At 45.8% G+C, this 288358-nt stretch overlaps 3 protein-coding genes across 9 annotated transcripts in view; 1 reads left to right on the top strand and 2 right to left on the bottom strand.

Annotated features, from left to right (window-relative positions):
* Pparg (peroxisome proliferator activated receptor gamma) overlaps positions 1-86383 on the bottom strand; it is a 102051-nt gene extending 15668 nt beyond the window's left edge. Inside the window, exons 1-6 of one of the 5 annotated variants that reach the window (XM_090323999.1) lie at positions 86297-86383; positions 66988-67075; positions 18518-18787; positions 17180-17349; positions 13631-13769; positions 6702-6901 (exon numbers count right to left, since the gene is read on the bottom strand). In XM_090323999.1, the coding sequence (XP_090180125.1) occupies positions 6702-6901; positions 13631-13769; positions 17180-17349; positions 18518-18779 (771 nt within the window). In that variant the 5' untranslated portion in view covers positions 18780-18787; positions 66988-67075; positions 86297-86383. Of the gene's footprint in view, positions 1-6701; positions 6902-13630; positions 13770-17179; positions 17350-18517; positions 18788-36718; positions 36923-66987; positions 67076-86175; positions 86257-86296 lie in introns of those variants that run through there. The other 4 variants (XM_090324000.1, XM_090324001.1, XM_090324002.1 and 1 more) reach the window with 4 other exon arrangements.
* A 66237-nt stretch (positions 86384-152620) lies between these two features.
* On the bottom strand, positions 152621-251585 carry Syn2 (synapsin II). 2 transcript variants are annotated; one of them, XM_090323933.1, is made up of 13 exons: positions 251088-251585; positions 195324-195381; positions 193395-193486; positions 190511-190667; positions 186238-186327; positions 177230-177292; positions 176749-176891; positions 171555-171629; positions 171062-171164; positions 169999-170148; positions 159288-159348; positions 155298-155559; positions 152621-153427 (listed from the first exon to the last, which is right to left on the bottom strand). In XM_090323933.1, exons 1-13 carry the CDS (start codon positions 251459-251461, stop codon positions 153292-153294), a joined length of 1764 nt encoding a protein of 587 aa, XP_090180059.1. In that variant the 5' UTR covers positions 251462-251585; the 3' UTR covers positions 152621-153291. The 2 variants fall into 2 exon arrangements, with proteins under 2 accessions (XP_090180059.1, XP_090180060.1); XM_090323934.1 differs by lacking the exon at positions 251088-251585 and adding an exon at positions 235202-235305.
* Timp4 (TIMP metallopeptidase inhibitor 4) lies at positions 179245-184439 on the top strand. Of its 2 annotated transcripts, none has more exons than XM_090323936.1 (5): positions 179245-179840; positions 180918-181015; positions 181437-181551; positions 182777-182901; positions 183762-183948. In XM_090323936.1, exons 1-5 carry the CDS (start codon positions 179702-179704, stop codon positions 183858-183860), a joined length of 576 nt encoding a protein of 191 aa, XP_090180062.1. In that variant the 5' UTR covers positions 179245-179701; the 3' UTR covers positions 183861-183948. The 2 variants fall into 2 exon arrangements, with proteins under 2 accessions (XP_090180062.1, XP_090180061.1); XM_090323935.1 differs by having other exon boundaries at positions 179253-179840; positions 183743-184439.
* Positions 251586-288358: the final 36773 nt, after the last annotated feature.

Below are 288358 nucleotides of genomic sequence, written 5' to 3'. Positions count from 1 at the left end.
TATGGATGATGAAACTTAGTTATAAATCTGTGGCATTCCTTCTGTATGCAACAGATAGATGATGGGGGAATGGGCTTAGTGGTAAATGAGGGAGAGCAAGAAAAGCTCTCCCTCTCTCCCTCCCTCACTTCTCTATTGAAGGTACCACTGTTGCACCCATGGCTTTCTGAAAGTTAACCACATCTTTTACCACTGACCTCTAGGAATCCAATTTTAATATCTTCATTACAGGAAGAATTAGGTCATCTAGGCACGGTGGCTCATTCCTGTCCTCCTAGCTACTCAGGAGGCTGAGATATGAGGATCGAGAGCCAGCCAGGGCACTAAAGTCCATGAGACTCTTTTTTTTTTTTTGCCAGCCCTGGGCTTGGGGCTCAGGGCCGGAGCACTGTCCTTGGACTTTCTCAAGGCTAGAGCTCTACCACTTGAGCCTTAGCACCACTTCTGGCTTCTTTTCTATGTATGTGGTACCGAGGAATTGAACCCGGGTCTTCGTGCATGCTAGGCAAGCACTCTACCACTAGGCCAAACTCCCGGCCCCTCCATGAGACTCTTATTTCCAATTAATCACCAGAAAACTGGAAGTGGCGCTGTGGCTCAAGGGGTGGGGCGGTAACTTTGAGTTGAAGAGCTCAGGGCTAGCACCCAGGCCGAGTTCAAGTCCCATAATCAACCAAAAAAAAAAAAAAAAGAATTAGGTCAAAGATTTTTAGGTTTAAAGCTCCTTTTGAATAGTAAACTATAGGAGCTGAATGAGGAAGCTCAGCTAAAGAAGCCCAGGTTACTCTGGCTGATTTCTCAGTGGAGGCTGGTATATACGCATTGCCTGCACCCTTTTAAGAGCCCACCTGGAAACTTGTCAGAGCCAAAGCTAGCCAGGAGGGGGAGTTCCTGGCGGCGGGGCTGGCCAGGTAGTCAGGTTTCTCCAGGAAGAAAGGGATTCGCGCTCAGGGCCCATCCCTCTGCTTCCTTCTTCCTTTTTAAACTTCCGGCGGGCCTTTCCTCATGGTGGACATACTCAGTCCTCTTCCTTACCTTAATGCTAAGCGGCCTGGTTTGGTTCCCTCAGCTACTGTTCCACCCAAGTTGAGAGCTCTGGGATTGGTAGAAATCACACTTCGCCCCTGAGTTTGGATAAACTGAAGCCAGGAGTCGTTGCCAAAGCTTAAGAGCAAGCCTGACCTCGAACCAGCCCAGCTCCCATCCTCACACTCGCCACACAGCGTCTCTACTTCTCTCCTTCCAAGAAAGCTCACTGTTCTGGAAGGCACTGGGGCTGGAGGGCAAAGCCCGCAGGGATGGGGGCTGAACTCGTGGACTTGCGTCTCCTAGCACAGCCCACCCAGTGCTTACGTTTGAAAGACTGTCAGATGCAATTGTTTCCCCACATAGATTTAGAGGTCTAAGACAAACGAATGAAAGCCTAACAAGAGTTATTCACACTGAAATGAACAAGCATATAAGCATCTTTAAAAAAAAAATCAGGGGCCGGGAGTTTGGCCTAGTGGTTAAAGTGCTTGCCTAGCATGCATGAAGACCCGGGTTCGATTCCTCAGTACCACATACATAGAAAAAAGCCGGAAGTGGTGCTGAGGCTCAAGTGGTAGAGCTCTAGCCTTGAAAAAGCCCAAGGACAGTGCTCAGGCCCTGAGCTCAAGCCCAGGACTGGCAAAAAAAAAAAAATCATCTTTGTCAGCCAGTAAGTCAGTGGAAAAAGGCATTGGCTTAGTTCAACCACAGGAAGGGGGGGGGGTGACCCCGTGTGCTTTCTTCCTGAACGGTATTATTATTATTATTATTATTATTATTATTATTTGCTAAGGATGAAATCCAGAGCCATACACATGTTGGACAAATGCTTTACTACTGAGCTCTCTCTCCTGCCCCAGAATATTCTGCTTATTCTTGAGAGAACTCTACTAGTTCAAGTACGTTATACCTATGCCATTCCTGATGATTTTAGCCATGAGAGAACTGATGGATGCTGACAGAACCATGGCTGTTCCCAGGAGTTGACCCTCTCCATCAGCCATGAACTACTTAGCACTCATGGGGCCCCTCTCCTCTAGGCTCCCCGCCATGGTCTTCTTCTCAGCAGATTCCACCTCACGTGGAGAGAGAGAGAGAACACCTTTTGCTTTGCTGTGTGGGGTTGAGAGACAGGCTTCTGCGATGGCTGCGTGCACAGGTGGCTTCCCTGCCCTGCCGTCTCTTGTTTCACACACCGTGGGGAATGACCACTTTCTTGAAGACCCCAGTGGGCTCTTGTCAGGGGAGGGGCAGCAACTCCACATGTCCCATCATAAACACAGTGATGCCTGGACTCTGGAGTCTAACAGACGCCAAAGAAAATGTTCTATTTCAGAGAGAGAGAGAGAGAGAGAGAGAGAGAGAGAGAGAGAGAGAGAGAGAGAGAGAGAGAGAGAGAGAGAGAGAGAGAGAGAGAGAGAGAGAGCGCGCGCGCGCAGCCAGGGCCCCACCATCGCTGAGATATGAGTGCAGAGTTGGCGAGCGCGACAAGGGTTTTTCTTTTTTCCCCTCCCTACTTCTACATATTGTTTCATGACAAACCACGGCAGTGAGAATGGTTTGTTATTTTTTTTTTAAATCATCCTGTTTATTTTCATCAGTAAGCATGGCATCACGTGCCACCCAGAGTGGTCACTGCACAGAATGGTTAGCAGAGTCGATTTAGTTATCACACTGCCTTCAGCTTCCAGGGCTGAGAAGGGGCTCTGGCAGGCAGGGGCTATGGCTGGAACAAGCCACTCCGGGGGTGGGGAAAGAAGGGGTGGGGACGGCTACTTCTACCCTGCCAGTGGTGAGAAGGTTCATTGTTCCTAACGGTGCTGAGTCCAGAATTCCCAGTTCTCATTCTGCTGGGCAGGCTGAAAATGGAGGGTGAGATGTGATGAGGTGGACAGGAGGCGCAGGGGCATTTTGTGTGCCTGTAGTGAACAGCTGCAAATGGCCCTAGGAAATGAGATACAGGAGAAGGAAGTGAAGCTGGGGACCCTAGCTCACTGGCCTAGAGGCACAGGCTGAGGAGGCAGCTGGCGTGTCCCGGGTCGGTTAAGGTGAAATGAACAGTGAGATAAAATTTAAGAATGGCCTCTTTAGTCCAGTCATTTCCTTATTCCAAGGTCCTGGGTAACTGGTCATTCCCTTTGCTGAGGGCCTAACCCCAGGCCTGGCCAAAGCAAAGCTAAGTTAGAGATGGGCCTCAACAGTGGGTTTTACGCTGTCTCACACACAGCCCCTAGTCAGGCTGCAGCTCTCATCCCCACCCTCTGGAGAAGCCAAGCCTTCAGCACAACTTCTCCTATCAACACAAATCTTAAGTCTCTAGGGCCTCAGCCAAGAGATAGCATAACAGCCCAGAGATAGATGCTATCAAATGAATAATATGACCGTGAAGATAAAGAACAAATCTCATTGGAAATAACATTTGGGGTTTCCCCCCTCACCCCCTCCCAGATCCCTCTCTGAGTTATTTCTTTCCACTGGTGCTTAATTTGATTTTGCAAGATAAGGAGAAAAGACAGCACCAAACAATCCGATCTCAGTTTTGTGTAATCAGCGAATGGATTATTTGAATTTGGCTCAGTGTCTGTTTCTTGTTCTAGACCCTAACCAGAGGCAAATCCGCCACTGTCTAGATCAGCCAAGGATGTCCTGTTTGGTGAGCAAATACTGACTTAGTGAGAAGTCCTCTGCTGAAAGTCCAGAAATTCAAAGGACATTGCCAACAGTTTTTAATTCAATTAAACAAATACAGTTTGAGTTCCTATGGGTGCCTGTGCGGGGTGGCCTGGCAAACACTTGGTCTCTGAACTCTGAGAAGCTTAAAATCAAGTTTTTTTTTTCTTTTTGGCCTTTTCTCTTAAAATAATTGAATAGCCATTTTTTTTTTTGCCAGAAAGAGCCTCCAATCTTATTTTTACTCACGGATTTAGAGCCAGCGACTCACCTGGGATGGGATTTGAAAGTGATTTGCAGTGACTTGTGTATTTCAGAACAAAGACGGAGGTGAGTTGGACATTTAACTTCTTGACTCTCGGCATTTCTTTGGTCCCTTGTCTTCCTCCTAGCATTTAGACACTATGAAATCTACAGGGCTTGCGGGCAGAATGGCAGCAGGTGTGTGCCAGAGGGGAGAGGTGAGGACTCAGTGCAGGGAAAAGTAGGCGGCTCAGGGCCCAGGGCTGCGAGCTACCATGGCCTCCTTCCGGTTCTCCCCACACTGCTCCAAGCAGCTGCTGCCATTTGCTCTAGGTGTTCACTTCCCTTCTCTATCTGGGGATGAAACAAATTACAGGTCCGCACTCCCATTTGACCCCTGGTCCTGTCTCCTCGGAAGGCAGCAGCTGTCTGGTCCCTGTGACTCATGACCACAACAACACGAGATAAAAAAGTGTCTGGACCATGAGTGTCTTGGGATGCCCAGGTGTCTGGAGCCACGGGGGTCTTATACATTCACAGAAGATAAGCACACCCAGACTTTCCACGTGCCCCGGCAGTGAATGTCACTGCTGGCCAAGGGAAAGCATCTGGGGACGGAGGTCCCGAGGGACTGCCGTGCTGAGAACATTCTGCGCCAGGTGTCAAAAGCCTGCACTGCGCCCTTGTCCTTCCACATGCCTGCCACAGGGTCTTAGGACAAAAGATCTCACCTCTCTAGACCTCAGCTTCCCTGCCTGTAAGAAGAAGATACCAATAAATAACAGGAGCTGCCGTGTGGAGATGGCCCTGTGGCTTGAATGTAAAGAATGCGCAGCAGAGCTGTTTTGCAATGGCCGGCACGGGAGGCAGGTGTGTCACGGGTATAGCACATTAACAATCTCTTTTGTGAGAAGGACGTTCGACTTTCCTACGTGGCTCTGGACCTCACTCTTACTAAATAGGTTAGTTAGAAGGAAAAAGAACTTGAAGGTAGCCAGCAAAATATTCCGAAAGGTAATGACGGTCCCTTAGGATGTAACCGAGTGTGTTGAAAGTCACACATGGCCTGGCTTGGGGGTGGGTCCCTGACAATCTGTGTGCAGGGCTTTCAGGACGCTCAGACCACCGACATCACCAACTGAGGTAGCAACCACCCTGCCAGAGGCCCCTGTCACCCTGCCAGCCCATGGCAGAATGGGGACCAGAACACAAGGACAGTTTGCCCCCCACCCCCCGCCTCCTTTTTCTCGTGGAGCTTGAACTCAGGGCCAGGGCTCTGTCCAGGAGCTCTTTTGCTCAAGGCTAAGGCTCTACCACTTTGAGCCACAGCACTGCTTCCAGTGTACTGGGAGTTAATTGGAGTGTCATGGACTTTCCTGCCCTGGCTAGCTCTGAACCATGGTCTTCAGATCTGAGCCTCCTGAGTAGGATTATAGGCATGAACCACTATCATCAGGCACGCTTGTTACCTTTTAATATGAGTGCAGGCTGTGTGCTTGGCCTTTGGCCCGATAAGAGCTCTGCTTCCTGGAAAACTTAAGAACCTTTACAACCCCTCTAAGTGTCGGAAGCTGCAGGCATGGTAAGGAGCCATCCGAAAGCTGGGGATGCAGCTGGCTTTAGTGCACAAGTTCAGCAGGCCTGGGGCCCCAATGCCGACACCACAACCTCCAGCACACACAGCTAGGGTAGGCACAGTGCCCGAGAACCCTGGGGAGACACTCTGGGCTCCCAGAAATAAAAACCACGCGTGACCAGGACAGAAAGGCTATACAGCAAAGTACTTCCCAATGTATGTGTGTGTTTGCCAGTCCTGGGCCTTGAGCTCAGGGCCTGAGCACTGTCCTTGGGCTTTCTCAAGGCTAGAGCTCTACCACTTGAGCCACAGCACCACTTCTGGCTCTTTTCTATGTATTTGGTACTGAGGAATTGAACCTGGGCCTTTGTGCATGCTAGGCAAGCACTCTACTACTAGGCCAAACTCTCAGCCCTTCCTAATGTGGTTTTACACCCAGGATAAACTCTGTAGGAGTGGGTTGCTATTTCTGACAGTTCAAAGCATGGGCATGCCTTTTCCACGCCTGGCTCAGGCTCCTTCCAGCTGCCTGAATGCTTGGCTGTGGTTGTGCTCAGTTATTTTCCTGCTTAGAAAAAAAAAAAATAAGGAGTAGATTCTGAGAGCAGGCAGTTGCATGACAGGGCTTCATGTTCACTCCTTAACATTCAGATGACCTGTGCATTCTCTCTTTTTTTTTTTTGCCAGTCCTGGGCTTGAGCTCAGGGCTTGAGCAATGTCCTTGGACTTTCTCAAGGCTACCACTTGAGCCTCAGCACCACTTCCGGCTTTTTGCTATGTATGTGAGGTACTGAGGAATCGAACCCGGGTCTTCATGCATGCTAGGCAAGCACTCTACCACTAGGCCAAACTCCCAGCCCCCTGTGCATTCTCTTATAGTTTTGTTGTCATTGTTTTAGTCGGTCATGGGGCTTGAACGCGGGGCCTGGGCACTGTCCCTGAGCTTTTCCCCTCAAGGCTAGCGCTGTGTCACTCAGCCACAGCGCTATGTCCTGTGCATTCTCCCATTAATCTCAAAGATTCCATGGCAACACAGAACACTTACTTTTCTCAAAACAATGTTAACTTATCCCATCTGAAGCCATTTCCTGCATTTCAGACCCAGCCTGCATGGCTGAAACACGGCGAATCCTCTGCCCCCCTCCCGCCTCCCCCACCCCCAAGACAGCAGAAGAGAACTAACTGATTTGTCCGTGGTCTTTCCTGTCAAGATGGCCCTCGCCTTGGCCTTGGTCAGCGGGAAGGACTTTATGTATGAGTCATACAGATGCTTGGCCAGGGCCCGGAGGTCGGCTGACTCTGGATTCAGCTGGTCCATATCACTGGAGATCTCAGCCAACAGCTTTTCCTTCTCGGCCTGCGGCATCCGCCCAAACCTGATGGCTGAGGAGGCGGAGAAAGGACAGGGTTGTCAGTGAATCACCATGGCTCCCAAAGCTCCAGCCCCAGCCCGGTTCCCACCCGCCCCTCCCCACCATCCCCTGCCACTCAAGGCCTGGTTTCTATCCACCACCTTCTTTCAGGGCGGTAGCACAGACAATAAGCCAAAGCTGAATTGTTCACTTCCTTACTTAAAAGTTGTAATGTCTGATCCTGCCAGGAAGGCCAAAGCATTTGTTTAGTGAAAGGAGGAAGATATGTTTATTTAAACATGCAACAATTGAGAGATACTCCTACTTATTCCTCAAGACTCAATTCCAATGTCACTTTCTTTAGGAGGCTTTCAAGTGCGGGTAATGACTTCTTGCTCTTAATACGCTACTTCAGGGACAACAATTTTCACATGGTGCTGTATTTACTTTGCATACCTACTCACCCTACCACTGAACCATGTCTGATGTATCTTGGAGTCTCGTGACACATGGCTGGACAGACGCACCAGAAGAAGAACCACCCCGTGTTTCAAGAGTTCAACAAGGCATGGTACGGGGCCTGGCTCTCCGGGTGTACCCGCTCTGCTCTGTCCTGGTTGTAGGGGCACAGGGGCAGTGTTTTATTTCACTTATTAGGCCAGACAACGTTTACATTCAGTGGAGAGAAGCCAGCTTTAGTCTCCTGACTCTTACCATGCAATAATGCCTAACCTTTGGCTTCCCTAGGGGGCAAGGAAGTGTGAAAGCAGAGGAAACTAAAAGGGACAAGAACGAAGAAGAGCCGAGAGTCAGGCAGAGGCTGGGAGGGAAAACATTTGTTATTTTAGTGGTACTGAGGAATTGAACCCAGGTCTTGCATGCTAGGCAAGTACTCTACCACAAAGCTATGCTCCCAGCACCTCTAACGAGGACTTTTGAATTAGGAGACATGAAACCAAAATCCTTCTGCTAGAGTCTGAATAAATGTTCCAAAAATTAAAGAATCACAATTTTGTGCAAATTTGTTCTCATTAAAAAATTACCTATAGCGTTAAGGGATTGTACTATTAATTTAGCATTCATTAACTGTTAATGCAACTAGTTACATAGGCGGGTTTAGCATTTTTACACCTCAGAGGGTCAGGAAAGTGATGAAAAAAATGCATCCTGTTTAGTGGGCTTTTACATTTGCAAACAACATAAACCTGCAGTCATAGAGGAAACAAACATTTTTATATACATTTGTGTGTGTGCATTGGTCCTGAGGATTGAACTCGAGGTCGAGTCTCTGTCCTTGAGCTCTTGTGCTCAAGGCTCAAGCTCTATCACTTGAATCTCATTCCACTTCTGACGTTTTGGTGGTTAACTAGAGATTGAGAGTCTCATGGACTTTTTTTTTTTTTTTTCTTGCCTGGGCTGGCTTTGAACTGTGATCCTCAGATCTTAGCCTTCCAAGTAGCTAGGATGACAGGTGTGAGCCACCAGTCTCTAGCTTGTATTTTTTCCCCTAGTCCTGGACTTGAGCTCAGGGTCTGAGCACTGTCCTTGGACTTTCTCAAGGCTAGAGCTCTACCACTTGAGCCACAGCACCACTTCTGGCTTTTTCTATGTATGTGGTACTGAGGAATCGAATCTGGGTTTTCGTGCATGCTAGGCAAGCACTCAACCACTAGGCCAAACTCCCAGCCCCAATGGCGTGTATTTTTTTTTTAAGGAGCAAAAGCCAACTGTGCCCCCGCTTTGGAACCCATGTCTGGCAAGGCGGTGAGACACCCCCCCCCCACAGGAGTGCACGCAGGCTGCTTGTGCTCTGCCTCCAAACACACAGATACAGCACAAACCTGAAGCCTGTCCTCCTCTCACTCTGCCTCTCCATCTGGGGTTCCGAATTCAGTGCTTTGTGTCAGTGCCTGGGATGGAACCAGCCCGTACCCAGCTGTTTCCTGCCTCTGGCTGCAGACTTGGAGCAAGGCAGGACGGGGTGGAGGCCATGTGGGTTCCAAGGAGTCTGAGGTTTGAGCTTGGAGGCAGAAGAGGTGGAGATGCCCATTTACCATGCGGCCATTTCCCACTGTGTGTGGCTAGTGCATCAGCTAGCAGACAATGTGACCCCGATCACAGAGTCACAGGGCAGGGACTCGTGGAAGGCAGTGGCCTGCCATCATCCTCCGTGGCTTGGTGACAAACCAGCTCTGTGGTTTCTAGAATGTTACCTAACGTCTCTGGTCCTCAGCATGAGCTAGAGCTTCCTTCTTTCAGCTCTAATTTTAGTTATAAAATTCTCCGAATGTCTGTAACACGCAGTACCTGGGAACATGCTCTGCTTTTCTTTTTTCTTTTTTTTTTTTTAAGCAAGCGCATCCTGTCTGTTGCACAGGGGTCTAGAACCTGTGACCCTCAGCATCTCCCAGAAGGCTGCCATTTGGTTTTTAGTGGATAATGAATCTCCTAGGGGTGGGCGTGGGGCTCACAGGGATGGAGCCTGTGCTGTATGTGCAATGCTACTCTGGAAATGTGAAAATCAATGAGTAAATAAAAGTAAAAACAAGTGGGGTGTGGTGGCTCACGCCTGTAATCCTAGCTACTCAGAAGACTGAGATCTGAGAATTGCAGTTCAAAGCCAGCCTGGGCACGAAAGACTGTGAGACTCTTATCTCCAATTAACCACTAGAAAACTGGAAGTGGCACTGTGGCTCAAGGGGTAGGGTGGTAGCCTTGAGCTGAAGAGCTCAGGGACAGTGCCCAGGCCCAGAGTTCAAACCCCACAACTCACACACACACACACACACACACACACACACACACACACACACACACACACACATAGAGAGTAAAAACATTCACAGAGAACTCCTGTATCTTGGTTAAAAAACAAACAAACCCACAAAACTGTGAAATGAATGGATAGGACTCCTTCAGGAAGAAGAGGTTTGATATAATCTCCAAATGCCTACTTGATACAATGTATAAACACACCACAAGATGCAACGCATAAAAGTACGCCATGCAAAACACTCATGCTAAGCTATGACAGATTCAGCGCTGCACACTGAGTAGATGTGTTGCTGAACCACGGACTGCAGGCACATGAAATCATTAAAAATGCTGCATATTGATTTGGGATCTGGGTATAACTCCAAGACACCATCTATACCTTACATGTACTGTAGGGACATAACAAATAAGTCACTGTCTACTTACGAAGACAGACGAAAGCAGACTTTCAAAATAATAAATCAACAGAAAATGAAAGAATGACCTCCGTTGTGTCTAAGTAGGGGACGGGTTTGCAATTGTGGGAAGCCAGGCCCAGCAGCAGGCATTCTCCACGTTAAGTTCACTGTCCAAGAATGAGACTGAGCCTGCCGGAAATGGTGTCTGCCTATCTTCCCCTCCTCCCCGCCTGCTGAGTCCTCCACCTCTGTTGGGCCCTCTTGGGCATTGAACAGAGGGCACTGTGCCCGCTGCCCAGTGCTCTCCCACCGAGCCACACCCGCCTCTTTTGAAGGAAACATACAAATAACACAAGGAAGCTTATGTACTTTGAGGCTCTGCAGGCCTCGAACATCTCACAACTCTCATTTTCTAGTTTCATTAAAGAGAAGGAGCAATCTTACCACCAAAGCTATTTTTATGTAAGAGTAACGTGTTCTTTCCTTTTTCAAATTACTGGTAGATGTTTCTAGAGCAGACAACATCACCAGGTCACCCTCCTAAATGCTGTTTGCATCTTGGTCTTGCCTGGGCCTTGATTCTCCTATGGATACTTCTGCATCCAGTGGGTTTTGTTGTTGTTGTTGTTAATAGGTGAAGATGGGTGTTTTGTCAACTTTCCTGATCTCAACCTCCTGAGTAGCTTGGATTACAGGGTCAGAAGGGGACCCTTCTGTGGGACCTCAGCTCCTCTCCTCTTCCTCTTTTGTGCCCATAGGGAGTGGTTTGGGTGCACCTTGTGCCACGATGGGCTGTGGAGATGTTGGTCCACACAGGTGATGAACGAGCCCAGCAGTCTTTCCCAGCTCTTAGGGTTCCTTGCGAGTTACTTTAGAATTTTTCAAAGGTGCAAGCGCATGGAGCGGTGGTCACGGATGCCTCCCGAGAGTGGAAGAAATGCAATTTTAAAGTTATGGCTACCTCCTAGAAGCCGTTCCACGGCCAAGTTTTGCTGCTAGGCTCGGAGTACCTGTGGATGGCGATTCTAGGCAACATAGACTCTGGGAAGAACCCTCGGAGCCCATAAAGTGCAGAGCCCCTTAAATGTCCGAGGCCAGGATGCATAATTCTTTTCTGGTCTTTGCAAGAACTGAGTCCTTGCTAAGCTTGTCCCCCATCTCCACAGAATTATTCAATTGTCAAAGTAGGTCAAAAGATGATGATCTCAAGTTTATGAGAGATATATTTTAGGCTTATAATTATATGCTTCCCGGTACACAACAGGAAATATATTTGATGCCAAGTATATTCTATGTGTGTAGTGTCTGTAAGTTCGAGGGATTATAGTTCACACGAACATGTGAAGTGACAATTTTTTTTGGTGTGGGGGGGTAGGTCATGGGCTTGAACTCTGCACCTAGGCGCTATCCTGAGCTCCTCAGCGCAAGGCTAACACTGTTCCACTTGAGTCACAGCACCACTTCCAGTTTTCTGTTGGTTAATTGGAGATAAGAGTCTCATGGTCTTTCATGCCCAGGCTGGCTTTGAACTCCTCAGATCTTAGCCTCCTAAGGCGTGAGCCACCAGTGCCTGGCTTGAAGTGACAATTTTTGACAGGCAAGAAATAAATAGCATTAAAAGCAGAGCTGGCATGGTTTCCCAGGATATCTCAATGATAATGACCTCAAAGTCAATGATTTCTTCATAAAGATGAAATAAATTTATTGCAACTGGATTGCATCACCTAAAATATAGCCCTTGGCTTGAAAACTTGCCCTGTTGTTTTATGAGGCTTGATATAAAAAGGAAATGGGTGGGATTAAACCAGCAAATTCTTTTGCAATCAAAGACTGCAGTTGTAGAGTGTGCTACAAAGCAGATGTAGTCAAACACTGAGGAAAGTTGGACCCTGTTCTCAGCCTGTCCGGCAGGCTGTTGATAGCTCTATTCAGAACACATTCTTGTCTTTAGAGGAACTGACCCATATTAACAACTCGAATTCTGTAAACTATTTTTAAAGGGTCACCAACTACTGACTGATTGCCAGATGTCTTGATGGTTTCCACCTATGCATGGTGGAACAAAAAAAGTATTTTTTCGGATACACTAGAGTCAATAGAGATGAAGCCTGACTTCTAGAACTATTCTTCTTACCAGATTAACTTGAAGAGAGTAAAGGAGAAGAAAGAAAGAATGAATCACAGTCAGCTGTCGTTCTGTTGTAGAGCCAGGTGTTTAGTGGCTCAAGAGACTGTGTTTAACATTAAGCATGAAAGAAAGGAAGGAAGAAGATAGAAAAAGAGAAAGGGAGGGGGAGGGTAATGGGTACCAAGACATGTGAAAGGGTATCAATGTATGTGAATTCATGCACCTCCTATCTGGCAAATATCATGTAACCCTTCTGTTAATTACAATAAAAAATATATGAAAAAAAGAAAAAAGAAAAAAAAAGAAAAAGAGAAAGGAGGAAAGGAAGGGAGAGGGGAATTAAATACCCAAGGAAATGAAATTCCGAATTAACTTGGTCCCTTGAGCCAAGATGATTTTTCAAAGAATTTACTAGTCCTTGATAAAAAAAAAATAACACTATCAAGTTACAGCTAAAATTTGTCTTGTGGGCTACTCAACCAATCAGATCAAATGATAATGAAGAATTAATTCTTTGAGTAAATGAATCTTCCATGATTTAATGATGCAGTTTATGAAAAAATGTGTCTCCTCAGATCTTTCCTGTTCTCTTTCTCTCCCTCTCTCCCCTCCCCTCTCTCCCTCCCACCCCCCCACTCTTGGTATGGGGCTTGAACTCTGGGTCTGGGTACTGTCCTTGAGCAATTCAGCTCAAGACTAGAGCTCTACCACTCTGAGCCACAGTGTCACACTTCTGGTTTTCTGGTGATTAATTGGAAATGAGTCTCATGGGCTTTCATACCTGGGCTGGATTTGAACCATAATCCTCTCATATCTCAGCATCCTGAGTAGCTAGGATTACAGGCATGAGCTATCAGGGCCCAACCTCATTAATTCTCTTAAATTGAGCATTACTGCGTGTGTGTGAGCGTGTGTATAGGTTGTGATGCTAGGCAAGTGCTCTCTCACTGAGCCACACACTGGTCCTAGATGCTTGAATGTAGATTCAGGTTTACATATATAGCACCAGGTTTGTATCACACAGATACTTCCTTTTTCCTTTCTCCAAATGTATATGTTTATGTCCGCAGTCCTGAGCAGTGCACATTTATGCATGTAAAAGCGCACAAATAGAAGTCCCACATGCCATGTAAGAACCCCATGCCCAGAAATAGCCAATGTTGTCTCAGAGTAGACAGAAACTGCCATCTAGCTATTAAAGCAACACTGCAAGCATCCCTGTTTTACTGGCTTATGAACACATTAGTTCCCTGTCATTTTCCATTTTCTTCCTCTCAGCATTGCACGTGCCGGGCTGCACCGAGGAATCTGTACTGAAAGCTTCAGATCCCTGATCTGAGTGTGGGCCGTTTGCACGCCGGCATTTCATGGAGCAAACACCCATTCCATTCTGGCCCTGGCCCTGGCCCGCTGACCCCGAGGGCAGCTAGGCTGGGCACGGGCTCCCATGGGCACTTACCATTGTGTGACATTCCCACAGCTAGGCACTTCTGGAAACGACAGTACTGACATTTATTTCTACTTTTTTTGTGGATCCGACAGTTGAGATCACACCTGTCATAAATAAGCTTCAACCGGATAGTCCTTCGAAAGAAACCCTGCAGAGAGATGCAGAAAAGCAAACTTGATGTCTTTGTGATGGCTACAACCATTATCCCTTTGCCACATGCTGGCCTGGGAAGGGGGGGGCGGTCAGGGGAGGTGGGGTTCTCTGAATCGTGTTCTCAGGGCAACAAGTCCCTCACCCTCTCCAACTCGGGTTTCTTTGCTACAAGCCAAAGCCCTGGGGGACCTCCAGGGTCCCTGTCCAGTGCTCAAACACCGACCATGTCCAACTGGTGCTGTTGAGTGTACCTTGGCACGCCGTTTGGTTTTCAGCATGCTCTAAGAAATGTTCTGGATTTAATGAAATGCAAATAAAACACCATGTAATCAGTTCAGTCTCTCTGCGAATTGTTCCAACAGCATGCCCTGGCCTTTATAATTGTGCTAAGCAGTTTGGCAAAGTTATAATCATTTCATTCTAAAATATGATCTGGGCCAATAAAAATCCATATGTGGATAATTTTTTAGAAAATTCTCTTGGTTGCATAATTTCCTGCAGAGTTTGTTTCATTTATTATTATTATTATTATTACTATTTGTAATGGAAAGAGGACCTCATCATCGAAGCCTGCAGACAGAGAGAGAGATAATAGGAAATAACATGAGAAGCAACGCAGAATTCCCCAGAAATTCTACTCTTGCAAGATGACAAACAAGGCTATTTGGGCCTGACAAGTCTGCTGAATTTCCTCTGGCTTTTGGATAGAACTGAAGCAGTCTTAGGTTTTTCTTGGTGTTGATGGTAGGGCTTGAGCTCTTTCACTCAAGGCTAGTGCTCTACCACTTTAAATCAAGTGCCATTTCTGGTTTTCTGGTGGTTAGTTGGGAGTCTTACAGACTTTCCTGCCCAGCTGGGCTTCAAACCTTGATCCTCAGATCTCAGTCTCCTGAGTAGCTAGGATTAGATAATAGACATGAGCCTCGAGCATCCAGCCTGAAACAGTTTTTGAATTAGAGACGTTTTCCTGCTCCAGTTTTTTTGGGTTCATAGTATTCCTATCCACTTCTATTGTAGTCATCTCTGTAAAACTTAGCTCTTCTTCATCCCTCCTTCCCTCCCTCCCTCCCTCCTCTTTCTTTCTTCTTTCCTTTCTTTCTCCCTTTCTTTCTCTTTTGTCTTGGAGCTTGAACTTAGGGCACTGTCCCTAAGCTAGCTAGCTAGCTAGCTTTCTTTCTTTCTTTCTTGTTTGCTTGCTTGCTTTCCAGTCCTGGGATTTGAACTCAGGGCCTGAGCACTGTTCTTGGGTTTTCTCCCTGAGCGTTTTCTTTCTCAAGGCTACTTCTCTAACACTCAAGCCACGACCTCTACTTCCAAAACTCAACCCTTCATCTATTCGACGTCTCTAGTCCTTTGTGGTACAACAAGCAATTGGTTCTGCTGTTGGTATGTAGTTTGACTTTCTCCAGAATTCCAAGGCTGTAGATATTAATCTGCTATGTTGTAGTTGTTGCAAATGCCCTCTCTACATGGCTTACTTCCCTTGAAGCATGGTTTTCATTGCTTTATAATGACCTGCAAATATGTTCATTTCATATTTGTGCTTGATTTTCTCTCAGTGCTCAGGATTCCATTGTCTTTGTGTTTCCATGGCTACGACTGAGCAGTGTCTTATCCCCTGCTTTGAGGGCAATCCTTCCTCAGGGCTTGCCTTCCTGTCTCCTTCTCTTCAGGATTTTGTAGTTCTACTGCAGTGTGCCCAAGCATGGATTTCTTTTCATTTATTTTCCAGTTATGTTTTCTGAATCTTAGCTTTACTTTTTTTAAAAATCAGTTCTGGGACTCAGATTAATACTGCATTTGAATTAGTATTAATTAGTATTAATAACCGTTATTACTTCAGAGCCAATAAAACTAGGTGCACTTTCAACTTATTTTTCTTTTTCTTTTTCCTTGACTGCTTACTCTTCATCAGCAGTCTGAGAGCTGGTGAGATGCCGGATGCCTCAGGCCCTGCTTCAAATGGCCTGTGCATCATTCCTCCGAAACTCTCTGTCTGTCTGATGAGGTGACTTCTGGCTTTGATTGTTTGTGTCGGTTTCACAATGTTTCACAACTCTTCCTTAAATTGTTTTATTTTAAACAAAATTTCATGTGCGATGAGGTCTCAGATCGGCATTTATCTTACTCGGGGATTAAAAGCCTTTTGCTGGGCTCACACCCAGCTTCTCCATGTGTGTGGTCTGTGGATGCTGAGTCTATAAACCACAGATAGCAGGAGGAAACATATTACAACCTATCTGACTGGGATAAGGGCCTGCAGCCATGGACAGAGCAGGCGATACTGACTACAGGACAGACCGCAGTTTCTTATGTGGGTCCTAAATAATCTTTCAGTCGAGGTTAAAAAATGTGATTGTTACAGTTTGATTGTGTCCCTGAAGGGGTGGTGTGTTAACAGTCAGTCCCCACTGACTGTGGGGTCTAAGAAGATGGAATTTAATCTGAATGTGGTGGTTAAAGGTGGGAGCGGATCAGATTAGCTAAGGCCTTTTAGGGTGGAGTCACCATGATTGAATCCTGATGAGGCCACAAGCATAGGGTGAGAGCCAGGGGACAGATGGACGGACAGATGGACAGACAGATGGACACATGGACACACACACATGTGTACAACCCCCCCCCTTCCTTTACTGTGTGAAGAAGCCCTGCATTTTCTGGCCATGCTGTATCAAGAAATCCACCAATCAGCCTAATACCAGCGGCTCACTTCTGCAGTCCTGGCTCCTTGGAAGCAAGAGGTTGCAGCTTGAGACCAGTGTGGGCAAAATGTTAGTATTCCCTTCACCCCCGGTCAACACCAGGGTCCAGCCCCTGCCTGTCCCATTAGCTGAGGTGGAAACGAGAAGGGTCATGGTTTCAAGCAGTCCAGCCAAAAAGTATAAACATCTCCATCTCAACAGAAGAAGTTGAGTCTGGGCTGAGTCTGGGCTTAGCTGTGTTTGGCAAGTTTATATTAAGGTTTCGTCTCCATCTCTGCATTCTAACCCAGTTTTCTTGTTTGTGTGTTTTGTTTGGCAGTGCTGGGGATAGAACTAGGGCCCTGCATATACCAGGCAAGTGCTCTACTATTGACAGAGCTGCACCCCGGTCCTTTACTTGCAGTTTCTACATTTGTAATACAGTCATAAAGAAGCCCATTAGTAAGGGTGAAATGAAACCAGGAAACCAACATCCTCACACATCCCTCACCGTCTTGCTATGACTCCTGGCACAAACCTTAAAAAAAAAAAAAAAAAAGCAGCGCTGCTCTTATCCATGTTTCTTAGGTTTTCACATATTGTATCCTTGGAAGAACGAGTCCTGAATGAGAAGAAAAAGAGTGCGACCCTCCGATCTCAGTTCCTTGGATGGAGAGTGAGCCAGACCCATGCTGGGGGGAATGTTTGGGTGAATTCTTTTTACCTTGCACCCCTCACAGGCATGGACTCCGTAGTGAAAGCCGGAAGCTTTATCTCCACACACGCGGCATTCAATGGCCATGAGGGAGCTGGAAGGTTCCTCGTGGGGCCGGTTGTAGAGCTGCGTCTTCTCAGAGTAGTAAGGAGGGGAGGCTGGTTCCACTTTGATGGCACCTGTGTTCGAGGGAAAACGCTACATGGTTACCTGGACAGTGAAGACCTGAGTGTGTGCGTCCCCAAATTCCTGTGGTGACCCTGGGAGCTCTGCCAGACTCCACCTGGGTTTGGAACAATGAAGAAGCCAATCTGGCTTCGAGATGGGCTGTGCTGAGCCTGGCATTGCACCGTTATAGTATACATTTCATTTAAATGTTGCCCCTTTTAAAGAAACATTTTGCAAGCTCTTTTGCAAGAGAGATGCAGAGGAGCCGGCCTGGCTGTAAAAGGTCACAGGGAACCCAACTTTTAGGTGACTGAGCAGCAGGACTCCAGGCTGGGTGGAAAGAGGTGGTGTGTAAGAATGATCTCTGGTAAGGAGCTGGAGAAACCTCCAGGAAGCTGGTACTACATTTACTGGTTAGGTTCAGGCTGATTACATTTCCGTATTAGGCTCGAGCTGGAAACCACACAGATAAATATGACCACGTATACGATTTATCTAAGAAAAAAAGAAGAAAGAACTAGAAATACAGAAAGTTCATGCTTATTATCAGATCATGGTTGACAGTGAGAGAGAGGTGGCTTGGAAAATCACTCATAACCAGATTTGAATCAAGGAAACAGTGTTATAGAAATTGTACTTTATCATGAAAAAAATGCAACCCTCGTTTTTCTTGAATTTGGTGTTTTGATGTTAGTGGCATGAAGATTTATCAAGAGGTTACAATGTAAATTTGTACCAGGAAAGTAGGTTTCAGCATAAGTTCCACAAACTAGAAGGAAGTGGGGGAGGGGAACTCCTACAGCAATAGTCATTTAGGGGTACTAAGTTACATAAGGTAACTTACAATGATTACTCATTCAATTATAAGGGGGGCAAAACAATCCAAAGTTCAGATGATGCGCTCTTGGACCCTTAAGAAGGAAGAAAGCATGGAGCTGGAGGCATGGCTTCTTTGGTACAGCACTAGCCAATGAGCTAAAGTGGATGTAGGTACCCAGGCCTGGGGGGGAAAAAGGGAAGCAAACAAGGAAGGAGGAGCGGGAAAAAGGAAGGCAGTCACGGGCTACCTTCTTTCTGAACTACCCAGATAATCATGGATGGATAACTGAAGGGCACAGGCCTTCTCTGCAGAGAGCATGCGTGAGAATGGGTGTGGGACATGCACGGAAGGGGGCCCACCTCCGGCCTCTGCAGTCTGAAGGGCGGACATAAACCTCATACTTTGGTATTCTTGCAGCTTCAGGTCGTACTTATAATCCGCCCCCATGGGGTCCGCTCTGGCGAAGGGGATGTCTTCGTAGTGTGGGGTGGAGACGCTGGAAAAGTCCACGGTGCTAAAGGGCTTGATGTCGAAGGCGTGGGGGTGCTCGTCCACCACCGAGAGATCCATGGAGCCCAGCCCGAAGCTGGTAGGCCAGAAGGGCATCTCGGTGTCAACCATGGCGGCTTCTGAAATGGAAGAAGACAATCGAGCCCGGTCAGGCGAGGGAGGACAGAACACTTGCTCGTGGGCACAAGACCGGAAGCCAAGTCTCTGACAAAGCAATCACTCTCTCCTCATTGTCATGAGGGCAGAGCACACGCCTTTCTAGCACTGCCCAGGAAGGGCTGTGAGAAGTCAGTGCGCCCTCTCTCTCTCCTCCCCCCCCCCCTCTCTCGGTGGACTATGTTCTTCTGTGTGTCCTGCCTACATCTCTGCCCCTGTGCTCTCTAAAGATAGGCCGAGTTAGTTGCTTTTATTTACTTGCAATTTCTTTCCAGAGTTCAAACCTAGCACTGCCAAACAAAACCAATTTTAACTTAGTACTAATTTCTCCCGGACCCCGTCCCCAAACACAACAAAACAAAATGAGATGGAAACAAGAAACAGCACAGAGGACAACGGGGGACACACATGCGTTCTGAAGCGCAGAATAGCTACTGCAGCGCATTTCTCTGAGTTGAATTTTGTCATCACAGTAAGCAAAATAAAACCTTGCCAGTTTGGGTGCCAAGTATTTACTGTGAGCTACAGGTAGAATGTGCGGTTGAAAGGTCTGTACCATCATTGTTCCCTCTCTGACTTGCTTTCCCTGAGAAGTTTACCAGTATTCACAGTGGCACCAAAGAAGCAGTCAGAGTATAATAAATATTCATTGTTTGCTCAAACACCTGAGTGCAGAGATGTGCGGAACCGGGTCTGCTAACACAGAAGAGAAAGAAGTGAAATTGACCACCAAAGTCCCAGCAGCTGGGGAGATCAAGTATCTTTTACCAAACAAAGAGCGGGAGGTTCAAACTCTGGACCAGTCCCGAAAGCCTGCTGTGCAGCAATCCTGTGCCAGACAGAGGCTGAGGAGTGAGGGCAACTTTTCCAGGCCCATCAGGGAATGCACCTCCCGCCTTTTCCCAGCAAGCCCAGCTCGAAGGAATTTGCTCTCCCAGTCTAATGCTTGCACATGAATACAGATTTCAGATGTGGTCTTCATAGGAAAAACCAAGTGCTTCTCCAATACCAAGAAGAAGTGGAGTTTGTGAACGTGCTTCCGTTTGTGACTCCGAGAGGGAGCCTCAGACCCGGTCGGGTGACCCTATGGGTATATCAGCGCTGTAAATTTGCTGTCACATTATCAGCACGTGCCACAAGCCTTCCCACGGTGGCAGGAATGTGAATGGAGATAGCCGAGAGGTTGCCCAGGGCTCAGCGGCCCCCAGAAAATGTCTGTGCAGGGCAGGGTGGGGGGGGAGGCACCAGGCTCTGTTCTCTGTCTCAAAATCCATCTACCCCAGTGCAGCCCAGGCCCCAAAATCTGTGCTGCCCTCTTGCCCTGTAGGCTTTGCCAGGACACCAGGCACACTGTCTCCACCACCCTCCAGCAGCCAGCCTCATGTCTGGATGACGAGCCTGGCCTCCAGGTGCTATTTTGTCATTTCTCCTGACACTAAGTAACTTCCAGCAAGTGGATAGGACCTGAGGAAATACAGGTTCCTGCTCCTTCTTTCCCTCCACCTTCCCCTTCCCTCCCCTCCCCGGTGAGGATGGAACCGAGTCTACACGTGCCAGGCAGGTCTCTGCCCTGGGACCGTGCCCCAGTCCCTGGGTTTCTGAGACAGGGGTACATAGCTCAGCTTGGCCTTCAACTACAATCCTTTTGCCTCAGTCTCCTGAATGCTGGGGTTAGAAGTGTGCCACCACTCGGGTTACTGCTTTTTTTGGTTTTTAAGAGCAATTTTAGGTTCACATAGAGTTGAACAGAAAAGAGAGTTCCTGTGAACCGTCTCCACAGCCGCCCCCCTAAAGGAAGCTCCATTATTATAAAATCTTGCTCGCTGCGGTACTGTACACTGGTCACAGCGGGTTAACCCACACTGCTGGGCTGTGCCCGATGTCCTAAGTCAGCACGGGATGTACACTCTGCGTGGCAGGGTGCCGGCCTGGCAGGTGCAAAGCCCTAGGTTCAAACACTACTATCATCAAAAACCAACAACAAACCAACACACACTTGAGGACGAGAGACTCTGCCTTGGCAGTCCAGGCCCTCGAGGACAGCCTGGCTCTGCCCTTTCCACTTCCACTGGTGACCCCAGGTCTCCTTTCTGGGATTGTCACAGATCTGTCAGGCTGCCAGGCTGTTTGCCCAGGGGAGCCAGCTCCTGCCTGCATTTCCAGGTCCTCTCCTCTCTGTTAGTCCATGTGTTTCAGAGCCCAGCCCTTCTCCGTGCAGCCTTCCGTGCGTCTCCCAGCACCTCTCACGTGTGCTGTCATGGACAGAGCCTCTACCGTTAGGTTTCCAGTCTGGATCAAGGAGATAGCATCTTTTCCTCTGTCTCCCCAGCTCTTCTGTACATTGTGCTTTACTAAGTGCTTGCTAGTCCAGTGATGATATATAAATATATATATATATATATATATATTTGCTAGTCCTGGGCTTGAGCTCAGGGCCTGAGCACTGTCCTTGGACTTTCTCAAGGCTAGAGCTCTACCACTTGAGCCTCAGCACCACTTCCGGCTTTTTTCTATGTATGTGGTACCGAGGAATCGAACCCGGGTCTTCATACATGCTAGGCAAGCACTTTAACCACTAGGCCAAACTCCCGGCCCAAGTGATGATATTTTATAGAGAAGAGTAACTTCTCATTTTTTTTTCTGATGAAAAATGAAGATACTTTCTCAACAGTTTAGTGTTACAAAGACTTAAGCTCCACAAAGGGTATTAATCCTCAGCATTGTAACTAAAATGCGTATGATCAGTGACCCTCCCTCCCAACAGTGAACACTCACTTTGTTCTCTCTTTAGTTGATTTCGGGGGGACTGTGAGGGGCCTGGACATCTCCCTCTGCTTTATCTTTTTGTGTGTGGGGCTGGAGATGGCACCCGAGCTTCATACATGCTAGGCAGACCTCCACCATGGAGCGATACCACTAGCACATATTTTCTTATTTTTTTTCTAAGTAGAAAGGACACAGAAAGAAAGAAAAGCTGCAGCTGGGCGCCACTGGCTCATGCCTGTAATCCTAGCACCTCAGGAGGCTGAGATCTGAGGATCATGGTTCAAAGCCAGCCCAGATATGAAAATCCGTGAGACTTATCAACAATGAACCACCAGAAACCGGAAGTGGTGCTGTGGCTCAAACTGGTAGAACTCAAGCCTTGAGCTGAAGAGCTCAGGGACAATGCCCAGACCCAAATCAAAAAGAGAAAGGAAGGAGGAAGGAAGGAAGGAAGGAGGGAAGGAAGGAAGGAAGGAAGGAAGGAAGGAAGGAAGGAAAAAAAAAGGAAGAAAGGGAGGGAGGGAGGGAGGGAGGAAGGAAGGATGGATGGATGGAAGGCAGGCAGGCTGCTTGCTTCTTCATCTCCACACATGGTGCTCAAATCCCCCTCCCATTCTCCCTTCCCTCCATGCTGAGCCACCCTGACCTCGGCAGCATGACGCCATGGGCTGTTATGGGGAGGGGCTGCGGCTCCCTGGACACTGCATTTTATTTGGACTTAGAGATAGGTCCAGGAAACCTGCTTTTCATTCTGTCTTGAGAAAACACAAGCTTCCGAGGCTGCCAAGCCATAAGTGGAGGAGGTGTTTTCTGTTACTCCGTGCAATTACCCATGAAAGAACGAACAAATGAACAAAATATTTGCATGAACAATAGTCCCTTCTCAGGAATAAGTGTCTTAACTTTCCAGCTGGGTGACACCAAGTTGTGTTGCCGCAGGGCAGATCCAGCAATTTCCCAACCCTCAGTGCATTTTAAGTGGGGGGGGGGTTGGGGGAGAGAAGGAAGGGGGGTCTGGAGCTGATCTTGTGAGTAAGGACAGGAATTTGTGTGCTTCAAAGTTGGCTTTAAACACTATTTGAATGAAACAAGCCCACTTTTCACAATACTCCAAGTATATAATGCCTCTCAAACAAAATGTAATTGATTTCATGCAAGAGTAAAGTAACTTCTCTAATCCAATAGGTATTACTATTTGGGGTATGGAAATGGGTCAGTAGAGACACTAAAATTGTAAACACTAGCCTCAGAACCAGAGGGTCTACCTTTGAGGTTTCCTGCTGTACCTTTAGAAAAGAAAAACCCCATTAGAATAGCTGGGAGTGTAGCTAGAGGAGAAAGGAGAGAGGAGAGAGGAGAGAGGAGAGAGGAGAGAGGAGAGAGGAGAGAGGAGAGAGGAGAGAGGAGAGAGAGAGAGAGAGAGAGAGAGAGAGAGAGAGAGAGAGAGAGAGAGAGAGAGAGAGAGAGAGAGAGAGAGAGCGCGCGAGGGGCAGGGAAAGACAGACAGAGCTCCCAAGATTAAACAGTAATGATTAACATATAATTTTTTGGGAGGAGAGAAGTACCAGGGTTTGAACTCAGGCCTCACTTGAGGCCCCCAGTCCTGATGTTAGAAAGCAGAAGGTGCCAGGGACCTTCCTCAGAAAAATAAAATGGAATTCAATGCAGAAGAAAGAAAGCTGCAACCAAATGTTGTGTCTGACAAAAATAAAATCAACTCTGGATAAATTGAAACATTTAAGAAACTTGAAAATAATAAGCTCTGGACTTCAGCAACTTTTCTTTAGCTCCTTTCTCTCTTTTTCTTTGCAGTCCTGAGCATAAAACCTCGGGCCTTGAGGTCACGGTAACCAGTGAGCTACATATACCTTCATGCTAGGAACAGTCTTAAATAGGCTAAGGAAGTAAGCATTGCATTGGTCTAGGTTTTTGCATAATAGATACATATATACCTATCCTATTGTTTTGCACGTTGCTGTTATGAATATTAATGGTCAAGAATGATGGAATGAGGATCATATCAATGTTCTGATCACTATTTTGTCATCACTCTATACCTAACTGTCCCCAAAGGTAAAGCAATCACTTTGCCTACCTCAGCAGTCGGTAAGCAGCTAGCACTGGTCCAGACCCTCAGTACGTTCTCAATAAACGCCGGTAGTAATTGTTTCAGGGTTCGGTTAAAAGCCAGCACACTGGATCATGACAAAAGGTGGGCTGGAGCCTCCTGCACCACCACTAGCGGACAGGAAGAGGAAGAGGCCTGCAGAGACCATTGTTCCAGCAGGACTACGCCTAAAACACATGTCCTGTTTTAAAGACCTCTGGAAGAGGAGAGAATAAGGCTTCTCTCCTCCATTCCAGGGCCTCACTGCTCTTTTGTAGCCAGCAAAGCCTGTGTGTTATCTGCTGTGGCTTCTACTGGGTTCTATGCACACAAACAACTCTGCTTTAAAAAAGAAAAGAAAATACCAGGTGGTCAGGAAGTATTTTCAACCTCACCTCACTCAGCTATAATGATGATTCACAGGGTACTGTGAGATCTGAGACCCCGAATGTTTGTTGGAACACAGATTGTGGGTTTCACACAGGTTCTATCCTGGGTCGGGGTTGGCCACTATTCGGTTTTCATCCATTTTCTACACACAGAGTTCCGATCCTCTGCACAATGCCTTTTTCTATGTGTTCTTGCAGGCAATCCTTTCACTTTCCTTTAACTTCAGAATGACCAAGGCTGGGGAGTTTTATTTGGGTAGATGACAAAGCCAGAAGAAGCAAAGATTTCTGAATACTCTAAATACTTTAGGATAGTTTCTTGAGAAACTATCCTAAAATTTCCAGTAAGGGAAAGACTCCATATACATGCTGATGAATCAGAATGACATCGAACTTCTCAGCGGTAACAACGGAAATCAATAGAACAACAGTACGGCAGGTTTTTTTTTAATCTTATACTGTGCATGTGATTTTATGCATATGACACAGAATATATCATTTACAGACACAATGATCCTGGAGGTTATATACAATAATTATCACTATCTACCAGAATTTTAAAAAGTTAGATAGAAAGAGTGAGTGATTTACCCGCTGTCATACCAAGTAAAGTAAATCAGTACTAGAGCAGCGTTGAATCCCGTGGTGTTTTTATTTGATGATATAGCTCCTTATTTTGGACAACCATGAATAAGACAAGATTTAGAAATCACCTCTTCAGCATGTCATTTGTGTCTTCCATTGAAGAAAAATCTGTTTTCATTCTTTTGCCTTCTAACACCACACCAGACACTAAGCCTGGAGGTTCTGATTTCCTGCTGACGGCTCTGGCTGCGTTGAAGCTCACCACAGGCCCTCTCTGTCTGTTCCTGGGTAACAAACCAGGAAGACTCTCGCAGGTGGTGGAGCCCTGATCGGCAGAGCCTCAGAGGAGCCTTGGCCTCAGAGGAAGGGGGCTCACTATGATCTGCAGCATCCCTCTTCTCCACAACTTGCTCATGGAAGCTGCCTGCAGCCAGGCCTGAGGTCTCAGGAAAAAGGGAAGCAGACTGGATCACATCCTCGCCCAGCCCCATCACTCCAGCATCCTCACCTAGGGATTCTCTTCTCCTCCCACAGCATTCACAGCAGCTCCAGCCCATGCTGTTGTAGTGCAGAGCAGCATTCGTTCATGAGGCCAGAGTGACACCATCTCACACTGCAGCGGTGGAGTGTGAGAGGGTCATGTGTGAGGCCCTGTGTAAAATCCTGAGTGTGCACATGCATTCACACCCCTACCCGTGAAGCTAATGAAAGAACATTACCAGTAATTCGGTGCCCACAAATTCAATAGCCGAGACAAAACAAACCTATTCCTCAAAAGACAAGCTGCCAAAGTGAGTGCGTGCGCGCACACACACACACACACACACACACACACACACACACACACACACAATCTGAACCAGTCTGCATCTATTAAAGAAACTGAATTAGTAATTAATAACCTTATTTTTATAGAAGGCACTAGGCAAAGATGTGCTGATGGGTCCATTATACCAAATAGTTAAAGGAAGAACTTTTTAATAATTCTCGACCATCTGTTCCAACATTATTCTAGCACCAAAACAAGACAGACATTATGGGGGGGGAGGGAGAGAGAACCTCTAACAAATACAGATACAAAATGCTCAGGGCTGGGAACCTAGTGGTAGAGTGCTTACCTAACATTCATGAAGCCCTGGGTTTGATTCCTTGTTTCCACATACACACAAAAAGCCAGAAATGGCATCGTGGTTCAAGTGGTAGAGCACTAGTCTTAAGAAAGCCCAAGGAGGGCCGGGAGTTTGGCCTAGTGGTTAAAGTGCTTGCCTAGCATGCATGAAGACCCGGGTTCGATTCCTTGGTACCACATACATAGAAAAAAGCTGGAAGTGGTGCTGAGGCTCAAGTGGTAGGGCTCTAGCCTTGAGAAAGTCCAAGGACAGTGCTCAGGCCCTGAGCTCAAGCCCAGGACTGGCAAAAAAAAGAAAGCCCAAGGACAGTGCCCAGACTCTGAGTACAAGTCCCAGGACTGGCAAAAAAATGCTCAATGATATATTAACAAATTAAAGACAGTAATACATAAAAATAATTGTACACCATGACCAAAAACCAGCCCCCTAGAATTTTCCTAGGTGTGCAGAGCTAGTTCAAGATCCCAAAGTCAATATAATCTACTACATCAATAGCTGAGGAAGAAAAATCACATAGTTTTAACAGTAATGCAGCAAAGGAATTAAAAAACAATCCCACACCCATTCATAATTTAGAATGCTCAGCCAGTTGGGGTGGGGCTTCACACTGTCATCCATGCTTGGAGGGAGAAGCCCGAGGACTGTGAGTTCAGGACTGGCCGGGCCTGTGTCATGAGACCTTGTCTCAAAGTCCCTTCTACAAACAACAAAACCACAGGAACCCCCACCCAAACCAAACCCAACCCATTCAGAACAGGAGAAGATTCGCAACCGCAGAGTTATCATCACACTTCATGATAAGAAATTCAAGTGTTCCTGCCAAGACCGGCAACTGGCAAGCATGCCCTGACCACCACTCTCCAGGAAGCTCCAGCTCGCGTAATGAGAAAAGAGAGCCCAGGCATGGGGACTAGGACGAATGAAACAAGAACTCTCTGCAAGCATCAGAAAGAATGAACAATGACCACCAAACAACAGCTTCTGAAGCAAGCAGTAAGCAACAGGGCGCCATCCACCACCTGGGCAGAGGACAGAGAGGGCTGGAAGGAGGACTGTAAGAAATCCTATGAGCTCAGAAACTGCTTTTAGAAATGAGGAGGGAGTGGCAAGGACAGGGGAGACAGCAGAGGAAGGGGAGGAAGGGGGCTGTTCAGAGGAGAAAAAGAAACTGGTTCAGCCTTGCCTGCACATCTGGGGTTGGCTTTGCAGCGATTGGGGAATGAAAATAGGGAGAAAAGGACAAGCAAAGGAATTATTCCCAGGGAATCTTTAATTTTCAGAAGGGAGGGAGCCAGCACCCCCATTCTTCCCTGCCCACCTCCACCCAGCTGCCAGCATCTACTCCTGGAGCTTCAGCAGCTCGCATTATGTGTGGGGGAAGCCACAGTCCCACACTTAGTCTGACACCAGGCTGTACGATCTGTACTCTTTTGAATTCTCTATGCCAGGAACCCTTCACAAGAAGACAATGGTGTCGGGCCAACCAAACAGAGAGCCCAAGTATCAAAACAGATGCAGCCCCTCCTCGAGTTGTTCTGGGGTGGATTTGCAGACTTTCACGCTATACTAGACATCACCTTGAACTATAAGTGACGAGTGTTTCATATTTTGTCTCCTTCTTGAGTATTATGAAACATTGTACATGAAATCTCTTGGTAAGAGTTCAACATTCATTTGTAATTTTTAAAGAATTCTTCACCAGGAAAGACAGGGGATTTTATTAGTCTAATAAAAGATTAGCCACTTGCAAACCAGCTGTGGTAACCTTGAAACCTCAAGATACTTGTGAGGCAGAAATTGGGGGGATTATGGTTTGAAGCTAGCAGAAGCAGAATGTTATTGAGACCCTGTCTCAATCAACAAGTGGGGCTTGTGACTGCATCTGTCATTCCGGCTGTACAAGAGACACAGGAAGAGGAGTCTGGCCTGAGGCTGGGATAAAAGTGTGTGTGTATGTGTGTATATGTTTAGACAGAGACCCTACCTAAAAACAAAACTAAACTAAAGCATGCCTCCAGTGGTAGAGTACTTGTTTAATAAGCTCAAAGCCCTGAGTTCAAACTATAGTACTGAGGAACAGTTGGGGGGGCGGCGCAAAAAAATCTGAAGAAAAAAGGAAAAGAACATCAACAAACAAACAAGAACCCCAGAGTGGTCATTAGGCTGCAGTTTTCCTTCTGAGGGTCAGCGGGGATGTGAGGACAATAACCAGCCATCAAAACTTCTCCCCAACCCCACACCGGAGCTCCGGTTCCATCGAACAGCGAGGGGAGCTTACACATAGGACTGGAAAGGAGAAATACAATTAACAGCACTCATGGATGGCATGGCATGAGTATGTTTCTGAAAAACATCTACAATGCTCCTCCCGCCCCATATGGTTATTAAGAGAACTCAATAGAGTTCTGGACACAAGCCTGCTGTCCTAGAACAAGCTCTATTCCTGCATGTCAGCAACACATAGAAAACACATTTAACATGCTTTTCATAATTGTATCAAAATTGCCAAATAACTAATGGAAAAAGCTAACAAAATATGTAGGAAACATTTATATCAAAAACTCAAAAATAAGAGCTCAGGGACAGCACCCAGGCCCTGAGTTCAAGCCCCATGACCAACACCCCCTCGCAAAAAAACAAACACAAAACACAAAAACCCTCAAAAATATAATAGAAAAAACTAAAAGAGTAGCTAACTAGAGAAAAGGTTAGCCCATATTCACAGAGACTGAGCAATTCAAGGCTATGGCCCCCTCTGTTTTTTCCATACAGAACAATTTTAGCCAGGTTCACACCTGTAATCCTAGCTACCTAATCTCAGCTGGGATAGCTGAGATGTGAGGATAGCAGTTCAAAGCCAAGCAGGGGAGGAAAGTCTGTGAGACTCTTATCTCTAGTTCATCATAGAAAAAGCCAAAAGTGGAGCTGTGGTGCAAGTGGTAGAGCATTAGCCTTGAGCAAAAATGAAGTGAAGGGACAGTGCCTAGGCTTGGAGTTCAAGCTCCAGGACCAGAAAAAAAAAATAGAAGAAGAAAGGAAGAAAGAACAATTCCTACCAAAACTCCCAGTACATCTGTGTGGAAACCCAGTACATCTGTGTGGAAATAGACATGCTGAGTCTACAACTTATATGAAAGATCCGAGTGCAGCCAGGGCAGAATTCAGAATACGCTGGAGGTCTCACACATCAGATATGGAAGCCAATCACAAAGCCGCAGTAATTCATACAATATGGTAACTGGTACAAAGATAGAAAGAGATCAGTGCAACAGAAAAGCAAGTGCAGAATGGACCCCACACATGCAAGGTTGCCTGCTTGGTGACAAGCCACGCAATAGCTGGGCAGTGGAGAGAGGGTGGTTCTTGAGTAAACAGAGTGGGGCCATTGGAGATTCCCAGGGGATAATGAACCTCTCCCTTCTAAGAGCACACACCCAAACCAGGCTCTCATGGGTTGCAAATCTAAACAGGAAATACGAGCCAGGAAACTTTTAAAGAAAAACAGACATCTTATCAACCTCAGATTGGCAAGGCATCTTCAACAGGAAATCTATCCATCCATCCATCCATCCATCCATCCATCCATCCATCCATCCATCCATCATCTGTCTATAGATAGATCTATAGAATGTATAGATACTGCTGGTGCAAGTATGAATTGACATAATCATATTCAAAACCATCTCCTAGAATACAACATTTCCTGTGGACCCCAAATGAAACGTGAATAGAAAAGCAACAGGCAGAGAGCTTGTAGAACCCTGGTGTTGGTTCTGCTTCTCTGGGTGCTAACTACACGTGAATGTTCTGTTGTTTGCAATAAGGAGGTTTGAACTCAGGGCCTAGTACTTGGCTAAGTAGGTGCACTATTTACATTTGTTATTTTTCAAATAGAATCTCAAATTTATGTCGGAACAAGCCTGGACCATGATTCTCCTAGCTATGTTTTCTGTGCAGCTTGAATGACAGCTGTTATCACCATGTCAGGTTTTCTTTGATTAGTTGAGATAGGGTCTCGGGAACATTCTGCCCAGGCTTGCCTGAATAGTGATCTTCCTGATTGCTGTCTCTTAAGTATCCAGGATTATAGGTGTGAGCCATAGCACCAAGCTTGCACAGGTATGTTTGTAAAAATTCTTTACACACGTTTCTTTATGTATGTTATAATTCAATAAAAAGGGTATATAAAAATGTTGCATAAGAGTTGGGTTGGGGGAATGATGGCATGAAACCTGCGGACCAACCAAGAAACCAGTGTCAGTATGTTAAGGAAGATTGCTCAAGAATTTTAGGACACTACTTTAAGAACTGCTCAATTAGAAGTTATAAAACAATCATGAAATTAGTCTTAACGTATAAATTCTTTTTCTTATTGGGTTCCCTGAACAATAAAGGTTAAATGCAAAGCCAACCAGGGTGCGCCGGCCAATACATAGGGGATAAAGATCCATCTTATCCTACAAGAGGAATAAGTAAAATTACCTTTGTGCTGAGAACTGATGTTCTTGGCTTTAAGGAAGACCACTTTTAAGAATACCATATTTTCAAACAAAGCAGGAAATTTTTCTCCCCCAAAACTAATGGAGTCCCATATTTACGAAATTAAAATGCCTAGATCAGTTGTTTTTTGAGATATTCCATTTAAAAGACAGTTGATGGGCTTAATCGATTCAAATGATCAAGTTTATGCTAATTATTTAATTTTTGTTTTATATCTTTATATAAACTTTTTTTTTTTTTTTTTTTGGCCAGCACTGGGGCTTGAACTCCAGGCTGGGGCACTGTCCTTGGGCTTTCTCAAGGCTAGAGCTCTACTGCTTGAACCACAGCACCACTTACAGCTCTTTTTTTTTTTTTTTGCCAGTCTGGGCTTGAGCTCAGGGCCTGAGCACTGTCCTTGGACTTTCTCAAGGCTAGAACTCTACCACTTGAGCCTCAGCACCACTTCTGGCTTTTTTCTATGTATGTGGTACCGAGGAATCGAACCCAGGTCTTCATGCATGCGAGGCAAGCACTTTAACCACTAGGCCAAACTCCCGGCCCCTTACAGCTCTTTTTATATGTATGTGGTACCAAGGAATCGAATCAGTGTCTTTATGCATGCTGGGCAAGCACCCATCACTAGGCCAAACTCTTGGCTTATCTTTTTTGTTTGTTTTTGCTTGAACTCTGGGCCTGGGTGCTGTCCCTGAACTCTTCGGCTCAAGACTATCGCCCTACTCTTGAGCCACAGCACCATTTCCAGTTTTTTGGTGGTTAAACTGGAGGCAAGAGACTCATGGACAGTGCCGGGGCAAGCTTTGAACCATGCTGCTAATATCTCAGCCTGCTGAGTAGCTAGGATCGCAGGCATGAGCCATCGGTGCCTGGCCTGGCCTATGTCTTTATATAAACATTTTAAGAAAGTTACTATTATATTTCACAACAGATTTGGTTTCCACAAAACCTTTCCGTGTTGTAGTTTTATTTGGCATTGTTCTTTCCCAATATCTTAAGCTCAGTTAAATGTTCAATTAGTAACATAAAACCCAAACCAGCTCAAGTCAAGATACTCAATTTTCTAACACCCCATGCAAGGTGCTTTCCAGGCTACCCAGAAGAAATAAATGACCTTGAGTGGCTTGTCAAGGTGAAAGATGCACAAGGTGGAGTGAAGAACTAGAAGCTAACTAATGATGGATGCAAGACTTCACTCTAGAACCTCGCAGAAGGGAGCTTTCACTACTGAAATAATCAGGAGTGACTTTCTGGTAACGATAGGATCTACTTTATGTGGAGCCAGAGGGGTGATTAAGATTGACGGCTGCTACTAATAGAATTCGAAGGGAAGCCAACACACACACACACACACACACACACACACACACACACACACACACACACACGCATGTGTGTGTACGCGCTGCTTCTCAGCCCTTTGGTAAAGATCACCTACCACTCAGTGTGCCCCTGCAGTACCAGACCTTGCCTAATAAACCGTAATGAAATGCACATCATCAAAAGTGCTTCTTGTCCTATCAGTTATTATACTGAAGAGTTAGACTGGGTTCCCTTAGGCCAGCTGCTTTTGTCTGGGGATAACTGTGGCTATGGTAATAGGTTTCTTTGGAAATGGCCAAGATGTTTTAAGTGCATCTGGCCTCCCCTGGAAAACTCACACTTTTAACATTTATTTGCATCATATTTTAATCTACTAAGAAAACTTACACAAGCCAGGTACGGTGGTGGTACACGTCTTAATCCCTGCAAGTGGGAGATTAAGGCAGGAGGATCAAGTATTTGAGGCTAGGTTGTGTTACCTAGCCAGATCCCAACTCAAACATACCAGGAAAGAAGCAAAGGAACCATGCTTGGGCAGACCACATAGACAGCAGGGCTGTGGGTTTACTTGCTCCCCACAGGGGAAGGTCGAGTTGCAGTGCGATTGTGTCTAGTCACCTCATGCCCAACATTTAATTGCCTAATGTGAAGGAAAAGAATGCAAGTGATAAAGCAACCAGATTTTGCTTTCTCCTGAAAAAAACAGCTGAATGAAACAAAGGGTTGCTTCGACACCTGTGTTGTTATTTAGGTTGCCTTTGGCCAGGACGAGGCACTGGGGTTTGGTTTCTTTCTTCTGGAGCTATGGTGAACAACATGCCTCAATCAGGGAATGCCTGCAATGGTGTGAAGTGTTCATGGAAAGGTTAGAATTGTTCCCTTGTGTTTTCTGGTGTGAGTAGATGGAATTACCAACCCCTAGGCATTAGTGCCTCGTCGAGAGTGATGAATGTCCAGGCATTAGTCACTTTACCAATCAAGAACCGACAGGGCATGGTAGAACTCGGACGGTGTTTCAGAGGGAGGAAAGAGAATCGATGGAGGTTACCAGGGTGGTTCTCAAGGGAATAGAAGATCAGAGCAAAGAATTGAAGAGGCCGAGGGAGAGGACCGAGAGAGGACGTGAGAGGAAGAGGGCTCCCCAAAGGAGCTTGCCAGCTGTGTGTGTGTGTGTGTGGAGGTCAAGGTGAGATGCAGAAAAGCCCAACAAGAGCCTGCAATTCATGCCCCAGGCAGAGGCTTGGTGCAGGGCAGTGGAAGCAAAGAAAATATGACAGATTCACGACACGTTATCCGACGAGCAGGGGCCAGAGCAATCTGCAAGAGGTGCTGCTGGGATGGTAGGGAGGAGCGGGGTGGTGGGAGGCTGGAGCGGTATCCTCGGGCAGCAGGAGGGCCTGTGGCTTGCTTGCTCTTGGGTAATGGGATGGGTCTGAGAAGGACCAGGCAGGTCAACTCCGGGGGTAGGGCAGGGAGCGAGGTGAAACACGTCTACATGGAACCAGTCCTGAGGAGCAGAAATGAGGGTGATGGTTGTCTGAAAACAGGTGTTCAGTGAATATCAGAAGATCGGTGTGGACAGACTGGGGGATTGAGTTCCTGTCAGTGTTTCCTGGATGGGAGAGAATTCAGGTCTTGAATGTCAGCTAAGAGGCCGGCCACATGGAAAATCTGGCCCAGATAAGGAAGGGCAGTTCATCTGTGGGTCTAACTGACAGCTGACAGTGTCCTCTGCCTTCCAATGCCACTCACCATGGTCTGGAATGTCAATTGTGTGCTGAAGATTTCTTACTCAAATAAGTTATGCAGGTCTAAAACACAGTGTATCAAATAACCATGAGACCTGAGTTCTGTAAGAGCTTTGCTGCCATAATTATCAGTGGCATGTGGCTTCTGTATCCCCAAATGAATTATATGGGAGAAACTGCATTTTTTTTTAAAAAAGCAACCTGGGACAAGTTGATAGAAACTAAGTTCTATCCAACTGAGGAGCCCAATTCATGAGGACACAGCCTAGCGGACAGAGCAGGAGGCGTTCCCGTGCGGGACAGGCTCCATGGTCTGTTCTGAATGTAAGGAAGGACAGCTAGACTAGCAGCATAACTGGTCCTGTTCAGTGGAGACAAGAAGAAACTTCCTCTGCACCAAGGAAAACAAAAATCCAAACAGAACAAAGGGCCAAGATGACTTTAGAACTTCCTAACCCAGGGGCCTATGGCCACCTTTATCCAGAAAAAATACATATGTACGATTGTACATACATATATATATATACATATATATATATATATATGGTATAGGACTAAAACTGCCCACCCAGTGTGCTTTAGATCTGTGCCCTCACAATCCATGGTGTGTGTGCTAATGCACAAGGTCACGGAGTACCGGTGAGGAATCACATGTGTACAAACTCCTGGGGCATGCTGGTGGGCAAGGCCGGCTTGGTTCTTAACTTCCTGGGCACTCCCTGGCTTGCTGAACACCAGGGTACAACCTTTGTGAACGTCCTGGAGGTTTCTGAACCCAGGGCTGCCTGCCATCCAAGGCCCCCAAGGACAGCGGTGAGCCCTCGATCACACGGATCATGCGGCTGTCAGGGCGTGGATGGCAGCCCTCTCGGTGTGCTTCTAAGGCACACCGTCATTGCTCAACAGACTCCAGAGGGCCAGCGTGTCATCATCTCCCTGTGTATGTGCTGAAGGAGTGAGACATTACAGAACATACACAGGATTGCGTCTGGCACTGGACGTGCAGGCCACCGGGCCTGGGTTGGGGATGTACCTTTCCATCTTGCCAGCTTGTATGGGGCTACTTGGGGTTCCTCACAGAGCTTTTGGTGGAAGAAAAGAAAAGCAAATGGGTGGCAGAAACAATGGGGCTGGGCAGGGGAGGTGGCTGGCCTCTCAGACCGGGCCAAGGATTAGACCCCTGGGGTGCTAACTCCAACCATGGCACCTTCTCCAGTGGCAAAGCCAGCTTCGTTGCCTGGCCTGGGGAAGAGTACTCGAACCTAGAAACCCCCACAGTAGACCCCCACAGTATTTCGTCTGTGTTGACCTTGGAGAGCTAGCGGTGATCATGAAAACATCACTTCATTTGTGTGCTTGGGCAGGGAGGGAAGAAGTAAAGTACTTAGAGTCATCTGTGAAGCACAAGAGAAATAAGAAACCCGGGTTCCTGGATGTTAGAAACTCAAAATCCTAACAAGAACAACACCCTCCACCCCCACCATTGAGGAGTAAGAGGGAGTCAGAGCCCACGTAAGAGTTAAATGACTGGTACAAAAACACTGCTCATCATCCATTTTTAAAGGACATACTCTCACCATGCTGCCCAGGCTGGCTCCAAACTTCTGGACTCAAGTGATCCCCTTATCTCAATCTCCCAAATATCGGGGATTAGAAGCACCTGCCACAATCCTCAGCAAAGAATCCTATTTTGTACTACACACGTGAAAGAAGAAGGTCGAGGCTATTCTCCTGGAGGGATTTGAGATGCAAAAATATTACACTGAAGCCAGGCGCGGTGGTTCACACCTATAGTTCTAGCTACTCAGGAGGCTGAGATCTGAGGATCAGGGTTCAAAACCAGCCGGCACTAAAGGACCTGAGACTCTTATCTCCAATTAACCTCTAGAAAATGGGAAGTGAGGCTTGGCTCAAGGGTAGGGCGGTAGCCTTGAGCTGAAAAGCTCAAGGACAACACCCAGGCCCAGGGGTAGGGTGGTAGCCTTGAGCTGAAGAGCTCAGGGACTGTGCCCAGTTCAAGCTTCAGGACCCATACAAAAAAAGAAATTACACTGAGAGGAATTTTTCTGCACAAAAGATCGGCATAGAATGAAAACTAAGTTGAGTCAGACAACCCACCCTGACCGTAAACTGCATCTGCCACCCAGTTAACGTAAAATATCTGCCATGTTGCATTCTAGGCATATTCTTTTTAAAGAGACAAAACTAATAAATTTTGACTCAAGAACTGTTTTTACAGTATAGCCAGGACATGTTTCCCTGAGGCCAGCTAAAAGTAATAGCTAAAGAAAGATGACAATCATTTTTATGGCTCAAAGGATGGACTAGAATGCAGTGAGCCTCCGGGTTGACAGGGCAGAGACTTGGAGACATACAATGACGGATGGCACAAACTCAAGCCCTGCACGCACACAAAATCACCCCAAATCAAAGTAGTGCTTCATGAAGCACGCCCCTATTCTTTTTGAAAAGAAAACTCAAAACTTCAGGCTGCCAGGAAAATGAGAAAGTCCGAAACCATTCATTTCAGCCACTAAATGACTTCATTTTACTGGGTTAACAAGAAGAGTATAAAACATACATTGCCTAAGTGAACATGAGCTACTTTTTTTTTTCCCTCATGCAATCTCTGAAAAGAGAGAGAAACAGAAAGACATGGTCATACAGGAACAAATATGAAGCGCACAAAGAAAAAGCTGTGCTGTAAAAATCCCCCCGTGGAAGGGGCTAAAGAGTAAAGAATTCAGGGCTCTGCAATGGCTCTGAAAAGTGGAGAATCGAGGTTCCTGCCTGCACTGCCAAACCTGAGCATGCGCACCACCTAGAAAGGACCCCATTTCCTCACGTGTAAGTGAGGTGCTCAGAATATGCATTCTCCAAGGCCTTCCTGGTGTGCTTTTCTTCAAGGCACTAGGGGCTGTGCTCATAGGAACCCTGAGTGATCTGAAAAAGGAACAGAACTTGCCCTTGCACACTGGGAGTGAGAGGAGCCCTGAGGATGCTTTAAGAGGAAGAAACAGACTGTGAGGGACAAAAACATCTAGGAGAGAGAAGCCTAAAAAATACGAGAGAAAAGGAAGAAACGCAATCCTTCAGGTATTTGAAAACACATGGTTGCTGGTGTGTGGGGAGTTATATAACCTCTGGGAAGCGTTTGGGGAGCCATGCTACCTCTGATGCTGAAAAGGAAGGAAAGATTCCATGCCCAGAGAGAAAATATGGATGAGGTTAAGGTCCCAAATGTGTGTCTAAGCATAGTAACCCAAGAAGGATTCAGATCCTGAAGTACACAGCAGAAGGCTCTGCCAGCAGCCCCTCCGCTCCCCCCCCCCCCAAGCACACAGAGCACCTGAGTGGACGAGAGTCACTTGAGAGGTGGCAACAGGCAGCGTGTCACCGAAGCGGTCACCCTCTGGGTCCAGAGTCTCACCCATCGCCGTACGGGACAAGATTTGCTCTCATTCACACTTGTTTGCTCTATTTCTTGGAAAAGATTAATCCCGTTAAAGGAAAAGAGCCTTTGTGAAGCCACCAGTGAGTCAAGACACCCGTTTCCAAATATTTGGGAGAAGTGGGAATAAACACAGAGAGGACCAGGCTGAAGTTGGCTGGCACCAACCTGAGGCTGAGCCAGCTGTGACAAAAATGGTATGTCACAACGTGGCTCACTGCTTTGGCAAGACTTGGTAGATTACAAGGGGACATTGCTTCACGTCTCGCCAGTGATCCGAGTTCGGTGTCTGGGAGGCGTGTTTGGACTCCAGAGTGAAGGCATAAAATACACAGCAGTTGCTTTTGGTCATGGGGCTAGGACCCCAGGGCCTGCTACTGTCCCTGAGCTCTGCAGCTCAAGGCTACCACCCTACCCCTGGAGCTACAGTGCCACTTCCAGTTTTCTAGTGGGTCATGGGAGATAAGAGTATCTCTCTTAGTGCCTGGGCAGGCTTTGAACTGTGATCCTCAGATCTCAGCCTTCTGCGTAGCTAGGGTGACAGGCGTGAGCCACTGCGCCTGGCTAAAAACTTTGAATTCTTGTGAAACACCACATAGCACTTATCTGGCCAAAGTTTTTCTTGGGTGTCTTTTTCTGGCTGAAGCTTACATTAACTGAAGAAAACTTTGGAATCAAATATGTTTTCACAAACCTGGGTGCTCCTGCCATATAGTCTATCTAGGATATTTTTTTACCCAAAAAGTTCATTCCTGTGGTAGAATTTAAGTAGCTGTCCAAGACGGCACGGAGGATGGGGAAATTTCTGTTTTCTACAGCCAACTTTATAAACTTGTTTATCCATCAATAGCAACTTCAACCCTGTTTTCCACACTTGGTTTTCAAAAGAAATGCTATTATTATCATAATGAAAAATGAAATAATAGAGTTCTATCTCAGAAGAACCACATTACTAGGAAGTAGGGGGGGGGGAGACCAACCCTGCTAGGCTGGCAAGGAATTGTGGTCAGTTTTGTAATCAGGAAGACCTGGCTTCTTACTCAAGGCCTTTGCCCTTTTTGGCACAGAGCAGCGTTAGCCGTGCTTAGCTGCCAATGCAAGAGCAGGTCTGGTTACACCGTGGCCCAGTGAGGCTGCAGGCCCGTGGGTTTTCAGAGACGTGGGGGTGGCGTGTCGGAGGGCAGCACGCATCTCTATGCTCTCAACTGGAATAGCTGCGAGTCTAGTTGTTCTGACACGGAGTAACTAACCATTCATTCCTCGAGGAGAGGCTGTCTGCTCGAGCTGGGAGCAGTGATGCAGAATAAAACAGAGATGGTGATGAAAACCTCCACCAAAGTGACACTAAGGTAATACCCGCATGAACGCTGCTCTGGAACATTCCGGGTCATGGAGGGAATTATCACAGCGTAGAATTCATGATATTGATACTGCAGTTCAAATGCTCCAGAAAAGCATTTCTCCTCTCCCCTCAGGGCTTGACCATCTCACCCAGCGTCCACAGTGATTCCCCACAACTTGGCTACAGAGAAGATCCAGCGTTCACGGATGTGCTGGAACCCAAGAATCCCTGTAGGACTCACAGGTCAAAATCAGTTTTTCATGGACTGGATCCAGCCTGCAATCCCACTCTGCCTGGTGCTATGCTTACCTGGGGCCCAGATGCCTGCATCAGTCTTCTTCGCCGGGGCGGCCTCCCAGTGAGAGGAAAAATCGGGCAGCACAATCAAGGTTTAAGGAATGGCTGTACAATCTCCCGCCCATGTGCAGAGGCCAGCGTGGGACTCGATTCTCGAGTCTAGACTCCAGTTCTGCACGGGGGACACACAGCATGCATGCAAGCACGTGCCTGGGCGCTGCCTATTCCGTTATTATTTCCTTCCATCTTTTTTTTTTCTTTTGGTGGAGGTATGCTTGCACCAGGATTTAAACTCAGAGCTTCCTGCTCTCAGCCACAGTGCTCTGCTATTTGAGCCACATCTCCAGTCCTCTCTTTTATTCCCTCTCCTCATTTTTCCCACAGTTGCCATTCAACTTGCACAATGGCTGTAGTAAAGGCCTCTACTAGTTCTGTGCTTCTGTGAAGTTCCTTTGAACTAAATTGTTCCACGAGCCTTATGTCCTGTTTCTATGACCACATCTGCCCTCTCCTGTCTTCTCTCCTTGGGTTGGACTGTTTTTGTTTGCTTTTTTTTTTTATTGGAAAGAAAGAAGATCTCTCCTGCTCCAGTATTTCATTTGTTTATTCAACAAATATTTGTTGGCAATGGAGTGGGAGGCGAGGAAGAAGCCAGGTGTGAGAGATGCGAGAGAGGTGATCCTGGGCCAGATGGAGGCGTCCTTATCTCACAGAGTTCAAAAGTAGTTGGTAAACAAGAGCTGCAGTTTTGGTAAACAGAATAGGGCAGGAAGCAGCTCAGACAACTCCCCAGCACACCAGTCACCAAGCGCCCCAGTTATGAAGAGCTTACAGTAACACAGTAAAGATGCTCTCTGCACACTTGATGACAGTGATAATCTTCTCTCCCATCACATTAGGTCATTAACAAATGACCTAGCAGCCAGGGGCTGGTGGCTTGTGCCTGCCTGTAACCCTAGCTATTTAGGAGAATGAGACCTAAGGATCATGGTTCAAAGCCAGCCAGGGCAGAAAGTCTGTAAAACTCTTTATCTCCAATTAAGCACACACACACACACACACACACACACGCCAAAAGTGGAGGTGTGGCTCAAGTGGTAGAGTGCTAGTCATGAACAAACGGCTCAGGGGCAGAGCTCAAGTCCTGAGTTCAAGGCTAGGATTGACACAAGAAAGGAGAGGAGAGAGAGAAACAAAGGGAGAAAAGAAATACTGCATTCATTGACACCAAGATGGGTGAAAATGTTCACAGCCAGCCTCATCTTTACTAATTATGCGTCTCCTTATCAATTTTATTTTACAACTGTGCATTCACCCACCCGTCACTGCCCAGTCTTTGAGCATCGCCAAGCACTCAGGATGACTGCAGGCGTGGAGGCGAATGTGTCTGGAAGTCACCACTGCTATTCTCAACGAGTGCACTGAACTCTGAAGGCCAGTGTACATGCCCTGATATCAGAAATAAAGTGTTAGAATTGTTCCATCAGAGACTGCACACACCACCAGAAAATCCCTGACTCATGACATGTACCTGAATGTTCTGATCTTCAGTCTTCACATTCCCCAATGTTGCACTGTGTGTGTGTGCGCGCGTGCGCGTGTGCCAGTCCTGGGGCTTGATCTCAGGGTGTAGATGCTGTCCCTGAGGTTTTGCGCTCAAGGCAGGTAGGTGCCCTACCACTCAGAGCCACAGACCCACTTCCAGCGTGGTTAGTGGTTAATGAGAAACAGGAGTCTCGTGCACTTTCCTGCCCCAGCAGACTTCAAGCCCAATCCTCACGCATCAGTCTCCTGGGAAGCCAGGGTTACAGGTGTGAGCCACCGGTGCCTGGCTTGTGTCCTGTCCTTTAGAGGAGACCTTAGGCCAGCCCCACAGTAGAGCACAGTGAACTGCCGTGTCACAGAAGGACTTGGCCAGGACCTTCTCGGCACCTGGAGCGAGCATTTTAAGCTCACTCCTAAATGTTCTGGAGCTCCGATGGGGGGCATCTGCCTTTCTGTACCCCCAGAACACTGAGACCCCCCCCCACCCCTGGCCCTCTGGCTGGCTGGCACTGAGATTGTGGGGATGGCTTTTGTTGACCACGGGGGTGATGAAAGAATAGTGGCTTGCTACATTTCCGTCACGCGTGTCACTCAGGGAGGAGCTCAGAGGCCTAGTGAGCTGGTGGTGGTACCCGTTTCCTCCCTTCCAACACAACCTCACGTTCCCAAGGAAACATCTCGGTGGTGGCCCCCGTCCTGGCTGGGCGTGGCTGGCCTGGCTGGGCGTGGCTGGCGGGGACCTCCGACCTCCCAGGCTGGTTGCATCAGCCTGGGGTTTCTTCACAGTCACAGGGGAAGCCAACAGGCACACGCCTCGGGGAACAGACACTCCCGTACCCCGCATTTGGGCATTCCCACAGAAGGAGACACCCGGGCTGCAGAAGGGGATGGGGCGGGAGGGAGGGGGAGGTCCTCTGAATGGCAGAGCCCAGTCACAGGAGCATTTAGTAAGTCATATTTTAAGATGCAATTAGGATGCCAGATAATTGCATTGTCTTGATTGAAAGTAAAATGACTCAAGGAAATAATGGATGACCTGAAGTCAGTGGCTCTGGCAGATGTGAATTTGATATTTTTAGCTGGGCATGGTAAGGTACACCTGTAATCCCAGTTACTTGGGAAGTAGAGGCAGGAGGGCAAAGACAGGGAAGACACTTGAATCCTGGCACAGAGGGTCTCATACATCAAGACAGAAGCCTGGCTGGACATGATCTTTTTCTTTTTTTTCTTTTTCCAGTCTTAGGCTTGAGCTCAGCACCTGAGCACTGACCTTGGGTTTTTTCTCAAGGCTAGAGCTCTACCACTTGAGCCTCAGCACCACTCCCAGCCTTTTTCTATGTATGTGGTACAGAGGAATTGAACCCGGGTCTTTGTGCATGCTAGACAAGGACTCTACCACTAGGCCAAACTCCTGGCCCTGGACATAATCTTTGAGGCCCTATAATCCATCTTTAGAAGGAAAAGGCCTCTCTCCAAAATACAATAATTCTATTTTTAAAAAGCTTTACTTAAATTTATTTTTCTTTTTAGAGACACAAATCACAACTTGTAAGAAACTTGTTAGGAAACACAGAAAAACAAGCAAATAATAATTTGCACATTGAAATGGTCCACAGCTACGTACCTAGAGCCAGAACTATTGTTGTTGACAGATCTTTCTAGTTTTCCCATAAAAATCAAACCCACGCACACTGGTCCTCTCCCCAGCATTTATTAAGTGCTGGTACTGAGGTTTGATTTTGTTTTTGAGAGGAGGCCTCAGCCTTCTGCCCCTCTCCCTGTGTTGCTCAGGCAAGGCTCAAATGGCTCAAAGGATCTTCGGAGCTCAGAAGAAGAATTCTGTGTGTGTGTGTGTGTGTGTGTGTGTGTGTGTGTGTGCAAACACAGGGTCTTCCCGGGCATCCTGAACTCATGATCCTGCTGCTTCAGTCTCTCAAATGATATTACAGGTGTGGGCTCCAAACGGTTCCATCTCAGAAAATCATTACTAAGATCCTTTTGGATTCCTATGGAAAGCTATTTAATAACAGGCCTGTAAGTGCTGTAAGGGTCAGTGGAAGTTATACACATTGCGTTATTCTTGCTCCACTTCCATGCTACTGTGCCTTTCCTATTGGAAAACCATGGCCAACAGCCTAAAACAAAAGCCATCAGAAGAAAAACCAACAGAAAGCTTCCTTTCCCTCACCCTCTTTCCTTCAAAAGTTAATTTTTGCAGTACCTGGAAAAGTCTAACCTGTCTATCTACTTTTTACTCTTTTCCAGGTGCTGTGCTTTTGAACCAGACACATCCTGAGCTATGCTAACTTGCCTCTGCATGCTCATCTCTGAGAAAGCCCAGGAATTGGGTTCTAGCATGAGAAAACACCACCACTGGCCACATTATCAGCACAGGTTTGTGTTGCAGGAAATCCTGAAGCTCCAATAGCACTGGTCTTCAGGTTTTATTTATTGCTTCTTATCAGTTACTTGTCGAGTTCTTAGGCTCATATGGATGAAATACTATATTTCAGCCAGCTCAGAACTGCAGGACTTGAGCAGGGGTTTAGCTCATGTAAAATAGGCAATTAGCACTGTTCCAGTGTGCTAAGGGAAAAATACTCACTACTAAAATCCCAACCGGGCATGGTGGCTCACGCCTATAACCCTAGCTACTCAGGAAGCTGAGATCTGAGGATCAAGGTTCAAAGCCAGCCCAGGCACAAAAGAACCTGAGACTCTTATCTCCAATTAACCTCTAGAAAATGGGAAGTGGGGCTTGGCTCAAGGGTAAGGGCAGTAGCCTTGAGCTGAAGAGCCCAGGCCCAGAGTTCAAGCCTCATGACCCACAAAACAAAACAAAACCAAACAACAAAAAGCAAACCACCAAAATCATAGAGTCATGTATAGTACAGGAGAAATCAACACACTGAACTCTTAACTCTGTGTGTGAGTGTGTGCCTGTGTGTGTGTGTTGGTTCTGGGGATTGAACTCAGGGCTTGAGAGCTGTCCCTGAGCTTTTATTGCTCTACCACTTGAGCTACAGCTCAATTCGAGCCTTTTGGTGATTGAGTGGAGATAAGCGTCTCATAGACATTCCTGCCTGAGCTGACTTTGAACTGTGATCCTCAGATCTCAGTCTCCTGAGTAGGTAGGGCCACAGGTATGAGCCACTGATATCTGGCTTGAACTCCTGACTTTTCATGTAAGGAAAACCAGCTTCAGAGGAAAGAAATGGTGTTCCTCAGGCAGTAGCAGAGTTTGAACAGCAAATCAAGCTTCGTGATTCCTAGTTCCACGTTCTAGCCTAGGCTCCATTTCATTAAAATAAGGCAATGTCTGAACCCAGGCCCAGGTCAACCATCGGCCATGTGATCACTCACGACATATGCTTATCAGCATGCGATTGCATTCATTGGTGCATGGTGAATCAGGCAGCTACCACAGTCCCAGAACAGTGTGGGTTGTCTGGTCTACCTAACAGTCACCATTATCTAAAACATAAAGATCATCAGGAGAAAATATCCACGTCCTGGTAGCCACGGAAGAACACAAACAAGGGCCCTGGAAGGGCACAGTGTTTCCTCCCTTTGCAGTTCAGAATTATCCGGGCAGCTCATGGCAGCAGAAGGGAGAATGACAGCCCAGATTGCACACAGCTTTGATGTGGAGCCCAGCGGCCGAGCTCAGGGGCAGAGCACCTGCCCTGTGCACGAGGCCTGGTTTCCACTTCCCCAGTGGGAAAACCCAAGGGCAGCACACCTTTGCTGGTGTCTCTGTGGTCAGAAGGGCTGAGCGTTGGGCCTGGGCTTGAATTCCGTCACCTACAAATGTTTCCTCATCGAAAAGAGGAATCATGAGGATTAGGCATGACAAAATGGACTCTCAAATTTATAGTACGAATTCTTATCATCGAACTGTAATCCTTTATGAGAATCCAACTAATAAAATTGTAAGAGTGGCTAGCAAGTAGCATTGTTCTCACTCTCCTCTTCAAAGGACCTGGAACTCACATTTTAGAAGGAAAGGGTGGGTGAGTTTTTCCATTATGTAAGCTAAGCACACACATGTACACACATATGCAACATTAGCTTGGCATTTGGTGTTTCCTAGCAGTACTTTGCTTTTTAAAGTCAATATTCTTTCTATCACATGCTTATTTCAACAACTCCCCATCCTCATTCACATTTCCTCAGCTGACCCCGAACAGGCTTTCTTTTTGGCAGTGCTGGGGTTTGAACCCGCTGCCTTGAGCTTGCTACCTAGGCAATCTACCACTTAAACATACCCCTAGGACCACCCCTTTTTCTTCTTTTTCTTATCATGCCCAAGTACCAGCACACAGAGGAGTAGAAACAAGGCCACACAAGAAAGTGGGTAGCCTGGTCTAGGCGAGTGGCAGGGCAGACCAGTGGGAAAGCCTACATCTCTTGTGGATGTGTCCAGCTTGAATCCTGGGTCCGCTGTGATATTGAGTGTACAGGAGACGTGGGATGGAGAACCAAGCCACATGACAACCCAGGAAAATCACTGACGCACTTAGCCCCTGTAGTCAGAGGCCTGAAAATGAAGGGGCCAGTGGGTTGTGGGAAGGACAATTATGCTAGGGTTTGAAAACATTTAAAAGATGCATAACCAAATACATGTTGTCTTCTTTGATTAGATTTAAGTGGAAACAGACTGAATACTGTGGACTGGGCACAGTGGCTGACACCTATAAATTCATTTACCTGGTAAGAAGAAATGGAGAGTATCATGTTTAAGGCGGGTGGCAGGGGTGGAGAGAAAAGGGGGATTGCGCAATCTTCCTCCCCAACCTCCCATTTCAGCAAATAAACTAGGTACGCTGGTTCGTTCCCGCAGTCTGGGACTAAGCATTCTGTTTTACTATCAATTCAACTAAAGGTTTTCATTACTAAACTTGATCCTGATTTTCCTGAATCAGTATTTCTGAGTTTATGAAATAACGTTTTTTTTACTTCTAGCATTCCTACATTTATTAGCTGGCATTTGTCAGAACTTCCTTTGAGACCTAAGGCTATGGGATTCCTACAGGGAAGAAAGATTAAATGTCTATTTCCATATCACACTTCCTCAGTGAGGTAGAACCTCTCTCCATTGGATGTTCCCATGATAAAACACATCTAACTTACCTTTCCCTCCAAATCCCCAGGTTATTTTATTTTTTGCTGGTCCTAGATCTTGAACTCAGGGCCTAGGAACTGTCCTTGGGCTTTCTCAAGGTTAGTGCTCTACTGCTTGAGCCACAGCACCACTCCCAGTCTTTTCTGTGTATGTGGTATCAAGGAATCAAACCCAGGCCTTTGTGCATGCTAGGCCAGCATTCTACCACTTAGCCACATTCTCAGTCCCTGTTTTCAGATTTTAACTAGTAGTTACTCTTGACAGATGGTTAGACCACATCACAAATGGAACTGGCTCTTTCCAAGCTATGGGAGATGCCAGTCTGGCTGTGAAAAGCGAGTCTCTGATTCTGGACAGACTAAATCACCTCTGCTTTGCGCTCACAGTTCTTTTCTGAGAATGTACTGAGATCTAGGAAGTAAGACTCGATGGACAAGAAATGAGGTTCTCAGGTCAAACACTGCCACACCCTCCCCCCACAATAAAGATAAAATTGGGTCTTAATCAGCCTTTCCCTGATTCTGTTTTCATTTGTTATCTGTTGCACACAGACAGAAGAGCAGCTCCAAAAGCCTCCAGCCACTCTGGGCAAACTGACAAAGATCCTACACACTGAACGGAGGGGAAAGGAGGCCGAATTGCTTCATTGTTTGTGACTTGGGAACCCGAAGAGGTAGAGGAGCCAGAATCTTCTTGGGGACTCAGAGAGCACAATTCCTTCCTCAGGCAGGAGAAAGAAACAATGGCCAAGCCCTGGCTCGTGCACTCCGAGGAGGTGCCATTGTCTGCGCCATTGTTCTGCCTGTGTACTGCCTGGGGGAAATGTGTTGCTATCCGTGGGAGGCCTCTCAAGAGGGCTAGGAAGCTTCCACACCAAGGCAGCAGGAGTTACCACTGACAACACCAGGCAGGAAGGCCAGGACGTGGTGGCCACTGTAGGTGAAGGGGACCCTGAGGAGGCGGGGGGGGGGGGGGAGGGGGGAGAACTGGGGTGAATGAGGAGAGAGCGGGGTGCACAGAAAATGGCAGTGTTAGGATAAGATCTTCATTTGTGCAAGAAATTCTCAAGAATACTATAACCTCCTCTCACTCCTTGTTTCTACCTGGGGAAACAAAGGCACAGAGGTTAAGTGGCTGCCACCGGGCCCTCTCTGAGCTGCTCTCGAAGCTGCTGTGTGACACATTACCATTACACTTCTCTGGTTCCACTACAACAATGGTTTTTCCTCCATCCATCAGGAGGCAAGCATGGAGTGCATATCCTTAGGAAATCAAGTAGCTTTCCCGGGGCCCCTAGTGGACAGTTCCACGAATTTTAGTGAACAGGGCTGAGCTCTGTGACCTTTGCAAGGCCTGGTGAGCCCTGCAGTCCTTGCATCCTGGCTGCGGCCCGCTCCTCTGCCCGCCAGTCACTGAGGCCTGTTGTTTCCTGACTGTCCCGCAGTTCACTTCTGTCCCCTGTCCCCCCCGCCCCCCGCCTCATGCACTGGGGAGACACAGAGACTTGACAAAGTCCCTAATTCTCTATTTCTGGCGTGGGTTTGGATCTGGCATGGTACCCCTGCTTTATGTCCTCAATTTTGCTTTCACACTGCTGACCTGATAGGACAGTTCGCTCTTGGCTCTAGGGAACAGTTTGGGTGCCACTGTGGATGTGCCGCCGTTCTGTGGGAAGGGGCTGCACGGGCCCAGAGGCAGAGCCAACGAGGAACAGGCATGAGCAGTGGTTTCCACGTCCACATTTCTGACATGCACAGTAAAGCTTTTATAATGCCTCTTCGTTCTGTCCATGTTTAGGAGCTGCCATCGTAACAACTGATTTACACCTAATTGGCACGCGCATTTAAGTCACATTATAATAGAAGTGATGTGCGTACTGAGAATTGTAAGAAAATCCTTTCTTGAAGGGTGCAGTTTAATCAAGGAACAGTGAGACAGAGCTATAGAAAAATTGCTAAAACTGGCTTGAAGGATGTGCTAACATCTCGTTCCATAAACACAGTAAGCGGTGGTGAGAAGGTGGCAGGGGGGGGGATGGGCCTGGAGCTGGATCTTCCATGGGGATGGAAGAGCAGGCTTGATGGTGTCTGACGTCTGCCACCCAGTGAATTGTCACTGTCATGGTTCATTATCATCGATGCTCTACCCTAAATAGAAGAAGCAGTCTATACTCTGTAGGCTTACTGTGATAACTGCACACACACACACACACACACACACACACACACACACAGAGGCCTAGCATGTGAAAGACCCTAGGTTCCACTCCCAGCACAATGAAGAAAGATTAAACAAGTAAATTCAGTGTGTGTGTGTGTGTGTGCGTGTGTGTGTGTGTGTGTGTGTGTGTGTGTGTGTGTGTGTGTGTGAAGAGCACCATACCACACTGGCTATTTCTGGGTAGTGGGGTTGTAACTAATCTTTCTTGCTCCAATTTGAAAATACTTCCCAACAATAGCTATTGGTCATATAATCACATAAAACTACTTTAATAAAAAGGGACACTGTACAACCATTAAGCATTTAAACCATCTCTGTCGGATCTGCCTGGAGGTGGCTGTGAGGGAAGCATGCCTGACACAGTGGCGCAGGTCACAGGAAACTTCCAGATGCTGACATAAATGGCGGGGGGGGGGGGGGGGGGGGTTAGGCGAGTTTTCCTTAGGGACGAGAGACATGGCCAAGTGCATACAGCTTTTCCATTGTTCTAGAGAACTCTGAGCTCCGGGCTTTCCCGGAGCTTACCATCCTGAGATACGGAGGGGGTTCCATTGAACATGTCAGTGTACAAACAGAACAGGGCTTGATCCTCCCTCTTCCCATCTCCCCCAGCCTACGCACTGTAAATGAATCTCATGGTTTCTCACCCCTGCTGTGCCAGAGGCTGCAGGCTCTGTCTCCTGAAGCTAGGACACTTTTAAAAGGTGAGACCAGGGGACAGAGGGTTGTGCTGGGACTGGCTCCACTCCCAGGCCCGGATCACAGGCAAAAGAGGTCACCTCTCCTTAGGATGAAGCAAGGTGAGGAGCTGGGCAGGCAGGCAGGTGGGCAGGCAGTGTAACCAGGTCTTTAGTCCTGGCAGCTGCAAACTAGGCCAAGGCACCTTGGTTGTTTGTTTGTGTTTGCACACTGCCTTACACTTTGGAGGGGGAGCTCATTAGTGCAGGAATTCCTCTTCACAACACCTGTGGTTTTTTTTTTTTTTTTCTTTAGAACTCTGTGGTGAGCAGTGCCGGGCTGAGATTTTTCTTTTCCCTTGCCTTCCTCTATTGTCTGGTGAGGGTTCGCTCAGGGCAGTGGTTTGGCAGAGGAGTGTGGGGATCGATTGCACAGGTCTTTGCCTGGGGCCCTCTTGCAGTAACTCTTACATCTGGCCACCTCCTAGCCACCAGATGCGATGAAGCAAGCCCTGCCCTTGCAAATGACAAATCTCATCTCAGTATCTTTCAACAGAAATAACAATAGTCAATTGGTGCACCTCAAGGTGTCAGAGGGTGGGAGACACATTCCCCACCCAGGGGCCTACTCTCCAAATGCTACACAAGATGATTATCCTAATCACAGCATTAAAAAAATGATCAACACAGCTCATTTCAATGCAGACAGTAAAACAAAGTTTGGTTTGATGACTACCATTCACTAAAATACCCCAATGAGCAAAAACCCAGGATAATTCAATTCAGTAAAAAAAAAAAAAAAAAGAAGAAAAAAAAATCTTAGTACCTGGAAAATTTGAACCATAAGCCTTTAGCTAGTGAGATGGTTCAATTTAGGGCCATGACCAAGTACAACACAAAAGATAAAACCAGCTCCCTGTCTGCTTTCTAATGACAAGCCCTTTATTCCAATCTGAAATGTCAAGTAAACAGATTCAATTACCTTGAAAGAAAACTAACAGTAATTCTACTCTAAGCATGTGTGTTGTCTCTTGAGTCCATCTATCTACACATCTTGGAATCCATCGGATTGGGCTGTTTCCATGGCAGCCTGCACCTTTTTCATCGGAGGTCATTCATAAAACTAAGATGCAGGAGTCTGGAGGTACACAATGCCTGCAACCGCAGCACCGGGGAGGTTGAAGTAGAATGATCAAGAATTTGAAGCCAGACTGGGGGACATAGCAAGATTCTATCTCAAAAAAATAAAAAGAGACAAATTCAATCTTCTGTGGTGAGGGGGAATGGAGAGGGACTAGACTTCAGAATAAATAAGCTGAGGAAGAAAATAACTTGAACTAAATTTAGAGCCAACAAAAACAGTCAACTGTGTTGAGCTGAATGGTGGGACCAGAGACAAAAGAAACTAAACAGTGGGAGCACAGGCGGGTTGACGGGAGCAATTTTGGGACAGGGCAATGGACCACCAAATTCTAACAGAATCAGAAAGAATTGATTTCCATTGACTGACAGCTCGTGGTCAAGGACACTGTGTAATCTAACCCAAATCAAATCAGCACACAGAAAAACTAACTTCAGTGGACAGGTATTTGTTGAATGGATGGTGGGGCGGGGCCAGCGCTGGCCACACCCATGCCCAGGAGCTGGAGTGGGAGAGCAGTTTGGGCAATGTGAGGGTGAGAATCCCGTCTAAAAAAAAAACCAAACCCAAACCCTGGGCTATTTACAAGACACTGTGGGAAGTGCAGGCTGCAGAAGGCTGCCCCGAAGGAATCTGAAATTTCACTGAAGAAACAAACTATACAAAGAGGCCAACGGTGAAGCAACAACTCTTGACTGCAAGAACCAGGCCAGTTCCAGTGGAGATGTCAAAAGGTGGCAGGTGGTAGGGTAGTCCAGGGCGGAGGGACGGGGTGGAGGGAGGGCTGCCCTGGGCTTCCCAAGTGTCAAGTGGGGTCTTGGGGGCAGGGGCTTGTGTGGAGAGCAGAGCCCAGGGGACCCTGGAGTGTGAAGCTGATGTGGGGGGGGGGGTGGAGGGGCTGAGAGGTGGCAGGAGAGCACACAGGTGAGGGCACACGTGAGGGAAGGGGTGGGGGGGTGAGAACACATTTGTGCCAAGCCATGGCACACACCAAGAAGACTCCCAGTCTCAGCTTCCAGAGATGGACAGAGACACAAGCACAAAAGAGGGGGGCTCCGAGACACCTCTATGCTTGAATCCCAGTGTCAGGCTGCAGTGTTGTGTGAGCTACGCAAACCTCAGTTTCCCCATCTGGAAAGAAGACTAATAGAAGCCATTTGGGGCTTGGGGTCTGGCTTGGTTAGTATCTGCAAAGCCCAGGGTTCAATATGCAGCATCACGCAGAAATAATGTAAGCAAAGCCCCACACATTCATTCACACACACACACACACACACACACACACACACACACACACACGAGTTTAAAAGTTCTTTTCTTCCCCAGACTGCTCATATCTGTAATCTTGTCTACACGGGAGGCTGAGATGTGAGGATCATGGTTTGAAGCCAGGCCTGGGCAGGAAAGTCTGTGAGACTCTTATTTCCAATTAGCCACGAGAAAACCCTAGAGGTAGAGCTGTGGTTCAAGGGTTAGAGAACTAACATTGAGCCAAAGAAGCTCAAGGACAGAACCTAGGGCCTGAGTTCAAGCATAGGAACCAGCAAAAAAAAAAAAAAAAAAAAGATTCACTTTGGTATTGTGACCATGGGCAATGCTGGTACAGCTGGTTCTTGACTCAGTCAGATCAAACCAGGTTTAGGCACCATGTTTCACATACCTCTTACCTCGCTGTGTCCTTCTGAATAGCTGTAACGCTAGTCATTTTGAAAGACTGCCATCCACATGAGGTCAGCCACCCAAAAACTCTGTCTCACGACGAAATCGGCCATTCAGAGGAACATGCCGACCGACCTGCCCCGCTGCCCCAGGGAATTCTACTTAAAATGTTTCTCACAGCAGGCTAGGTGCTGGTGGCTCACCGTGTAACCCTAGCTACTCAGGAGCCTGAGAGCTGGAGATCCGGGTTCAGTGTCAGCCCTGACAGAAGTCAGTGGTAGAGCACTAGCCTTGAGAAGAAGGAAAAGGAAGAGACAGTGCCAGGCCTGAGTTCAAGTCCCGGTATCCATGGGGAGGCGGGGAGGTGGGGGAGGGGAGACCCTCCTATCCCATGAAAACAAAAGTGATCCAACTTAGACGAACTGTTTTCAATGTTTTTTAAAGGGTTGATTCTGAAGATTGAACCTAAGAACTCCCTCAACAAAGGGGCTTCTTCCTGTCAGGTAGCCCCTGTGCCCTAGGTCATCACGGCGGCCGCTTCCACTGCTTGAATTGGAGGATTCTCTTGTGGCCCTCACCCTGGTGGAAACCATAACCCTTTCTTTGGGTGGGGGCAGTGCCTGGAACTCAGGATCTTGTTCTCTTACTAAGTGTGCTTGCTCATGGCTGGTGCTCTATCACCGGAGCCACAGCTCCAGCCAAGCTTTTGGGCTGGCTAGTTGGAGATGGAGTCTTTGGACTTTTCTATCCATGCTGGCCTCCGTCTATGATCCTCCAGGGCCCAGACTCCCAAATAGCTAGGACTGTACTGGTGCTGGGCCAGTGGCTGACCTAATGCCAGGCAGCCAAGACTCTTCCCTCAGAGTGTGCCAACACCCCAGGAGTCTCACGAAGAGCCACGAAGCTGGTGCACCTGCCAGGACTGCCAGTGGAGCCACAGCCCTTCTCCATCCACCCCCAACCCCCACGCTGCTCTGCTTCTTTATCCCCTAAGAACCCAAACCCTATCCTCAGGGAGGCGGCCTTGAGCCAGTGGGTAAAGAAACACTTTGCAAAACTTGGTGTTTCAGGAATTGGCATGTGGCATGGTGACCACAACAGCAGGTGTCTACCTTGAAAATACAAGGATCAATGGCAAAGAAGATGAGGGCAGTTGAAATGGTTTACCTGGGCCTGTAATCCCAGCACTTAGGAGGCTCCAGCAAGATCATGAGTTCAAGGCCCACCTCCCTACATAGCACTACCCAGTCCCCAAAAGCAAAGCAAATCAAATAAGAATAAGTGAAGGTAGCTTTCAAACAACAGCTTTTAAAGTGCTTCCCAAGGTAACAGCCAGAGCTTTCTAGAGCTATAGGAAAATGTAGATTCACTTCTCAGAAGACTCAGCCTGTTAAAAGGCCCTGATTCCTCAACCCAGGGCAATCTGAACTCAATTTATATTGTATTTCTCCATACCATTTTAAAGGACAACAACGACAAAAACAAAACAACACAACAGTATGTTGAGGAAAGACCGCACACAGCAGAAATGGAAAGGGCTCCCTGGCTGACCCTGTAACTAGCAGCTTACTTTTATTCTGAACAGGGCCTAGGTATGGCTTAGTCTGGCGTGAAGCCCTGAGTTCTATCCCCAGCACCTGGCCCCACACAAGCAAAGGGCAGAGCAGCCCGGCTGCCCATGAACAGATGGAAGGGTGCACGAGATACCCTACCGGCCAGGTACACAGAGTGGATGTTATTCATTCATACAAAGGAGCAACATTCTGACCCTCAGCACAATGTGGGTGGACTTTGAAGACACCGTGATAAATAAAATATTCCATGACCCCTTCCTATGTGAAATAATGTGAATAAGCCAATTCCAGAGTCCAAAATCAGAACAGAGGTGGCAGTGGGCAAAGTAGGGAAAGACTTACCTCAAGTTAGGGCCCTGCTCAGGCTAGGGGAGGGGTATTGAGGGTTGAGAAATGGAAAAGGCAGCTATTGTTATTGAATTTAGTCAAAATGGTCACTTTCACCTTAAAGGTATTTTTTGCTACAGTAAAAATAAGTGATTTGTTATTGACTGGTTATCATCTGAACTGCAAATGCACACCTAGTCTAACGGAGATATAAAATGCACACAAGTGCACTTATGTTCTGGAGCTCCAGAATGGGTAGGTGATGGCCTGGGGGCTGGGAGGGCACTGCAGGTGGAATTGTCTGAGGCCTGGATTCCACTCCCAACATCAGAGACAGAAAGAATTAGCACAGCCCAGAGCAGGGCTGCCAGCCAGTACTTTTAGGTCCCTGGGAGGGTGGGGGGGGGCTGTGGTTTGAGGTCGGCTTGGGTGGGGTAGGGAAGGAAAGTTCATATATCTGGACCAACAGCTAAGTGTGACCAGCATGTCTGCTAGGAATGGAAGCACAGATGGGAGGAGCACTGGCCTGGCCAAAAATCTACACACACACACACACACACACAGAGTGTGGTACAGTGGCATAGAACCTTCTAGCAAACGTGAGGCTCTAAGTTCAAACCCTAGTACGAGAGAAGGGAGGAAGGAGAGTGAGAGGAGAGGAGGAGAGGAGGACATTCTGTATTTTGAAAAAAACAAAATAGACAAAGCTGAAGGAACCTTGAAGGAGGAAACTGTTTAGACCAGTTGGACAATCTCTGCATTCTTCCCAGGACGGCCCACTCCGTCAGCTCTGCTTCCATCTTACCAGAATACCAGCATGCCCAAGCCAGGTGCCTGGCCAGCCTGCCCAGCAACTGATTTTAGTTTCGACCTAAGAAACAACCATTTCTCAGAATCTGCAGTTTCCCCCAATATCAAAGCAGCACAAAGGAGGCCAAAATAAAAACAACACAAAAAACTAAACAAAACACGTGCTTGGCCCAATCTTCCTACAGTCCATTTTCTCAGTTCAGACTGTGAACCAGAGCTGGGTCTCACCGGCTGGGCGTCTGGGGCCTGCGGTAAATTCAAATCCACTTCCTCCAGCTCTCAGCGCATCCCTGTGAGGGAACGTGTTCTGGGCCACTGCCATGCCCAGCTTTTTAGCCGCTGCCACGACACTGGGGTACAGGGAGGGGACAGCCCCTCCCCCCCTTGATGCTGGCTGGGTGACAGCTCTGTGGACTAGTGGGAAAGCTTGCTGAACTGGGGGTGGCTTCTGTGGTTTTGGTTTTTCTCTTATAGTAGCAGCATAGTGAAATTTGTTCCGAAGTAGATTTCTCTTTTCCTAGATCATCTCTCTGCTACAATGCGAAACGTGGTTTCTTTTTATTTAAAAAAAAAATATTCCTGGCAAATTTTCAATTAACCAAAGGTGGAGGAAAAAAAAATAACAACACAAAAACCCCAAACTTAGGATGATACTATACAAGATAGTTCTAAAAACCTGAAGTTTGTCTTCAACCACAACAAAGAGTCAACCTGGCAACCAAATGAAAACTCCAATTAAAAATGCTACCAAAACAGGCATCCATTAGAGCGTGCCTGGCAAATTCCTGAACTCTCACAGAGACCAGAGACCACAGGGGTACAACGGGAAGAGGACCCCATAAAGCCACTGCATTTTACTTTTAAATTGTCTTGCACTCACCTAATAAATATTTCCCGGGTAACTATGACCCAAGGAAAGTATTCTTGCTTCCAAAACAATGACAATGTGGTTAGTAGCATATTTACATAGTTACCAAGTAAATTTTTTTGTGTTAGTTTTTGGTTTTCTTTGAGACAGGTCTTGCTATGCAATCCGTATTGGCGCTTAATTCACTATACGGTTCAGATTGGCCTTAAATTTATGATCCTCTCACCCAGCCTCCCAAATTCTGAGATTATAGGTGTGAACTACCATGCTTGCTTACCTAGTAATTTTTTATTTTATTTATTTATTTGCCAATCCTGGGCCTTAAACTCAGGGCCTGAGCACTGTCCATGGACTTTCTCAAGGCTAGAGCTCTGCCACTTGAGCCACAGCACCATTTCTGGCTTTTTGCTATGTATGTGGTACTGAGGAATCGAACCCAGGTCTTTGTGCATGCTAGGCAAGCACTCTACCACTAGACTCCCGGCCCCTTACCTAGTAATTTTTAAGGGAAGAAAAGTAAATAACCACACATTTTTATTTATAGAGCTAAGTTCTGAAATTTTCCTTAGTACCTCTGAAGGCAGTAGTTCTAAACTTAATTATTTATATGTTGTCCTTTGATGTATACAGCAATGAATTAGCATTGGAATGGAATTAGCACTGATCTAGACAGCGACAGAATTAGCCTATCTTTGGAAAGGATCCAGATTGCTCCATTCTGCAATGCTTAAAAGGAATTAGATGGTCCTTAGGATATCACTTAGTCTCACCTACGTTGTCTACTTGTGGGAGAACTGAAGCTGGCAGAGGGAGAATGAGGATCACTTCCCGCCCTGTTGTTTTTATTTTTTTTAGGATCTCTTCTGAGTGCACCGACCCATCTATTGGGGGACTGGCTGAAGGGTCCCGCGTTTCTCTGTCTACATACATAAAAGTAGGTAGAAAAATGAGTTTGACTTTAATAAACAGCACAACATTGCTTGCTTGGCTAGATTGTTTTTAATGCCTTTAATAAATAATACAAATAAAAACTGGAAGGAAGGAAGGAAAGAAGGAAAGAAGGAAAAAAGAAAGAAAGAATGAACTCTCTGAGCTGGGGATGACTGCCTCAGCTCCGGTCTCTGATGCTAAGGAAGCTAAAAGCTACCTGTGGCTGTTTGCTGCCAGCCCTCATTCTCAAACTGTCTACACCAGGGCGGGACCCAAGTATTTTGTATGGATTTATTTCCAATATTTATGACAATGACAACAATAAAGCCTCCAAGATTGTAAACAGAGGTTAAGTTCCCTTTGTCTGAAAGGCTTGGGGCCAGCAGCAGACGGAGTCTGGTGTCTGAGCACGGAGGATCTCTGGGTTGGCATGCCGGGTATCTTGTGAGGAGGGGTCAAAGTGAAGTTCACAGAATTATAGCTCTGTAATAGAGTCTAAAGTTTGGAATTGAAATTCCTCCAGCGCTGTTCTTTCTGCTAAGAAGTGTTTTTGCTATACGGGGTCTTTTATTATTCCATATGAAATTTTGGATTGCCTCTTCTATTTCTTTAAAGAATGCCATTGGGATGTTGATGGGTATTGCATTGAATTTGTAGATAGCTCTTGGCAAGATTGTCATTTTCACAATGTTGATTCTTCCAATCCAGGAGCATGGGAGGTTTTTCCATTTCCTTAGTTCTGTTTTAATTTCCTTTTTTAGGGTTTTAAAGTTTTCGTCAAAAAAGGTCCTTTACATTCTTAGTTAAGTTAATTCCTAGGTACTTTATTTTCTTTGAGGCTATTGTGAAAGGAGTTTCTTTCCTGATTATTGCCTCGTTCCTCTCACTGTTGGCGTAATGGAAGGCAGTTGATTTTTGAGGGTTGATTTTATAGCCTGCTACTCTTCCAAAGCTTTGAATCAGCTCAAGGAGCTTGGGAGTAGAGTCTATAGGATTCTTTAAATACAGAATCATGTCATCTGCAAAGAGGGATAGTTTTATTTCCTCTTTCCCTACTTGGATCCCCTTTATGCTTGCTTCTTGCCTTATTGCACTGCCTAGGAATTCTAGTACTATGTTAAAGAGGAGTGGAGAGAGTGGGCATCCTTGTCTCGTTCCTGATTTTAGAGGGAATGGCTTTAGATTTTCACCATTAAGTGTAATACTAGCAGTAGGTTTCTCATACACAGCCTTTATTACATTGAGGAATGTTCCATGGATTCCTAGTTTCTCCAGAGCTTTTAACATAAAGGGGTGTTGGATCTTGTCAAATGCCTTTTCCGCATCTATTGAGACAATCATGTGATTTTTGTCCTTGCTCCTGTTGATGTGTTGAATTATATGAATTGATTTGCGTATGTTGAACCAGCTTTGCCTCCCTGTGATGAATCCAGTTTGATCATAGTGTATAATTTTTTTGATGAGTTGTTGTAGACGGTTGGCCAGTATTTTGTTGAGAAGTTTTGCATCGATGTTCATCAAAGATATAGGTCTATAGTTCTCTTTCTTTGATGAATCTCTGTCTGGTTTGGGGATGAGGGTTATACTGGCTTCATAGAATGAGTTTGGTAAGGAACCTTCATTTCTTTAGACTCTATTACAGAGCTATAATTCTCAAAACAGCTTGGTACTGGCACAGGAACAGGCCTGAAGACCAATGGAATAGAACTGAGGACCCAGATATTAAACCACAGACCTATGGCCACCTAATCTTTGACAAGGGAGCCAAAAAAATAGAATGGAAGAAAGACAGCCTCTTCAACAAGTTGTGCTGGCAGAACTGGTTAAGCACCTGCAGAAAACTAAAGCTGGATCCTTCTTTGTCACCTTGCACTAGAATTAACTCCAAATGAATCAAAGACCTGGAGGTAAAAGCTGACACACTGAAAACTTTACAGGAAGGAATAGGAGACACACTAGGCCTCCTTGGCACAGGTCGAAACTTTCTTAATAAGGACCAAGAATCACAACAAATCAGAGAAAGGCTGGATAAGTGGGACTGCATTAAACTGCAGAGCTTTTGTATGGCAAAGGACATAGCTAGTAAACTAATCAGGAAGCCTACAGAGTGGGAGAAGATCTTCACCAACCAAACAACGGACAAAGGCCTCATATCTAAAACATATCAGCAACTCAAAAAATTGAATCACTCCAAAACTAATCTCCAAGGAACAACCATCCCATTAAAAAATGGGCCAAAGACATAAAGAGAGTCTTCTCTGAAGAAGAAACAAAAATGGCCTATAGACACATGAAGAAATGCTCAACATCTCTGGTCATAAAAGAAATGCAAATCAAAACAACTCTAAGATTCCACCTCACTCCAGTTAGAATGGCCAGGATCAGTAAAACGAATGACAACAGATGCTGGAGGGGATGTGGCCAGGAGGGATCCCTACTACACTGTTGGTGGGAGTGCAAACTCCTTCAACCACTATGGAAAGCAGTGAGGCAGTGCCTCAAAAGGCTAAACATAGAACTCCCCTATGACCCAGCCATTCCACTACTTGGCATTTACCCAACCATCCAGAAACAAGGACATACTAAACCCACTAGCACAACAATGTTCATTGCAGCACTATTCACCATAGCAATGATATGGAACCAACCTAGATGTCCCTCAGTTGATGAGTGGATCAACAAGTTGTGGTATTTGTACACAATGGAATTCTATGCTGCTGTCAGAAAGAATGACATCGCCCCATTTGTAAGGAAATGGAAAGACTTAGAAAAAATCATATTAAGTGAAGTAAGCCAGACTCAAAGGAACTTAGGCTCAATGGTTTCCCTCATTCGTCATAATCAGTAGAAACCTTGGGCTCTACTAGCAGAGATTTGCAATAGAGCAAAATCTTGATACATAAGGCCATATAATGTGAAGCTAATTGAAAGGACCTCCAGGATATTGAAACAAAAGCCATATAATGAATGATTGTTGTCCTTAATGTACTATGTTGTCTCTCATCTCCTTTGCTGTCCCTTGGTTATCTCATATTGGTATAGTATCTCACTTTGTTATCTGATATATTGAATTTATTTGTATTTGGATATTTGAAAATTGATAGGGAAGGGGGGAAAACCAAGATAGGTGGGGGGTGTGGGGGGGGGAGGGAAACGGGTACCAAGACATGTGAAAGGGTATCAATGTATGTGAATTAATGCACTTTCTATCTGGCAAATATCATGTAACCCTTTTACTAATTACAATAAAAAAATTTAAAAAAAAACACACAAAAAAAACAAAACAAAGTGAAGTTCACCGAGGTGAGGACTGAAGAAAATCTGACCTAGCTAACATGAAGGAAGCAAAGGAGTGGGAGAAACAAGAGCTTGGGGTGGCAGCAATCGGGAGTTCCACAGACTGTCCCCTGCGTCCCCAGCGGTATCTGCTGCCTGGGAAGCCCAAGTGTAGAATAGCGGCAACAAACAACCACAACAAAATGCATTCAGAGATGCCTAGCTGGCTGCTGTGGCTCCCTTTCCTCCGTGTGCTGGCTCCCGCTCTGCTCAAGCCTCAAAGGGAGTTAGCACGTGCTGGAAGCCTGGTTCCCGAAGTCCATGGATGGTCTCTGCCCATGTGGGTCGCCTCCCTTCCTCCTGTGTCCTTCCGGGAATGGCCTGGATTTGGCCAGTGAGTGGGGCATGAGGAGGGGTCTGGGTAGCCAGGTGCTTGAGGGCCATAGCATGAGTTGCCCAGCATTGCTCTATTTGGAAAAGAACTTGACAAAAGTAAAGGCAATGCTGCCGGGATTGTCATAAAGACAGTCAATGCCGGAAAATGTTTCCAAGCTCTCTGTGTGTTTGTTTTTACTTGATCTTCAACATAAGCAACAGGCCTGACATTCTCCCTTCTCTCTCTCCCTCGCCCCCCTCCCCCCTCATGCCTGTCCTTGTGCTTGAACTCAGAGACTGGGTGCTGTCCATGAGCATTCTTTGTTTTTGTTTTCCTCAAGACTACTGTTCTACCCTTTGAGCCACAGCACCACTTTGGTTTTCTAGTGGTTAATTGGAGATAAGCGTCTCATGGACTTTAGTGCCTGGGCTGGCTTTGAACCATGATCCTCAGATCTCCGCCTCCTGAGTAGCTAGGATTACAGGCGTGAGCAACCACACCCAGCAAGGCCTGAAGTTTTTAAGAGTAGGAGACGTCACGAACCAGGGGCTGACTCCCCAAGTAGCAAATTTCTCTGGAGTCCTATGGTTACAGTTCTTTCAGAGTCCAAGGAGATGTCAGTATTAGCAAACAGTTGAACATTAAACCTCTTTTATACTAATAAGAAAATAGGTTTTATCATCACATAAGTCTATTGTTATACTTTCTTATATGCCACTGGAAGTAACAAGAAGAGATTTTTGTGGTCTACTAATCATTTTTGCCTTTTTCTGGATATTCCCAACCGACTACTAAAAAAAAAAAAAAATAGGCCTTGTCAAGTGCATTTGTCCCCAGTGGTTTCTTCTGCATACGAAGGTGCTTGGGTCCCGGCCTGCTCTGGAGGAGGGTCCGTGACACGTTGTTTGTGCTCTGTTCCTGCAGAATGGCTTCTGAACTCGATGGGAATTTTGATTTGCACAAGTTATTAGGATGTGACCTTTCCCTTAGATTTCTTATTTTAGGACTGAGTTAAGGCGGTATTTCCCCTGTGGGAGCTGCCGTGCTTCCTTCGCAGATAAGGAAAATAGCAATGACAAGTCATAGTGAGGGAACCTGGGGCACTGGGGGTCCCTGTGAGGCGGGGACCTGAAAAGGAGACCCCGACAATGTGCATTCCTGGCTAGAAAAGGAAAGCCACTGGCTCGCTCACAAAAGAAAACCCAAGTCTGTGCTACTTTGGCATTTCCCTGAAATGTATTCCTAATTGTTTCTCCTACCACAGACTGAGTCCCATGACTTCGAAAGATTACTAAAGTTGCTTACGTCACTGACACTTCCTATGTCCTGCCTATCCAGAGTGTAAAAGGTTTAAAATATCAAATAATTTAAATGACTTCAGATCACAGGATTTGGAGAACAAGGTGTTGATGAGCTAATGGCGGGGGGGGGGGTGGGTGGGTGGGGGGGGCACAGGCGCGGCTATGAACCTAAAACAAAAACAAAACTAAGAAAGATTAAAATGAAAGAGTCCCAGTTCCTTTTTCCCTGCATCAAGGAGTCAGAGCAGCTTCCAAGCTTTAAGCCCTTGCTCTGTAGCCCTGTGTTCAAAATTATACCCGGTATTTGTAACACAGAAGTTACTGGAAGTTATCAATTTACCCAGCAGACTGTAGCTTAGGCATGAGACACAACAGGGCAAGGCAGATGACATAATGAAGATGCTGAAACTTTCCAAAAAAAAGCAAAATATTTTATGCATTTCTTACCATCCTCACCTGTTGTGTTTTAATGCATTTTCACCATATAAGTTTCTAGCTAAAAATTTCCTCATCTTCTCACTTCTCATTCTAAAAGCATAACCTCTTCATATTCAAATCACAAATTTTAAAAGAGTTGAACCGTTACAAGGTGTTAATCACACCAGAACTTCATATATGCCAGGCAAAAAAGGCTCTATCATTAAGCTACACACTTACCCCCCAAAATAGCTAATTTAAAACACTTTTTTAAGACAGGGTCTCTGATCCTCCTGCTTCAGCGTCCAATGCACTGGCCTACATGCACTGCCTAGTAGTAAATATTTTTTTTTAAATGAGACTTAGAATCATCTAAATAAAGTCCAACTTTTTAAAAATGAAAACTGTATTTTAAAAAGCCATTATTCCTTCCTCTTAACTAGCAACACAGGACTTAAGAGCCTCAAGCAACCTGTAGCATAATCTATCTCTTATATTTTATTTAAATTTGTACCACCTCAGGGAATCATCTGTAGCTTCCTTGCTAGGAAGCAGTCTTTAAAAAACGGAATGGCAGCAAGCCACCAGCATTCTCTGTGTTCTCTGATACTGAAATTTGTGAAATTTCCCACCCTCCCCTTACTCCCTTCGTATGGGGGGGCGGGGAGAGACTGAGGATTCATCTTAAATGAACAGAAGCCATTTATACATATTGCTGTTTTATATGTTTAGTTCATTTGCTACTTAATATAGCCCCAGGCCAATTCAGTGTCATAAAAACTAATAAAGCAAGAGTAATATAATTGCTCAAGCACTTTCACTAAAAAAATTCCTCTGCTGGTGATTTATCTGAAGAAAACAATGTTTACAATTAAACAAAATAGGTGCCTCAAGATATCCATGGCATGGAATAATAAAAGAACAAATAAGTAGGAAAAAATTCCAAAAAATAAAAATCAAACCTAATTCAGTGACTGAAGAGACAGAGGAGGAGTGTGTGTGTGTGTGCGTGCGTGTGTGTGAGTGTGAGTGTGTGTGTGTGTATGTGTGTGTGCATGTGCGCGTGTGTGCTGGTATTAAGTCTTGAACTCGGGGCTTGGACTGATTCTGCTCAAGGCTGGAACTCTAACTTGCACCACAGTGCTAGTTCTGCATTTTTGGTGGCTAGCTGTACTTTCCTGCCCAGGCTGACTTTGAACTGTGATCCTCATATCTCAGCCTCCTGAGTGGCTAGGATTACAGGTGTGAGCCACAGGTACCTGGCTCTCAGGGGAAAGTGAGTGAGACCCTCTCTTAAGCACAAAATATAAAACAAAAGGGCTGAGATATGGCTCAAGTGGTAGAACGCTTGCCTGGAAAGCAGGAGGGTCTGGATTAAACCTCAGTACAAAATCAGAGCAGACTCCCCCTCAAACCAGGCTTAGCAGGCCAGCTGATGTTACCGGCACAGAAGGAGGAGCAGAACCACCTGAGAGCCAGGCCAGAAGAGGGAAACTACATGCCAGCTGCCAGAAACGCGGCCACTACCATTCTGCATCACACACACCCTACTGGCAGGGTGGATCTCACAGGGCTGTGAGACACTACGGAAGATTCCCCGCGTGACTGTGGCCTTCCTTAAACATTTTCTCACAGCCCTTCAGTAACACAAACTATTTCAAAAGAGATTAATGTAAGGCTGGGTGTGGTTCAGGGCCTAGCAGGAACTCGGCGTCCGCAGGCTCTGGGATCTGAAGCCCAGATGCAATAGTAAAATCAGTGCCAGTCCCTCCCAGGCTTCGGGGTGACCACGCCGTGTGCCCACCTGAGCAGGCACTGCCATTCCACATCAGGGCAGAGAGCTGCGAGCAGAAGGCGGGCCCGACGCCCCGAGAGCACACACAGAAATAATGACTACGATGTCCTCCCAGTAACTCACCTGTCTCAGTCATAAAACAACTGGGAGCAAGTGAGTTCAGAGCTCTCTTATCTCAGTCCTCTTCTCCCTTTCATCAGTTAAGGCTTTCCTATGGCTTAGCTTCCTTTTACAGATTCATTCCTCTTAGTTATAAATTAACCCTGCAGGTGACCCAGGGCCACCACTGGCTAGGGCCCTACGCCCTGTCATCTCCCAGTGAGGGTGCAGGGTTGTGTGCACACTAGTTGACAAGTGATGTCCAGAGAATCATCTCTAGATTTAAAGCTGCCAGAGACCTCAACCCTTGTATTATTATTGTTGTTGTTATTGTTTTGTTGCAAGTACCATATACAGAAGATAAAACATGCTGTTTCAGCCAGCTGCTTCATGTATTCATTCACTGAGAAGGGGCCCAGGGGACATTCACAGGTCACATAAGCCATCTCAAGTGCTTCTTTCTTTTCCAGAATGAGAACTCTGCACCCCCAATGTCCCCCCCACACTTCTGCCCTGTGTGGACCTGCACAGACGCAGTGCACCAGCCCAGCTCAGCCGGCAGGAGAGTCACCAGAAAACAAAAAATTCAGGGTCACATTCCAAGTACGTATTATTTATTTATGCCAAGATAGCTGGGTTAACGGCACTGGTTTTCAGATGTGCAAGAACATACTCACCCCTTGGAAGACCTTGTCCCCCACACCATTCTCTTTTCCTTTTTTTTTTTTTTTGTTGATACTGAAGTCTTGAGCAAGCTAGGCAAGTATTTCTAACTTTAATTCCTTTTGGCTTTTCTAAAATTGCACTTTCTAATATTTCTAAAAATCGAATTGTAAGCACATTTAACACTGAAATCGATTTCCTCTAAGTCTTATCCCTGCTTATCCTCATGAAATCCCCACGTGTTCCGCCTCCCAAACCCTGTCTTCTTTCCTCTCACCATGATACCGGAAGAGTACGAAACGCATTCTTGAGGAAAGCTGGTCTGGGGTAATGAGCCTGTGGACGCGGGTCTTAATGACATCCAAACACCTGCATTGGTTGTGCTTTACACCTTTGCAACACAAGGGTCACCAGTTAAAAGCCTTTGCTAGAAGGCGGTGGGAGAGGCAACAGGGCCCCACAGTGCAGGCGGGTGTCCACATGCCAGGCAAATGCCCCAGCACCAAGTGCCACCTGACCCAGGGGGCCTGCCCATACCCAGGGTCAAGAGGGTGGCACGGGACACAGCAGATGAAGCACTGGGGCCAGACTGGCAGAGAGGGGAGAGAATGAAAGGGAAGCAGGTGTCGCTCGGTGCTCCGGCACCGGCTTAGCATGTGAGAGGCCTCGGGTTCAACCTTCAGGACCAAGAGGCAACAGCAAGGGCTCAGGAGACAGTGGTGGGGGGGAGCAGCAAGACGGGGGGGGGGGGGAGGGTGGGCGTGCCTGCATGGCTCTGTCCTAAGCTCTAACAGGGAATTACCCTGTGCATCCTCACTGATGCCCAAAAAGCACTTCTTGGGAGGATGGTGATGACAGCTTAGAGACATCATGTGACTTTAAAAAAAATTCTGTCTTTGAGGACCAGGGTCTCAAGAGCCCACCAGGCCCTGATGCTATCCCCACAAGCCCAGCAAAACCCCCTGTATCTGGAATGAGTCAAGGCACATAGGAAAGTTAGAGAGGGGCGGGGAGTTTGGCCTAGTGTAGCGTGCTTGCCTAGCACGCACCAAGACCTGGGTTTGATTCCTTAGTACTACATGCATAGAAAATGCCAGAAGTCAGCCGGGCGTGGTGGCTCATGCCTGTAATCCTAGCTACTTAGGAGGTTGAGATCTGAGGATGGCGGTTCAAAGCCAGTCCAGACACTAAAGACCCTGAGACTCTTATCTCTAATTAACCACTAGAAAATGGGAAGTCGTAGTGCTGTGACTCCAGGGGTAGGGCAGTGACCTGGAGCTGAAGAGCTCAGGGACAATGCCTAGGCCCAGAGTTCAAACCCTATGACCCATCAAAACAACAACAAAAAAAGCCGGAAGTGGTGCTGTGGCTGAAGCGGTAGAGTTCTAGCCTTGAGAAAGCCCAAGGACAGCGCTCAGGCCCTGAGTTCAAGACTCAGGACTGGCAAAAAATAAAAATAAAAAAGTTACAGAGATAGCAGAGATTGGACCCTTCACCTCTCAGGCAGCCGAGTGTCACAGCACCTCACAGCTACCAAGAGTGACAAGCTGGCTTTTACCCGCTGTCCCATAATGTCCTTCACTGGAGCCCACTCAGGGATGCTGGCTGCGTGGCTCCTGCTCCCCCTGCCCGAGGTGGGGCCTCACTCTTTCTTGTCCTGTATACCCTGACAATATTGTGGGGCGCTGGTCGGTCACCACCAGGCTGGGGCAGGAGCAGCAGAGGTGCACTGTACCTTCTTGGCATGTCCAGTTACCATGCTGCTGACCTTGGTGGGCTGGCTCATGGAGGTGTCTGAACAATGACCTCTTTTCCTTCTGCAATGAGTGCACATTTGGGGGACATAACCTCTCAGTCTCTCACTTTCATCTCCCCACTAATTTCTGTACTCATGGGCAGATCCCACCCTTGTGGCTCTGGTTCTCTGACAAATCTCTTTTCTGCTTATTAAGTTTTCTGTGAAGGAAGAGCTATTCTCCTCACCTTCACTTATTTACTTATTTACTCATTTATTTGCATCAGCCTGAACCTTTTAGGTATATTTTATTTGGGAAATTATAATCCAATCCAATTAGTTTGTTATTCTTTTTTTTTTTTTTCTGCCAGTCCTGGGCTTGAGCTCAGGGCCTGAGCACTGTCCTTGGACTTTCTCAAGGTTAGAGCTCTACCACTTGAGCCACAGAACCACTTCCGGCTTTTTTCTATGTATGTGGTACCAAGGAATCGACCACGGGTCTTCATGCATGCTAGGCAAGCACTCTACCACTAGGTCAAACTCCCAGCCCTATTATTTCTTTTTCTTTTCTTTCTTTCTTTCATTCTTTTTTATTTTTATTTATTTATTTTATTATTTTTTTTGTCTGTCATGGGTTTGAATTCAGGGCTGGGCTCTACCTTCAGCTTTAGGATATTGCTCTACCACTTGAGTCACTGCTCCACTTCTGGCTTTTTGGTGGTTAATTGGAGGTAAGAGTCTTCCCCCCACCCCCTGGGGCTGGCTTCAAACTGCCACTCTCAGATCTTAGTCTCCTGAGTAGCCAGAAGGACAGGGTGAGCCACTAGTGCCATACTGGTTATTTGTGTTATTGCTCAGATTGTTCTGGCTCTGCGCTCTGAGAGCTTTCCCAGCTTCTGCCTATCTTCCTTGAATATGTCCTTTTAAGGCCAGGGTGGTGCCATGCTGTCCTGGGCCCTGGCTTCAGGCTCACACTTGTCCCCAGATCTCTAGGTGCTGCTTTCCCACTGGAGGCCCTGCTTCCAGGCCCTCTCAAGTGTTTGTCCTTCTTTCAGTGCTGCAGAATTGCTCTATCTGCAGGCTTTACGAAAACGAGCCTCTCAGTAACTTTCTTTATGGAAGGCCTTCAATAATCCCCAAAGTAGGTAAAACCTTAGAGGGCCAGGAATGTGGCCTCGTGGTAGAGGGCTTGCCTAGCATGCACATAGCCCTGGGTTCGATTCCTCAGTATCACATACACAGGAAAAAGCCAAAAGTGGTGCTGTGGCTCAAGTGGTAGTGTGCTAGCCTTGAGAAAGCTCAAGGACAGTGCTCAGGCCCTGAGTTCCAGCCCTATGACTTGAACATCCTCAAACTATGTAAAACCTTAGAGTGACATATCTCCCTGCCTCTCCTGGACACAGTGGAAACTAAGAGCCATCGTTAAACTCTAGGATCAGGTGTCAAAGGTTTAAATTTTCCGCGGTGGACTCCAGGCCCCTCCCCATCGCTGGCCTCTGAGATTACATGTCAGGAAGCAGCAGTTTCAGTGTGGATGCAAACTTCCCCAGCAACGCCCCTCCGAGAAAGGAACTCATCTTCCACGGGCAAAGCCACCTGCCACATCCTGACCATAGGTTCTGGATGCATGGCCTACAGAGACCAGGCAAGGCATATCCATCTTTATCTTCAGTTAATTATAAGCATCATAGGAATCTAAAGGACTGGACTTCCCATTAGTTCTTGGGTATCAAAATAAAAGGAATGTGAAACACTTCTTTGAGACGTATCTTTTAGGATTGTGAGTTATTTCTCCACGGCTAGGTCATTTTCCTATCTTTGTTTTGTCTTAGACAAGTATGACACTGTGAACTCCAGCTGACTAGCAAATTACACAGAGAAAGTGTCAGGACAGGAAAAAAAAAAACAATAACCCTCTGAGAAACTGTACAGTAAAAATCCCATGAACATACTTTTAAATATAAATGTAGTATAACTTTGATTTGCCTACCGTTAAAAGGCGATTCTTATTTGAGAAAAAAGCAGCCTTCTTGTTTTCTATCTGTGACTCACAGCTGGCGTCTTTCAGAGCTGAACAACTGAAAAGAAACAAGAGTTTCAATCTATACGCGACATTCAGAATCCTGGGGTAGTTAAGGCTTGCCAAAATGTACGTGCACAAATAAATTTATTTTCTCTGCTGGATTTTATCCCAATTATTTGCCCAAATGACTCATGATAACTCATGCAAGGCTGGAGAATCTTTTCAGAGTTATTTCATGGAAGGAACATGTATTACATTAACTTTCCAGTTGGGTCATTGACATGAGGCAAAGGTTGTTTTTTTTTTTTTAATCTCATCCATCTCATAAATCAAATTAATAATGATACCGACATCTTAAAGGGATTAATAACTTCAAAAGATCTGGTCACAGTGGGTGTAGCTCAGTGATAGAATAATACCTGACTATCACGCAGAAGGAGCCCATGCACACACACACACACACACACACACACACACACACACACACACACACACACAGAATAAAAAAGGGTTTGGTAGTACTGAGAGCTAAACTCAGGGCCTTGAGCCGGTCAGTCTGGCAGGCACGCTAACGCTTGAACCAGGCCTTGATTCCTTTATGAAGTAGGTCCCTCTTGTCTATGTCCCAGCCAACCTACTCACTTTTCCCACAAAAGTAGAAACAGGCATGTGCCACCATGACCAGTGAGGGGCTGAGAGACAGGTCCAGTTAACTTAATCCCTAGAGCAGTCTCAAATCACAGTTCTCCCAATCCTGGCTTCCGGAATTGTTGAGATTATAGGTGTGAGCCACTGGCACCTGACCAAGGTAGACATTTGATAAAAGTTACACACTGCAGAGTGGATAGGTGCTGAAACAAAATTTCATTTCATTCCATGCCAGCTGGTTGGTGAGCCTCAGGTTAATGAGGCCACACGGGTTAGACTCAGGGGTGTGTGAACCGCAGGCAGGGCGCTTTCCAGAGCAAGGCCCTGCGAGCAGCCTGCAGGGCCAGGGATTCACGTAGGCTCGGGGATCCTAGCAGAGTGCTTTCCACGCAGACAAAACACAACGGCCTTATCAGGAGTCCTGGAGTGCAGACCCGACACCCCCCCCACACACCAAGACGACTGAGTCCCCTGTTTTCTATTTCTGTGCCTTCCAGAATATTTGGAACTTACAGAAATGATTCTGCTACTGGATGCACAGATAAAACCCAGAGACTGAAGACAGGGGCCCCCACACCGTTACACTAATACGAGAGGACAGGAGCCCGTGGAGTTTGCTTGCTGACTGGCTTCTCGTCCTAATGCAAACTCAGTGGCAGGGACAAAAGCCATCGGGAAGTTTTCTAACTGGGATGTTGTCTCTTGAGGGAAGAAATGAACAGCACAGTAAATGAACCTGCTACCATCCATCAGGCTGGATTAATCTGAGAAAGGCAAAGGACTTTACCATCAGAAATCTATTAAAACATGTCACAGCCCAAGCGAAGTGACTTATCTCAACACACACACACACACACTCACACGCATAGTACTCAGTGGAGTTACACACTCAGACAGTAAGTAATTCAGTGGTAGAATCTGCTTCCCATACTTAAGCGCCTGGGTTCTACTCCTTAGCACTCTAGGCCCCTAGAAAAGGATTCACATTCACTCTGACAGTGTTTCTTTAAAATCGTAACCCTTTTAGCAACAAGAATATCTATCTGGAACATTTCACCAATACAATATTCATTGTGAAATAGTACCAGTGGTATTTCCCAAGTGTAGTCTATAAATAATGAGTTCCTTTTCCAACAGAAAAAGTTTCAGCAGAAAATTCATTTGCATGTGTGGCTTGTTTCTGGAGATTAACACATTACATTAGCCCTGTCTCTAAGTAAAAACCATTGCCTGCCTAATTTGGTTCTCCTCAAGCTGAGTTCAGCACTCTCCATTTTTTTCAACATAGCCTGTGTCCTTGTACATATGTACAACTTAGTGTTTACCTGTTCTTCATAAAGTCTTGACATTGCAATGGACTTTTATGAACTTCCACTCCACTGTCTCAGTCCCTGAAGGCCTCAATATTGTTGTCCATTGTTATCTACTCTCTCAGCTACCCAGACACAGTTTTTCTTCTCATAAAACTACTTTTTCTTTGGGGGGGGGGTCATGAGGCTTGAACTCTGGGCCTGGGCACTGTCCCTAAGCTCTTCAAGTCAAGGCTACAGCCCTACCCCTTGAGTCACAGCGCTACTTCTATTTTTCTAGTGGTTAATTGGAGATAAGAGTCTCAGGGTCTTTAGTGCCTGGGCTGGCTTTGAACGGTGATCCTCAGATCTCAGCCTCTTCAGTAACTAGGATTACAGGTGTGAGCCACGGCGCCCAGCAAAAGTACTTTTTAATCCCTCTTCCAGGTACCTCTTTTTTCTCAAATTTTTTCTGTGCAGAGACTGGAAGCTCTTACTTAAATCCTTTTTCCACTCTTGACCTCAGTACCCTGGCCCATAAACCACTCCCTGCTTACCCATCATTCCTGCCACCACAGCCCTGACTCTTCTCTCCAGAACTCAGAATCTGTATTTCCAACTTTTCAGGCATTTCAAACTCAATATGACCCCAGCTGGACACGTCCACCATTTCCTTCTGACAGTTAATGAAGCTTGATTCACACCACTGGCCGGTCATCCCTCACTCCCCCAACCCCAGAAAGGAATTGTGTCCGCTGCTCTATAGAGCTCACATAACCACTTTCTCCTCCCCTCCCCTCCCTTTTTCCCTGTGTCCTTCCCCGAATGTTTTCCCACGCACACACACTCTCCATTCCCACTCGGGAACTGGGTCTTCTCTCCCTTGCTCTTCCCAGCACTGCCCTGAATGCATCAGCTCACATCACCACCAGCATTTCTGCTCCTTCTCCAAGACTTTATCATAGAGCTCTAGGAGCTGACCTTTGACACTCACCAGTCCCCACCCACCATTCCCCACCCCACCCCTCAAGCTCTGGGCACCTCCCATGTTCTTGACAAGTACTCTACCACTGAACTACCACACAGCCCAGCTTTAATAGCAGCTTCTTTGTTAATGTTTAGGGGTTATGGTACCATATCAGAAAATCCCCTTGGTGTGCTGGAGCAGGTGGAGGCATGCCAACGAAACCCAATGACCATTTTTCCCCCTGTAACTAAATCTAGTTCAGCTTCCATGTCTGGGGGTTCTGTATCTTCAGGTTCAACCAACCACAGGTTGAAAATATGTTTTCAAACTCAAATATGGTGCCTGTATTTACCATGCATGAAGACGTCTCCCCTTGTCACTGCGCCCTAAGTGGCACAACCTGGCAACCTCCAGCCTGGTGGTACGGATGGTTCACCATCTCAGGTGGAGACCATGCTGTTCAGCACGTTAGGGACTTAAGCATATGGGGGGGGTGGAGATACTGTGGGAAAAGGGGTCCAGGAATGGCCCCTCCACAGATGCTGGGGTCTGCTACTGCCCACCCTGTGCAGCAGCAGCTGGATTCCAGCAGATGCCAGGCTCAATGCGGCCCACACAGATGTGCACAAGCTATGGCATTTACTACACAACTGATCTCTATGCCTTGACACAGTTAAACGGCTTCATTTATATATGGGGGGGGGAGATTAAAGTGGGGGTGGGAGGGAGAGGGGGAGGGGAGGGGGAGGGGGAGGGAGAGGGAGCTCTACCAACTATAGGGGTTTGGAGTGGTACTGGGGCTGCCCAGTGAGCTAGCCTGCCTGGCTATGGGCTGCAAGAAGGCCCAGACACTGGGCTTTCACATTACTGATGCTCACAGTTGACCAGACACAAAACTGATTTGCAGAGTTTAAATCTAATCCAATTGTCATTTGGGGGAATGTGGCGGGTGGTGGTGGTGGTGGTGGTAGAAAATCAGGCTCTTTGTAAGACAAAATAGCCAGCCTCACACTGTTCAAGTTCAGAACTTAGTTCTGTCACCTGACTCTCCACTGCTCTCCCTTCATTGAACTCAAATCGTGTATTCCATTCCTGCACGGAAGAGTAAGATGACCTAAAGGATGGAATGCACTTTTACTAGAGACTAATGCAGAGGAAGTGTAAAGTATTATCACTAGCTGCCTTTTGAGTTCATTACGAAGGTCTTTCAGGAAGATGGTTAAGTGGCACTGCCTCCAGGTTTAAACCACAGAACAAACCAAAGGGTACAATGCATGGGAAGAAAGGGTTCTATTTGTGCATCTGTTATCAGCTGAATAACCCTAGAAAGCAGCCACAGCCCAGCAAGTGATGCAGAGTGAGAGCGGGGACACAGCCATGATTTGCTAGACATCTGCTAGTTGTTAGCAGTGTTCCTGAGAAGGGGCCCCGGCACGAACGGTGCAGACCAGGGTTTCATGACTCCACTGCACTGGAGAGGGCACTGTAACATCACCCAGGGCTGGAGGGGGGCTTGGGGGAGGGAGAGCAGAAAGGGAGGTTGTTACCTCAACTGCACTTCTGCCAGGCCCTTCACCCTCTTCTGACAGCAGAAGACCAGGGGCCTAATGGTTCTAAAAATGCCAATCATACGTGATACCCACCAAGCTGTGTTTTGTCTCAGAGCAAGCAACAGGAGGATTTTGTCCATATTACATTCAGAATAAAAACACCCCTAGGATGGGTTGTTTGGTTAGTAGATGAAAACATATGTGATTTCTTGCATTAAAGATTGAGCCAAAGAGAAGGACATTGTAGCCACTGAGAAACTGAGGATAAAGAAGAGATCTGTCAGGAAAGGAAAAGAAAGGGAAAGAAACAAAATTTAGGAAGCACCAGTAACAGACAGTGGGAAAGGGGAGAATGCAGGGACTCCAGCCAATGAAAGAGGGGGAGGAAGGAGAGAGGAAAGCAGGCAGAGGGGGAGGAGGGAGACAAAGGCTCAGCGGGGAGGACTGTGTGCTAGTCCTGGGGCTTGAACTCTTTGAGCATAGTTCCCTCAAATCTGATGCTGTATCGCTTGAGCCACAGCTCCACTTCTAGGTTTTTGGAGGTTAACTGGAGAGTAGAGTCCCAAAGACATTTTTGTCCGGGCTGGCTTTGAACCATGATCCTCAGATCTCACTTAGCTCCTGAGTAGCCAGGAGCAACAGGCCCCTGCTCTGGCAAACTTTTTTTTTTTTAATGTTCAAGCACCACCATTCACTGTAAGCATCCCAGTTGTCTTTATTGTATAGAGAAGAAGACGTCAAAAGTGTGTTGCAGAAAATGGTGTGCAGCGATAATTACATGTAAGAGTTTGTCTCTCAAGTCCATTCCCCGCTCCCCTCCCCACTTCCCGCCCTCCCTCCTCTCACACCATCTCCTCATATCACCAAACACCACTGTGTTCACTGAAGGCCCACTGTGTGAGTGCCCAGTGCCTGCCCTGAGCGAGACACACAGCCATGGTTCACACACCATTAACATTAACAACATGGACATGCTGAGGTAACAATATCATGAGGCAGGGATACTGTGCGTAAAGTATTCTATTAGGTTGGAGGCAAAATGAATTTTTTTCTCTCTATGGATTACATTCTCCTTCACTCGAATCCCTACAAATGGTCCTTACAAAACGACTGTCCCTTAGTTTAGGGAAGAACATTCTAGACTTTCTCCTAGGACAGTCTGGATGGCTCAGTCCCTATGAAGTGCAGTTCAGCCGTGGAATGTCCAAAGGCGAGTTTCTGACATCTGTAACCACAGCACCAAATCAGTGGCATAATTCAAATCCCTTCAACTTTCACCTACATCAAAATGGCACCCCAAAGACGAGCCCGGGTGAGCAGGCCTGCCAGGTCTTGTTCAATCACACCGTTACATCACAGAGACGGAGGACGGAGGGTCAGACTTGTGTGCTTTGCGTAACTCTTCTGTAGAAATTTACATGACTTATGACAAATGTCACGTGAAAGAGGAACCTTCTATAAATATTAAAATCGGGAGGAAGCGAATGGCTCAGGAGTCATTGGAAAATAGTAGTTTCTTTAAAAAGAACTGAGGAAGTATGGGGCTGACGGTGTGGCTCCTGCTCAGCCCGAGCCTGGCGTCCTGAGCCGCTTCCCGAGACCCCAGAGGACCAAAGCACAAAAACGCTGGACCCCTGGACCTGTTGGGAGATGACTTAAAATCTAATCTGCATACGCATTTCCATCGGTGTAATGACAAATCCGGATGAAAATGATGAAAAAACATGATTATCTATTGACATCCTGCGACAGCAAGGGAGCATGGTGAAGGAAGCCCGGGGCAGTGGGTAAGCGTGGGGGAGACAGCACAGGCCTGAAGGCATCCGTGGAAGTGGGCGTCCCGGGGTGCTTTTCTCCAAGCAAGTCCAAGCTGATCTGATTCCCCACCAGGCTCCACCTGAAAATGCCTGACGGGGCAGCCAGCCTCCTGCCCACCGCTGCAGTCGGTGTCCACACACAGCACAGGGCCCCTCGAGACGGCAAACGCCCCCCAGACACAAGCCCCCAAGTCTCTATCCACGCTGGATGCCTCAGCCCTCCGAGGAGAGGCTTTCTTCTCAGTCCACCATGGAGACGTTTATAAAAGGCAAAAATCACACACCTGACTGTCATGATAGCAAACGCGTGCCCCCCTCTCCTTGCCAGGAAACTGCTAACACCGAAGCCTCAGCAGCCATTACATACCACCCTAAAGTACTGTGTCCATCTGCTGCTGCCAGCTGGGCTCTGTGGGCCCTGGACAGATTTTGCAACCGCTTCCCGGTTGCTTTCTCTACAGACCACTGCCAGGATAATCTGATTAAATCGTTTCGCTTTTCTAAAGACCTGGAATTCTCCTCACTTTCTTCCTCCTCAGCATTCCAGATCCTTCTTCATCCAGCCAAACCTCCATCGCCAATGGCAGCTCTGCCTCACTCCCATCCCTCCAAATACCTCCCCATCACCCTCACCACCAGGACGTACGAGCCCAGGCTTTGTGATCTTACTCTGGCCCTTGCTTTCCTTTCTGTTTTGACTATTTCAAGCTAGAAATAGTATTGTTTATTTACTTACTTCAGATGCTGGGATTTTAACTCAAGACTTGATGCTTGCTTGGCCAGCTGGCTTTCTATCACTTGTGCCACACCTTCACCTGGCTGTTAGTTGGTTATTTTAGAAATGGTGTGTGTGTGTGTGTGTGTGTGTGTGTGTGTGTGTGTGTGCCAGACCTGGGGATTGAACTCAGGGTCTGGGCACTGTTTCTGAGCTTTTTCACTCAAGGCAGCACTCTACCACTTGAGCCATTCATTCACTTCAACTTTTTTTTTAATTAAATTTTTATTTATTTATTTTGTGGGTCATGGGGCTTGAACTCAGCCTGGGTGTTGTCTCTGAGCTCTTTAGCTCAAGGCTACCAACCTACCCTTGAGCCAAGCCCCACTTCCCATTTTCTAGAGGTTAACTGGAGATAAGAGTCTCAGCTCTTTTTGTGCTGGCTTTGAACCTCGATCCTCAGATCTCAGCCTCCTGAGTAGCTAGGATTTTAGGCATGCGCCACCATGCCCACCCACTGGTGCCCATCTAGAGATGGAAATCTTGTGGAATTTTCTGCTCAGGCTGGCTTTGAACTTAGATCCTCAGGATCTTAACCTCCTGAGTAGTTAAGATTACAGTTAAGATTTTAGTCACTGGTGGAACTTTTATTTTCACTTGAGGACAAAGTTGACAGAGGATGACATTAACCACTTTAAAGTATACTAGATATCATTTTAAAGTGATATCTACTTTTGTTTTTATTCACTTTTTAGTCTCAATTGGCATGTATGGTTGGGCATGTTGTAGAGGACAGTGTGATGAGTTCATTTCCATAATGTATAATGATCAGATCTTACAGATGTGCCAGCAAGGGCTGTGCCTGCACCTAGAAAACTAAGGCCCTCTGCTAAGTTTCCAAACCATCTTGAAATCCCTCACTCCCAACAGGTCCTGCTCTTCCCCCCCAGCTGCCTCCTCTTCCATCTGCCTCCATGCAGTGACTTGCTCAGGATGTTTCATACCAACAGAATCAAGCTTTGATCCCTTCTTTCTTTTTCTTCTTCTATAGATTTTTTCCCCCCGGTCCTGGGGCTTGAACTCAGGGCCTGAGCACTGTCCCTGAACCATTTTGTGCTCAAGGCTAGCACTCTACCACTTGAGCCACAGTGCCACTTCCAGCTTTTTCTGAGTAGTTTATTGGAAATAAGGAATCTTAGGGCCTTTCCTGCCCAGGCTGGCTTTGAACCACAATCCTTAGATCTCTACCTCTTGAGTAGCCAGGATTATAGATGTGAGCCACTGGTGTCCAGCCCAGCCCATCATAGATCTTTCAAAGTCTTGTCAGACTGAGCTTCTGAGGTCTTAGGTATGAGGCTCTTCCTGCCCTCTCCTCTCCACCCCTCCATAGACTTCGACCTCCTTGAAATCCATGCTCCGCCTTGCCTGGCCCTGTGGCTCTGCCCTGGGCATTGTGGGTTAACCAGTTTTCAAGTGTGTCCCTTTGGACTTCTGTAGGTTCCAGGTTCCCACCTACAAGAGCATGGTCTTCCTGTTCTGAGCCTAGAACTTGCCGGAGTAGATGTTTCGTTCTTGCATCCAGCAGTGCACGAAGGGGTGATACCTGACATAACAGAAGTCTCAATAATCAAAGGAGAGGAAGCCTTCCATCCGGCCTCCCTCTGTGCGCCCTTGCTGCCTTCCCTGTGAAGGCGCAGTGTCCATCTGTATCCAGCAGGTGCTGTGTGGTTGCACAGGCATGGGAGAGGGAAGAAAATGGAGGCCAGGCACCAGCTGCCTGCCTGGCTCCTTAGCAAACATTCTGACCTTCTCTCCACATTGAGATGAAGGCTGGGGGGAGGGATGGTCCGTGGAGTCACAGGCCAGAGAAAGAGGCTCATTCTTCCACTTTGCTCTTCTACCTCAGTCCATTGCTCTGGTATGGTAACAGAAAGTTGTTCCTAAATACAGCTCGTCCTTGGGCCAAGATGAATCGTTCATGTAATTATGATGACAGTGCTTGTGGTCTTGATAGAAAACAGCTGAGCGATTATTCCCTATTATAATCAAGCGCACAGGTTCAAGTATGAGAGTTTTGCCTCGTATGACAGAAACTCAGAGGGAGCCACTTCTACATCACGCATGAAGAGTGAGTCTGAGTAACATCTGGTGCTGGGCGCCATTCTCAGCTTTTCTCCCACCCAAGACCTGAACAGAATTCACGACCGACCGATGCCTCTGAGAGCCTGGGAGCAGGAATGCAGAGCAGGCGTCAGCCCGTGGGCCACCATAAAACCTGTTCGTCTGACCAGGACAGCAAGGCCTGGCTCACAAGCCCCAGTCTGTCATTAACATTTTTCTTTCTCTCCTATCTCATTTTGCCCAATTTAGAATAGCACAGTGGGGACTTCTTCTGGTTTTCATTTGTATGATTGAGTAGCATAAAAATATGACCTGAAATGTAAGTTTGCCCTTTAGGGAGGGGTGTAGGGAAGACGGAGAGTTGGGCAGCGGGATTTGGAGATGGCACCCTCCTGCAGGAAGCCTGTCTTGAAAGAACACTGGATCCCCGGTCATGTGCCTGTCCCTGTACTGCCAGGCCACAGGGAGGCCGGGGGGGGGGGGGGGGGGGGGGGGAGGGAGCGGGCAGGTAGGAAGACCCATGGCGGCCAGCTGCACACATTCTTGTGCTGCAGGACCAAACAACTGCACTCAGTTCACAGCACGCGTCTTCAAACACCACCACCACGTGGTGGGTGTGAGCATGCAATCCAGGGCAGACCATCTTCTAATGATGTTTTCTTTAGGTGAAGAGTAAAACCAGTTTTCTTTTCTTTTTTTTTTTTTTTTTTTAACAGCATTAAAAGCTCCTGGCTAGAGGAGATGTTTCCCACTTAAAGTGTACTCGATTTCTCAGCTTTGCCAGCACTGGGCAGACGCTGTTTTCTCCTGATCTGGGAGCTCCAGGCTCACCCTTTGTGCAGCTTGGTTCCCAGGAAGGCAGATTTTGGTTCCCAGGAAAGGATCCACGCAGCTAACTGTCTGTGGCTACTTGCTCAGCGTGGAGTTGACGCAACACAACAGACAAACTGGTGAAATTTGCCAAATCTGAACGTCTGCTGACATCTGCCCTGAGGCCCTGAACTAAGGAAAGAATTCATTCTACCTCATTTCACAGAGATTCCTCTAAACCCCTTCCTTTCTCCCCACCATCCATCGTTCATGGTCAGAATTGATTCCTAAGTGGTCAGTAACATATTAGTCTGTCAACTTCAAACAACATTGAAATGGTAGATGATTCACAAATACAGACATTAGAAAATGAGATGAGAACTGGGTTATAGAACTGTCATTTAAAATGGGTACAGGCCTGGAGCTGAGGGTTTGGTCCCCAGAATACTCATTCTCCCCAATACAAAGCATTGGATTTAGATTCATTCTTTTAATTATCATCTTACTAGAAGCACCTTCTTATTCTTTTTAAAGAAACACTTTCGTGAGCTGTCATTTGCATTAACTTATACTAAGGACTACACAATCAGCAACTCTGACTTTAGCGAGGCAGACAGAAGAAAAGAAACAGGAAATCTCTTTGATAATATCTAAAAGCCTTTTTTAAAAATGTCAGATAGAGAATATACTAATACATAAGACTGGCACAAGTTTCATGAAAGAAATCCCAAAGAAAGTAATGAGGAACCCGTAATCCAACCTAGGTCAAAGGCAAATGCTGTTAATTTCCCCATTGGGATTTCTAGGACAATGCAAAGAAAATAAATGCAAGGGCCATGTCTGTCCTCCATGGATGTGGACAGCTATATGCGGCTCTCACACAGTTCACCCAGATTTGAGGAGATGCCCCCCTAACTATTTCCTAACTTAAATCTCCTCCAAACCATCCCCATACAGTTTGGTGTGGATAACTCTCTTGATGGTTCTTCTCGTCAGGGGGAAGTTTTTATTGAAGATTCAAATTCTGTCAGGAGCTGGAAAATCAAATAACTAGCATGAGGCCATTTAATTATAGAGGGGGAAAAACCTTGAGTATGATTAGTATGTTTTTAAAGAAAAAAAATTTAGAAGAAGAGGGCTTTAAAAAAATAATTCTGACAGATTCTAAGAGACGGAGCAGAGTTTTAATCTGGCTCTATCAAAATTCAAACCATAGTCTAGGTATTGCCTCTACCTGGCCTAGCTTTTCTACCCATCTGAACAATTCAACATGAACTGAAACCAGGTTTCCCTGTGGAAAGCTGTGTCTTAATTGGAAGACAGAAGTTGAGTTCTTTCTTGCAACTCTTAGTGTTTATTTTTATACTGTATGTCCATAAAATGAGGATTTCTTCAGTTTGAATCTGCATAACATTAACTACCAAACATCTCATTTAATGTATATGGCCTTCGACATTTTTGTATAATAAAGATCAGTAATTATCTCTCTGGTAAAATAAACAAATAAATAAAAATAAAAAATAATTCTGGAAACACTTTTAAAAGCTCTATCTGCCAGCATGTGCCCTAAAAGTCAAGCAGATCACTGGCCCTAGGAAAGAACAAAACCAAATCTAACTAACTTGTGGCTGAGCATGGGAAAGCTGGGGGCAAGGAGGGGGGAGAGGGAGTTTTTAAGGTTTTCTTTCTTTCCCAAATAACCAGGCAAAAATCTTGTCAAATCCACTATGTGAAACAAAAATCAAGTATGCAATAAAACTTGTAAAGAACAGAAAGGTATGTTATAACTTTATACTTTCCTTCCATGACTAGTAAAAAACAAAACAAAACAAAACAAACAAACTTAAAGCTATACATACATGCTTTCATTACAAAAGTAACTTATGTAACACTAGATAAAGTTCCAAAAAAGAAAAAAATACAAAGCCTTGTGTGTCTGGCTACTTGACTCTGTTTCCATTTTGTACATTCCCTCCAAATGCCTTAAAAAAAAATTGGTTGGAAGTGGCACTATGGCTCAAGGGGGAGGGCGATACCCTTGAACAGAACTGCTAAGGGACAAGGCCCAGGCCCAGAGTTCAAGTCCCATGACCAAAAAAAAAAAAAGGTTATAATCTATACTACACATACATTATTATTCTCCTTTTGTTCAGCTAAGTTTTTCAAAGTTGCTAATCATTTTCTAACTTAGCACTGACAATTGTAACGTAACATCCCACAGAATGATACGCAACAATTTGTTTAACAGTCCTGACTGTAGCATATTTATGTGATTTCCAAAGGTGTATTTCTTTGCTTTTAGATACAGGATTCTGCTTTGTCACTTAGGGTGACTCTGTCAAACTCACGGGATCCTGTAGTCTCAGCCTCTCAGTGTACACTACCATACCTGGCTCACATAGAGGTTTCTTATCAGTCTTTTTTTTTTTTTTAATGAAAGTTGCCATGCACATGGCTTTTTCCGATATCTTCCAGCCCTTTGGAACGGGTCCCAGAAGTGGGGGTGTAGAATCAGAGAACATTGCCGTATTGCAGTACATTGCCCAATCTTTTCTATGCAGGCGCAATCTCAGTGACATCAGAGATATAGGAGAACAGATTTCTTCAATCCATGAATATATATTTTAAGATGATGAGGACTCACTTATTCTAGATAAGTGCTCTACCACCAAGCCCTACTGCTAGCTCCAATCCCTAAATTAGAGAATTTCAAAGTAAGGAAAACAAACAAGAACAAAAACAAAACAAAGAAACAACTATCAACAGTCCCTAGGAAAGGTACATAATTTACCTTAAAAAAAAAAAAGTTTTTCCTCCCCGCAGTACTGAGGTTTGAACTCAGGGCCTTGGTACTTGCTAGGCAGACACACTGCACTTGAGGCATACCCTCAAGTGCTCTAATAATTTTTCTGGGGGGCTGGTCTCTGACTACAATCCTTTTGCCTATGCCTCCCACAGGGCTGGCACCACATCATACTCAGCGTATTTATCGAGATGAGACTTGGGGAACTTTTTGCCGGCTTTGAACCACTGAGCTCCCAATTTCCATCTTCCCAGTTTTCAGGGATTGCAGAGGGGAGTCATCACCCCGCCTACTTCCAACCTTCCTACACTGGGTTCCAGGCTTATAAAACTGCATCTCCTAAATCTGCCTCATATAGACCCGTCCTCTAGATCTGAGCCACTGCCAGGCACCGGGGACTCGCAGACTCTGGAACACGGAAGACAAAAACACTGCCGACGCTGGACTACTCGGGCCAGACAGCTGTCCCCCCCAGGAGCCTGTGGACCACAGCCCTGGATTTTTCTAAGTAATAAAATGACAAGCCAGTTGGGTGGTTTTACAGCATGGACCCAAGGGATTCTATGGATGGGAAGAAATACAGAAACCCCAGGCCGGAGCACAGCCTGCCATGATCATTCACACCAAGTGCCTTGACAAATGGACCCCAAACTCTCAGGAACCTCCTGCCTCAGGGGCTCCAAAGCAGGAGCCCCTAAACCCAAGATCACTAGACTCCAGCCTGAGTTCTGACTCAGTGGGCCTGAGGTAGAACATTCCCAGCAAAGGATGCTGGGTCGGCAAGGCCAGGACTATATTCTGAGAGCCCCCATACTAGACTGCTTCCTAATGCTTAAAAAACAAAACAAACCCCAAGACAAACAAACACCAGCACACCACATAGTAAACATGCAGAACAGACATAAATGGCACCTAGCAGCTGATCTGTCTGTGGTTCTCCGACATTGAACTTCTCCAGACCTAAAAAGCCAACAAATTTGAGCCTTGTTGAACACCAAGTTTAAAAATATTCTATTGCCTTTAAATAAAATCAGGATGTCTCTAACTAGTTCCAAATGCTTTTGGAACTAGTACACTGCCAAATGGCTGCCTGGGTATTTTCTTCACTCTTCTGAATTATATTGACATATGCAAATCATTTTTGAAGTTTTGACTTCACTTGTATTTGTATCATTCGTAAGTTCACTCTCTTTTTTATAAACCTTATCCAGTATATAAAACAAGGGAAGGAATTTATATGAGTATACTTTTCCAAGCAATCAAAAAATAGTTTATACCAGTAATCATCAACTTCCAGATAAAGGACAACATTTAGCAGGCAAGATTGGCATTCTCCACATTAGGTTCGTAGACCAGCAGCTTCCTGCAAAAAACTGAATGGCAAATAAGCTTAGTCACCGGGCACAAAGGTGGCGGGTACTTCACTGTTAAATACTACCACTAGGCTGAGTCACAGGATGACAGAGCTTGCTTTCTGGGTGGTTCCTACGCATGCATTTCCAACAGAAATACATTGGCATCCCCTAACTATTTTCAGGTAAAAGGGGGGGAAAAAAAAACCTATCTGCAATTTTGTGACCTATGGATCTGTGAAGGGATTAAGCATTGTGTTAGCTTTTGGAGACGCCTTTTTGTGTGGTGGAGTGACTGAAAAAACAAGCTGACTTCCATCTGCACTCACAACGGAGCGGGACAGCACTAGCCTTGCAGATAAAAAGAGCCTTGGTAAAGAGCCACTCGAGTAGATAAACGATCTGCCCAACTGGCACTGGTGACTCACATCTCTTGTAATCCTAGCTACTTAGGGAGCTGAGATCTGAGGTTCACAGTGTGAAGCCCGCCTGGCCTGAAAAGTTCCCATGAGACTCTTAGTTACAATTAACCACTCAGAAACTGGAAGTCGAGCTGTGGCTCCAAGTGGTAGAGAGCTAGCCTTGAGCAGAAAGAGCCCAGAGATAGCATCCAAACCACGAGTTCAAGCCCTACAACTGACAACACCCACACACTTACACAGCATCTACTAGCAACTTCTGTTTCCAAATAGCTTATTTTTCCTTTGGGGGTCTTAAATAGTTTGATTTGCATATTGTCTTGATTTTTTTTTTTTTTGGTGGTGGTGGTGGTGGTGGGGAGGGAGAAAAGATTGCACATGTATGCCCCAAGAAACTGGGACAAATGTCACTTTCAATTTATGTCCCCTTTCCCCATCATTTCCTAATGACCAAAACCAAGGCCTTTGTTCCTTAAAGGAATAAGGCCTTTATTTATTTATTTTAAGGCTTTGTCTCCAGTATTTAGGAGAAAGGAATTGAACTCTCAGGTTTTCTCAGATGGTGAGTGACACAGAAGTGGGCTACTAATTCTTCAGATGACGGTGACAGGGTTGGGATGAGATGGGGGACCCCAGGGGTTGGGTCAAGGTGAAGCAAAAAGGAAGTTTTTCCCAGAGCTTCCCTGACCTCTCCTCTCAGAGTGAGACTTCCCGCCATGCTACAAAGGTACATTTACTCGCTGACTGCAGGCAGGCCGGCTGAGTGGAGAGCCCCAGGCTGGGCCTGGCCCAGTGGCTGCTTTGAAGGAGTGCAAGCAGACAGTCCAAGAGAAACCAACCCAGCCTTAGTTCCAGGGCCCAGTAACCGGCTACACCCGTCCTGGCGGTGGGGCCAGAGCTCAGGACCCTGTCCACCTCCTGCGGGGAATTTCCTGCTCCTCTCCCTCCTCCTATCACCTCCTTATCTTGGCAGCCAGGTGTGTGCTAATCTGAAGTCTCCCCCGGGTCAGATCATCTGTCTCACTGCACCTGATCCTCAGGAGGCCAGGTGAGTGCAAACACTGAGGTTGCTTAATAAAAAGTGAATTAAACATGGCCATGATGTCCTTTGCCCACATCACACAGCATAGAGGGGTACAGGCACCCTGATACAGGGCCTGGAGTGCCACCTCACAAAATGGAAAGCCAAGCCAGTGAGCTGGGGCCTGGGGGTATAGCTCAGCGGAACAGGGGGTGCTCGATCAGTGCATGGCCTGGGTGTGATCCCCAGCTCCCAAGACATAATGTATAGTTTTAAAAAGTGATTTTAAAAAATGAAAATAAAATAGAATGAAAATGTTTCCTAAACAGATTCTCAAACGGACACAAACTGTCCTAAGGTCTGGATTACATCCTGTTCAGAAGGTTTTAAAATCTCAGCTTTCCTTGAAGTAAACTGCATGGAGTGATAATGTCTGGAGAAACTCATCGCACAGGGTCCCCCAAAGGTAGCTGAGGGGGTGCTCCTTCTCCCAGCCCCCAGAGGGAAACCCACGCACAATAGCATCGGGCCCTCACCCACCCACCAGCCTGCCTCCACCATCCTTTTGCTTTGGCCGCTGTGTGGGCATCTCCTCTCTCAGAGCCCAGGGGCTGCCAGCTCCACCCTGTGGCTCTGGCCCAGCGATTCAATAGCAGCACAAGTCTCTCACCCCAGTCCAGTCCTCACGGCAAACCAAAGGCCACCGGCCGGCCCCTTGCCCAGAACTTCCCAATACTCCCTCCATAACCTTCCCCAATAATGTACCAGCTCCTAGGGAGGAATTCTCATGTGTTATTCGGGCAACAATGTGTGGTGAACTGTCCTTGTTCAACTACTTTGTAATAATGAAGAACGCGCAGAAGCACACGAACTTTTCAAGTGGCTAGAAGGCAGCTGTGGGTCAGTGCCTGTGAGACAGAACAGGGCTGCAACAGTCAGGGTTTTCTACTCTGGGACTGCACTGTGTGGAGCAAAGGCTCGTAGGCCCGGCTGTAAAAGACACTCACTCCTGCACGGCACAAAGTAATCTTTTATGGTGCACTGTACAGATGCACCAAGATCTCTGCTTTATTAATTAAGAGTACAATCCGTGTCTTTTGGATACATTGGAAATACAGTATCTACACGCGAATGGTGACGCATCCGAGTAAATGCTCGCACAGGATAGAAGACACACAACCATTTGACTGATTTTGGTCCAAAGTTGCCAGGGAGTGGGAGACACTTTTATGAACTGGTGACACAGGGCAGGCACTATCACCCTGAGAACAGGAGTCTCCTCTAAGTCAGCCTTTAGGTGAACGGGCAGCGTCACATATGATCTTTAGAATAGTAGCTCAATTCAACTCAGGGCCAAGATCTTATCATTTAAGATATACAGGATTTCTGATAATGCCTTAAAATCATCCCCCAAAATAGCAAAGGATAATAACTGCATTACTTTTCCCACTTCACAAACAAGGAAACTGGAGGTTACAAAGACTTGCTGCAGCTAGAAGAATAGAAACAGTGAAATAATCTAAACACTCACACTTTTGAGTGAAATACTATGAACATTGGTATTTATGAATGTGCCTTTCTTGTTGAAGAGGAATAACAATGCATAGACTTGTTTCTTAACATAACGACTTAAGCACATACTATTATCAGTGGTAGATGTTTCCTTAATACCTTCATATAAAACCACCCCCCCACACAAACAGCCAATATCTGAGTCAGATTTTCTTCTAAGAACCCAGTTATGTGAAGGCAAATAAAATGTAAAACATGACATTTTGTTAATAGATTTAAAACATATACCACATAACTCCCTGCAATCAGTCTACTGTGAGAAACTGCACAGTGTAAACAAAACACCCCAAGAAGAGATAAAATAAGTTTAAAATGAATATTTTTGATGTGTGCTTTGAAACCAGCGTGATTCACGGGACACTTGAAGTTGGGAAGGTGTGAGCTGAAGGATGGCCTGGGTTTTCAGGGAGTCTTATTAGATCAGTTTCAGAGGACCTTCGTAAGCCGTCAAAGTCGAGGGTCCCTATGTTACTTGAGAGTGAATTAAGGAACAGATAAGGGAGAAATCTACCACATAAAATTAAGAAAAAAATCACATTATGCAGCTTGACAATTTTGTAAAGGGGCATGTGTTTACATTTATAGGCTAATAACTTAAATTTTCTTGACTAGCAATTTTGTGAAAGAAATCATCTATAGCTGGTGTTTACTTAGTAGAATCTTAATTCCCAGTACCTTTGTCACACCTTATGACAGATATGGCTCAAGGGATAATAAGTTCAGTAAAATATCCCACGCATGAGAACGACTGTTCTCTGCGGTAAATACTGACCAGGAAAACAAGGGTCTTACAAAAGCAGTGAAAATATGGGCCAAAATACAGTTGACATTTGGAAATACTATTTTAATGTATTTTTTTTTACTCTGGAAGGTCCCCTGTTATTGACCATTTTATGATATGAAAATGAAATGTTGTATATTTTTACACAACTTCCACACCCATAACTATCTTGACAATTAAGGTTAATTAAAACAAGGTTAACAGCCTTGTTTTCAGAGAATTATAGAGGAGAGAAAATATTTGTTTAGATTTATACCACTTGCTAGTTAAAAACAATTAGTCACACAAGTAGTAATCCAATTTCCACTTCATAATTCTGAAGTCGAACTTTTACTCCCGGGTGAATTTTAAATGTCTTCCGGATATTGAAATCCAGATCACAAATTTTTAAAAATGTAATCTCATTTTAAACTAATAAAAATGTAATTTTGTTAGTTTTGGAATCTATAAAGAAATGAATTGAAGCAAACTAGTTCCCGCAAAGGAAATACGACGTTTCATTATTTCATAGAGTAATAAAAAAAATCACAAAATAGTCTTACATTTAATAAAGAATAGGAAACTGCCAGGCAGTTTAGCTTGAATTTTTCAGAAAAAAAAAATGACATTCTTTTGGATGTAAAAGGTCTTCGGCCTGGAATCCTCCAAGATTTTACACTTCCCCAATGGCCCGTCTTCATGGCAGCTTTCACAAGAGCTAGCAACAAACTTTCACATACCAAGGCGGTTTTCATAAAAATAATAAAGCGCCCTGTCCGCGGGGTTTTTCTCCCAATGGCTTGCATTCGACGGAGCCCGTCCCCTGGCCGTCCAAGTCTTGCCACCGGCAGGCAGCGGTCCGCAAGTTAAATGTCAATTACCGCACGAGCGGAATGGGGAGCACGGCGGGGCGCACGGCGGGGCGCGGGGCGCACAGCCTGGGCCCTGGGAGGGACCTAGGGGGTCAGGGGACGGAAGGTGGCCCCGGTCCGCAGGGATGACGCCCGGGGCACGCGCTGCCGGCGGGAGGTTCCCTGCATCCTCAGGACCACGCGTGGAGCAGTCGCCGTACCTGCCGGGGTCCCCTCGGCCGGGGCGCTCTCCGCTCTCCCGCAGCGCCGCGGGCGACTCGGCCTCCACTCCACGGTCACACCTGATGCCCGCCACGGCGCGGCCCGCCCGGGCCCCCGGCAACGCGCCCCGCCTCGCCCCGCGCCCCGTCCCGCGCCCCGCGCCCCGCCTCGCCCCGCACGCTCCTCCAGAGGCGGCCCGCGCCGGCAGCGCCGCGCCCACGTTCCAATGACAACTTACACGGAGCAGCCTCGCTTCTCCTAAGGAGGAAAAACAAGTTGGCGACGCGGGCGCTCCCCGTCCAGAAGAGTGGCCGCTTCCCCCCGCGCGCCTCGGCCAGGCGGCCCCGGCGCGCACTCACCTCGGCCGCGGTCCGGGCGGTCCGGGCGGAACTGGGCGCTCGGCCTGGCTGCGCGGAGGTGGAGGCCCCGCCGTACCTAGCGCCGGCCTTATATAAAAAGCGGCGCGCTCGGGGTGACTCCCAGGCTCGGCCTCCTCACCTCGGCTCCTCCCCCGAGCACCGGGCACGGGGTACCCAGCGCCTCCGCGCCTCGGCCCCGCGGGGTCCCGCGCCCTGCCCCGGCCCACGTGACGGCGGCCGCCCCTGCCCACCCCCGCCCCCCGGGGGCCCGGCCCTGCGCCCCGGGCTCCGGGGCCGCCGCCGCGCCACGGCCGCGCCCGCGCCCCACCCACCGCGCTCCGCGCCGCGCCGCGCGCCCCGCCGTCCCGGGACGGACCCGGCACGGACCCCCGCCCCGGAGCCCCGCCGCCGCCGCCGCCACCTCCGCGGCGGTGCCCGCCCCGCGACGCCCGTCCGCGAAGCCCGGTCCTCCCGGCCGGCTGCTGCCTGCGGGACCGGGGGTCCCCGCGCCCCGCGCGCCCCTCACGCTGCCCTCCCTGCCCGCGTGGCCCCGGACGCCCCGGCTCTGACCTCCGGCGGTGGCGGCCGCTCCGAGGTCCCCGCGGGCGACCCGAGCGCCCCAGGCGGCGGCTCCGGCTCCGGCTCCGAGCGCGTGGGCTCCGCCTGTCCATGGCCGGTCCGGGGCGGCCACCCCGTCCCCTTTGCTCCCCGCACCCGCCGCTGGGAGGCGACCCCGCACCGGCCCCGTTTCCCCGAGGAGAGGACGGAGAACGACGCGGGCGGCTCGGCCCCGCGGGGGAGCCGCGGCTGCGGGGCGCCGGCTTGGACGCTTGCGCGCGGCTTCTTGCCGTGACCTTGTCTCCAAATAGCGAAGGAAAAGATTTAGGGTCGCCTGCTTTTCCCCAGAAACCAAGGACGGGGCCCCCTCGCCGCGGGGTGTGCCGCGTCCACGGTCATCCCGACGCCAGCTTTGGTTTTAACTCAACCTCATCACCAGGCTGTCTTCCTCGCTTTCACCCCGCCGCTTGCCCTGGCACCAGGGGCCGCGCGGGCGCAGAGCTGCCAGGACGCGCTCCGCTTGGGGAAGTTGTCTCCTGAAGCCCCGGAGGCGCAGAGCCCCCCTGGAAGCCTCTGCTCACCCCCATCCTCCCTCCGAGGATGTCACCAAGGAGCAGGCTCAGCGCTGGAATCGACAGATTCACCCCCCCTTCCCCACCCCAAAATAAGGACTTCAAAGCCAGGCAAGAAGGCTGCGTGCGTCTCCATCCACAGTCCCAATCTAGCTATCTTTAATATATATATGTATTATATAGGAAAACGGTTTTATAGGTATGTAATTTACAAAGTGTGACCTTTAAATACCACGCATTTAAAACGCACATGCAATGAATTTCAGCTTAATGGCAACGTGGTGACCCCATCACCACAATCTGATATTAGAAAGTTTTCCACCCCTTTGGGGCCAGGCCTTTCTCCTCCCCCAGCTCCAACTCGCTCCCTGTTTCCTAATGTTCGAACCACTGGAGGGCTCTGCCGGCCCTCTCTTTGGCGGGGCCTAGCTGAGGCCCCTCCGGCTATAGCTAGTGATAAAAGTTTGTTTTTCCAAACAAGTCAGGCCTCGTCTCCCACGCTTTGGAAGTACAGGTGTGTGCCACCACACCCAGCAGTGTTACATCCTTTAAAAAAAGTAACCAATATTAATATCCCACGGGGTGGATGCACTTTGTTGTTTGTGCATCTACCTGCTGGGTGAACACTGAGGTTCACTTTGCTTGCTCGGCATTGGTGAATGTATTACCGTGAACACTCACGTGCTGGGTTGTCTGTGTGTGTGTGTTGGTGTCTCTTGGGTCTATTCCTGTTTTTATTGTAGAGTTGGAACATTTACATATCATCTGTACAAGCCCCTTTTATCAGATGTATATCCCATCCTGTAAGTGGTCATGTTGCTTTTTTTTTTGGTGACTGTTTTGCAGCAGCCTTCCTCGGTGCCCCAAGGTGAAGGGGACTCTCTCCCTCTCCAGAAGTGAGGGGCCTGTAGGCACGCACCAACATACCCAGCTTGTCTTTTCACTTTCTTCATGGTTTGATTACTTTCAAATCCTAGCATCGAGTCCCACGACACTTTTTGCTGTTGTTGTTTTTCCACGACACTTTTTGCTGTTGTTGTTTTTCCACGACACTTTTTGCTGTTGTTGTTTGTTACAACGAATGCTCAGTTGTTTTAAATGTGAGTCTTGCAGACATGCTAGCTCTTTTTTTTCCCCCCAAGGAGTAGAACTTGGATCCTAGGTTCCTAATTGCTCCCTTTCTTTGTTTTGGAGGAAGGAAGCGCAGGTCTTGATCTTTGATTGAAGTCCATCTTCCCTCTCTCTCCCTCCCGCCCCCCTCTGTCATATCAAAGACCAGCCCAAAGCTATGAAAAATTTATCACTACATTCCTTCTATGAATTTTATTGGCTTAGCTCTTGTATTTAGGCCTGTGATCCATGTTGAGTTAAATTTTGTCCATGAGGTGAGGTAGGGGCCAACAGACTTTTGTTGGGAAATTCCACCACAGTGCATTTACACATGGTGCAAAACTTTATAGAGTTAATCTGAATCTCTCTCTCCCCTGTTTCCCTCTGTTCTGTCTGGCTGTACTGGGTTTGGGTTAAGCTCTCTGCACTTGAAAGGCTCTGCTTGATCCATGCCTCTAGCCTGAATATTTTCTCAACTGTTTTCTGTACCAAAAGTTTTAGAATTTGTTTGTGCTGGTTTGAACTCTTGAGTCTTATACTCTTCCCTAGGCTTTTTCGCTCAAGGCTGGTACTCTACCACTTGAACCATAGCCCCAGTTTCAGTTTTTTGGTAGTTAATTGGAGATAAAAGAGTATTTCAGTTTTTTGTCTGCTGTGGCTACCTTCAAAACTCAGCTCTCAGCCCTCAGCCTCCTGAGTAGTTAGGATTTATAGGCATGAGCCACTGGCACTTGGCTAAATTTTATAATCTTTAAAGCCCACTACGGTTATGATATGTATAAATGTGAAGAGTTTAAGCAATATAAAATAAATTAATATAACTCAAATTGCTGGTCAATCCCTAAGTGGATTATGAAATCAATTCAGTGGGTCACACCTTTTGTAAAGTTGTGGAAATACTGTACAGTTCCAGAATGCTGTCATCCCACAGATGTTTATTAAGTGCTTATTTTGTGTCAGACTCTCAGCGACATGCTGGGGATGCGATATTAAATAGCCCAGGGTCTCACCTTGCAGCCTCTAGCAGGGACACACGGGGTATGTCTGTGGGCACTCCTGTGGACAGAAGACTGAGCACCATTCTGTTTTTCACAGGATTCAGTATTCCTTCCAAATGCTCCTGCTGAGCCCAGCCGGTTTTTCATTTCTTCAGTTAAAAATTGCAATTACTGCTGTTGTGTTTCATTTGAGATGGGCAGACAGGTTTAGAGTGGAACTCGGATCCAGGTCCAGAGCTGCTTGCTCTGTTCATTCGATGAGAAAGGGCAGGGCTCCAGGTGGAAGCCCACCAGCCTGAGCTCATTGCATCTTCCTTCAGCTACTTCGTAAACTAACCTCACCAGCTATACCTCAACTATTTAAAAATAAGATCATATTACCTTATATTAGGGCAGAAATTAAAGTAACAGCATATTACTAGCATCATTTCTCCATTTTGCAAACTCAACCCAGAAAATCAGTGTGTTATGTTGCAAGCATGATTCTGCTGCTATGCAGAAACCTCGCGTGACATTTGCTCCTCCTCTTTATCGGACACACACTGATCAATCTCTAGACACTATAAATTCCCAGGAGATTGAGAAGATCTTAATTCGAAATTAAAAAAAAAACATAACCAGTTCGACATGCTGGGCAGGTTAGACACCACACACACACACACACTGTACTCTTCCACAAATGCATGTAGTTTTTCTTAACATGTGTCTGTCCATGATCTTGCAGTCTCCTAGTTTTCCTTTGAATTTTATTACAGTGCTTTCTCTCTTTATCAAATGATTTGGTGCCTTTCTGACAAGGTCTCAAGTATCCAGGCCAAGCTTGCAATTCTCTCTTTTATATCCAGATTGCCCCCTCGTTTTGCTTTACCTCTCTGCTTCCTTCTATTCTGAGTTGTTGCCTATCATTTTTTTTAAAGTCTGGGACATTGTAGTGAAAGGATCCTTAGGAAGGAGCAGGGTTGTTGCCTGGTGGTAAACCATTGGCCTTGCAGGCACTAGGCCCTATTATTTGTTTATTTATATCAAGGGCTACAAAGAATAAAACGCCATTCACAATTGGTGATGGTAAGGTAATCTTACATAGTGGCCTAAAGTATTTCATAATCCTCAGCTCTCAGGAGGCCCACACAGAGGAACATTGGTTTGAAGCCAGCCTGAGCTACGAAGGAAAATTCTGTTTCAAAAGAGGAAGAGAGTTAGAGAGAAGAGAGAAGGTGGCCTAACTGACATTCTTTAAATTAATGCCTCATCTTAGCTTTTAGGTAACTTTGTAAAAAGAGAGAAACACTATTACAAGGCCTTTTCTTCAATAGTATTTTTTTTTTGCCAGTTCTGGGCTTGAACTTAGGGCCTGAGCCCTGTCCTTGGCCTTTCTCAAGGCTAGAGCTCTACCACTTGAGCCTGAGCACCACTTCCGGCTTTTTTCTATGTATGTGGTACCGAGGAATCGAACCCGGGTCTTCATGCATGCTAGGCAAGCACTTTAACCACTAGGCCAAACTCCTGGCCACTCTTTTCTTTTCGTATTGAATGGTTTTGTGTTTGTATTTTTCATTTTTTTCGAACTGGTGAACATGTATGATAGAACAATGATATTTAATTTCAAGGAAATCGAGTTGGTATTGTCAATAGTGTTTTTTGTAGACTGTTTAAAATTTATGAATCTTAATAGCTTAAAGCCTTTTAAAGGTTTGAACATACACTTGAACATACAGCCTGTCCCCATTTTACTACCAATCTCCCCTCACCTGTGACTCTCCCCACTATGTCCTCTCTCTCCTGTGTCTTCCTAAAGAACTTCCTGGCAGCATTTCACCCTAAGATATCCACACTTTCTAAAAGGTTGTTCTTAGGCCTTTGATTTAAAAGAGTGATTTGCTGTGGAAAATCCTGGGTCTATCACAAAATAAAATGGATACACATATACATATATACACACACTGGCATTTAAACTCAGGGCCTTGTGCTTGCTTTGCTTGTTCTCTACCACTGGAGCCATGCTCCCTGTCTAGTATTTTTGCTGGCTAATGGGAAATGAAGTCTCAAGGATTCTTCCGCCCCGGCTGGCTTCAAATGGCAATCCTCCAGTCTCAGCCTCCAGAGTCAGCTGGGATTCTCTCTCTCAATACTTAATGGGCAGCACTGCAAGCCCTGGGCCAGGTCTGGGCTCCACAGCCTTCTGGAGGTGCTGGGGTCACCAAGCCAGAGCCTGGGGAAGCTACATAGACATAAAACAAGACCAAAAAAAGTACGTGTCAGTGCCAAGAAGATGTGGCCACTGCCTGGTCCTCTGACGAGAGGGCAGGGGCTGTTACCCACCTTCTTATGCCCTGGCTTCCTGCCCACTACAATCCCAACACAAGTAAGCGACAGTCAGTGGTGGATCCGAGGGTTTGTCTCATACATTGTGACTTGTGACCAGCACCCAGCACCAGGCTCTCTCTTTTTTTTTTTCTTTGCCAGTCCTGGTCTTGAGCTCAGGGCCTGAGCACTGTCCTTGGACTTTTTCTCAAGGCTAGAGCTCTACCACTTGAGCCACAGCACCACTTCTGGCTTTTTTCTGTGTATGTGGTACCAAGGAATCGAACCTGGTTCTTTGTGCATGCTAGGCAAGCACTATACCACTAGGCCAAACTCCCCCTCCTCCCCACTCCACTTTTTAAAATTATTGAAATAAAAAAATCCCCAACGTAATGTCAACAACTCACTGGCCTTGGGGAGGGATCTTGTGATCGTTTCCTCTACAGAAGTTGAGTTGAATTGCTGATCGTGTTTTTAGGAACTAACCTTGGCTTGGCGCGTTTGGATCCAGGTGCCAGGTTTGCTCTCGGAGGTCGCCAGAGAAGCTCCAGCCCTGTTTCCTGGCCACTATCTCACGTGCATGGTTGTGGCCACGATTTGTCAAGAGCAGAATTTCCCCGGTCCCCTCTCCTAGCAGAGATTTTCCAGGCACCCCGGTACCTGGTTCTTACATGCCTCAGGTGAGGACGCCAGCCAAACTACCCACTGGCGTCTCATGCTGCAGGCTTCCCTGCCTTTGCTGGCGGGCCAGGCCTGGCATGGATGCGCAAGGCAACATTTTCATCTGTCTAGGATGTAAACCTAGGATGCTTTGGACCAGACCAGAGCTCCTCTTTGCATTTTTCCTGGATTCTAAGTGCTTGGGGAACTGGTCTGTCGGTTGTGAGTGGTGTGCACACATCTAGAATCTGTGGTGCTTTGGGCAGTGGGAGGAGAAGAGCCAGGGTGATTCACTGACAAGGACTTGGCTCACTAAAAAAAATTTACAATAGCACCTCCGTGTGAGTGTGTGTGTGTGTGTCTGTGTCTGTGTCTGTGCCAGTCCTGGGGCCTGCACTCAAGGCCTGGGCACTGTCTCTGAGCCTTTTTGTTCAAGGCTGGTACTCTATCACTTGAGCTATGGCTCTACTTCCAGCTTTTTCACACACACACACACACACACACACACACACACACACACACACACACACAAACACTCTTACACAATTAGAGATAAGAGTATCCTGGTCTTTTTTGGCCTAATCTGGCTGCAAACGGTGATCCTCAGATCTCTGCTTTCTAAGTAGCTGTGATAGCCGGTGTGAGCCACGGGTACCCAGCTATTATGGACAATTTTTCTTTATCCAAACTACTCTTTCTGAACTTAATCTGAAACATCCACTTATTCTCTCAGTAAAAGTCTCCTTCTGTTTTCTTGTTTATTTTATTGTGTGTGTGTGTGTATGTGTGTGTGTGTGTGTGTGTGTGTGTGTGTGTGTGTTTGGCTGGTCATGGTGCTTGAACTCTGGGTCTGAGCACTGTCCCTGATCTCTGCAGCTCAAGGCTAGTGCTCTACCACTTTGAGCCACAGAGCCACTTTCTCAGTAAAAATCTCTTTCAGAAAGAAAAAAACAAAAACAAAAACAAAATAAAACAAAAAAACCAGGCTGGGAGTTTGGCCTAGTGGTAGAGTGCTTGCCTAGTATGCACGAAGACCTGGGTTTGATTCCTTGGTACTACCTAGATAGAAAAAGCCAGGAATAGTGCTGTGGCTCAAGTGACAGAGTGTTAGCCATGAGGAAAAAGGACGATGCTCAGGCCCTGAGTTCAAGCCCCAGGACTGGAAAAAAACAAAACAAAACAAAACAAAACAGCAGCAACAAAAAACAACAAAACAACTCTTACACACCGTATCTTAGTATGCAAAGTTCAAGAAAGAAAATTCCAAACTAGTCAGAAGTTGATGGTTAGTATAAAGCTTTAAAAAAAAAAAAAGGTAATTTGGTTAACCTCTTTAACTTCTACCAAAGGAAATCACAGTGTCCTTGATGATTAGATCATTGGTTAATATGAAAGCAAATGATTAGCCTGTAGGGCATAGTTTGGTCAGAGTACACAGATAGGGCTCAGGCTATGAATTTTTTCCCCAATATCCTAATCCCTGAACATCTGCAAACATTCCACACAACGTGTAAACAAACACAGAACCAACCCTTCCTACCTGTGCCGCACCATGCTTACTGGGGTGGTGCTGCGTGGTACTGGCATGGGTCTTGGGTGAACACAAGTCAGGCGTCTGCACTCCTCTTCCAGAGCCTCATGGGTTCGAGCAGGGCCAGCCAGGGAGCAGGGCTGGGATCCCTGGGGAAGAACTTTTTCTAATCACCAGCAACACCCCATCTCTTTCGCTCAGGTTTCTTGGTTTGTTTGTTTTTGTCTCACTGTGAAGCCAAGCTGTCCTCAAACTAGAGGCCATTCTCCCTGACGTGACTACTAAAATGCTGGGATTACAGATCTGTCCCACCGCATCAGGCAACCTAGGCTTTTAGGGCCCAAAGGGATTGGTAAACCCAGGGACTTCCTGAAGTCTGCCATCTTGAATTAGAGTCAAGTGGTCCATTTGATTAGGATAGTATGTGATTTACCAGCATGGGGCACTTTCAAAATGGCACCCCCCCACACACCTTTGGCCCTCTCTGTAAAAACGATCAAATTAATCTTTACAAAAAGCATGCTTCTAGCCTGGCACCGGTGGCTCATACGTGGAATCCTAGCTACTCAGGAGGCTGAGATCTGATGATTGTCATTCAAAGCCAGCCTGGACAGGAGTTCACAAGATTTGATCTCCAATTAACTACAAAAACAAAACAAACCAGACAAATCAGAAATGGAGCTGTGGCTCAACTGGTAGAGCCTTGGGGCGGGGTAGGATAAGCTCAGGGACAGTGTGTAGGCCCCAAGTTCAAGCATACACACACACACACACACACACACACACACACACACACACACACACACACACATTTATGGTTCATGTGTATGTCCTGCAGCTCCTTCACCATCGCCTTTTTCTATTTCAAAAGCGTACATGTATTGTTCAACCTTGCATTATGAGCCGCTGAGACAATTTTTATATTTAATATCACTAAAATTCCACCATTACCAAAGGAATTTCCTGATAGTCACCATGTAACAATGCGACCTTACTGACTGCATTATTGTGTGGATTTCAAAAGAGCTGAAATCACAGTCTTTTCTAAATGGAGTCAGTTGACACCGACAGCTTCACAAGGAGCTTTGCAATATTGCTCTCACACAGACAGGAAGGGAGTCTCGAAGCCTAGTATTTCATCTCCAGAGCTTGTGTGCCTGGTGTACAGCAGGCCCTCAGTAAACGTTTGTAAATGAACCAGGGACCAGACACCAGTCCTGTTTTTTGTGGTGCTTCGAGGAAGATTAGACAATGGGAACTTAGGTGACACCTGGAGCAGCCTAAGACAGAACTTTTGCAAAGAGAAAATAAGTGAAATAATTTGGAGTACTAAAATCAATCTTTCTAAGAATTGGGGTAAAGGATAACTATCTGGTTTAGTGTTCACTATTTGTAGTATCATAAACCTATAATTTTCTTCAGCTTCTTTTTCCCCCACTTAGCTCATTTGTTTGTGAAAGAATGATTTGCTTGGGAACTTTTACTTTGGAGAACACTGAAAAAGATTCCCATTTAAAAATCAGTAATCTGGCCCAGTGCTGGTAGCTCACACCTGAAATCCAAGCTACTCTGGAGGCTGAGATCAGAGGACAGAGGTTCAAAGCCAGACCAGACCAGCCTGAGATCCTAGCTTCTCAGGAGGCTGACATCGGAGGATAGAGGTTTGAAGCCAGACCAGACCAGACAGATCTCTAATTAAAGCTGCAAGTGTAAATATGGCTCAAGTGGTAGAATACCAGCTTCAATCAAAAAAAGCCAAGGAAGAGGGTGAGGCCTTGAGTTCAAGCCCTAGGACTGGGACCAAAATAAAAAGAGAAGAGAAAGAAAAATGCCCTGTAACTAGTGGTTCTGAAATTTGGCTGTACAACTGTCCTGAATGTTTTCTTCTTGATTTGTGTATTAATTTCTAGCCCTAGAAAGGTATGAAGTCCAGAAATCCTCTGCTCACTTAGGCCCAGAAATCTGAACTCTAAAGAAGAGGCTCATTAATACTGCAAGTTTTAATTTCAACTGCACAAATTACTCATAAACAACTTTCTTCTTAGAGAAAAAGAACTGGGAGGTTTTCAACAAAGTCAAATTCCCCTTCTCAGTCCTGTGTATAGTCCCATCTTTCTTTTTCCCTGACTTGAGAGTTTCACTACTGCAGGTGGGGGTGGTGTGGCTCAGTGGTAGAGCACCTGTCTAGAAAGCACATGGTCCTGAGTTCAAACTCCAGGATAGCCAAAAGAAAAAGTTATTGATATAAAGAAAAGTTCCAAAGTAGTAAATTGTTAAAAAAAAAGTTTTAGGTTTATAAGATACCTTGGGCGTTGGTCTTTATTATATGAATTAGAATCAACCTCCAGTTGAGGCACAGTATAAGCCTTTCACGTGTCTGATACTATCTTCCCCCCCCCAAATTTTTTTCTTCTCATGGAAAAAAATGTTTACTATCAATTACTTTCGAGAAGAAATGCAAGCCATAGCAATAGTAAACACATTCAGTATGTGCGAAACAGCTGGGATTCTGGAAACAGCATGGAATTTATTGACTTGGCCAGGCTCCCTTGAACGCTGGTATAGAGTTAACTCTGAATTGTCTCAGACCAGATTTAGTCATTGGAAAATGGTTTGGGATGTTATTGACCCACAATACCAAGCACCCTGCTAAGCTGTGGGTTTCCACCATGTGCCTGGTGCAGCCCTGCAGCTGACGGGAGGGCTCAGTGGGAAGATGGAGGAGACACTTTTTTTTCCACATCTTTTTTTTTTTGCCAGTCCTGGGCTTGAGCTCAGGGCCTGAGCACTGTCCTTGGACTTTCTCAAGGCTAGAGCTCTACCACTTGAGCCTCAGCACCACTTACAGCTTTTTCTGTGTATGTGGTACGGAGGAATCTTGTCTGGGTCTTGTGCAAGCTAGGCAAGCACACTACCACTAGGCCAAACTCCTGCCCCCCCCTTTTTTTTTACACCTTTTGTGTGACAGGATGAAAGATAAACTTTACTTTTGTGAGTCCTGTCCTGGGCCTGGGGCTGTCTGGAAGGATCACCAACAAAAACTGAATCACATCTGTAGCCTACATTTTAAATGGACTATATGTAAAAACAAACAAAAAAGGGCTGAAAACAGTGTCACAAGGCTATGCAGGTAGAGGCCGGCAGAGGAAAGGGAGCAAACTCCTACCCGAGAGGGGTGGGTAATGGGGGACTCCTTAAGAAGGAATACCCAGCCCACGACCACGATCTCCACGGATGGAGAACTGGAGAACACAGCCACAGAAGAGCACTTCACATCCAAGGCCTTCATTCAAAGAAACAAGTGAACAAGACCCATGGCACTGCCGAGCAGACGTCTCACTGGACAATGGAGAGCACATCCCTCTGGGCACACTGGGTCCTGCTTGTCTGGGAGCTGGAAGTGATGTGGTGCTTTGGCTCAAGTGGCGGGGTGCTAGCCTGGAGCACAGAGAGGCTTGAGGATAGTGTCTAGATCCAGAGAGAGACAGAGACAGAGAGAGACAGAGAGACAGAGAGAGACAGACAGGCAGACAGACAGCAGACAGACAGAGTAGGTCCTGGAGGAGTTGGCCTTGGAGAACAGCTCGGCACAGCAGCACCCCTGTAACAACCAAAAGAAAACAGATGGTGGGAGGGTGCCACGCCTTTATTCCTTGGCCTAGATCAGAGTCGACCGAGTAGGGGGAAAAGAGGAAATAAACACCACACATTTGAATAATGGCAGCGATGTGGTATTTTCTGAGAGTAATCCACGGGCAGCCATAGACACCACGGGAAGATGTCTTTCTTCCTGAGTGGACAGAACACGGCTTCGGGTGGTGCCGCTTCCTGGAGCTTTCGTTCACCTGTGGCTCAGCACAGTGGGAGCAGCAAGCAGTTCTAGCCAAGCCGTGTCCCCATCCTGACCGAAGGTGGACCGGGCCTGCCGGAGGCCGGGCGCCACCCCTAGACTCCAAACCCACTGCTCTTCCAGTTCCTATTTAAAAGTATATTTATATATGTATTTATATGCATGTATACGCCAAGTGTGTTTACACTTGATTTAAACCGCGTTCTTCTACTGATACGAGAGGGCGTTCTAATGGTTGCTGCAGTGGTCGCTGTTTAGCATGCCATCATAAGACTGCCAGTGAAATCCACAGCAGGAGTTCTTTGTAGATTTCTCCCCTAAAGATGCCGGGCCTGCTGTGGGTGGGCTCAGTCCAGAGGCAAGGGGGAGAGGAGGTAAAGGAGAGAGGGAACGAGGAGACGGGGCCGGGGGGGACAGGACTGGTTGTGTCTCTGGTCCAGCAGAGGTCCAAGACCTCAGACCAATAAAGGGCCAACTGACATGGCCGTGAGAGTGGAGGGCTGCCCTCATTTCTTTCACTTAAAAATAATGATACCAGGAATGCACCAAGATATCCTTGCGGAAAGGAATACAGAATTCTCCAGAACAAATTGCTAAAGGTCACCTCACCAACCCCCGTTCACTTCCAGGTTAAGGCGAAGCCTCCTGGTCTGTCTCTTAGGCATCTCTGCACAGCTGGAAACAAACATACAGAAGCAGGCAGACTTCTGTACATATGGACGTCAGCCAACGCCTTTTCATGACTGTTAATTATGCCAAATGCATTATCCTGTGAATTTCTTCATTTAGTCTGTTTTTTCTAATCAAAGCATATAAAGTATTTTTAAATTAGAAACACATAAAATCAGTATACAGTAGTGTGTATGTGTGTGAGTGCCTCTGCGTGTGCATGTGTGTGTGTGTCATTTGAGGTAGGGGGTCTCCCTGTACTGCCTGAGCTGGCTTTAAACTCTCAGTCCTGTCTCAGCCTTTCCCGTAGCTAGGATTACCAGCTGCACCAACGCAGCTAGTTTATTTATTTACTATTTATTTATTTGTTTGTTTTTGCCAGTCCTGGGCTTGAGCTCAGGGCCTGAGCACTGTCCTTGGATTTTCTCAAGGCTAGAGCTCTACCACTTGAGCCTCAGCACCACTTCTGGCTTTTTTTCTATGTATGTGGTATGCGAGGAATCAAACCCAGGTCTTTGTGCATGCTAGGCAAGCACGCTACCACTAGGCCACACTCCGGGACCAGAGCTAGTTTATTTTTTTAAATCCTAACCAGCACCGAATAGTTGCATATGCTCATGCGCACTGCAAGAGAATTTGATGCACGTGTGCAAGGCTCAGTGATCAAGACAGGGGATATTCACGTTTGCCCTTGCACACTGCCTGCTCTCCTCTCTCTGGCTCTATACGAAATATTGGCGAGGTAGTGAGGGCCAGCCAGCTTTGGGCAGAGATGGGGCCTCCAGACTTGGGAATGGAAACGGAGCCTCTTCCGTGCTGCCTGCTCCTCAAGGACGTTTTAACTTCAGTAGCTGCTGAGGCACACTTTTAAAATGTAGAACAGAAAGGACAGGCTGAGTGGCAGTGGTTAGTGGCTCATCTCATAGGTACAGAATAAAATAAGACAGAATTCCTTTGCTTGTGAAGAATACTCTGTTTAGCCCCGAGGGAGAGAGGCAAGAAATGGACTTTTTTTGGACCAGTCAAGGGCTTGAACATAGGGCCTGAGCACTGGGGCTTTCTCAAGGCTAGAGTTCTACCACTCTAGCCACAACGCTGGCTTTTTCTATGTATGTGATGTTGAGGAATCAAACCCAGGTCTTTCATGCATGCATGCAAGGCAAAGCACTCTACCACTAGGCCAAACTCCCAGCCCCTTAAATGGACTTTTAAGACAGTTATCACACATTTTTCTTTCCTCTACTTCTGTTAGGCCAGCACATAAACCACACGTTCATTTACTAATCAGTTTAGATCTCTCTTGGTCAATCACCAATATTTTTGTGTGATAATTTAGCAAAATTCAGCCTTTTTTTCTTTTTTTAAAGAAAAGCTTATTGTCATTTTAAAAAGAGAGAGAAAGGAAAGGAGAGGGGAGCTGGACAGCATGTGTGGTTAGCCTGGAGGTTGTACGGAGCTTTGCTTTGCTTTCCCAACAGCTCTTCTTACATAAGGGCCTTGTAATCACCCCATAGGGAGAACACCACCGGCCACCATTAGGTCTTTAATTTTTCCTCCAGATAGTGTTTACAGTCAACACGTCGGAGGGAAGCCATATTTAAACTTATTAGCCAACTCTGTTTGCCACAAAGGACAATTGGTAGTTTGAACAATCAATGAGAGTTTATTTTAGGAGAAAACTTACTGAAATTTGCAGGAAATAACCTTTTTGTTCCCAAACAGCTGTCATTGACCACCATTATATCTACAACAATTAAAATTATCTTTAGTGACTTTTAGCATCTGGCATGGCTCCATTATTGTTCACTTAAATATTTTTCAAGTTTGCTAGGACATTTGCCCACTGTGTGCTGACGGCTCTTTATTGTCACTGGGTATCTTAGAAGTCACCTTTGTGCCATTACTTTTTTGGATGTGGGATACATTGCTAATTGCTACAGTGACCTGCCTGAGAAATCAAGCAATATTCATCAGGAAATTGCAACTCTTGTCTCCAAATCACTTACTTTCAAAAACAGCACAGTTTATTACAGTATATTTAGCAATGACTATCCTCTTCTCTCTCTCTCTCTCTCTCTCTCTCTCTCTCTCTCTCTCTCTCTCTCTCTCTCTCTCTCTCTCTCTCTCTCTCTCTCTCTCTCCCCCTCACTCTCTTCCAGATCCTTGTAAAAAAAAATCCCTATTTAAAGAACTGGCTAATGTGTAGAAGGAAAAAAAAATTAGGATAAAGTGCAAAGGGCAATTTGTGGTATCATCTTGATAAATTCAATTAAAAATCCTGAAGAAAAATCTAGAAATTGAAGTTGCCCAGACTATATGTGCTGGGTACTAATTGTTAAATAAAAATAAAAGAAAAACAGAAGCTTAGAATTTTACATCCCAGTGGAAGTCATAAACATTAGTTTAGTATCCCTCCAAAATAGTTTGCATTGGGGAAAAAATGACCAAATTTATTGTTATAGTATCTTATCTTGTTATCTGATATATTGTATATATGTTTATTTGTTTATTTGAAATAGGATAGGGAAGGGGGGAAAACAAGATGAGGGGAGAGGGTGGGGGAGGGAAATGGGGACCAAGACATGAGAAAGGGTATCAATGTATATGAAATAATGCACCTTCTATCTGGTGTATATAATGTAACCCTTCCGTTAATTACAATAAAAATATATTTAAAAATGACAAAATCTGCCATCCCATAATGCCTTAACCAACCTAAATCTTAAATAAGAACTGACATTTGTTACTTAAATAAAAGAGTAAGCAAATGTTTGTCTTCAGAACTGATCATTAAACACTGAAATAGGATAGCTTAAGGAGCCTAAATTCATCAGATGATTTTAAGAAAAGCAATACTTAAAATACTTAGGCCTTGTCACTATTAATTTATTTTTTAGTCGTTCACACGGACCTTTTTGAAAGTCATAATTTGCCTTAATTTTACTCAAATCCAAAAAGCATTTGGAAAATATCTAAGAGTTTTTATTAATCTTTGTTTAAATCATTATACCCTAATACTTTTCTGAACACTCACAATAATTAAGTTTTCATGCTAAAAACATGACTGAAAAGAATTTAGAAGAACTAGCAGGGTAAAACTAATTTAACTTCCTTAAAAAAATCTGCAGACTACAAAACACATTCAGCTTTGTGTGCTATGTTCCGGGCATTGCCAATTCACACAATCTGTTTTTCAACAGATTTTTTTTTCCTGTTGAAATAAATGTTCTCAGAAGCCCCTCAATTTCAGACAATCAAATCCTGGATTGTTTTGGAGGAAAAAAAGCAGTTAATAAAATCATTTCCGAAGGTGGCTGAATATGGAGCGTGTGCAGAATGTTATTTTTAAAGTAGGCTATATCACTAACTTGCCTAAAAGTTAAAACAGACTAAGAACTTGAAGACGAATGCTCCAAATTGGTAAAAAGAGCTTAGCACTGGGTGACAGAATCCCGGTGGCTTTCTTTTGTTCATGTTTTCTGCCTTTTCAGAAATTCAGATTTTGCTGTTCATTTTCAGAACAGCAAGCTTCCAGGCTGGGGTAGTAATTCAGGGGTGGTGAAAATGCAAATGGAAGATGCTCTTCCCATGCAGTGCTTCAAAGAAAAAAAAATTAAAGGCCCACTTATTTATGCAAAATAACTCAGGCCTGTAGGCTCTTTCCTTTCTTCTGCAGCACATCAAGTATATTTTGGATCAAAACATAGGACATTCTAGACAATGTAAGGTCTAGAAAGGAACTACACCTGTATCCCCCACGGGGCACCAGAAGAGACATCGCTACTGAATAAATGCTCTTTTCCAATAGGAAGAAGAATTAAGCTTTCTCTTTCACTTACCACGGCGCACAAATCGAATGGAATTCAGGGTCTAGAGTTGGAGACATGTCTCAGAGTTTTGTTACACTGAGCCATTTGCGGTAGAAAGAGAGTGTTGTGCTATGACTGAGGGGGACAGAAAACTGGCAGATTTACTTTGTGAGATTCAAGAACTGCTTGATGGCCCACAGGCTGTCACTGGTATCAAAATAGGAACGTATTTGTTTGCTTAAACTGATGATTGTGCAGTGTGTGTGTGTGTATGGGTGGGGGGTAAGGGGATTTAGCTCCAGAAGAACATTCTGCAAGAAGAGTCCCGCTCACACAATGGCAATTCCAGAAAAAACAACCTTTTATGTATTTTTCTTTTTGCTAGTCTTGGGGCTTGAACTCAGGGCCTGGGTACTGTCCCTGAGCCTCTCTGTGCTTAAGGCCAGCCCTCTACCACTTGATCCACACTTCTGGCTTTTCTGTGTATGTGGTACCAAGGAATTGAACCCAGGGCGTTGTGCATGCTAGGCAAACACTCTCCCACTGGGCTACACTTCTGGCCTGAAAAGCCAACCTTTTAGTAGGAGCAAGCTGCCCAGCTTGGGGAGACACAGCTGACATGAGAAGGGGCATTCCGTATCAGAAAATAAGAGAAAGCAAGTCAGAGTGAGTTTTTATTTTTTCCAGAAAAAGCAGAAAAGCAGTTCATAGGCATCTAACTCTCCATCTGCCTTCTACATACAATCAAGAAACTGTAAAAGTCTTTGATCCAAGGGAAAGAGGACACAGACAAATAGGAAAGTTGAGAAAGGAGCATGTAATCTTGACCGTCACCTTGCATTATTTTTATTATCTTTGGGGGAAAAAAAAAAAGACTGCAAAGGAGAGAGGACCAAAGTGAAGATAAGATCTTAAATCTACATGTCTCTTGGTTTCTGTTGTGTTTCTTGCCTATAATTCATGATAATTTCATGACAGAATTGCCTGCCCTAAACCTTCTATAGTTTGTAAAAAAAAATAAAAAGAACTTAAAAAGCAAACCATATATGTTAAACTATTCTCAGGTATGTCAAAAATCAAAAATAAATCTTCAACTTTGTGTCTTAACTTTCTTTTTTCCTCTAAGTTTAATGATTATTTCAACTCATTCTATCTGTCCATGCACATCTGAAATTTTAACAGAAATGCTGGTGGGATCTTTAACATTTGAAGCATTGAGAGTGGCAGAGGTAGGAGGCTTGTGAGTTTGGGGGCCAAGAAGACCCCGCCTCAGACAAACAAGCTCAGCAGTCAGCTTAGCATCTTTTTTTGGTTTGTTTTTTGTTCATTTGTTTATTTGTTGGCAGTCATTATAGCATCTTAGGAATCTGGATTGCTACAGTGACTTAAAGCTGCAATTCTTTCTTCCTTCAATTAGTTTTTGCATGTGTCAGAGTTGAAATGTTCTTAAGTTTCCCCTTTTATTTATACGTTTGGCAACACAGTTCATTATTTTATCATATGTAGTATATAAGCAGTTTTATATATATATATATATATATATATGTACAGATACATGTACACACATATTGTGACAGCCTGTAACAAGTCAGAAAAGTTTGCCATTCTTGGAGTACACCATGTTCTTTTCTTAAGAGAGAGAGAGAGAGAGAGAGAGAGAGAGAGAGAGAGAGAGAGAGAGAGAGAGAGAGAGAGAGAGAGAGAAGGAGAGAGAGAGAGAGAAACTAGAGTAAATTTCCTGGTTGGAGAGTCAGGTGACTTGCTCTTAGTCCAGAACTGCCACTAATAAACATTAAAAAGTATGTTGAAAATAACTTTCAAAGATAGAGTGTGTTTAAAAACAAAAAGTATTCTGTAAAGGTTCTAATCATCTCTACAGTGGGTATCAAAAGCAATTCTTCCTTTCTAATTTGGAAAGCATGTGCCCTGGCCAGCGTTTGTTTCCTAGTAATTTTCCACACGCCAATCACCCCATTTCGGAAGTCCTCAGCCTCAGGCCACGCCTCTCTGCTGGTGTACGACTTTTCCCTTGGGACCCTCTAAATAAATTCTAGGATTTTTTTCCCATAATTAATTAATCGCAGAAATCAAAATGAGACATGTCACCAGTTCTTGTCTTATTTAAAGCCAAGAACTTTATTGGCATTTTTCCAGGCCTTCTTTCTAAATTAAACAGCTACTGTCCCCATCCTTGTTTCTTTGTCACAGGAGACCTGCAGCCCCCTGCAGAGGGAGCACGCGGAAGGAAGATTCAGTCCACACAAAACTCTGCATGTATGCTGTATTTCACATGAAATGCTTTGTTTCATATAGTCACTGTGTGTGAGTGGAGTGTTTTTTAAAATACATTTAATGTAAAAGGTTTTCCTCATTTTCCACAGAAAAACACAAACATTTTCCTTTTCACGTTGAGGGTGGAGCTAATGACTGACAAAGGCCCATGCATACTAAGCCTGAGTCCCACGACAGAGCCACAGAGCCACGGAACCACACATCTACCCCTCGTCCTCCAGTGCTGGAACAATCTGTGCCTTACAGTGGCTTGAATCCTCCAAGCCCATTTCTTTAGGTCTGGCGGCAATTCGCTGTGCAGTGGCGTCTCCTGGTTTGTAGATGGATTACTTAGTTACATTTTATCTGAGGTGACACAGCCCAGCCTTGCCTTTGTCACTCTGCCGGGTGAACTTTGCCAGGGGTCAGATATGTAGAGTGTAGTCATTGTGTGTGTGTGTGTGTGTGTGTGTGTGTGTGTGTGTGTGTGTGTGTAAGAGAGAGAGAGGGACAGAGAGACACTTAATTGCCAAGCCAAACTCAAGATCATCTATTCTTTTGGCAAGTCTTCCCTCTTGAATTTGATAAACAATGACATATAACTAAAAATCAAAAAAAGAGCCGGGCACTGTGTCTTCTTTTCCCCTCCGAGACATACTTTCCTATTCGCCTAAAGCAAAGTGCTGTTTTAGAGCAGGTTAGGTAGGGTTGCCTTGCATCCAACCTCCAGTTTAGTTTCATTTGACACTTAGGGAGACACTGACCAGTGCTCATGAGCAGTGCTCCCCCAAACTCCTCTACGGGCCACCCTAGCTTTCCCATTACCACTGCAGCCTCTGAGCCGGCTGTGGCTGCCCTCTGAAATGGGGATCCATCTTCTGCGCCTACCTTTCGTTCACCTCTCTGTCTGTCTGTCTGTCTCCTGATGTGTACTGGGGATCGAACCTGGAGCCCCCTGCATGACGAGCATCCCTTCATGTTAGGCTTCCACGCTTGGCTGAGATGGCAGGCGCTCCCTGCCAGGCCCAGCTTCCTCCACTGAGATGGAGTCTCATGAACTTTCTTTGCTGGAGTTGACTTAGAACTGCAATCCTCTTCTTATTTGCCTCCTAAGTAGCTAAGACACAGCACCGACTCCTGGCTTTTTCTTTCTGTGTCTGGCTGCATGCCTCTTTCTGCAGCCACGTTCTCTCCTCCTTCATGCACCCATTTTGTCTCCCCACCCCCTCCTCTTGTCAAAACCTCTAAGTTAGTATATAAAACCCTTCCATTCTTGAATTTAAATGGAAAACCTGAAATCTAATGGGAACTCATCTCCATTTAATCACCAAAAAAAGAAAGGCTGGAAGTATGCTGTGGCTCAAGAGGCAAAGTGCTAGCCTTAAGCACAAAAAGCTCAGGGATGGCAGCCAGGCCCTGAGTTCAAGCCCCAGAATCAATAGAAAGATGGAGAGAGGGGGCGAGGAGAAGCAGATATTCTAAGGGGCTTCTGATTTTTTTTAAGTTTCTTATGATTATTTTAGAAAGAGATTATCCCAGGTGTGGCTGCATCATTATCCTTGAGCGCGGTTGCCAAATGTGGTAAATCGAGATCAGATGCCCGGTGAAAGTGTGAAGTCATGGGTTCTTTGAGATCCAGTCACACTGAAGGGGATTCCACTGGGTTGATTGACTTCTCGTGAAGCCATGATGACCGGGAGCTGGGTGTTTTTAACTCAGGAACAAATTGCATTTAGAGTTCCCTTGCCATCTTTCCTCCCTGGTACGGCTTCCTGTTGACACTCGAATGGCCTTGTGTACCCCAGTAAACGTGCAGGGACCGACATTCAAATGAGCTGGCTTTTTATTGACCAGATGTGGCATGAAGCTCTGTTTGTTCCCTGCTAGTTCCGAACTCAAAACACAGCACCAACCTCATGTCCCCTCCTCCCTTGGGCCTTCTCTGTCCCTTTGGTTCTATCTTCAGTGCTCTTGGCTTCAGTGCAAGAAGAAGGTACTGACATGTTCAATTCCCTGTCACCTCTGCAAAGAGCACTTGTGGTCTAAATACTGTAGGCGAGCATTTGCAAACCTCTTCTGGATTATCTTTATAGCTGCATAATGTTGATTTCTTTCTTCTTCCTTTTTGCTTTCCTCCTTCCTTCCCTCTCTCCCTCTCACTCTCCCTTCTTTCTTTCTTTCTTTTTTTTGTGCCAGTAGTGGGTTTGAACTCAGGGATTCACATTCTTGCTTAGCTTTTTCAGTCAAAGTGAGCACGCTATCACTGGCACCACATCTCCACGTCTGGCATTTTGCGAGTTAACTGAATTTGGATTTGTTTGCCTGGGTAGGCCTCAAACTGGGATCCTCAGATCTCAGACTCCTACATCGTTAGCATTACAGGTGTGAGCCACTGGTACTCGGCTCAGTGTTTATTTCCTAATAAATTGTTCATCTTAAAACCAAAGATTTGGAAGTATAAATAACTCCGAGTAATAGGTAACATTTATCGAGGGCTGAGCAACTGCAGGCCCCATGAAAGCATTATATAACGGCATTATGTAAATCTTTAGCCCACCCCAGAACAGTGAGGGTGGTATTCTCTCTGCTTGAAGAGGAAGAGAATGAAGTCAGTGCCTCAGTTACCTGGCTGTGGGGTGAGGTAACTGTATCCTCTCTTTGCAGGATACATTTGTCACCTGGAATGGAGCCCTGCTGGTATTTGTTACAAGGATCTCTATCTGCCCCTATGTCTCTTGCAATCCCCTTGTCAGTCCCAGGATTCTACTCAGGCTTCTACACTGCAGCTAGGTGTCATGTCTCCTTAAGGACCTTCTGATGGTGACACTTCCCCAGGTTTTCCTAGTTGTTGTTGTTGTTTTTAAATAACCTCCATGGCTTTGATACTTGGGTGAGTAATTTGTAGACTGTCCCTCAGATCCAAGCAGTCAAGTCTCTTTCTGATGTTGGCACTGTGGGCTGTGGATTGGGGGGAGACCACCCCAGAGGCAATGCCCCCCTAACACACATGTCACCTTCCCTCCCTCTCCTGGCTGGTGCTGGCTTGCCAGTTACCTCCACTGCAAAGTCACTGTCTCCTTACCCTTTTCCTTTTCTTTGAAAGGAAGCTGCTGTCCCTACTGCATACTTAAGGAGTGGGGTGAGGGCTGGCCTAGTTTGCTTAATAGCTTTATTGAGCTGTAACTCCCAGTCTGTGTAGCTCACCTAATCAACCCCGTCAACTGTGGCTTCAGATTCTATTGTATGGACTTGGCTCCTCCAGTTCACTCCCCTGCTTGCTGTATCTTGGGTCCAGTGTGCCCCTCAAAGGCTGCTGTGCTAGGCACTGTTCAGAGCGAAGGTCTCTGCAAGAGTCTCCTTATAGCCGGGCATGGTGGCTCACGCCTGTAATCCTAGCTACTCAGGAAGCTGAGGATCAAGGTTCAAAGCCAGCCCTGGCACAAAAGACCCTGAAACTCTCATCTCCAATTAACCTCTAGGAAAAAGAAGTGGGGCTTGGCTCGAGGGTAGGTTGGTAGCCTTGAGCTGAAGAGCTCAGGGACAGTGCCCAGGCCAAGTTCAAGCCCCATAATCCACACACACACACACACAAAATAATAATAATACTAATAAATAGTCTCCCAGTCACTGTGAGTGTGCCCCTGAGCCCAATGGGAAGACCCCGCCTCTCCTTCCTGTCTCTCACTTCCTGGCTGAGAGGTGAATGATTCCTCTTGGGGACAGTCCCCCAAAACAACAGAAACCACCAAGCAGGGCTAAACTCCCCACCTACAGGGGCAGGAAGCTGACAGACACACTATCTGCCCCTGACACATGCAGGGTTTGCATTTGGCTCCACTGAATAATGTTAGTTTGAACTTCACTGTACACATGTTTTAAATGTGGACCTATGTTTTCATTTCTCATGGCTAAATAGCCATGTGTGGTTTTTCAGGGTATAACTGAACTATTTGAAGTAAGAAAACCATGGCTGACAGGCAAGGCTGTGGCTGTCCCTGTTTTCAGTCTTGCACACTGCCTAGGCTAACCTAGCCGATTGCCCTATAAAACCATAAGACAAGGCCCCACCTCTAATTTACTGGCAGGTACCCAAATTGCAAGAATATGGACTAAGATGAGGGGACAAAAACCAGCTTTGTAAAAGTCTGCCTACATGACCTACCCTATAAACCTAAAGCAAATAACAGTTTACTGTACATGGTTTGGAGAGAAAAAAAAGACATCCCATGAATTACTAGCTTCTGTTAAAAAGTGATCATGAGAAAGCACTGTCTAGATGGCCTTAAAGATGCACAGAGAATGAATTATTTGTACCTAAATTTATTTCTCGAGAGTTGATGGGCCAGCATGGGCCCCTGTCGCAGCAGCTGTGGCATCTGTGGCTGTGAACATTCCTACTTAACACCCAACTTCAGTTCCTTTGGATACATTCCCTGTGTATTGCTTTTTGAGCAGCCGCCATATTGTTTTATTTGTTTTCCCCAATGGCCGTCCCAGTAGTAGGCAAGAGTTTTCTTTCCTCTCCACCCTCTCTGACAGGCCTTGCCTCTGGTCTTTTTGCTAATAGTCATTCTGAGAGCAGCGGTAGCTACTTACAAGAGGAAGACTTCCATTTTGGACAATGTAGATGAATCTGGACTACACCAAGCAAAGTAAACCAGACTCGCAACCAAAAAATACATGAGATACTGTCTCGTATATATGGAATTGAAAAGAAAATACAAGTCACAGAAGCAAAGGAAGAAATGCGGGGAGTGGGCTGTGATAGGCAGAAGGGGACAAACTTTGGGTTAGAGAATGAACATGACCTAGGGTCTGATCTGCAGTGCAGCAGAGAAGGATGTACCAATTTGTTTGTTTTGCCTTGTTTCATTTATTTTGAGACAGGGTGCTCATTATGTTTCCAGGCTGGCCTCAAACTCAGAGTTCCCCCGTCTTAGTCTTGAGTATCTGGAATGACAGGTGTGGCTGTGCTTGGCTTATTAATTAATTTGCTTGTGGTATTCACTACGTGGTATCTACACTGTATATAAAGATTGCATAGACTCAGTCTTTACTCAGTCAGATTACATTTTAAAAGAGTTGTTTGCCTAAGTCCTTTTTTTAGACACTCTCCCAAGACTGCCACCAGAAGACAAAACATTATGACACGGAAAGCAGGAGCTAGCAGAGCAGAAGCTGAACTGCATTTCTCATGCAAGGCATACAAGTGCTACTTGAGAGAAGCATTCGCCAGGGGAAAAAACACAAGTGACTATAGAGCTGGAAGAAACAGTGACAGAAAAGTAAATGAATCTAAAATCTAAACTAGCACTCTTTCCCACTAGCCATTCATGGTGGGAATTAGTGCAGATAATTGGCAAGTTTAAAACATCCTTTATGTGGGGCACTGGTAACTCATACTGGTAATCCTAGCTACTCAGGAGGCTGAGGTCCACAGGATCAAGGTTCAGAGCCAGCCTGGGCAGAAACATCTGCAAGACTCTTATCTCTAAAATAGCCAGAAAAAAAGCCAGGCTGAATGTTTTGCCTAAGCAAGCAAGCCCAGCACATGTAAAGCCCTGAGTTCAAACTCAAGTATGAGGGGTGTGTGTGTGTGTGTGTGTGTGTGTGTGTGTGTGTGTGTGTGTGTGTATGTATATATGTATGGAGCCAAGTTTTGTTATATAAAACAGTCCATGTTGGCTTTGAACTCATGATCTTCCTGCTTCAGTCTCCTGCATAGCTGGAATTACAGACATGCACAAATATACTCAGCCAGTCAGAAATATTTGATCCTTTCCCCGTATTTGTGAAAAGAAATTAAACCTGAGTAATTTGTGATTACATAGCATTCCATCGGTTTCTTTCAAAGTACACTCAACGCCTAGCAAACACAAAGCCCTGAGTGCAAAGTCCAGTACTGCCTAGAATTTTTCTTTTGAAAAGCACTTGACTGTACTTCTGTATAAATATATTTTGTCATATACTTTTTTCCTTGGAAATCACTGTCACCAAAATTAAGCAGGAATTTTTAGGGCTAGTCTTTCAGCACAGTATAAGGAAAGTGGAAATAATTGTTTTTAGTGAGTGGTCAAACACCAGGAAATGCCAGTGGACATAATACTTATCATGCCTTTTCTTTCTTTTTCTTCCTGAAGGATCTTTCCAGCACAGTGTTCTACACATGACAACAGTCAGGTAAGCCTTAGCTGGTTGTTATTGCTTTTTCATCGGTGTCTGTTCTAGAAGCTTGCTGGCTCCTGATGGAAGCCGCTCGTGAGGCCCTCTGTTTCGTGGCAATCCTCGTGGGTGATGTGTAAGTCACACTAGGGTAGTTCACCAAAGGAAGTGTGCCAGGAATTTGCTTCTTTATGGAACTCTGCATGACGCTGATGCTGGCTGGGGTGGGCACTGTCTGGCAGGTGCATGGCATGCGCGAGGCCCTGGGCCTGGAGTTCCATGCATGGCATTTCCCTGCTTGTGTGCAAGGGGAGGGGCGTGGGCTGGCCAGTGTGGTGCTGAATCATGGACATCATGCTGGCTTTCTGGTGGCGAAGGCGACTAGCACCTGAGGAGGAGACGGGAGATTCCTTATCCTGGGGACATTTGTGAGCAGACCAGATCTCCTCTGGCTGGCGGTGCAGATGAGAAGAGATGTGCGGGAAGGCCACTCAGGTGGCTGCAATAGTCATCTCCAGGCCAGGGGAGGCCGGCTGGGCTGAGGCCCCAGGGCCCGGGGCGGGCCATCTTTGTCCACACAGACTGGTAGATTCACCCCTACAAGCCATAAATAAAAATCAACTTCATGAAGTCAGATGGCGGGACACTCCTGGGGCTCCTTCACTCTTTTCATTTAGCTTGAGCATCAAACTCAGTAGCTAGATGAAAATTGGGACATCTGGTATACCTTAGAGAGCCTGCCATAGGGTGCCGGATGGCCCCAACTGTTTATTAAAGGGGTTCTCAGCATGTGGGTACCTCCTTGGTCCCTCTACCTCATTCCTTTCTGATTCCTATTGCCCAGCCTGTACCCTGGGTCCTCCAAGGTCTCAGGCCTCCGCCCTGTTCTTAGGAATCGCTCCTCTAAAGGAAGGGACTCCTCTGCTCCCAGGATGAGGCCCAAGACATTCCAAGGTGGGGGGGGGGGCAGCATGTGGAGAGACATAGAGACAAGCACAGACCTGCTGTGCCCAGGGAGGTTGCAGGGGTGTTCAGCATGACTGAAACCAGATAGACGAATTCGAGAGGAGTCGCACAAAAGGAGGCAAGGAAGCAGGAAGCCTTCATATGGTGCCACCTTGAGGGCACCTGCCCTCCACCTGCTGGGGGAGCGGTGCAGAGGCACAGATCTTATGGAGCGTCTAGATAGGGAGGTACCCGTATTTGGCTGTAGTTGGAAAAGGGGGAAATAGGAAATTACGACAACGATGATAATGGTGGTGGCGGCAGTGCTGTTGCTGGGGACGGAACCCAAGGCCTCGTACATGCCAGGTAAGCACCCTGACCCTCAGCTGTCTGTCTGCCCAATACATCCATTCCTCTATTACATCATCATTCAACACAAGCACAGCAGTCTGCTCCCATCGCCACAGCTTCCCATCCTGAGTAGTCTTTTTGCTTGCTTGGTTGGTCCTCTACCACTTGAGTCATGCCTCCAGCCCAGTTTTTTTTGTTACTTTGGAGACAAGAGGCTCCTAGACTTTTCCTGCCCAGGCTGGCTTCAAACTTCAGATCTCAGGCCCAGAGTAGCTAAGATTGCAGGCATGAGTCACTGGCACCTGGCCCTGGTGTTGTTTTAATGATTGTGAAACACTGGATTCTGAGCAGCCCAAAGTATTCAGGCATTCCTGCAGGGCGAGACATTAGCTTGTTTTTAGCATTTCTTCTCGTAACAGGGCAGTGCTTATACTTATACATGATACCAATATTCACTGATTATTTCTTCGGGATGGCTTCCTGACAGTAGACTCAGCCTCAAAGAGCAAAAACATTCCGTTTTTTGTTTTTTTTTTTCCTTAAGAATTTCCTAATTCCATTCCATCAAGGCTGTGTTCTCTTCCCATGTCAATCCTTACATCCACCTCAACATTTGGAATTAGTCATTTCTCTCTGCAAGCAAATAGCGGTATCCTTTCTGTGTGTGTGTATTTTGGTCAAAAAATTAGGTGTATGTCCAGAGTCCAATATGAGGTACTATGCATCTATTATAGAAATAGATAATTAGCATCTGAATGACCTCACCTATTTCTGTTTTGTTATTGCTGAGAGAACATTTAAAATTCATTCTCTTAGCAGTTTTGAAATATTCAGTATATTCCTGGCTGCAGTCAGCATGCTACAGAACAGACTTCAGTGTGTCTGACTGAAATCTGACCACACCCACCCACCCCCAGCCCTGCAGACCCGTAAGCCACCGGGCCACCACTCCCCTCTCCCTGCAGTGTCGGGTCGCCTTAGGTTCCACCCGGGCAGGAGGTCAGGATAATTTGTCTGGCTTATTTCCCTGGTGCCTACTGAGGTCACTGATGGTGTCGCACGTGATGGAACTTCATTTTTTTCTTGAGGAATCCATCCTGTGTGGATTCCATGTTCTCCTTCTCTACTCACCTGTCCGTGGACAGGTAGCTCTTGCTTGGCAATGCTGCTCAAGTCAGCATGGGCCTGCAGGGGTCCCGTGGACATGGCAGTATGGACACAGCACACAGCAGAGAGAACAATGGAAGTGAAGAAAGATGGAGGTTATCTCCCGGCTTCTGAGGTTTCAGGTCCTAGGTTTGGGTGTGCTGGTTCTGGGCCCGTGGTGAGGTACAGAGGACATCAAGGCAATGGAAGCCAGTGGCACAGGCTGCCCACCCCAGGGAGGGCAGGGAGCAGACAGGGAAGAAAAGAAGGTCAGGAGGAGACAGGCCTCCGGGACCTGCCTCCAGTGACTCACTTCCTCTAGCCAGGCCCTCCTCCAGTCCTGTGACAAAGCTGTGGAGGAGCAAGTCAGAGCCGTCACAAAGCCAATCCGTTTGGGTTGAGAGCGTGGTCTGGAAGTAGAGTGCTTACCTAGCAGGCACGAAACCCCGGTTACCACATACACAGAAAAAGCCAGAGTGGCGCTGTGGCTCAAGTAGAGCCCTAGCCCTGAGAAAGCCCAGGGACAGTGCTCAGGCCTGAGTCCAAAGTCTAAGCCCAGGACTGGCAAAAAAAAAAAAAAAAAGGCCAGGCCGGGCTCTGATAGCTCATGCCTGTACTCAGGAGGCTGAGATCCGAGGATCATGGTTCAAACCAGCCAAAGCACTGAAGACAGTGAGACTCTATCTCCAATTAACCACCAGAAAACCAGATACGGCATTGTGGCTCAAAGTGGTAGAACACTAGCCTTGAGCTGAAGAGCTCAGGGATAGCGCCCAGGCCCAGAATTCAATCCCCACTACCACCACCAACAAAACATATACAAAAAAGGCCAGTCAACATGAGAAGGGGTACCAATGGTGAGAAGTAATGAACCTACTATCTGGCCAATATCACTGCAACCCCTCTATACATTACAATTTAAAGAAAAGAAAGGCCAGTCAGTTGGCAGCTATGCTCCTGGTTCATGCGCAGGGGTAGGCCTGCTGGAGCCTATGGAAACTCATTTTCGGAGGTGTCCCTCTACCATTTTTCATGGAAACCGTACATTTTAATGGAGAACTGGGTGAGAGTCCCTGCTTCCCTCTACCTTCCCAACATAGGCCTCTATATTCCCATCCCAGCCGTCCTGACCGGTGTGAAGTGATAGTTTCTTGTGGCTTTAATTTACATTTCCTCTGAGAACTGCCTGTTGAGTCCTTTGTCAATTCCCGTCTGTCTGTTTGGTGCTTTTGTTTGAGGTTCTTCTATCTGCTGGATAGAGAGCCCTTTGCAGATCTCCAGCGTGTAAAGATTTGCTCCCCTTGCGTGGGTTGTGTCTTCCCTGACAGTGCAGCAGCTCTTCAGCTGTGTGGAATCCTAGTTTGGAAGTCTGCTTTGGCTTGTGTTTTGGGGTCCTCCCCAGGCCCATTCCTATAGAAGGGCTCCCTCTGTTTTTCTCCAGGGAGGTTTGCAGTCACGGCTCTGACTTGTAAGTCTTGAATCCACACCGCGTTGAGTATGTCATGCTGCGAGATAAGTGGCCAGCTTATTTTTCCCAATGTGGATATCCAGGTTTCCCTACACCACTGTGAGCTGCTGGCTCCTCTCTTGAAGACCAATCACCCTCAAATGGATGGCTTTATTTCTGAGCCTTCCATACTATCGTGTAAGAGCCTTGTTTGTTTTTTTTTGCTGACTACAGCTTTTAATAGTTGTAGTCTTTTGTGGTTATGTGGGGAATTTAGGATTTTTTTTCCATTGCTGTGAGAAATGACATTGGAATTTTTTTTTTTTTGGCCAATCTGGGGCTTGAGCTCAGGGCCTGAGCACTGTCCTTGGACTTTCTCAAGGCTAGAGCTCTACCACTTGAGCCTCAGCACCACTTCTGGCTTTTTGCTATGTATGTGGTACCAAGAAATTGAACCCGGGTCTTCGTGCATGCTAGGCAAGCACTCTACCACTAGGCCAAACTCCCGGCCCCGACATTGGAATTTTGATGATGATTATACTCAATTTGTATATCACTTTGAATAGTATGGATGTTCTAGCAGAATTAATTCTTCCACAGCGAGGATATATTCCCATTTATTCTATCACTTTCCATTTCTTTCACCAATATTCTCACATTTTCAAAGTGAAGCTTCTACATCATTAAATTTACTCCTAGGTATTTGAGGGTTTTTTAAAAAATGTTATTATACATGGACTTGTTTCCCTATTTTGTTTTCTTGTCTAGTTCATGGTTAGTATATGGACATATTACCAGTTTTGTGTCCTACAATTTAGTCTACCTGTTCTCGTTGCTCCTTGGTGAAGCCTCATGGTCTTCTACAGCCAGTTCATATCTGTAGCCAACAACTTCATTCCTCCCTTTCCCGTCTGGAAGCTTGGAACACACAGATATGCAAACTCATACACGTGTACATATGCATGCTCACTCTTGTCTGGCGCTCTCACTCTCTCTCTCGCTCTCTCTCCTGTCTAGGACTTCCAGTGGAATACTGAACAGAAGCATGAGCGATCACCTGGTCTTGTTTCTGATCTTAGAGGAAAAGTGGTCTTTTGACCACTAATTGTAATGTGAGCTGGGAAGTTTGCCTCAGCCTGCGAAGCCTTCATCCTGCTGAGGCAAACTCCTTTGTATCGAATTTGTTGAGTTTTTATACTGAAAGGATTTAGTTTATTTATTGTGGTCATGAACTCTGGATGTTACCCTCTCTTGGCTTTCTTGCTCACAGCTGGCTCTCTACCAGTTGAGCCACATTTCCAATCCTTGGGCTGCTTAATTAGAGGTGGAGTGAGTGTCGTGGATTTTTCTGCCCTGGATAGCTTTGAACGTTGATCTTCCAGGTCTTAGCCTCCTGCATAGCTAGGATGATAGGCATGCGTCTTGAGCTCCCGTCTAAGGATGCTGGATGTCATCAAATCCTTTCTCTGCCTCTCTGGAGATGATCCTTTTACGTCTTGTGACTTGGTTTATCACACTCAACCCAGGAGTGAATCCCACTAGCTCGTGGTGAGTGACTCCTTTGATGTGCTTCTGATCTTTCTTTCCATCCGTGCAGAGTCTGGAACCCAGGACCTTGCACATGCTAGGCCAAGCATGTGCAACATACTAACAACAGAAATTCCCACCTGACAATTGTTATGCATATATCAGAAGAGAAAATTAAAAAAAAAACATCATACCTAGACAAACTTTATTTAAATGATCCTGAAAGTTCCTTAATGTCCTCAGCTTTGCTCTTCTCACTCATGTCAAACATGGAGAGATAATCTAAGTAGAATTGCCTGCCGCGAGCACGCCTCAAGCATGTTATGCCATTCCCCAGGAATTATATATTATCCTACCACCTAGCATCTCCAGGAAGGAGTGGTCAGGGAATTGTTCCCTTCCTTTATGACATACTGTAGGTAAAATTAGTTAGTCCTAAGTTTTAGTGAGGTACTGCTTCCCTGATGTGGAGGCCACCAAATGGTTTTTCTGTTTCCTGCACTGTCACTGAAAAGAGAAACACCCCGCACACCAGCTGCAACTTCGCTGAGTGTCAATGCTGATGAAGACACCATGAATACAACCAAATGGCCCCCCTGCTGTTAGTTGTGAGGCCATCATATGTGGCCCCTTATCTAGCAGAGTCAGCTTTTACTGAGCAAACACGACAAAAGCAGCCCATCCCCAGTGTTCAGTCAAATGGAGCCCAAGGCAGCTCAAGCTTTGCCTCAAGTTTTATGACTACCAAGCCAGCCAGAATTTCCCTCTGTTGTCATCATGTCTTGCATTTCTCTTAAAAACACCCTTTTCCTCTTGCCAACGCAAACGCAGGAAATAGATGCCTACCCGAGCCTGGCCTCAGAGCGGCTGTCTGCGGGCTGAGCTCCCTCTGAATACCCATCCCTGCATTCGAGTTTCAATGGTGAAATGCTCCCCACGTGTCACACTCCAATCAGGAACGCCCATCCCAATTCTCTTAAGGCTGTTTAGTTGTTCTAGATCACTCTAGAAAGTCATGTGGGAGGTGCAGAGAAGACACGCATTACACGTTGAATAATGAAGAAATGGGGTAGATACCTGGACCAGTAGCTCACACCTGTCACATCCTAGCTACTCAGGAGGCTGAGATCTAAAGATCACAGTTCAAAGCCAGCATAGGAAGGAAAGTCTGAGAGACTCGTATCTCCAACTAAGCACCAGAAAATCGGAAGTGGCGCTGTGGCTCAACTGGTAGAGTGATAGCCTTGAGCTGAGGAGCTCATGGACAGAGTCCAGGCCCAGAGTTCAAGCCCCATGAGGGAGCAGAAGGGAGAGGAGAAGAGAAGGGCGGCGGGAGGAGGGGAGGAGAGCTAAGAGAAAACACTCTGGTCCTGAGTTCAAGCACCATAAGAAAGAGGAGAAAGAGAGGGAGAGGGAGAGGGAGAGAGAGAGAGAGAAAAAGAGAGAGAGAGCTAAAAAATAATACAGATAAAAGAGAGAGAGAGAACTAAAAAAATAATACAGATAAAATCAATTCGTTCAGGGATTAGAAATAAAGCTAGGAAACTGTCTCAGAAAGAAAAATGGGACTCTTAGAAGAGAAATGAGGGTTAATAATGAATCATAAGCCATTGCAAAAATAGAAATCCAAGCCTCTACACTAGGTTAGAAAGTAGATATACAGGCACATGGTGGATGGACAGATGGAGGGATGGAAAGTGGACCAATGGAAAATCTGATCTATGGGTGGGTAAGAGGCAAAAGAAGGTGTATAAGGAGGTGTTCTTTACTGTAACAAAATACCTGGAACAATCAACTGATAGGGAGGAAAGGTTTTTGTGGCCCACAGTTTCAGGTGTTTCCGTTCATGTTTCAGTGGACCTCCTGTGTTTAGGCCTCTGGTGTGAGGCTTGAGTGGGTGGTGAAGCAATCTTTTCACCTCAGACAGCAAAGTGAAAGGGGGAGAAGAAAGGAGGAACCCACAATCTCCTTTCCAGGGAGCACCCCAAAGGCCTCCCGCCACATCCCACCCCTCCAAGTATCTTCTCTTCTTCCCCCTTCCCCTCCCCCTGGTTCTCCTTTCCTTCCTTCCCCTCTCGTGTGTGTGTGTGTGTGTGTGTGTGTGTGTGCAAAATAAAACAGTAACACACAATCGGAATAAAGGAATAAAATGTTAAGAGGAGACTAAAAAGTTTAAATTGTCTCCCCTGGCCTCTTCTTAGGAAGCCACTAGAGGAAGTGGCTCCAACGAAACTAGTAGAATAAACTAATTACACACAAGACAAGAATCCAGGAAACAGGGGAAGCAGCCTCCAGAAGGCCAGGCCTCTGTCAGGATGACCTGAAGGACGGGGTTGACACGGAGCTGCAGGCCTGTGGGAGGCGAGGTCTGCCTGGAGGCAGGTTACGTGGGTGTGCGTGGGGGGGGGGTGAGCCTGGGTGAGCCATAGAACGGATGCTATTAAACACAGCTCAGAAAGGAGGTGACCATCAAGTCCCAGGGGAGAAGTCAACACATTCACAGTGTCCCCACTGGGGACAAGGTGAGGGCGCTGTAAATGAAGAAGGCTCGTTAATCCAGATGTTACCACCACACGCGGAGAGAATGTCGTTTCAGGCTGGGCACCTCATGTACCAGACAGACAGGGGAATCGCCGAAGAAAAGACAACGGGGAGAAGGGGTGAGAGGAGAGCACAGGGCTGGAGGTGTGGGCTTCTGCTCACCATCGGCACTAGATTTATCTATTTCCACTCTTGGCTCGGTGTGTGTATACACGTGTGGGTGCATGTGTGTGCACACACTACAGATCAAACCCAGGGGCTCACACACCCTAGGTAAACACTTTACCACTACGCTTCCACTCCTCAGCCCCACCTTTCTTCTTTCAGTGTCTTCAATTCAGAGCTTCATACTACTGAGCAAGGCACTCTCCCACTTTCGCCATGCCTCCAGCCCTTTTTGAGATGGGATCCCTCTTTGTGCCTAGAGTAGCCTGGCCCTCGATCCCTTTGCTGGTGCTTCCTTGTGTAGTCGGGATGGCAGGGCCTCACAGCTATGCCCAGCCTTTGCTGTGGAGGTGGGATCTCCTCCGCGTCTCTGCCCCAGGCCGGCTGGAGCTGCCGTCTCCCTGAGCTCGGCCTGCGGATGAGGATTGCAGGCGTGAGGATCGCCACTGCTCCCAGCTGCTTCTCCTGATGCTCGAGATACGAGGGAAGCAGAGGCAGCTGCCACGTGGAGAAGTCGGACCTGACACTCAGGATAAAATCTAGTTCCTTAGGTACTGCGGTCTGCACGGGACCTGAAGTTCTTCCCCTGGGAACTTCCACTCCAGGTCAGCAGTGGAGGGGCCTCTGCTCTTGCTGAGAGCGCCCGGGCCCCAGTACCAGGCAGCTTCTCCCCATTGACCTTGGACTTGAAGCCTCCAGAGTTGAGAGAAATACATTCTGTATCCTTTATAAGCCACCTCGTCTGCAGCAGGAACTAAGTATTTTGCTAATTTAATGAACTATTAAGTATGTGTTCGTGTGTGTGTGTGTGTGTGTGTGTGTGTGTGTGTGTGGCCTTAAGGAGAGGAAAAGAAAGGATGGGGGGCTTGGACAACTCAAGCCATTTGTAGCATTTACAAAGGAACCTGCCTTCATGACCTGCTTGTTCGCACACAAGAATGTCCTTATGACCACGGGAATGCGATGCCTAAAAATAAGCAGAAATGAGTTCAAAGAAGAGGAGTCTATAAAAAAAAAAGCCAAACCAGGAGCCTGTGGCCCATGCCTTCATTCTAGCTACTAAAAAAAACCCAGAGCTTGTGACACGACACACATGGCGAAGCACCAGCACCAGAAGCAAGCCCACACAAGCCTCAGTATAAACCCCAGCAACACAAACACACACACAAACCAATAAAAAGAAAGAAAAGTAGTGGCTATGGTTAGGATTCGTGATGTGATATAGCAGGGTTGACCTGAACAAATTTTGTTTGACTCCATAATACGGCAACATCAGGGAATAAAATTCACCTGCAGGACAGGTGTACACGCGAGACCCGGGAGCAGCGCATGGGTGTTTATACGAGTTACTCTGGCTGAGTTTCCTGGGCAAGCGAGGGAGGTGAGGAGGCCAAAGAGAGGCGTGTGGGCGGGGCGCAGTCTCTGTCTACTTGGAAATTTCAAGGCTAAACAAAAATAGGCTGAATTTTCTTTGGCAATAAAAGAAAATAAAACCCGAAAACAACCATGTAAGAATATGTGATTTCTTCATCCACTTTTGCAAGTACAGACAATGACTATTAGAAGAAGGGCTATTCAGTGTTCGATTTCTTCATAGTTCCAATAAGGCAAAGATTAAATTGTCACACAAGAAATACAGCTGAGTAGGCCACGGATGAGACTATTCTAAAAATGTCAGGGGGCCACTGGAACTCACTCGTATTCAGCTGAACTCAAATGGCACATGTGCTTTCTGGAGGTCAGTGAGGATGGTGAGTCAGCGTCGAGCACCCCACCAAAACCCCCACTATCTGCATGTCTCCAAACATCTAGATATTCCGTGCTATGCAGACAAAACATTCAAATGGCATCGCCCCAAGACACACAACCTTGCAGGTTGTATCCAAATATTCAAGATGGCCCGGCGGGGTGTCCGCTGCACTTTTATCTCGGGCCTTGAGAAACGGGCTGAGCGAAGTGTGAGTTCATTCGGTCTGCCTCAAGCTACCTGCATTTTCTGTTGATTCAAATGATGATGGAGGCTCTTAGCCTTCATACACAGATGTGTGCATTGGAAAAGCTTTGTTTACTACATCAAGAAAGCAAACAAAAAAAAACCCAGACTTATACCTTAGGGTTTCCGAACCACAGCAGAGGTTTGCTGTCTTCAGTGGACACCTTATAACTGTAGTTTTTTTATTTTTGCCAGTCCTGGGGCTTGAACTCAGGGCCAGGATGCTGTTCTATCCCTGAGCTTCTTTCACTCAAGGCTAGCACTCTATCACTTGAGCCATAGCTTCAATTTTGGCATTACTGACAGTTAACTGGAGTCTCACAGACTTTCCTACCCAGGCTGGATTTGAACCACAATCCTCAGACCACAGCCTTCCAAGTAGCTAGGATTATAGGTGTGAGCCACCAGAGCCTGGACATTTAAAAAAAAAACATAATAGAAAGCAACTAACCAATGTGACCTAGTTGTCATTTACAAACTCTGAGGACAGTGTAAGAATAAGGACCTGGTACAAGAATAAGAATATAACATGCATTCTTCTGGGAAGTTCTGAGAGGAAACAGCCAAGTCCAACTTTGTCATCCAGTGTCTAGAAGAGGGGTATTCTTATAACTCATGTTATCCCAAATTTGAAATTCCGGTGAGGGGAAAGAACCTTACCAGAAGAGTAAAACAGAAGAAAAAAAAATAAAAAGAAACCCTTCACCTTCTGATAAGTCTTTATCAATGCATATGTGCCTAGCACCTAACACCCAAAATCTCATGGTTCTCATGTCCAAGATCAAATCTAAGGAGTAACTGAGAAGAGGCACAAGCCAGCACAGTGGCTCAAACCTGTAATCCCAGCTACTTGGGAAGCAGAGATCAGGGGCTCCTGGTTCAAGGCCAGCCTGGGCAAAAAGAAGTCCAAGAAACTCCATCTCAACTAGCAGTCCACATTTTTCCACCCCAGCCATGGGGAAGAGCAGGTGTCAAAGCTTAGGCTAGCCCTGGGTGATGATGACAATTACAAAACATAGTGGGCCGGGGGTTGAGGGGAAGGCTGGAGGCATGGCTCAGGTGGTAGAGTACCATAAAGAAGCAGGTTCTGGCCTGGGAGTTTGGCCTAGTGGTAGAGTCCTTGCCTAGCTTGCACAAAGACCGAGTTCAGTTCCTCGGTACCACATCCATAGAAAAGCCAGAAGTGGTGCTGAGGCTCAAGTGGTAGGGTGCTAGCCTTGAGGAAGCCCAAGGGCACTGCTCAGGCCCTGAGTTCAAGCCCCAGGACTGGCTAGGAAAAAAAAAAGCAGCAGGTACTACATGGTGACATGCTCTAGATTGACACTGAGCCAGGCTGCAGCACATGGCACTACCATGGCAGTCTTTTCCCACAACTGCTTCATGTTTGGGGGGATTATATGAGAGCATGAAGAGCAGGTGAGAAAGCAAGCTTCAGACGTGCTGCGTAACCAAGCAGGGTGGTAGCCAGCGAGAGACAGGACACGGGCCTCTGCCACCAGTGTTCCACACACCACACCAGTCACGGAGCGGAGGGAACATGGGCCAGCAGCTCCCCCTGTCCTCACTTCCCCTCAGACCTGGCTCTTGTCTCTCCTCTGCTCTCAAGTGAATCTTTTACGAGCTACCTCCAAAGGGTTTGGAAACCTTGTCGTCTCCAGTGCATCTGTCATTTGGGCAAGTGTGTGCTGCTCGGCTCTTCTGCTGTCACTTTCTTCATCTACAAAACAAAACAGTGGAGGCCAGGCTGCGGGGCCAATAAGTCTAGGCACTCGGGAGGCTGAGATCTGAGGATCGCAGTTTGAAGCCAGCCAAGGCAGAAATGTCTCTAAGACTTTTATCTCGTTGGAACTGCCAAAACCCACTGGAAGTACAGCTGTGGCTCAAGCAGTAGAATATCAGACGTGAGTAAAAAAGTGAAGGGACAGTGCCTGGGCCCCGAGTTTGAGCCCCAGGACTGGCATTGAAACAAACAAAAAAAACCCCTAAGGGTTCATCTGAGTGATTCCTGTGAATCTCTTCTGTTTCCATAGTTGTAGGAGTCTTTTATTTTAAAAACAACAGGGAAGCTCATATTTTCCTTACCTTTTTGTTGGTAGTGGTGGTCATAGGGCCGGAACCCAGGACCTGGTCCCTGTCCTTGAGCTTTTTTTGCTCAAGTCTAACACTCTGCCACTTTGAGCCACTTCCGGTTTCCTGGTGGTTAACTGGGCATAAGAGTCTCACAGACTTTCTTACCTGGACTGGGTTCCAACCATGATCCTCAGATCTCAACCTCCCAAGTAGCTAGGATTACAGGCATGAGCCACCAGTGCTTGTGTTTTTTCTTTGGTGCTAGAAACTGAATTTAGGGTCTCGTGCATGCAAAGCACTTGTTCTTGCACTTGACTAAACCCCTGTTTCACCCCACATTTTTCTTGTTCTTCATAATTCCTTACCCACTGGAACAAATTTGTGTTCTTCATGTGCCTCCGTTTGAGCTTCCCCTTTCCACCCATCAAAATGGGAATTGTCTCTCTGTAGTTCTCTTTACACTTTGCTTACCACAGCACCATCCAGACGTATCAGCTTAATAAGTACTTTTCAGACTTGATGATGGCAATTACAAAATATAGTGCAAATGTAGATGTTCTAAAGACTGACATTGAAAAATACTTGTAGAAAACCTCACTTTTTTTAAAGAACAACGTTTAAAACATTGTTTTCTGGTAGAGGAAAATGAACTACATTAACTTAACGGGTCCTTAATAATCTCTTTAGGATCAGGGCCTGGCTGGGGTGTTAAACAGGTTTAGAGGAATTTCAGGGAAGACTTTTCTGGTCCCCAGTAGCCAGGCTATAATTACTCCTCAAAATATATTGAAATTCAAGTGGATGAAGACATTGTTGATATGGCACCTAAGATTTTGGCCCTCTGGGAAACTGTCATTTTTGTTTCCTTTTAGCGTACTGAAAGAAACTTTTATTTTATATTTGGGAACTAGAACTTAGGTCTGTGGCCTCTGGGCTTGACCACAACACGTTCCCTAGACAAAGAACTGTACACGGTTTTGAAGGTACAGGTTGTCTTTGTGTCTGCAGTGGGAGTGGAGAGACAAGGGGGCACTTTTTGTCCTGACCTCCAGATGGTGTGGACAGGAATGAAATGAGAAGAGAGAAAAAGCAGAATCCTGGGGCCCTTCGCTTTTCCTCCCAGGACTGGATTCGCCTTTTTGAAGGGCCCTACCACGTGTCACGCTGTGTGCCCGGCCCTGCGTGGCCAGAAGGCCTTGCATCTGCATTTGTTTCCTTGCTCCTTGGTCTTCTGCAGGAAAGTTCTGGCTCGTCTTTATGCTATGCCTTAGAAAACAAATTCTCATTGTGAAGCTGATGTGACAAACACCGGGGTGGTTTTAAACATGCTACAGGAGAGATGTGTGTTTTATTTGGCCCCACACTTCAAACATGAAGCAATAAAAAAAGAAAGAAAGAAGGGAGTAAGGGAAATCCCTGAGGCTAAGTGCAATTAAAAACAATTAACATATTAACATGATGTGATATTTTATTCTCACAATTGGAGGTGAGGGAACAGAAAGTCCATTCATTAGGGTGAAGACTGACAGGTAGATATTGGAGTGTCGTTTTTGAGAACAATGGACAACCTGTCATTAAAGGCTCACTAGAGCTGCACGTGTTGACAGTCCTGAATATGGGGGGGGGCGTTCAGGACTGATAAATCCCCTCCTCCAGCACAGCACCAGCTGTGATGCCATGGGCTGAACCCCACCCCCCACCCCAGCTGCCGAACCGTGGGTGGCGGGCGCATGCGTGGGTTGCTGAAGCACTGATTTTTAAAGGTTCACCTCTACAACCCCCATCCTATTAGAATCCCAGAATGTATTTTATTTTTGGTCAGTTGTGGGGCTTGAACTCACAGCCTGAGCACTGTCCCAAGCCTCTTTGTGCCCAAGACAAGCACTCTACCCCTTGAGCCACGACACCTTCCAGTTTTTTAGTGGTGAATTGGAGATAAGAGTCTCACAGTCTTTAGTGCCCGTGGCTAGCTTTGAACTGTGATCCTCAGATTTCAGCTTCCTGAGTAGCCTGAGCCACCGCGCTCAGCTTCTGTTAGTGATTCTGAGATGGCAGCATTTAGTACCTTCTTCAATAAAATAGGCAGGTGTGTGTGTGTGTGTGTGTGTGTGTGTGTGTGTGTGTGTGTGTGCGCACATATGTGTGTGTTGCCGGGAATAGAATGCAGAATTTTATTAAAATATCCTGCTGATCTACCCCAAGCCCAAGCCCAAGCCTGGAAGAAACTTCAGAAGATGAAATCCAAACAAAAGTCTTGACCTAGCCATCGGGTTTGACAAAGGCTCCTGTGAGGAGGCGAGCACTGCATTTACTAGTAATTTAAGAGATACATCCAGCCCATTCTTTTGAAGTCTCTCCATGAAAAGATTTCACAGTTGACTACTGTACGAAGAGATGGCTATGTTGATCCAGGAGTGTCAGTAAATGGGGACTGTAAACTATAAAAGTAAGGACTTTGTCACTCTGACCATGGGACCAAACATCAAAACATTTCAAAAGTGTTTGTTTTGTTTTCCTGTACAGTGACATCGGTGACACTGTCACAGAGACAGGCCAGGTATCTCAAGGGTCCAGGACGGGGTGACTGGCCACTGGGTCGCCCATCTGGGCCTGAGTATCAAGAGGAACGGGGAGGAGCTTTCAAGACCTCATTGGCTTTCCCCAAACCCTAACTCTGGGGGTTCAAATGTTCCTGCAAAGTTTCCTCTGCAGCACAAATATTCCCGGAGAGATGCACGTGCAGGAAGCCTTCCCATGTGCTGCTGGGATTCCTGCCATCTGGTTCTCTCTCTCTCTCTCTCTCTCTCTCTCTCTCTCTCTCTCTCTCTCTCTCTCTCTCTCTTTTATTTTTTTCTGGTCCTGGGGCTTGAACTCAGGGTCTATGTTCTGTCCCTGAGCTTCTTTTGCTCAAGGCTAGCACTCTACCACATCCAGGCTGTAGGCTCCTCATTGGAGACAGGAGCCTCACAGACTTTCCTGCCTGGGCAGTCTTCAAACTGTGCTTCTCACGTTATGTTTGTCTCTTTGTCCATGATTTCCTTCTCTTATTTATTTGTTCATTTGTTTATACGGTGTCAAAAACATAACATCAAAACATTCTCTCCTAACCATCTCTGAGTAAACAAGCCCGTAGTGTTGTGCAGTCTGAAATGCCTTTCATCCCACAAGCCAAAGCCCCGTCTCCATCTCCCTGACACGCGCACTGCGGCCTCCCCAGGCCCTGGCAGGCCCAGCTCCGCAGAGCTGACCCGGCTCCTTCCTCTCCACTGACTCACGCTGCAGTCGCATCTTGTGACTCACTAGGTTCATTTAACACGGTGTTGTCCAGGTGCATCACTGTGCAGCCTGGGTCAGAATCTCATTCCTTTTTATGGCTAGAATTTAATGAGGACAGAGTCTCATTTGGGGAAGGTTGTAGAAAGTTCTAGACATGGATGGTGGACAGGTAATTGCACAATAAGAAGCATGTGCACTGAAGTGCCCCTGAGGTATATAAAACAGTCAAGTTTTTATGCTGTGCATATTTTTGCCACAGGGTTTTGTGGAAATCCTGGGTGGAAGTACAGATGGTGGTACAATTTATGAGTTTGAGAAGGAGATATGTCAAGAAGCACTGGCGAGGGCTGAGCTGGATGGCTGTGTCACGTGACCCTCCCGCTCTAGGTCAGCAAACTTTCAGATGTGTCCTATGATAAAGTCCTAACCATCAGTAGTTCAGAATGACATGCATTGAGACTCAAGCGTCTTTAGAAGAGAAAATTCAAACACAGATACAGAAGAGAGGCCACAGAAAAACCATGTCCCCTACAGGCTGAGGGGCATAGCTTTAGCACCCCCTCCACCCGCACCTCAGGCTTGGCTTGGCCTCCAAGTGCTAGGAAACAACAAATGCCGTGGCTAAAGCCTGTGGCCTGTGGAACTTGTTAAAGCAGCTGTGGACACCAGTGCAGCATCTCGGCCCATGGACACAGAGGTAGAGTGAGTGCTGAACAAGTGCGGGTCAATCCTCAAACCACGCAAAGCCATGGACTGACTCCCCCCTCATCCCCCCTCCTGAGTAAAGGAGCCAGGACTCGAACCTGAGCCTTGAGGAGACCGAGACCCATGCCGTGGTTCTCTCTAACTTTTGTCTTTCAAGATACTAATACAGGCTAAAACGTGTCCCTACTCTATGGTGAGTGAGTGTGTGTGTGTGTGTGTGTGTGTGTGTGTGTGTGTGTGTGATTAGAAAACCAAATACCACACTATCCTTCAGTGCCAGGAAGATAGGAATCACATTTCATAATGTTTTCTCTAGAAAACAATCCAGGATTTCTACCAAATACCTACCAGACGTTCACGAGAGAGTGCTGGCAATTCCTGTCTACCCAGCGGCGTTCCCCAGGGCCTGGGAGGGACCTTTCTGGGCTCATCCTGGCTGTAAATGGGAGAAATCAACCACTGGGTATGGGATATTTGGGCTCAAACCATGAGCCATTCTTCTACAAAACCAACCAGAGGCATCACAATCAACTAACAAACATTCTAGAGCATGATTAAGGAAGGAAGAAAAAGAAACTTGTCTCCAGGGAGCGCTGGCCAGCACACAAGCACGCAAATGTGTACACACACACACACACACACACACACACACACACACACACACACACACACGTCCTTTGAAGCTTGCTGTTATCTTAGTGGCATTTTCCATAAGAAGGCCCAGCGCAGTTCAGCGGGGAGAGTTAATTCCTTTCTAATTATTAAATGGAAGGAAAGTACACATGTCTGACCTGCTGAACACGCTGCTTCAACCTTGCTCCCTCCATGCCCAGAACCTTCCCACACCCTGCCTGCCCTTTTGAGTCCACTCGGCGCTGGGGCTTTGTTTGCAGTCAGTCCTTGCTCAGCGTCAGGAGTACAGGAGCCAGGAACACACCTCTTTCCTTCTTCTGGGTTCTGCTGACTCACTGGGAGCTTTTCTGGAGGTGACCATGAGAGGCCAAGATAGGGCAGGTGAGGCCTAGATGGTGCCAGTGAAAGTTTAGACTTCAATGAATCAACATGCGGAGTGATTGAAACGATAGCGCTGCAGGAGTGGTCTCTTATGACTTTTCACTTCCCTGGGGAGTGGACGCTGGACCCCACCCTCTTCAGCCAGTGTCCCCAGAGAGGAGGGACACACCTGGCCTGGCCCAGGAAAGCCACCTCAAAGAGGAAGGCAGGGGCCCCACCAGTGCCCCCCGTGGCCACTTGACTTCCTGGCTTCCCTCCAAGCCCCTGCTGTGGTTTTCTGCAGGTTTCTAACAGGAAGCATGGCGCTTGTTTCCCTGCATTATCGCTGGTTTTTCTAAGCAGACTCCCGCATTGCCCCTGCAGAGACGTCCCTGGTGAGCTGGCAGCTTCCTGGCAAGCACCCCTTGCCCCACTTCTGGGAGCCAGCTCTGCCCCAGGTGTTCTAGGGGACATGTGCTGCAGGCAGCCGGTTTAGAACATCTGAGAACAAAAGAGGGGAAAAAAAAAATCCCACAATATGGAACGTGATTTCTGCCTGGGATATGCCAGAGAGGAAGGAAACACGTTTGTCAGAAAGCAGGTCTCAGCCTGAATGCCAGTGCCCTGGACGGAATGCCAGGAGGCTTGGCACAGACCCTGGTGGTGTAGGAGAAGGAGGGATGAGTTGCAGAACAGAGGCTCAAGCGTTTCTCAACTGAGCTTCTCTGGTTCCCATGAGGACGGCGGTATGATGCCGAGATGCCCAAAGTGATACCAATGTCACTGCCAGCCAAGCCCCTGCCAAGGACTCATTAGATACATGTGAGAAGGCTTCTTAACAACCCAAGATAAGCTGGATGACAGTGGCCTTGCTGTAAGCCTAGCTTCTCAGGAGGCTGAGATATAAGAACCACAGTTCAAAGCCAGCCAGGGCAAGAAAGGCCAGAAGACTCTTATCTCCAATAAACTTCCAAAAAGCCAGAAGTGGAGCTATGGTACAAGTGGTAGAGAGCTAGCCTTGAGCAAAGCAGCTCAAGGACAGAGCCCAGGGGGAGGGGAGGGGAGAGGAGGGACAGAGGGAGAGGGAGAACAAAAAAGAAAAGAAGGGAGGGAGGGAAGGAAGGAAGTAGGTAGGTATTTCTACAGTTGAGATCACTGTGTGCTGTGATGTCTTTGGCGATGTGGCTGAAGAGCTGAGTGATTGGAAGGTGGAGGCTGGGTCTGGTTCTCTGGAGGGTTTGATCCCCATGGGAAAGTCTAGAGCCTTCCCGTCCTCTGTGTCCCGGTGGCGCCCCCTCAGGCCCTCCGCGACATGAATTCTCTGTGGCTGTCTTCAGGGAAGCCCTGGTCTCCCTCAACTCCTCCCAACTCGAATGACAGCATTGCTGCTTTATCGTTTGCTGCGAAGTCAGGCAATACCTGCCATGCAGGATTTCTAAGCAAAACGATTTGCTGTAAGAAACTGTCGATGGCTTGTCTGCCTTGGTGACTCCGGAGAGATTGACAAAGCCCAGAGATATGAAAGGAAAATATTTGTGAAACAGAGTCCTTGCTGTGCGTCCTGGCATCCTTCTTATCTTCCCTGAGGAATTCGAAGACTTGAGTCAAAAGCTTACGCAGGTACACAGATGCCTTTCTATCGACAGTTGTATAACTGGGCATTTGTTTGCTAGTCAACCTATATTAGATGGGCAGGGATCCCGTTTGCATGCACCTTTTCATCATAAAGAGTCTCAACCTACCACAGGCGACATGTCACAAAGAAGCATAGCACACGCGGCCCCTAGGAATAGGAACGGGTACGTTTTTCTGACAATTCTTTTCATACGTTGGATTGGACGGAGCTCGTTTTCTTTCATTAGAAAAGCTGATGTGGCTGCAAATGACTACGTATTTTCTCACCCAAGCTAACTGGTGTTGGCTAAATGGTACAGATGATGTGCATGACCAGATTACGGGCCGGGAATGCCAGAACCCCACGTGAGGTCGAAGGAACGATGCAGTTAGGCCAACTGTGGTCAGCAAAATCCTGAGCAGAGAAAATGCTCTGGCTTCACGGAGTGACTGGGGAGGCAGTGAAAGGAATTCTGTGGTTGTGTGGTAGCCTAGAGAGACTTCTGAATCACCAGTCCTGAGATGCAGCTTTGGGGGGGTGGCTTTGTCACGTCACCTACCTTGTCCCATGGCTCTGGGGACCCCGCAGTCTGGGAAATGAGATGCCGGATCGTGGGGTCTCCCAAGGCCTTTCTGTGACCGTTGGTTTAACTGTGGGACGATTACGACCGTTGAGGACCACGCTGCTCTGAGAGGCGAGGTACGGTGTGTTGTGATTTAACGAATTAAAACTTGTCCCATGTAGTAGAATGCTTGGGATGTTTTCGGTGGCTTTTCAAATCCCTGCACTCAGTGTGGTTAACCAGGCTATCTAAACAGTTAGAACAAGAAACCTCTAGTGGAAATGAATACTGTGGGGAGGGTGGCAGAACTGCCTGCCAGAGCCACGGGAAGGCGTGCCCATTGCACGGGAGAGTGGATGTGGGCACTGGTTAGAATTGTAGAAAGAATGTCAGAGCTAGAGAATTTGAAGAAGGCCAAGATAAGAAACTATACCTTTTTAGATATTCGTGTGTGTGTCTGTGTGTGTATGTGTGTGCATGTGTATATGTGTGTGTATGTGTGTGCATGTGTGTATGTGTGTGTGTCTGTGTGTGTCTGTATGTGTGTGTATGTGTGTGCATGTGTGTATGTGTGTCTGTGTGTGTATGTGTGTGCATGTGTGTGTATGAGTGTATATGTGTGTATGTATGTGTATGTGTGTCTGTGTGTCTGTGTGTGTGTCTGTGTGTGTGTCTGTGTATGTCTGTATGTGTGTGTATGTGTGTGCATGTGTGTATGTGTGTCTGTGTGTGTATGTGTGTGCATGTGTGTGTATGAGTGTATATGTGTGTATGTATGTTTATGTGTGTCTGTGTGTGTCTGTGTGTGTATGTGTGTGTATGAGTGTATATGTGTGTATGTATGTGTCTGTGTGTCTGTGTGTGTCTGTGTGTGTATGTGTGTGTATGAGTGTATATGTGTGTATGTATGTGTATGTGTGTGTATATGTGTGTATGTGTATGTGTGTGTGTGTGTGTGTGTGTTGGTCCTGGGGCTTCAACTAGGGGGCCTGGGTGCTGGCCCTGCGCTTTTTTGTTCAAGGCTAGCATTCTGCCATTAGTGACACAGCTCCATTTCCAGCTGGTTGGGGTGATTAACTGGAGAGAAGAGTCTCACAGACTTTCTTGCCTGGGCTAGCTTTGAATCATGATCCTCAGATCTCAGCCTCCTCCTAATTTGCGAGGACTACAGGTACAGCTTGTTTATGGGCTTCCATCACAGCAATTCTTTCATTTCATTAGACACTGTGGACAATCTCTTTCTGTGTCTAACTTTGTTTTTTTTTCTTTTTTCATATATTTTTATTGTAATTAATAGAAGGGTTATATATTTGACAGATAGAAGGTGCATTAATTCACATACATTGATACCCTTTCTCATGTCTTGGTCCCCATTTCCCTCCCCCCACCCCCACCCCTCATCTTGTTTTCCCTCCTTCCCTATCCAATTTCAAATAACCAAATACAAATATATCAGATATATCAGGTAACAAAGTGAGATACTGTAACAATATGAGATAACCAAGGGACAGCAAAAGAGATGAGAGATAACATAGTATATTAAGGAAAACAATCACTCATTATATGGCTTATGTTTCTATATCCTAGAGATCCTTTCATTTAGCGTCCTACTATGTGACCTTTTGTATCAAGGTTTTGCTCTATTGCAAATCTCTGCTAGAAGAGCCCAAGGTTTCTACTGATTATGACGAATGAGGGAAACCATTGAGCCTAAGTTCCTTTGAGTCTGGCTTACTTCACTTAATATGATTTTTTCTAAGTCTTTCCATTTCCTAACAAATGGGGCGATGTCATTCTTTCTGACATCAGCATAGAATTCCATTGTGTACAAATACCACAACTTGTTGATCCACTCATCAACTGAGGGACATCTAGGCTGGTTCCATATCTTTGCTATGGTGAATAGTGCTGCAATGAACATTGTTGTGCTGGTGGATTTAGTATGTCCTTGTTTCTGGATGGTTGGGTAAATGCCAAGTAGCCTCCTTGGCACAGGTGGAAACTTTCTTAATAAGGACCAAGAATTACAACAAATCAGAGAAAGGCTGGATAAGTGGGACTGCATTAAACTGCAGAGCTTCTGTATGGCAAAGGACATAGCTAGTAAATTAACTAGGAAGCCTACAGAGTGGGAGAAAATCTTCACCAACCAAACAACGGACAAAGGCCTCATATCTAAAATATATCAACAGCTCACAAGGAAGATGGCGAGTTCAAGGCTAGCTTGGGTTCTATAGTGAAACCCCTGTCTTTAAACACAAATCGAAAATAAATAAATAAATAAACAAACAAACAAACGTGCCCCTCTGTGGTATGACATCCATGCCAGTTTTCCTGGAGACGGGCCTCACGGCGGAGCCAGGGCCACTGGACCACGTGAAATGCTGAATCACTGCGGTTTAGGTCATCGCTCTCTTATCACCGGAAGATCTTCAGTGACGGTGGCACTCCTGCCTCTGCCGCTTGGCCAGGGACCAAGCCAGCCGGTGCGTGCCACCATCCAGCATTCCTGAAGTCAGAGAACAGGGAAGCACTGAAAGCTCCCAAAGCCTTTCATGGTCTGACTTGATAGTTACTCATTCGTTTACTCTGAGTGATGTTGGGGCTTGAACTCAAGCCCCGGGCTTGCCAGGCAGGCTATTACTGCCCCGCTCTTTCAGCCCTTTTTTGCTCTTGTTATTGTTTTCTTGTGTGCTGGCCCTGGTGCTTGAACTCAGGGCCTGTGCTCAAGGCTCGCGCTTTACCGTTTGAGCCACCCTCATTTTTGGCTTTTTTTTTAAAATTATTTTCAGTGGAGTGACGAGTTAATCTAGGTAAGAGTCTCTACAGACTTTCCTGCCAACCTGGATTTGAACTGTGATCTTCAGATCTCAGCCTCTTAAGTAGTTAACATGACAGGCATGAGCCACCGCACTGGCTTTCTGTGGATATTTTTGAGATGGGGGTCTCACTTCCTGTCCAGGCATGTGCCTGACCTGCGAGCCTCCTACACTTTGCTTCCTTCTGTAGTTGGGATGATCAGAATATGCCACTGTTCCCAGCTTCTTCCGCTGAAATGAGTCCTGTGAACTTTTCCCCACTCTTACTGGAACTGTCACCCACCTGATTTCAGCCTCTTAAGTAGATGTGAACACAGGCGTGAAGCTTTCAAATTCTTTTTTTTTTAAATCATGAAATCTTAGACATCCCTATAAAATCCATCTTTTCCAGCGCTATGAAGTGTCAGCTCAGCCCATCACCTCTGCCTCCCAGAGGCAGAGGCGGGGAGGGGCCTTGGGTGAGGAAGAAGGGTTTTCCTTTTGGATGTATTGAGATGAGCTTTCTGGTCAACCTAATGCCTGTTGCATAGCTGTGGGTGGTGTAGTAAATGTGTCTATTAGGCCTAATTGGTTTACAATGTTGCCAAGCCCTCTGTTTCCTTATTGACTGTCTGGCTGTGCAGCCACCACTGAAAGTAGATGGCTCGCTTCCCCAGTCACTGCTGCAGAACTGCTTATTTCTCCTTGTAATTCTGTCCATTTGGACCTCACATTTTTGGGGTCTCCATGTTTAAGCACCTACATATTAATAACTGTCTTCCTGTCAGATTCATCTCTGTCAAGGGCATTCTAGGTCTTTTTAAGGTAAACCTAGGTTTTGTTTTTGTTTTTGTCAGTTGTAGGGCTTGAACTCTGGGCCTGGGCACTGTCCCTGGGCTCTTCAGCTCAAGGCTAGCACTCTACTACTTGAGCCACAGCGCCACTTCCAGTTTTCTGGCGGTTAATTGGAGACAAGGGCCTCACCGACTTTTTTGTGCCTGGGTTGGCCTTGAACATCAATCTTCAGGTCTCAGCCTCCTGAGATGCTAGGATTACAGGCGTGAGCCACCAGCCTCTCTCTGGATTTTTACAGTTATTTTTATCCGTGGTAATTTGGAAATGACTACTTGAGACTTATATGTTTCCCTTCCCCACTCTTTCCTCTCCCCTCGAGTGTTTTGTATCTACAGAGGGGCAATTGCACAACCAGAAATAACATTCCAAACTAAATTATTTAAGGGGGAAAATGTACATGATGTATATAAGACCTATGCAATACAAACTGGACCCATGGCCAAGAGCAACTGAAAAAGAGCAAATTAAATAGAGAACAAAATCACATTCCTGCATTAAGAGACTCAGCTCTTCTCAAATTGATCTTGAGATTCCACATATTCATGAAGTTCTTGTCCAATAAAAGTGACATCACTGGGGATTCAAGTAATTGACGATGAAGTACCAATGGCATTCTGGACCGATTGCTTTTCCACGTTCTCTTAGGGAGATAACCTGACACGATGGAAGGTTTGCTGAGATACTCTGCTATTTGAGCCACTCTGACAGGTCCTGTGCTTGTTCTTTCATTTCCTTACACAGGCTTTTCCTCGTGGGGCTTGTATTTCATCACGGAACCCCCATGTCCCCTCACGCCCCTGCTCAGCCTCTCTACTGACTGCTTCTTGTTGTGGTTACTTTCACAGGATACGGGCTCACAGGTCAGCCTGGACTGTGATCCTCCTATCAGCAGTTCTCTTCATCCCTACGGTGAGAGGCACAGGCAGCCATGCCCAGCTATTGACTGAGCCTCAGCTGGGCTCGAATCTCAGTCTCCAGGTCTCACCTCCAGCTCTCACCTCCCATGGGGTGATCTACCATGCTTCGTACGCCTTGTGGCATCCGATCTTCACTGTGAAGCTGTCAAGTTATTATTACCGCTGACCTAGAGACAGGGAACCCAAGACTGGAATGGGAAGTTTGGGCGGTGTGTGTGTGTGTGGTTTATAATTCACAAAGCCAGGATTTAAACCCACTTTTATGACTCCTAGAACCTAACTTGGAAACCATTTTTTTCTGCCTCAAATTCCAGCCCTGTTCTTTTCAACCAGCTGTCCTTCAGCAAGTAACAAAATCTTTGAGCCTCAGGCAAAAGCTTTGAGGGTAAGGACAATAGAAGGGTCATTATGAAGATCATTTCAGGTAAATTGCTCTGTGCAGCACAGGGAAGGAATACAACAAATAGTAGTTTTATTTTCCTTTGTACTTTAGATTTAGTTAATAACATCTAAAACACTGGACTTGGTGAGGACCAAGTGAGAATTATATCCAAGTCATTTCAAGCAAGAAAACATTAAATACATTCTGATGATGGTTATAAGTGTATAAAAATGTCAGTAGAAGCTACTTGAGGTTTCTAAGAATTTAGCCTGTGAGGTCGAAACTTTCTACACACACAGGAATTGCTGGATGTGTATGTGTAAAATCCGGGTTTCTGGACTGTATTCCACCTAGCGAGACTTCCTGAGTGAAAAATGTCTGGTGGCAAGGCCCTAGGGGAGGAGATTCTAATGGGTACCAGGTTTGAGGTGGCTTCCTTATGAAACCTTCCTGGTCTTAATCAACCACCCAATCACCATTGAATGTACTTGAGTTATGTCAAAGCACTGTGCCAAGTCCTAAGGTCAACAATCTACAGCAAATGACATCAATTATTCTTAATTGGAGTCTCTGAAGCCTATGAGGACATTTTCTGTAGTATCTTAAATATCCTCCATTTCTTGATAAAAGCCACTTCCTGGGAAAGCCCTTAATTAGTCAGGTGCTCTAAGAAACATTAGTCAGTGGGCAGATTCGGGCACAGGGCTCTGCCATCCTAGAACTAACTGCACAGATGCAGGCTTTTGTCTTGCTCTGAGTAACTGAACAATACGGTGTCAGAACTACTTCCTGCCTAGCTGCCTTTGCGTTGTGTGAGATGCCACTGTGGACCCAAAGTTATGGGGGAATTCAGGACGATGTGTATAAGGCATATTTGCTTTGGATGATGCTTCATATAAGGAAGGTTTTCACAAGTGTGTATGTGAGAGAGACAGAAAGACAGAGACAGAGAGACAGAGAAAGAGGGGGGTAACCTCGAGCTGAAGAGCTCAGGGACAATGTGCAGGCCCAGAGTTCAAGTCCCACTACTGGAGATTGGAAAGGAAGAAATGAAGCTGGTATCACGCATAGATGACTTAACTGTGTAAGTACAGGCCAAAGGAAGCTGCACGAAAACTTATAAACAAGTGAGTTTCTCAGGGTTACGCAGACCAACACACAAAAGCAGAAAGAAAACCTCACGGGAATTTACGAACAGGAATTTTAAAAGACTCACATAAACGTGCGAGCACCGCATTCAGAGACTGGCGGGTCTGGGTGTCTGGGGTTCCTCCATGCAATCCTAATCCCGACTCCAGAGGAAGAACGCTAGAGATATTCCGATTAAGAAGTGTTGCAGCGCGCAGGTGGTAGAGAGGGGCCCTGGTAAGGCCTGTTGCGGGGCAGGCGGCTGTGCTCACTAGAAGCATCGGATTAGCAGAAAGTGACAGAGACCCAGAGACAGACTGCAGGCAGTGACGACACAGCTCTGTGGAATTTAGGAGGTGATAAGTGGTCCTTTCAGCCAATCAGCCTGAACTAATTTGGTATCTGTGTGCATCGATAAATAAAGCCTGACTTCCAACTCCCACCACGCTCACCAATCCACTCACGATCCAGGGCTAAACAAGAAAACGTTTAGAAAAGAACACGGGGAGTGAGTAACCGTTCCCTAAAGCTATATAGCCATCAAAGGAAAGAGTGATAGCTAGGATTTAATTTAAAGCCAAAGTTCTTTTCATCAAGTGATACAGAGAGAAACAAGAGGTTAATGACTTTTCAGGGGAGGCAGCGGGCAGTCCTTCCTCATTTGTGGATGAACAAATGTCCCGAATTTCTAAGTAGGTAATTAAAAAATTCTGCAAACTTCCTGAAGGGAGATTAAAACAAACAAACAAACAACAACAACTCTGAGGGCAGGAGGCATAGCTCAAGATGTACAGACCCACCTAGCAAGCCGGGTATTAGATCTTGAAGGAGGGGAGAGGAGGGAAGACAGAGAGAAAGAAAGAAAAAAGAGAAGAAGAAAAAAGGAAAAGAAAAGAAGCCTCACAGCTTTCTTATTCCAGACAGTAACAGCTAAAACTAATGGGGTCAAGATTCCTTATCAGAATCACAAAACCACAAGCTGCTGGGGGTAAATGTAGCAGAGTGCCTATGATAATTACGTGACTATAATTTGCAAAGCATCATTAAAGTAGATGAAAGAAGTCTTGGATAAATTGAAAGACACATTACATTTGTGACCTATAGGACTAAATATTGTGAAAAAAATTTATAGTTCTCCTAACAACTATACATATTGACTACAATCAGAAGAAAACTCTCCACATGAGGAATTTGTCCATCTGAAAATCGGGTTGCAAAAGCCCTAGAAGGGAAAGCGTCAGGAAGACCATTTGAAGAAGAAAATGGAGAGGGGCTAAAATTCACCACGACTGTGACATTTGTGCAAGAAGAGAGGAATAGATGGATGGTGCAGAGATCCATGCAGCCTGAGAGTATCATGAAAACCCCGCCACGACTGACAGGGAAAGCAGCCTTTCCAGGCTTTGAATCGGGCTCCCACAGTCACATAAGAATGAATCTGTCTTCCCTCCTCACAAGATGCCAAACACTAGTTCTGGGGACATGAATAATCTTAAATTAGTAGTAGCAAATTAACAAAAGAGAGTATCTTTATGACCAAGAAGGCAGGGTTTCTCAAACAAAACAAAAGCATAAACCATAGAAAAATATTAATAATTTAGGTACAATAAAACTGATAACTTAGCCGGGTGTGGTGGCTCACACCTGTAATCCTAGCTACTCAGGAGGCTGAAATTTGAAGATCCAGGATCAAAGCCAGCGCGGGCACAGAAGTCCTTAAGACTCTTACCTCCAATTAATCACTAGAAAACAGGAGTGGATCTGTGGCTCAAGGGATAGGGTGGTAGCCTTGAGCTGAAGAGTTCAGGGACAGCACCCAGGCCCAGAGTTCAAGCCCCATGACCCACAAAATTTAAAAAACAATACAAAAAAAATCCCCCAAAAAACTGAGCTACCAGGTTCCAGAAGCTCATATCTATATCTTGCCTAAGCAGGAGGCTGGGATCTGAGGATCAAGGTTTGAAGTCTCCCAGGGAAAACACATCCAAGAGCCTAATTAACCACTAAAAAGCTGAAGCTGTGGCTTGAGTGGTGGAGGGCCAAACTTAAAGAAGCCAACTGAGAGCATGAGGTCCCGAGTTCTATTCCCTGGACTGGCGTGTGTGCACTCATTGTCCCTTAACTTTTTCCATTTAAGCTGATGCTCTGCCACTTGAACCACAGCTCTACTTCCAGCTTTTTGGTGATTATTGGGGATAAGAGGCCCTGAGTTAGCTTTGAACTGCAATCCTCAGATCTCAGCGTCCTGAGTGAGATTATAGGCATAAGCCACTGGCACCTGGCAATAATTCTTTCTTTTTTATTTTTAAGATAGGGTTGGCTTCAAATTCCAGATTCTCCTACCTGAACTTCACAAGAGCTGGGATTACTTGGCTGTAACTTTTTGGTAAGCTTTATTTCCTGAGATGATCACATCCCAAAGTGTGAGACCCTCTTACAGAATCACACACAAGGAAATCGATTCCTATAATAATACCGAAGGACATTACTTACTTCCTTCACTCAGATTCTCAGCCACACAAGGCTGCATTGGCAGGCTGCACTGCCTGGCGTTGGGGCAGACGGAAGCTCAGCTGCCTTCCATTAGGCCAAGTGTTAGAGCTGTGGAAGGGTGAGAGGTCACTCTGCTCAGCCATATTTTTTTCTTTTTTTTATCGTAATTAATAAAAGGGTTACATGATATTTGCCAGATAGAAGGAGCATTAATTCACATACATTGATACCCTTTCACATGTCTTGGTCCCCATTTCCCTCCCCCTCCCCCCACTTTGTTTTCCCCTCTTCCCTATCAAATTTCAAATAACCAAATACAAATAAATTCAATATATCAGATAACAAAGTGAGATACTATAACAATATGAGATACCCAAGGAACAGCAAAGGAGATGAGAGATAACAGTACATTAAGGACAACAATCACTCATTATATGGCTTTTGTTTCTATATCCTGGAGGTCCTTTCAATTAGCTTCATACTATATGACCTTATGTATCAAGATTTTGCTCTATTGCAGATCTCTGCTAGTAGAGCCCAAGGTTTCTACTGATTATGACAAATGAGGGAAACCAGAGTCTGTCAGCCATATTTTTGTTAAGAAAATTATAATTATTTTTCATAAACTTGTAGTTGGGTTCACCTATAGTGTATTTATTATTCTTTTTAAATGAACACCTTTATTTTCTTTTCCCCCAAGACTGGGACTCAAAGTTGGTACCTGATGCTTGCATTTGCTCATGGCTATTGCTCTAAAAACCCTTTAAATCTTCAGATTTCATATCAAGTGGTAAATGTTTGTGGGTGTAACCCATGAAAATAAAAACACATTCGAGTCTTTAGAAAGTCTTCATTTGGGTGCTAGGTATAGAGCCCAGAGCCTGGCACATATTAGCATGCTCCCGCACTCCTCCAGAAAATTTTGATAATTACTGTTAGTCAAATTGTCAATTTCTTGTTGGCTTTAAACTCATTCCTCTTTTGGCATCCTCTTTTTCCATGCCATTTTTCCATGCCACTTGTACCTTTGGGCTTTCTTTCTCTTAAAAAACATATTAAGTTAGCTATTAGATTGTCTTTTTGTTAGTTTTGTCAATTGAATCAAGCTCTTCTTTCGTGTGTGTGTGTGTGTGTGTGTGTGTGTGTGTGTGTGTGTGTGTGTGTGTGTGTGCGCGCATGCACTCTGTGACTTTCTTGCTCCTGGTTAGAACTCTACCACTTAAGAGTCTTAACTCCAATCTGGTGTGTTGCTGGTTTACTGGACCTGATATCTGGAAATTTTCCTGCCTTGGCTGACCTTGAACTATGACCTCCAGGACTCAGCCTTCTGAACCCCTAGAATGGCAAGCACAGGCCACAGAGCCTGGCCTGAATCAGCTTCCTTATTTACAAGTAACCGTTTTTAATCTAATTAATGTTCGCTTTTATCTCTACCTATTTTCTCTGGTGTTCTTTCCCTTTGTTACCTTCCTACTTCTTAGTTGCATGCTTCGTTAACCTATTTTAATATTAATTAGCCAGGTGTTTAAGGCTGCTACTTTCCTTTCAGCACTGCATCTCGTCCTATCACTGGAGTTCTGCCATATCTGTTCCCAATCTCACTATTTTTTTTTCCTTAAAATTCTGCACAAATCCTTTTCCATTGCTTCTTTGATCTCTGGCGCTTTGATTTCTAATATTGCAAATAACACGAACTTTTAATTTTCCTTTCCATGCTTCTGTGTCCCTTGTGCAACATGGCAAACTTTGAAGTAACCGAGTTTGAAGGCAGGGTGCTTCACCGTGTGTCTGCGGTGCCCACGAGCCTGGTACCCGGCTCCCTGCCAGGCCGGTGTTGGGCGTGCTGGGCTTGGCATCTTCTGAAATTCTTTCCAGGTTTAAGACTCTGTTATCCCAACTATACATGCAAATGCGGAGAGATCTGTTTTTAATGACGGCTTTTCCCTTCAGAGTTTACGCTTAGAGGAAGCCATGACTCACTCAGAGGCCGGCTTTGGGCAGGCGGTGGCAGTGACTTAGGAGTTGGGTATAAAACTTCATAAAGGAGGTGAGTTTAGTATAAAGTAGGGGTACGTAAAGTGGGGGAGACTCGGCACAGTTCTGGCCAGTGTCTTGCCTAGGCCCTCCCTTTGGGGTCACCATCCATGTCCCTTCACCCCACCTCACGGCAGATATCACAGTTTATGTCCTGTCCAGGGAGCTGTGCCGAGCACTCGGGCCCAGACGATGGCTCTCTTTGGGGTCCTGTTGTGTCTTCCTCTCTGCCCTTCTGTCTCCAACAGGGCGCCCCTGACTCTGACCCTGGCGGCGGGGTGGCAGGGGAGGTAGCAGGAGCTGAGGGTCCCCAGTCACGATCCCAGTCCCCAAGTGGCCACAATGCATTTGGGCAGAGACCCTGGAGGACAAAACTCTGTCCTCACAGTCCCAGGTCAGCTTCCTCTCTCTGCAAGGAACAGGGTAGTTATTTTCGGGTCCGGGCTGACCTAACCTCCTGAAGTCGTGGATGTTGTGACAGGTGAGGAAGACCTGGGAGGGCGTCCTGACAAAACAGCAATATTTGAAACATCCTTAATATTCTCTACCGTGAGTCTCTCTGATCTTTCATTAGCTGGGTTTTAATTAAAATGCTAACTGAAGCAGCCAGCAGCCCGGAGGCTAGAAGCAGTTGGAAGGATAAGGATTCTCAGAGCCCAATCCTATTTTCCGAGGTGTTCTCTGTGCAGGCCTCGGGTCTGGGGCCCTTTGCTCTGATCCTGGGAGTCCCGGGCCTGACCCCGCCTCCTCCCCACAGGCCTCAGCCCAGTTGAAGGTGCCCGGCATGGGTGGTGGGGGGATTCTGGGTTTGAGCAGCTTCACCCCCCCTTCAACCACAGCCATTGACCAGGTGTGGAGTGGTGGCTGGGTCTCCGCTGGAACTACTGCTTTTAGTTGTTGAGCAAGAACAAGCTTTTATTGCCATGTGTTAAACTGTACATGGGAAGTGGTTTCCCCATGGCATCTCCATACACACAAGCAGGGCACTTTGATCAGATTGCATCCACCCTGGATAGCCTTGCTTCTCCTCCTCCACCTCCTCCCCTCCCCTCCCCTTCCCCTCCATCTCATTCCCCCTTAACTTTTAAGACCTTGATCTATTTTTTCCCCAACTTCTACAAATAAGAGAAAACATACAACACTTGTCTTATTTTGTTTAACATGTAATAAACTTTGTTGGTTGTTTTTTTTTAAGTGACACAGCTTTCCACAAAAGGAAGCAAGAATCTTTTTGGGGTGCACGGACCAAAAAGAGACTAACTCAGTGGCGTTGGCTGTGGCTCAGAAATCTATTCCAACCTGTATTTTTTTCTAGATAGCGTTCAGAACTTTTTCCCATAGAATACTCTTTTTTTAAAGAGTATTCAATAGTCAAAAGGTCAAGTTTGATCTCAGCTGGACTACACATGGTTTTTATGGTTTTTGCACAGATGCTTCTGTCTTTCAAGATCTGTTCTCCAGGTACCCCAAAATCCCACAGCTTTGAACGGGGGCTCCCAGGCACAGAGAGGCTGGCTGACCGGCGATGGGTACTTCAGAGGGGGTGGGGTGTCAGCCTTTCTCCTCAGCTCTATGCAGACACAGGCTAGCACTTGGGAAGGCTGCTGTGTGGACAGGCTCAGGAGCCGTGCGTATGCATGTCTCTTTCTGCCTCTGCTCAAGACGTTTGCCGCTAAGAAGGGATAGGTTAAGTGCCCCTGACTCTGTCAAGTCGGGTGATATTGGTGGGGGTGAGAGGAGGCTTGGGGTGAGATGCCAGAGCAGGCTACAGGGGGAGAGCTTCCGGCCAAGCACAGGCAAAGCATGTATCTCTAACTTCTGTGCAGAGATGGACAGGTTGAATTTGGGTGACCAAGTGTGAGCAGGGGGTCTGGGGTAGGAAATCTGGCTATACTTGGCTTTTCTTCACAAAGGGCCCGACAAGCTGCAGCTGGCTGTGGGTCCCTGGGCCGTGAGGAGTCTTTCTGGCTCTGCACAGGGATGTGCTAAGAGGAAGATGGTGCATTTGGCTTTAACTGGCCTAACTTTAGTACTAAGCAGGGAAGAAGCAGGCAGGCCTGGAAACAGGAAGAAGGCACGAGAATGCCAGTGGGGGTTCTGAACAGAGGCAAGGTGAGTTTTTGAAAACACAACATCAAAGTGATTTAATTAGAAGCCTAGACTCGCGTGTTTCCGAAAAAGCTCATTTCTATTCCCGCTGTATTTTACTTGCTCTTTTGAGGTTCAGTAGCTCTCGGAGAAGAGATTTCTGGGTTCCACAGCCACTCCACAGATAGAGGATCATCTAGATTTGCTGAAGGCTTACATGTTTGTTTATTTGTTTGTTCCGCAGTGCTGGGACTTGAACCTATGGCCTTGTTCATGCTGAACAAGCATTCCATCTCAGCAAATCCTCTTTCTTTTATCAAGTATTATTTCAAATCAAAATCAAGCAAGCCAGAGTTATTGAGCTGTAGGTCAGTCATAGATCCTTGGCTATAGGTTTGATCCCCACTCAGCACTGAACAAACAAATAAGTAAATAACTTTATCAATACCAAAAGCAACCTTTTCTTGTAATAACACTGTAAGCCTTTTAAAAAAGCAATGACTTTTCTGTGAGATATGGCCAGGTCCTGCTGGTAACCCAGGGAGAAGGTAACAAACTGATGTAAGGGTTTGTTTGGTTTTTGGTCATGGGGCTTAAACTCTGGGTCTGAACGCTGTCCCTGGGGTCTTTAGCTCAAGGCTAGTGCTCTACCCCTTGAGCCACAGTACCACTTCCGGTCTTCTGGTGGTTAATTGGAGATCAGAGTCTCACAGACTTTCATGCTCTGGCCAGCCTTTGACCCATGACCCTCAGATCTCAGCCTCTCGGGTAGCTAGGATTACAGCATGAGCTGCCTGGCTTGATATAAGGTTTTCTAAAGGCAAGGAAGCATCACGATTTCACCCCTTCCCCCCCACCCCCGAATTAGTCTTTCATTTCCAAACCATCTGCTTGCTATGTTGCAATAATCAGTTCAAAAATGAGATTTCTGAGAAATTTTAGCCACTCTAGGCAAAATTCCAGGGAAGTCCTGTTCTCAATACATTTTTTGTGATATTTATCAGTCGGCTGTGGTATGGAAACAAACCATTCTCAAATACCGATTTCTTACAACATAAACATGTATTTATCTCTTTAACACCAGCAGTTACAAAACTGGCTGCGGTTCTATTACACCTGTCTCTCTACTCTGAGGCCCCAGTTTGATCATTATCATCGTATTGGAAAAAAGCGAAGGAGCTATAGTGTTTGAGTAGTTCCTTTGTTTTCCATACAGATAACTGCAGAAGATCCTGCCACCAAGCCTGATTGCAAAGAAATGGTGAGGCAAAGCATTTGGCAATGGGGGTGGGAGGGAGGGGAGAAATGGCTCAATTCTTACAAGAAAGGGCAGTGAAGAGCTGGATGACCTGCCAGCGGTTCCTAGCTACTCAGGAGGCGGAGATCTGAGGATTGTGGTTTGAAGCCAGCCCAGCAAGCAAAGGCTATGAGATTCTTATCTCCAGCTAACCAGAACAATAGCCAGAAGTGGGTCAATGGCTCAAGTAGCAGAAGTTAGCCTTAAGCAAAAAAAAGCTAAGGAGCTGGGCGGGTGAGGTGGCTCGCACTTGTCATCCTAGCTACTCAGGAGGCTGAGATCTGAGGATCACGGTTCAAAGCCAGCCAGGGCATTAAAGACTGGGAGACTCTTATCTCCAATTAATCACTAGAAAAAGGGAAGCGGGGCTGGGACTCAGGGGCAGGGTGGTAACCTTGATCTGAAAAGCTCAGGGACAGCACCCAGGCCCAGAGTTCAAGTCCTATGACTCCTCACCCCCCCCCCCCAAAAAAATGCTACGGAACTGCTCAGGCTCTGGATTCAAGCCTCAGTATTGATATGGGCCCCCAGTGGGTATGTGGGTATACACACACACAAAGTGGGTGGCTCAAGTGCAAGTGGAAGAAAGCCTGCCTATGACGTGTGAGGCCTTAGGTTCAAACCCCAGTAGCACTTTCAACAAACCAAGCAGCTGTCTGCTCCCAGTCTTCCCTGACTGTTCAGACTTTAGCGTTACCAATGCATGGTCTAGTTACCAAAGGCAAAAGAAGTTAAGAAGGAAAGGCACAAGAAAGCTGGTGTCTCTAGGTGAGAAGGAGCCCCTGAAATAGCTTTTCAGGGGAGAACCTGCTTCACTCGGCTCAGTGGCCAAACTAAGATCTGACCCAAAGCTTGGCTTTAGAGAGGTGGGAACTCTCTGACGTCTTGATCCCAGGCACAGAGCCATGTCCTTACCTTCCAGTGGTAAGAGGTGTCCCAATAGAGAAAACTCAGAAGGAAACCTGTGACAGCAGCCCGTAGAGATGTCCCTGGTAAAGCCACATTTCCACTGGGCCTGCCGGGGAATTACAGAGTGAGGTTCGGTCACTGGGAATGAAATCCTTCCATGTGTAGGTCTTCGGGTCTGCCCTACTCCACACCTCCTGTGAACCAAACGTCGCTGTCACCTGAGTTTCTCTTCGTCCTGTAGCTCAGTCTTGGCTCTGTCCAGCTCACTGTGGTCACTGTCTCTCATTCCCAGCCTTAACCACTGGGCTCAACCCACCCAGTTTTTTCCCCCTGTTCCCCTTTCAAGCTCCCTCTGAGCAGCTGGCCTCTCCTGCAGGATATTGTGAGTCTTGTTATTTTTGTTTTTGTTTTGAAACAGTGTCTCACTCACTGCAGTCCAGCTGGCCTTCCAGGGGCCGCTGTCCTATCTCAATCTCTGAAGTGCTGAGATTACAGTGGCGTTCCACCACTGGGTTTAGGTACAAAGACAATATCTGGAAATCAACACCCCTCACTGTTGGCTGGGGGGTTATCTTTGGGAATGCTTTTGCATTTCTGAGTGACTTCCCTTTGCAGTCCTTTTCCAACACCAGACTTGCTTGGATTTCATGTACTTCTTTATTTAATTCTTTGTAAGGACAAGCTCAAGACCTATCTTCCCCCATGAGATGCAAGGCAGACTGGGACTGCAAAGCTAGAGGGGATTTTTGTGATTCATTCTATTCCCAGGGCCTGGCAGAAAAGCAGACACATCGTAGATGGCAAGTTCACTGATTTATTGATTAGTTAATGTTAGGCTAATTGCTTAATAACAGAGATCATTAGTCTTTTAGTCTACATAATCAGGGGATAAACTGGATCATCTTCAAAGCTGTCAGGAGGTAGACCAGATTCGTATATATGCTTTGTGAGTTGTACTGGTATTTTAAAATGGACTAAAATGAATAAAATAGAATGGGTATTGGAATGAATACTTTGGTTGCCACATTAAGCCTTCACTCAGTAAAGCAAGAATAGTGAAATTGTAAAATAGAGGTGTAGATGTGAGGATATTTACTGTTTGCTTCAACTTCCTGGGTGTTTTACTTTTCTTTTTCTTTTACAATAATATGTTAGAAGGGCGTGGGGGGCAGGGGTTGTATTCATAATAGCCTAAAGTATAGGGTATTTTAGTTGGGGGAAAAATAAGTCCAAGGAACAATTAATGCAAAAAGTTAAACAGGATTAAAATTAAAACAGGGCCAGGAGTTTGGCCTAGTGGTAGAGTGCTTGCCTAGCCTGCACAAAGACCCGGGTTCAATTCCTCAGTATCCCATACATAGAAAAGACTGGAAATGGTGCTGTGGTTCAAGTGGTAGAATGCTAGCCTTGAGAAAGCTCAAGAACAGTGCCCAGGCCCTGAGTTCAAGTCCCAGCACTGGCAAAAATAAAAGAAAGAGAGGGGTTAAGGTGGACCCTGGAACTTTCCATCCACTTTCCCTGGCAGTGCTAAGGCCAGAGTAAGTCCAAGGTCAGCCTGGGCTACAGAACAAGTTCCAAGGTCAGCCTGGGGTACAAAGGGAGATCCTGTCTTAAAAATGAAAAAGGGTGGGAGACAAAGTTCTTAAAAGGCCTGCTGAGCCAGAACCATATCCTGACTCCAACTGTGCGTGCTGTGAATAAACAACAAACAAACAAACAACAACAGTACAGCCCAAAAAGAGCTCAAAGAAAAGAGATGTGGGAGGCACTTCCTCCTGCAGTGGGGCCTGCAGCCTGTGGTACTTTCCATCTATTATCTCACGGAATCTTTACAACTGCTCAAGACTGGACAGATTGCCCATGTGGTGACGCGGTGACGCTGAGGAAGGAGGGAGCTGAGTTCTCAAGTTCAGCCCTTCACTGGGGTTGCCCAGAGTGCAAGCGCTGAACCAGTACTGAAACCTAACCTGCTCCAAGCCTCACCTTCATTCTCAGTGCTGCCTCTCTGTAAAGCCAGGCTAGACGGCAGGAGGCCCCAAACACCAAGGCAAGGAATTCCAGCTCTAACCCCCAGCCACTGTTGGATTCAACCAGGAGAATGACCTAGTCAGATATTATTTTTCAAATTGGCATATGGTAGTTATACAGCGGGATGGTTCACTGCGACATTTCTACACGCGTTTGTGATGTATACCAACCTCACCCCCTCTGCCTCTCTCCCTTACCATCTTCTTAAGACAATTTCAATAGGCTTCATTGTTCTGTTCATACATGCCAAACCATCTCCTTTTTTTTTTTTTTGGCCAGTCCTGGGCCTTAAACTCAGGGCCTGGGCACTGTCTTTGGGTTTTCTCAAGGCTAGAGCTCTACCACTTGAGCTACAGCACCACTTCTGGCTTTTTTTTTTTTTATGTATGTGGTACTGAGGAATTGAACCTGGGTCTTTGTGCATGCTGGGCAAGCACTCTACCACTAGGCCAAACTCCCAGCCCCCAGACATCTACTTTTAAAAGAGGTCTTGCATGGCAGGAAGGGGCAGGATGCCCAGACGACCAGCCCAGCAAAGAGGCTATTACTGGAGGTGGACTCAGGCCTTGATCCTGAACCCTAACCGTGGGGACAGGGCAAAAGAATTGTCCTCAGGAAGAAATAGCCCACTATCCTCAGCCTTCTGCTCTGATTGTTAGAATTGAAATATACCGAGCAGGTCACGGTTTCTGTGAGAACAACTCAGACCTGGTGTGTCTTCCAGCCCAGTGACACTGCAAAAGGAAACGAGCAGCCTGAATTTATTCCTGTCCATTCTGTCAAGGCCTGCGGGTCTCATGACAGCTTTCTGCAGGTCAGGATGTGCTGAGCGGGCTGTGGGGCTCTGTAATTACTGGAGCACTGCACAGGGGAGTCCAGGAGCTCCAACCTTGTGCCGCCCCATCAGAAAACCCTCAGGGTTCATCTCCATCTCCGGGGGACCAGGCCCAGACCAGGTGGTCAGTGGACTTTACCTGACTCCCCGGTGGGGCGGGGGTGGGGGGGAAGGTGCTGTGGCTTTCTGGGCCAGAGGAGTTTGCCCAAGGGTGGAAATTCTTATCAGAAGAGATGTTTGTGGATGTGGAAGTGGCACCAGCAAGCTCTCAAAGCTGACACCATGGTGATAAGGAAGACCAGCTGACTTAGGGGTTCACAAGTCTACAACTGACAGGCTTGAAGCCCAAGGAGCCTCTCTAGAAGAGGAAAAGTCCCGTTGCGTGTGAACCCGAGGCTCACACGCATGGAGGTGACCCGTGGCGAGGCTAGCCTTCGGAGGCCCTTGCAGGAAGCAGGGACAGAGCCACTGGTAAAGCGCACTTCCTTCAGTCTGCACAGGGCTGTGTGAGCTCTAGTTGATCACACATGAAGAAATGCACGCTGGTGATGGGAGGAGGAAAGCCTCCGGACTGTAGCCTGCCATCTAGAAATTACACAGTCATAACACTTCACGGAATTTGCCTGCCGCATCTTCCAACCTTGACAGGGCTCGACACTCATTTCGACGGGAAGTTATCTGAGGCGCCGTGTGTAAGATTTCTTTCCTTCAGAGCTAACTTACATGCCGTGCAACATTATCTCATTAAATTTATGGTCCCACTGTGTCTTAGAACTAAAGCTTACAACAAGTCTTGATTGTTTTGTGTAGGTTGGACCCAAAATGTGCCAAAATACACAATAGGCAGGATATATAGAAGAGTCTGCACAGCCATCTCTAGATTCCCAGGTTAAAACCCAACCAGCAACAACAAAACTCAGGCTTCTCCACAAGTCACGTGGATTGTAACACACTACACACCTAAGGACAGCTATGTTTTGTGAGACTTGAACAAATGTTGAACCTCCCAAGGCAACTGCTTTGAACAAAACAAGCGCGGCGTCAGTGAGGGGAGAGTATCTGTGCTTTAGAAATGAGCCTGTTGTGTTGTTCATACTGTACTGGAAGTGTGTGTGTGTGTGTGTGTGTCTGTCTGTCTGTCTGTCTGTCTGTCTGTCTGTGTCTGCATTGCCACAGGCCTGGTAGCAGTGTTTGCCTTCCCAGGAATCAGCTCCAACTCCAGTTCACCTTCGAGAGCCACAGTCCCACCAGGAGAGGCGTCACGTGAGACTGCGCAGGGACCTACCTGCTCTGGGGAGCTGGGAAAGGCACAGCTGGTATCTGTTCACCAGCCCGGGGAGGAGCACTGGAGAAAGGGGGTCGGGGCTTACATGGACCCACGCGCCTGAGACAGAGAGTGCTTTGGGGTTCTCACGCTGTCACCCAGGCTTCTCAGCTCCTCAGAAAGGTTGTACTGTTCTCATTCTGCAGATGAGAAGATTGACACAGCGATGACTTAATGACTGAAGAGGTCCATTAGCTAATAATTAGTAAGAGTGAAGATTTCAGCCTAGATTTGATTCCAAGCCTTGGCTCTTTCCATTGCTCAACACTGTCTTCCTCTTTCCCCGGGGCCCCGGGTGAACTGTTCCCTCCCGGGGCCAGCCTCTGGAAACAAGAGCTTTCATTTCTCAGGAAGGACAAGGCCCTGCCCTCACCTGGGACGGACACCCACGTGTCTCCTTGCTGACTCCCTTCTTGACCTTGGCGAACCTCAGGCCCAGTGCCTGGGCCTGGGGTGACACATCTGGGGACGGCACAGGATGCAGCTTCCCCAGTGAAGTTCAATACCAAAGTGGCCGAGCCCCATCCCTCTGGCGGCCTATGCCTCCCGGCCGTGGGCCGACGGCGCGGCTCAGCCCTTCAGGGTGATTCTTCAGGGTGAGGGTTGGGGTGATTCTGACCCTGAGCTACAAGTATGCTCCGCTGTGCCACGTACTCCTGACCTCCTCCCGCACTGCTCGCTCCTCTTACTCATTCCCCTTCCGTGTCTTATCCGAGCTCATCTGAATGCCTCACATATTTTTCTTGAACTCCTATGGAGTGTTCAGTGATTTAATCCCCCCACCCCCAGCGAGAGAGTTCCCCCACCCCCTCCCCTCTTCAGTGCTGAATCAAGGCTGGTTTGATTTCCTTCCTGTGTCCATTCTCTAGAGTAAGTGTCTGGAAATGGACTTGCTGCATTTAGGGGGTTTGGGTGTTCTAGGCTGCCAAATTGTTCCCCAAAGTAACAACACCAAACATGATCACGAGAGCAGAGTGTAAGCATTCTGTTTCCTCCGTGCTCACCAATAACTGTCCTGCCCAAGGCTTTTCTAGCTCTCCCCCGATTCACTTAGGTCCCAGCACTATGCTCTCCTCTTCCTATTAGCTTATTCCCCTGCTGGGCTGTGAACTGTGCACTCACTTGTGTCTTTCTCCCATAGTTTGCTGTGCATTGGGAGACATCATGAGGAGACAGACTCGAGCCCTCTGCCCAGGCCCTGTGACCACAAGGAGCTCCTGTGTGTGCAGATCTGGGGTGGGGGGCATGGGAGGACCCCAAGAAACTACACAGGTGATTTGCATGTAGTTCCAAGGGCCTGTCGACCAAAGGCCTCAACCTCCACGCAGGATTGCGGCCAACCTCTGGAGACCCTGGCTTTAGAGCATTTTTTAAAAGTCATGCAGTTCATCTGATGTTTATTGACTGCTGGGGGCGTCTTCATCAAGTTCCAAGAGGCCTATTTCTGAATGGAACTCTTCCATCCGTGGTCCCACCCCTTTACGAAGGGCTGGGCAGATTCCGTGGGTCCTTTGGACTGGGGTATGGCATGACCTCTGGTAAACACCTCCCTTTCTGTCACCCCTGCATTTCCTCTAGGCTGACTCATTTTCTAAATTAGCTTCTTGTGGTTTGGGGTCTGACATCACATGTGGAAGAATGAGTAATTTTTCTAGAACCAGAATTATATTTGTTCAGGATAAGATACATGGTATATGTTACTCATGGTTTAAGGATGGGGGAGGGGGTCAACAAATACTCTAACCTCTCCTTTCCTGAGGCCACAAGAGGAGGGGAAAGGAGGTGGGCATGGCCGTTAAGAATTTCTGTATATACATTGCATAAAACTCAATAAAATTGTACCTTAGTGTCTGTGATAGAGTAAAGCACTAGGACATGAATTCTGCTGCTTGGTCAGCTGTGTGGATTTAAGTTATTGAACTTCGACGTATAATCGTCTCCTTGTGTAAAATCATACTAGTGCTTATCCTACAGGCCAACTGGAAGACGTGAGGTGCTACGTGTCATTTGCTTAGAATAGTGCCTGTAATTCCTAGTTATTATGGAAATGTTAGTATTTCCTCGAATCTGCCACAACACTAATGCACATTGTAAGTGTTCAATAGATGCTTTTTGACGAAATGAAGGCCTGGAAAGACAACATTTGGAATCAGGCAGTCGAAGCAATGGTGTGTGGAAGGCTCTTGGCTGTGAGGCAGTTCAGAGCAAGACACCTCAAAATGGGCCACTTTGTGGGAGCAGTGTCAGTGTGGAAGTGCTGACCTCCTTCAGCCCCACGTAGGATTTAAAGCTGGCGTGAAAGGTATTCCCTCCAACCCACACCAGCAAACAGGGAAGCCGACACAATGGGATCCGAACGAATTAAAGCTTAATAAGAGTTCTTACGTTCCCACAATTGGATGCTGAGCTCAGCCTCACAATCGATCACTCTGTGTTTAGATTGTATGTAAGTATTGGACCTAACAGCTTTTCAGGCCTTCACCTTTCTTATCAAGTGCTGTGTATGTGTACATGAGATACCTGCGTTGGGCGGGAGACGTAGATCAGTGGTAGAGGGGAGCATGCGCGAGGTCTTGGGTTGTATTTCCAATGAAGGAGAAAGGGGGAGGGGGGAGGAAGGGGGAGAGAGAGAAAAAGAAAGAGATGTGCATGCTTTTGTCCTGTCTTCTGGGAGTTTCATGCTATAATGGGGCCTAGAGGCAACCCTGAAGATTACTTTGAGCCTGCTGTCCCTCGCTTTGCTTGGTGGTCAGTTCTCTATGTATGGACACTGCAGGAGAAGTTCTAAGGCTTATTTTATGCCTCTTGACCCTTCAATCTTGAAACCCAGGCTGAGTGTGAGGCCGGAGGGCCTCCCTTGAGCCGGGGACCAGCCCTCGGCCTTCCGCTGGCCAGTCGCTGGACGGCTGATATGGAGGAAGCTGGTAAACTGTGAACAGGTAGATTTCTTCTGTAACGGTGCAGATGTGGCAGTTAGGTTTAGACCACTTAGAGTCTCTGGGAACACACTGCTGCATATGGGGAAGTCAGGAGGAAGCCAGCTGAGTAAGATGCCCCTAGTGCCTGCCCTGGCCGCGGGCCTCTTCAGAATGCCTGGGCAGAGCTGGCATCAGCAGGTGGGTCCTGCCTCTATGCCGCCATGAGGCCGGTGGTACTGATGCCCTGTGACACTCCGCAAGAGTAGGCCTAACATGGCCGGAGGAGCATCCACGCTTTGTGAAAAGGCTCAGATTTGGTCCAGGGCTGGCTGCTCTGGTGGAGAGAGACCCACCCGAGTGCCTCCATGCGAACGTCCACAAGCACGGCAGACACACTCGGACTTCACCCCACACACTCCCCGCACACACACACACACACACTGTCCTCAAAGACACTCACCGAGCCCACGCGTGGCTGAATCGAAGGCTGGTTAATGATGCTGCTTTTATTACACCAAAGGTGATGACAGGGACAGGGGAGGCACGGGGGCTCAGCGCGAGGCTGCAGGGGTGGCAGGAGTCCTCACAGCGCCGCCCTCCAGAGAGCAAGGTGGACACCCGGAAGGATCTCCTTCTCTCGTGTCAGCAGACTCACGATGCTTCACCCCCACAGCCGTTTAGGGAGCGCAGGCTTCAGGGTGTGTGCTTTAACAGGTGCCACAAAGGATCCAGGGCCACGAGGACTGAGACAGCACCTCAAGGCAGGTACTCCCTGCACGGTGGCCCTGACTGAGGTGGGGAGCATGCCGCCATGGTGGGGTGCAAGCCAGTGACATCTCCAGGAGTCCTCAGGCAGGAGGTTCCTGGCTTTGTGGGGAGGACAGGATGGCGCGGTCATGTGAAGGCCACCAAACTCACAGTAACAATGACTCAGAATGGACCCCTGGGGACGACGGGGAGCGGCTCTCTCCTCCGGGGTCGGAGGCCTCGCTCAGGGCCTGTATCTGCCCTCAAACTATCACGACGGTCCTTCCTGTGAGCACAACACAGGCAGGGGCCACGCATGTGCCAGTCACAGCGCGCCACCACCCAGCATGGCTGCCTGCTGCCGGCGAGTGTCTCAGATGCCTTCCTGGCTGCCTGGGCACCCGTGTCTGAAGGACTAATCTGAAAAGAGGCTGCCAAAAGACTTCCTCAAGCTCCGGATGGTCTCCGCTTTGGCTGCATCCTCGTTGGCTGAAGACCGGAAGAAGGAGGACTCAGAGAAGCTGCAGGCATTTGTCAGGGACTGCGACTTGCTTGAAGATAAAAACCAGAGAGAGCGTGAGAGGCTGGTGTTGCCAGCAAGGCCCGAGGACGTACAGGTGCCCAACGGGAGCTCCCGCCCCGCCCCAGGGAGATCAGGGTGACAGGAGACAGCTATGAGTGGCAGAGCCACCGGAAACGAGCAGGAGGCCCTCATGCTCTTTCCTAGCCTTTGGTGCTGCTGAAGCAAAAAAGGATGGGACAGAGCAGGAACGAGGGAGAAGGGAAAGAAGAGGGAGAGAGGACGAAAGGGGACTCAGAAGACTTCTGCTTTATATAAAGCAGCAACCTGGCAAGCGCGCCTCTAGGATCTCACAGCCCCCTCCACATAAAAGGCTAAGGCGAGGCTCCTGGGATTCCTGCCTCCACGTCCATCAACGGCCAGGCGATGGATGCAGCATCTGAAGGCCAGGGCACACTCACACCTGGCCTGGGGCATGCCACGGGCCTCTCCAGCATTGGCGCTGGCATGTGTGACGTCAGGCTGTTTGGCAAACCGGTGACCTTGAAGCCTCATCGCCCTCCCCAGAGGGGCCCTAATATGAGCTCTGGTGTGCAGAGGGAGCGGGAAGTAAAGGAGTACACATGAGACCGTGATGATTAGCCGCTGCTCATAAAAACCCAACTGCACGCATTTGAGGGACTTCTTTTACCCTTCGGACACTAGTGGGTGATTCAGAGAAAATCTGTGATGGGGAGAGGCCAGCCCATTCTCCAGAAAGGGCAAGAGCTCCCTCTCCTTGACTGGCACCAGGTGCTAGAGTCCTGGGTCACCCAGTCCTCTCCTCCATGCTGCTGCAGACAAGCAGAGCCCATCTATGCCATCGACGACGGGTGGCCTACCCCTGGCAGGGAGCAGGGGTGGTGTCTGCGGTTCACAGGGCCCAGTGCACTGACCTCTGGGGTGGAGGGCCCTCTGCACACACAGGCCTCTGGCCTGGCATCAGAGGCTGGGTCTATGCCCAGGGCTTCAGCTCAGAGGCAAGTTAAGGGATAGCTAATGCGAAAGTAGGAGGGATCTGAAAGTCAGCAGGCAGAAAACAACTGGTCTGAGGGAGGTGATGCTGCAGGCGAGGTGTGGGAGGGTCACCAGCCAGAGCTGGGGAGGTGGGGTGTCTCTCCCCCCGCACCCTATCTCACAGGAGCGGAAGACAGAGCAATGTGACCACCCGGACACGGGTCAGAGCCCAACCCTGGTCTGCCACTAACTGAAGGAAAGGCTTCTCTCTCTAAGCAAGGGGCTCACTTCATCACTGGCTGGCCAGAGCCGCCTCTCACGCTGCCAGCAGGGGCAGGGGCACAGGTGGGTTGCCTGCCTTGCCCTGGGCTGCAGTAGCCACTTAGGGTGGTGACAGGGCCAGTGGCATGGCTGAGGCACATCTGGGCTGGTAGCACTGATTGTCCTCACCCAGGGCGGGTGCCCTCATGGCTCTGTGAAGCAGGAGAGCGTGGTGGGACCTCTGTCCAGGGCTCACTGGCTTTCTCTCCCCTGGATGGCTGGGTGGACTTGGATTAGGGATGAGTACTTCCCTTCTCCGAGGCGGCCATGCTGAGTGCGTGCCCCCAGCTGTCAGTCACAGGCTGGAAAGACCCCCCCTATTTTTTTTTAACTTTTAGGAGAGTGACATACACAGAGGAAAGGAACGGAACAGAGAGTGGGAGATGGGGCAGGGGATGACCCAAAGCAAGCAAACCCAATGCCAAAACTAAGCTGGTACAAAACAAGAGTGCTGCAGAGCCTCTGTCGTGGAGGAGAGGGGGCGAGCGTCCAGCCTGGCCTGAGATGCTCCCCCCACCTCCCCCCCGCCACACAGAGCTGCAGGAAGAGGCCCGTGGGAAAGGCACTGCTGTGAGGTCTCTTACTTGAGCTGGGGGTGAGGCTGGGGCTTCTGCGGTGGGGTGCCCGGGGGTGGCCGGGCCTCTGCCAGGGAGCCGCTGCTGATGGGTGCGTCTCTGTGGGTGATGACGGGGCCGCCTGGCCTCGGAGGAGCCCAGGAGGAGGAAGAGGAGGAGGAGGAGGAGGAGGAGGAAGAGGAGGAAGGTGGCGGTGCCGATCCAGCGGGGAGCCGGTGTGGAGGCAGCCCTCTGCCTGGGGGCTGCATTCCTTGGGGTTGCCCATGGCCCCCTAGGTTCGGTACGAGAAAGACTTCATAACTTAACAGTGTCAAAGGGTTTCCTGAGCAGAATCTACACCTCCCAGGATGTGGTTCATTACAAGTTGCCCAAGCAAGGCTCCGGGGGGCTCGAAGGGCTCCTTCCCCACCACCGGACCACCTGTCCAGGTCCAAGTCAGGACGGGAGGTGAGCAGGGGAGGAGAGAGTCTCTTACAGAAGGACCCGCCACAAGCAATCCCATCCCTTCCCACGGGTCCCTCAGGCATCGGGCTCTGCTCCACAGCCTACTCAAAGTCCCAGATGCCACACGTGGTACGGGGGGGAGGTGGGGGGCGCGAGGAGTGAGAACTGGGAGACCCAAAGAATAGTCCCCCGGTGACTAAACAAGCTGCCATGCTTTGCCCAGCCTTGGTGTCTCTGACCATAAGAACCACGAAAAGATTAAGTCCCAGTACTTATCTTTCAAGACAAGTATTTCAGAGATGATAAGGAGCGACCGCGTTGTTCAGAAAGCACCGTGAGCTTAATGAGCGCCCTCAACGGCCGCTGGCTTACACTGCTCCCGCGAAGCTGCCCTTCAGCCCGCTCGAGCCCGCACACCTGCCACACCTGGGCTCCACGGTGCAGCTCTCCTTTCTTCCCAGGCACTCCCACCTCTCAGTGCCATCCTCAGGGGCTCTGCTCAGGTGTGTGGGCAACTCTCCAGACATCGAGCCCCATCTGCCCCCGGGGATGTTGTGGGCACCACCTGGCAAAGAGCTCCCCTGAAAAGAACCGGCATACCTCTCTCCTAGCCCGGGCCACAGACCATCTGGTGGCCTGGAGAGAAAAGCCTGCCTTCTCCGAGGGACTGACAGGCAGGAAGCAGGGAGCCAGTTTGCTCAGACTTTGCAAAGGGGTCCCTACACTTGGAAGTCAAACGATGACTCCGTGAGCCTCCCGTAAGTAATGGAAACATACATCATTGGCAGGCAAGATCTCATTTCTCAGCCTCAGCCCCAGAGTCCACATCTGGGACACAGCTGGCCGGAGGGAGGGAGTGGGCTTCAAGAAACCCAACTAGAACCAAGACTCGTATTGCTATGTAGCTCACATGAAATGCTGGAATACCTGCACCTTCTGGAGATGAAGCACGGTGTTGTCTCACTAGTGTACCCCTGTGACCATCACCTCATTTCCCACGACAGGGCATGGGCTGTCATAAACAACCGATCCATGTCAGGGTTAGAACACATAAATAACTGCACACACAAATATGTGGAATTCTGCACATTTCCCAAGTTCCAGTCAAATAACTACTGAGATGAGAGATTAGTGGGTTATTTGATGTCTCTTCCAAACTCTAACCCTATGACTAAATTGTATTAGTATTTTATTATAAAAATAATTCCTCTTGTGCCAGACACCTGAGTGCTTTCCCACTTGTAAAGAGATCATTGAATCGCCAGAAACTTTACAACTTAACACTGAAGACAGATATAACTTTTCCTTTATTGCACATTAAGCTGTACAAGAGAGTCACAAAAGAGAGGTACTTCAATCACACTTCCAGCGCTGGCTGAGGGTCTCCCAGCTGGATTAGTACAAAAAAAAAAAAAAGGAGGGGACAACATCAGAAAAGAAATGGATACAAAACAACACCTGGACAGCAATCCTACACTGTGACAAAGACGTCCCCCAGGTCACACGGTTGTCCCCTAGCATGCTGCCCGAGGGCACGTGACAGTCAGGTGGCAGTGGGCGCCCTGGCCAGGTCCCCTGCCTGGAGGCCTGTGTGGACACGCCGCTTGCCCTGACTGAATTCAAATGGCAACTCCGTATGTGTGGCTCACAAATGTCACATGAAAGCACCTGGATGTGTATGTTGAGAACATGCAGGGAAGCACACCGCTGTCAGCTCTTCACTGGGACACACGGTAAATCCATCAATAAAAATACACCACAGAAAAGGTATTCCTGCACTCTGGGAAACGTGACTTCACGCCTCTCTGTCGTCTCACCAGACTGGGACTTAATCCTCCTGTGACCCACCTGGAAGTGCGGAAGTGCATGCATGTCGATATTTACACCAAACTGACCTCCACCGTCAGCTCAGGGAGGGACCGCAGATGAACACACTTGCTCTCTATGGCCTCAGAATTTGCCAGCAACCAAAGAAGAAACCAGGACACGCACCCTGGCGTGGCACTCACATTGCACACCGTCACACCACGTCCTCCTCAGATCTGGGATTCCAGAACTGCACCTTCTCGGCACAGAGGGAATGTAAAAGTAGAGCCCAAAGCGTTTCTTCTAAAAGGCAAACTGCTGGCATGAACTCCCCTGGACCACGGGGCTAAAGAAGGACACTTGGCACCTGATCCCAGCCCTGCCCAGAGATGGCAAGATGAGGCACTGGCCCCGAGTCCTGGTGTGGTTAACTGCAGCAGCATCTCCCCAGGTAGTGCGTGTTGGAAGAGAAGCTGGTAAGGGTTCCTCGCCCTCTGAGTGCCTCTGGCCAACAGCACACGACCTACAGCGGAGACAGATCTTTCCAGAAAGCTTCTCATTCTCAGGCCTACGGAGGAGGTGCAGCTCAAAAGTAATGCTGCAGTCAACCTCGGGGTTCTGCAGGCCACATGGGCACCTCTGATTTGGTCTCATGTTAAGACGCCTCAGGCATGGTCAGCTACCTCCCAGCCTCTTAGCAGCTCCCTGAATTCTCTCTCTGACATGGCTAAGGAATTGTCTGTGCGTACGGATCAAGCTTTGGGGAACAAAGCCGCCCCCATTCCACAGAAGCACACATGGCTGGCTCGGAAACAGCGACAAAGAGGAAACAACTTTGGGGACTGAGAAACACACAAAATATACGCTTAAGTTCACTTGAATATTGCACATTGGCGGCCCTGTTTTTGTTTTTTATCTTTAATCTCCAAGCTAATTAGTTAATAATAAAACAAAAGGAACACTAGGATGTAAAACACAGAGCACATTCCTGGAAGTAGCTTGTTCTTTGTACTTCATCACTAAAAAACACAAGAGCTCTGCAGGCACAGCAGCCTAGTCACAAAAAAACACAAACTGCACCAAGTTCTAGCAGACGGGGAAAAAGATGGATGCCTTCAAAGTCAACAGACGGAGCTATGGAAATGAGACCATGAAAATCTCTTAAAAGTTCTATTTACCCTAGTCATGCAGGAAGGAAGCAAAAGCACAATTCACTGAAGGCCCCGTGCACACCTATGGAGGTGAGTGCAGGGGTGGGGATCTGAGCCTGGGGGAGGAGGGGAAAGTGGGGATTTGTTTTTGTGGTTGCTGTTTCCCCCACCCCCGTCCATCCCTGGGACTCCTGTCTACCCACATTATATGACAGTTTTAGAAACACGATCAAACCACCCAGAAAATAGTCATTCTGGACTAAGGAGAGGCACGATTCTTTTGTACACTGTTGACGAACAGAGAAACGGGAGTCAGCATTACAAGCACGGACAGGAACAGGTGAACAACCAGACAGAGGCGCTGACACTGCATAGGAGAAACACAGTCCAGTCAGCATCAAAAGAATGCGGAAACGGCACCAACGGCCACCGGAGGGGTCTGCACTCCCCTCCCACACGCCCTTCTTTTCTTGTCATTTGTTTTTGGCTTAGATTTTCAACTTAAAAAAAAAAATGAACTACTGATCATCTTAGGAAGCTTGGACTTGTTTTGGCCCTACTGCAATGCCATTACAGTCGAGAATATACTGTAAACAACCTTGGGGGGGTGGCCGCTGAGGTGGGGTCTTGCTCGAATCCGGATCCTTAAGTGTTCCACTCTGGAAGACAAAAATGCAAAAGACATAAAAGCAAAACTCCACGTGAATTCCCAAGAGAACCCGGTGGCCGAGCCACAGTCAGTGATGGGCTTTGTCCGTAAGTCCTTCTCTTCCAGAAACACCTGCAGGCCTGGGAGGTGAGGGCCTCTGGGGTGCAGTGTGGGCAGGGAGGCTCAGACCCACATTCAGACACAATGCCTGAGACCTCTCCACCCCCTTTTCATTTCCCTCTCTTAGACTTGCTTTTTCTAGAAGCTTGGAGTCTTTTAGCCTTCCCTGGTGTCCTCCCTGGTGGGCTCAGGGCAAGAAGACAAGGCACAGACACAGAGTGACTGGATAGCTGATGGCCTAGATGTGGCCCCGCTCAAGTAAACTTTTGGTTGGGGTGGGCTCAGACAGGCTCAACATCACAGCTACCTGGGCTGGGCTGGACCCATGGGGAAGGCTGGGAGGAGGGGGCCCCCTTGTTCGTCAGAATCCTCCTTACCCAGAAGGGTAAGATGGGAAGGTCTGGGAAGCACTCAAGGCCGAGCTGTTTTCCACTCAAACAGCATCATTACGGTTTGCCCAGCAGGGCGGTTCTGCTCCCATGCTTCTGACCATGTCCTGCCAGGCGCCAAGACCCCATGACTTGGTTGGTCTGATGAGCATCTGGAGCTTGACCAGGTGTGAGGGAAGTGCTCCCCAAAGCTAAAGCCAGACAAGGGTGCTGCTGGAGTCAGGAGGGGGTTCGGAGCCAGGGCTGTGGCATGGGCTATGTGGCCCCCTCCTACTGACCTTTTTGTGCTCTCTTCCTTTGGGAGAAGCCCCCAGCACCACTCCTACATCAACACTCCTTCTCCTCCACCTTCTCTGGAAGACGAATGGTTCTGGCAATCTACCTTTTCTCCTATCATGGCCAAGTGTTTTTAGTCCCACCGCCAAGGAAGTGGATAGAAGTGCTACCCTTCCTAGTACTTTGGAAACAGCATGGTCTCCCAGAGTTCTAAGAGGCTTCTGGGTTACGGGCAGTAAGGCCCCTGAAACATCTTAGTTCCATTCCATCAGGCAGTGATGGCGCTACCTGTGCCCGCTCACACATCACAGCAAGCACGCGACACCTCCTGCCCCTTTCCCCAAACACCCACAAAGACCAGCAAGAATCTTGACACTGCCACGCCCACAGCCATCGAGTGAGAGCATGGCTCCTCCCGCCGCCAGCTCTGGTTAGGTCTGTATTAGTTCCTATTCAGACTAGAATAGTCTCCCAGGTCCTCAGCTTATCCTCTCCATGGCTACCCGCTATCCTCCCTCTTCAAGTGGTACCAATTACCCTCTCTCTGTAACTCACTGTGCTTTGGGGGTACCTGATCACACAGGGCCTTCAATGCAGTATCTCCCCTACGTCTTACAAGGGCCTTAGGAGGTAGATGGTATTTCCCAAGCAACTTCAGCATGGCTAGAACCAGCCTGTCTAGGCTTTTCTCCTAACTCCTGTACGTACCTGCTCTTTCCAGTCCTGGCGTTACTGCTTATTCTCTAGAGTAGGCCATCTCTGCCATTGGCCGGGTGGCAGAAGTCAAGCCTGGCCCCACCAGGTTGGTCCCTCCCCTGGGTTCCAAAGGACAAGGGAGGTCATGTGTGCAGGCCAACTCTGGCTCTCCCTGGCCACAGAACTACACACGTGAGCTACTCAAGGACGGAATGACCTCAAAATGCTCTTCCCAAAGCTTTTGGGGAAGAGCTCCCAGGGGCCCTGCTTGTGGCTGAGCCTGGGAATGTGCCTCGGCCACCCTTGCTGGCGCCTAGAAAACTTCTTCTGTCCCCAGTTCCATCGAGGCTGTGGAACTAAATACTTCTCAGAGGCTCTGAGAGGCAAAGAGGACAGTCCCTGAGGACCGTCCATGCCAGGGGAGGCCCTCGCTCGGCCCGCAGGCCCCATCTACTCGGGGCTGAAGGTTTATTCCCATGTGGTCCAGCTACCATGGGATCTGTCTACATTCACCAGAAGCCTCCTGGGAAGTGGAGTTCCACAGAAGTCTGGTCACTCTGGCGTCACCGCCGAAATGTGGCCTGTAGCCAGCCCAAGGCAGGGACTCACGGCCAGGCTGAGCAGCAGTTTCCCGCAGGAAGCAGGGTTGACTCAAACAGGTAAGAATGTGGAGTCTAGAACATGTGACCAGCTGCACACAGCAAAAAGGAAAACACCCTCCCAGTAGCCTAAGAAAAAAAAGCCTCCAAACAACTCTGCACCTTAAAGAATGACCAAGACTCAGAAGCCGTCAGCAACAGGCCACCCAAACCTGACGTGGCTAGCGGCACACTGCAGTGTAACAGAGGAGCCACAAGCTCGTCTCTTTTTCACCCAATCGACTCTCGACAGCAAGCATTGCTGCTATTTGGGGCCACATTTTTTTTTTAAATGAGCATGATTATTTACACATAAAAGCTCTCTGGCAGTGATTCTAATAGATACTGTAAATTCAAAGGCATGATTTAATAAACAGTATTTGATGCAGTTGTCACAACTGCGGAGATATGAAACTGTCAGAGATTTGGTTTTTCCTGATGACAAATCACAGGTGCTTCTAACGCTGCTATGGATTATTATCTATACTTATAACTTTAAAAATTCTAAATTTCTTCTTTTTCCCATGAGTTTGGGTTTCAAATTCAGAACTTTGTACTTGGTACGCCGCATCTTTTAAAAGGCATGCTGGCAGCGTAAAATGAGTCTATGGAGACTAAAGGATGGAAAGTCTAGACATTTTTCTTCATGTGACTTTGGGCAAGTTACTTGGTCTCTGAATCTCAGGTTTTCATTAGTGGACTGGGCACATTGTAAGGATTATATTAGGTAACTGTGGAGCATGCGGGCTTACACAACCGACATGGGCCGGGTGTAAATCTAAATCCACATCTGCGCTGGCAGACGTGACCTTCCTACCACGAGGTGTGTAAGCAGGCCCCAGACAAACTTTGGTCAGAGAAGAGTTCAGACAGATGATGTTTGCAGGATCTTCTTGCTCCAGGGTTCCATTAATTCTTTTGTGCATTTTTCTGTTGAAGATAAGATAAGCCCTGTGTAGCTGTATGGTCTTTAAGACCTCAGGGCTACTGGGCCTGGGCAGAGATATCCTGAAGGTACAGGTCTCCAGGGGCTTGGTGTCCTGCTGGACCCGTGGGGCTTCAATGACTGGTCAGGGGAGCCAGTCCTCAACAGATAAATATGCCAAGGGGCAGCGGGTACCATGTTGGCAGGCCCAGACTCGACCGTCACAGAGGAGAGTGAAGGTTTTCCTCACCCAAGGAGCACTCACACCCCGTTCTTTACGTCTCTGGACTCTGGTGGAAGCAAAAGAGCCTAGTTCATGGCATGCCACAGAAATGCCCAATGCAGAGAACCAGAAGGTCCAGCTCTCCACCCCAGCAGCAGTGTGGCTTTGGGCAAGTCACCTACATTCTACGGGCAGATATGTAAACGGGGGCAGCATTACTGGGCTGGGAAGATGGCTTAGTGGTAGAGTGCTTGCCTAGCGTGCATGAGGCCCTGGGTTCGATTCCTTGGTACCACATAAAAATAAATAAATTGATCAATTTTTAAAGGTATCATTATTAGCCCACTCCATCTCACACAGGATTGTGAAGCTTAAAATAATGAACATGCTCTGTAAAGATGCTGGGCCAAGTCCTGCTGCAAGCACGCAGGGCCATTTATCAACGTGAAAATAAGTCACACTCCAAAGGGGCGGAGCTGCCCTGTTGGAAGCCGGGCATCCACTGCTGTGTGCCGTGTGGATTCCCGTCATCTCTGTGCAGGGGCTTAGGCACGCGTGGGGGGTTCTGGGCAGGGCAATCACCATGCCCTTTTGTGTGTCAGGTCCAGCGAGGCCCCTGCAGCTGTAGAAAAGCTGGTTCCGAAAGAGAAAATATTAGCTCTCAAGGCGACAGGAAAGGCAAGTGCTGGCCTGGTTTGAGGGTCTGAGGGGTTCTGACTCAGGCATCTTTAACTTGCCATCCTGTGGCTTCCTGCAGACGAGCCAGGAGAGGGGCACTCCCATGGAAGGTCCCGACAGGATGGAAAACCAAGAAGGGAAAGACATGGAGTGACTCAACTCTTGAGAGTTGTTGGCGGGACACCAGCTGCCCCCACCAAGGAGGAAGGCCTGTGCTTGCTCAGCATATCTGAGACAGGAAATTGAGAAAGGGTCCCAGGGTCTGGCCCCAGGAAAGGGACCAGGCCAAGTCCTTGCTGGACACGCCACAGAACTATTCTGATCAGCTCCCCCAGGCCTTGCTTCTCTGGCCTCAGACCCTAGGGAGAATGAAGCAGCAGGAAGGAATGTGGTCAGGAGGTTGTAGAGCAAAGGGGATGGCATGTTTTCAGCACCTTGGAACCTTTCCGAGCTCACCCGCACATGCCAGTGCCCACCTCCTCCCTTCCTTCCTCGGAAGGGGTCCACGGATGAGCGGTCCTCCTTCCTTCCCCAGGGAGAGCTGCTGCTGTTCTGATGGGGTTCTGCTGGACCGCAGGCCTCCCACAATCTAAGGACACTAGAAATGTCCCACTGGGCAATCCACGAGTCCCAGGGGGGCAGTGAGGGTCAGGTCACCCTAGGTCAGAATGTCAGCTTCAAGTGATTAAAGATGTCCCTGAAAGTTAAGACAGTCCCAAAATAGTCAGTTTCTCTTAATAGTCCGTTAAGGGATCTGGTCACTAGTGGCTTTATCTGAATCTGCCTCAAATCCCCCCACATTCTCAGCTTACACTCACTGGGGAACAGACTCTCTAAAGCCAGTCCTGCTGTGGGAAGAGGAAGGCCTTGCATTTGTCCTAAATTTACCTCTTCTAGGCTCAAGTGAACCTTTTCCCTATGTACTGGATGTGAGTGACGGCGTGTCCCCTCCCCGCACACGCAGGTCTCTAGGCTGTGCTTTTCAGAGGACAGAGACTCCACCCCCCCCCCATCTCAGTCTTGGTCTTGAACTCAAGAGATCATAGCAAAGAAATGGGAGGAATCGTTTCACATCTCTTAGGCAAGAGAGCCAGGGAACAAAAACCAATAGAAAGCCCACCAGAAGCTAGAGAGGTCCCTCGGCTCTAAACTTATCATCGCCTCTTCCAGGTCCTGTGGCTGCACAGCTGACAGCAAAGCATCCTAGATCTGCAGATTTGGGAAGCCACCTGATTCAGTAGCCTCCCCTCGGCCTTTGCTCCCTGCCACCATGTGCCTACCTGAACACCAACAGCTTGGCAGCCCCTCACCACTCCCCAGAAAAGCTATTGCAGTTCTCCATGAGTTTAGTCCTGACAAAGGGTCAAGCCATGTCTTCCAGCAGATTTACCTTTGGAGCCATTTCTAATCTGAGACTGCAGCAGAGAGCCGAAGAGTCATGGCTCCTTAAGACGACTGCTCTAAAACAGTTCCTTTAACTTTTGCCACACTGGTCAGCCTCACGGCCCAGCCTCTTGGTTTCTGTCCTCTGAGCACACTCCAGTTAAGAGCTTGTCCTTGCTGTCCCAGGTGTGGCCTTGTCAGTGCAGGAAAGAAGTCTTTCATCTGTACCCTGGCACCACATGTGCATTCGTGAATCATTCCCCATGGGTCAAACCCCCAAGCCCAACAGGAAATGAGCGACAAGGCATACACGGAGGAGCCCTAACGTTAGACCCACTGCTGCCTCACTCAGCAGCCTCTGAAATTCCTTCAATAGCATCTAGCCTTTTGCCTCTGGAGGTTTTTATAGGAAAATATAAGGAGTGGGATCAGAGACATGAAAAATGACATATGAGCCAGGTGAAAGTGAGGAAGAGAATGCCACCCACGGACAGGATCTTAACTCTTTGCCCACCTGAGCTTCTGTCCCTTTTTCCTGGGAGACTGTGGCGCAGCCCACATGTTACCAGAGCCCCGGGAAGCGGAACTGTTATCAGATCCTGGATGATAAACCTCAGGGAGTCGGTGAACAGGTTGGAGATGGAGGAGCAGCGTGTATAGGGAAAAGGCTTTGCTGGCCTCCAACCTGGAGGTGGTGGCCACTACTGGCCACCAGGTGTCACTGTTACTCTGAGGAGAGTGTCCCCAAAACAGTACCTGGAGGAGAGGGTCAATTGCCTCGGCATCCCTGTGACTGGAGAAGAGCCAGGCTAACGCTGAGCTTCAGCCAGATCAGCTTTGCCTCTCTCCCCTTTGCTTTCTGTGATATAGCCAATGTCTTCTACACTCCTGTAGAACAGGGACTGTGAACAGCAGCTCTCTTAATTATCTATCCCAAGGTCGAGGGCTAGTTCCTAACAAGGCATGCCCTCTGCTTGCCATCCTCTCTCTCCCTACTTGCAGCCCACTACACTCAATGAAATGAAAGCTCCAGAGGTAAGGCTGAAGGCAAGGACAGGGACGAGGGTAGGCAGGTGGCTGGTCTTGGTCTAGAATTCTGGGACAGGGGCCTGCATCCCAGGGCTATGACTCAGGGCAGAAACTCTTCAAGCCTGTGCTTCCTCGGCCACACAAAAGGCCAGCAAGAGGACTTTGACATGTGTGCTGGGTCCCGAAAGGGAGTCAGGGAATGTTCCTTGGCTCATGTCCCTTTTATGTGCACACTGCCAAGATCTTCATAGGTCTCTAAGATCAACTCCAAACAGACGGATCAGACGATTCAAGGTATTTACTCCAAAAGGAAACACCTTCAAATGTGCCTGACCACAACCAACAAAGGGAAGAGAGGTGGTGAGAGGAGTTGGCTTAGTCTGAAGAGCATTTTATCTTTGTGCTATCAAAGGTACAAATAATTGGAATAATAAAAGGCAGGCCAACAGTTTTGTTAATGTTGTTTACATTTTTGACACATAAGTGTCAGCAGCCAGGCAAACTACTTATAATCTCCCTCGATGCCCCACAGACCTGTGCCCCATAGTGTTTAGACTGACCACAAAGATGAGGTAACGCTGGCCAGTGACATCACTGTCCCTTAACGTTCATGATTATGCACTTCAATGATGAAACTGCACAAGAACACAGTTCTCAGTGTGTGTCCTGGCAGCCAGGCTACACTCTGCAAGGTGTTAAGCTTCTTGCTAGGCTCTGGAGAAAGCGACTGGTGGGGAAGCTATGTTATATTCAGGATGCTTTTCAGATAGGACTGTGACAGCCCTGGGCAGAAGTCAGCCAGGTGAATTCAGAGGTCAGAGGAATAGTCAGAGCAGAGAGGCATGGCTGGCCCCAGTCATCAGGGAACATATCCTGCTCAAGGGCTGGAGCTCCGCCACTTAGAGATTTAACAGGGGAGGGCCAGCCAGGGTGACTCCTGAGAAGTTAACAAGGTAGTATGAAGACAAGCCAGGGTGCAGTCACAGAGATCTAGCAAAGCGAGCATTTCAAGGAACAGGTCAACTACATCGAATGCTGCTGCAAAGTGGTAATCGATCACCACTCCTGGTGATGAGGAGGTAACAGCACCAAGTGCAACCACAGTGGGGAAGTGGGAATAGAACGGTGACTGGAATGGGAGGAGGAGAGAATCTGTGACAAAGGGATGTGCCAGCTAGAAGAACTCAAGAGATGGGCTGGAAAGGGAAGCAGAGAAATGGACAGCACGGGAAGGAACCAAGGGGTTGAAGGGTATTTTGTTTTATTAGTGGCAGATGTTTGTATGTGGGTATGATAATCTTTTAAAAAGGGAGAGACTGATAGTGGAGAAGAGGGGAGATACTTCAAAGCAAAAAACGTGTGAGACCCAGCAAACAGCGAGAGGGCAGGGAGAGAGCAGGCCTTAGAAGCAGAGCCAGGGAGGTATGGGATGTGACAGTGGCAATAAGAAGGTAACCAGTTTGCTAGCTTCCCAGGCCAGGGCCCAGGGTGATAGAAATCTCCTCTCCACCATATTCTATCTGTCGTTGCTGATTACTAGACTAGAGATGGGAAATAGAACCATCTTGAAATAGGCTTCAAGACACAGTTCTGACATTTTACCAAGGATGACAGATGACTGATGTCTTCTGTCTTCAGTGAAGCCTAAGGTCAAGACACAGGTGCAAGAGAAAGCTAGCAGAGGATACAAGAACACATCTGTGAATTCAGTCATTATTTCAGTTTAGAGAATAAACAATGTTTGGACAGGAACCATTACTTCATTCACCACTGGAGTTTTAAGACTATTAGTTACTTTAAACGTGTGTGTGTGTGTGTGTGTGTGTGTGTGTGTGTGTGTGTGTGTGTGTGCACATGTATTCTGGTCTGGTCCTGGGGCTTGAAATCAGAGATGGGTGCTGTCCCTGAGCTTTCTGGCTCAAGGCTTATGTTTTACCACTTGAACCATATCTCCACTTCCGCCTTTTTTTTTTTTTTTTTGCCAATCTTGGGCTTAAGCTCAGGGCCTGAGCACTGTCCTTGGATTTTTCTCAAGGCTAGAACTCTACCACTTGAGCCTCAGCACCACTTCAGGCTTTTTCTAAGTATGTGATACCAAGGAATCGAACCCGGGTCTTCGTGCATGCTAGGCAAGCACTCTACCATGAGGCCAAAGTCCCAGCCCATCCACTTCCACCTTTTTAGTGTTTTATTAAAGATAAGCGTTTCATGAACTTTCCTGCCTGGGTGGGTGTCAAACCACGATCCTCAAATCTCTGCCTCCAGAGCAGCTAGGATTGCACAGGTGAACCCCCAGCACCCAGCTTAAACATACACCTTTGGTGAAGCCCATGTACAGGGGAAACACCGAGGGCTCAGGTGCAGACCCTGCCAGCAAGGAGCCGAGAGTATCTGAGACGCCTGCGCATAGTGTTATTATTTAGGATGTGGTCTTGTCCTGAGTGGTCTGGCCTTGGTGCCAGGCTCTGAGAAGGAACCTCGAATGACTAGAGCTTTGCGAGTTAAGGAGAACCTTCATTACTGTGGTGGGTCCCTTGGGCCACACAGTATTAGCCTGACCTCCAGGGAGGATGCTCTGGGGCTGCCCAGAGCATCGGTCACTCCTGTGGAATGGAAGTCATGGCATCACTCAACACAGAGCGTCAGGTGATGCTCATCTTGGCAAAACCCCACTGCATACTGTCACATACTGATGTCAGCGGGGACAACAGAAGCTTTGTGTTTGGGGCCTTCCAGATCACGACCTGTGTATTTTCCTCTGGCTTTTTTTTCTTCATCACATAGAATAGCTTTCTGTGAGCTCCCTGAGTTCTTCCAGGGAACTACAGAAACATCTCATGGAGGGCTGTGCCCTTGCACTATTCTTTTGCTAACTCTAGGTATTACATGACCTTAGAATGAAACTGAATCGAGAATGAACGTTCTAAATAAATTTTCTAAAATGAATGTTTCCACACCCCAGTGTCATAGGTAAGGAAATAAGTTGAAAGTGGGGTGGTAACTTGTCTAAGGCCACCAGATGAACCAGCAGATCAAGGCGCGGTGTGCCTCCACAGTATCCTGCCACGTTGTGAACATGAGGTTGAGGAGAGACACGCTTACTCTGAAGTCACACTGGCTTCAATACAAGGGTGTTCTACAAAAATTCTGTATCTTTAGGGAAGTTTATTTCTTACTATGTTTCCTCCCTGGACCTTGACTTTTTATATATTATTTTTACAAGTGCTTAAAATGTAAGATTTATAAAAGAAAGGATACAAAGCTATTGGTGAAGCCAAGATAGGCCAGTCCAGACAAAAAGTTAGTATGACCCCATCTCAACAGGTAAGCTGTAAGGTATTTAATCCCCAGGGCAAAGCATAAAGAGTGACAATCTGACTGTGGAGGGGGGAAAAGGGAGGGGAGTGGAGAGGAGGGATGTTCTGGTTTATTTTGAGATTGGGTTTCATTCACTTTTTGCCCAAGCTGACCCTGATCTGCAATTCTTTTGATCTCTGCCTTTATATAGCTAAGGTTACAGGCCTTAACAAATAACATCTGACCAAAGGAATTTCTGAGGGAACGCCGGTCAAATACATGTCTAGTCCTTAAACACATTTGTTTTAAGGGGGCGGGGGATGTAGCCCTAAGACCTAGTGCTCCACAAAAATCTTCCATGTGGACTTTCCAGTGGACGTATGGCTGTGATGAGAATGGCCTGGGTCAGTGCCACTTCAGCTGAAAAAGACAACCTTTTCCCCTTCCCTTAGGAAGAAGAGCAGATTGCAAATGTGAATTCTGCCTTGTCCCCCCCCCCCCCGCCCCTTCCAGAACTGAGGACTTGACTCTTTCCCCTCTCTATGCCAGCAGTTTCTCTTAATACAGCCAGCAAGATCAGACCCAGATCTTCTCTCTTTGTAAGTACATCAGGGAACACCTAGTGAGAGCTGTCTAGCAGTTTTTCCTAAAGCTCCTTTCTTTATGAATATGGCAGTAAACAGCTAACAAGAACTCTGCCCAGTTCTTCCCAGACCTCTCAGTGTACAATGAGAGTATCCCAAGTGCAAGGAGACACTGGCTCTGGAAGTGTCCAGCTCTGGAGGAAGAGCTGACTCTGCACAGTTCTAAGGTGACATTGCAGATGGCTACTGATAAGGACCCTGTTAGGGTAGTGGAAAATAATCAGGCCTCCAGAGGGAAAGGAAGGAAGATACAGAAAAGGAAGCAGTATCCTTAGACCCCATAACTGACTTTTACTCCATCTGGAACCCCTCGTGTCTTGCGGTGGTACTTGGCTGTTCCGTGTCTCTGCATAGCTTCTTACCTGTGGCTGCTGGGTAGTTAGGGGTCTCTGAGGAGACAGGACAGGAGTCCTGGACAGCAGCCGGTTCATCTTGCTGATGACTAGTTCGGTGATGAGCTGTCTGTCCTCCACCTGGTGTTCCCCAATCAGTGGCATGCTACAGTCCATGACCTGGAAGAAGATGGCCCAGTGAAAGAAAGGGTCGGGAGACATGAAGGCCCGGCATGGGTTTTTAGAATGGATGGAGATGTGTTGGTAATAAGGAGGATCCTTGACTTCAGGTGAAAGTACGTTCCTTGGCAGATGCAGGACCTTTTCCTTTGTCTCGGGCCCTGCCTGTCTGCCTCTGCTGAGGCCAGAGTCCAGCAGCAAGATGGAGATGGTTGGCTAAAGGGAGTGGGAAGAGGGAGAGGTTGAAGAGAGGGAATAGCTCTGGGCTGGAAGTCTTGGGGGGGGGGAGGTTGAAGACATTAAGGGCATTCCTCGACATAGCTGGTAAACAGCAGGCACTTCTCATCTCTGACTTTTCGTTGCTATAGCCTTTGTTTTCAGATCTGATGTGATCCCTACCTTGCTCTGACCTGGGCTGTCATCTCTATTTGCCCCTCAGCCCTTACTTTTTCTGTTTCTCAAGATCGAGATCAATTGTTTATTTCTGTTTAAGAAATGTCTAGGATCAGCTGGGAGTGTGGCCTAGGGGTAGACTGCTTGCCTAGTATGCACGAAGACCTGGGTTTGATTCCTCGCATACCACATACATAGAAAAAAAAATCAGAAATGGTGCTGTGGTTCAAGTGGTAGAGCTCTAGCCTTGAGAAAACCCAATGACAGTGCTCAGATCCTGAGCTCAAGCCCAGGAATGGCAAAAAAAAAAAAAAGAAGAAAGAAAGAAATGTCTAGGATCATACATTCCATAATCCAACTCACTCATGATGGGGGAAAATGGAGGGCCGCCCCTGGGGGAAGCCCTGCCCATCCAAGAGGGTGCATGCCAGGTACCCAGGCACCCACAGTGTTTGCATCAGGTTTGGCCTCCAGGCTTGGGTGCTATGTCTTAGTGAGGTATTTCTTGGGGCAGACTTACCTCAAAAATGTAATCTTTCCCATCCTTGCCATGTACAGCTTTGACAGCACAGATGTCGAGGCCGCCAAACATCTCAGAGCAGGTATCCACCCATAACTTGTACCTGAGGGATGGGAAGGGATCCTGAGGCTAGGACACAAGCTCAGGTCAGCCTAATCGATGGCGAGATCTCCAACCGCCCCATTCCCTGTCCTGATACCTTCCCCTCCCCTTCCACCTCCGTCGAGCCTGGTGCCTTCCTTTTCTGCTCTCCATTTTCTCCATCTTCCCAAGCCACGGCAGCTTTTCCCTCTTCAAGGAGGCCCTCCTCCTCCTTTCTTGGAGCTTCCACAGTATGCATCTTTACCTCATATGTAGCACTGACTGACAATGGCAACTGGATGCCTGGGACTCTGTGGTTTACTTGTCTGTTTAGAGGCGCCCTCATTTCTTACAGCCCTTCCTCAACAGCAGTCTACAACTCAGTGGGGACTGGAATCCTTCTCTCACTCACCTGTCTGACATGGCAATCTGCTCCAGCATTGCAGAGCCAGTGTTCGTCTTCCAGTTCCCTGAGATGGATGTCCTCCTGTAACAAGACCCACGAACAAAGGAGAGGCTGTGAGACCTTTCAGAATTTTAGTTCACTGCTGTTATATCACCCACCTGCTTCTTCTACAAATAGCCCAGGAGTCTGGCTTCTCTGTCAAACCCCTACCTGCCATGCCTTTCTCTGCACAAAGGTTTCAGAGGTGCTGCCCTGATCTTTTCAAGCAGGGGAGCTCTGGGTGTCTTTGAAAAACCCTCAGAACTTTGCCTATACCTCACTTGCATTCTTCTACTTTTTATTGTACTGATTTGGGCTGAATCTTAAATTAAGAATTCACCGGGGTATGCATAGAACATGTGCTCCTAAAAGCCTATTCCCTTGGTCTCTGGGCTAAGAAAATGCAAAGGGAGATGTGGTTCGGGTGGTAGGGTCAGCCTTGAGTGAAAAAGTTAAGTGAGGATCATCCTGGTTCTAAATTCTAGTCCCAGCATTGACAGACAGGAAAAAGAATATAGGAATAAACAGAATTCCATTCATCCTGCTGATTCGTACAGGATTCTCACCTTGTGAACCTCCGCCATTTCATACTAGCAGATCCATTCATTCAGTCCACTGTTAAGAGCCACTCTACTATTAGCAGTGTGGCTCTTGGTAAGTCAGTTAACCTCACTGGCTTCATCAGTCAAATGGAGCCAACGGCTTCAAGCCACCCACCTCTCCTATGTTCACTGGACCCTCTGTCCACAAGCGCGGTGACAGTTGACTAGTCTTTGACTAAATGGGATGACCGAGTTCCTGGATCTGGATTTGCTCTTGACTGGCTGGGTGACCATTAGTCATTTCGCCTCTCTGAGTCTCTCTTGTGAGCCAGAAAGACCCATCGGAGCAGCCCTAAGAAGTGCATTTTTTTTTTATCTAAGACAGGGAGGATCTTACTGGGCAGACTTAGCTTTGCACATGGCATGATTACAGGCATGTATCCTCATGCCTGTCATCAGAACACAATCATGGTGGAGGGCAAAGCCTAGAGAAGAGAAAAGTCCTCCACGTGCTGTCTTTATCACACAACACTATTGGGGGAGTGCTGGTGTCCGTTCCCAGCTACACCTTCTGGTGAGATTCTGATGTGGAGCACTGAGAACTCTATGTGGATAGTTTTTCAGATGCCTCAGGCTGTCTCGTAAGTCCATCAATGGATGACAAAGGCCCTCACCCTTGGGACCGTACTACCTTCTTTTCAGAATGTCCCCTTTCCCAAATATCCTCACAGGGGTCTCACTTAAACCTCTTGCTGTAAGAAAGCTGGGATTCTTGCTCTATTTTGAAAGACAAAGGCTTAGAAAGGTGACATGATTGGTCTAATATTGTATAGCTAGTCAAAACAGAATTCAGAAATCTGCCAGATGTAGTGGCTGACACCGACAATCGCAGCTACATAAAGGCCAAGAATAAGAGGACTGTGGAGTGAGGAGGCTCTCAGGAGGTTAGCGAGGCAAAACATTTGTAAAACCATACCCCCCCCAAAAAAATCTGGATGCAGTGGTACACTCCCATCATTCTAGCTACCGGAGAGCATCAACAGGAGGTTTACAGCCAACTTCAAAAAGCAATTAAAACCCAGTAAGGGCTGGAGCATAGTTTAGTGGTAAAAAGCCTGTCTAGCAAACACAGGACCCTAAATACAAAACCCAGCACCGCCAGAAAAAGAAAATGAAATAAAACAAAATAGCACTACCAGACTCAGAAAAACCAACGACGGAGTAGCTTGCAAAACCTAAAGTAGAATGACAGACAAAAACCCTAGTAGAAACACCTCTGTCTCTTGAGCATTACTGGTTAACAAGTGTGTTCCCTTGACAGCAAGCACAGTTAGTCACTTCCATGTCCCCAGCACACAGCCACGTACCCAGGATCTCAAAAGCTTTGAGTATCTGGAGAAGGGGGAGGCTTGGGAGGGATGGCTGAGAATGATGAAAGTGTTGACATCGATTAACTGCATTTATAAACTGCTTTGTTGACTAGTATCTTCTTTGTACTTAGAGGTAATTAAAATATAACTAAAAGATCTGTGAGGAATAATAGCATCACTTATTATCTGTATGGTACTCGGAAGTCTGCAACATTCCCCAAGACAGCATATCATTCTCTAAAGCACTACACCCAGAGCCACACAGGCCCCTCCGCCCCGGGCTGTGGGAGTAGTGGGCACACTGAGAACCCCTCACTGATAGCTCAATTGCTCCTAGGTCTTGTGATCTCCACAGAGGAACCCTGGTTTGGCCTGATGACAGTGGAACCAGAGCTTCTTTCCACCAAACATTGCCGTCCCAGGATCTCTAGTGGGTACAGAGTAAATTCCAAGGCTTATCTTAGCTGCTTTTGAGGGCAGGAGTCTAGCCAAGAATCTGGAAAAGAGATGTGATGGAGAGAAGCTGAGAGGCCTACATGTTCTTCCAAATAACTGATGGTCTGTTACAAAAATAAATAAATAAATAAAAGTAAAGTAAATGTTATGCAAAGCTTCTCTGGCCTTCTCCCTTTGCCAATGATTGGGATCTCCTTTCTTATGCAGCATTTCATATGGCTTTGGAAACTCTAACTTTAAAACTCTTTCATATTTAGGGCATTTAAAAATGAAAAGACAGGATATCTGCTTAGGAATCTGAAAATATGTATTTTTCTGTTTAAGTTTAAAGAATAATTGTTCAAACTTCTGTCTTACATTGTGTTCATTTTAAGATCCAACGTAAACTAGATATCTGCAGCTCATGCCTGTAATCCTAGCTACTCAGGATTACGCTTCAAAGCCAGCCTGGCAGGAAACTTTGTGAGACTCTTATCACCAAAAAAGACAGAAGTGGAGCAGTGGCTCAAGTGGCAGAGTGCTAGCATTGAGCAAAAAAAGCTCAGGGACAGCATCCAGCCCTGAGTTCAAGCCTGAGGACTAGCACATGTCCAACACACACATGTGCATGCATGTGCACACACACATACACACATGTGTGCGCACACACAAGCAATTTTAAAATCTTTCTGGAGCCAGACACCAGTGGTTCACACATGTAATCCCAGGAGGCTGAGACCTGAAGATTGCTGTTCAAAGCCAACCCCATGCATGAAAGTCCATGAGACTCTCCAATTAACCATCAGAAAACTGGAAGTGGCACTGTGGTTCAAGTGATAGAGTGGTAGTCTTGAGCTGAAGAGCTCAGGGACAGTGCCCAGGCCCAGAGTTCAAGCCCCAGGACTGACCAAAAAAAGAGAGAGAAAAAAAAAGTATGTTGGGGGGAGTAAGATGTGGTACTAGTACACAATGGAATTTTATACAGCCATTAGAAAGAATGATATTGTATTATTTGCCAGGAAATGGATGGACCTAGAACAAATCCTGCTCTAAGTGAGGCAAGCCAAGCTCAGAGAGACAGTGTATGTTTTCTTTCACATGCAGAGGCTAGACCTAAAATACACCAAGTCGGGCCAGGAGTTTGGCCTAGTGGTAGAGTGCTTGCCTAGCATGCATGAAGACCCGGGTTCAATTCCTTGGTACCACTTACTTAGAAAAAAGCCGGAAGTGGTGCTGAGGCTCAAGTGGTAGAGCTCTAGCCTCGAGAAACTCCAAGGACAGTGCTCAGGCCCTGAGCTCAAGCCCAGGACTGGCAAAATAAATAAATAAATAAATAAATAAATACACCAAGTCATGATAAATTATACACACATCTAGTCATTCACACACAGTGAGACCAAAGGAGGAGGGAAGAGGTTTCTCAGCCAGGGAATCCAAAGACATAACGCCTTTGTAATTCTGACCATAAAAAAATAGTATTTATTGCAATGAGTTCCAAGAAATGGGAAAAAAAGAAATCCAATCAATGATGGTAATAAAAAAAAGTTCTGTATTAGGAGTGTATCAGTGATACAGTGTGTGTTTAGCATGTTTGAAGTCCGGGATTCCATTCCCTGCACCAAAACAACAGTGTGCATTCACACACATATGCACATACTTGTGGGCACAACCCAAATCACAACAAAAACCCTGGCTCCATGCCTCAGTTCTCTCTCTGTAGGAGCTCTTCCTTGAGTACCTGTAGGTATTTCCTGCATGGCTGCTGCCACACAGGCTACAGGATGTAGGCAGATTCCATCATTCTTGCCCATAGGAAGCTCAGTCAGGAGAAGGAGAGCAAGACATAGCACACAAATGCCAAGAGGTCTAAACGAGAGGAAGAAGTATGAAGGGGACGTGGGAAGGAATGCTGGGAAGGGGTGTCTCACTAGCGCTACCAGTTGGGGTACAGATACTGAAAAGAAGGGCAAAGGCAGAGCAATGGAAGCAGGTGAGCAAGAGACTGGAAGGCTGTTAACCTTGACGTGCTGAAGACTTGAATGGCAAAGGTCAAATTCATCCACTAAGACGCTTTGCCACCTTCACTTTTTTTTACCAAGTGGGAGATTAACATTTTTAAAAATTAATTATAGGCCATTTGTATTCTTACATGTATTATGGAAGATTACACCGTCCCTAAAACTAATGAGGGCAATTGTAGCTTTCCATTTTGCCAAATGGCAAAGTTACGTGGAAAAATTAATGTTCTATAGCATTTCTGGATTAGTTACTTGAATTAGGAGATTAACTTTTTTGGGTGCTTTAGCAGTCTAGTAAAGCATATGGATTCTTTCCCAAGTATAAAATGAATAAGATATAAAATATATTAAATAAAATACATAGGATGACAAAGGTACCTAACCAGAGTTATTTAAAAGTATTAAACAAATCAATATGTGATGAGTAAAATATATATATTTCTGCAAATAGGAAGCTGTAGGAGCAGAGCTAACAACTACCATGATTTTTAAATAATGACCAGGAGAATGAGACACGTGTTACAACGGTCACGTGAATGACATGAGAATTTCTGCGATTATCTTTAGTGGCAAAGTCCTACAAACACCCAATACTGCAGTCTGTTGTTGGAGTTCCCAGCCATACTGGAGGCTGGTAACAAAGAGTATATATTTTACTTCTCATCTGAGTTCATAGGTGAATTATATAAAGAATCTCTAATTCAGGTGGCATCCTCCCTCTGTGGTTTATCTCATGGGCCAGATAGGAATAAGTTTCAGATGAGATTAATGAAGGTGCCTTCCCATCCCCACTCACATGTAAGCCTTGTAGTTGTTGCCAATCTTCTGGACCTGGATGTCGTACTTGGCGTCAATGAATGGCTCCGCGGTGGCGTACGTCTGGGTGAGGGCCACCACGCTAGCGATGTCCTGGAAGTCGTAGTGGTTTTCCACTTTGACCTAATGGTAGAGTAGGCAGAGAGAGAGAGAGAAAGAGCAACACATGCAGAGATACACGGGGAAGTCAAGAGGCCAATCACCATGCTTCCAATCCAGGCATAAACATCTCCTACGAAGGCACCCTTCTCTCTAGCAGCCCTTCCTCCGGTGCAGCAGCCAGACCTGCAGCCAAAGACCCAAGGGACCGACTACATGGCTTATACTCTGCTTGGCGAAAGGGTTGTGCATGGCTGAAACGTCTGTATCATTGGAAATAATTCAGTAATACAGAGAGAAGAGCAGTCCACTCCTGGGCTTTCTCAGCATAAACCCAGAGCAGTGAGGGCCTCCTGCCTTACCTTGCCCATGCCTGAGTGAGCATGGCCAATCTTCACCACCACAGGGAATGTGGGCAGAGTCAGCTGAAAGCAGAGAAGGGAAGAAAGAATGGGTCAGTGTACCTGTCTCTAGGAAATCCTACAGATATCTGTCTAGAGAACTAGTCCAGCCTACTTCCTTATAAATGAAAAAACTGAGCCCACAGAATGACAATGACCTGTCTGAGGTCACAGCATGTTACGGGCCCAGCTCAGCAGAACCTGTGCTTCTGTTTGTTGCTTTGCATATCTCCCTGCTTCCATCTCTTCTGGACCCAGATACAAACATTGGGCAGGGCTAGATGATCACTAAAGAGATTAAAATTTTTTTTTAATGTTTAGCTTTGAAAAGGTAAATTTTACTGAATGTAAAGTATACCCTAATCAGCTTGAATTTTTTGTGGATATGCCTTTAGCCTCTTAATATACCCTTCAAAACCACTTTCTTCAAACATCCAGCTTTCCTATGCTGAGCTGGTCTGTCCTTTCCCTCACCACACTCTTCTCTGCTTACCAACTCTGAAATACACTGCCAAATACAGCTCAGTAGCTTAGTGTATACCAAGGCCTGCTTCTATACAGTGTGGGGTTTGAAGGAGAAATGATGTAAAAATTCAATATAATTATCCTTGGAAAGATATTGTTAAAGTCAACTTTGTTTTTTGCCATTCCTGTGCTTGAACTCAGGGCCTGAGCACTGTCTTGGACTTTCTCAAGGCTAGAGCTCTACCACTTGAACCTCAGCACCATTTCCAGGTTTTTTTTTCTATGTATATGGTATCCAGGACTGGAACCTGGGTCTTTGTGCATGCTAGGCAAGCACTCTACCACTAGGCCAAACTCTGGGCCCCTAAAGTCAACTGTTTATGGTAGCTGAACAAAGAGGACCAATGAAATCTAAAAGAGGAATTACCCTTCCCAGGCAAGGTTTCAAGCTGTCACCGAATGCAGGTGGAACTAGTATAGTGGAGTAGGAGGTGCACCACACACGGGGACACTGGGTTTCCAGGCCTCTCTGCCAAAAACTTTCTGCAAGTTACTTGACATCAGTGAGCCGCTGCCTCATGTCTCTCAAATGAGACTGAATCAAATGCTGTACATAGCAACAACTGCACTATATGAAGAACCAATGCGCACACCAACATGGCCCTACCATCTTTCTCAACCTGACTCGGTGTTTTGGGGTTTTTTTGCGTGTTTGTTTTTCAGATTCGCTTGTCACCATTCTCTAAAGAAAGTAAGGCTGACTGGTGAAAAGTCAGATCTCATGGAAGTCGGCATACGTATTTGTTGCAGAGGATCCGATCTGGCTAAGGCCAGCTGAGGCTGAGGGAAAGACTTGCTTTAGATGTCGTATATTCAGAGCTGAGGATGAAACCTGATGGTAGGGTACTTGCCTGCCCTGTTTGAGGCCCTGGCCTCGATCTCCCAGTCAGATAGAAAAAGGAAAAAGTATTTCAACCTTGTTTGACGAAACAAAAGTTTTGAAGGTCACATCTAGTGAAGGCTCTATCTAGTGACAGAATCAGAATCCAGTCCACTCCTGTGACATCTGCAGTAGTAAAGCTATGGGTCTCCCACGGGGCCGTGTGTGCCAGGTTAATCAATAGTGGGCCAAGCTGGTATCTAGGTTTTGATCTGGACCACCTTCTATATTGTGACCATCTCCAGAGGGCAGGAACATGAATTAAGAATCAGTGTAGCCCAGGGTATGGACACAAGGTTGTGAAGTCGTTCATGACAGGACCCCCGTGTGTTTGGATCCCCCACTGAGAGCACAGCCTCAGCTATCTGCAGAGTGAAGGCTTGGGCCATGAGAAAAGTGTTTCTAAAGCTCTGGCTGCTTCTCTGACATCTCTCCCCACCCCCCAGCTGACAGAGCCAAGACACACACACACCCCAACTTTCTCTGTCCTATTCTCTGTTTGCTGTTGCTTTGGAGCTTCATAAATAGGGCATTGAAAACACTTCCTGCAGCTGAAAGAAGCCCTGAGTAGCCTGTCTCATTCCTAGTGTGCAGCCCAGCGAGGAGTCGTCCTTCTCTGTCACTGTCTCTTTGCCTGTTATAATTCTGCCTGCCTCTCTCTGATTTCAGCATGTCGCACGCTTTTTGTCTGTGCCTCTCCTCACTTGCTCCTTCTGTGTGAATGGCAGCACCTCTATCTTTCTGCTCTTTCTGTCTTCCTGCCCTGGACACCACCCCGTTTCCCAGTGCCTTCTCTCAGTTTCCAGAGGGCTTAATTGCCCAGGCTCTTCTGTTTGGTCTGTGAGTCGGAGGGCCTCAGGTCCCGCAGCCATGGTGGAGACCATAGCCAAAAGAGGGCGGAACCCATCGGAGAGGGATTGGTCCTAGAGCCACCTCATAAATCGTGGGAAGAGGGTCACAGGCTTTCTGAGGAGCAGTTTCCACCAACGGACAAACCCCTCGGGCTTAGCTGGGGGCTCTACGGTGTCATGCCCTGGAGCCCCTGGGCTGTGCCGATCTGGGCACTGCTGTTGCTGCGGCTGGCATTGCTGTGGCCACCGGGGCCGGGTGAGGCGTGCAGCTGTGCCCCTGCACATCCCCAGCAGCACGTCTGCCACTCTGCACTGGGTGAGTCTGAGGCCCACAAGGTCCACCCAGGGCTGGCTGTGGGAGGGCTGGTGTAGGGCTCTGGACCAGCAGTCTAAATAATACTTTCTGCTGAGGCTGATTTGAAGGACATCCATGGCAAACCCCCTCACCACAGCCACACTGTAATTATGCTGTATCAGTGGATGAGACATCAGGGGGACTGTCTGGTTACTGTTCAGATCTGCTGGATTATTGTGCATCTGTATGCCTGGGGGGAGGTAGAGTGTGTGTGTGTGTGTGTGTGTGTGTGTGTGTGTGTGTGTGTGTGTGTGTGTTACTGCATTGTAGTATCTTCCCTCTGTCTAGGCCTGTAACTGAGAATACCAACTAGGAGGCACCTCAACACACACCTTTCCGCTTTCCTTTCCCTGCCTTCTTACCGTTACATTCCTGGTGAGCTACTGTTTATCCTTCCATGTCTAACGCAGGACGCCACTTCTCTAAAGGCTTCCTGACTCCTTGGTGTCACTACAGCATTCTCTAATGCCTCTGTGCTCCTGCTATACTGTGTGTTCCTTATATGTAAGTCTTCCTCTAGATCAAGAGTTCTGCAGGCTGGGAACCCTACCTTAATCCACTGGGAGGTCTTATGTCAGTGTAAAGCCAGACACAGAAAACAACCTTTCATAAGTAGTTTTAAAAAAATGAAAGTGAAGACTCCTAGTTTTGACTAATGCCCAAGTGGCAAGAACGGGACGTCCTCAGTGCAGGATCAGAATATTTATGAACTCAATAAACATATTAACACAACTCTGGATCAACAGATGACCCTCACTCCTTCCACCCTTAACTCCTATCCTCTGATGACCACACTCGGTGGATAGAGAACCAGATCTTGCCAAACTCACAAGTTAAAATGGCCAAAAAAGCTCTGAGGTTGAGGATCTAACCAGCCTGAGAGGTTCGGAGCCTGGAATGATGGCAGCTCTCTGTTCTCACATTCAGCACACTGCTCACAACCCAATAATGCCTCCACCAAGACCCCCACATCATCCTCATCTCAGGTGCCTCACTCCCACAAATACTGAAGGTTCCTTCTTTTCTCTCCCCATGCAGTGATTCGGGCCAAAATCTGTAGTGAGAAGGTAGTTCCTGCCAGTGCAGACCCTGCTGACACTGAAAAGATGGTGCGGTATGAAATCAAACAGATAAAGGTACGTGGGGGCTGGGATAGGGCAATGGCCCTTGGGGCGGAAGGAAGGAAAGGCTGTGCTCTAGAAGGCTGGGTCTATCAGTGACAGGCACCCCAGTTCATTGGTGGACCTTGATGAGATGTTAGGGACGGGCCCATAGCATCCAAGTGACAGGATAGGACAAGTCAAGACAGGAGGGCCTCTGTGTCCTTGTGATCTTACAGCTGCTTATACACAAGCTTGCTGGCCATCCCCCCCTCAACAAACCAAGGTTTAGAAATTTTTAACGACAGATTCAACTTGGTAGAGCCATCTGCATATACCATCTTTATACCAACTAGCACGTTGCTTCATTTTTCAGACCAAGAAATGAGAAACTCCTGTCTGTTAATAAAGATTTATCCTCACTGACCTGGTATTTCTTTTTGTAATTGCCTTTCAGATGTTTAAAGGGTTTGAGAAAGTCACAGATGTTCAATATATCTATACACCATTCGACTCCTCACTCTGTGGGGTCAAACTAGAAGCCAACAGCCAAAAGCAGTATCTGCTGACTGGTAAGTTTTAGGCCGGAATTGCCTGAGAATCTATCCTGAGAAAGTTAGTGAGACAGAGCCAGGGCCTTCTCTGAGCAGCAAGTGGAGTCCAGTGGCATTTTCTTAGACATTAAACAGAGTGACTGTGATAAACTAGTAACCTCCTTTCAAGTCTGTTATCGTGATCCTGGCCACTGAGTCACTATATTAAGAGTAAGTCTAGAGTGACCTGTTTCAACAGGAAACAGTTTTAATTGGTCTAAGATTTTTGGCACTTAAGCCAAAATCTGCTCTCTGAAGCTGCTCCTTATGTGTTCACAATTCTGCCTTTGCACAAGCCCCAAGGTGAGCCTATGTCTACCACCTAGGGCCCCAGGCAAGCCTCTTCCCCACGGACTTGTTAAGGCAGAACAGTTAAAGAGACACAAAAGAATACAACTAATAAATGAATGAATGTAACACTACATGATGCCACAATTAAGGGAACAGATGGATTAGTGGGGCTGTGAACAATCAGGGAAGTTTCGCTATGAAGGGAGGCAGGGAGGCAGGGAGGCAGGCAGGCAGGCAGGCAAAGATTGGAAGGAGCTTGATTGCTATGGGGGCAGATTCAGCAAGGTAAGCCATGAGACTGGTAGGTTACTGAGAAAGACAGGAAAAGTGAAGGGAATCTATGATTGACTGAACATCTTTCTTTTAGCCTACAACAGTACTGGGAACTCTACAGACACTGGTCATTTGATCTTGACACTGTTATTATTCCTACCCTCAGGCTCAGTGGTTATGTGACTTTCTTTAACACAGCTAGAAATGATAAAAGGAAATGAGGTCCCATTCAGTCAGTCTGTCTGTCTGTCTGTCTGTCTCACCTCTCCTTTTGCAGGGGAAGTGAGGCCTCATGCATCTTAAGCAAGCACTCTACAATTGAGCTACATCCCTGACCCTCCAGTCTCACTTTAATCCCCCTTTCTCTTCAGCACACTAAAAGACAAGGATCCTACAATTGTACCTTGTACAAAAATAATGCATTAATCAGTCTCCGGGGTATAAAAGTCATTCATTTTTCTGTCCCTTCGTTGAGCTCCATTTCCCCATTGCCACTCAGAATGCACTGGGCTGCTGGAGTGTCCTAAGTGGCAGAGTATGGGCTTAGCATGCATGAGGCCCAGGGTCAAAGCACACAAAGGCAGCAGTGGCTGCAGTTCTGGGTTTTTCAGAACAGACTCTCGCCTGTCTTCCCACAAAGGCCAGGTCCTCAGTGATGGAAAAGTCTTCATCCATCTGTGCAACTACATTGAGCCCTGGGAGGACCTGTCCTTGGTGCAGAGGGAAAGTCTGAACCATCATTATCTTCTAAACTGCGGCTGCCAAGTAAGGGAATGTCGTTTCCAACATCTTGCAGGGGGTGGGGGGGAAGGGGCGCAGGGGAAAGGTCTTAATTGTAACCTCACCCTTCATGTACTCCTTCACTCATATAAACTCATAAGTATGACTTAGTATGCTATAGCGGACATGGGATATGGACGTTGGGATGGGAAAGCAACACGCTCCATGGTCTCTAATCTCAAAATACTTGAATTCTAGCTGAGAAAGCACCATCGTTTAAAGCAGACGGAGATGACATTCATATAGCCTCCATTTAGATAGAACCTAAGCTGGGCTTAGTAGAGCATACCTGCAATCCCGTCACTGAGGAGGATGAGGCAGGAGAATCACAAGTTTATGGCCAGTCTGGGCTACACAGTGAGGCCCCGACTCAAACAGCAACAACAAAAATGTAATTCTGACTTACACAAACACAATGCATTAGTCCTAGCAATAATAATAATAATAACCCACAAGAAAAATCAACAAAGGGAGAGGGAGACTAAGATGGCACTTGGCCAGGCTCTGTAACAGTCCATTCATTGACTGTTCCGTTGTAATTCAATCCAATTTTAATCTCCATAAGAAGTTTGTGCTCTGGGAAGGGGAAGTACTTGCTCAAGGTCAGTGGCACAAAGGGGCCATGGAGGACTGACTCCAGACATGACTTATACAGATGACGTTTCTCTACTCATAGGGAGCACGGGGAAGGAGAATTCAGAGGTCAGCCTGGGGACTAAAAAGGGGCTCGTATGACATGGTCTGTGAGGACACATGGCAGTCTGAGAGGCACCAGTGAAAACTGAAGTGCACTCTACTCACTTTGATGATGTATTGTCATGACTAGATCACCACCTGCTATTCAGTGCCCTGCGCCATCTCAGCGCCCAGTGAGTGCCTCTGGACAGACTGGCTGTTGGAACGGAAGCTCTATGGGTACCAGGCCCGGCATTACATCTGCATGAAACATGTTGATGGCTCCTGCAGTTGGTACTGGGGTCACCTGCATCTCAGAAAGGAGCTTGTTGACATCATCCAGCCCTAGTAGGATATAGTGACTGCCTCATCCCTTCAAGAGTCCTGAAGACCAAAACCATTCTTTTTTTCCTGTGGAGCTCTGACCATCACTACCTGCTCCGTTGCCACTAGCCAACAGAAAGTGACAAGTGGATGGCCAGACCAGCAATGTGGCAGGGATGGACTGTGTTACAGCTTGTGTCTAAGCCTACAGCCCTGGGGGCTGAGGAAGGTAGCATGCTTTTCTGACTGTCCTCAGATCTTCTCTGTATCCCAAGTCCCACTAGGCTATCTTATACTTATTACTATAATCTTGATTCTGGCTTAGGGTTAGTTTACCTTTCAAAGCCAGGACTATTTGCCTTTCTCTTCAGGAAAATGTGGTTTTCTTTTTCTTAACTGATATATTAGGGGAGAAATGGAGACTAAGATATCTATGAGATGCCTTGTGATGTATACTAGCAGAGGCAGGTTGCAGTGCCACAATGGTTTGTTTAATTGGCAGAAATGAAATGAACAAAATACTATGACTGTGTATCCTTACTCCTACTGTTTCAACTTATTACTCGAATACATTTTTATCTTCTTGGTAGAGTGGCTAAGGGGATTCAGACAGCCTAACCTCACTCCCTGTGCTGAAAACCCAACAGTACACCTGGCAGGCTAGCCCACTGGCACGCAATGGGCATGGCACTAATGCCTCAAACAATGTCTACAGGGTTTATCTGCTGACTCTTTTAGCTTACTAGTATCTTAATTCCTACTTCACCATTTTTTGCCAGTCCTGGGGCTTGAACTCAGGGCCTGGGCACTGTTCTTGGACATTTTTTGCTAGCTCTCTGCCAGTTGAGCCACAGCTCCATTTCCAGTTTTTTTCTCTGTGTGTGTGGTACCAAGGAATTCAACCTAAAGCTTTGTGCATGCTAGGCAAGCACTCTGCACTCTACCACTAGGCTATGCTCCTAGCCCTACTTCACCATTTTTTTTTCAAACTAAAAAAGCTTTTGTCTTATAGAATTGATATCCCTCATGTAAATGCTTTGGACACCTCTTCTCTTGAGGACAAAAGACAAGAAAAAATTAATACAATGACCCTCTGGGGAAAAGATGCTAGAGAAGGAATATGCCTGCACTTGCTGCTATTTTTCCAGGGGTCAGGTCTGCAAGACATTAGAGGAGAAAAAGGCCAGCTCTGATCCTGCAAAGTATCGACCCTCCCCTCTTCAGTTCAGCCTTCTCCCCACTGCATCATGGGCTGTGTGAGAGCTCCAGCTGCAGGGATTTGAGGGCTCCTTGGTCTTTGCATGCCTTCTCAGCTCATGGAAACCCATGGTATTGATACCCGTGATTTGTAAAAGACAAAGGCTTAAAATCCCAAAACTCTTCCTGGGGAAGTTCTGGCAAATATAATGGAGATAGTTTCTCTTTCTTTTAAGTTGACGTCTTCTATTCAGTAGGGCACAAGGTACCAGAAAAAGGCTCTGGATTCACAAAAATGCTAAAAATGGAGGGGGAACAAACATGATCACTGTCCCAGAGCACAGCATTTGGCAGACTTTGGCAGAGAGCTTCTCCTGTGGGGGGTGGGGGGGTGTGCGGATAACAGGATCACACCAGCCTTGCCTGGCACACAGTCTAGGGCTGCTCTGGAAGAAAAACATCAGCAATGGTCTCCTTAACAACAACCATCCCAGCTAAACTGCAGTGTGAGGTAAGACAAGGGAGTAGACGTCTAGAGAGTAACAACACGAGGAATAATTTGTATCTCAGGAATGCTCAGTGTATCTCAGTCATCCCTAGGTTTTTACTTAACAAATTTCCCTTGAAGCCACAAGTGGTACTGTGGCTCAAGTAGTAGAGATCTGGCCTTGAGAAAGCCCAAGGGCAGTATTTGGGCCCTGAGCTCAAGACCAGGACTGGCAAAAAAATTTCACTTGAATTTTGTGCATACCATACTAGATACCCTGGTTAAGGATGGTTGCATTCACCAGACTGTCTGCTTCGGAAACTGACACACAAGAAAGGAATGTCACTTATCCAATGACATATGGCAAGGCTGGAGTTAAACCCAAAGTAATGAGAATTTCTGATTGTTGATCCACAAGTTTACTAATCTCAGACTGATTACACTTTCCTTGTTTCTGGTGTTCCCAATTTTATCTCCAGAATAATGTTGAGCGCATCCAGCCCTACATAGTACCTTCACAATTACACTCCAGTGCAGTCTAAGGGGTTGGCATGCAAGAACCTCAGGGCCTCTTAGTTACTGTGTAGGAGACTCAGAGGGTGAACAGCAGAGATTCGGTTCTCCACTAGGCTACCTACCATCTCTTTGTGGTTGGGGTAGTATGTCTGCTCAATGAGTGGGAACTTGTCTCCTCCCAGTGTCTTGCAGATAGCCACCATCTGTGCAAACTGCAAAAGAGAACAAAGCATTTTCAGCTTATCTAAGACAACTTCTGGAACAGAAAGACAAAGACTCAATTCATCAAATATTGAGCATTTGCTCTGTGGAGATCAAGTACACTGAAGACATAGGATAAGTATAGAAGGCAAGCACTGTGGGTCACACCTTTAATCCTTTGCTCAGATGCTGAGGCAGAGGCCTGTAAATTTGAAACTACCATAGGTTACACGGTGAGATCATTTTTTCCTCCCTCCCTTCTTCCTTCCCTCCATCCCTTTCTTTCTTTGTTTTTCATTTCACTGTCCCCTCCACCCCTTGCAAGCAACATGCCTAACATTCTTTGATTACTATTCAATTTCAGTTGTTTCTCATTTAATCCTCCTATCAAATTGATGAGAAAGGTACCTTACCATCTTTGTTTTATGGATGAGACTCAGAGTGAGTAGTAAACCTACCTAAAAGCACGGAAATGGGAAGAGGTAAAGATAAGATTAAAACTCGGGGCTTGGAAAAAAATAGAAAGAAAAACTCTAGGCTCAAATCCTGAATAGCTGGTACTGTGAACAATGGCACAAGAAAAGCTATAGAGGTAACATGGGGCAAGTGTTGGAAGCTCAAATGCCAGGCAAAGAAACAGACACCTTTCATGAGCTGCAGTCACCAGAGTGCAAGCAGGGTATATCATGAGTGGACTATTCTTCAGAAGATCTGGATGATGAGAGTACAAGGTAGAGACCCAACTTTTGGATCTTATTTATTCATCCAAAGAACTGGCTATACCCTTTACCTATGAGAAAGAGGTACAGCTTCAAGGGACAGAGGCAAAGAATACATAGTTACAGTGTTAGGGTTGGGAAATTAGTGGTGTATATCCAACATTCCCTGGCACTTTATAACTGAAGGAACCGAGAACCAAAGGGTCATTTGCCCAAGGTCACACAGTCTTTGAAGTAGATTCATAGTCAGGTTCCTTCTGAAACACGCCAACTGCTCTGAATAGCTACTTATCAGTTCCACAGGCTAGGCTCTTCCAACAGGAAATGGGGTTCTCCTATACAAACTACCCACACATCTCACACCACCATCCCCAGTGCCAGAGTAGCAGGAAAAAGCTAGCATCTTCTCTCTAGAGCTACTAGATTTGTTTGCACTCCATGACACCAATAGCTGGAACTACTAGAAGGGAATGTTGTCACTGCTCTACTTATCAGAGCAAGGAGAGCTAGAACGCTTTATGAACACTTATGTCCTATTCTGTGTAAGGAATGTGCAGGTGGGCCAGGCTGGGCATGAGTAGGAGTACTGAAAGCTCAGGACTGGAATGTTAAGAAAGGGAGGTCTTCTGGTTTCTGTTCTTCCTCTTAACTTGCTAGATGTCCTTGGCAAAAGATTTTTCCTTTCCAAACTGCATTTTCTTCATTAAAAAGAAAAAAAAACAAGACTGAATTTCAGTTCATCAAATTTTGTACCCCAAAGAATATACTTTTATTCCATTTCCTCTCAAACAACATCATCAAACTGACATTTAAGCAGTCATTTGTTGTGATTCTTTTGTGGATAGGGATATGATTTTGTTATTTCCCACCTGGTTTGAAACTACTGTAATTCCTGGGCCACTCTCTTTAGTTTGTCTAGACTTAAGGCCTCCTCTAGGACTGAAGATGTGACTTATGAGTACTCAAGCCTCTAAGATTTTATTGTTGGAAGATAATCTTCAGACACACACACACACACACACACACACACACACACACACACACACAGTCATAGAAGTGTAGAAACAGAAGGAAATGACAGGCTCCTAGATCAGTTGGGGCTATAGTGGGAAAGCAGCCTCCATTGTATTCTGCTGTCTTTGTCATGCTTTCATTATTCCACTTGCTTTGACAGTCAAGACCACCCCTTAGAACTTCCCTGTTTTCTCTGATTCTCCTCACAGTCCTATCTAACCCTTAAGATCTGCTGCCCACCTAGAACTGGCTGGACTCTGTTCTGCCTGGCTCACTAACATCCCCTGAGAGCTGAAGCCAACTCTGCCTAATGACCTCTGTCCTGCCATTGCCCACGCTCTGGCTCAGCACCAAGGCATGTGGGACTTTATCTTCCCCACGTGTGGGTGAGTTACATAGACAGCACACTGATGCCAGGAAGGCCCCCGGCAGACTCCCAGGGCCTGGGACAGCCAAGTCGAAAATGACAGCCAGTTCCCACACTCTAGTTGGGTCCCAGAGAGCTTACCCCTCACCAAACTGCCAGCAGTCTATTTCTTCTTAAGGTACTGGACTTGGCATCTAACCTCTTCCTCCTTGGATACGTGGATTGCAGGCACACAGTTACCAATTAAACAAATGTAGTATCTGATAAGGATTATTTTCTCTACTCACAGACCAAAGAATTAATTTGGGATCTGAGGTACTGATAGCAATGCACAAGAAAATATATTCATATAAGTACCTATCCATTGAATCAAGAAAGAGTTCATGGAAGAAATGAGATTTTAAGATCTGTTTGAGTAATATGTTATCCTCACTTCTTCTGAAAATCAAATGTTTTCATTTTACCCTAGTGCATCCATCTCTAAAAGACTGACAGGAATTCCGATGGATTTATAGCACTAAGGGGTGATGACATTCTTATTTTCTCTGGAATGCTGCTTTCACTGACAGGGCAGTGAAATTCCAGTAGCCTTCCCCAGCCAATTTCAGAAGTAGAGAAATATTCAGAGACATGCTAGTGCAAGGAGAGCCTTTCCCCAACCACCAGAAGCTTCTCATAGTAAGCAGTTACAGTTGGAAATGCAGAAACATGAACCAAAGTGGCTCTTTCAGAAGGACCCTCCTCCCTTTGAAAATTTGTCCATTTCCATTCATGTAGAGAACATGTAAAATATCATTTGCATGGCAGCTGCTTAGTGAAACTCAAGGGAGAACTTGGTGTGTGGCCAGGAAGCCTTGCTGATCTCAGGAGATGCCAACGGCAACGTGCTGGGATTGTGAGATTGTGAATGGGTGAGAGTGTGACCCCTTACCAGCTCCCAGCTCCTAGGAGGGGCAAGGCCCTAGGCACAGACTCTCCTTGCCCCTCCCTTTCCTGGCCTCTACCACGGTTTAGGAAAAGAAAACAGAACAAAAACTTCTTTAAGAGATTTCAGACAGCAGGAGACTATAATAATCAGGCTAGTAAACTGGTGGCAGATACTACCAATCCAGATTAGCAGTCAGAGAACCAATGCCCGGACAGGTTTAGTCAAGGGCTGATAGGCGGTGAAATCACCCAGAAAAAGTCTATAATAGCAGAATCACCCTATGTGGCTATGAAGGAGACAAATTCTGACAAATGTTCCTCCTGCAAATATGCAAGAGGAAGGATATGTGACTGAGGAGAAAGGGGAGACCCCAGGGAAGAGCACACCATGTGTTCTTCTGAGGTTGGCAGCACACTCAATCACAGCACCCTTTCTCTTTGATTAGAACTAGGCTCCCTGGTGCTACAGGCTACACATAGCAAAAACATGACCAAGTGCGGCTTGGGGACTCAACCATCCCCTCCTTAACCACTACCACTCATAGTCTCACAACTTCCTCCTGGCTCGCTGCTCTTCACTCTGCAAGGTTTCTCTGGACAGAAGAATTGTCAATTCCAGTGAAAACAAAACAACAACCAAAGTCAAAAGCAGAGGTGTTTAGCAAGAAGTGTTGCTGTGGCCCAAGCGAAAGAGCACCGGCCTTGAGCAAAAGAAGCTCACGGACAGTGCCCAGGCCCAGAGTTCAAGCTCCAGAACCAGAAAAAAGAAAAAGAAAAAAGAAAAAGACACTTCTCCTACAAGTGTCTGATTCACATCTATGTAGATAAGTATCACTGTAGAGTTGTTAACACATCGATAGAGTTCTGTCACTAACAACCCTGATCTTGCTGACCTTGGCCTGCTGGCTTCAGGCCTTTCCAATAGGCCATCGAATAATCAAAAGCAGACCCTACAGACTGGAAAGGACTTCCTCCCAGAATCTCTGACTTGGTTAAAAGGCCACAGGTCCCCTAGGTGGCAAAGGCCTCCAGCTCGTGATGCCCAGTAACATGCTGCTGAAATATCCTGCCCTACCCCCAGTGTCCCTGTGAGGCTCTTCTCCCATCTTCTCAGCACCAGTGGTCTCTCCTGGGAGAGTGGGAGAGGGGAAGGGATGCCTCACTCACCACCCACGGCTTGTCGCAGAAGTTATAAATGGACTCCAGGGAGTTGATGCTGGGGAGGCCCGCGTATTGCATGCCGATGATCAGGTGCCGGAAGTCCTCGTTCTCCGCCATGCCAAATGCGTGCTGCCGGATGAGCACAAAATCGGGCCGGAAGGACCTGATAAGGAGTGCAGAAGCAGGGTTTCCATTATCCAGCACCATAGGTCATACATCATCTTGTCTCCCGTTTCCAAACCCAAAGCGAGAAGAGGCATGAGGAACCTAGTACATGACCTCATTGTGTTATTATTGTTGTTGTTGTTTTTGTTATTATTATTATTATTATCTGGACTAAGAAATAAAGTATTCTGGTAATTTCCAAAAAGAAATCTCTGAAATAGATTTCTGAAATTCTCATTCCAGAGGCTAAGCAATACCTTTTTCTCTAAGGGAGAAATACTGCAGGTCTAAAGAAACACTTGTAGTGCCTCACACCTGAAGGGATAGGTTTTTATCTATCCCCATGGGGCAACACAAAGCTCTCTGTGGCTTCACAGTTGCTGCTTACATTACAGCAGCACCCGGAAGACTGAAGACACATTCAAGGCTGGCTTCACCGTGCTACTGCCAGGCCTCTGGCTCAACTCTTCAAATCTACTTCTGAAAATAGGCAACATCCTTCTCAAGACCCAGAAAGCAAGGAGTCAGGATGGCCAAGATGCCAAACTTCTGTGTGTTGTTCTCCACGGCGGGCACCGGGAGGAATAGGACTGTTTTTCACAGAGCTGAGGTTGAGCAATGGCTGCCAAAGCACTGAGTGCATGGAACGTTCCCACGCATGGGAGTGCAGGGCTCTCCACACTTCCCTTCTGGCCAGCCAGATTCCTGGTCATAGCTGCTCCAGGGTTGCTGTCTTTGTGTTCTTGTTTCAGAGATTTTCCCAGAGGCAGTCTGTGGCAGCACCTGCCCCCAGGCTCTTAGGCTTCAAAATTTCACACCATGTGCAATGATCTTCCTGGACCTCTGCCCAGGCATCCGTCCAGCTCCCACCTACAAACCCAGTCCAACCCAGGCTCTGAGAGAAGGTTTAATACTTGTGGTTGAGGGACATTTCCTCAGTCTTCCATGAACTTAGCGTCAGGTCAGCAGGACATCGGCTTGGGCTGTTCTGATCTTCCCTGAATCTAGTTCCGGAACCCGTGGTTAGTTCCTAGACACCCTCAGTCAGGCCTTTCCTGTCACTGATCCAGATCCTTATGGGGCATTGAAAAGCTTCAGCTATATCCTAGAGATCAAACTTCACCTATACTCCAGTTGTAAGAATGAAGCTCTAGATCGGTAGCTGGCCCCTGAATTCCTACACTGGCATCTGAAAAGGCTAGCCTTATTTTTGCCAGATTCTTCTTGGCACCCTGCTACTGGATCTTTCTGTAACTACCTGCTTGTGTATATGTTTGTGTGTCCATGACACTCTACCTCCAGATGGAGAAAGCTATCTATCTGTAGCTGTAGATCTATCTGAGCCCATTTCACACTTGGATGGACAGATTTATTTTCTGTCTTTCATTCAAAACAAACAAGCTGGGGGCCGGGAGTTTGGCTTAGTGATAGAGTGCTTGCCTAGCATGCACGAAGACCCGGGTTCGATTCCTCGGTACCACATACATAGCCAAAAAGAAGCTGGAAGTGGTGCTGAGGCTCAAGTGGTAGAGCGCTAGCCTTGAGAAAGTCCAAGGACAGTGCTCAGGCCCTGAGTCCAAGCCCAGGACTGGCAAAAAAAAAAAAAAACAAAAAAAAAACAACGGGCAAGCTCATTCAGACATCACCCCCTCCTGGCGTGGCCTTTGTCACTGACCCAGATCCTGTCAAAGCCTGGAGGCTGAAAGGCAGAGTACTGAGGCTAAAGTGGAGGTAGAGACTCCTAGAGTAAGTCTGATTTCTGAAAACTGAAGCTACATCGACCTCCTGGGGAGAATGTCCCTTTAGAAACCATTTCCTGCCATCTGGAATTCTCATTACTTTCCTAAAAGAATTGTGTGTAGACAACATCCCAATCTATAAGGTGCCCACCTGAAATGGAAGGGCTTAGTAATTTCTATTTTCTTCCACTCACAGTGTCTATTCTAATCCTAGGTTTTCCTCTCAGACATTTGAGTTCCTAGGAATGAGTAACATAGAATACAGGGCCAAGAATCTTGTACTCACACAAAGCACAGAGCTTCCCACCTACTCACTGAAGGAGTCGAAGCAAACCAACATAAAAAAGAACTGAATTAGATCAGATGCTTTCAAACTTTTTAAAAGGCAATAGAATCACCAGGTGATTACTCAGGCATAAGCCTGAGTAGCCTTGCTGCTCAGGAGCCTGAGATTTGGGGATTTCAGGCTAAAGCCAGCCCAGGCAGGAAAGTCCACAAGATTCTCATCTCCAGTTAACTACCAAAAAAGCTGGAAGTGGAGCTGTAGCCCACGTGGTAGAGTGCCAGCCTTGAGCAAACAGAGCTAAGTCACAGCATCCAGTCCTTGAGTTCAAGCCCAGTACAGCAGAACAAATAACGGATAAGCAGTGGAAGCTAGTGTTCCAGGGACTGCATAGCGAGGTAAAACCACAGAGCAGCACTGACATGGGGAGAGGAGACAGAAGTCTTAGTAAGAATCCTGTGACCACTAAGTGTTCTTAAGAGCCCCTGAAGCTTAAGGTTGCTTTCTCAAGTTTTGGACCAAGAATTCATCAAGGGTAGAACCCTTTCTTATTTACCACTTCCATGTAAGGCATATCATATTATCATGTCCTATACATCATGCATGATAGCGCTATTACATTCTAATACTTGAATTTAAAGCTACTTCTTCAAGCCAGAGTTAGGGACAGAGCTGGGGGCCCCAAGGACAGCAGTGCTCTTACCGGACAACTTTAGTGCCGTTTCGGAGCACCTGCATATCCACGGTGTGGGTTCCATCTGCGTGGGCCACCAGGTTAAGCTCTGAAAATTCTGCCTGGAAAATAACAGCAAGGTAGTAAACTCCAAAGTTCTGACTTCGCCAAGTCCTCCAGAGACATCCCCATCACCAAACATTCATTTTGTTTTCAAAGCATTGTCACATACCGATTTCATAATAATCACAGTAAACTGTACAAGACAGGTGGGAGAGATAATTATCCACATTTACCTAAGGAGGAAGTTGTGCCTCAGAGCACTTACATGACTTTTCTAGACAAACAAAACAGCATTGTCAGGCAAGAACAAACTTGGGTCTTCTGACTCCTATCTCAGCATGCTTAGTGCTACTTCTCTATAGAGTGAGCTGTGAACCAGGCCAAACATCCCCTTTCTCCATTTCAAATTCATAATCCCTAGATTTTAGGTTAAATAAGTAGATTTTACTACTGTTCTTCCCTTTAATAGCTGTATAACATGCTAGGTAAATTACTTGTCCTGTTTGGATCTCAATTTCTTTAATGGGATCATGTCTACCCATCTCGCATATCTAACAACTTAAAAATGGATAGGTAATATTCTGTAAATCACAACACACTGTGTAATGAATGAGGAATAACTTCTATTGCACAGACATTATATAAATTTGATAGCCCCCTTCCACCAAGTAGTCCTATATTACTATTTATCATAAAGCAAGGGGTAGAGCCAGGTTAAAAAAATGGGCCCTTCAAGAGTTCACTGTAGGGGGCTGTGAATGTGACTTACAGTAGAGTGCTTGCCTAGCATTCATGAAACCCTGGGTTTAGCACCACATAAACAGAAAAGCAGAAAGGGCACTGTGGTTCAAATGGTAGAGTGCTAGCCTTGAGAAAAAGAAGCTCAGGGACAGAGCCCAGACACTGACTTCAGCTAGGATGCCTGCCCCGCCTCCCCCCCGGAAAAAAAGGAGGGGTCGGGAGTTTGGCCTAGTGGTAAAAGTACTTGCCTAGCATGCACGAAGACCTGGGTTCGATTCCTTGGTACCACATACACAGAAAAAAGCCAGAAGTGGTGCTTAGGCTCAAGTGGTAGAGCTCTAGCCTTGAGAAAGTCCAAGGACTGTGCTCAGGCCCTGAGTTCAAGCCCAGGACTAGAAAAAAAAAGAGTTCAGCTGGTGCAAGTGGCTCACACTTGTAATCCTAGCTACTCAGGAGGCTGAGATCTGAGGATAGCTGTTCAAAAGCCAGCCCAGCACTAAAGTCCGTGAGACTGTTATCTCCAATTAACCACCAGAAAAAAAACAGAAGTGACACTGTGGCTCAAGAGGTAGGGTGGTAGCCTTGAGCTGAAGAACTCAGAGACAATGTGCAGGCCCAGAGTGCAAGCCCCACAACCGACAAAAAAAAAAACCCACAGGAGTTCACTGTATTGAAACACAGGGATGCTCTGCTCTAAATGCCCTTTGAAGTATACTCTTGTGGTCATACAGCACACTAGAGGTACACCTACTCAGAATACAGTCAACAATCAAGATGTGTGGACAGTATGCTAGACAGACAGTCCTTTATGGTTTTATCAGTCAGGGGACTTGCTACTGCAGGAGATCTGTAGGAGTCACAGTAATTCCCTTATACCAATACCAGAATTGTAAAATTAAAAAAATCAAGAAGGATAGTGGCATGGCTCAAGTAATAAAGCACTTGTGTAGCTAATATGAAGCCTCAAGTTCAAATGACAGTATCAGGGGGAAAAAAGTCAAAGACCTTGCAAAATCACACCTTTCAGGGAAAAAAGTTCTAGGAAAAGGGAAGAAGAGACAGCACCCAGAATCCAATACCCACTGTTGAATTAGGCAGAACTGAGGCTTTCACTCAGACACCAGGGAGAACAGTAATGATTCAAATAGATCTTACCTGTTCTACTTTGATATCATAATCTCCAAGGACCTTTTTGCCCCGAAAGCACTTAGCCCTGGAGAAAGGAAAACACACATAAATACACATACACAAAAAATTAGATTTGAAGAAGTATTTCAAGTCCGACACTTACTCTCATAGAAAGGAAGCTACAGCACACTAGATCCCAGAATAAGGGTCAAGGACTTGGCATCTAACACTCTGTCTGCTATGAATCACCATTCAGATCTCAGCAAATCACTTCTCTTTGATTCTCAACTATCCACCTACAAATTAAGCCACAGTACCCTCTCACTCTCAGCTTTTGTGATTTTATGTTCTCATCCCCGGTATTTGACAATTAAAAAAAAAAAAGTCTAGAAGTGGAAATTTCCTCAATGCTGTTTTGGGTAAAGACTAGGCCAATCTTATATATGGTCTTCTTCATTTCTGAGCCTTTATTTTGTTCTAATTGTAGAGTTTTTCTATCCTTAGGTTTTCAAGTTTTAAAGAAATTTCTGGTAATAATTTAGTCTTCATACTCACAAGAGGAGAGAAAACAGGAGTGCTGATATAATGGAACATAACATTTTTAACAATTCTGTAGAAAAATGAGTCAAGTTTAGCTATGCAGCTTCCAGTTTGTCAGGGCCCTAAAGGAATTTCATCTTAATGCATTAAGGGTATCAAAGCCCCTTGTGAGCAAATTATATCTAATTATATTTGTTATTACCTTGCCTCTAATTTACCTTCTTCCCATAAGATTTTTCTTTCTCTGCCCATTTTTTTGCTGATTTTCATTTGTCAAACAGGCCTTTTTCCCTGCATCCATTAGCAAAACCAAACTTGCTTTTTAACTGCTTGAAATTTCCAACTGGCATATTTCCTTTGTTGATGTTGTTGTTGTTGTTGTTGTGTTGTCAGTCCTGGGCTTGGACTCGGGGCCTGAGCACTGTCCTTGGACTTTCTCAAGGCTAGAGCTCTACCACAGGCTAGAGCCACAGCACCACTTCCAGCTTTTTTCTATGTATGTGGTACGAAGGAATTGAACCCGGGTCTTTGTGCATGCTAGGCAAGCACTCTACCACTAGGCAAAACTCCTGGACCCCCAACTGGCATATTTCAGTAGAGCTTTTCTGGAATCTTTCCTCAAAAATAAATGAATCAACCAATGTTCATTGGGCAACATGTTCTAGGAATTTTAAGTTAGTTGCTTTCAAAAACATTTCATTTAATACAACAATTTAGGAACTAGGGAAACAGCTCTTTATTTTAGAAAAAAAGGCAATCAAGATTTAAAGGAGCAAAGTGACCCAGTAGAGGGCCATTCAGCAGGTTAGTGAGAGAGACAGGTATGGACCGAGTCTGCTGCACAGCACTGCTTCCCCTGCTGAGTTACACTTTCTATCGTCTCTTCCATAATATAAAAATGGACTGGACATGTGTGCTGCACTAACTTCTTTTTTCCATTTTCCTTCTGCTCTAAGCGGGCTTAATGATGTCATAAGCATTAGCCTTCCCACTACAAATACTTCCTATCCTGGTTCCTGTCAATTTACCCAGGATGAGGCCAGACTATTTCCTTTTCTCTATGGACTCTGGAACAGCCCGTTCTAGGAAGTTGTCATTTGTCCTATCCAAGTCCCTGGCCACCCTGAAATTGCTCCTCTGAGGCACTGGGCCATCCCCCCACCTCTGCCCCAGTTCCTCACTAAGCTTCACATCAGCTTGTTTCCAGGACCCTGGTCAACATTCACAGCTCAGCAAGCCCCTCAGGCAGGCGCCTGCAGCAAACACCATTCCTATGACTGCTGTTCTGCTCATGCATGGCGCTGTCACTGCTCCCAGACAGTGGACTCTGTAGGTCTTTGCCTATGATTATAAGAAGGGAGAACTAGAATCGATAACCCACAAGGTAGCTTTCTTCCATTGGTTGAATATGTCTACATTGCTGTCAGAATGTTTTTCTGATGCTTCCTCCTATCTTCCTGTCTCAAAAACTAGCTCTCCTGTGAGGTAAAGCTCAGGGACATTAAGAACAACCTTCCACTGATTCTGTATGAACCTTGCATTCTCAAAGTACATTCTCTGACTCACTTGTTTCTCACAACTCTGTAAATGAGAGCCAAGAGAGACAGCGGCTGCGCCCATTTGACTGCTGGAAAAACCCTGCAGTTAATAAGAACAAACCACAGAAAACTTCATATGAGTTAAGCCTCAACTAAGAATTTACAACTAGACGTTCACATGCTGCCAAATATTTCAATTCACGTGCTTATTTTACAGGTTTAAAGCAGTGGCACTAAAGTGTATTTATAGATCTTGGCTGGGTTTATCTGCCACTTCCTGCACCTGCCCATTCACCAAGTTGGCTAATGAAACTGTTTTCATGCCGTCTCTCTACCCCCACCTCTCCAGCTATCCTAATGCCTTTTCCTTAAGGTAATTTGTCCTGGTGGAAATCTTAAGTTTGTGCTTCCTGGCCCAGGTCACTGACCTCTCTTGGCTGAGTCACAATCTTGTAATAAGAGCCAAGATGGCAGGCAAAGGGGACACAGAGCCCTCTTCTGGATAATGAACACATTTTTGCAGTTACTGACCCTTGGACAACTGATTTTAGATATTTAAGGGGGCAGGGGAAATATAATTCTATTTTTAAGAAAAATTTATATGTTCTAAACATTTGACGTGGAAATTTTCACTAGAAATAGGAACAGTAGCTTATACACATAATGCATAATTTAATTGCATATATGGCATCTCATAATGTGTTAAGGAAGAGTACAGGGAAGAGAGAAAGAATCCTGGGTTCTGTGACACATGGACTTTACTGAAGCTGGAAAAGGTACCTTAGGATGTGGCACCAGAAAAGACAACAATCTAAAACATGGAAACTGTACGTGTGCTTTAAAAACTGTCATTTAATGAATCTGGGAATGCCTGTCGATATAGTGCCCACTTTGATGAACATCACCAGGGTTTTTCAGTCATGACTCTCACCTTACTCTACTGTATGCAAAGAAATAAAAGAAAAGTCATGTTTTATCTCAATCAATATTAACTAATGCAAGATGTCAGAAACGTTATAAAATGTACTGGAATAAGCCCTTAACTAAGCCTTACAATTTAATCGACATTTGAAAAGTCATACTAGTAATGAATCATTCAAAGTTAAGCACTGAGAAAAAATTTTAAAAACACCATTTCAAAGGGCCGGGAGTTTGGCCTAGTGGTAGAGTGCTTGCTTAGCATGCATGAAGACCTGGGTTTGATTCCTCAGTACCACATATATAGAAAAAAGCCAGGAGTGGTGCTGAGGCTCAAGTGGTAGAGCTCTAGCCTTGAGAAAGTCTAAGAACAGTGCTCAGGCCCTGAGCTCAAGCCCAGGACTGGCAAAAAAAAAAAAAAACCACCATTTCAAATGAAGACAAACTGATTTTCACTAGAAGTAGGAAAACAAAAAGTACTAAACACCAGCATAAATACATATTTAATAACTGTGTCTAAATAAGTGTATCTTAGTCTACTACTTCCATGGGACATCTCATATTGTGTTAAAAGCAAGAGAACTCTAGAATCCTCTAACAGGTTCCGTGGTAGATGAGATCCCTTACTGGAAGCAGAAATGGGTCCCTGGACGGTAGAGCAGAGGGAACATCTAAAAATGAAAAAAGAAAAAAAGCAGGCCGGGAGTTTGGCCTAGTGGTAGAGTGCTTTCCTACATGCATGAAGACCCGGGTTCGATTCCTCGGTACCACATACATAGAAAAAGCCGGAAGTGGTGCTGAAGCTTAAGTGGTAGAGCTCTAGCCTTGAGAAAAGTCCAAGGACAGTGCTCAGGCCCTGATCGTAAGCACAGGACTGGCCAAAAAAAAAAAAAAGCAACAAGGCTTTAGGTAATTATATACAACAGTGAATCCTATACTGAAGAGTAGATTTTAACTTGTACTCATACCTTAATGTACTATTAAATGTCTATGAGAAGGGCCGCGAGTTTGGCCTAGTGGTAGAGTGTTTACCTAGCATGCACAAAGACCTGGGTTCGAAACCTCAGTACCACATACACAGAAAAAGCTGGAAGTGGTGATGTGGCTCAAGTGATAGAGTTCTACCCTTGAGAAATCCCAAGGATAGTGTTCAGGCCCTGAGTTCAAGCCCTAGGACTGGCAAAAAAAAAAGTCTAAGAGAGAAATGATATGAATGTGCGGACTATCTAGAGCATTTAGCCTACATGGTTGAATTTGAAAACATAAATGCTAAAACAGTAGAGATGCACCTTCTCAATAGCTCTAAATACAACAGTTTCCATCTCTAAGTCCCATTATCCTCTTACTCCATGCAGTACTCTTCAGTTTTCCTATACTAGGTCAAAGCTCCTTAGGAGCAAATTTACGAGCTATAGCCTCAGCACCTAGGACAAAAAAATATGGCAGTAGGTACCCAGCAGTTGTTGAAAGGACCAATTGTAGCACTTTCCTTGCAGGAGTATTTGGTAACTTGAGGTTATTTCAATCTAGATGAAAATTTTACTTAGTAAGGTTTAATGCACACACCAGAGTACAAAAACATAATGTAACTACAACTGAATTTAAGTTATTTTTTAATTATTGCAGGGGGATGAAAAGATGCACAAAATACACCCTAAAACACCCTCATGATTGGACAAAGCCCAGATTCTGCAGACAAAGCCCTCTGGTTTCCGTGGGATGTGCGTCACGTGACTCGGGGAAGCCTTCACACCTGCCTATATACCCATCACTCCAGTTGTAGAGGCCATGGCAGTCTGAAACCCAACTGCAACCTTTCTGTATCATTTGGCACTGAGAATCGTTCCTCAAACACTAATCAAAAAATACTATCCAGGTGTGGTGCTTGTAATCCTAGCTACTCAGGAGGCTGAGATCTGAGGATCGAGGTTCAAAGCCTGCGCAGGCACAAAAGGACCTGTGACTCTTATCTCCAATTAACCTCTAAAAAGCGGGAAGTGGGGCTTGGTTCAAGGGTAGGGTGGTAGCCTTGAGCTGAAGAGCTAAGGGACAGCGCCAAGGCTGAGTTCAAGCCCCATGACCCACCCCCAAAAAACAAAATACTAGTAATGGCCTACCATGTGTTGAGCATTTCATGTGAAGGTAAATTTCCTTACTACTGGGTTCTCTCTGTAGTAAAGAAAATAATTATAAAGCAACATAATAAATGGGGCAACAGGAGAAGACTGAGGGAGCTGAACAAAGCAGTATCGAATTTTGACTAGGAAAGGGCTGACTGAGAAGGCTTTTAGACACTGAATCACTGAGGTTATATCCCAAAAGGCTAGTAGATTTACTTGTCACAAAACACCACAAAAGTCTACAAAGGTACTGAGGTTGAAAACCATAAATACATTTGAAGAAAGAACGGGTAGTAGTTGCGATTACTTGATCATGACCTCTAAAAGAAGAAGGCAGAACTGTGCTTCCAGAAATCATTGCAAAAAAGCCTTTAAATATTTATAATTAGAAAGCAAAGGCACGTTCACAATAAAACCTGCTATGCTGCTAGCTTCCATAAACACCTCCTCGGCTGTAAAAGGATAAGCAAGGAGTATGAGCAGGGAAGGGAAATTTTCCCTTGCTCCCAATGCGGTTTTATCATGTTTATGAAAAATGCATTCGATTCTGTTTATCAAAAATGAGGTTGGAGTTTCAGTGTGAGGCACATGACCTAAAACATAAAAACTATAAAAGTAACGTATTCCTATCCCCTGCTCTGTGCAAGATCCAAAAATGAGAAAAGATGAAGTAGAAAAGCATTTGCATAAAAGATGAAAATACGTTGCTTTGACATTCTGAATTTAAAATTACTATGTCTGTCTAAGTAAAGACAGTTAATGGACAGTTAAAAAGTAAGAGGGAGGCAAAGATTCAAGTTACTCATTTGGGAATTAGCCTGATACTATGGTGGTAGAAGAAGTCCTGGCTATGAATGAGATCATAGAAAAACAATATTTAGGGCAAAAAGCAAAGGAAAAAAAATTAAAGGAAAAGGAGAAGAGAATAAATCTCCAGTGAAGATCAACACCAAAAAGCAAAGCAGAAAATGAGGACCCAGAAAAGAAATGAGGAGAGTGGCACAGATTAGCTTTCAACAAGAAATAGGCAAGCTCTTTTCCTCAAAAACAGGGGAAATGAGTGAAGTTGGTAAATATTAATTGAATTCCTTCGAGTACTACTTTTCTGTGTGCTAGAAGGAAGGGTGGAAGCCTAAGAAAAGTGATGACGTTTGGTTAGCCCTTCAAAAGGGAATCACTACAAGTATCACACTGACTAGAGAAGAATGCTCATGGCAAGCCTACTGTTTGATTCTAGATGGTCACACAATCTCCGTGTGTCCTGCACCAGCAGCAGGCGGTGGGTTGGATGCAGAGGACGGATGGGCTCTACAACCTCAGTCTCTCAGTCTGGGGTATGAAGCCTCGCTGCACCCTTTCCTGACTGCATGATAGTAAGCAAAAGATGGACATTTTTAAAGTATAGAACAAAGTATTCAAGTGTCCAAAGGCAGTTTAAAGCATTTCAAGTGTTCTAAGGTCCATAAAAGGAAAAACTGTGACAGTCCCTCTTATCTCGCGTGTCCCCCCACTACCATTAGCTGCGAGTGTATTTTTCCAAGAGAGAGAGCACAGATACAACCACATGCATATTAATTTCAAACATACACGGTGGCATCATGCTTTTTTCCCCACTTATACCAGAGTGACACACTTACAGCACATACCAATGAAACCCCTTCTTTTTTGACAGTTGTGTAAAATTTAATTTGAAAAACGATAGCCATTTAGCCAGTATTTACTGGTGGGAATTGACATTTGAAGATGCCAGGGTTTTTTTTGTATTAGAATTAGTGCTCCAATTTTAAAATATATGCCCAGGAACATTGTAGAACCACTGGTATAAGAATAGAGAGTTAAGGGATTTTACTGCATTATGAAACTGCTTCCCACCCAATGAAAAGACTTGACCATTCTCATCAGTGCTGGAGAGGTGAAGAGGTATACTTCACTTCCCTTAGTTTGCCCACATTGTCCTGTATAACATGGTAACAGAGTAGATGCACAGTACGGACTTTCTGATTGGCAGTCACATAAAATAAATTCAAATTCCTCCCCTGTGCTCACAGGCCTAAACAGAATCCAAGACGTACATCCTTAAGCATTGACTAAAAATATCTGTGATGCCTGTGTTGTCAATTTCCCCCTATTGTAACATTTTCTTAATAAGCCTACCAGCTGAGGATCTATGTGAGTTTAATGGCTTAGAGCTTCCTTGATGTACCAGGTAATGAACTAGCTCCCCTTAAATGCTAAAACTGAGTAGATTTAGCCGGGTGTGGTGGCTCACACCTGTAATCCTTGCTACTCAGGAGGCTGAGATCTGAGGATCATGGTTCAAAGCCAGCCAGCCTGGGCACTAAACACCGTTGAGACTCTCATCTTCAATTAACCACTAGAAAGGCGAAAGTGGCGATGTGGCTCAAGGGGTAGGGTGGTAGCCTTTAGCTGAAGAGCTCAGGGACAGGCCCAGAGTTTAAGTCCCAGGACCCAGGACCGACAAAAAACAAAAACAAAAACACACACACACACAAAAAAAAACTGAGTAGATTTAACTTTTGTTACTCAAGGAAGAAAATAGCTGTATTATTTCCCATCCATCTGCCTAGGGCTTGTGAGACTGAGGGACGCAGTTTCAGAGACTTCTGTGCCTGTGCAGCCATCACAGTCTCTTGTGGGGTCATGGAGAGAGTTCTAGTCCGGGAACTCAATTCTCAGCTGTGTGACTTGGGGCAAGTGTCTGCCTCTTCTTAACCTTGTTTCTTCACGTTCAACATAGTATTAAAGCTGCACACAGCACTCTGTGTCTATTAAGCCAGCAACTCGGGAGGCCAGGACAGGAGCGTAGCTTGAGCTCAGGAAATTGAGACTAGCTTGGGCAACTGTCTCAAGAAAACCAAACAAAAAGGAAGTGGTCCAGGGTGGGGGTAAAGTGGTTAATAATAACTTTAATCCTGCATTCAGGCTAGGCATTGGACACTATTCTAAATGAAGATTTTGTGTATTTGAATTTATTTAATAATACCTAGCCCATAGGTTGCTGTGAAGAGAATAAAATTAGGTGACATTTCAATGTTTTGGAAACTGAAATGATCTGGAAACATGAAGCACTGTTAGTAAAGTGCAGTAAATATTTATGCTATTTAGTGTTGCTACAGCCTACGTGGCTTCTTCCTCTTCAGAACTTTCATCACATTTATCATGTGTGCCTTATATTTGTGTTATATATGTGTGCTAATAATCTGACTTGATCCCACTACCACCTTCAGACCACCGCAGGTGTGAATCCGAGATTTCCCTGAATCTTTTGGATTTTATGTCTTGTTCAGTTATACATTTTGGGCTTAGACCTGTACAATTACAATCACTGTATATTAGATTCCCAAGTCTTTGACAGAGCTGTACCCTTTAGCAGACTGACAATCAGGACTTGCTTATTAACTGGATGTTGGGAGTGGTAGGCAGTATAAGACCAACCTAGAAAACCAGAAAAGGCCAGCCTCAGAACTGAGGCTGTTTCTACAAGCCCCATCACCTTTCTCCCCCTCCCCCCCTTCCTTCCTTTCATCCTTCCCCCTCCCGCTTCCCCCTCTCTTCCTTGGTGTGTGCCTGTCCTAAAGTATCACATCTTTTCCTCCCTATCCTTTCCCATCGAAAAATCTGTTCCCATCTCCACCTACACTGGGCCTTCAAGACCAGGAAACAGCCTGAAGTATAAATCCTCCTCACATGGATGAATTATGCATAAGGATCAAACCCCAAACTACAGGGTAACTGCAACAATGGGGCACTTGAGGGCTCTAGAGGGCATTTGGGAGAAGACTTTCTTAAAGCTTTGAAAATAATCCAGCACCTAGCAAATTCTCAGCACCGGTCTAGAAATTTGTCTCTAACAAAGTACTTACGTTTTAGACTCTCAACTTTGTCTTTTTGACTATTCAAGTGTTCAAGAGCACAGAAAATCCATATAGTAAGGGACTGGTACTTCCTGCCCTACACAGGAAGGGCAGCGGCAGGGCTGCGTGTGTTAAGTGTCTGTGAGTACCTGCTGCCACCCACTGGCAAGACATGTACGGAAAAGTCACTGCAGCTTCAGCTCACCCACCCACTGAGTGTCACCACTCCAGTGGCCAGGGATTCCCCTCTAGTGCTTATGGGCCGTTCTGAAAAACCATGGCTTGGGGCTGGGGCTACAGTTCAGGGGTTCAATAACCAGCCCAGCGATAACGAAACAAAACAAAACAAAAAAAACTCATGACCAGAGTTTAACTGTCTCTTCTAAAAATATGTGTACACACCAATAAATAAATAAATAAATAAATAAATAATAAATGTGTACCATCCCAAGCTGAATGGCCAGCTTTCTACAATGTACAGAAATAAAAGACTAGTTGGGCAATAAACTCAGTGTAAATAGTTACTGAGAGCCAGTAGTTAAATGGTAGATATAAAAATGTATTAGTGATTGTCAACTACAAAAAAACATAATCTAATCAAGTCAGATTTCTAATTTTTAATCTCTTCTTTACAAAACAAATATATAAGGCTTACAACTAAAACAACAATAAACAACAAAAAAGTTTCATCTAGTCCAGAAAGATGTCCCTGGAACATTTCCTCAAATCTCAAGGAAAATAAGTTTACTCTACCTGGCAGGTTAACAAGGAGACAGAAACAATCAAAGAATGTAGTACTCGTGATATGCATATACATATGAACAGAGAATCATGACAACCCAGAGGAAGGACAGTTCTTCCTGCTTGGAGAAGTCAAGGGAGGCTTGGGAGAAACCAAGCAAAAGCATATTACTAGGTCACACAACTGAAAGGCCAGGGCAAAGGCCTGGGCACTGAGTGAGGCTCAGGCCACGTCAGGGCCGAGAATCTCTTGAGCTGAATGAGAACTGAGGTTCTTGAAAATCAGTCTGCGTGTTTGGCATTTAGTGATTGACTTCAAAAGGACTTTTTAAAACCTGACTTTAAAACTGTATCCTCTTTGTACAACTATTTTTTTTTCCAGTCCTGGGCTTGAGCTCAGGGCCTGAGCACTGTCCTTGGACTTTCTCAAGGCTAGAGCTCTACCACTTGAGCCTCAGCACCAGTTCTGGCTTTTTTCTATGTATGTGGTACCGAGGAATTGAACCCGGGTCTTCATGCATGCTAGGCAAGCACTTTAACCACTAGGCCAAACTCCCGGCCCCTGTATAACTACTTTTTTTTTTTTTAAATTTAATGTATTGTGGACATTTTTATCCTCAATAATCACAATCATTTTTCTATCCCTTTTCATTTATCACTTTCACATGTTTTTGTTGCTGGGACTGTGGTTTGAAGACTTCAAAGCAAATCTCAAACTCTGTTTCTTCTGCCTATGGTTAATTATTATCACTAACTGGTTTCTGGGCATCTGTGGCTCACACCTGTAACTCTAGCTACTCAGGAGAATGAGATCCGGGGATCATAGTACAAAGCCAAATGAGGAAGAAAAGTCCCAAGAGACTTTATCTCAAATAACTACCTCCAATTAACCAGCAAAAAAGAGCTGGAAGTGGAACTATGACTCAAACAGTACTCAGCCTGGAATAAAAAAAAAGCCAAACACAGAACAAGGTTCTAAGTTCAAGCCTCAGTATGGGGACAAAAAACAAAAATCGAGCTGGTTAAGTGACTTATTTTTAATTTTCTTTATTGTGGCAAAATACATACAAAATCTGATTTTAAGTGTGTAATTTAATAGCATTACCTGTATTCCCAATATTATACAACTACCACTACATTCTACATTCAAAACATTTCAGACTGAGCAGAAACTCAGTCTGAAGTAACTTCTAATGTTCTCTCTGTCACCACAAACTTGCTTAGTCTAGGGCAATGGCTTTTTAAATATAAGCACTGTGTTATTATCTCATTGAAGAAAATTGGTAATTTTTATTAAAGGGCTTAATCAAGTCTATATTCAGGTTTTCCTATCTCTAAAAATATTCTCGGGCTGGGAGTTTGGCCTAGTGGTAGAGTGCTTGCCTAGCATGCATGAAGACCCGGGTTCAATTCCTCAGTACCACATATAGAAAAAAAGCCGGAAGTGATGCTGAGGCTCAAGTGGTAGAGCTCTGGCCTTGAGAAAGTCCAAGGACAGTGCTCAGGCCCTGAGCCCAAGCCCAGGACTGGCAAAAAAAAAATTCTCAAAGATTCTATGGAGAGAAGTGAACTGGTCAGAAATGCCCAGGACCTGAGAGACTACTTTGTCTGCAAGCAAAAGAGCCTAGAGGGAAGGAATTCGGGATAAGGACTAGCTGAGAGAGTGGCAGTCCTGGGCTTCAGAATTTTTTATTGGCACTTGGAAAACCAATAAAATGACACATAGCACTTAGTTGCTTGACTGATTAGACCTAGGAACTTAAAAACTACTGGGATATGATAGAAATTAAAAATTAGGGTTAATTTTTAACATTAAACAATAGGATTCAAGACTGGGTGCAGTGACCAGTGCCTATTATCACTGCTATTAGGCAGTGGAGATCAGGCAGATCATATTCAAAGCCAGCTCAGGAAAAGTTAGCAATGATTTATCTCAACAAGTTTGGCAATAGTGGGTGGCACTTGTAATGCCAGCTACCAGAGGGCTGTGAGTAGGAGGATACTGGCCAGAGGCTGATCTCAGGCAAAAGCACAAGAATCTATCTGAAAAATAACTTTAGCAAAAGGAAGGTCTGGGGGCATGGCTCACAAGGTAGAGCACTACCCAAGTACGTGTTTGAGTTCGAACCCCAGTACTGCCAAAAATAAACAGAATTTTTAAGGAGGATCTAATAGAAGGAAAGAAAATAGCACAGACTTCCCCCGGTAGATGTTCTGGAAAAAGGGATATAAGCAAGACCTACAAAGTCAGGTAGGACCTTACAAGGGACCTAATTCATGGACCATAAAAACTCCCTTCAGAGCATGAAAAAATTTCTATTGGGAATAACTTGTTTAGAAATAAGAAGGGAAGAACTCGTAAAAAAAAAAAAAAACAGCCCATGTCTGCACCAATGCAATGTTCTGTGGCTGGTTCTTGATATCATTAAGTTCTGTGATTACGTTGTTAAATCAAAGACGACAAAGGCACTGGTAGGAAAGAGGAAGCTGCACCGTGTCTGAGTCAACATCCATGCAGACGATCTGGAAGAGAGGGCCTGGGGAAGCGCCAGGCCTGCAGATGGCATGCCGTACCGCCAGGGATTAAAATGCCAAGCTGATTAGGGATAAACCGAACGAAGGTGTGGACGTGGGCAGAAAAGTGGCAGAGGAGTTTTAATGTGACTAAGTGTAAGAAAACAAATTCAGGAGAAATAATCTTATCAGAGGATAACGAACCGGTGTTCAACTACAACATGGTAAAGGAAGTTAAACAACAGAAAATTCTTCTTTTAAGACAGTCCAAAAGATGTCACAGAAAGAAAGTGAAAACTAAGTGCTAACCATCGGGGCAGTTCATTGGAGAGCCAACACAAAAAGGCCTCCTCACTCTGATTTCAAATCGTACAAGCCACAGGATACTATGTCCACTCACACACACCCACAAATAGCACGATGAGTTCTGAAGAATTCAGAACTCAAGGAAAAGGCTGGTTTTAGAAAAGCTATATTAGTTAGTCTTCCTCAGTCTATGAACACGGGTGTGATGGGAAAGAGAACACTCAGTGACTGTGCTTCACTGATCTCAGGCAACCTAAATCACCTTACCATGTTCCCTGCAGCTCACAGAAACACCACTGCAGTGTTACTGATTTGATGGGAAAATAAGGGGCAACCGAATTAACTGACTTAAAGAATAAGAAAAATGAAGCGTCTGCTCTTCTGATGATTATGTTTAGAGATTGCACATTTCTTTATATGGATGACTGTGCTCTATTCATTTTGTATTTCCAATGACTGTTCTACTGGTTCACCCAAAGCAAATGCTCAGAAAATGCTTCACATGGCTATTGAACTGAATATGGTTAGATATTTGGAGGTTAGTATCAGCGAGGATTATCAGGCTCAACTTTGATAGCTTCTTGGGCTAAAAGAGAGCTAAGGATACTTAGCTGGGGTTTATAAAACTCAAAGTGATCTTCAGGAGGGCTTTAACAGCACAAAACCCCTGTGGAAAAACGGCAATCACAAAGCTCTGAAAAATCACTAATTTCTGAGTAAACACTCCAGCTGTGACTTTAATTGGGAACAGCAAATCACTTTTTCAGAGCAGATTTTCTGAAGATATCTATTTTAGGGAGTAATTAAATGATGCGGTATCACAAGATAACAAGATTATCATACATAGAAAAAGGCATTTTGTAATTCAGGAGAACACGTGATGTGATGATTAGATGCATTTGTCTGTAATTATAGTGGAGCCACAGAACAGAATGCTATGGAGTCATGGGACAAGTTCTCTTTCCATGCCTGGCTTTTAAAATTAAATCAGCTGATTTCCTATTAGAGCAAAGTAAATCAGCTCTAAAGTTTGCTTTGGAGAAAGATCAGGCCGATACCACTTTCAAAGGATACAGATAACTTTTATGTAAGATAAGTTTGAGAAGGCACCAGGTTTACCTCCAGCCCAAGGTCACATACCAGTCACCACCACCACCAAAGCTCAACACATTTCAGCTGCATTTCTGCATCCATCTAGATGCAAGCCAACATCTCCACAATCTGGCCACACCCTTCTATTTCACATGTATCCCTCATTATTTCCCTCTTATAATTCTGTTACAGAGTCTGTACCCCTTCTGCTGGGTGCCTGAACAGCACGCACTCCTGCCCTGGGACGCTGGGCTTGCTGCACAGGGTATGAGGCTGCCCCAACCCCCACTTGCCTCCTCGGATGTCCTTGTGCAATGATCAAGCCATACTAATCTGGGCACCGTGTCCTGCTCCATCTCCTATGCAGATAAGCTTCCCACAGGCACCACCCCACTGTCCACTGTAAGTTCACCTCTCCCATCTTCTCCCAAGACTAAAACAAGTTCTGCTGCCTTGTGAAGTAGTTTCTTTTACTTTTGAAAGCCTTGCCTGAAATGCAATGACTTGCCATTTTACGCGGACACAGCCTGGAATCATCATCTAGCAATTCATGGATGTGTTCTGCTCCGCTCAACGGCGTCACGGGCCTCCTGAGGTGCCCTTCCTTCCTCTTCTCCACAGCCCAGTCTAACTTCTACCTATATGCAGTGTCGATCTGAGTGAGTAACAGGACACTCTTATACATGGTTAAATATCTTTCCTTTCCAGGTATCAGTGGCTCGTGCCTAAAATCCTAGCAACTCAAGAAGCTGAGATCTGGGGATTATATTTCCCAGTTAGATGGACAGACAAAACCCCAAAACTTAACTCCAAGTAACCAGCCAAAAGCCAGAACTAGAGGTGTAGCTCAAGTGCTAGAGTGCTAAGCTTGAGTGAAAAAGTTGAGAGCATGAGGCCTAGAATTTAAGCCCAAATAACATTATTTGGTGAATGTGAGAATGTTTATAAATAAGTTTAACATCTATGTCAGGAGATCCAGCAGATTGCTATACCCAATGTGTTAGTGTCATTTAATACATTAAAATCTGCATAGGACAAAAAACGTGAAGTAAACGAGAACCTGCTATCTCCACTTGACATTATCAAGCTAGTACAATGTCCTTTAGACTGGCTGAAACTCGTACCACTGGTCACCTGGTTTCTAATTTGCGTACTAAAAATCTCGAGACTTTTTTAGTAACTGTATAAGCCAATTTCTTCTCTTTCTCTCCTTCCCCCATCTAGATATTAACAAAACTCTATTACAGTAGGGCCCTCGCTCGGGTCTATCAATCTCATGGCCAGCTTTAACACAGATGAAAACATAATCACTTATTCTAATGGGTAATTCACCATCCTCATGTATTTGTTTTCAGTGGTAGAGTGCTGGGGGCCACACTTAGGGCCTTATCATGCTAGGAAAAAGCATTCTACCATAGAGCTACTGCTACACTGCTTAGAGTATTGCTTTAGAGGCAAATCAACATACCAGAGTTATTGAAGTGCTCATATATTTTATTATAATATGAAAATTTAACACCACAACATTTGCTCATTCTTCTGAAAGAGAAAGTTTTGTTTTGAGACCTTTTGTTTATTTTTATAACCAGGAATAAATCCAGAGGAAGAAAATATTTGATTCATTCAAGATTTAATGGCATGGTAGCCATTAAAGCTGGCATTTTGGAGGCTGAGGCAGAAAGACAGCAAGTTTGAGGCCAGCTGGGCTTCCTAAGTAGATCCTGTCTGCAACAAACAACCAAATCAAAATGAAAAAGAGCTCTGGATGTAGCTTAGTGATAGAATATCACCCAGCATGCACTGGGGCCTAGATGGGATGGCTAGCACAGTAAGTAAAGAAACAGACAAAACAAAATCCAACAAAATTAGCAGCATGTTCCCATTGCATTCCACAATGTTGCCTCCTTACAGTGAGAAAGGCAACTTACTAAAAAAAACAAAAAACAAAAAAAAAAACTTAAAGATTGCAATCCAGCAAAGATCCTAAATGATACAGGGCACAGAAACTGAGGATTGATTTCCATTTACCATGCTCTTGAGATCAAGGATGTAAGCAAAGGCTGAATATTGCAGACATAGAATGAAGTTTTATTTAATTTTTATTGATTCTGCTTATAATACTGCATGACCAGTGGGTGCACAATTCACAGAGCCTTTGCTGCAAGGAAATAAGTGAATTCTCCCTACATCCTGCTCTCCTTAGAAAAGGAGACTTGAACCTCTTTCTGGTCCAAGTACAAACTTCCATGGCTGGTATTATCAGCCCACTCACCATCATGGCTCAGCAGAAACATCTTTATATCTGAAGGCAATACACTTTTGATTTCCAAATCCAAGCCCAGGTGCTACATTCCATGCCATAGTTTTCCAGCTGGCACCAATTCGGGGAAGATACCGTTCAACTGAATAGGTGCTCATGACTGATTTTGGCAGCCTACAAAGAGAACTGGCACTGTCCTGAAAGAGTCATACCATACATTCCCAGTTGCAATGTGGAACTACTCAGGCTCCTAACAGAAGAACGCAGGTTAGATGCCATCCTCTCATTTTCACAGGTGGAAAAACTGAGCCTTAAGGAGAACAAGCAGCCCAAGATTATGCCGTGGGAGCCCTGCAGAAATAATGATGTCTCCCCCAAACAATGGCCCTTTTAGCTAATCAAGTTTATCCCAGAATGTGAAGCCCATGCCCTAGTATAGAGTGCAGATACACACAGCGCTGTTCTGGCTCTCTTTCCTGTGACTTTGTCCATACTTCAGGTCACCTCTAAAGATCCACCGAAACACTCTTCATCTCCAGCAAACCCTAATGAATTATTTTTTTAAATGAGCCTAAATGTATCAGCCTTTACTTAATCATATCATGCCATGACCTTGGAGAAATCCAAGTGTATTTATTTCATTAAATTTATGATTTTGGGGGGAAGGGGGACTGGAAGTTCTGGAGTTTGAACTCACAGCCTCAGTTGTAAATGCTCTACCACTTACACCATGTCTCCAACTTTGCTACCATTACTTTGTGCTTTTGCCTGGACTAGCCTTCAAAAAAGTCTTCCCTGTAACTCCTGTGTCATTAGGACTGCAGACATAACTCCATGTCTAACAAAACTGATGACCCAGACTCAGCAGAAGCTGTTTAAATGTATGCTATCCATTTTTAATATGTAAAAATAAAAACTGAGTTATTAGACTCCTCAGCACAACATATTTCCTAAAATTTAAGTTTACCATAGCTAAAGGAAGATTTCAAGCATGCAGAAATATTTTTAAAACAATGTAACAAGTATCTGCTTATTCACCAATGAAGTTTATAAAATTTAATATTGTTCTTTTGTTCAGATATTTTTTTAATTACACATCATTAATACCCATGGTTGAAATTTCTTGTTTGAGGGGTAACTAATCTGAATTAATCTCTTTCATTTCTCTGTGTAGTTTTATTACATGCATATCTGTTAGTGGAATGGTCTCTACCTGCAAGTTGCACTTTTTTTCATTCAATATTGCATTTTTTAAAGATGTATCATGGTATTATACAAACCTTGGCTCATTTCTTTTTATGATTTAAATATATCACAATTTATTCTCCCAATGGATATCTATATCTCTTATCTTGGTATTTATAAATACCAAGTTGATTTTTATGTGGTTCTTTGTGCAACACTTTTCTTTTTAATTGTTCAGTAATCACCCTATTGTATTCCTATTCTTCTTGTAATAATTCCTAATTGTGTGCATATTAGGCTTACTTAGGTATAAATTTAATCAATAGTTCTACTCTCTTCTGCAATTATAAAATATTTTAAGAATGATCACTCCCCTTCTTTTTATTTTTTTCTGCTCATCATTTTAATTTCACCTTTTTATGCTGTCTGAATTACTTATAAATGTTATGATCAGTCAAGATTTTTCCATTTTTATTTTGTTTTGGATCTACTATGCCTATCAACTCCTTTGCTACTTTTTGGACTATTTCCTGATTCCTGAAAAATATTCTTTATTTTTAAATTCCTTTCAGAAATGATGTATGAGATGTAAACCCAATTTACAAGACTTTTATCTTGTGACAACCCACGGCCACTCCTAGCGTCCCACATAGGTATTAAAATTTAAGCTCTGAGGCTCCTAAGACAGATATCCCAAGAGGCCTGATACAACATCCTCTTACCAGCTAATTCCTCAGTCTGAATTAATTTTCAGCCTCTAGAGATCACCTCACTTTCTTGTAAGCTCAGTTATGTATTTCAAAGAACATTACTTTTATTTAGAGTTGTTAAAAGTTTAGGACTGGAGGATTTTCAGGTTACTGAGTTCACTGCTAGCAACCAATTGTTATCTTTTCTGGGCTTTAAATAAGAAGCTCGAAAGCATACTTCAATACAACAAGCATTTATTGGTCACTTGCTTTGACGATGAAATTTCACATATCATTTGGGTAGGCTATGGTATTCCATGGTTTTGTTAAACACTAGTCTAGATGTTGTATTTTGTAGATGTATCTCCAGTAAATTTATTTTAAGGGGGATTACTCTGAAAAACACACATGAGGGTTATCTAACTGAAAGCCTTAGGAGCAAAAACTTAGATTTCAAAAAGAAAGAAGTTAGCCTCAAGTCTGTAATATAGAAACTCTGCTGACTTTCTGAGATCCTACCCTACAGATTTCAGGTTTATTGTCTTCAATACTGACTCTTATCAAAGTTTCCAGCCTAAAGCCTTTCTAACAGATTAAGTGAGCTAATTACTTAAAATAAATATTTGAGCGATCTATCTCTATCCATCATCAATCTACTTACCTAACTGATACATATACCATGAAGTACTTAGTGGGGTCCAAAAGAATAAGACACTCTCTCTTTCCCTGTCCTCACAGGGGTTGTAGTCTAATGGTAGACAAATAACTACCAAAAAAAGCATATAACTAAAAACATTTTAATAGTGCAAATCACTTATCCATTCATTCTATATTTATTAGACACCTACTAGGAGTGACATGCTGCTGAATGCTAGCAATAGAAAGACACAGCATGGATTCTCTGTCTAGGAATACTGAATCAGGCGGGAATCAGATAGAAAGAGACAGAAATGGTGTGGATTGAAAAGAGATGGGTCACTGTATTGTGAGGAAAACCTAACCCAGTTTGGAAGGGCAAAGAAACACAACCTCAAAGAAGTGAGCCTTGAGCCTGTCCTAAATTTAAGTAGGACTTAGCCAGACAAGGATGGAATAAAAGGTTAGAGCAAAAAAATTACATGCAAACAGACAGCATCTGCAAAGGCAAGGAAGTGAGGAACACGCTGTACACAGTGGCCACAGGTCAGACACAAGCTGGGAACAATGGAAGACAGGGCTGAAAAGTTATGGCAATACAACAGAAGACGATTGCATAAGCTGGAAATTGAGAAAGATTTCTTGAAAACGGTGTATGTAAGCTTGATCTGGAAAGATGAGCAAGATTATAAGAGATGAGGATAAGAAGGAAGGGGGAGACAATATGATATCCTGAGGAAGGGAGGAACAGACAATACTTCAAGGAGACACACGCTGGAGGAGGGGCGGGGGTCCTGATCTGGGTTATAGCCAGACCACAGAAAGTTCTGAATGACAGATGACTCTAGGGGAGAGGCTGCCATGTATTTCCCTTGGGTCATGACTAGAGGCCTGTGAAAAACAGAAGCTAATGAGGAAACTGTGGTTATAAACACCTACCACCTCCAAGGGCTTGGAAGGCCCTGAGAAACACACCTGGCCATGGCATTCAGTTTGCTCTGGAAGACATCGCCAGACTGGCCAAGGGACAGGAAACATCTGTGCCACCATGACCTGCCTGAATCCGCTCTCCCTATCCTTGGCACCACAAAAACTGGGAACAGAACAAAGGCTGAGGCAAGCCCCAGCCTAGGTCCCCGCAAAAAACAATACCAAGAGGGGCCAACCAATTTCCTACCTGGGAATGAGAGATGGGCCCTTCAGATTTCATCAAGGGGAAGACAATACCAAGAGGGGCCAACTGATTTCCTAGCAGTGGTAGGAAGGAGAGATGGGCCCTTCAGATTACATCAAGGGGAAGACAATGAAAGACTTATTGTTTCTGCCTCCTCCCCTGAAGCTTCCAGGTAAACTGTGGTTGGAAGAGTACTGACCTGGAAAGGAAACTAAGCTCTAGTCTAGACCCTGCTGCTAGCTTGCTGTGTGCAAAAGGCACACATTTTCTCTTCTCTAAGTCTCTACTTCTCCACTTTTACTAGGCAGGTGTAAATTCACCTAGTGGTTCTCAAACCATGTTCTGAGGAGCCCCAGATTATCTCTAAGAAGTCCCAATCTCCTTTCAATGAAATGCCTGTGCGTGTGCGTGCGTGCATGCGTGGGGGGGGAGGCATGTCCTGGGGGTTGAACTCAGGGCTTCGGCAAGCCTCAGACCTCAGCCTCCCAAGTAGCTAGGATTGCAGATGTGAGCTGCCAACCTCAGGATGAAATGTCTTTTACTAGTTTTAAATATGGAATTCTGTCGAAAGCTTTGTATGAAAACAAACTCAACTTAAATCTCTATATACTTCTGTGACTAGTCTGTTTCAGAAGTTGCCCTTAGAACGATTGAGTTGACTGTATTGGAAACTCAAGGTGACGGGAAGGTCCTGATAGAGCAAAGACAGGAATGAGAGAAGGAACAGAAAATGAAAAATCATAATGTAGGAAATAGCCAAACCTCCAAAAAGATCTCAAAGGCTTTCTTGACAGGAAAATCAAGTGAGAACATTTGAAAGGTGTCAGAAGAAAGGAGTTCTGTAAAGAGTTGTAAAACAAGGTTAAGATTTTGTTTTCAGTCAAAAACAAGGTCACACCAAAGCTACCAGCACAATCATGTTCATTGTAGAATTACTTACCATGGCTAAGATATAGAATCAACCCAGATGCCCCTCAATAAATGAATGGATTAAGAAAATGTAGTATTTATGCACAATGGAATTCTATGCTTCCATTAGAAAGATATTGCCCCATTCATAAGGAAATGGAAAGACTTAGGAAAATTATATTAAGCAAAGTAAGCCAGACCCAAAGAAACAGAGGCTGCCAGGTTTCCTTCATTTGCAATATTCAGAATATGTCTAGAATATTCTTAGCAGAGGTTCACAACTGCTCGGTAGTGATGTGGATGTGAACATATAAAATAATTATTGACATGAACTCCAAGTATTTTTATGTACTGTTTGCAGTTCTCCCCCCCTCCCTCCCTCCTTCCCTCTCTCCCTGTGGTTTATTCCCTGTTGTCACTGTTTCTTTGCTTGTTTTATTCCTGTATCATTTGTCTTGCATATAAGTTTATCTGACTTAGGGAAAGAAAGGGAATCACAGAAACTGTGAAACAAAGGGTGAACCAATGTACCAGAGACACTCACTAGACACTATGTTGGAAATGAACTTTATAACATGGCAGGAGGAGATGGGGGGAAAGTGGGAGAAAATGAGGGAGAAAGTAACACTGTTCAAAAAGAAAGATATTCATTACCTTACTTATGTAACTGTAACCCTTCTGAGAATCATCTTTAAAATAAAATTTTAAGAATGATAAATATAGCATTGCACCCCAAAATAATTAAAACCACAAATAAAAAAGATGGCTGAATGTCCCACAGCACAGCAATGTAGCAAAAAGTATTGCTGCAACAAAACAGAAAAGTACTGCTTGGGGAAAGAAAATAGCTGATCCAGGCACCGGTGGCTCACACCTGTAATCCTAGCTACTCAGGAGGCTGAGATCTGAGGATCACAGTTCAAAGCCAGCACAAAAGACCATGAGAGTCTTATCTCCAATTAACCACCAGAAAACCGAAAGTGGCGCTGTGGCTCAGTGAGTTGAAGAGCTCAGAGATAGCGCCAGGCCCAAAGTTCAAGACCCACAACTGACCAAAAAAAAAAAAAAAAAAAAAAAGCTGATAAAGACAACCAACAAAAAAAAAAAAAAAAAGAAAAAGAAAAAAGCTGATAAGGTATCCCAGAGCTGTTTATTTCTTCCTTGAATTATGAAAAGTTTATCAGCTTTCTGCTAGGAACCAGAAGCTGTCAAGGTGCTGAAACTTCAGAAATAATAAGACAGGGGCCAGGAGTTTGGCCTAGTGGTAGAGTGCTTGCTTAGCATGCACAGAGACTCAGGTTTGATTTCTGGGTACCACATACATAGAAAAAGGCAGAAGTGTTGTTGTGGCTCAAGTGGTAGAACTCTAGCTTTGAGAAAGCCCAAGGACAGTGCAAAGGCCCTGAGCTCAAGCCCAAAGACTGAAAAAGGAAGGAAGGAAGGAAAGAAGAAAGGAAGGAAGAAAGAGAGGGAGGGAGGAAGAGAGGGAGGGAGGGAAGGAGGGAGGGGAGGGAGGGAGGGAAGGAGGGAGGGAGGGAGGGAAAGAGGCCACTATCCTCATCCTCAGAGAGCAGAAAATGTAGTAGAACGGATAGATTGATATATGAAGTAAAATGGGTGGCTCATACAAAAAAAAAAGCTGCATGTTCACAGAAAAGCAAAGTTATAGTTCACGGAATAGCAGTTGATTTCAAAAGTGAGTCAAAGACCAAGGAAACAGACCTGGCCATTAAAAACAAAACAAGACTGCTTCTCTAGGAACTAGACCAGGGGGGAAGAGACAAGTCCAGGAAAATAAAAAAAAATGACTAGAATGAAAGTCAAAAATACAGAACTGGAAAGGTAGGAAAGTGGAGACTGGAGAAGGTTGCACTTTCCAACATTGTAGTTCTCAGCCAGATTGACTACTTGGCACCTGAAAAGTGGTTAGTACAAATTAGCTGTGCAGTGTGGGAAAACACATGCTCACTTCTGAAGATCTATTATGAAAAAAGGGATGTAAAATACTTCACTAAAAATGTTTTTGTCAGGCATGATGTTATAGAAAAAACAAGTTTTACATTCACTACATATTAAAATGATGATGCTTTGAACATAATGCATTAAACATGTTCATTTCACCTGAGGTTTTTTTTACTATGGCTTCTAGAAAAGTTCAAAATTTCACATTTGCAATTTGAATATTTTTGTTAATTATGCTATATTTAACTTTTGCCAATCCCAAGAAATAAAACATCAGTACATTCCTATAACCACTATCCTTAGGGTAAAATATAGAGCTCCAATCTGGGCACAGTGGTATATTCAGTAATACCAACACTCAGGAAGATCATGTCTAACATTTGAGGCTAGCCAGGGTTACAATCCTGTTTAAAAGAAAAAAAAGCTGGGCACTGGTGGCTCATGCCTACAATCCTAGCTACTCAGAAGGCTGCAATCTGAAGATTGCAGTTCAAAGCCAGCTTCAACGAAAGTCTGTGAGACTCTTATCTCCAATTAGCCACCAAAAAAACCTGGAAGGGGAGCTGTGACTCAAATGGTAGAATACTAGCTTTGAGCAAAAAAAAAAAAAAAAAAAACTCAGGGACAGCACCCAGGTCCTGAGCTTAAGCCCTAGGAGACTGACACTCTCATCTCCTCCCCCCCCCCTCCTCCTCCTCCTTCTTCTTCTTCTTCTTCCTCTCCTCTCTCTCTCTCTCTCTCTCTCTCTCTCTCTCTCTCTCTCTCTCTCTCTCTCTCTCTCTCTCTCTGCCCTCCTTCCCCCTCCCTCTCCTTCTCCTTCTCCCTCTCCCTCTCAAGAAATCTGATGAAGGAAATTTCTTTTGCCCAGGAGTTCAACAAAATCTATTTTCTGTGGGCTACAGCTTTATTACTGTGGTTTTGATTTATCTAGGCCACTTCCCTCAGATAAGCTGATATATGGTCCCATGAATCAGCTAGTAGACTTAGTGTATCTTCTTTGGGCTAGCATTAAACCTCTGATCTTGACTCTATGACTCATTCAGGGCTGCAACTCTCTTTTGGAAGAGAAATACCCTGTTAAACGGACACCCAATCTTCTAAAAGTGAACTAATGTGTTCTGTCCATTCAACTGGTTCTTATTTGGGAAGGCTGAGATCAAGAGGCTCTCAGTTCAAAGCCAGCCTGAGCAATAAATTCACACAACCCTTTCTCCACCCATAGCTGGGCAGGAAAATCAGTAAGACTCCACCTCAAACAAAAGAAGCTGGGTGTGGTGACATACATCTGTTATCCCAGCTATGATAATGAAGATAAAAATAGGCATATCATAGTCCAGTCATGCTCCTAGGAAAAGAAGCTAAACCCTACCTCAAAAACGGCCAGCCCCTCAAGGGTTCCAGTGGCTCACGCCTGTAATCCTAGCCACTTGGGAGGCTGAGATCTGAGGATTGCAGTTCAAAGCCAGCCTGAACACCAAAAGTCTAAGAGACTCATCTCCAATTAACCACCAGAGAACTAGAAGTGGTGCTGTGGCTCAAATGGTAGAGCGCTAGTCTTAAGATGAAGAGCTTAAGGACAGAGCCCAGGATCAGAGTTCAAGCCCCATGATCACCAACAACAAAATGGCCAGCCCTCCCCTGCAAAAAAAGAGTAGAACTATAGCTCTGAAGTAGAACACGTAAGGCCCCAGGTTCAAACTCCAGCACCTCCAAAACAAATGCATTGCTGGGATTGGATGTCCCAATCCAGCAACAGTTCACAGATGTTACTCAGTGCTGAAAACCATGAGTGCTGGGGGAAATATCATGGGAAGGAAATCCAGCAAAATTAGTAGAGCTCCTGAAACTATCCCAGCCTGATATAAAATTAGAGAGGCAAAAATCACTTTCAACAAGAATTCTTGAGACTTCAGTTCCTGTGTAAATTATAATGCTATGTCCTTTGTGCATCTCTGCCCAGGGACTGGCTATTTGAGAAGGATTTGAGAGATAGATGCTACTGGCTCAAGCCTGTAATCCTAGCTACTCAAGAGGCTGAGACCTGGGGACTGCTGTTCAAAACTAGCCTGGACAAGAAAGCCCCTGAGACTCTTACCTCTAATTAATCAGTAAAAAGCTGGAAGTGGAGTTGTGCCTCAAGTGGTAAAATGCCCAGGGACAGTGCCCAGGCATTGAGTTCAAGCCCCAGAACTGTCACAAAATTTTTAAAAGAGAAGTTTATAAGCGCATAGGTTACTAATATACATGATGAATGCAGGATTAAAGAGGCTCCTGAACCATGGAAGGTTCCAGCAGATATGTGGCACAAAATTTTGTATTATTCACAGCCAATTTTCTTGGTTTCTGCTCCACAGAAAGAAGAAACCAATCTACAGTTCTGGTGGTTTGATGTATGTAACATAACAAGCATCCACACTCTGATTTAGGAAATCTTCACAGTGATGACATCTAGTATTACCTCCATTTTAGAGATCTGATAACAACCTCAGCGAGATTAAATCCCTGGGTCAAGATGACATGACTCAAAACCAGAAGCTGTGAAGGCTGCGAAGTTCATGCTTTCCCACAGTAGCCGTGTCCTCCGTGCCTTTCTGATTCTTGTCTCAAGCCTCCATGGCCCCATACCACCAATCACCTTCCTCCAGAGTCCAGACAATTGCAATTTAAAAAAAATCAAATGCTTCCTTAAAACAATTTCAGTTATGAGAATCCAACACTTAAAGAACAGAAATTCAAGGGCAGTATACAAACCTTGAGTGTTCATAAACATGTTTTTATTGGATATCAGGAATAGGTTTTCTGATTTCTAGATAGAATTGGCATTTTTCAAATTTTTTATTTCCTCTCTCGCTTTTCTTTAAGTAGATGACTAAGAAAACTGGCTCCAAGTTCAGCACTGGTGGCTCATACCTGCAATCCTAGCTACTCAGTAGACTGAGATCTAAGAATTATGGTTTAAAGCCAGCCCCAGCACTAAAGTCCTTGAGACTCTTATCTCCAATTAACCACCAGAAAACCAGAAGTGGCCCTGTGGCTCAAGGGGTAGAGTGGTAGCCTTGAGCTGAAGAGCTCAGAGACAGCACCCAGGCCCAGAGGTCAAGCCCCATGACTGTTCACGGACATATACCCATGTATACACAAACACATAGCATATGATCCTATGTGAGACTGTGTATGAAGATGAGGACAAGGAGAGACAAAAAGGAAAAAGGTGAATAATTTTGAAATACAATACAATTATGTATGAAGATGGCACAAGGAGCCTCGATGACAGCCTTTAGTCACTAGAAAACAAAAAGTAACCGAACAACAACAACAACAAAATATATATATATATATATGCATAGTGGAACCCCTTGGTATAGTTAATGCATATTTTTTTTGCCAGTCCTGGGCTTGAGCTCCGGGCCTGAGCACTGTCCTTGGACTTTCTCAAGGCTAGAGCTCTACCACATGAGCCTCAGCACCACTTCCGGCTTTTTTCTATGTATGTGGTACCGAGGAATCGAACTCGGGTGTTCGTGCATGCTAGGCAAGCACTCTACCACTAGGCCAAACTCCCAGTCCCAATGCATATTTTTTAAAGGACGACAAAAAAGTAAAGGGGCAAGAAGAAAGAGGGCTAATGAAGGGGTGAATAATGGTGAATATCGTAACAGTTTTTTTGCATGTGTCAAAGTAAACAATGAAAGCTGCTGAAACTGTTTTCAGAATGGGGGAGTAGGGTTCGGGAGAGTGATAATGAATGAAGTTGATCATAATACATTGCTTACATATGTGGAAATGTTTATTTAATATACATCCTGAAGAGAAAGGTCAGAGAAGACAAATAAATTACATTACTGTTCCTTACATGGTTTTCTTTAAAATATAATACCATACTCCAGAAGCCTGAAATGAGTCATGTCAGATGAGAATGACCTCACTGGAGAACTGTTCACAGCTGAACTAAGCAGGGAATCACATTACCAGCCTGACTACAGTGACGTCATTACACCAACAAGCTTTCAGATGCAATATTTGCTAATCTACTTTTTCAGCAGATTGTCAATAAGGGCTGAGCAAATGTCATTATACTGTCAGAGTACTCATCAATCGAAACCACGGGTTAATAAGCTACTCAAACAGGAAGGAAAACATTGAGCATTACATAGTCACAGAATAATAGAATTTCATTTCCAAACATAAATTTGTCTTAAAAGCTATTACTAGTGTCTGGATGGTAAGAGGAAATAGTGCATCTCTGGAGCTCAACTTATGGTAGATTTTTCTTTTACTTGAATATTTCTATGAAATGGATTGAATCAAAATGAGTAAGGCATATGGTTATGATACAGTATATTTGAGCAGTTGAATAGTATATGAAATCACAGCACAAGATATTAAAATGTAAAAGGTCTTCTAACCTAAATGATCTTCCTTCAAAAACACATGCCTGCAAGTGGTAGAGCTCTAGCCTTGAGAAAGTCCAGGGACAGGGTTCAGACCCTGAGCTCAAGCCCAGAACTGGCAAAAAAAAAAAAAAAAAAAAAAAAACACATGCCTGCCCCTCACAGGATAAAGGACAAGACCTTTTCAATGCTTACTCCTTTATGCCAAAAATAAGCACAGCAAATACTTGCATAACTTTTAAAAATCATTTTTAAAAAGCTGCTTTTTGAAGCAGCAATGAAACACTACATCATATCTGTATCACTTGAAAACATTCCAAATAAAATTATACAGGCCATGGCTCTGAGTTATTATTCATTCTTTCATTTATTTACCTATATATTTGCTAAAACTATGCCAGAAGTGATATGTGCTAGATATCAGAGACACAGACACAAAGGAGTTAAACATAAACAAAATTATAATCCTCATGTATAACTTATAACATTACATTTAGCCAATGAAAATGTAAAAACCAATATTTACTAAAAGAAACACTGTACTAGGCATTATCTTGTCCTCAAGACTCTGGGTGTGCAGTAAATGAGATAAAATGAAACTTGCTATTGAATACTACAGCCACTGCATGAGTTGGCGTTTTCCTAAGTTAAACTTAATGAGCAGATGAAATCAGATTGCTTGTACAATTCAATTGTGTTTTGAAGGACAGAAGCTCCCTCTTAATCCACAGCAGGTCCTGCAAATGGGAAAAATGGATGAATTTCAAAAGATGATCAAGGTTTCAGAAACAGTGATTATATGGATTATGCTCATACTGCTCAAAAACCATCTATTATCTATTCGTTTTGGTATTTTGTTTTGAAAAGTATTTGGCATATACTTAAAAACAATGTATGATGGTAATTAGCTGTGTGAGTCAAATGATGTATATCTTTATTAATTTTTTGGACACCACTGAGATTTGAAGTCTGTGCTTGAACACTTGTTAAGCTGCTGCTCAACCACCTGAACCACAGCTCTAGCCCTTTTTATGTTTATTTTTGATAGGGTTTCATTTTTTTGCCAAGACTAGTTTTACATAAGTGGGAGTTTAAAACGTTTTTGCAGAAGCTGACTCAAGCCTCAAACCTCCTGATCTCAGCTTCCTAAGTCACTAAAATTATACTCAAGAGCCAACACATCCAGCATTACGTCTGCAAATATTTCTGTTCGATCATCAAATAATTTTAAAAGAGGTAGTAAACTCTCCTAACCAATATATTGTACTTTACATTTCTCCTTGTAGTCATTTCAATTCTAAACTATTCTCCTCAACAAGAAATTTACCTAATTTGTGGTTTGTTTGCTTGTAGTACTGGAGTTTCACTCAAGGCCCTGCCTTTGGCTTGTCTGGCCTATCTTCAAGCGGCCACTCAGCAATATGTTTGTTATTTGCTTTCTTGTTTTATTGTACAGGGGTTTAACCCCAGGCCAGTCCCATTCCAAGGCCATCTGTTAGTAAAGTTTCAGTCTTGCTTGGCAGAGGTTCCACCCCTTTATCCAAAATTCCCACAATGCCAATTCTAAGGGATTTTTATTTTAAGAAACTATACCACATTACCTTGTGCAGGACAAACCAGTTGTGGTAAATGTAAAGAGTGGAGTTGGTAACTTAATCCCACCCCCAGGTAATCAGTTGCTAGAAATAGTAGGTGCCCCCAGTCTGGCTATTTTTATGCTGATCCTTAGGATTGAATTCAGGGCCTATACACTGACTTGTGCCTATTTTAAGGCTTATGATGTACAACTTGAGCCACTGATATAGTTTTTCAGTGCTTAATTGGAGATAAAAGTCCCATGAACTTTCCAGCCCCAGCTGGCTTGAAACAATGATCCTAAGATCTCCAACTCTTGAGTAGCTAGGGTTATAGGCCCCCAATTTAAGAAAACAAAATGAACACATACCCAAATGTTTGAGGCTAGCAAATCTGAGGCCAGGTTTCTAATAGACCCTGTTTTTGAAATAGCAAAGCACACAGCATACACACACACACACACACACACACACACACACACACACACACCCAAAACAATGAGATGATAATGTAAGTTGGAACTAAGCACTCTATTACATGACACATGTTTCTTATGATTTTAGATAAAGGAGGAAAGGAGTCTAGAGATAGATACAGGAACGTGTTTCTGAAAATCAATTAGAATTATTGTTTTTTTTTAAAGGATCAGGAAACTTAGAAATGAAGAGTGATGTGGCTGTAATTCTAGCTACTCAGGAGGCTGAGATCTGAGGATCACAGTTCAAAACCAGCATAGGCACTATAGTCTGTGAGACTCTTATGTCCAATTAACCACCAGAAAACTGAAAGTGGCACTGTGGCTCAAGGGGTAGACTGGTAGCGTTGAGCTCAAAGGCAACACCCAGGCCCAGAGTTCAAGACCCACGACCGACAAAAGAAAAGAGTGATATGAAAAAGATAATAGTTCAGAGTGGATGAGAGCACTCTCATTTCAGATGTTTGCTTTCTCATATATCAAAGTACTTTTACTAGTAAGTATTCTTGTTACAGCTGAAGTTCCCAGAGGAAAATTCAAGCCCATTATTAGGACCAAATGCCTTCTGAAAATGACTGCCTACAAAGCCCCTGATGCTAACATACACGAGGCAAAAATAACTCAAAGGCTGGGGAGTACTTTGAGAACATATGCATGTAAAAATCTAGTCTAATGATGTCAACCATCTTTTCCTGGCTTATATTCTTGGTTGCAGCTGTTAATATTGACAAACATCACCATTCCTATGTCCCAAGTTTTCCTTTGATTTCTAGAAGATCACTAAGTGTAGGGCTTTAATAAATATTTTATACTCCAGAATTTGGTTTCTATGTGAAAGAAATGTGACACAGTTTGCCCATATCATTAAACAGAGATTCTGGCAATAACATCATAGAATATTTTTTAGAGCTGGAAAAAGAAACTTTTACCTTATAATCAGTCCTGGTTACTCATGAGATTAAAAGATTTTTCAGTACGAGTGCTGGGGTAAGAGACTATTACTCACAGGGTCGTACAAAATATCACTTCCCAAAGTGTACACTTGTCCCAAAGATATAAGCACTGTCAGGAGCAGAGCACTGGTAGCTCAGATACTCAGGAGATTAGGATTGGGAGGAGTGAGGTTCAAAATTAGCCCAGAAAGAAAGGTTGGAGAGACTTCATCTCCAAAATAACCAAGAAAAAAATCCAACCTGGAAACATGGCTCAGCTAAGCAAGCAAGCTGAGCAACCATGAAGACTTGTGTTCCCTGAGAATAACCAAAAATGAAGTTTAAGCACTTGGTTAGATTCTACCCCTTATAAATCCTTGCTTCAGGCCGGAGTTTGGCCTAGTGGTTAAAGTGCTTGCCTAGCATGCATGAAGACCCGGGTTCGATTCCTCGGTACCACATACATAGAAAAAAGCCAGAAGTGGTGCTGAGGCTCAAGTGGTAGAGCTCTAGCCTTGAGAAAGTCCAAGGACAGTGCTCAGGCCCTGAGCTCAAGCCCAGGACTGGCAAAAAAAAAAAAATCCTTGCTTCTTTAGGTGTTGCATGGGTTTTTGAGAAGAGCAGTCATGTTGCACTTTTCTTAAGTGCTTAGCACAGTTCTAATCATTAATAGGTACAAAAAGCCAGAAATAATTGCAACGAAGTTAATTTCTTTAAATTTCTAGTTTCTCTTTTGTAAAATGTGGATAACAGCTTACAGAAAAGCTCTGAGTCTTTTTAAAAAATGACATTTACTTGTTCATATATACATACAAATATGTATAAGTGAGTCTAGCACAGTGCTTAGAATTGCAGTGAGCATTCAGTGATTGTCTTCTGAATGTGAATACTAAAATGTGGACTTCATCCTGTATTATTATGTGAGCAGTAAGAATATGCCAACATATCAGCAACTAAAACATTTGACAGGTACATAATTACATTATAGAAGACCAAATAAAGAACCTGGATGAAAGAGCAAATGAGTGGGGAGCCAAACTAAAATGCTTCTTAGGGAAACTGAATGAATGCCCTGCTTAAAAAAAAAATCCCTGAAGGGTTAAGATCCTAACATCTCTGATACACAAAGCACTAAACAGATTCTGTTACAGTGTGTGCTCCAAATGACATTCTTCACAAATGACCCACTTAAGGAATATTCTCTCTGGTGCAGAAGGACATTTAATAATCTGCTTCCAAGTGAGTTGATGCAGGAACGTGCCTGAGTATTCCATTTCAGAGACTGAAGTTTCACTTCATGGTTGGAGAGTAGCTCAAGTAAAAGTATTCCATAAAATGAAGGGGTGAGACTATAGCATCCCTAAGACACATGAGGATTTATCTGTACTGTAAAAACTATGGGGACAGTGACACGTGAAGGGATAGACCATTGCCACACAAAACTAGATGACTACACAGAATTCTGAAGGAGGAAGTAGCCTGTTTGGGCTCCTGAAAGAGAAGTCAAATGCAGTGACTCATCCCTGAACACCTGCCAAACACAATGTCCTCTGCTTTGCTTCCATAATAAAGAATATTCTCCACTGAAAGGCACAAAAAAAAACTAAAGAAAATGTGCCCACAGGTCGTCTTATAGTTTTTGTAATCTAGAAAGCTATTACTTATTGCTAAAAATATTTGCAGGATGGGCTGGGAGTTTGGCCTAGTGGTAGCATGCTTGCCTACCATGCACAAAGACCTGGGTTCGATTCCTCGGTACCACATACATAGAAAAAAGCCGGAAATGGTGCTGAGGCTCAAGTAGTAGAGCTCTAGCCTTGAGAAAGTCCAAGGACAGTGCTCAGGCTCTGAGCTCAAGCCCAGGAATGGCAAAAAAAAATATTTGCAGGATTCACTTTTTGTGTGTGCCAGTTCTGGGGCTTGAATTTAGTACCTGGGCACTGTCTCTGAGCTTCTTTTGCTCAAGGCTGGAGCTCTACCACCTGAACAGTTTTTATTAGAGATAAGAGACTCTTTCCTTCCCTGGGCTGGCTTTGAACTGCAATCCTCAGATTCCAGTTTCCTGAGTAGCTAGGATTTCAGGCCTGGGCCACTGGCACCCAGCTTTATTACTTTTTTTAGTCTTCAATATCTGTACATTCTTATTGAGAAGCCAATTAAAGAGTCAAAAATAGGTATACTGTCACACACTCCCACTGGCTTGTGAGAAAAAATTAGGACTTCCTTCCAGGCTGTTTACTCTCTGGAAGGACATGCATCCTTTTGCTTTTCTGCTTCTGGAAGTCTGTTTTCGTTATATTTAAAATGAAGATATCAGATGAGATAACCCCAGAGATCCTTCAAGTTCTACGAGCCTATAAACATAATTGCAAACAAGAGCCCACCCTAAGTAAAGGGAGCACCTAAGCCATCTATTCTAATAAACCTTAACATTCTAAGAATCATACAATCATGTTTGTGCTGAGATTGAGGTGTGGCTTGGTTCTGGTGCTCACGTGGAGCTGTCCAGGGTACTGATTCTACTTTTTCTAGCCGGTTTCTACCCTTGAAAGCAAGCACATTTCCAAATCTATCAACCAGCCAGGCAGAGTTGTGTGTAGCACAAGCACAGTGTATATATGAAAGAACAAAAGTAAAGGATGTCATAGCAGACTACATTACAAAACTGTAAAACAAAATGAGTTCTAAATCATGGTTCTCCTTCAACATGTATCCACTTCTGTCTGAGCAACCCATCCAGAGGACTGCGATGTGCTCTCAAGCTTGAACAGCACTATCTCAGTCCCTACATGCCCTGCTATCTCAATAACCTAAGTTTCCTTTCCTTTTTTGTCCTCTCCAGTTAATAAAAACTTTGAAACCCTTTAGTGTGCTCACATCTCCTTCTCCTGTATTTCCAAGGTGCTAAAATGCTGGAGGGCGGGGGAGGGAAGGTGACACAATAGACAGATAATACATCACAAAGCTCTTCAACTCATAATATATCACATATTTGGTCAAAAGACAATGACAGCTAGAAATTTTTCTGGTTCCCTAGCACAATCCTTTCTCTTTCTCACTGGTTGACCTAGCCTCCTACTTAACAGAGAAAATAGAAGCTACCAGATGGAAGTATCCTCAACTTCCCACCACCCAATCTACAGAGCTTCTGCATCTCCACCCAGTCTCCTCTCCTTTCTGTTTAGCTAATAAACCTGGAGCCCTCCTCTCCTTTAGCACAAAAACCACCCATGAGAAATAGCTAGTTGTCATTCATTTCCCCTCTTAAATGAAACTCACCATATTAATAACTGACCCTTTTCCATATAATTTACCTTTTCATGAAGTTTATTGTGACACATAATTGATACCTTAGCAAAAATAAAAGATTTTTCAATCATGAAGAAAAAGCAGTTCTTTCTGTCCTGATATGAAACAGTCATGGAGTGTAATATGGGCAAGTGAAGTTCAAATCTGTAAACTAATTTCCCATAGTCATTTTCTACTTAAATAGGCAATTTTTATCACATCTCTCTTACACACACACACCCTATCATCATCTCCCCATAAAATCAGTTCCTTCAGATTCGTGCGGTCTTCCCCAATAAATGGCACCTCTATCCATGCAGCTGTGTAGTCAGAGTGCAAGCTGACGCCCTCCCATGTCATCCTCTCCTTCGACTCCTCACTAATCAACCAAGTCCCGACAACCTCATCTATTAAACGTTTCTTGTACTATTCCACTAGATCGCATTTAGGGCACTCATTTCAAAAGGAACATCCAACTACAGCTTTCTTGTATCAAAACTCTTACAGGAAACACTTCTCAGAGTTTCTAATCTTCTCTACCATCTAACTTCTGTCTAGCCTCATTTCACATCCTTCTTTCTGCATCCCAGTCACAGAGGGATGCATTCATTCAGGCTAAGCTCTTTCTTCTATATTCTTCCTCCCAGAATGTTTTTCTCCATATTTGCCAAGCCAGCTCCCAGTCATCCTTCAGGTTTCTGTTTCACTGTAACATCCTCCATGAAACTTGAGATTTGGTGAAACTGATTGTTAGTTCCTGCATACAGTTTACCATGCATTCGTTCACTTCCTTATTCAACCAACATTTACTGGGCATCGAAACTGCACAAGTTATTATACTGGGTACAGAAACTATGACCGTGAATAATACTGACAATATATTTTATAAAACATTTAGCCCAATAGAAAATTATAATCGAACAGATAACTATAGTTGTAATACATACTATAAAAGCAAACTATGAGGTGCTTTGAGAATGACTGAATGTGGTAAATGGAGAAGGAAGTAATTCAAGTCCAAGTCTATTCTGTTGACTGTCCCAAATCCTGTGCTTTGACTACAGTAGGACATAAATTTCTGTTTCACTGGCACATGTGTAAGAAAGGCAAGTTCCAACTGCCCCTTAGCTTCACCAGAATAAAATTCATGTCGTTATCTCCTTGTACTTCTAGGAGGCATTTCTGTGTTCCTGGCCAGCCAACATAGTAATCCTTAACTCCACAGGGCCCACACAGGGGATCCCTAACTCCACAGGACCCACAAATCCACTCCCCATGAGTGCTATCTCTGGGAGACAGTGGAAGGACAGGAATCCAGCACAGGACAAGCATATGTGCAGAGGACCATGTGAACACAAAAGATGGAAATATTATTTGTGGACTACAACAAATCAAAATATTGTGCAAAATACTAGGCACTACTCAACTTATATTAATTATGATAGTAGTGGTAGGCCCTCCAAACAACAGAAGCCCTCTTAAAAAAATCATCTATTCAAACTGAACAGTAAAGTCATAAAATGTATTTCTACTTAGTCTTAGCAACTTCTTTGTACAAAATTCTTACTCTCAGTAAAGGATCAATTAATTTCTTTTTATCTACTCCCTTTCATTGCATCAGGAAAACCATAAGTCTGATTGTTCTTACCTAATATAATTGCTTCTCAGTCATTAAGCAGTCACTAATGTTAAAAAATAAATAAATAAATAACAAGGGGCCGGGAGTTTGGCCTAGTGGTAGAGTGCTGGCCTACCATGCACAAAGACCGGGGTTCGATTCCTCGGCACCACATGAATAGAAAAAAAAAAAACCAGAAGTGGTGCTGAGGCTTAAGTGGTAGAGCTCTAGCCTTGAGAAAATCCAGGGACAGTGCTCAGGCCCTGAGCTCAAGCCCAGGCCTAGCCAAAAAAAAAAAGTTACTTCCCAGAGGCACACAGCAGGGGAACAAGGATTTGAATCCAGGTTTAACTTTAAAAATTGAGCTACTGGGCCGGGAGTTTGGCCTAGTGGTTAAAGTGCTTGCCTACCATGCACAAAGACCCGGGTTCAATTCCTCGGCACCACATACATAGAAAAAAGCCAGAAGTGGTGCTGTGGCTCAAGTGGTAGAGCTCTAGCCGTAAGTACAAAGAGCTCAGGAACAGCATCCAGGCCCTGAGTTCAAGCCCCAGAATTGACACATGCACACACACACACACACACACACACACACACACACACACTGAAATGAACTCCAGGAAATGGAAACAAGTGGTTTTTTACTTTTTCAAGGTTTTAGGTGTTTTTTTGGTCCTGTTTGTTCATTTGTATGTCTTTGGGAGCAAAAGGGGAGGCAAAGAAATATAGGGACAAAGGTACTCATTAGATATTATGTTGACTATGAACTATACAACTTGTAGGTGGAGATGGGAGGGAAAAAACTGTGAGTGAGGAAAGAGATGACACTGTACTCTTCACCTGACCTATAGAATTGCAATCCCTCTGCATACCATCTTTATAATAACTTAAAAAGTTTAAATATACACAAAATATGGAACGTGTACTGCCCTCTAGAGGTAATGTGCTGCAATGACACCAGCCACAATGACTCATGACTATACTGCCCAGGACAGCTATGATGGGATCCTTTGGAACATATAATCTTCAAGTCATACAATCAGACTTTGAAATTATTCCAGTCTGCCTCTTCTCAGCTGTAAGACTTCGATTTTAGTTCTTTATTTCTCTAATATTCCATTTTTGCTTCCATAAAATAGAAATGATCGCACTTATCTCATGCGGTAACTATGAGGATAAAATACAAAGTATCCATGTAAAAAGATTACCAATGGCTGGGCACCAGAGACTCTGGCCTATAATCATAGCTACTCAGGAGGCTGAGATCTGAGGATCATGGTTCAAACCCATCCTGGGCAGGAAAGCCCATGAGACTCTTATCTCCATTAAATTACTCAGAAAAGGCTGGAAGTAGTGCTATGGCTCAAGTGGTAGAGTGCTAGCCTTGAGCCCAAAGAGGCTCACAGACAGTACCTGGACCTTATTACCCTGCGTTCAAGCCCCAGGACCAGGAAAAAAAGATTAGCAATGTTTAGCCCACAATTACTATTAAACATATGCTATATTATTGTTACCTATTTCAGTTCTGAAGTCTTACTCATTCTAAAGCAATGTCACTGAGCCTAAGAAAAAGCAGAAAACCTATACCTTAGAGTTGTTCTTATTCCAACCACAGAAATGTGCTATAGCTCACAGCAAGAACTACGACTATGAAGATGTATAGCTAAAAGGGATGCTAACCACTCATCTAGAAGTCAGTGCCTCACACACATCTATAAAGTTAAGTGACCAGGCTGGGCAGTAGTTCAGTGGCTCAACATGTGCCTAATATATATTCCTACCACTACAAAACAACAAGCCTAAATGATAACATAGAAGATTCCCTCTGTTCACGCAGTGTCTTCACCAGATTCAACAGTGTCAATCACATCTTATGTCTTTCCTCTGGGGAAAAAAAATGGAAGCAATAGGTCAGAATTATTTTAACTACAGATAAGCATAGTTTTTTTATTTTTTTTCTTTCTTTTTTTTTTTTTGTTGGCCATGGGGCTTGAACTCTGGGCCTGGGCACTGTCCCTGAGCTGACTGAAAACATGTTTTTTTGAAACATTTACTTTTCCAGAGGATCTCATTTCTGATCTTTCAATGCGCTGATTACCCATGGAAACAGGCAAAATAAAATGTAATGCTCTACCTGTAGACTAACAAGTTTGACTTGTTAGCCTTAGCTCTCTTCTACTCAATTGAATCCTATTATTTAATGCTCAAATTCTATTTTGCTATTGGTTCTTCTTGTTTTACTTCATTTAACTCTTGTGAGTTGAGCAAAGCAGCTATAAGCACCGGCATCCTGTCAGTGGAAACCAAGGTTCAGAAGCTCAAAGATAAACCAGCACACTACGGTTTTTAAACCATGGTGGCTATCTATGGTGGTCAGAGTTACCCATAAAGGAAACACTGTAATAATAAGCAGCGCCAACATTTAGCCTACCGATCCAGATTGTTCTGATGGAAAAGTGTACCATGGATTTCAAACATGTATTAAGATAGAAGCACATTCATCACTTAAGGAATCCCTAGGGGCGGCATTTTCTCCTAAGGACATCGGCTTTAACACCTTAAGAGAAGGATGTCAAAAAGACATGTAAAAAGAATACAGGGATCGGGAGCTTGGCCTAGTGGTAGAGTGCTGGCCTAGCATGCACAGGTTCGATTCCTCGGTACCACATACTTAGAAAAAAATCCAGAAATGGTGCTGAGGCTCAAGTGGTAGAGTTCTAGTCTTGAGAAAGTCCAAGGACAGTGCTCAGACCCTGAGCTCAAGCCCAGGACTGGCAAAAAAAAGAATACATTTGGTCCTAAGTCAGAATGACAATTTCAAAGTGAGACTTGGAGCCCAGCTATAAGTCATCCTCTGTCATCAAAAGAATCTCGTGCTTTTAACAGGCAGGGCATGAATCAGATTTCTCCTCTGCCATCCAGGATGAAGTGGGTTCTATCCAAAGCACAGAGTCTGCATGCCGAGATGGTTCCCTGAGAAAAGTCTGGAACCTGGTACCAAAAGACAGGGAAATGGACAGTGAGAGACAAAACCATAAAAGTCACACAATGATACTACTAATTATCAGACTTGGGGCTAGAAACTTGAATTCTGACTTGAATTCAGCATTTTATTATGCTCTGCCACTTCACTGGAAGTACAACTGTAAAAAAAAATCGTCATTCATCCTCGATCTGTATCGGAAGCTGGAAGCGTGGTTCCACAGCAGATGACTAGCCTAGAATTTATGAGGTCCTGGGGTCAATCCTCAACTCTACAATAACTGCCCAGAACAGGGGTTTGGTGGCTCACACCTGTAATCCTAGCTACTCAGGAAGCGGAGAGCTGAGGCTCCCACTCAAAACTAGTCAGGGCAATTCAACATCTCCAATTAAACACCAGTAAGCCAGAAGTGGAGCTGAAGATCCAGCGGTAGAACACGAACCTTGGGTGAGGGGAAAAATCTTCCAAATGTGATGCTGGCCACCTCTGGATCCAATACTTGGTAGGCCAAGGCAGGAGAACTGAGGTCCCTTCTGGGGTGAGTTAATCTTAAGACTTTTGGCAAATTATCTCTGCAAAGAACCTATGTCCACATTCTGTGTTCCATGTAAGCTGAAATCAAGGAAGAGGCATCATTCACTTACCACACCTTCCTTCTCAGATCCATTGTATTCAGATATCTGCAAGAGTCATAGCTGGAAGATGCTCCTTTTTCACTGTGCTTTCAGGATATTCCCATGGTATTGAACAATAATATCTACAAATATCCTTAAGGAACACTAGGATTTTAAGAAATCCCAAAGCAAGTCACCATTTTTAACCACCTCAAAATGTAAGTTCCAGTCCTGCCTGTGAGATGCTGGGCAAATTATTCCAACTCTGTAAGATTTTCTCCATCTTTAAATAGTAATGTTACAATGTAGGGGAGAATTTTTAAAAATAATAAATGCATTTTATGAACTCTAAAATGGTGTACAAATACTAGTTATTACTTTGAGACTTTCAATATTAACAAAATGTACTGATAGACAGCAGGCACCATCTTACCATTGTGGAGAGGTAAGAGAAACAAACACTCTACAACTTCATAGAGTACATATTCAATATTAAAACATAAATTAAAAATACAAAACAATTTAACACTGCATGATCTGGAAGTTACTACGTCTGACAGAGCAGAAGTGACAGTGATACATAACAGATTAAAGAAGGAAGATGTTGGGCTGGGAGTTTGGCCTAGTGGTTAAAGTGCTTGCCTAGCATGCATGAAGACCCAGGTTCGATTCCTCGGTACCACATGTAGAAAAAAGCCGGAAGTGGTGCTGAGGCTCAAGCCTTGAGAAAGTCCAAGGACAGTGCTCAGGCCCTGAGCTCAAGCCCAGGACTGGCAAAAAAAGAAGGAAGATGTTGAGCAATTTCTATAGAACAGGGAGGATTCTGTTAGAGAAGAGAGGAATGGGGGAGGGATTGGAGGCAGGGTTTCCTTTGTACCCCAAGTTGGGCTCAGATTTATTATCTTTCCACGTCTATCTCCCAAGTGCTAAGATTAAAGCTCGTGCTACCACACCTGAGAGGAATGTTTTGAGCAGGAGGTACAGGTAGAAATAAACCCGGTGTCTTAGAGGATGGAAAGATCAGTTGGCAGGAGCAAAGGGTAAAATAGGGAAGAAGACATAAAGGAAATGTCAAAGCTAGACAGTATGCCTGGCCTGATGCAGGGGCAGCTACAAGGAGCACCTAAAGCTACAAATGCCATGACAAAAGCAAGGATTTAGGGAAGAAAACCTGGTAGTATTTTCTGCCTCACTTGGCAAGGGAGAGAACATGTAAACAGGCTCATGGTTGCCGGTTGCTAAAATTGTGATGGCAGCAAGATTTCCAGTTTCTGAATAACTGTTTATTTCTTAGATGATAATTCTAAACCTTTCCTGGGGGTTTTCCTGTGCTGACTCACTAAGCCAATCACTGGATCATATAGAAGCCTCCATTTCATAGTACTATCCCAGGGCAAAAAAGCAGTTTGAAATACATAGGCACAGGCTCTGATCCAATGTAAAAGTCATCCAGAAAGCAGCACAGATTGGAGGAGTCATTCAGTCTGTTTAAACGCGTTAGATTAAGAAATGCCCAATTCACCAGTTCCCATGCACAAGACAGCAAAGGTTAAATGCATCAGCTTCTTACAGAACACGCAGGCCGTCTGGTCCTGGGCAGCTCTTCCTCTGGAAGGCCGGGTCCTCCACCATCGCAATCAGGGGAGGGTTACCATGATCCTACAGCTCTGGACAAAAAGGAAAGCCTTGCCCAGGGGGGCAGCTGACTGCAGGAAGACAGGTCTGAGGCAGTCTGTCAGGCAATGAAATCCTCACTCCATCTGCTCTGAGTAAGTTCTCTGCCAGGTTCTGATGCCTGGACACATGAGATCCCACTCCCACGCCCATCCCTTTCTCCTCTGAGAAGGAGAAACAAAATCTGTTGCAAAGTTTCATCTTTTTACCTCCTCCCACGCTCCAGTTCTCAGAAATCACCTCTCAGTTGCACATTGAAGAAGAGGGCAGAGGCACACATAATTCCAAATGGACAAGATGACCACAATAGCAACCCATGCTGGACAAGGAATGCCTCAGTTTCCTACCACCAACATCTTCTTATTCTTCCATCTTTCTTTTATTTCCTTCCTTTCAGGTAAAATACTAGATCTGTGTTTTAACTGTCTTTATATATTTTTATTAAGTAGTTGGATAAAAGAATTATTCTAGAAGTCAAGTTATGAGGACAATGCATCTTGGTAAGGGTATTTATATGCAAGTTATAAAGCCAGTAACAGAACAACACTAAGAAATGGAACTTGCCAATATTACTGCAGCTTTCCACCATACTCTCCTTCCTCTTTCTGGTTTCCATCAAAAGTAATCACTGTGCATAATTTCATATTTATTATTTTTCTCTTTATTCCTCAGAACTAAATTAATTTTCTATTCAGACTTCCTGCTTCCTATTTGTCCACTTTCACTGTCATTTTTATATGCAACTACACACTTGCCAGCCTGCTTTTCTTCTAATTGAATCACCTTTGGGAAGTTGAAACTCTACCAAATTCTAGTTCCTGATAAGCCAAGTGATAAACAACATAGAAGTCTCTCTTCAAAGAACAGAGACAAATCTCCCAAATCACCAATTGTCTTGCAAATTGGAACCTTTTCTTTTCTTTTTTATAGATTGGGCCTCACAATATTGCCCTAATTGGTCTCAAACTTCTAGGCTCAAGCAGCTTTCCTGCCTTATCCTCCCAAGTAGCTGAAACTACAGTTGTGCGCCACACCTGGCTCATTCAAACCAACATACTTCATATCTAGTCACCACACTTTTTGGCTACCAGTTACACAATGAATAACTCAGGCTCCTGACACTGCTGTCTATTTGGCTAATATGAGCCATTGCTGGGGACCTTGAACCTTGTTCTACAGCTTGTATGTCATTCATACTACTTAAAGGCAAGAAACATACCTGCAAGAAGCTCTGATTCACACCAGAGCCTCTCCTGTCTGAAAAAGAATAGCCATACAACCAAGAAAGACTTGAGTTTCTACTTCATGAAGCCTACTGTTCATAAAGTGTTGACTCCCAAAACCCTGCTCTGACAATACCTACAGTCTTTGTACAAAACTTTTTTCCACTGAGCTTTCAAATTTATACTTAATAATACAATTACTCTGTTTTCAGAGACATGAAGCAGAAGAAACATGAGTTGGGAATTCAAACAAAATCAAACCCTCACTTACCACTTTATAACTATACTGGCAAAGAAATCTTGCTCTGTCACTTACATGCAAAAATGGCGATAATACCTCTTTAAGGTACAAGGATTCAGTGATGTAACATTTGAATAACTGTCAGTTTGCTCCTTTTCAGTTTTATAAAGTACATGAAGATGACATTTGGCCAGAACTGCCCAGACTGCGTACTGTGCCCCAATCTGAACCTTCCTTAACCAGGATAGAAATCTCCTAGAATTTAGGAACATCTTAAGATCACACATGATTAAAAAAAAAAAGAGGTCAAGAGCTAAAACATCTTGAATAGGTGCTTAATTGGAAATCTGATTTCCAACCAAATGTAATTCATAGACTCATTATATCAGGCTCTGAAGCTCTCTGGGCAGAGAGGGGGGTTTGACTGGAGAATGAAAAGGCATGCTGCTCCAATTACCACAAATGGAATACATTACAAATAAACATATGTTTCTGGGGACAGAATAAAGAGATCCTTTATGGGGAGGAGGTGGAAAAGCTAAGCCAGGAGTTCTACTCTTATTTTTCACCCAGGAGATAAAATTATAATCTGGTGATGAATTTCACTGGCAGAGAAGCTACTGAGAATGAGACTTGTTGTCCATCAGCCATGCCTCGCCAAGGTCCTCACCCCTTTGTTTCAGGTGTTACACATCAATAATAATAATAATAATAATAGCCAATATAATATAATAAGCCAATTAAGAAGAAATTGGTGTAGATTCCAGAGCACTGAGGCAACCTTGAACTAGAGTCACTCCTGAGTTTGTGAGCCCTGAATGGTCTTGGTTAACATCCAAATATTGCTCTGTGTATTATGGGTCCTGAGTCTATGAGAGCCACTAAGTGAGGCAGGCACTTTTAGGGAAAACTCCTGCACCCACAAGGGAGAAAGCTACTCCTTAAGACTTAGTAAGAGGAGCCAGCTAAGGTCATCAAGTCACTTTGACTCATTCTTATAGATGATCAAGAGTGAATACTGCTAGCTGTAATACTAAATTCTCTACCCAGAGTGTCATCTTTCCTGGCATCTTTCCTTTTCTAATATGTGCACATGCAATCTATGACCTTGAACTCAGAATGCTCAGAAATGTATCCCTTAAAGTACTTTTTGAGTCCAGTTCCAGGGCTCAACAAATAAGACAGCATTAAACTAAGAAGTTTCTACGAAGGACATAGTTACTAAGTTAAAGAGACAGCCTACAGAGTGGGAGAAGAGTTTTACCAGATATACATCTAACAAAGAACTAATACCCAGAATATATAAGAAATTCAAGAAACCAACACCACCACCCCAAATCCATTAACAAATGGGCAAAGGAGTTAAATGAGAGACTTCTCAGAGAAAGAAGAATGGCCAGTGAAAACATGAGGAATGCCCAACATCCCTAGCCATAAAGGAAATGCAAACCCGACTCTTTCTAACATGTTATTGTCAGTTCTGAGAGAAGGGAGGAAAGACACCTGGAGAACACTGAGCGGACAAAAAGCTTAGCTAGTCTTAATCTTCAGTAGGTGCCTCCTCCATCAGTACGGCCAGCTGGAGCAGAGGATGTGCCAGTGTAATATCTACCTTGAGACAGCCGTAGTGACTAGCTGCTAGAACATTCTGTGGGGAAGCAAAGAAGGCAGAGATTTGGGGGAAGGATTTGGTTAGGATGCTGCTATTTGCATAACTAGCCATGCCTCATGTCTCAGAAGAAGACCACTTATCTGCGCTGACAGGCTTTCAGGACTATCAGGAAAAGCCACCCTGTCCACCAAGACCAAAACAAAACAAACAAAAAAAAAACCCACAGCTGCAGTGTCTGTGTGCTTGAGTTTTGTTCTAATGGCAAACAGGAACTGCCTCTGGGAGAGGGCCATAGGTTCCAAAGTCCTTGGTCTAGGTCTACACTCTGACCCCCCAGTCATCCCTTCTTCTCCATCCTAACGTCCTGTTCTAGGCTCCCATTAACTCATCAATGGACAATCAAGACATGCTCCCAGTTGGTCTCCAAGGCTACATGAAATCTTCCTCCTCCCAATTTTCTATATTATCCCTGCAGAAACCTGCATCACCATGGTCAAGTCAGTCCCCTGACAAACACCGTAACTACCATGGGATAAAGCAAAAATCTTAGCTTTGTATGCAAGGTTTTCTTTATCATAATTCTATCTACTATTCCAGAATCAACTCATCATTCCTCTTCACCTTAAGCATTGTTTCCATTTTTTTAAATCAGATAGCATGTTCCACACTTGGTATTCTCTTTTCACTGACCTATAGGAAATGGGCAAGAGAAGAACTAAGCTTGTTTGCTAATGTGATAACAGGCTTAACAGGGCTATGTATTTTCCCGCTCTATATATTTCCTTCTTCAATGTTCTCTCTGTCCTCTATCCTCCCTCATTATCTTGAGGTGTGGGAAATAATATTCAGAAACTTCATCTTTAGAATTATAAAGTCTGGTTGCAGAACACAAATAATAATTCTAGCTCCAGCAGAAATAATAAAAGTACTTTTACCTCCTTATTCTTAGGTGTCCTACATGGTAAATGATGGTGACAACAAGGTTTTATTCATACAGAGTTTACAAAGCACTCTTATGACCTATTTTATTTCGATTAAGCCTCACGTCACCCTAGGAAACAGGCATTCCATCCACATCTACGCATAAGGACTCTAAGAATCAAATGAACACTAAATTCACATATCCCTGGGCTCTATGGAGTCTATTACTCTGTGAGCTTGTCTCTCACCCAACACTCACTGCTTCAACATTAGGTAAGTAGTCCACAAGCATGGGTACCACTCCCATATTGTGGCTATAAGGTTCAAAATGTTGCCTTTAAGTACCTACTTCTCCTCCTATAGCTGTTAATTTTCTAGAATCCTCCACAATTATCCAGTCTTGAAAATCCCAAGTGTTGAACTTAAGTTGTGAAATTTGGGGCAACACAAGGTGATGTGAGCGTGATGGTGGAAGACTATCCAGTGTCCCCAAAACTTCATATCTTCCAACAGCACTCAGGCCTATTATCAGCCAGGACTGTATCCCCTCTATAAACCCCAATAATAAAAAATAAAAAAACATAAAAATAAAAAAATAAAACAAAAGGCTCTTACAAATGTGAATGTAAAAATGATTATGTAGGCAACCATTCAATTAAAAAATAAAAATAAACAAAAGGCTCATTTTTCTAAGTGCCTGCTTCTAAGAGTCAATTATGGGGGGAAAACAAATCAACTTACTAAAGAATCTAGGGAGTCTTTGTTACTTCAAAGTCACTGCTAAGCTCTACGTCTAGAACCCATAGAATAGTACAGGATCAGAGACCCCCTGATTTTCAAGGGACATTCCAAAGCAGGAACTTCTTTCCCCTACCCCCAAATCTCACTTGACTCCCAAAACTTTCTGTATTACTCAGCTGGATTAGGGAGGGAAAGGAGGACAGAGCAAGGACTGGAAGGCAGATTAGCAGAGAGGATCTGCAGTCTGACACCATTCTGTTTCCAGGTAGGAAATAAATTTCAAGGTACAATGAAAATTAAGAAGCTTTAAGGGAATTGAGTTTGGGAGTGAAAAATCCATCCAAAATACATCAAAGGCACAAGAAGGAGTCTGAAGTTATAAACGTATTATAAGAATTAACAAAACATACAGGGGGAGGAGTCAATCTTTAAGTTATTTTCAACCAACCTACACAACACCTGTCACAAACCACACAGGCTCTTTGCAGATTGAGCAATTTTTGTATCTGTCCTTGCAGCTGCTATGCAAAAGGATCATTAACCAACTAATGCAGAGCTCAGAAAGGAATTCGGCAGCAAAGGAAATGGCAGCTGAAGGGGAAAGAGGTATAAAGAATTGAGATTTTAGGGGCCGGGAGTTTGGCCTAGTGGTTAAAGTGCTTGCCTAGCATGCATGAAGACCCAGGTTCGATTTCTCGGTACCACATACATAGAAAAAAGCCGGAAGTGGTGCTGAGGCTCAAGTGGTAGAGCTCTAGCCTTGAGAAAGTCCAAGGACAGTGCTCAGGCCCTGAGCTCAAGCCCAGGACTGGCAAAAAAAAAAAAAAAGAATTGAGATTTTAGCTGCAATTCTACCTATTTCAGTATGGCAACTTTAAACAAATCACAATCTGAGCTTGCTTTCTTAATACCAACAAGAAATCATATTAATATATCCCAAGTGAGATGAACAGCTTTTTTACATCGTAGCAAATGCTGGAGTATTCTTCCAAAGCTCATTGAGGGACATTTTTCCAACCAAAACTGAAAATCAGTCTCAATTCATCTTGCCAAGTCAAGTAGTAGTTTATTCTTTCAAAGTATACAGTAGTTTTCAAGTATGTAGTTAGCAATAAAAAATGATTCTTGGGCTGGGCATGGTGGCTCACATCTTTCATCCTAGCTACTCAGGAGGCTGAGATATGAGAATCATGGTTCAAAACCAGCTCAGGCACTAAAGTCCATGAGACTCTCATCTCTAATTAACCAACCAGAAAACTGAAACTAGGGCTGTTGCTAAAGGGCTAAGACAGCAGCCTTGGGCTGAAGAGCTCAGGGATAATGCCCAGGCCCAGAGTTCTAGTCCCACAACTAACCATTAATTAATTAGTTAATTAATTAATGATTTTTGGACCATTAGTTTGACCTGGTGGTACAGTGCTTGCCTAGCATGCACAAAGACCCACGTTCGATTCCTCGGTACCACATACATAGAAAAAAGCCAGAAGTGGTGCTGTGGCTCAAGTGGTAGAGTGCTAGCTTTGAGAAATCCTAAGAACAGAGCCTAGGCCCTGAGTTCAAGAGCCTAGGCCCTGAGTTCAAGTCCTAGGACTGGTAAAAAAAAATTCTCATTTTCCCATACAATCTCAGTGTTAAAATTCCACTATTTGTAACTTGAGAAGCTTTTTATAATTTCTAGCTTTCTATGAGAATGCAAAAATTGGGAAAAATTACCAACAACCATCAAACAATCATAGCTGAGCTTAAAAATAACTCAACCTGCTGAAAGTGAAGGTTAGAAAAGAAGAATGCCAACAGCAATATGACCTAAATTTCCTAAGAACATGCTGATTTAAAGTTTTCATTATCCCCATCTCTAATCACCAAAACATCAGTATCAAAATACCTTCCAGACTATTCTTGCACTGGAAAAATAACCATGAGTCCCCAAAATGTCAGTATCTAAATATCTTCCAGACTATTATCACAGTGGAAAATTAACCCTGATTTCTCACGGGTTTATTTTTTTGTTCCATTTTGTTTTGTTTTGTTTGGAGGCAGTACTAGAGTTTGAATCCAGGGAGGTTTTGTGCTTACCAGACAGACATTCTCTCACAAGCTATGCCTCCTTTAGAACCCCAGTTGGTCAGAAAATAAGAGCAAGAATTGAGAAAGAAGGTTACATCAAATCAAAAATATTTTGCAATGTTAACATCAGATAAAGCATTAATGCCTCTGATAAAGGATTAATAACTACAATAAGCAGCTATAAAAATTAAACACCAATAAAACATATAATCAAAATTAAAAATGGCAAGTGAATTAAGCAGCTTTAAAAAGAAGCAAAAATAGCCAGGCATTCGTGTCTCACATCAGTAATATTAGGAGGCTGAGATCTGAGGATCATGATTTGAAGCTAGCCCAGGCAAGAAAGTCTGTAAGGTTCTTATCTCCAATAAACTACGCAGAAAAAACCAGAAGTGGCACTATAGTTCAAAGGGTAGAGTGGTAAATAAATACATACATACATACATAAATGATTCTTGGCCCAGGAGTGTAGCCCCATGGTCAAGTGCTCACCTAGCATGCATAACACCATGGGCTCAATTCCTCGGTACCACATACACAGAAAAAGCCAGAAGCAGTGTTGTGGTTCAAGTGGCAGAGTGCTAGCCTTGAACAAAATGTGTCCAAGTGTCCAGGGCCTGGGCCCTGAGTTCAAGCCCCAGGACTGGCAAAAAATAAAAATAAAAACATAACAAAAAAGATATTCAACCAAAAAAATAGTAAAGATGGAAATAACATATGATCCTACTATACCACTCCTAGGCAAATATCCAAAGGACTTCAAGTCAACACGCAGTCAAGATACCAGCACACTCTGTTTAGAGCAATGCCATTCACAATAGCCAAAATATGGAATTAATTCAAGTGTCTATTAATCTATGAATGGATAAAGAAATGCAGTATTTATAAACAATGCAGTACCATGAAGAGTGAAACTGTGTCATTTGCTAGGAAATGAATGGAATTAGTTAGCATCATATCAAGTGAAACAAGCCAGAATGAGAAAGATAAATATTTCACGGTCTCTCTCACATGCAAAAACTAGCCATTAAGAAAAACAGAAATGAGTGGGGGGGAGGGTAATGGGTACCAAGACATGTAAAAGGGTATCAATGTATGTGAATTAATGCACCTTCTATCTGACAAATATCATGTAACCCTCTTACTAATTACAATAAAAAAAAAAAGAAAAACAGAAATGAAGGGCCAAGAGCGTAGCCTAGTAGTAGCATGCACAAAGCCCTGGGTTCGATTCCCTGATACCACATACTCAGAAAAAGCCAGAAGTGGTGCTGTAGCTCAAGTGGCAGGGCACTAGCCTTGAGCAAAAAGTGTCCAAGGACAGTGCCCAGGCTCTGGGTTCAAGCCCTAGAACTGGCAGAAGGAAGGAAGGAAGGAAGGAAGGAAGGAAGGAAGGAAGGAAGGAAGGAAGGAAGGAAGGAAGGAAAGAAAGAAAAGAAAAAGAAAAAAAACGAAAAACAGAAGTGAGCTGGGCACTGGTGGCTCATGCCTGAAACCTTAGCTATTCATAAAGCTGGGTGGGCAGGAAAGTCCATGAGACTCTCATCTCCAATTAGCCACCTGAAAATGGAAGTGGAGAGCTGTGGCTCAAGTAGTAGAGGTCAACCTTGAGCACAAAAGCTCAGGGACAGCATTCAGGCGCTGAGTTCAAGACCTGACAACCCAAGGGAAAGTAAAAGACAGAAATGTAAATCAGGTTCTGTTTGAGGATAGAGACCTAGAGGAAACAGGGTGAAAATAGTTACTTATGTAATCCACATGTAAGGAAATGTAACAATGGAACTACTAACATTGTTTTAAGAAGTGGTGAAGAGGAATCAGAGAGAATGAGAGGACCTGACTTCAAGTACATTATAGGCACATACAGAAAATCTACAATGAGGGGCTGGGAGTTTGGCCTAGTGGTAAAGTGCTTGCCTAGCATACACGAAGACCCGGGTTCGATTCCTTGGTACCACATGCATAGAAAAAAGCTGGAAGTGGTGCTGAAGCTCAAGTGGTAGAGCTCTAGCCTTGAGAAAGTCCAAGGACAGTGCTCAGGCCCTGAGCTCAAGCCCAGGACTGGCAAAAAAAAAAAGAAAATCTACAAATGAAACCCCCTTGTACAACTAATACATGCAAATTTTTCAAAAGAAAATAAGATTTCATATCCTAATTTCGTTCCAGAAAACATATTCACCTGTGGGACAGGCTTCAAAAAAATTAACTTGTGGGGCGCCGATGGCTCAAGCCCATAATCCTAGCTACTTAGGAGATCTGAGAATGGTGGTTCAAAGCCAGCCTGGGCACCAAAGTCCACGAGACTCTTATCTCCAATTAACCACCAGAAAACTGGTTATTGGTGCTGTGGCCCAAATGGTAGAGTGCTAGCCTAGAGCTGAAGAGCTCAGGGACAATGCCCAGGCCCAGAGTTCAAGCCCCATGACTGACAATGTTAGATAATATGCAGACTTTGCCGAGAACCATGCAGAGGTCCAGGTACAGGGAATAAAGGAAGAAGTTTAATGCCAGGGGGAAAGGGACTGGCAGACCCCCTTCTCACATACTCACACATGAGAAGAAACACTGGCTATTGTCTGGGGTGGCCTATACAACCTGTGGGGCTTAGGGGGCAGAGAGGGTGGGCCAGGGGCTTCGTGGAGGACTAGAATTTATGGATACTGTCCAAATGGCAGATAAGGGGTGTCTGCTGCTGCCCCAGAGAAGGGGCATCTCAAGGTAAAGGGGTGGAGGCTAGCTACTTACCGCCCTAACGAATGGGCCTAGTGCTGCCTGTACAGGAAGCACACCAACCTGTGGGAGGAGAGGCCTCTGGGCCTCCACCATCACCATCAGACAAAACAAGCAAAGAAAAAAAACTGGTAATCGGGGATTTCTAAGCTATGAGCAACCAAAATGAAGGAATACTTACCCAACTTGATTGGATTTTTCAAAATTATTTTTAGTGACATGGAAATCTGTCTGCAAACAATATTACCTGACTTGAAAACTTCTATAAGTACACGTGTGGTGAGTTGTTGCCTTAAAGCTTCCATGAAAATCTGCCTGTCATGTTAGACTGTTGTTCAACAGGCTGTGGGTATAGCTCAGTGGTAAAGCAGTTGCCTTTCATTGGCAAGGCTCTGGGTTCAATCCCAAGGTGGGCAGGGAGGAAAGAAAAGTCAGTAGGGAAAGGAAGGAAGGAAGAACTTCCCCATGGCAACCCACTTCTGCATCTTTAAGGAAATGAAACAGCAAGGTGTGCAGACAAGGAGAAATGTAGAATGATGTTTTCTAGTGATAATTCAGCATGGTAGGAACATGAACTAGAACTGTAATCCCTCAGTTCAAACCCCATGGGCTTAGTCTGCTCATTTGTAAAATTAGACTTTTCATCATAATCTATTTTATAATATAGCAAATTACTAAATCTACATAAAACCCAATGTATGGGGCAATATCACTATTTCTCTCACTCAGCTTGAACAGATTTCTCTCCTTTTCCCTGCCCTAAACTTGACATCAACTCTTCCTCTTAACTGAAATGCTTCTCTTTTACTAATCTAAAACCCAGATATCCTTCAAAGTCCAGATCAGATATTCCCTTTAGTGAAATGTTTTCTGTAGACCACAGTATCTTCTTCATTCTTTAAATTGTCAAATGATCTGACCTTTAGAAAGCACTATCTTTTTTTTTTGTGCCAGCCCTGGGGATTGAACTCAAGGGCTGAGCACTGCCTTTGGCCTTTCTCAAGGCTAGAGCTCTAAAACTTAAGCCATAGCATCACTTCTGACTTTTTCTATATATGTGGTACCAAGGAATCGAACTTGGGTGTTCATGTATGCTAGGCAAACACTCTACCACTAGGCCAAGCTCCCGGCCCCAGAAACCACTCTATTTCTATCACTTAATTTATAAAGGCCTATGAGTGCAGACTGTTTACCCTATATCCTTATTTATGAAATGGAAATTGAGGCTTCAAAAGTTAAATTGCCTATGGTGACTCCAAAAGCTAGTTGGCAGAGTAGAGTTGAATCCAGATGTTTAAAGCCCTTGCAATGCACTTTCTACTATACTATCCTATTTTTGTCTTCTGTGAGATTCTGTATCTCAAAACTAAAAGCATACATTCTATAACATGATTCCAAGTGTTGCATGGGTGTCATGGCAACTAACACACTGGAGATAGTTGTTTACTAGTTCATTAATCTTTCATTAGCACCCTTTCCTATTACAGTTAAAATATTAGTGAACCTTGTAGTCTAGAACTTCAATCCTCAAAAATGGCTGTTTGTTAGGAAGAGACAGGGTCTGAAGAGTGCAATACATTCCTGTGTACTCCAAAGACCCATCACAAGGTCAAGCCTTGTGCAGGATTAAAACAGGCTGAATTAGGCCCCCTAAACAGAAAAACAGCAAAAGAAATTAGACTTGGGAGGACTAGACTGAGAATGGTCCAAGAAGAAAAGAAATATAAGAGCCTAAAATTTGAGAAAGGCTCAGTAAATGAAGACATTTCTAAGCTGAGAAAGAAATGGAGAATGAGATAGCTGTTCCCCAGAACACAGCAAACATAGGGTCACCAGAAGAGGGTCAGAACATCGGACAGGCATCTGGTCATTTTTTTCTTCTCTGGGAAACACTCATCTTAGTCTCCAAGATAGACAGGAATTTGGTTAAAAAAAAAAGAGCAGTAGATGGCACCACTATATTTTGAATTCCCCCATTCTTAATAAAATGCCAAAGACTGGCCAGAAAAAGAATGAAAAGGAGTATACGAGTCTCATTGTTGTCTCCTGTTTCTTTATGCTGTCTACTGTCAAAGCCAAAGTTATCTCCTTTGATTTGAATTCTTCAAGGCTGAATTCAAATCTCACTTTTCCCACAAAGCCTCTTAGTCCCAATCCAGCCTACATCTATCACTCATTCTTTTAAACTCTATAGCAATATGATGCTACTGTAAAGAGCTTGGCATAACATCTGGCATAGAGTAACTACTCAGGAAATGATGGTGTAGGGGCCAGGAGTTTTGCCTAGTGGTAGAGTGCTTGCTTATAGCATGCATAAAATCCCACGTTCAAATTCCTTGGTAACATATATATAGAAAAACCAGGAGTGGTGCTGTGGTTTAAATGGTAGCTTGAGGAAAAAGCCCAAGGACAGTGCTCAGGCCCTGAGTTCATGCCCCAGGACTGGCAAAAGAAAGAAAGAAAGAAAGAAAGAAAGAAAGAAAGAAAGAAAGAAAGAAAGAAAGAAAGAAAGAAAGAAAGAAAGGAAGGAAAAAAGAAGGAAGGATAATGAAGATGGTGTTGCTTCCCTGTCTGTATCACGAATCACATATCCTAACCAAGTGTCCAAATACGATATAATTATAAATTACCTGGGGATCTTGTTCAATTGCAAGCTCTATTTCAGTAGGGGTGAAGTGAGGCCCAAGATTGTGTAATATAAAAAGCGGACTAATGCCAATGCTATTGGTCCAAGGACATTTTGAATATAAAAAATATGACTCAATAAACTTAAAAGTGAGAAAAAATTTAAAAGCACAATGTATTTTATCTACCTAGCTACATAGTAAGCTCTTAGCAGGAGGATACTATTTCTCATATTTCTTAGCAACTGTGCCTTATAATGAGAAGATGCTCTTATCACATACATCTGCACTCTGATCATTGAGAATCTGTGCTAAACTTATTTTCAAATCAAATGATCATATACAACACTAACTCATTCACTGCAGTCAGAATTGCTGGAAGGGGAGATTCTGAGAGACAATTTGCCATTCAACCAGAAAGGGTAACCAAAGGAACAGTAGCATACATCAATGACCACATAATCCCTATGTGAGCAAAAGGATTACTAAAATCAACTCTTAATCCCACTTCAAATGTATGAACTTCAAAAGATGGGATGCATTTCTGACAATGTAAGAAATATTAAATAACTAATAAAGCATATAATGTGCTTCATTACATTTTTAATGGCACACATACATTGTTCAATGATCTGTTAGTGTGCAATTAATCTCAGGCCACCAATGAAAATATTTCAACCAAAAGAAAGAGAAACACCCTCCAAATATCCCAACCATCTACATAGCAGTCAGGTCTTCTGATTACACTGCCCACAATCACGCCGATATGAAATCAGGGGAATCCACTGAGTATTAAGGATAATCAGAGAGGCTGCCTATTTTAAGCTTTTCTTTTAAATCTCTATTTTATTTTAGGATTCCATAATTCAGAGGAGGCAAATATCCTTAAGTTCTATTGGAAGGCTATATTTCTCTTCCTACTCAAACACTGGGAAAATTATAGTAGGTATACATGACACTTGCTTATTGAATACCGTACCAAGGTAGTATTCAAAAAGAGACAAATTTATTCAAATCAGCACTTGGAGCAAAAAGCGCCTATGTAAGTTAATGTGCTGGTGGAAAGCAGGCACCTGGCCCTTAATCACAGACCCTTTTCAATAAAATCATTCACCAAAAATCAACTGAGTTTTTTGTTTTTTTTTTTTTAACAGATTTAGAAGACAAACACAGCAATTCTGGGAACTGCTATTAAGCACAAAAACGAGAAGCACAGAACTGCCATCAAGCACTGGGCTCTATCTAGGCTGAGGGGTTTTAATAAATCAATGTTATTACTTCAGAGAGAATCAGAGAGCAGTTGAGAGTCCGCTCACAGGAAGGCATCTCCTATTACTTTCCATCATCAGGGTAGTCTCCAGGGCGAGGCAAATCCTCTGCTATATGCCAGGCCCTCTTTCTAGAAAACAATACTATCCAAGGAGATCCTCAAATCTCAATCCACTGAAACATTTCCAACTAAACAAAGATCTGAGGGCCACGTCATCAAACCCACACAAATAACTATTTACCTACCAACGGACACCTGACAAGCAAGCAGAACCAAACAAACAGCTTGGACAGGATTAGAGGCCGGAACAAGAAAAGTGAAACACCAATGTCATCCTCAGTTCTCCCTTTTCCTGGCCTTTCTTCAAGGTTCATCTTTTGTGGAACCTTCTCAAGTGTCTAGTTCTCACTTCCTGAAATACTAGTCTCAGCCAAAATTATTCCTTTTTGTTAACTTTTCTGTGTATCCATTTTGTCTCCCAAATTTGAGCCTGAATTCTCCAAAAATGTCCTTCCACTACCTAATCTTCACATATGTTGATACTGCTAATAACTAAGAATTAATCATATATTACATGAATATATATTATAATCATTATAGCATAGTGACAACATTAAAGTCAAACAGGCCTAAACTCAACCCTTTATCCTACTATTTGTTGGTTGTATGGCTGTGAACACATCACTTACCTTTTCTAAGCCTCAGTTTTGTGAAGATAGTCCAATGGGCTAGACTGGGGCACAAAATGGGTACTCAACAGAACTCTAAATAAGCACCTGTTTATCTGAACCAAGTTATTCTTCGAAGAGGGCTGCAAGCATCACTTAAGTATTCTCTTATACTTTCTGCACTGCTTTCTTGCATGTATTTTTATCATTTCCTGGCAAAAGATCTCTTCCATTCTGCTATTCTGAAGAGAAAAGGCCAATCATACCAGTCATGCAAAGGTCTCTTCAGATTGGACACATGAGAGCCTTCAGGAAGGCATCTGCACATGTGCATTTTTCTACCAGCTCTCACAAGCACTGCCTCCTTCCCTCTAAACCTGGAGGAATGACAGAGAGAGTATAGCCAAGATGAAAATAAACGGTCTTGTGGACCCTTCTGTCTCCCTTTTTAGAGAATCACTTGGGTCCAGAATCAACCTCTTGAGAAAATAAACATCTCTTCCTGGAATAAGAAAACAAGCATCCCAGATTCCTGCCCTCTTAATTTTTTTGAAACCTTTACTAGTGGATTCCACCATCCGGCCATGCTCCAGGTCAGTTTCCTGTCCCATTAAACAAGAACCTGTCTTACTTCATTAGTCTAATATGGACCTCATTCATGGCTTTCCCAATTAGGGGTAACAGTTTCCCAACGTTCACCCTTCTCAGTGGGAAAATTACCGCATATCCTTTTAAAAATAATAAATAAAAGAAAAGGGAAAAAATCCTGAAGTTTCCCACCACTGCAGCAGTATGGCAGGTTGTTTTTTTTAATGTGTTCCCTTTTAAAAATACAGAACATTTTACTTACATCTTCACCTTTTGGCTGGAAAAAGCCTCTCTCTCTCTCTCTCTCTCTCTCTCTCTCTCTCTCTCTCTCTCTCTCTCTCTCTCTCTCACACACACACACACACACACACACAGACACACACACAGACACACACATCCATATCTCCCCTCCTCCTGCACAAAACAGAATCATTTTATCACTCTTAAACAGACTGCCGCCTCGCTGGCCATGAGGAAGTGGAAAGCAGTGCGTGGACACCCGGGCGACCCCATCTGTCACCCCATCTACCTTTCATGTCAGTCTTCCAGGGCTCGGGTCTTTAAAATAAATAAAAAGTCAGCATCACCTTGTGCCTCTGAATACCAATTCCCAGTCCCCATTCACCAGGTGCCTTACCTTTGTTTTTTTTCTTATTTTTTGGCCAGTCTTTTTTAAATGGCCATCTGGGAACCATCTCCACCATACCTGTCGAATCTATGTCTCTCCCCTTTTCCCCAAACATCCTTAAAAATCTTCTTTCTCGTCGCATGAAGCGGTGGCTTCTCCGTCTGGGGTGTTGGGGGGCAAGGGAGGCAGGTCTGCACCTGGGATCCATCCACCTTGCTGGCTGACGGGTGGGCACACGCCTGTCCCACAACCCCACGCCCCGCTCCCCACGCGCCGTGGCCTCCCAGACGCAGCCTCCACCCCCCTCCCCCAGCTCTCCCCGGGGAACTCCCCACACCTGCGGTGGCTTCCGAGCCCCTCCCGGATCCCCTCTGCGTGGAGCCCACCGCCTGCCCCGCAGCCCCCCCTCGCAGTGCCCTCCTGGAATCCCCTGACCCCCCCCCACACCCGGGGCCCCGCAGCCCCTCACCAGTCGGTGTGCGGCTCGTCCACCACCAGCAGCAGCTTGGCCCTGCGCGCGGCGGGCGCGGGCGCGGGCGCGTCCACCAGGCCGGCCGAGGCGGCCGTCTGCTTCACGGCTTGGGACAGCGAGCTGAAGAAGCTGCTGCCCACCGACGGCGCCGGCGCGGGCTGCTGCGGCGCGGGCTGCTGCGGCGCGGGCGGCGGCCTCCGCTCGGGGCCCGGGGAGGCGGCCGGGGTCGCGGCCGGAGCCGGGGCGGCGGCGGGGCCGGGGGCCGGCGGGGGCGGCGGGGGCTCGGGCCGCTGCAGGTCGGTCATGTAGCCATTGGGCAGGTTGGCGATGAAGCTGCTGTCGGACAGCCGGCGCCTCAGGAAGTTCATCATCTGGCTCGGGGGGTCTGGGGGCACGCGGGGCGGAGCGGGGCGAGGGGCGCGGGGCGGCGGAGGCGGCCCGAGGCGGAGGCGCCGAGCTCGGTCCGCGGCGCGCGAGCCCAGCAGACGAGCCGCGGCGCACTGAGGCGGGAGGGCGCCGGGCCGAGCGCGCGGGGTGGGCGGGGCCTGGGCGGGGCAGGGGCGGGGCCGGGGCGGGGCCGGGGCGGGGCTTGGCTTCGCCACGCCCCCCTCCGCAGAGGCGCCGCAGCCGCCTCCGCCCGCCCGCGCGCGCGGGTACCCGCGGGCCCCGCCGCCCGCCTGGCTCTGGAGAGTTGCGTGGTGCGGTGGAGGCGGGGGGAATGGGGGACACCCGAGTGCGACACTGTTGGGGGACCGGGACGAGCTGAGTCACCACCACCACCACCACCTATCTGGTTGTCCCCGCTCCCCGTGGAAGCTGGGGCGGCCGCGGGGTCGGGCCGGGGCGCGTGCGCGCAGGCTCCCCCAGGCCCACGGACGCACGCATCCACGCGCGGGGGGTGGGAAAGGACCCCCCCCGGTGAGCACACGCACCCCTCCCCTGGGTGGACGCGCTCTGCAGGGCTGCCCGGCCCGCGTGGACCCGACGTGCGTGGGTGCGATGCCACCACGAAGGCCCCTCGGTCCGTTCTTCCCAGTCCTTCCGTGGGTCAGACGCGCCTCGGCCTCCCCAGGGACGTGTGTGGCCCGCGTGCCCCCTCCCAGCCTCCCGGGTCCGACAGTCTGGTTTCCTGGGAGCGATGGAGGCCCTCAGACACCATCCCGCCTAGCCTTTTTCCCACAGCTAATCCAGGGGGCGGGGGTGCCATGACACGTCTGCAGGCTGCTGGTGGAAATGAGATCATGGAGGGGAAAACTTACTCCAGTAGTGCACCTAAGTCCCATTCTACTCCTCTGCCAGGGCTTCCTCCACCCCAGCTGGCCCTCAGCTCCCGCATGGAGGTGAGGGAGGTGCACCTCACGGCTCTGGACCAGTGGTAATCCAGGAGAAGCTCACAACACCCATAAGGTAGACCAGGCCTGTCTGGAAGGAGGGAGGGAGGGAGATTCCCCCACACACACCCAGGGGATGGGGGATGGGGGGGGGGAGTCTTGCTCCAATCTTTCTAACTTTTTGGACAGCAAACTCTGATTTAAAAAGGAAGCCTTCTCTATGCCGGCGCTGTACTGCAGAATGGAGCAGATCCCAGAGCTGAGGGTGTGATGCATACATAGATAGCTGTGCACGTTTCAGTGAGTACCATGGCTGTCCTTGTTCACCCTTAGTTCCTCCATTTGTGTGCCACTCCCAAAGACACATAAACAGAAAGAAAACAAAAATAGCAAAAGAAGAAGAAAAAAAAAAAACTTTTGATTTCCTGGTTTGCTGTCCCTTTTTATAATATATACATCACTAAGTAACTTCCCTATTAGCTTGTAGTATAATGCATTGTATCTTGAAAAAATCCATCGCAAATATGTTTTGAGTGCCTCTGCGCAAGCATTATGATGCAGACTACAGGGTGAAGGAGATTTGGGGATGAATAACACCCATATTTCCTGACACCCACACACACACCAGGAAGCCTTTCTCTGTCTTGTGGGCCACACATTCCCCCAGAGCAACCAGCAAAGAGATCTTCCTTATGGAAGGTCAGAAGTCTTCGAAAGGTCTTCCCTAAGAGATCTTTCTGTTCCCGCTGAATTGTAAACACAGGTAAAACATATGGCAGCTGCCAATGAAGGAATCCTGCTAAAACTCAAGAACCAATTAAAATGCTTTATCACCTCTGATTTCTCTTCCCTTAAGCATCATGTAGCTGAAATGCCTTGAGCAGACCAACTCAAAAAAAAGGAAGAAATTCTAGCCTGGAGGAGCTACTTGGCAAAATGCTTGTTATCTGTGGAAGTTGGCTGGAACCAGGCCTAATTGGCTCTTCCTCACTTCCCAGGATCTGGGGATTCCATTCAGACTCACCTTCTGTAAAGAGAACCAGAAGAAATTTGGGATTCAGAAACACTGTTTCCTAGTCATACTCTGTCATTGATTGGTTTATTTGTGATACTGGACAGGCCTCTGTGCCTCATATGCATACAGGGAGTGGTAGTATCTTGAGGCTCTCATGAGATCACTGGAGAAGCATTCTTGGAAATGACAGAGCCCTGCCTCAAGAGTCATCGTGATTGACCTTACACATCATCTTGTCACCTGTCATTTTGGAGGCTCCATTGATGTCAGTTGGCCATCTCTATTGATGTGGGCCTGTGGGTACCTTCTTGTACATTCAAGACAGCCAGCCCCCCAGCTTTCAATTCAACAAAGATGGCAACATCAGCTTGGTCAGATTGCCGTTAAGTCAGTTCCTAAATCATCTGCCTCACGTTAGCTGTGTATCTTTGTGCACTTCAGTTTCCTCTCCCTAAAAAAAATGGTGATAATTATTATAGCTACTTTGAAGGACTGCTGGAAAGACTAAATAGGAATAAGCGAGAGTGTATTTCATGAATTGTAAAGCACTGTGCAAATGTTAGCTATTGATATTTCTGACTCCCATGGATCCACAATGCACACCAATTCTACAACTAAAATACAAAAAAGATAAAAGAAAAACAATCTTCCCTAGACAAGCTTCTCCCGATGTTAAACATCTAAGAGATTCCAGGCTTGAGTGAGAGGGCCCTCCTGAAGTGACTGTCAGGCTTAGTCATGCCTGCTAAAATGAATGCAACAACCACTTCAGCTCACCTTCCTAAGTGACCTTGAACAAGCCACTTCACCCTTCTCTAGAGACTTCTGTTTCCTAGCCTGGAGCTGAGGCTGGGGTAATCTCTCAGGTCTGCTGTTGTGCTGTTCTCTGGGCAGAGAATCACTGGGGGAAAAACAAGCACCTGATGTCACCAAGCTCAGCCAGGGAACACAGGCGGGGGTGAGGGGGGGGGCGCTGCAAATGAAACACTGAACACTGGTGGATGGCTTTAGAAAGAGAAGCATTGGAGACATGAATTCACTGTTTGCTCTGACTTTGAGGGAATCAGAAATTATCTCCTCATCTCCAGGACCAGGAAATAAAAAAGAAGTCCTATTTGATACTGACCTGATAACCGAGGGTGCCTGTGTATAATTCCATTTAAGCCCCAACAAGGGAAGTGTTAATTAAAAAAAAGAGCCCCCCCCCCCATTTTTTAACCGGTGGAGCAATTTAGCCTCTAAGAGGTTACACTGATATTAGATGTTAGAACTAAAATGTCACAGAGCTAGATTGCAGTCCTGGCTGGCAGCAAAGCCCAGGGGATTCTCCATTAGCATATGCTGACAGGCCCCAAGGAAAAGCCTCATCCATCAGCAGCTTGCTTCATCAACACTCTTATTTGAAGACATAGAGGAACTACGTGTCTCCTTGGAGTCTCCTTGTAAGCATTCCTATGTCATCTCCCATTAACCCAGAGTCTTGTAGACATGGGAGACTTGGATTCTATGTAATATGCAGGCATGAGCTAGCGAGGATTTTATAGAAATGTTCTTACTAGCTTGAAGCAAGCTAGCTTCAAGCAAGAAGGAATCTGGCTGGTGAGACACCCCACCCCCAGCTCCAGCAGACCATGCTCCTATTTTCACCCAGCTAGGACCACGACTCCCCACAGAGCAGCTCCAGCCTCCTGCAGCATGCTGGTGTGTTGGCTGTTGCCATGGTGATGGAGGAGCATCTCTGTCACGCACACATGAGCAGCGCAGAGTGGGTTTCCCCTGCCTGAGAAACTCAGAGGATTTATCTGCAGTTGTTTTCCAGCAGCATCCTTACACTGCTCTGAGGATGAGTGAAAAAGCATTCCTTCTAGTTAGTATTCAACCGACACCATAGGCAGGACTGAAGAGTCTGTACTAAGGCTGTGTAGAAGTAACCCCCACCTCTACTGCTAGCAGTTTCTAGCCAATGGAGATGCTTTTGACATGGTTAGTAAAGGTACTTACAAAGTACCAGTGAACAAGTGTCTACAGAGCTCCCCCCCACACACACACTTCCCAGTAATTCTTAGCTAGGACAAGAGCATAGACCAATCAGACGTTTAGAGTCAGACCCGTGTGGGTTCATCCCCTGCCTCAGCCTCTTCTTAGCAAAGCAACATCATTCCATTTCTTTAATGCAACTCTTCCTTTACCTTCAAATGGGAGTCATTCTTCTCTATAATGTTGCTGAAGAACATTAAATGAGATTATATATAAATGGTTTCCAATCCCAAATCTAACATATGGTGGAAACATATTCCTGATAGCAGTTATTTTGAAGAAAGCAACTTAATGAAACCATATGTTCTGACTTGGAGACAGGCAATGTTTGAGTTCCTGGTTCATCACTTAATAGCCTGATGGCTATGTGATATTCTAGAATCGATTTTCTTTTGAGTCTTTGTAAGAGAAGAGGTTGTGATCATAATCCATGACACTCTGTGTGAGCATTCTGTTTTTGGAGGTAAGCTCGTAATAACTCCAGTAGGAGTCTGAAGACTACTAAAGACTAAAAGAAAAGGCAGCATCTTCATCGCTTTGGTGAAATGGCATGTCATACTAATTGCCACCTTCACTGAGTATCATCTGTGTGTGAGGGGCTGTGACAGATGCGATCCATTCATTTCTCATTTAGTCCTGGCAACCATCTTTATGAGGTAGAAATCATTTCTGCAAAAACTGATAAAGAATGTGGGCAACCTATTAGTAAGTTGTAAAATAAAAATGAACAAACCCTCACTGTGCCCTTACTGTTATCTGTACCTGAGGGAAAAAAAAGATTCCTGTACTGTCAACCCATGGAGCCACATTGTATAAATTCCTGCCCAGCCAGGAAGCAGAAATGAAAGCAGTTGGCCTCATTTCTTCTCTTGACTGCAGCCAGCTTCAGGGATCTCAGAAAACAGGCTTGTCCAAGGTCCCACACTCAGCCGTGGCCCTTTATGAGCAGGGTTCTGCCTGAAACCCCATCAGCATTTCCCCCCATCCCGTTCCCTTTACCCTGGGACTAGCCAGATGGAGGGTTAACGATTCTTTCCTCACTGGCTCACCTGCCCCCTCCATTCCTGCCAGAACTGAGTTACCTTTCCTATCTCCTGGTTTTCTCCTCTCCTAACACTGCCAGTGTTGAGAAAATGGCTTTCCTCCTCTCCAAAATAGCATCTGGTCCATTGGAAGCGGGCTGCAGCAGGCTGTCTGCCAGAACCCTCATCTCTTGGCGGATGGAAGGCATTCCCCATCCAATTATTTAAAAGTCTCCTTGCTGATGATTCATCCGGCCCCTCCGTCTGCAGCTAGACCTGAGCAACCTCAGGTCACCTTGAACACATCCGTAGGTCCCATAGGTAAGTACCTCTCTTGAATTCTGCTAGGTTGAAATCTCATTCTCATTAAACACAAGCAAAAACAGAAGCTCCGAAAGGGAAGGAGCTTTGCCCAAGGCCATCAGCTTATCACAGAAAAGCTGAGACACAGGTCCCCACTCTAAGAGGAAGTATGGAACATTGTCCCTCAGCTATCTCCCGTGTGCCTCCAAATACTGCCCTAGCTGTCCATCCTGCCCTGCACCAAGGGACAGCAGGACTCTCCCAGGATTGGAGCAGACAGTGTTTCTGGAGTGTTGACAGCATCATCTGTAGATCTACCATCTCAGAATTTTCTCCCTCTGTGAAACAGGACTGCCTGCCTCTCCGGGCCTGCAGGAGGGTCCACCCTCAGAAGGTTGAGTGTGGGGCCTGACAGCAGGTGCTCCCAGCAACTGCTCTGATAACAGGTGCCTCCGGGAAGCCCTCCAAGCTTGTGCCTCCCTCCTCCGAGCCCTGACATTCATTTGCCCATTCATTCATTCTTTTCTGTCTTCACTCCACCAATATTAAAAGACATAAAGACCTCGGTTCTAGATCTCAGCACATGGTATATTGATCAAGAGGTCACTGCAGGCAGATTTTTATCTGTTATCTCAGAATCGTAAATGGTTAGTGCTGGGTACAAGTGGAAAAGAAGGTAGAATAGAAAAGAATGACAAGGAAAGACAGGAGGAAAAGAAAACAAGATGCAGGACAGCTGTAGAAAACCTGCTGGGCCAGGAGTGTGGCCTAGAAATACAGTGCTTGCTTCGCATGCACAAAGACCTGGGTTTGATTCTTCAGTACCACATACATAGAATAAAGCTGGAAGTGGTGCTGTGACTCAAGTGGCAGCCTTGAGGGAAAAAAAAAAAAGCCCAGAAACAGTGCTCAGGCCCTGAGTTCAGGACTGGCACAAACAACAACAACAAAAAAACACACCTGGTCCTTCTCAGCCTCTCTACAAAGACTTGCCAATCCCCTCACACCCCTACTGCACAGATGCCCACGAGACAGGAATGTCAGTGACAGCCCAGGGGAGTTTCAGATGAGTCCAGCACCCTGGTTGCAGACAGGCCAGGGCCAGAGGCAGAGAGGAAAATTCCGCCTGTGTAGTGGTTGGGGACAGACCACAGCCCCAGGCCTGGCGACCGCAGAGACCAAGCTCCGCCCCCCTCCAGCTGTGGCTGCTGGGCCCAGCCACAGCCCAGCCCGGGCAGCCAGAGAGGAAGGTGGCTACTGACTCCTGACTCCCCTGGGAGGCCAGTGGCTGGCAGAGGTGGAGACTGGAGCCCCAGGACTCTACAGAGCAGGCGCCTGGAGCCCCCAGACTTGAGCAACAGTGCCAAGGCTGAGGAAGAGATCCTCTTTCTCTTGACTCCCCAGACAGCTCCCTCTCCCCATCAAGTCTCCTGAGGAGTCTGAAAGGATTTCAGGCTGATTTCACCATCCTCCCTCTATACTGCACCAAGTCGGTTTGGAGCTAAGCATTCTTGACTTTCCATACTGCCTTCCTTGAGTTGTCCCTCTGCACGGATGTGGGGTAGGTGGGAGGGTGAGGAAAGGGGGGTCCCTTGGTACCAGGGCTTGAACTCAGGGCCTTGTGCTCTCCCTATGCTCGCAGCTGGTGCTTTACCATTTGAACCACTCTTCCATGGCTGGCTAATTGGAGTTGAGAGTCTCACAGATCCGTCTGCCCTGTTTCAGGCATACTCTTCTTCCAGTTCCCTGAGCAGGACATGCTCTGCCATTCATGACAGTCCTTATCTTCATGCATCGGCCTCTGTGCATGCTCCCGGGAGCCGGCCTCCAAGTCCAGGGTGGGTTTACACACAGACAGTGTGCTTACGGTACCCGCTGGGGGCCACCGCTGCCGTGGACAGGGGCAGATGAGACAGGGAAGGGGAGGGGGCTGGGGAAAGGTGTGGGCATCATCAGATGTCCACTTCTGGCAACTAGGGTTTCAGTCCCTACTCAGGAGTCCTGGCAGATGCCGTGCAACACAGTTTGGGGATGACTGGCTAGAGGGGTAAGAACTCTAGTTCTTGATTCACCAAATCCTATTTGAGATGCACAAGGACTGCTCCTGGTAGTGATAACATCTCAGCAGCTGCCTTGTGCCCGAGCCAGGCACACCCTTACACCAGAGCCGGTGCAGACTGGAGCCTTACAGGACATGGTACCGCCAGCTATCCTTGCCAAGGTAGCTAGCCACTCTGTACTTGTCAAGGCCCAGCTCAAAGCCCCTGCTAATAGCTTTAATGCTAAACAGATCTCACAGCCCTCTTCTCCACACTGCCACAGCAGATAGACCACATCTCTGCTGGGTATTTATCTCACAGTGTTGGCTTGCCTTTCTGCATATCTTCCGAGAAGCTATGAGCTCTGGTTGGCAGAAAGCATGACTTTATTCATTTCTGTGGCTCCCAGCAGAGACTGACATGTAGACAGCAGGTGCTTGTGAAATACCAAGCATGCATTAGAATGCTATCCAGCATGGATTTGTCCTGGTGCTGCCTATGCAGTAGTTAGAGGGAAATTCTTGAGAGCCCAGGAGATATTGGACACTAGACATTGTGTCGCCTATCACGAGTTCAGGAGAAAATACTGTTATGTCTTTAGAAAGTACAATACTGAATTGTTTCAGGATACCAAAGGTAAATAAATACACTCCAGGAGTCACAGGTTGAAACAATACAAGCTTTAATTGGCCATCTTCTGCCTTGCTGTGGTCACCTCAGACTGGGCTAACAGGCTTTCGATCTCCTCCGTTGTTGTGGTTTATAACCTCAGAGCCTCAGAGCCTCAGAGGACTCTGTCCTAAGAGACATGGGCTTGGCCCACAGCTGGGGTAGGTGTTGGAATCCACAGGAGTTCAGATATGTCTTCCACGATGGCCTAAGGCACCTCAGCCAGAATGCAGATTTTAAACTGTTGTCAAAACAGCCTCAAATTAGGCAATCCAAGGGAAAGAGCAAATTATTTACAACAGCAATATGTGGATGGTCTATGCTTCAGTAAGCCTAATGAGATGTATGCAAATGCATTTTGAAAACAATTAACAGCACTATGAGGCAGCAAAGAACACGGGCAATAACTTTATAAAGTATAGCATGCTCTGGAATAGAAAGACACAAGTCCTAAAGATGGCATCTCTCCCTAGATTTAACTGGAAATTTAATGCAGCTCAAATTGAAGGGGAGTATGATTTTTAGGAGAGGAGTGTAAATAGCTAAACTGATTCTGAAATCCAAATGGGAAAAATAAATAAGCTGGAACTGCCACACAGACTGTGAAAAGGGATGGGAGGATGCCTGTGAGTTTGCCACTAGCAAAGCTGCAGTTACTCTACAGGAATGGAAACACTGTGGAGTTTGTACACTGAGGCACAAAGCAATTAAAAGAAAACCCAGAACTGAACCCTCGTGTGCCCATAACTCCAGTGCAGCATTGATGGACACTTCAAACCAATGCAGAACAGGATTCTTCAAGAAATGTGGTTGGAAGAACTAGGGGGAAAAAAATACTTAAGTTCGTTTCATATCTCACACGTCACATCAAAACTTTCCAGATGGATTAAAAGCAAAATGGTAGTAGAAGAAAACATCAGAACATTTATTTTATCATCTCAGAGTGAGGAAAAAAGCTGTCTAAGAATGATCAATTGCAGAAGTCATAAATTTAAAACTTGATTAAGTTGACAACTTTCCTTCCTGGAAAAAAAAAAAGTCTTCATAAAAATGATTTTTAAGGGCTGGGAGTTTGGCCTAGTGGTAGAGTGCTTGCCTAGCATGCACGAAGACCCATGTTAGATTCCTTGGTACCACATACACAGAAAAAATCCAGAAGTGGTACTGAGGCTCAAGTGGTAGAGCTCTGGCCTTGAGAAAGTGCAAGGACAGTGCTCAGGTCTTGAGTTCAAGCCCAAGACTGGCAAAAAAAAAGCAAAGGAGATATTCATTATGCATAACACAATATATTTGCTTATCCTACCTAGTTCAAACCCAACCGGCAAACAAACATCATGTGTGGGAAAAGAAGAAGCCAAAGCTGGCAGCTGAGATGCTAAAGTAAGAACGGGGACATGGGGGTGGGTCACTGTCACACAGTGAATGGCACGCACATTCCAGATGTACTGTGTGCCAGCTGTGTGAGTTTGCAATTGCCTTCACTTCTGCGACCTTTGATGACCTAGCAATGACCCCAGAGAGGTCTTTGTCTCCCAGCCCCCAAGTGATCAAAGAGAGGATTCGCACAGGGGAGAATAAAATGATGCCATTTGTTGTGAAAAAATAGAAAAATAGAAAAAATAGAAAGCATTGTGTGAAGCAAAACAAGCAGCACTGAGAAAGTCAAATATCTCGTGTCTTCGTCCATATGTGCAATCTAGTTTTTTTTTTCTGGTGGTTAATTGGAAATGAGAATCTCACAGACTTCCCAGCCCAGACTGGCTTTGAATTGTGATCCTCAGATCTCAACGAGGATTACAAGTGGGCACTGACTTTGAGAGATTCTTATATTCCATGAATCACCAAAAAGCCAAATAGGGATGTATGACTCAAATGGTAGAGTGCCAACCTGGTATGAAAAATCCAAACAAGAGTGCAAAGCCCTGAGGGCAAGCCCTAGTACTGGCACACACACACACACACACACACACACACACACACACACACACACACACACAGCACAGAATAAGCAAAATGTAAAACAGATAGTGTTTGGGAAGGGGTGAGGGTGAGTGGAGAAGGAATACAAAGGATTGTATACACAAGTATGAAAACACAACAATGGAACCTGCTGAAATTCTTCCAAGAAGGAGCAGGTTGGTGAGTGGAGGAGACATGGACAGATGAGGTTTGACTGTTTGAATATGTATAAACCTTATGCTGAAACCCCTTTGTACAACTAAAAGTAGGGAAAGGGGGCTTAGCCGGGTGTCTGAAGGGCAGCTAGCCTATACTCTGCAGGGACAGTTTGGCCACAGTGCGGGAGGGGTTTGGAGTTCTAGGCCTCTGACTTCCTCACATGGGGTTCTAGACATTTGACTTTCCCCACCTCAATGATAAGGCTGCATCTGCACTTCCAGTCTGTCAGTCACCAAACCACCCCTTTCATCTGAGAAGAAGCAGAAAACAATAAATGCCTCAAATCTCCCTTTGAGCCTATTCTCTTTCTATCCCAGCGCCTCTGATATCCCCAGATTTATAGATTTGTGTTGTGCTGAACAGGCTGGCTCTGATTTCTCCTTGGAAAATTCCATTAACGTTCTAAACACACAAATCTATAATCGTGGCTCTGTTTGGTTTGCATTTAGAATTCCGCGTGTACATTTTGCACCAGGCCATGGCTGGTCCACCCTGAACCTGCCAACAAGACTCACCCACTCACCCCATTTCTGCCAGACCTTAAAAGCAAGCTGTAAGTGCTTATTCATACCTGCACAGCCCTGGGCGCAGCTCCGTGCCCTGTGCTCTGTCCATCCCATCAACCCTGTCTCCCAGGTCTGGACCTCTCACTCCTGTCCTTGATACTTGTCCTTTCCACTGACGGCTTCTGGGTGATGATGGTTGTGATGAGAGTGGTGGTGATGGAAGTGGTAATCAGATGACGGTGATGGTGGCGATGGACTTACCCTTCTTATTGACTCATGATCTCTATTGTTTTTCTTTTGTCGAGCTCAGGAGTCTGCTGTCTGAAGACCTCTCTGTATCCTTCAGTTTTCTTCACTGATGTTCTGCTGTGGGCACCCACATGGCTACACTCCGAGTTGGCAGTCCTCATAACACTCACGACACCAGCTCACAAGGGTCATGAATAATTCCTTCTTCAGGCTGCAGATCCGCTGAGGGTATCTGGCCTGCCATGCCTCTGAGACCTCACTGAAAATTCTGACCCACCAAGCAGCTTCCACCTCAGCCTTCTCTCATCCTACGTCCATGTGGCTGCCATGTTTTGTGGTTTTGCGTTAAACAACAGATGTTTGGTTTCTCACCGGCCTGGAAGCCTTAAGTATAAAGTCAAAGCTTCATGGAGGCAGTTTTCTTTGCTGGCCTTTGTCCTTGGCTTGTAGATATCCATCGAGTAGTCTTCTTAAGATTTCTGTTTCCCTGTACTTGTTTCAAAGCTTCCAAGTGTCAGGCCTTGCATCAAAATCTTTTCTTGCATATAGTAGTAAGAGACAGGTGTCTAGACAGGCTGTCTTTTCTCCAGGGTATACTTTCAGCTTCTTTGTCAAAAAATTACATGACTGTGGCTACATGGTTTTATTTGTGAGTCTTCTGTTCTGTCTTCATGTCTGTTTTTGTGTTGATATCATGATATTTTCCTTACTATGGCTCTGAAATATAATTTGAAGTCCAGTATTGTTGTGTTGCTCTTTTTTGCTCGAGATTATTTTTGCTACCCAGGATGTTTTATACTTCCCTATGAATTTTAGAATTGATTGTTTTATTTCCATGACATTGGGATCTTCATAAGAAGATTGGGCTAGGAGTGTGGCCTAGTGGTAGAGTGCTTGCCTAGCATGCCTGAAGCCCTGGGTTCAACTACTCAGTACCACCTACACAGAAAAAGTCAGGAGTGGTGCTGTGGTTCAAGTGGTAGAATGCTACTCTTGAGAAAGCTCAAGGACAGTGCCCGGGTTCTGAGTTCAAGCCTCAGGACAGGCAAAAAGAAAAGAAAAGAAAGAATTACACTGACTCTGTAATGTGTTACCATTGGTACTATCATTTTCACAATATTAATTTTGCCATTTCATGCTTGTAAGAGTTCTTTCCATCTTCTGATGTCTTTTTCAGTTGCCTCCTCCAAGGTTTTATAGTTTTCTTTATAGAGGCCTTTTGCCTCCTTGGTTATATTTATACCTTGATGGGGTTTTTTAGGCTATTATGAATAAACTTTTCCTGTTTCTTTCTCAGCCGGTTCATTATTGATATATAGGAAAGCTACTGGTTTCTATGTGTTGATCTTTTTTTTTTTTTTTGAGCTTTTCTCTTTTTTTTGTTTTCTTTTTTTTTATTGTAATTAGTAAAATGGTTACATGATATTTGCCAGATAGAAGGTGCATTAATTCACATACATTGATACCCTTTCACATGCTATGTGTTGATCTTATATGCTGGTATGTTGCCAGGAGTTTTGGGGTGGAATCTTTGGGTCTCTAAAAACAGGCATAACTTGATTTCTCCCTTCCCTAATTTGATCCCTTTTATTTCTTTTGCTTGCCTTATTGCTTTAGTTAAGAATTTTAGAGTGGGGGGCCGGGAGTTTGGCCTAGTGGTTAAAGTGCTTGCCTAGCATGCATGAAGACCCGGGTTTGATTCCTCGGTACCACATACATAGAAAAAAGCCGGAAGTGGTGCTGAGGCTCAAGTGGTAGAGCTCTAGCCTTGAGAAAGTCCAAGGACAGTGCTCAGGCCCTGAGCTCAAGCCCAGGACTGGCCAAAAAAAAAAAAAAGAATTTTAGAGTGGGGAGAATTGACATTCCGTCTCATTTCTGACTTTAGAGGAGATGATGTCAGATCTCCCCCATTTCATATGAGGTTGGCTGTAGATTGGTCATATGCAGCCTTTATTATGTTTGAGGTGTGTTCCTACTCCTACTTTCTTCGGAGATTTCGATCACTAAAGGACGTTGGAGCTGATCAAAAGCTTTTTCTGCACCAGTTGAGATGGTCGTGTGATTTTTGCCTTGATTCTGTTTATGTGTTGTGGTAAGGTTATTTACATCCCTAGAATGAAGCCAACTTGATTGTGGCTTACGCTCTTCTTTATGTTCTGCTGAATTCTATTTGCAGGTATTTTATTGAGAAGATTTACATTGACGTTTATTAAAGAGATTGGTCTGTACTTTTCTTCTTTGTCTTTGTTTTTTGGCATGAATGCACTACTAACTGCATGAAATGAGTTTGGAAGAGTTTAAGAATTGGCCTTAGTTCTTAAAGGTCTGATAAAAATTCAGCAGTGACCCTGTAGGGTCCCTAAAGGCCTTCTCTTCTAGATATTTAGAAATATTTAATTCTTTATTATCAACTATAAGCTGCCATATTCAACATGACTCACTCCCTTAATTATACTTGGTTACCCAACCCAGACCAAATCAGTCTTCTCTTGGGTTGTTGGGTTTTTTAAACTAGAAAAAAATAATTAGCTGGTTTTTATGACAGTAAAGGCTACAAGACAGAAGTCCAAGACTCACAGCCCTTTATATCACCAGAATCAGGTTAGGTCTTGTGAAGAACAGGTGTGAGAGTGGGGTTAGATGTTGGGGAGACTGACACTTCTGGAGGGAAAGAGCTTCTGGAGGGAGAAAAGCGAGGAAGCAGATTGACTGAGAAGCATCTCAGACTACAGCACAATTCTAAGAAATGTTGGCTAGATCTGTGAGGAGATCCTAAGCCAGCATTATCCCCTGGAGTACTGGGCCAGCAATAGACCTCCCCCATATTTATACACTCATAGTCATTTCTAAGCCACAAACAGCCTGGGGAAAACAGTCTCAGCAAAACACCATTGTGGGCTAGGTCTTTCAATCTACCCAGCTCCCTACAGCAAACTTTCCTAAAGGCATCTGGTCTCCCAAGAACCAGACTCTAAGACAAAAATTAAAGGAGTTGACACTGGAGTTGACACATCAGTGACAGAAAATAGAGAAGGGAGCAGGGAGAGACGAGAGAACCACCTGACCAATGCAATTCTGGCAGCAGGTAAATGAGATCAAGAAGGTAGCATCCTGACTTCCTTGACAGGCAAGGCAGGTTTGTGTCCAGCGAGGCTGTTCAGGAATCCTCCAGCCAGGTAGTCATCAAAAGGTGGTGGGCCTTCCAGGAATAGGCCTGCCTTTGTATTGCTGAGCCACTAGTCATTGGCTAACACCAGCATGGGGACACAGAGTCTCAACATGAACAGGCAATGACATCTGGCAGTTCTCTGCCCCTGCAGTTGTGTGGGCAGTGCATCTCGGTCACACAGAGACAACTGGCCGGGGGTCAGCCATACCGAACAGCAGCATACCAAAAAATAGAATGGGGGGAAAAAATCCCAATACCAAGTCCTGATCTCATGCTTTCTTGGGATCCAGATCTCTCCATCTTTCACACATTATGGCTCTTCAAATTCTCCTTGATGGGCCAATAAATTCTTTCTTATTCTTTATTTTTATTTTTGCTTACACTGGTTTGAGTGGCAAAAAAAAAAAGGAATCTTGATTAATAGAGACCCAGAGGAAAGCAGCTTGAATGATGAGATTTCAGCATTGTGATGAGCTTGGGGAAAATATTTTTGCCAAGGAATTCAAATCAAGTCAAATAACAGGGCCTTAGGAAATGACAACAGACCGACAAATGAGAACTGGTGTGTGTGTACACGCCTTATAACAACTGACAATTTGCATTTATGGATAAACAGCTGCTGCTCTAATAATTGTGAATTCCTTAAGAGTCAAAGCCACGTATTGTATGTGTCATATCTCTCACACATGTGGCAGTTTCTAGCCCATAGGCTCAGTAAATGGTTATTAGGATGGAAATGGAGCTTCAGCCCTCAATGAACTCCTCATCCAGAACAAACACAAACCTAGAAACCCAGTACAGTAACTACCACAACAGTGCAATCCACATCCCCATAGAATCACGTATAACATGTTCTGGAACATTACTTAAGGGTTCGGGACGTATTTGACAGCTGGGCTGGAATGGCAGTGAGGGATAAATAAAGACCAGATCAGTGGATGGAGGGGAGAGAGGACCCCTAGTTAAACAGTAGGATGTATCTGAAGATGTGATAACATAAAAGTCTGAGAAGGCTTTGGAGAAAGCAAACAGGATTAACTCGACCACTATCTCATATACTGAGCCTTCAGTGGATATCAGCAAAGACCTTGGAACACCAAGTCAAAGTATCAAGTACTTTGTATGTTTTTAGGAGGTCAGGATTGCCAAGGAGTTGTAGTATAGTGATATGTAAAAATAACTGAAGAGATAAAGCTCTCTCCAAGTTGGAACCAGATGGTGATAAATAATAATAAAATTATCCAAACTTAAATAGAACAAAATAAATAGTGTTAATAATACTTAGCCACATCAGCAAACGTTACTTCGGTGCCTGCCTGATGCATGGCTGGTGCCACTGCAAACTTCCATGCATGCTTTCACTGAATCTGCTGCACAGTTTCATGGAACAAGCCCCATTGTGACAGAGGTGATAGAGGTGGAGTTGCGTCCATTGAGATGGATGGTGGTGAAGGGGCAATGCCAATATGACTGGCCAGGCCTTGCCCAGGCATGAAGGACTGGGTCAGTTCTTCTTTCTGTATTCAATCCCCGCACATTCACAAGCATCTCAAGTTCAAAGAAGTCTAGGATCAGATGTACACTGGACTAGTTAGTAACCAAGACTCAAACCCAGATATTTCATGGGTTAGGGGTGCTGGGGTTTGAACTCAAGGTCTGGGTGCTGTCCTCAAGCGTTTGTTTTGTTTTATTTGGGGGTTTGCTGAAGACTAGTGCTCTGCTTCTTGAGTCACAGCCCCACTTCAAGTTTTTTGTCCAGAGCCTGTGATCTTTCCTGCCTGGGTTGGCTCCTCATTAGGACTGTTAGATCTCAGCCTCCTGAGTAGCCAGGATGGCAGGCGTGAACCACCAGCTCCCAGCCCTTTAGGTATCCCTTAAACTCCATTCTGGTCCAAGTAGAAGACTGCTTTTGTCTACATTTTTTTTTACCTTGGTCATTTTAGTTCTCTTTGTCATGAGGGCCAAGTAATAGCCGCTATCTCCAGGGCCTTGGCACACCCTGGACTCAACCAAGTACACAAACAGCTGCTGTAGCTAAAGCCCCCACCAACTTTTCTGATGTTTCTCAGTGATCCGCTATGTTGCTAGACCTGTTGCTGTGCACACCTCCACCACACCGAGCCACAGTCTAAAGCAAGCTGTTTTAAGAAGCAGCTTCACCCATGAGCCTCACTGAAGCAATCCCCAAATGTTCCCATGTCTTCCACAGAAAGGCAATCACTGCCTGCCAGTCTGTATGTCCTATGGGGGGAGAGCGACCCTGCTTATCTCTGTTTTGTCACCTGAAATTCTTTTTATTTGTGGATTTTTATTGCAAAGGTGATGCACAGAGGGTTTACATTTAGGTAAGCTGAGTGATCGGTACATCTCCTTTTCTTTCTTTCTTTCTTTCTTTTTTTTTTGTTGGTCATGGGGCTTGAACTCCGGACCTGAGTGCTGTCCCTGAGCACTTCAGCTCAAGGCTACCTTCTTAACCCCTTCTGGTTTTCTGGCGGTTAATTGGAGATAAGGGTTCCATAGTCTTTAGTGTCTGGGCTGGCTTTGAACCTTGATCCTCAGGTCTCAGCTTCCTGAGTAGCTTGGATTACAGGCGTGAGCCACCTGTACTTCTTTTGAACAGCATCACCCCCTCCCTCATTTTCTCCCAGGTTTTTCCCTTGTGTAGCTCCTTTCCAACATCGTGTCCAGTGAGTGTCACTGATGTATTAGTTTACCCTTTACACCTGGACTGCTTGAACGTGTTCTTCAAAGCTTCGCTCAGATAACGTGGATCTATGACTGAACCCTCCCTGGCTGGGGATGAAAAGAAAAATGGTAACAACTTCTAAACTAGCCGTCAAGAAATGTGGTAATTGGAGAAAGGGGAAAACAAAAAGAGCATGTGGTACCACTGCGATCTCGCCACCACACAAACTGTTTGTTCAACTTTGGTTTCATCTAGAGGTGAGAAAGCCTTTCGCCTCCCTTCCCAATCCCGTTAGGAGACTGAGTTGGAGGAGACCTGGCTGGTGAGGCAAAAATGGCAGGACAATCAAGGCTGTGCCAACATTGAGCATCCTGAAGTGACTAACCGGAGAGGAGGCAGAACAGAGGCCACCGGAAGCTAAGTCCCCAGAAAGATGGTTCATGTCAACTTTATTGGAAGCATGTTGGGCATGTGTGAGCTTCAGGAGGACTGAATGTGTAGAGTGAGTTAGAGCACGCCAGCAGCCAGGGCAATGCTTAGTTCCCATCCTTCCTGTCTTTTTCCATATAGCAGCAACAAAGGGGTGTGTGTGTGTGTGTGTGTGTGTGTGTGTGTGTGTGTGTGTGTGTGTGTGTTGGTGTGTGTTCCCAGGCATCCTTCTTCAAGGTCACAGAGCAAGATGATGACACAATCAAGGCTTTTTTCCCAATCTGTTTTGCATCCACAGATTATTTTAAGGCAAGTAACCAGGCCTGCTTGATTTTGTATTTTTCTTTACTCAACACCAAAGATTGGTGTGGTTGTTTGTACCAGTCTTGGAGCTGGGCACCGGGCACTGTCTCTAAACTTTTTTTCTCCCCCTTTCTTTTATTTTGCTCAAAACCAACAGCTCTACCACTTGAAGACACAGTCTATTTCTTGAGTATTTTATTGGCGCTAAGAGTCAAATGGACTTATCTGCCCCAGCTGGCTTTGAGCCTCAATCTTCAAATCTCAGCCTCCTGAGTGGCTAGGATTATAGGAGTGAGCCACCCACACCTAACACGAAGGTGTATATTAGCCCTAAGAGCAAAGTTGTTGAAGAGGTGACTGTCACCCAGGTCCTCTCCTCCCCCCTTCTCATTCTCCTTTTGTTTCTGCTGCCCTGCACCTCATCTTATTATGAATCAGATCAATGGAGCCAGATTTAGAGTTTGGGACAGTTTCAGTAAGAGGCCCTGGGCTGTGCTGGAAACCACACCAGGCCAGGACGCATCTGAACCTTGTTTTCCTCGTGTGCCTGCCCTGGAGCACCCAGGTCCCTGCCTAACACTGTGGGATCCAGCTACGGGATCCCCAGTGCTGCCTTCATGTTTGAGCGTCTGCAAGCCACCAGACCTGCTTAGAATCAGGATGCCAGCTTCCCCTGTTACTTTCTTGAGGGAAACCTTAGCAGGCCTCCGACCTTCCCTAAGCTGTGTCTTTCTCCTCTGTGTTAGGGATTAAAGATCTCTAGCTCCAAGGGCTGTGGGAAATTCAGCAAGATGTTGATTCAAGCTATGTGGAGGAGAGGGGTTGGGAGAAGAAAAGACTGGGAGAAAATGAGGGAAGAAATGATGCTGTTCAAAAAGAAATGTACTCAATACCTAACTTATGCTAATGCCTCTGTATATCACCACCTCTACCATCAAAAAAAAGATATAGGTCAGTTCACATCGTTGTTCCCTCTGACAGCTGCTTCTCAAATAACAGCCTGTCATGTCTTAAGTAAATATTCTTTCAGTCAAATTTGGGGATAATCCTTTTCTTGAGTTTTACTAGTTTCTCAAACTAACACCAAAGAAACATAGGTCTAACACAATAGAAAGTCTGTTGAGAAGAAAGAAAATTATTGTTTTTTTTTCTTAACTAGAGCTTAATGTTTTAACTTTTTGCCCTAGCATTTATGAGTCACTGAAATTAATTGGGTTTGGACATTGAAAGGAGCAAATTATCCTCCTCATGTTTTCATAATCACCTCCCTGAAATGTATTTTTAAAGAAAAATCAGTATGTCATACCCAGTGAACATTATAACACAATTTGTTCTTAAATTAACAAGAAGGAAAAATCACATTTGATTCTTGGAAATAAAATTGGATTCTAGCAGCTCAATAGTTTGTGATAATTTTAGTCCTTAGAGTTCAAGCGTAGATCACACCCAAAAAAACTATATAAAGATTGGATGTTTTATCCATCAAAAATTCAATGTTTAGCAGGGCACTGGAGGCTCACACTATAATTTTACCCATATATGAGGCTGAGATCTGAGGATGGAGGTTTAAAGAATGGGCAAGAACGTCTATAATCCTCAGATCACCACCAAAAAGCTGGAAATAAAGCTGTGGCTCAAGTGGTAGAGCTCTAGCCTTGAGTGACAAAGCAAAGGAACAGCACCCAGGCCCTGAGTTCAAGCTCCAATACCAGCACACATGCACACAGACAAAGCTCAAACATTTGTCATATTTTAAAGCATCCCTTAACATACTTATGAAGTATGAAGTCGTTGATTTTTGTACCGTTTTTATTTTAATGCACAAATAAGCATGGAAAAAAAATACAGAAAAGCAGCTGGCATCAGTGGCTCACACCTGTAATCCTAGCTATTCAGGAAGCTGAGATCTGAGTATAGGGATTCAAAGCCAGACTAGGCAGGGAAGTTCATGAGAGTCTCATCCCCAGTTAATCACCCAAAGAGCTAGAAATGGAGTTGTGGCTTGAGTGGTAGAGTAGCAACCTTGAGCATAAAAGCTCAGAGACAGTGCCCAGGTCCAGGCTCTGAGGCCCCAGGACCAGCACCAAAACCAAACACACACACACACACACACACACACACACACACACACACACACACACACCAGACAAGCAAAAGCAAAAGGAAATCCCCATCTCTGTATCCTGTGCCCCCACCAGACTCCTAGAGGTCACCCCTGGTTTAACCCCCTCCCACCATGGGAATAATGGCCTGGTCTTGTCAATTTCTGTAACATCCACCAAGTGACTGGGGAGAGAGAGTTCAGCAATTCCGGTGAGAATTTTAAGTCCTGCAGTGCAACATGGTTCACGTACAGTAAACTACATAAATATAGTTAATGGCTCCTCAGTTTCCCTGCTTTCCACCTCAACTCCTTCCAATCCACACTATGTGTTGCCAATCAATGAGTCTTGGCAAAGTATGTTTGTTCATGTCCCTTCCCTGTGTAAAGCCCGTCCATGTCCCTGGCATGGATGCTTGGTTTCTAGTAGTATTTGTGATTGTGGGAGTTGACTTTGTAGCTGATTGCAGTTTTCCTGGTTTCATGGCTTTGGCAGGGGCGATTAGGTGGAAGAACTTTCTAATGAGTGAATCTGGAGAAAGTGATGAGAAGCAGCAAACCAGGCAAGCAGATCCGAGACCTCATCTCTAGGGTGACAAATGAGATGCCATGGACTGAACCAGAGCAACTGATTCAGAGCCCAGCATGAGGCATGGGGCCACTCGCTTCTGGGGCTGACTTTTCCCTGCGGCTCTGACTGTGTCCTTTCCCTGTGTTCTACATTTTCCAAACCTGGATCTCTAGACGTGCTGGCAACTCTGTGAGCGACCAAATGTCCTTTCAATTAATTCCTTTCTTGATAATCAGCCATACACATGGATGAATTCTACACACATGGATCTGCCAGATGGAAAATTTGGGGGGGGAAAAGTCTCTGTACTTTATTACTCTTGTCATTATTCCAAGGAAGATGCATTGTAATGCTATTAAATACCATTTATGTTGTAGTAGGTATGACAAGGAATCTATAGCTTATTTAAAAGATATAGGCGGAAGTGCATAGGTTCACACACACACACACACACACACACAGCCCCACAGGAATCCTGGATCCAAGGGATGGCTGCTCTAATCATGTGTGGAAATCTAGCCTGAGCTGGTTATGAAGCCTTTGGATATCAGTGAAGGTAGCAGTATCTGCTAAGACACATCCAGTCTCAAGTCTCAGGAGTTAACAATATTGTGTTATTTACTTCTGTGTTCACGTAGGCTGGCTTGTATATTCTTTTTTTTTTCCTTTGAGCTACCTCGCAGCTGCCAAGTTCATATTGTCATTCCAAGTAACAGGGGATCTGTCTTTCAGATCCAATTCCAAATTTCCAAGAAAGATTATGAAGGATTCAGCGCAGCTCAGCTATCAATTTCGATCCATCCAGGATTGGTTCAGCAATCTACATATCTTTCTTGGCCTCAGTTTCCTTTTCGGCAGAATGAGGAACTCACAGTGTGTGAGTTTGTTGGGAGAATATCTGAAAAGCATGGTATCGGATGTGTAATAAGCACACAGCAAATACAAGCCATGGAATATTCCACTGGTAAAGAAAATGAATCCTTCCTCTTCACTGGTCTTCAGGCTGGGGACTTAGTCTTCTGCCTTTGAACTAGAAAGGGAAACAGTGGCTCTCCTGATTCTTTGCCCTTTACCTTTAGCCTAGAATTGCAACATTGTCTTTCCTGGAATCCCCACTTGCTGATTGTTTCCAGACTCTAAAGCTGTGAGAAATAAACCTATCCGATCAAGCCACTTGGCTGAGGTATTTTGTTACAACAATCAGCGCTCAGTAAGCACCTTTGGAAGTTCATTTTCATCAGTTTTATCTAAATGTGTGTGTAGAGAAGGTAGCAGGGGCCGGGAGTTTGGCCTAGTGGTGGAGTGCTTGCCTAGTATGCACAAAGACCCAGGTTTGATTCCTCGGTACCACATACATAGAAAAAGCCGGAAATGGTGCTGTGGTTCAAGTGGTAGAGCTCTAGCCTTAAGAAAGCCCAAGGACAGGGCTCAGGCCCTGAGTGCAAGCACCAGGACTGGAAGAGAGAGAGAGAGAGAGAGAGAGAGAGAGAGAGAGAGGGGGGGGGGGGAGAGAGAGAGAGAGACAGGTAAGAGGTTCCCTGGAAGGGGGGTCTCATCTTCCTATACCACATCATTTGTGGTGGGCAAAAAAGGGCATAACCCAACCCCTAAAGAAGTAAGGTTTGGAAGCTGAAGCCCCAGAGAGCCATCTGGTCTACCTGCAAGAAGGCCAGGAAAGAGCTGGTTGACTAAGATGGGATTTTAAACTTCCTGTCCTCTTCTCCACTCACTCTGTCACTCTGTGAGTCCAGGCCTTCCACAGCATTTGTCAAGGATCCTTGTAATCATGTCCTGGTTTGTCTTCATGCCATCTGTCTCCTCCTCTTCCATTCTTCCTTCACCATGCAACTAGAGAAACCTTATCTGGACTTATCTCTTCTTTTCTCCATGGTTAAGAACATGCCTTTGGAACCACATTGCCCAGATGGGCATGTCTGTTCTCTTTCCACTGGCTCTGCTGTTTGAGTTAATGACTCAGTTTGCTCATCTGTAGAATGGGAAGGCAGGGATGGGTTAATTGCTGATTCTCTAAATACAGAACCTGGTTCTAATTCCCAGAACTGCTCAAGAAGGTAAGGGCACCAATGGTTCATGTCACTAAGATTACAATCCTAGCTACTCAAGATGCTGAGATCTGAGGTTCAAAACCAGCCTGGGCAGAAAAGTCTCTGAGACTCTTATCTCTATAAACCACCTAAAAGCCAAAGCCAGAAATAGAACACCAGCCATAAAAAAAAAGAAAGCTCCACAACTAGCATAAAAAATAAACAATCCTTCACAGATGTAATTTAAGACCATCCTGCATTGTTATCCAAGGAGCCTAAACCCAATGACAAGTGTCAGAAGCAACTAATTACAAAAATAAAGAGTTTATTTCTAGATTCTCAATTCTATTCTATTCTGTTGTCTGTCCTTATGTGAGTCATTTTTAATGGGATATAATTTGCATATCATAAAACTTCTCCCTCTGATGTGCATAATGCAGGTGCTTTTAGTACATTGACAAAATTTCACAATGTTCAGCCATCACTATTATCAAAGTCCATAAATCCTTTCTGATCATTTCCCTCCAGACAGTTGTTTTTGTTTTCAGGCTCTTATCTTTAGTTCTCAAGATAGAGCCCAGGGCCTCAATCACTGAGCTATACCACACGCTAGGTCCTTGGGGCCTTTTATTGCTCCTATAGTTACAATGCCTGCCCTGTCTTGATTTTCATAAGGAACTCCTCTGGAATGAAGCTGGCACATGTACATGCATATGTGCGTGAGCCAGTACTAGTACTTGAACTCAAACATCATGTTCTCAGTCAGCTTTTTTGCTCAGAGTTGACCCTCTACCACTTGAGCCACACCTCCCGTCTAGGGTTTTCATTGGTTAATTGAAGATAGAGTCTTGAGGACTTTTTGCCCCTGGGCTGGCTTCAAACCAGGTCCTCAGATCTCAGCCTCCTAAATAACTAGAGCTCCATGTGTGAGCACCAGCGCCCCATCTTCTTGGTTGTAAGCCTAAGGAAGCCCCTTCATTTCTGGCACTGATTCAGTCACCCCCTGTGGGGTGCATCGTCAGTGCCCAGCACATGCGTCTTACCACTGGGTTGAGAACCAGCAGCCTTCCCAGTCCTGTCAGGCTGCAGTGACTTCTGCTTTGCTGGAGCAGCTGTGATGGCCAAAGAACAAAATACCCTGGCTCTTTGGCCTCTTGAGTACAGGAACTCTAAAAGGAGAGCTGCCATAGTTTCCAGAATGCTACGTTTCATTCACCCCCAGGGCCAGCTCGCCTTGCTCAGAGCCCTGTCCACTCTGAAATCTTGATCTCAGCTCTGTGTGACCAGTCCTCCTTCCCCACCTTTGGAATGACTGCTTCCTCCAGCATATGGAAGCACACAAATGGAATTTCTAGTCCCTTCTCCCCATCAAATGACTGCATAGAGAGCCTCCCATAGAAATTCTAGAGTGGCTACCACATTGCTGGACAGATCATGACTTCACCCCTCCCAGCACAGTCAGCCCCTCCCTGGAATGCCTAGCTCACCCTTCCTTCCCCGCAGGTGGAGGTGCCTCCTTGCATTGCCACAGGAGCAGAGTAGCACTTCCTTTTGTGTTGATGCTCAATGTCAGGTCCCCTGAAGGCTGGATCATAGCCCCTGCCTTCCCCTGCCGAAACCACCTGAGCCCTCTGAAGAAGACAGACCCCAAACGCACTGCAGCATAGGTGCTGAGAAAAGCAGTGTTAAGAAGGCAGGTGGGCTCGGAATGTGGCTTAGTGGTAGAATGCTTGCTTAGCATGCATGGAGCCCTGGGTTTGATTTTTCAGTACCACATAAACAGAAAAAGCCAGAAGTATTGCTGTGGCTCAAGGGGTAGAATGCTAGCTTTGAGCAAAAGAACCTCAGGGCAGTGCCCTGGCCCTGAGTTCAATCCCCAGGATTGGGGGGTGTGGGGAGTAACAAAAAAAAAACACGTGCCAGCTGTGAAGGGGCAAGACCAGAGATGGGCACTGGAACAATGGGTTCCAGGACAAAATGGAGATTGGGAGCTTGGACTCTGAATCCAGAACGCCTGCCTCCCCACCCTCCCCACTCTCCCCAGCTCTGCCAGTGTCAGCAGAGGGGACAGCAAGCCCACCTCCAGGTCACTAACTATGAGGATCTCTTGGCTTGAGGAGTGCAGATTCTTCCACACCTGCCACGCTGTCCTTTAGAAGAAAACTCGGGCTGGCTGATATTTCCCAAAGGCAGAGAAACAATAGTTATAAACACAATTTTAGAAGGTGGATTCACAGGACCCCACAACAGGGGGTCACGTGCTGCTTCTTTGTACCCATCTCTCCATACAAAAATTAATTAAATTTTTTGTTAAAAAAAATCTTTCAGTTCTCTCTAGATGCTTCTAATTCTATGAGGGAGGAGGTGTGGGTTGTGCCTGTATTCCTGTAATGGTTCTAGCAATGGCAGCTTTGCAAATCCTCAGGGAAAGGAACTGCAAGGTCTGGAGCCCAGAATGTCCCCAGCCCGGGTCTTTCCGCAAGGTCAGAGCATTGGTGACTGTTATTTACACCGTTACTTGCCTTTTGTGCCAGGTGATTCTCTTTCCATTTGTAGTCATCATTTAGAATTTAGATTCTTTAAGAAATAAAAAGAAAAGCCGGTGTGTTGATGACTGTTTGAAAAGCAAATCTGTGCCAGTGGACTAAGTGTGTTAGGGCATAAGATGGTTCTTGGGTATGAACTGGACTCAGGTGACTGGAACGGAGGAGAATGATGTTTGGCTGAAAGGGAGGTTGGCTAACATCTCCAGGGAACTGCACAGGTCCCCAGACAACCAAGGCATACTTCCCAGTCCACACTGGTCCCCATGTCACCTGCTTTGCTTTCCAGAACCCCAGGACTCTTGCTCTCCTATCCTTGCTTGCCTTCCTTCTTTCTTCATCCCTTCCATTATTTCTTCCTTTTTCCCTTCTTTTCTTTCTTTCTTTTCGTTCCTTTTTTTTTTTTGGAGAGGATTTTGCTGGGTAATCCAGGGAAGCCTCAAATTCTCCACTCTCCTGCCTTAGCCTCTACCATGCTGGGATTCTCTTTCAAAAGCTGCTAGAATGTAAATTGGCAGGCACTTTGGAAAACTGCCACATATATTATTTATAAGCCAGCAGTTCCTTTTCTAAGGATGCGTTGCCATACAGTGACCATAGATCATGCCTAAAGATACGTGGCCAAGAAGACCTCATCTAGAATGGGGAATCTTTGCAACCAGGAGGTAGCAGCTAAGCCAGGCATCCGTGACTCATACTTGTAATCCCAGCTACCTAAGAGGCTAAGATTGGCAGGGTCATAGTTTGAGGCTCACCGAGTAGAAAAGTCTGAGAGACCATCTCAAGAGAGAAAAGACGGATATGGTGGTGTGCGCCTGCTATGAAAACTAGGCTGGCCATGGCCCAGTCAAATATCTGGGTAAGAAGTAAGATTCTATTTCAAAAATATGTAGCACACAGAAGGTCTGGAGGTGTGGCTCAGCAATAGAACACTTGCCTACCAAGGGTGAGGCCCTGAGCTTTAAATCCACACCCCCAAAAAGCAAGGGAGGGAGGCAGCAAGGCAGTTACAAGGGCACACACTGAATGCTCCTCTGCTCCCAGCACTGCTCTAGGCCCCCACCTGCTAACCCACTCAGGGCTCAACTGTCGTGCACAGGAAATGGTATCCCCGTCCAGTTCACAGGTAGCAAAACTGAGGCAGAGAAAGGCTATCTTGCCCAAGATCACACACCTGGTAGACTGACATCTGAAACCATACCATCTAGACTCCGTATCCATGTTTTTATTTGTGGGTGGGTGGGGGGATGGGGAAGAAGAGGAGGCAGGGAAAAATATGCCATTTGTAGCCATGGCTATCTCCAGGTCTCCTAGTTTTTGCCAGGATCCAGCCTCAGACTGTAGTTCTTCTACCTATGGCCTTTCAAGTAGGGACCATAGGTATATATGCACTACCATACCCAGCTTGTGGGTTGAAACAGAGTCTTACCCATGGGGGCCTCAAACCATGATCTTGCCAGCCTCTGTCTCTGGGATGGCTGCTGTGAGCCACCGCATTCCAACGTATCCACAGTCTTAAGTACTCTGCAGTGGTTCTCTCCTTGGAGACTTACTGACATGGGGAAATGTTTCCAATGAGAAAATGGCAGAAGGGGGAAAATAATCTGGGGGGAAAAAAAAAACCACAAAAAACAAAACCAAAAACATACGCCATCTGTCAAAAGAGGATATTTCTGGTAGGTAGGATTGATATTTTTGTGATTGTGTTTGTTCTGATGTGTTTTCCAGGTTTTCTGTACTGAGCGTTTGTTACCTTTAATTATAGAAAGGCAACTCATGCAACTTGAGCTCTCTCATCCTCCTCACTGCTGTCAAGGACAAACTTCTCAGCTGTGAGAGCTCAGCCAGCAGGTACAGAGCACTGTGCTAACAGACCGACGGGCATTCTCAATGCGGACTCCTCTTGGGGCTGGGTATGTGGTTTAGTGGTGCTTGCCTACCATGCATGAAGCCCTGGGTCCAAGTCCATAAGCAGAAAAAGCCAGAAGTGGTACTGTGGCTCAAGTGGTAGAGTGCTAGCTTTGAGCAAAAGAAGCTCAGGGATGGAGCCTAGGCCCTGAGTTCAAGCCTCAGGACTAGCAAAACAAACAACCAAAAACAAAACCCTGACTCCTCCCAGCTAGGACAGTTGCAGGCTGTGAACTGCAAGACTCAGCGCTTCCACTAATCCACCATCTACCTTGTAGCCAGTACCATTACTGTTCTGCTGCTCTGACGTAGTCACCCCATCAAGACTCTAAGAAGGAGGCGCTGGGCACTGTGGAGGGGACCTGACCCATGACAAAGGAAAAGGTGGATATCTGGACCTAGGCTTCATTAACTACAGAGGAAATGCAAAGAGCACTGGGCAAGAAGCCCCAAACTCTAGCTCTACAGTGACCTTAGCAAAGATTCTTCTCTCCCTCTGGGCACAACTTTGCCATCTGCAACATGAGGAATGAAGACAAGATGAACTTTAAGATCCTACAGCTCGCAGAGTCTACAGTTACAGATGGCATCCCAATATGGGCGCAGATTGTGCCCACGCCATGGCCAGGACTGGCCCCGCCTGCCTGCTGGAGGCAGCGGCTCTCACGCTGACCTACTTTGCAGTGGGAGAGATGGGCACAGCCCAGCCCCCAGCCCTGACCCCCCACTCCTGCTGCGGCCTCTGCCCCACTCCTGTGAACGCAGCTGGCTCCAAATAGGTGAGCAAGGCCACCCTGTCATTTTCACGCGCTGCTGTTCTTTTCCAGTCCTGTTGTGCATCGCCAGGAGGTTTGCTCTGATTTCCCCACCTGCTTTGTGAAAGTCATGCTGCTGGATCTCGGGGACATTTCACGACATGCAGAAGCAGGCTGCAGGCCTGTGCTGGGGTGGAGAAGGGGGAGTTTCTGGGGGCACCTGCTGGAGAAGGTAAGCTAGCACCTGTCAGGTGGGGGCTGTGTGCCCTGGGGGAGGGAACCGGGCATCGAGGAAGGGGGGGGTACCACTACACAGGGTTGGGTTTTTTGCTTTGTTTTCTTTTAATCAAGCCAGGAGATTCTTCAGTGATCATCCCAGCTCCGACGACAGCCACATTCTGTGCAGCCTCTGAGGGGTGAGGGCTTTTGCCCATGTCAGGCCAGAGGTGTGTGGGGACAGGGAAAGGTCCTTGTTTTCATTCCATCTGAATGAAGCATCTCCTATAAGGAAAGCATTGCTTTGGAGTTGAAGCAATGCCTCAGAGAGTTAGACCTGGCCTTCCAGAGGGAGACGCTGGGCTGAAGCAGAACCAAAACCCTCAGCTAGAGTCGTGGACTCCTGGCTCCTGGGCTGGGACAGGTGGCACCACGGAAGAGCACGTGCATAGCGCATGCCAAGGTCCAGAGGTGACAGTTCCATCCCAGCATCAAAACTCAAATGGAAATAAAATGGAAGACCCCAACTCTACCACTTGTCAGCTTAGTTATTCCCGACAAGCTTTTTAGCTTCCAATTTTATCATGACATGAAAGGAGAAAAGGTATCAGAATGCTTATGCCATCTATTTCTACTTATTTCTCCTTGAAACTTATTTAACAGATACATAAGGTGTGAAAATTTTTATGCACCAAGTGTTAGTAGCTCACTGGCTAAGACTGAGAAGATCAGTACCACCAAAAAAGAACTATATATGTTATATATATAATAATTATTAAAGTAAAATATTATAATTATATAATCACATCACATTATTATAATTGCGTTATATATTATAATTATATATACATATTGTATATATTTATAATACTTATCATTTCTTTTTTTTTTTTGCCAGTCCTGGGCTTAAGGTCAAGGCCTGAGGGCTATCCTTGGATTTTTCTCAAGGCTAGAGCTCTACCACTTGAGCCTCAGCACCACTTCTGGCTTTTTTTTTTTTTCTAAGTATGTGGTACCAAGGAATTGAACCTGGGTCTTCGTGCATGCTAGGCAAGCACTCTACCACTAGGCCAAACTCCCAGCTCCAATACTTATCATTTCTTAATGGTAACAACAAATGAAGTCCTCTCTTGACGGCAGGTACAGTGGAGAGAACTCACAGTCCCTGCTAATCAGAAGCCTGAGGCAGGAGGATCATTTGAGCCCAGGAATTTGGATGCAATCTGGATGACAATGAGATGTCGTTTCTAAATATCTATTTGTGTGTGTGTGTGTGTGTGTGTGTGTGTGTGTGTGTTCGCACGTGCGGGTACTGGGGCTTGAACTTGGGGCCTGGGCACTGTTCCTGAACTTTTTTTGTTTAAAGATCATGCCCTACCACTTGAGCCACACCCCCACTTCCAGATTTTTGGTGGTTAATTGAAGGTAAGTGTCTCATGGACTTTCCTGAACTGGGCTGGCTTCAAACTGTGATCTTCAGATCTCAAACTCCTGAGTAGCTAGGATGACAGGTATGAGTCACTGGCCTAATATCAATTTAGCCATTAAACAAGGTGCATAAGTACTGTCCTTCTGAGTTTACAATCCCTTTCACATGGATGCACATGTGTGTGTGCATGCTTGTGTGTGCAGGCATGTATGGTACCTGTGTGCCTCCTCCTATGTGCATACACATCAGGCATGTGTGTGCATGCTTGCACGTGAGAAGGAAACAAGGTGGGGCTTGATTGACAGCTCTACCTGCCTGTATCCGAGTTCTGGAAATGGGGAGTGAGGTGGCTTGTGATACTTCAGGGACTCTAGCAGGTTGGCAGTGGGTTCATATCAGCATTCAGGCCACACTTGCAGATCCAGGCAACTTCCCTTGCTGGAAAGTGGGTTCACTAGAAAAGCACAGGCTGTGACCTGCATTGAACAGGGCTCCAAAGAACAGCGGTCACAGCTGGCCCCGCCATCCTGCCCACACCACCACTCGCTCGGCTGTGCCAGCCATCACACCCTGCAGGAAGGAAACGCAAAGCCTGTGGTCAGATGTAGAGCTGAGGCCTGAGGCCCAAGGACAGTGGCCGGATGAGTTTCTCCCCCTGCCCCTGGGAGAATGCCTGTGTACAGGAGCAGAGACCCCACAAACACCGAGGACACGGGGTATGTGAAGACTCTCTCTGTACTCAGGAGGTCAGTCAGCCACACAGCTGCCCAGCGGATGTGAGAATGCTCGGCTTTCCAGCTGCGGAGAGAACCCAGAACCCAGCACGGCCCCTGGAAATGACATCCCTCACGTTCAAATGGGGTTTCCTTGGTTAATGAAGGCCTTTCAAATAGGTCGCCTCTCTAGAACAGCACCTTCTAAATGCTTAGAAACGTGGGCCCTGTGTGGTAGACCGACTAACCTAAACCCTCCACCCACACTCTTTTCCACCACTGCCTTCATTACAAGGCTCTGAAAAGAAAGTGGAATATTGATGTCTACAACAGACATGTGATCTAGTTCTGAGTACGGAGACTGGAACACACTCTGCTTATCTAATTAGAAAGTACTTTTTTTTTTTTTTTTGCCAGTCCTGGGCCTTGAACCAGGGCTTGAGCACTGCCCTCGGACTTTTTCAAGGCTAGAGCTCTACCACTTGAGCTACAGCACCACTTCCAGCTTTTTCCTATGTATGTGCTATAGAAGAATCGAACCCGGATCTTCATGCATGCAGTCTACCAGTAGGCCAAACTCCCGGCGAAAGTACCACCTTTTATCTCTTCATTCTGCTTTAAAGAAGGATGAGAACAGCTGGTGCTACAGCAGCCATTTTGTATCAGTGAGTTGGCAAGACAAAAAGTTAAACAGAGCATAGCAGATACAGCAAGAATGCAGTTCTTAATGATTTACAAAGTCTACATTGGACTTTTCTTGTCTGTCTTTTTTTGTTTTGTTTGGGGGGGTTGTTTGTTTGTTTTTTGGTTAGTCATGGGGCTTGAACTCTGGGCCTGGGTGCTACCCCTGAGCTCATCAGCTTAAGGCAGCCATCCTACCCCTTGAGCTACAGCGCCACTTCCGGTCTTCTAGTAGTTAATTGGAGATAGGAGTTTCATAGTCTTTAGTGCCTGGGCTGGCTTTGAACCATGATCCTCAGAGGCTGGACACCTCTGGGTGCAATGATGACCAGGTCACTGTGCGGTCATTCTGCGGCGGGTCTGCCGCAAAGGAGCCTGGGAAACTCTTTAGATGCTCTCCCGTGGCTGACACAAGAAATGCCTACCCTGCCCCTTAAGGTACTGGGTTTTAGATGGAGTAATGTAGACACGCATGCCCTTGGGAAGAAGGAAAGGGGACTTCCAGCTCTTACATTCCCCACAAACCTGGTTCTGAACAGAGACCTGAGTCCCCTGGGAACCTGGCCACATGCTGGCCTCCTCCACTCTTCAACCCCACTTTCCTCTCCACCTTCCAACTCCCTTTTCTTTGTTCTATCTTCTTCCCTCTGAGGCTTGTCTTATAAACATCCTGCTTTGAATCTTCAAAGGTTCTGATGAATCCAGCCAGAATCTCCCAGCCCCTGGGGCTCAACATCACTATGGCTTCTGAGAGACACAAGATTTGAAGGACAGTTTCAGAATTTCAGACCACAGTCAGCTGACTCCATTGCTGTGGGTCTAAGGCTGGACAGAGCCCTGTGTCCAGAATGAAGTGCTGCTTCTCTCATGGTAGCCAGGAAGCAGAGAGAGAGTAGGAGAGGCAGAGGGAGGGGAGGAGAAGGAGAGGGAGAGGACGGGAAAGGGGAAGAGCAAGGGAGAGGGAGAAAGCAAGGTAGAGGAAGAGAGTAGAGGGAAAAGGAGAAAGAGTGAGGGAGAGAGAGAGAAAGGAAGAGAGAGGAAGAGAAGGAGAGGAAGAGAAGAAAAAGAGAGAGAGAGGGAGAAAGACAGGGAGGGAGAAAGAGGGAAGAAGAGAGAGAGGAAGAGAGAGAGAGGGAAAGAGAGATGCAAAGGAACCAGGAATAATCCAGCCCCCCCCCCCACATTTCCAGCACCTCCCAAAATGGTGCCACAAACTGGAGACCAAACCCTGGCACAGGAGCCTGTGCAGACATTGCAGATTCAAACCATAACAGCTTCCAAGCTTTGTGCTGTAGGTTTTCACTGAGGAGCAGCTAAGGATGGGGCTTCTCTCTCTCTCTTCTTCTCTCTCCTTCTGGACAGTCCCCATCAACGCTCTGAACAAAAACAAGACACCAGATAAACTGTGTGTCAACACCAAACAACCTCCTAATCTAAATCTTTTCCCGCTGTGCACATGTGGGGAAGGCTCTGAAGGGAGCCACGTGGAGGGGTTGGCAGTGAGGGTGTGGGGTGAAGGCGTGTGCTAACGCGGGAGCTGTGCACAGCCTCAGAGAACCCTGCTGGTGAAAATGCCAGGCATGATTCTGCTCATGAAAGAAGCCACCAGACGGGGGGGGGGGGGGGGGGGAGGCTCTGCAGCTCCCAAGTATCACAGAAGAGATGGGATGGCCTTTGCCTGTTCCTGCAAGCTGCAAAAACCAAGCCCTTATTGTGTCCCCTCACTGGCTGTGACCACCTTAGCTTCAAGGGAAGCAGGGAAAATCAGAAGGCGGCATTGTGTCTCCACCACAATGGATGCTTTTTTTTTTTTGCCAGTCCTGGGCTTGAGCTCAGGGCCTGAGCCCTGTCCTTGGACTTTCTCAAGGCTAGAGCTCTACCACTTGAGCCTCAGCACCATTTCTGGCTTTTTTTTTTTTCTATGTATGTGGTACTGAGGAATCAAACCCCGGTCTTCGTGCATGCTGGGCAAGCACTCTACCACTAGGCCAAACTCCCAGCCACTGGACGCTTTTTTTTTCCTTTTTATTTCTCAGTGTCTCCCAGTTTCTCCACTATTAGCACATACGCACAAGGGCTGTTTCATTAAACACAGATAACTACACCATCCAAACAAACACTGGACCTCACTCAACCCTCCCAGCCTGCCCTGCATCATTTTACTCCTGTCTTAAGAGGAAGTAAGACTCAAAAGTCAAACGACTTTTCCAAATAATTTTTCCAAATGACAGCCGTGAACAAAGCGTGTGGCTTTCAGGACACCAAGTCCACACCCCCGCTTCCGCATCCCCCCACCTTGCTGTTGGTAGCAGGAGCCTTAGAAATGGATGGGCTTTAAAGGTGAACCAAGAGCTGGGTGTGGTGGCTCACCTAGTAATCCTAACTGCTCAGGAGGCTGAGAATCACGGTTCAAAGCCAGCCCAGACACTAATCACTAGAAAAAGGGAAGTGGGGCTGTGGGTCATAGGCAGAGTGGTAGCTTTGAGCTGAAGAGCTCAGGGACAGCACCCAGGCCCAGGGTTCAAGTCCCATGACCCACAAAAAAAAAGAAAAGCTGGGCCTGGTAGCTCACGCCTGTAATCCTAGCTACTCAGGAGACTGAGATCTGAGGATCAAGGTTCAAAGCCAGCTGGAGCAAAAAAGGACCTGAGCCTTTATCTCCAATTAACTTCTAGAAAACAGGAAGTGGGGCTTGGCTCAAGGGTAGGGTGGTAGCCTTGTGCTGAAGAGCTCAGGGACAGCACCCAGGCTGAGATCAAGCCCCATGACCCACAAAAAAATAAAATAAAAAATAACATAAAAAGGGAACCCATGGGGGCCAGGAGTGTGGCCTAGTGGTAGAGTGCTTGCCTAGCATGCACGAAGACCCGGGTTGGATTCCTTGGTACCACATACATAGAAAAGAATCCAGAAGTGGTGCTGAGACTCAAGTGGTAGAGCTCTGGCCTTGAGAAAGTCCAGGGGCAGTGCTCAGGCCCTGAGCTCAAGCCCAGGACTGGGAAAAAAAAAAGTGAACCCCGGATGTCAGTCCCTGCTCCCCATGTCCCTCCCATCCCTGTACCCCATCCTCCCTCCTGCCACCCCACCCAGCCATCATTCCCAGTAGAAAGAAAGGGAGAGGCCAGTGTGTACAGGCACGGCTTTTGAGAGACCCTTCCAGGAAGCCCCCCCTAGACCATCATCCTTTGGCCACTCTTTAGGGGAGACTGGCAAGCATTGTTCTTCATGGTGTGTGGTGTCATTCCCAACCACCGTGGGAGGCCTGTAGCCCAGGGGGGGAGGGGGAGGCCATGGGGATCTGGCCATCTCCTGCTGCACCACAAGCAATAGAGAACTGACCCAGGCTGGCTGCTGGCTGCCTCCCCACCACTGTCCTCACCAGCGGAGGGTTGTTTGCAGACCTGCTCAGGTGGCATGGCAAGACACCGAGAAGCATGCTCCAGACGCCGAGGGAGGGCTGCTCCCATGAGCTGGGGAGCCCTTGACTCTCCAGAGTGGAGATGAGGTTGGAGTCCCGTGCTGCTTCCCTTGGGCAGCAGAAAGACAAACCACTGCCATGAGTCCTATTTGTTTGCATTTCTAACACCCAACAAATTCATCCTCTTCTCCAAGTGCTCTTTTAACAAACAAATATTTGAATAATGGCACACAGGGCTGCCAGCCTAGAAAGAACGGCTTGGGTATGGCATCGTCTCTGGCTCTCCTTTTCCTCTTCTGGGCATGTGTGAGGAAGCCACATGCACTGTCCCGCCTGGTGATATAGGGCTATGTGACTGGTGCTGGCAGGCAGGTGACGAGCAGAGGCCACACTCCCAGCCTGAGCACACTGGCACACACGTGGAATCCCGCCTCCCTCTTCCCTGGCCATGGTGGAGCCATAGAACTGAGCCAGCCTAGGTGTGTGTGTGGAGACAGAGAGCTGAGGGCATGGATACGTGGTAGAGTAGCCTGTTTAGCACCCAGGCCCTGAGTTCAAACCCCATCATCACCAAAAAGAAAAGAAATAAGAAGAGAAGATGATGACGAAGATATCTATAATTACCATAAAGTAAGACCAATCAAATGTCTACACATAAATGAATAAATAAAATGTATAAATAAAAATGTCGTATAATTGGGCACGGTGGCTCACGCCTGTAATCCTAACTACTCAGAAGGCTAAGATCTGAGGATCTTGGACACTCAAGTCTGTGAGACTCTTACCTCCAATTATCCACCAGAAAACTGGAAGTGTGCTGTGGCTCAAGGGGTAGTCCAGTAGCCTTGAGCTGAAGAGCTCAGGGACAGCACCCAGGCCCAGTGTTCAAGCCCCATGACTGAAAAAAAAAAACAATGTGGTATATCCATACAAGGGAACATTATTCAGCAATTAAACGACAATGCAGCAACTGAACAAGATCCTACAAGTGGGTTACTCCATGACATATGAATTTTATGGAACATAGTTATTTAAAAGGTAAAGAGAACTGGATACCGGTGGCTCACATCTATAATCCTAGCTACTCGGGCGGCTGAGATCAGAGGATGGCATTTGGAAGCTAGCCTGGGCAGAAAAGTCCCCATGAGACTCTTATCTCCAATTAATCACTCAAATACTGGAAGTGGTACTGTAGCTCAAAATGAGAGAAGACTAGACTTAAAGTACCTAGGCCCTGTGTTCGAGTCCCATGAGTGACAAAAAAATAAATCCCTCTGTCCAGACAGCTGGCCCTCTAACCACAGGCTCCATGCCTGCACTCAGCAAATCACAGAAGATACTCTGTAGACCATTGCATCGGTAGAAACATACGCAGACTTAACTAGATAGTTGTTATTCCCTAAACCACCCAGTCGGGAGCTATTTTCATTCCATGAGGTAGGGAAAGGCCTCTGGTGATGAGCTGGTATCTGTAGCTGGGCATTTCGGTGTCCAGGGGTGTCTTAGAGTCAACCAGGGCTAATACTGGGGGATAGCACATTTGGAGACCTCTGCTTTGGGTCAAAGCCACCCTGGATAGAAACCTTGGTGTTCACAACCCCATCACCAAATGCAAAACGATTGCCAGCAGCATCGAGATTGGGCAGAGAAGGGGGCAGACACAGGCCAGAGCTAGACAGAGATTGAATCTGGAGTGCCAGCCCAAGGGGGTGAGGGGACCATCAGAACAAATGGGTGTTCCTCAGGATAGCATCCACGCTCAGCCACCCAGCTGTGAGCAGACAAAAGCAGACACTTGTCTCTCCAGCTGGCTGCTCTCCAAAGCAGCTGCTGCAGCCTGTGGCCTGCCGCCTGCACTCTGCACTCACCTCCCGCCCACACTTGCAGCTTTCCAACGCTGCCAGAGATGAAAGCCAGGCTGCCCCGCTCCCAAAACAAGAGGAGAGCAGGACAGCCTTGAGGACGCTGACTCGATTTCTTACCAGTTATCCTAGAGAGCTGTCTCCCGGGACATAGGGTCTGCAGCCTGATTGACAGAATCGCCTGGCCTCAAGAGACAGGCAGGCAAGCCAACCGCAGGTGCCATTTATGGAGGGCCCTGTCTTATTTCCAGCTTATCCTCATCACAACCCACTCTGGGCTTCTAGGAACAAGCCAGGCAATTCAAGTTGACCAGAGAAGTCCCAAGGTCATGGAGCCGGCCAGTGGCCCGGCTGGAGTTTGAACTCGACACTAGTGTTTAACCTCAGTCTGTATTGTGTGGCTGAGCCTTATCCATCTACTTTAGCTTTTCAAGAAGGAAAGAAAACCTTCCCTCTGATTGTGGACTGTAATCATGCTTCCTGTGGAGCCACGGAGAAAGCTGGTCTCCTCTCTTCCCATCCCTCACCCAGGTTCCTGCTCTGCAGCCATGAAAGGGACCGGCTGCAAACGGCAGACAGGCCACAGACTAACTAATGAACACACTCGGCTTTGAAGGGCGCCCAGAGCCAGAGGTTGTCCTGACTTTGGTTTGTCATCAGAGCTTTATGCCGTTTTAATTTGCCCCAGGGAATCTGCAAAGATCAGCCTTCTGTTGCAGAGGATTCATGCAGAAACAACTTATAAGCGTGGCCATTTCATTTCCTATCATTTAAAAAAGAAACCTGGTGACATTTGAACCAGCTGGCAGACTTTTGTTCTAAAGAACAGTATTGTTGCTAGTTCTTATTTTATCCTCCACCCCAGGGCATAACAGGGCTCCTGTCCTCTATGAAGCCAACTCCCTGAGCCCCTCACTGCCCGCCTCCCTCTGACCCCCAGCCACCCAGGCCTTTAGGGGAGGACCTTTTCAGGGAGGTATCTTTCCATAATAAAAGAAGAGGAACAGCTTAAAGGCAAAGCCCACCAAGAAGACAGGGTGACCGCTAGCCAGCCAAAACCTCAAATCTTCAGTCTGCTTTAAAAGCAGAC

Source organism: Megascapheus bottae, chromosome 33, assembly GCF_031878675.1.
Source record: "Megascapheus bottae isolate mThoBot1 chromosome 33, mThoBot2.hap1, whole genome shotgun sequence".
In the NCBI taxonomy this organism is placed as follows: domain Eukaryota; kingdom Metazoa; phylum Chordata; class Mammalia; order Rodentia; family Geomyidae; genus Megascapheus; species Megascapheus bottae.
Note: the sequence above shows the minus strand (reverse complement) of the source record. Positions and strands in the feature narration are given on the sequence as shown.

Coding starts and splice junctions, on each gene's coding strand:
- Timp4 (XM_090323935.1), top strand. CDS start 179,702: ATGCCCTGGAGCCCCTGGGCTGTGCCGATCTGGGCACTGCTGTTGCTG. Junction 179,841..180,917: donor CGTCTGCCACTCTGCACTGG/GTGAGTCTGAGG, acceptor CTCCCCATGCAG/TGATTCGGGCCAAAATCTGT. Junction 181,552..182,776: donor AAAGCAGTATCTGCTGACTG/GTAAGTTTTAGG, acceptor CTTCCCACAAAG/GCCAGGTCCTCAGTGATGGA.
- Syn2 (XM_090323933.1), bottom strand. CDS start 251,461: ATGATGAACTTCCTGAGGCGCCGGCTGTCCGACAGCAGCTTCATCGCC. Junction 193,487..195,323: donor ATGATATCAAAGTAGAACAG/GTAAGATCTATT, acceptor GTTATTTTCCAG/GCAGAATTTTCAGAGCTTAA. Junction 171,630..176,748: donor AACAACTACAAGGCTTACAT/GTGAGTGGGGAT, acceptor GTCTTGTTACAG/GAGGACATCCATCTCAGGGA.